This window comes from Ursus americanus, chromosome 7 (assembly GCF_024610735.1).
Source record: "Ursus americanus isolate L20-20 chromosome 7, mUrsAme1.1.p, whole genome shotgun sequence".
Lineage (NCBI taxonomy): Eukaryota > Metazoa > Chordata > Mammalia > Carnivora > Ursidae > Ursus > Ursus americanus.
Genome location: NC_142133.1, coordinates 18,128,879 through 18,417,236, shown reverse-complemented (window position 1 = coordinate 18,417,236; position 288,358 = coordinate 18,128,879). Strand labels below are relative to the sequence as shown.

The window sequence follows — 288,358 nt, the reverse complement described above, 5'->3', positions numbered from 1 at the left end:
TCCTTATGAACATACATATGTCAAAGAAAATAGAAAATACTTTCCCCACAGGGTTGCTAAAATAGGTCAAATTGGTAATGCCTGTCCATTAACCATTTATGCATTATTAATAAAATTACAAGAATAAAATCACAAAGACATTTTAAGGGGAGAAAACTAGACTAATATCCCTCATGAACAGAGATGAAAAAAATCCTCACCAAGGTAACTTATGAACTGAATTATACACGATGACCGAGTGAGGTTTATTACAGATATACAAGACCGGCTAAACATTCAAAAATCAAATAATGTAATCTATCACAACTGGCTGAAGAAGAATTCAATGATCATATCTAACCTAATTCAATGATCATATATATATCCTAGGTACACAAAACATATATCCTATGTACACAAAGCACTGAACAAAATCCACCAAACTCTGTAAACTAGGACTACAGAAGAACCTCCCCAACTTGATGAAGAATATCTACAAAAAACTGCAGATAGCATCATACTTAATAGTGAGAAGCTGGAAGCTTTCTCACTGTGATCAGGAACTAAAGGCAAGGATGTCCCTTCTCAACACTCCTTTTAACATCAGAACTTCTAGGTACTGCAATAAAACAAACAAGGAAATAGAAGGTATTCATATAGGGAAGGAGGAAGTAAACTATCCTTGTTCACAGGCTACGTAATCACCTATGTAGAAAATCTGGAAAAATTGACAAAAATCTCCTGGCATTAATAAAAATTATAGCAAGGATGCAGGATACAAAGTTAATACACAAAAGTAAATTGCTTTCCTATATGCCAGTAATAAATAAATGGAATTTGAAATTAAAAACACAATACTATTGATATTATTGCCCCCAAAATGAAATACTTGAGGCATAAATCTAATCAGATGTATACAAGACATAAATGAGGAAAACTACAATTTGATTTTTGGAGGTATTGTAAATGATCATGTTTTTGTAATTTTAGTTTACTAAGTATTCATCGTTAGTATGTAGTACACAATTTTTGTTTTCCTGGCACAGTGCGACCATGCTAAACTCATTCTGGAAGTAGTTTTGTAGAATTCTTGATTGCTATGTTGAAAATTATGACATTTGTAACTAGGGACAACTTTATTTCTTCCTTTTCAATCTACCTGTCTTTCCTATTCTTATCTAATTGCACTAAGAATTTATAGACGATGATGAATAAATTTGTATGAACCTCCATGCCTTGATCTTGATGTTAAGAGGAAAACATTTAGTCTTTCACTATTAAATATGAATATAGCTCTGTTTCTGTAGATCAAATTTAGAAAATTCCCCTGTATTCCTAATTTACTGAGGGACTTAATCGTGAATGGATATTTATGCATCAATTGACATAATTATGTGGCTTATCTTCTTTGGACTCTTAATATGGTAGATTACATGGATTGATTTCTGAGTATTGAACCAGCTTCACATTTCCAGGATAAGCCCCAATTGGTTATGCCTCCTTCTGGGTAAGATTTGCTAATATTTTTTGAAGGCTTATGTTTGAAGAATTAGTTGAAGGGTATTTTTATATCGTGATATAATGTTGTAGGATTTTTTTTTCGGTACTGTTTTTGTCTAGTTATAGAGTTAGAGTAATGAAGGTCTCTCATGGCGTTCCTTTTTCTGTTTTATGAAGGAGGTTGTATAAAGTGGGTGTTAGTTCTTCAAATGCTTAGCAGAATGGACCAGTAAGACCATCTGAGCCTGAAAAATTCTTTTTCAGATTTTCACTACACATTCATCCTCGTTAATAATTATAAGATTATTATATTATCTATTTCATGATGTGTGAATTTTAAAACTTGTGGCTTTTGACAATTTGGGCTGAGTGGTTGAACTTCATAGAGTTGTTGGTAGTATTCCCTAATAATCAGTTAATGTCTATAGGACCTATAGTGATATCCTATCGTTCATTTCTGATGTTAGTAATCTGTGTCTTCTTTTTTGTCAATATTGCTTCAGATTTATCAAATTTACTCCTTTTTTTCTTATAACCAGCTTTTAATGGGCTCACTGATTCTGTCATGTATTTTTGCTTTTTATTTTCTTCTGTTTTATGTATGCTTTGCTGTTATTTTAAATGTACTATCCTAGATTATTTGATACTTTTTAAATATAAAGTTCTCTTAGTATTGCTTTAGCTGAAGCCTACAAATTTGGTCCCTTGCATTTTCATTTTTATTAAGTTAAAAATATGTTATCACGTCCCTTGAGACTGCTTCTTTGAACCATGGATTATTTAGAATTGTGTTTAATCAGCCTTTTTTTGTCTGTGCATATTTCCCCTCTGTATTTCTGCTTTCATTTCCAATTTAATCCCATTATGGTCAGGGAATATGATTTGTATGATTTAAATTATTCTATATTTAGTAAGATTGTCTTTTGACCAAGATTATTGTCTATCTTGGTGAATTTTCTATACTCACTTGAATGTGTATCCAGCCTTTATTCAGAATGTTATATAACACTCAATTGCAGCCCATTTATTTATAGTATTGTTCAATTCTCCTGTATCTTTACTGATTTTTTTTTCTTCTAATGATTACTGGGAGAGAAGTATTAAAATATTCAACAATAATTTTTTATTGATTACTAGGAGAGAAGTATCAAAGTATTAAACAATAATGCCTTAATTTTTGTTGAAATATTATTTTTGAGGATTTATCATTCCTCCTCCTCAGTTTGTTTTGTTGCACACATTTTCAAACTGTCATTTGCATGCACATTTAAAATAGTTTTGTCTCTTTTGAGATTAGACTCTTTTATCATTATATAATGTCCATCCTGGTCATCCCTGGTCATTTTCTGTGGTCTGAAGTCTATTGTGTCTAACTTTCATATAGTCATCATAGTTTTCTTTTGATTTGCTCTGATTTTCTTTTATCTTCGAACCTACCTATATCTTTGCAGTTAAGTGAATTTCTTGCATGCAGTATATGGTCATTTTAAAATCAGTTCTTTATATGACAGTCTATATTTAAATGATGTTTTAAAATTATATTTAATATAATTAACATGTTTAGATTATCTTCTTAAAATTTTATGTTTGTTAAACTGTTTCAATTCCTTGTTTCCCCTTTCTCTGCCTCCTTTTAGTTATTTGGATATATTTTAATATTTTAGCTTAGAAGTTATTTCTTATATTTTGGTGGTTTTTCTAGCAATTAAAAATTAGTTATTAAAATGTCATAGTCTGTTTGATATTTTGTCATTTCATGTGAAATATAAAAAATTTCCACTGGATATTTTTACCATCTTTCTCTTACACGGATCATTTATATATTACAAATTCCATTAAAGCAATTTGATACTGGTTGCTTTTAACCATCAAACACATAAAACTTAAGAATAATCTACCATATTTACAAATACTAATTGTTGCTGTGTTCCTCCTTCATTGCTCATTTTTCCAATTTCTTTTATCATTTTACTTCTGTTTGAAAAATTACCTTAGCCATTCTTTTAGATAGTTTACTGAGTTGAGACTTCTTTCATCTCAGAATATCTTTATTAGACTTAAATCTTTTGAAACATTTTCACCAGGTATGCAATTCTTGGTTGAACTTGTCTTTCGGCACTTCAAAAATATTCTATTTCTTTTGGGCTCCATAGTTTCTAATGAGAAATTCAAAACCATTTGAATCATTGTTTCCCTGTTAAGTAACATGTTTTTCTTTGATTTGTCCTCAAAATTTTTCTTTTTCTGTAATTATTAGCAGTTCTTTGTGTTTGGGCATGGACTACTTTGAGGCGTACCAGTTTGGGGCTCACCAAACTGAAATTGGTAAGTTTGTGTCTTTCACTAGATTGTGAAGTTTTCACTTATTCTTTCTTAAAAATTTTCTTTTCGCACTGCAGTTTTTCTTTTCTCAGACTACAGTGACGTGAATATTAGGCTTTTTGTAAATGTTTCACAGGCTCATTCTTTTCAATCTCTTTTCTCTTAGTTCTGAGTGAATCATTTGTATTGACCTATCTCCAAGTTCACTGATATTTTCTTTATTGTCTATATTTTAATATTAAGCTTGACCATGAAAATATTTTTTTTTCAGCTCTTAAATTTCTATTTGGTTCTTCTTAATCTGTCTCTCTCTGCTTTCCCCTCCCCCCCGCCGGAGATTTTGTTTCTGGTTGAGAGCATTCACTCAGAAACATTGAAGTATACTGATAATAGCTGGTTTACAGTCTTTTTCAGATCATTCCCACATCTGTGTCTTCTTAGCATTATCCATTGCTTCTTTGTTTGCCAAGTAATTTTAGATTGTCTCTTGAACTTTTTGAACAATTGGTTATGAGATTCTAGGTCTTGTTTAAATGCTGTGGGAAATGATAATTTCATTTTAGGTTTATTTTTTTTTAGCAGGCACTTGACCTGGTTAGGCCACAGGTGTTCTGTGGGTTGTATTTTGAGGTCATTTCCACTTTTAAAGTTTTTATGAAGTTGGGTATATTTGTTCCATGGGTGGACCACTCATTGGCCAGTATGTGATCTTTGTGGTGATCTATTCTATCGTTCAGTTTTCAAGGACAATAGGATGCTTTCAAGATCAGATCCTTGCATGTAGAGCTTAGTGGTAAGGTTCAAAATTCATAAAGAACTATGGAATCAATTTCATTACCTCTTTTTATCTCCTCAGTATGACTTTTGGTTCTTTGAGACTCTCTTTTGTGCTTTACCCAGAAAACCTGGAATTTTATTTTCCTGGTCTTCCATGCATTTATCATGGTTGTGACTGCATCTGGGACTATCAATTAGAAGGATATATATATATATATATATATATATATAGAGAGAGAGAGAGAGAGAGAGAGAGAGAGAGAGAGAGAGAAGTAATAGAGCTTTGTTCCATGTTTCTGAGACCACAGTTTGTCTTAATATGAAGGAAGATGATGCTTGTTAGAATTTCAGCTTCCTGCAAGGCTCCTATTTCTGCCACTGTTGGTGCCACCATTTCTAGGTGATTGCTTTGGGGTTGAGGTGTGAGAGAATGGAGGAAAAGAAAAGAAAATTGGAGGTCTTTCACCTATATTCTTTGACCATTAGGAAACCATTTGCCTCTTTTTGAGCCAGAACTAGATACCTCCTGGAGTAGAGATCATGGCTACTAAAGGGATAAATAAATAAATAAGAACAAATTATTTGCGGTCTACATCAAATCCTGATCTTCTGTCCGCTTTACCAACTATTATTTACTTTCACAGTCCTTAAATAGGTGCTGTATGCACTCTGTCCAGTTTCCATAATTGCATTTATTCCCTCTTACTCAGAAACAAATTCCCATGTGAAATATTTAAAAAAAAATTAAGTGCTTCAGTGCTGTATCTTATTTTTATATACTTTATAAATATTTTTATAGGAGCCTATAGGAAAAAAGGGACGAAGGATTTCATTTTTGTATTGATTAGTTTTTCTCTGCTGCTCTGTGCTCTCTCATGCAGTAAAATCAGCAAAAACAAATTGATTATTTGAGAGGCAATCATGCCAATACCTAGCTTCTCTTTAGATTTAGCTCATCACTCTGACAAAAAAGCCCAGCACTATGTATTGTTGCTATGTGTTTGAAATTATTCCTATCAAAATGGGTTAGAGATGGTCACAGAGACTTGAAGATGAATGCCAATAGAAAAGCATCTAACTCCTAAGAGCTTATGTTGGATTTAATGTTACAACCTTCATCCGTTTTTTGTATGACAATTAGCCCCGTGCATAACAGAATATGACATATAACAGATATTTAAAACATTTGCTCAACTTACTGAAAAAATAAACCAATACATCCAATTTTTCAAGCACACATGCATGGAATGTCTTATGTGCATAAGACACTAAGATGAATGGAGATCTAAAAAAATGACCAAGATATGTCTCTGACATCCTGGAACTTTGACAGTGGGAAAGACAGGCATGTAAACAAGTTACTCTAGAGTAGACTGAAACAAACAAGAAAAAGATATATGGGGGAATTTAATCAGGAGGAAAAACCTGAGTAGAGGTAAAAATGTTTCTGTTGAATCAAAATAAAATGCCACATAAAATCTGTCTGATTAAAGTCAGTGTAATTTTATGGAAAGAACACTAAATTGGAGTCGGAAAACGTGGATTTCTTTCCCTAGTTATGCTGTCATCTATCTTTCTGATCTTAGTCTGTATACTGTTTTGAGTTTTTTCTCCATACTGGAAAAACAAGGGACTTAGCTGATTGTTAGGGTCACTCACAGCACGAATTTATTTTACGTAAAAATTCTCAACTAGGAATTAGTAAATAGTGATATTTGGCCATAGTGACTTCAGATTTTTTTTTTTTTTTAGATGACATAAACATGAAATAAAAAGTTAGGTCTGTTTCAGCCTCCCTCACCAGTAGTAGTTACTATTTTGAAGTTGGTTATATCTTTCTGGTCCATTTCTATGTTTTGACTACTTGTTTTTGTGTCCACATTATTGTGCCATATATTACAGCCATAGTATTTTTCATTATAATGTAAGCAGTAGCATGTTTTTGGAGGAATAGAACTTAATCTTTTCACTTATATGTATGTATTGGAGATTTCTATCTGTAGTTGAATATAATCCAATTCATTCATTGAATAGTAATACATTGTAAGAATATAACAAAATATATATGTCTATCACATATGTATTTATTTCCCACCTGATATTTCTTTATTCAAAATCATGCATATGTCCTTTGTATCCTAACATCTAGAACTGAAATTGCTGAATCCTAGTGTATGCATATTTTGAGGTTTATTAGACACTGATAAACTGTTCTCTCAAGTGATTTTACTATCAGTGTTTGAGAGTTATGATTCCTCCACATACTCTTTGATTCTTGTCTGACTTTAAAATGTTCTGGATATGAAATAATAGTTTATAGGCTAGAGGTTTTTGGTAAACATCCTTCATAATGCTAGGTAAATCCCCTACAATTCTGATTTGCTAAAACTGATTTTTTAAAAAAACTCACATTTATGACCAAAACATTGTTATGAACTATATAAATAAGGAAAAACCCCACATACAGAAAATAATTTTTAGCAAGTTTTTGATAAATATAATAACCAGTAGCCTAAAAAACAGATTATAGGTGTAATACTTCTCTGTACCTCAATTTCTTCATTAATGGTGATATTACCCACACTGGCTTTATATGCTTTCTATGGAAACTAAATTAAATGAAAAGCATACATTCAATTTAAATGTTAATCTCTAAAATGTAGAATGGAAACAAATTGTTGAGAATTTTGACTGAATGTAACTATAAGGGAATGACATTAAGGCATAGGAGTCTGGACATAACCAGTCAGTGAAAATAATCCGGAAAGAAAATGGACAATAGGAACCCTGTTGCTGAATCAGTGTTCACCCAGCATCTCAAATCTAGAGGTTTTTTTTATAAAGGGGCATGGGTGTGGATTTTATGTTTACATGTAGGCATGAATTTGCGTGCCCAAAGTCAATCTAGATATAATACCAATTGATTTTGGAGAAAGCAGTATTTATTTTAGTCAGAGGCCTCTCCATACCATTCTTGCTAGAGGCAAAAAAACATAAGGATGTTGGATTTGATGTGAAGCCAAATGGCTTTAATTTGTTAACATTTTGAAGGGACAACTATAGTTTTGATTGAAAGAAGATGCCCCCAGGACACGTAAAACTGTGTTAAATAAATTTTACATGGTCATCCAGGGTACATCTTGGACCATCTTACCCTGTTTGCAATTGGTGTGTGCTGAGAAAACACAAACTGAAATATTTTCCTGAAGGAAGTTACCATGGTACCTAAGTCACATGCTATATTCAGAAGATTGTTGCAAATTTGGAGATGACTATTGTCCATAGCCCTGGATTCCAAGTCAAGAGAACTTATAATCCTCTGCTACCATCATCGTGTCAAGTTTACTTTCTTTGCCTTTACACATATGTGAAAGTGAGTACATCAGATCACTGCTTTTCTTCATAAAATTATTATGAAGATCAAATAGATTCTTTATTGTAAAATTAAGGGGAGTGAACTATTGTATTGAAATATTACTAACAGATAGTGACAGATAATTTGGCACTCAAATTTTCAGGTGCTTAATTCAAGATATGTTCTGTTTTTAACTTGCTATATAGTTGCTGTCACTCAAATTAAGACACTTGTGCAAGTGAAAGGTGGCACCATTAATTCGTTGGGAAAATGGGCACAAAAACCATCCTGAGCAAACTGAAATACCCTATTTCCTGCTGACACAGCAACGTAATAGAAGTGCTGCTCGTCAGGTGGCCTCTTTCCCGAATAGAGAATCAGGCTAAGTTCTTTCTAGATTTTGGCTCTGTTACCCTCCTTATGTGGATGACAAACCATTCTAGGGGCATTAGTATGCTGGTAGACCATCTCTCCAAATAAGGAGGGGAAAACACCAAACTCTAATGTGCAGTATTTGCTGATTTCTCTGGTGTAAATACTCTCACCATGGTAAATCTCAAGCTGCTAATAGTATAACAACTGGCTCAAAACACTCTGGAATATTTAATAATCGGCTTTTGTGGGCTGGTGGAATCCTTTTCCACAACATCACTGACAAACTGTCTTCTCTGTTCCAAGCAGCTGTAATGGGTAGAAAGCATAGAAGACTATGTATGGGACATTTTTTTTATGACCCAAGGCTTGAAGTAGAGTGTATCATGTTAATTTGTCTGTGAATGAATTCCCGTCAGTGAAATACAGTGAGCACAAGGGCGCCTATGATATGTATTCCATAGACCCAGGAAGAAGTGAGATTGGGTTACACACATAGCAAGACGGCCTCTGTGACAGTTAGATAATATCCAGGATGACCTCTTGTTAAACTATAGAAATAGGACTGAGAACCTCTAGTTTTCTATACCCTAAAAATGCAAATATGTAACCTTTTGTGTACTTGGGGTGGATAGGGTGATCATCAATAACTGAAAATTGATGAGAGTGTGGACTGAATATGTTCTGTGAAACTTTCAGGAAGAGTTGTCTTTAATCATGGCCTGATGAAGTAACTGTATATTTGTTACTCAGAAAATAACTTTGTAATAGCTTTTATTAAATACTGAAACACTGTCTTCAATGTAGAAGTCAAGATATATTCAAATTGTACTTTTTAGGTTTGGAATTCATTAAATGTAGTGTCTTGCTTAACATCAATTCAGTCCTTACCATGAAGTGATACATGTGCAATTTAAAAAGTTGGGATGCCTGGGTGGCTCAGTCGTTAAGCATCTGCCTTCTGCTCAGGTCATGATCCCCGGGTCCTGGAATCGAGCCCCGCATCGGGCTCCCTGCTCAGCAGGAAGCCCGCTTCTCCCTCTCCCACTCCCCCTGCTTGTGTTCCCTCTCTAGCTGTGTCTCTCTCCATAAAATAAATAAAATATTAAAAAAAAAAGTTGATTGGTAGCTCTACCAGAATGGCAATAGTGAAATTGTGGAGCAAAATTAAGCTACCTCTCATTCTGATAAAATTTCCATGTGTCAGCTTCAAAAATGAGCTTGTTAATTTGTAGCTAGATCTCCATTGATTTTATTAACCGATCCATGACAGTGTGCATAATAAATTACATAAAAATCCTATTTTGTTCAATTTGAATTTCAATCAATATTGACCTTAAGATTATTTGAAAATACTTTGGTGGAATATTGAAGTGATAGAAGTAAGACAATTCAGTATCTAATCTAACCATAACGGTATCATTACATTTTCTATTGAACTCATTTTCAGGGCATACTTCTCACATTTAAATGAAACTCATTTAAAAATTGTTTTTCCCTGATACCTGGTTAACTTGGTAGACAGTGTTAAGATATTGAAATGTTAAAATACAAAGATACTTTGGGGTTTTAAGTGTCTGAAATTAGTCACTTGCACACAGCTTCTACAGTATTTATCACGTAGGTCTACATCCACTGAACCACTCACTTCCTTAAGGTTCATGACACATGTAGCGTAAAAACCAGGTTCCAGCAATGGAGAGTAGTGGGTAACAACACTAATCTAAAGCCAAAATGTCTGAACTTGGAAGCTTGACTGGCAATTCGTAGGTCTGTTACTGGGAGCAAGTCACTTTAACCTTCCTGTTATTCCGTTTCTTTTCTGTGAAATGGGGCTGTAAAATTTAAGTCGATGCCTCAAAGCTTCGTTATGAGGGTTAAATGGGTCAATGTATTATAAAAAAAATCTTGAGAATAATAATAGTAACTGGTGAGTGGTTTACAAATGTTGTATAATAATAGTATTAGTTTTTGGTAGTAAGATCATAGTCAATTTTATAGCTTTTCTTCAAGCATCTATTTTATTTTCTAAATTACCCATTTGCTCAGTTTAAAGAAAAGCAAGAGCTAAAACAAATGACTCGTGGATTGTTTTCCTAATACTCTTTGATCCTAGGAGTTTTACTAGTATTTAGATTTGGGATTAAAATTAGTAAAATTTTAGTAAAAGAGGTGAAGGCTACATTTAACCTAGGCAATTATTGCAATATAGTATAATAATCATTGAAAGTTCTAATTTCAAAATAATTAAAAAACCAACAACTGCAAACTTCCTGACTTGAATACTGAGAAAAAATAATTGACTGTTTTTACACCTTCAGCAAAGTCCCATGAATTATTTTTTTCTGTATATCCTTTATATTTCCTGTTTAAAATTTGCCTTAGAAATTTTACTTTCACAAGAAAGCAATTTTTAGTTATGATTAAAGCAAATAATTATATTACTTGGGTTTAGCTTTTTTGCTACGTAAAGAGAGCATTAAAATTTTAATCTGTCACTATGATCTATCATGTTCTTGCTGTTGGATTCCCTGGGGTCTCCATTGTAAAAGAGACTAATGATGCTGAACCAAAAAAAAAAAAAAAGTAGGTATGAAGTAATTTGTTTTCTATATATAGCAAAACCAAACACTGATGGGACACCAAGTCTTTTGGTGCTTCTTCTATTCCTCTCAGATGTGAATTCCATTGTCCAGAAGCACATCACAGACTTGCTTAGAAGCCTAAGTTTCTGGCCTCATGCTGGGAGCTATATATATGTAATTTTTCCCCAGTAAGAAAATGTCAGTTAAAATCATAGTTGAAGCTTTATAGCTTTATTACCCATATTAGATTGAATGTTAGAGTATCTGCCTGGTTAAAAGTGGTCAGTGACAATATTAGATTTACATACCATGTCTTATAAAAATGGAAGTTATAATCTAGCATCCGCCACTCATTAGCTTGATAAGCTCTAAATGCTCTAACAAACTAAGATGTTATAATAGACAGGTTTGTTCCTTTTGCTCTGTAACAATCCATAGTTCCTGAAACTTAGCAGCTCTGCAGGATTCTTGATGAAATCCGCTAAAAAACAAACCAAAACCCCTGTGGACTAGAATGTGTGCAATGAGGAGCCAAGAAATCAAGTCTACTGAAGTGGCTGTCCATGTGGGGCAGATGCAGTACAACAGCACGATGAGAATGCAAGCCAGAAGGATAGTCTCCTCGCTTAGGGAAGTGTCCTAAAGGATGGCTGATCCTTAGGAAACTGTAGAATAGCATGCAGGTGGGAAGGTGATAGCATTACAGTCACATGACATAGTATTAGGGATGGTGGTAGGATGGAGAGGAAGTGAGCAATCGGCTATTAAGAGGCAGTTTGTGGTTTGGTGAAGAGCAGTAACTCTGGAGATAGACAGCTTGAGCTTGAATCCTGGAACCACCATTTACCAGCCACATAATTGGAGCAGGTTACTTCACATTCTGTGACTTCGGTTCCCATTTCTGTAAATATCATCTGAAGGGTTGTTACAAGGATTAAATGAGTTTATGTATATAAGGCATTTTGAAAGGCTTCCCAGCACACTGTACTGAGTATATAATGTTTGTTGCTCTTTAGCTAATCAAACTGCAGATTATTAAAATAAAATTTAGAATCTCAATTTCCCCATTATTGAATAATTATTAATTTTAATATTAAGATAGTAAATCTTTATAGTTGTACTTGCCACAAAATTTTTCTGTCCTATAGTGATTAGTCTTTTAATTTAAAAACTTTATGTAGTCAAAATTACTACTTGCTTCTAAAAGAATGTTTAAAGGCAAAAAGAAAAACCCTTGAAATCATACCAATAGAGTTTCATCTTTGTGCATTTCCTTCTATCACGTGGCTATATTTTTGCATAGTTGTAAACTTGCTATGCGTACATATTCATATCCTGCTTTATCACATAATCTTTACCATCTTCACCGTCATCACCTGCAATGGCAGCAACATATTGGCTTATTTTAACGTGGAATTTTCTTTTTCTTTTCTTTTTCTTTTTCTTTTCCTTTTTCTTTTTTTCTTTTTCTTTTCGAGAGAAAACACACGCACATGAGCTCATGAGTGGGTGGGGAGGGGCAGAGGGAGAGAGACTCTTAAGCAGTTTCCACGCTCAGCATGAGCCTGATGTGGGGCTCCATCTCACAACCCTGAGATCATGACCCAAGCCAAAATCAAGAGTCAGTCGCTTAACCGACTGAGCCACCCAGGCGCCCAACATTGAATCTTAAAGTTGATTGTTCTCTTTGCTGTCGGTTAAAACCACAGTTGAATTTGTGACTCAACTTTAACACTTGACACAGTACTTGTTTCAGAACTAAATTTGTGTTACTATATTTCTGTGATTTTTATGTAGCAATTTTTTCACTGCTATAATAAATGGGGGTAGTGAACCCACTTCTTATTTTTTCTTTTTTGATGGATCCTCTCTTCAAATAATGACAAAGCCCAATAATGAAATTGATAAGCAAGGAACTGCTCTGTGTAAAGCAGGAATAGAGTCCCAGAACTTCATTGTACCTGCATCTGTACCTTCTCTCATCCTTCCTCTGGCATCTGTGACAGAGACAGAGATTTCTGAGAACCCAGTTTTCAAAACTACTAACAACCCCTTTATAGTCCATTGAACCTTCCATATGTTCTAAATTTGCTCCTGGTTCCAACAAGACCATCAGAGACCTCAGTGCTTTGACCATTATTTGGTGGCTTGCTAGAATTGTTTCACTGAGCTACACCTTAGAATATGCCTGCAGCGTTTGCGGTCAGCGTGCTGCTGAAGAACGTTTCAAGTTCATTAAGGAGAATCACTTTGAGGCTCCAGAGGAGCAATTTTTTTCTCAAATCTTTATTCCAGTGGGGAAAAACAGGCTTTATTTTATCCTTTGGTCTTTTATATTAAAGACACTGAATCTTGTATTTGATTTCACTCTTTGCTTTGATCGCTGGTTAGAGTTGAATTTGTGACCCAACTCTCCCGATTACACACAATACTTCTTCGCATAGTAAATTCATGGTGACTTTGTTTTACTACTGATTTTTTATGTTGCCTTGATTTCCTTACTTCATCTCTTTCACTTTCTCTGGGTTCTGCAAGTTGCTTTGTAAACCACATAGGTGATTATTTATTGGGTTGAGTTTCCGGTAGTGAAATTACCATGCGAATACATATAAATGTCCTTGTAACTTTTGATAACTTACTGTAGCCTTTGATTTGACTTAATATAAGAAAGAGCCTTTACCTTGCCTCAAAGCTACTTTCCTTAGAAATGAGTAATGTGTACATGTGATAGTTAGACTTAAAAAAGAGGATATACATACACTATGTCTAATAGCTCTTAATACCGATGCATTGGTAAATATTAGACACGATTAGAGTATTTTCCAGCCAACCACATTACTGGTGTCTTTAGTTTCTACCTACTAGAAGAAATTGAAGGTTAATTTGTAGGAAGTGTTTCCATAGTAGAAAACTTACTCTTCTTTACTAATCTTAGAGCCTCTGGGCAAATAATAGCTTCCTGTCGCGCACACTTTAGCCAATTAGATTTCTTCACACCAGTCTTTCTGGGCCTCTGCTGTAATTGTCCTTGCAAAATGGTCGAGACCTATAGTTGAAAAAAAAAATGTCCATTAACCAAAAGACAACAGGTTCTCAAACACCTATGCTTTGCAGGGCTTTGTTTGCCCGTAGTGAATGAAATTACCCACTGTTTATTTTCAGCCAAGAATTAGTTTTTAATTGTAAAAGGTCGGAATTACTGCCGGGGTTGTTATTGATGGAGTTGACTCCATCATTCGGCTCGGGGATAATGCGGTATTTACCGTGGAGTACATGTTGTTTACTGCGAGGATTACTTTCACACTCACGTAGTCCTAAATGGTAAATTAACTCAGGTAGAGGCTGGTAACGTGTGCTGCTGAACCGACTATCCACAACCTGCAAGAGCAGGCTTAAGTTTTTCAGTAACAGATTGAGCAATAAAGATGTGTCGACTTCTGAAAATACGCACTCCCCTGGATGTGAAATACATTCTATCGTTGTTTTCTTTTGTAAGAAAGAGTAAAGAAAGGCAAAGAGTCCACTTGTTATTCATCCTAGCTTTCGAAAATGAATAGAAAATGAATGTGTCCGTGGCTCACTATACTTTAGTTTTTAATTGCCTGTTTGACAGGAAACCTATTTCCATAATGCCGCGTCTATATTTCATGTTTTATTTGATGTGCTCCTAACTCCAGATAACAGGATTTAGCTGTTTTTGTTTAGTTTATTCTGTGTCACAGCTTTGTTTGCTTCTTAATAAAAAATCACCATTTGAGAGGATGTTTAGGACGCTTAGAGCCTTCCGAAAGGTGCACATCCTTTGCATGTTGTTCTTTTTTTTTTTTTAATGTTTTTTTTTTTTTATTATGTCAGTCACCGTACAGTACAACCCTGGTTTCTGATGTAAAGTTCGATGATTCATTAGTTGCGTATAACACCCAGTGCACCGTGCAATACGTGCCCTCCTTACTACCCATCACCAGTCTATCCCATTCCCCCACCCCCTCCCCTCTGAAGCCCTCAGTTTGTTTCTCAGAGTCCATAGTCTCTCATGCTTCATTCCCCCTTCTGATTACCCCCCCCCTTTCTTTATCCCTTTCTTCCCCTACCGATCTTCCTAGTTCTTATGTTCCATAGATGAGAGAAATCATATGATAATTGTCTTTCTCTGCTGCACATTGTTCTTAAAGTCCAATTGAAAAAAAAGAACATGGTCAGTGCATTTAAAAAAAAAAAAAAACACTAGTTGTGTACTCCTTATGCCCCCCCCCCCAACAAAAAAATCCCAATCCAACAAACTCGTAATGCTTTCTACCCGAGGTCATTCATTTTCTTTTTATCTCCTGGCACGTTTCATTTTGACGTCATGAAGTGATAAAAATAACCCAGATCTATTAACTATAGGATTAATCAGTATGTAAGACAACTTAAAAATAAATTGCAGGTTAAAAAAAAGAAGTTATAGATTAATGACTTTGAGGCTGTTTTTGGGCACCCACAGCTTTGAACCGTCTTCCTCAGAATCACACGTTTATGCAGAGCCACCCATGTGGTAGAGACAGGTAGTCCCGAAGGGGTTGTATCATGAAGCCCCACACCACTTCAACTGAACAAGTTCTGCACTTAATATTCATATAAATGTGTTTATACATAAGATCAGTTTTGGGGAAAAAAGGACAAAAACCACTTGAGACCCAGTTACATTAATTTTATAGATGAGAAAATGGAGATCCAGAAAAGGCAGAGGACTTGCATGGGTGATGGTCAGCTAGAGTTCCCTGCATTCGTAGCCATATACGTTTACCTCCCCTTCAGAACTTCTTGCCTAACCTGGCTCAATTACCCTAGACGAACACTGCTTTATGATTGCTATGGAGCCACGTTGTGTAGGAGATGATAGTTGCCTTCTTTGACTTTACTTTGAAATGCATGGATTTTCTGTCAACAGCATATATTTTTTGAGGTAAAATTCACATATAATACACACATCTTAAGTGTGCAGTTACGTGAGTTCTGACAAGTGTATAGACCAAGGTATCCAATAGCTACAGCATGATACAGAATTCTTCCATCGTGTTTTCCCGTCCTCCTTCCCCTCAGTTCTGCCGGAAGCAACTGTATCTGGTTTCTGTCACTACAGACTAGCTTTTCCTGACCTGGAACTTCATATAAATGCAGTATACAGCACCTCCTTTTTGAGTCTAGATTCTAGTGCTGGGCATACTGTTCTTGAGATTCATCCATATCAGTACATAGGTTACTAATTATTTTTTTATTGTTGTAGAGCTTTCCGTTATTTGAACATACTATATTCTTTTGCTGATGGACATTGGGCTTTTGACCATTTATTTTTTGTGTGCATAGAGCTCCTAAGAATATTGTTGTACAAGTCTTTTTATGAACATATGTTCACTTTTTTGGGAAAATACTTAGAAATGGAGTTGTTGGGTTATAATAAAGGTGTATGTTTAACTTCATAAAAACTGTCAAATAGTTCTCTACGTTGGGTATGTCATTGTGTTCTCTTACCAGCAATGTATGAGAGTGCCAGGTGCTTCATATCATCCCAACATGATCAATCTTATAAACTTGAGCCATTTTGGTGGCTATCAGGCAGTATCTTATTCAAGTCCAATTTGCATTTCCCTTGTGCCTGATGTTGAGCGTTTTTCAAATGCTTACTGGTCCATCTTTTCTCTTTTGAAAAATGTATTCAAGTCTCTTGGCCATTTTTAAATTCACTTGTTCCCCTTTGTGTTATTGATTCATATGAGTTCATTATACATTCCGAATATAAATCTTTGGTAAAACACATGTTCCAAAAATAGTTTTTCCAAGCCTGTGATTTGGCTTTATTTTATTAATGGCAGCTTTTGATGAAGTTCTTATTTTAATAATACTCCTCCTTCCCATATTATTTTTCTTTTTCGATTAGTGGTTTTGTGCCAAGTACATTTTGTGTACCTCAGGACAAGAAGTTATTCTAATAAGCTTCTTCTAGAAGCTTTATATTTTTAGCTTTTACGTGTAGGTTTATGAATCATCTCCAGTTATTACATGTGGTTTGAGTTTGGGGTTGAGGCTCATCTTCCTTCAGATTCTTAACACTATTTGTTGAACTGACTTCTTTCTCCATTGAGATGCATTGATGTCTTTATTGATGATCAGTGGACCAATATGTGTTAATTTACTTCTGGATTTCCTATTTTATTCCATTCTGTACTGTCACGCCACTACCACACAATATTAATTAATGTAGCTTTTAGTACATGTTGAAACTAGGTTTGTAAGTCTTCCAAACTTTGTCTATCATTTCCAGGATATTTAGGCCATTCCAAGTCTGATTTCCTCATATATTTCAGATTTAGCCTATCAATTTTTAGAAAGAGATACCTGGGATTTTTGTTGGATTACATTAAATTTATAAATCAATTACATATATAAATTTATATAAATCAAAAAACTAATTTATAAATAAACCAAATTTCAAATGGAGGAAAATTGAATCTTGATAACGGTAGGTCTTTGAATTAGTGAATATTGTATACTTCTCATTATTCAGTTCTTCAAAAATGTTCTCTAAGTGGCATTTTGTTTGAGCGTAGGGATCTTGCATTTCATATGGGCAATTAATTTTTAAGTATGTTATGGTTTTTGGTAAAATATAAATGGTATTATTTTATGTTCCAGTTGGTTGCTGCCCATATTAGAGCTACAATTTATTTTTGTGTATTGACCTTATATCCTGTGATCATGCTAAATTCCCCTATTAATTCTAGTTTTAAAATAGATACCTTAGGATTTTTACATAAACAGTATGTTGCTTCTAAATGCAGTTTGCTTCTTAATTGCCTATAAGCTTTTTGCTTTTGCTCCTTGCTTTAATGCTCTTGCTGAAACGTCCAGTGCAAGGTTGGTTAGGAGTTGTAGGAACACATCTTTGCCATTTTCCTGATACAAGGAGAAAAACATTCAGTATTTTACCACTAACGAAGATGTTATTTGTGGGGCTTTCATAGTATCCTGCTTTTTCAGTCTGAGGATGTTTCATTCCAATCTTGTTGAGAATTTTTTTTTTAATCAAGTAGATGCATAAATTTCTTCAAATGCCTTTTCTGTATCTATTGTGATTTTTCTCTTCTGTTACTGTGGTAAATTACATAGATGGAATTTCAAATATTAAAACAGCCTTGCATACCTGAAATACACTCTACTTTGTCCTTATGTGTTATCTTTTTAAAAAATATATTATTTGGTTTGTTTTGTCAATGTTGTTTTGAGATTTGTGTCTGCATTCCAGAGAAATGTTTGGTCTGTAATTGTCTTACAGTCTTTGTCCAGTTTTTGTATCAACGGTATGCTGGTTTCATCATGTAGCATTCTATCCTCTTATACTTTGAGTTTGTAGAAAATTTGTATTATTTCTTAACTATTTAATAGCATTACCAACAAAGATAAATTTATGTTTTAATCTGTAAGCAACTTGCTAATTAATAAGTTTCTTATGTTCGTTTAATGATTATCTCGCTGTGACCTCTAATAGAAATTATCAGGATAATTGGCAAATTATAATGTATTTAATTATAACATATGTACTATAGCTGTCTTCAATTATTGTTTATTTGTTCTTGCTTTTTAATGTTTTACATCGTTTTCTGAACCTTCCATGTATACATTTCTTCATGGTAAGGGCCTGTCCTCTATGCCTCATGATAATCAGAATTCCTAGACACCGCATTGCCATGGTGTCTTGAGCACTTGGTAAATTTTTACTCATTTGAACTTCTGTCGAAAGTCTAAGGGAAAATGTCCTTTATTTGTCTTTAATTAATTCTTTCAAGTATCAAGGGAGTCCCCTTAGTTCTATTATTATTAAATTTGCTGATTATCAAATCTGTTCTTCATTAAAATTGATTTTATCCTATCCATTACTCCTTTCACAATAAAAATGGGAAGTATTACCACCCTCTATAAGCACATCCCTTAACTTTTGCAAATTTGTAGTCCTTGAGTTGAATTTCTGTCATTCATTCATTTTTTTCATTTACTTCTAAAACAAAGAACCATCTCTGTAAATCAGCCCTTTTTGTTCCTTATTGAATTACTTGTAGAAAATTATATTTGAGATAATTTTCAGAAAAAGGGTGGAATATAAATATTAAAATTGGACCTTGAGAAAAGAAAATTTATAGCATAAAATATAAAATTAAACCGTGAATTCGATTAAACAAAAAGAAATGTATGTTAAAAACCAAAATTCCATTGCTTTACTAGGAATAAGTCAGAAATGGTTGCGTGGTCCATTTCTGGCCAAAGAGATGTGGAAGATGTGGGCAGAAGTTCAGTGAAGAGTCATTTTAACCATTAAAGTTTAGCTTTCAAGGAGCAAGTCTCTCCACCCTTACCAAAATAAAGAAAACATGTCTATCTCCCTCTTCCTTATAGCACCTCTAAGACCATTAGGGGAAACGTTCTTATATTGAAATTGCTACTGTGATTAGCAGATGGGAGTAATACTAGAGCCTGGACACCTGATATATCAATGAATTTCTCAATCAACTAATCTTGAACACTGCCTCATTCCTCGACTTTATCATTTAGATTAATTATATTATTGTTTTAAGCCTTATCTTTCTTGTAGCTAGAAATGTCTCCAATGTTAGGATTTAATAGTTGAGAACACCTGATAAAAAGAGTGTATGCTTGTGCATGTATATCTTTAGGATTTAGGGGAAATCACTTTTTTTTTTTTTTAAGATTTTATTATTTGAGTGAAGAGAGAGAGCACAAGTGAAGAGGGGAGAGGCAGAGGGAGAGGGAGAAACAAACATCCTGCTGCGCAGGGAGCCCTAAGGCAGGGGGCTTGATCCCAGGTCCCTGAGATCATGACCTGAGCTGAAGGTAGACACTTCACTGACTGAGCTACTCAGGTGCCCCTGGGAGAAATCCCTTCTAGTAGTGGCAACATTTATGCAACAATAGAGTGGATACTACTGGAAAAATATACGTGACTTAGCAGAGATAGGTTTCAGAAAAATTATGGAAGATCTCTACAGACTTTACAAACTGTGGTTTGAGTAGCTTATTTAAGGAGGAAGCAAGACTGAAAAAGATCAAGGAGAAAGCTGGCTCAGAGGAAGTGGGTAGATAATATCAGACTGATTTTAATATGGATATGAGTTGCAGATTAATTATTTTAAGTACAAACTTGAGAATTCTATTTCCATGGTTTATAAAATTTCCTATGTGGCTAAAGCCAAAAAACTTACTAAGTGGATGTGGTATTATATCAATAATTGCTATTTACTTAAATAGAACATACAAGTTGAACATATTTGAGTCGTCAATAATTGTTAATTGGTTCTCGTCTTTATTTTTATTCTGAGTGTCATATGACTCTGAATGTTGTAGAATTTTGATGAGCAGTGAAACCAGATCTTAGCAAATTTGACAACAAGGAAAGCCTTTTTATTAACCTACTGTAATAAATATTTAGGAGGTAAGCAGAACAATATATGTACTATGTAATTAGCTTATTTAATCAACCTTGATCATGTTCACAATTTTCCAAAATAAAAACATCTTGTTAGCAGGGCCTGCTAGGAATTTGAAGAATAGAATCTGGAATGTATCTACTTTATGTCCACTGCAGCTAATCCAGAGAAGCTACTGTATTTTCATTCTGGTAAAACTAAACTTCTCAAGTGTGATAACCATAACCATACTCGCTCTGCTCTACTCTGTAACGACATTTTGCTTTGTCTCATTTTTCTTAGTGCTTCTTTCAATGATAGTTTGGGAAAAAACTTTAAGTGGCCATTCCCTTTGCTGCTTTTCCTTGAAGGCTATAGGATTCCTTATTTTTTCAAAAGAAGAAAATGATGGAGAAGGATTCTTTAACCAAACCTGGACATATAATCAGTATATATCGTAGACTCATTGTTTGTTCTCCAGGAATGCCATGACATAGGAGATGATCTTGTCAGAATTCTGCAAGTCCAAAACTTTGCATTTCTGCTTCTTTTCAGTATTTCCCCTCATTTAGTATAGTCTAGCCTATAGAGGCGTGGAAAGCTCTTTGTTTCTGTTACTGATTTCACCTGTCATTTGCCAGGTGTGTGTGTGTGTGTGTGTGTGTGTGTGTGTGTGTGTGTGTGTTTTGGAATGAAATTACTAAAGACAGAAATGGTACAAATGGTACACCTTATCCTAATCTTCCCAGTATTTATATCTGTAGGCCAAAAACAACCTACAGGCTTTTACATACTTGATTTTAAGGTAAATGTTATTTGATGAATTTTCATAAATAGTTTATAAAAAAATAATTCTCAACTTCCAAAATGAATGGAGGGGTAGACAACAAAACAACCCACCACCAAATCCTAAAATGGGGTCAAAGCTGACATCTTAATATATAACAGAGCAGAGTTGATGTTTTCTGGGTCAGGAAAACAAAAAAAACAGAGTGCAGAGAGAATTCATCTACAATTTAAAAATACTTCACTGCAAATGTGCCTTCAAATCTGTGCCAATTGTTCTTGGATCATGAGTCATTCTGTAATTTTTCTAAAGGAAGGAATAGAGCTTGCTTGTTGAAAAGAAATATCAGCCGAGTCAATTAAATAGTAGAGATGTGAAGCAGGACAAATGGTTAAATATTTCAATTTGTGATGGGGATTTTCATGTTATTGTGTTGTACCTATGTTTATTTCACTGTTTCAGGCTCCCCAGCTGTCAAAGAAATGTAACATGCCTCACAGAGGGCTTCTGAAAGACTGAGCAGTGAACAGGGTACTGGGCTGGAATAAGCATGTCTGGACTGAGTTTCTCCTGCTGTGCTCTTAACATCTGTGACTCCTAAGTGCTTAGTGTTCAAATGAAATTAGCAACCTGGAGATGCACGGAGAGATTATAGACATTCTTTGAGACCTATGATAGAAGATACAAAAACAAAGTCAGAATTATAGCTCTCTGATGTAAAGTTTATAGAATGTTATTAAGGCAGAGAGAAGTCATGAACCTCAAAAATACCCATAATTTATGAAATAATTACAAGAGTGTTGCCATTGTTGAAACTGAAGGCTGCTAGGTAGAGGTTAGCTTCCACTTTTCAAGGTCACTCCCCAACTGGACTCAGAACCAAAGCAGACCAGGAAGATTTCAATGTTTATGAGATAAATAATATGCAAATGGGATTCAATAAAAGACTGCACGTGAAAGGCATAGAGCTGATGGAGATTGATATTTATACTAAACTGATAGAAAACCTCAAAGATCGACAGTACCTATCCTGGTAAAATGATGTACTTTGGCTGGGTAGAGTGTCCTCAGTGTACATGTAACAAAACATGAAGAAAAAGCATTATAGTTCATGCAGGTTAATGGCACTTATACTGTAACACAGTGCTCTAAATGTACCAATTGAACTTCTAAGCCTTTTTGTTTTACTGTCTTTCTTGGTTTTCATAACACACGATATAGGTATTCATTTTATCCCTCTTTACAGATGGGGAAACTAAGGTAGAGCAAAGTTGAATAACTGATACAATGTTACACTGCTAGCAAGTGCTAGAGTAGCATTTGAGTACTGCAGCCTGTTTTCCTGTCCCTCAAGACGGCACACTGCCTCAGATGTCCCCACTTCCACACATGTGATCCAGTCATTCGGCTACAGAAGAATGGACAGACAGAACACCAAACCCTGCTCTCGGACTAGAGCTCAGAAAGGAAACCAGAGGTTGCTAAAGGGAATACCAAAACCTCTCCCACAGTACATGACAGCCAACACAGGCCTGAACAGAGCTGTGAAGCATGAGCAAAATGAAGAAAAGTGGCATGAAATTATGCAGAGATGTGACCAGAAATGAAAGAGAAATGAGAGGTAGGAAGGAAGGAGTGGAGAAAGAGGATCAGTTAGGATTAGTTTCAGCTGCCATCAAAACAAATGCCAAGGTGACAGTGGCTTTAAAAAGACTTTTAAGTTTTTATTTGAATTCCACTTAACCTACAGTGTAATAGTAGTTTCAGGTACACAATATAGTGATTCAGCACTTCCATACATCATTGGTGCTCATTACAAGCACACTCCTTAATCTCTATCTCCTGTTTCACCCATCCCCCGCCCCCGCCCGCCCATAACCATCAGTCTGTTCTCTACAGTTAAGAGTCTGTGTCTTGGTTTGCCTTTCTTATTTTTCCCCCTACGATCATTAGTTTTGTTGCTTCAATTCCACGTACAACTGAAATCATATGGTATTTGCCTTTCTCTGACTTTCTCTGCCTTTCTCTGATCCACTTAGTATAATACTCTCTCACAAGGACATGGATGGAGCTAGAGAGTATTATGCTAAGCGAAACAAGATTTTAAATTATTTGTCATGTTGAAAATCTGTACGTAGATGTTCAGATTTTTTAGTGCTGTGAACAGTATCATCCGAGATCGAGGCTTCAACATGTAGTGACAGCTCCAAAATGACCATTCAATTTTCAGCGTTGTATCTACATTTGATTGAGGAAAAGGGAAGGAAGGAAAAAACAAGGCATATTCCACCTCTTACAGGTCACTTGACATAAGTGAGAGACATTCTAATTATGTTAAGGTGGCCAGAACGTAACCTCATAACCATACTTAATTCCAGGGGAGGCTGGAAAATTTCCTTTAACCCAAGCTTCTGTATGCCTAATATTAGACTTATATTATTTAGGAAGCAGAGAATCAATATTGGAAAGTGGTAGATGGCAGTTTCTGCATGGGAAGGAAGGATAAAAACATAGTCAATATAGTCTATCCAGGAAAAGAACCAGTTTGAAATAACATACACCCAAGACATGCAAAGTGTCACTTAACAAGTGCTCTATGATATTGAACAAGTGAGTAAAAATACTAATTTTCCAAAAGATGACAGTCAAGAATGAGATTACAAAGAAAATTGCAGAGGTGAAAGCCCATTGACAAGGCAAACTAATAAGCCGAAAACAAAACAGAATAGATAAATCTGATACAGTACTAATAGCAGATATGAAAGATTTCAGGTAATCATAAAAGATGTTGAGGAAAATGACCAATAAATAAACAGGAGGGACTATAACAGATGAGAAAGACAGCCAGTAAAAATCTAACATAATAGCTGTGTCTCTGGAGTAGAAATCCAATGGATAGAACAAAACTATACTTGAAAAATAAGATATAAAATTTTCCTAAAATAAAACAAGTTGAGAATTCGATATTGAAAGGATGTAGTCTAATGCAGGAAAAGCGATACCAAATAATTGAATTAATGTATACCCTTGTTATCATGAAAGAATCTTTCAGTCATCTAGGTGGATAGAAGCATTGAAAGTAAAAAGGAAGGACTAAGCTGACCACAGATGAATCCACCACAGCACTCAGTGGTGGAATGTAACAGAGAAGCATCTATTTAGTAAATGGAAAAGTGTGATCCAAAGCATTAAACTCACTGAAGATACAGCTCAAATACAACATTGCAGAGAAACCCCCTCAGATGTAAATGAACCCAGGGAATAGACCATCCATGTTTCCTTCTTGAAACAAAAAAGGAAATCCAACCCATTAAAACATGGATAGAAATTTAAAAGTCCAGAATGGTAAGCTGGGTAACTGATAGCACTGAATCTATTTAAACATTGAGTTAAAACTAAAGAGCCATGAGAACTATGGTTATAGGATGGAATGTAAATATTGAACACTATGATAATAGAAAATCAATATAATTCATCAAACTTGGGAGATAAAACAAAATAAAAGTACTAAAATAATTGATACAATTATATCACTCTATAGAGCAAGAACTATATTGAGATCTCTAAATTTGAAACATATCAAAAACATTTTTTATGGAAGTATAATTAACATGCGATGGTAAGTTAGTTTCAGGTGTATAATATTCAACTATCATATACAGTACTCCTTGCTCATTATGACAAGTTACTCTTACTCTTCTTCACCTATTTCACCCATCTCCCCATTCATCTCCTTTCTGGCAATCACTAGTTCTCTGTATTTAAGAGTCTGTTTTTGTTTCTCTTTTTTCTTTTACTTTGTTTATTAAATTATACTTAAGAGTGAAATCGTATGGTATTTGTCTTATTTCACTTGGCATTATACTTTCTAGAGTCATCCATATTGTTGTAAATAGGAAAATTGCATTTTTATGGCTGAGTAATATTCCGTGTGTGTGTGTGTCTGTGTGTCTGTGTCTGTGTGTGTCTGTGTGTGTATACACCACTTCTTGTTTATTCATTCATCTATGGGTGGATGGACATGGGTTGTTTCCATATCTTGGCTATTATAAATAATGCTGCAATAAAGTAGGGCTACACATATCTTTAAACTAGTGTTTATATTTTATTTGTATAAATACCCAGTAGTGGAATTACCGGATCATATGGTATTTCTATTTAATATTTTGAGGAACCTCCATGCTGTTTTCCACAGTGGCTGCACTACTTTACATTCTCACCAACAGTGTGTAAGTGTTCCCTTTTCTCCTCATCCTTGCCGACACTTGTTACTACTTCTGGGTTTGTTTGTTAGTTTGTTTTTGTTTTTAATTGGATGGGTGTCAGGTGGTATCTCATTGTGGTTTTGATTTGCATTTTCCTAATGATTAGTATCTTTTCAGAAGGATTGATCATCTTTTCATACGTCTGCTGGCTATCTGTGTCTTTGCAAAAATGTGTATTCATATCCTTTGCCCATTTTTTAATTGGATTATTTGGGGTTTTTTGGTGTTGTATAAAATTTTTTTCAATGTATTTTGGATATTGACCCCTTGTCAGATATATCATTTGTAAATACCATTTCCTGTCAGTATCTTGTCTAAAAGACTTCATCTTTGTAATGATTTTCAAAATATCTCATATCTTTTATAGTACTTTGAAAAATACTAGCTATCATGGGAAACATCTATCCCATGTTGAACAGTTTATTCAGCTTCATTGCATTTTCCCATTATAAAAGTAAAATAAAACTTAATTTTCATCAGAAATAGCATTCTAGTCATCCTAACTACATACATCTTTATTTCCAAGGACAGTTGCCCCAGAAGCTGGTTATTTAATAATTTTCTATGGGTGGTGGGATTTGGGGATGCTCTTTGGTAAATTAAAACATTACTCAAATTTTTATCTGTAAAAATCATTTAAATAGGACAATAAATTGTTTAAAAGAAATAGCATGGTCAGTGAAGTTCTCCCTAATGAAATGCCACTTAAGAAAATATCTGAAAGAAGTGAGAAAGCAAGAGTAAAGATGCTAAGGGATAAATGTCCTGGACATATGTGAGGGACTTTGAGAAAGATCGTGTGATACCATAGATGTGACAAAGTACACAGCAGTATAAATTGAGATTATGTGGTGTCTTAAAAATCCTTGGAAGGCCATTGGCTTTTATTGAGTGAGATGGGAATCAACTGGAGATTTTTTAAAAATTTAAATGCAGTTTAATCAGTATTATTAGTCAACTGGAGATTTTTTACAGGAATCGCACAGTTTGGCTTATATTTTAAAGGGTTCCCTAGAATTTTTTGTAGAGGATATAATGTAGGGCAACAAGACTGCTAGGAATTAGACAAGAGAAGGGGCTACTGTGCTAATTCAGATGAGAAATATTGTAGCTTGAACCATGGTGGGTACAGCTGGAGTAGAAGATAAATGGTTAGATCCTGGACATTTTCTAAAGAGAGAACTCATGTGAAGAGCCAATGAATTGGATCTTAAATGTGAGTGAAAATGGATAATAAAGTAAGAATTTTGGCTGAAGTAACTGGAAGAATACTACTGCCTTTTACTGAGATAGGGAAGCCTGGAGAAGGAACAAGTTTGAGGGCTGAATGTAATAAATTCAGTTTTAGAACTTGCAAGTTGGAAATTTTTTTTAGATATCTAAGTGGGGAGGTTGAATAGCTCATTAGATCGGGGAGGATGTAATTCATGGAAGAGTTCTGGCTTAAGGCCGGTAAATTTGAAAATCATCAGCCTGGATATGCTATTTAGCATCTTGGGATTGAATGATACAATGAAGGGAGTGTCAGTAAAGAAGAGTTTCATGGAGCAGCCCTGGTGTAGTCCAGGGAGTACGGCATTAGGGAAACAGACTAAGGTAGAGCTCCTAAGTCAGGTCAACACCTGACTTAGAGAACCTAGAGAGTTATTTCCTGGACTTCCAATGATGAAAGAATTTTATGAAGTAAGGGGTAAGCCACTGTGTCAAATGATGCAAAGAGGTCTAGGGAGATGAAGACTGAAAATTGGGCGTTGAATATGGTAACTTGGAGATGATGGGTGACTTTAACAGAAGCTGCTTTGACAGAATGGTGGGAAATCCTGATTGGAAAGGGCATACAAGAAAATCAAAGGAGAGGGGCGCCTGGGTAGCGCAGTCGTTAAAGCGTCTGCCTTCGGCTCAGGGCGTGATCCCGGTGTACCGGGATCGAGTCCCACATCAGGCTCCTCCGCTGGGAGCCTGCTTCTTCCTCTCCCACTCCCCTGCTGTGTTCCCTCTCTCACTGACTGTCTCTCTGTCACATAAATAAATAAAATCTTTAAAAAAAAAAAAAAAAGAAAATCAAAGGAGAGGAATTCAATTCTGAAATATAAATATTGTTAATTAGGTATTCGATTTTTCCCCTCCTTATTCTCACTTCAGTTTTGAATTCTCAGAAGATTTCTCTTTCTTCTTTTTAGTTTTACCTGTTTGCTTGAAATTTTATTCAAACTTAATGTCCCACACTTCTGTTGAGAATTTTATCTATCCTGTCACATGTTTTGTTTCCAAAGCTGTGTCAATATCATTGTTGATAGTTCTTCCTTTTACTTAAATCACCCTATTCTTACTTCTTTTGATATCTTCTCTTTTATGAGATATCTTGTCTTGCGTTCCCTCCCTGGTGTAAGTTGCTTTTTTTCCTTTCTGTGTTTTGATTGCTGTTTTTCATGTGAAAGGCTGTCCATTGCTATTGACGCAGATTTAAGTGTAAGGCCCTATAGAATTAATTACAAGTTACCTGCCTGTGAATGCCATCAACTGAGGACTTTGCTGGAGGATGATCTGGATACACAATTTGGCTTATGCGTTTTGTGTATTTTTATGTCTTTTCTTTAGGGCTAGATTTCTCACACACAAAAATATCTCTTATGTTCCTCCTTGAAGTTTTAAAAATACTGTTTTCAGAATTCTGGAGGAACCAAATTTGGAAAGAGATGAGGATTTCATTTAATATGTAAATGTACTTTACCTTAATTTGCCTATTTTCACAGTGGTACAGTGAACCACAGTTGGTGCCTGGTGTCCTCTTGTTCAAGAATCCTCTATTATTCTTTAAAAATAATTCTTAAGGGATGCCTGGGTGGCTCGGACGGTTAAGCGTCTGCCTTGGGCTCAGCTCATGATCTCAGGGTCCTGGGATGGAGCCCCACTTCCCGCTCTCTGCTTAGTGGGGAGCCTGCTTCTCCCTCTTCCTATGCCGCTCCCTCTGCTTGTGCGCTCTCTTTCTATCAAATAAATAAATCAAATCCTAATAATAATTCTTAAAAATTTTTGAGGTTAAATTCACATAAGGTAAAATTAACAATTTTAGAGTTGACAGTTCATTGGCATTTAGTACATCTACAGTGTTGTATGATTGCCTCCTCTATGTAGCTGAAAAATATTTGCATCAGTGGAAAAAGGAAATTCTGAACCCATGAGGCAGTTACCCCCCATTTCCCTTTCATTTCAGCCTGTGGCAACCACCAGTCTTTTTGTTTCTATGGATTTGACTATTACAGATATTTTCTAGAAAAAAAATCATGCAGTAAGTGACTTTTGTGTCTGTCTTATTTCAATTCGTGTGATATTTTCAAGATTCGCCCATATTGTACCATTATCAGCATTTCATCCTTTTTTATGGGTGAATAATATTTATACATACACACACACACACGTACACGTATATCCCCAAAATTTGCTGACCCATGTATCAACCGATGGGCATTTGAGTTGCTTTTACCTTTTACTTGTTGTGAATAGCATTACATTAAAAATTCATGTACATGTATTTGTTTTAAAATAGTTTCATTATATATCTAAAAATATATTTAAGAATATGTATTGAGGAGTGAAATAGCTGGTCATATGGCAACTCTTTTTAACCTTGTGAGCAAAATTTTCCATGGTGGCTAAACCATTTTACATTCCCACTAGCAATGTATGAGTTTTCCAGTTTTCAACATCTTTGCCAACATTTGATTTCTTTTTCTCCCCCTCCTTCCTCCCCTCTAGCTTTCTTAGTAGGTGCTTCCAAGTGATACCTTTTGTGCTTTTAATATGCATTTCTTTAAAAACTAATAATATTCAGCATTTTTTCTTTGCTCATTGGCCATTTGTATATCTTCTTTGGAGAAATGTTTAAGTCTTCTGCCCATTTTTAAATTAGGTGCTTTGTATTTTGTTGATGAATTTATTTATTATTTTTAAAAGATTTCATCCACTTATTTGAAAGAAAACAAGGAAGAGCAGAGGCAGAGAGGGAGGGAGAAGTAGACTCCAAGCTGAGCAGGGAGCCCCCTGCGGGGGTCAATGCAGGGGGCTTGATCCCAGGACCCTGAGATCACAACCAGTTACTGAATCTGCCATCTTTTGCTTAAAGACTCCCTATTTGTGACTCCTACTATAATTCACCTTTTAACCTCCAGTGGATAGAATTTATCCTAGATAAGTGAAGAAAATTGGGGAAAAATAAATTTCACCTTGTGTTAACTTTTCAAAGGTAAAGCATATTACCTATCCCTTTGGAATTAGCGTTGCCTATATCAGCTGGAAACAGTGAGTCTCAAAGTATGTGAGCATAAGGGGCAGAGTTGCACTTTTTTCCTCTACTGAAAAATTTCATAGAACTTTCTTTATTAATTTGGACAGTGTATTGCATTTTGTTTACTTGAGAGGGACCCTTCTAATAGATGTGGTAAAGAACTTCCTGTCATAACCAAATAAAAAAACTAAATAAAATGGTGAAACCCCACCCAAAGTCAAATAAGATGAGTTTGTTTCTCTTCTGAACTTCTATGATTCTTCTTGAAAGAGGGAGAGAGTACTTCTATTATTTGGAAGCCCCACTAGAATCTGGAAAATTTTTTGCAAAGAAAAGGTCACTATACAGATACATTTAAATAGTGGCATTAGATCTTGCATCAAATAAAAATTGATAAAAATTGTTTTCACTTTTATAAAGAAATTATACACACACACACATACATATATATGTACTTAGATATAATTTTCCTAAAAGATATGAAATGTACATAGAACAAATACTTAAATATGTAAATATGAAATAAGACATTGTCCATGGGTAATCTTTTTCTTCTATTTTTCTGCAATCTTCTAAATGTTCTACAATTAATATATATGTAAATGTGTTTGTGTGGGTATATGTTAAATCAAAGCTTCAAAATTCATAGGTTGCCGTATAAAAAATATATTACTGACTGTTAACAGGTTCATACTAATTTTTGCTATGATGAAGCCTAGAAATTGGCAATAACTCAACTAAAATTTATTGAGTATAATGTATAAGGCACTGTGCTATGAACTGTGGAAGATTCAGAGAAAAATAAGACATGATTCTTGTCCTCAAGTAAGTAGTTCACCACTGAATTTAATACGTACAATAATCAAGGTAATAAAAGAGAGGTTCTACGAACTATGGCACTGTTTTGAAAATTGCCAGTGCATGAGAATCATCTGAGGAAATTATTAAAGATGCCAATATCTTTAGCCCTTCCTTAACAGACTAGGAATTTACATTTTAGTAAGCACCTCAAGGTGCTTCTAGTAGATGATCTTTCAAAGAACACTGAAATAAATGATAATGAAATGAGCACTGATTTGAAAGATACATATATTTGCTATGGCTCTTTGTTTCTGCCTGTTGCTAGGAATGCATTTAGGTAACTTGCTTAACCTCTCATCTTCCAAATCAGTGTATGCAAATTGAGACTATCATATTTACCTATGTTACAGGGATATTATAAGTAATGGAGATACTATTATAAGTTATTGAGTCTAGTCTAAAGTACATAGTAGGTGTTCTCAAGTATAGAGTATGGCCATTTTTATCAGTTCTAAACAAGTCCCAGTGTTGGAGAGGGAAGAAATGCTCAGTCTAATGAAGCAGGGAAAGAAATGCTGAATTTAATGAAGCAGGGGAAGCAGTCAGAAAATCTTCATGCAGAAAGGGAATTTGGATTAGGTCTTGAATGTTGAGCCAAATTTTGATAAATTAAAAAATTTTGAAGAACTAAATGTTGATAAAGAAGAAATGTATTCTAGTCAGAAAAAAAAACATGAGAAACCTAGGTGTGGTTGGGAAGCTGTGAGCTGTGAACACAACTAGAGCAGAGAAAGCTTTGATTGTCATGGAAGACAAATGTGAAGACATACCTAGTGGGCAGATCATAAAGCATCTTGAAAATCTACCTAATGAGCTTTAAAGTACTTAAATAGTTGTAAATTTAATGTAATTTGAGCAAGGGAGTAATTAGGGCAGATAGGGTTTTAACACGATGATTTGCTGCTCCCATAGAAGGTATGTTCAAGGATCAAGAGAGTAGAGGAAGGGAGACCAGTTCACAGGCTATGGCAGTAATTCACATAAGCAGTTGGGAGTGTCTGGACTCAGGCAGTGAAGAAGAAATGGGAAAAAAGTCAAGCAGACACATATGAGGGGCATATCTGAAAAGGATAGCTAGAATTCAGATGAGATAGGGAAATTGAAGAATAAGCACTTTAAGTTGGCCAGTAGGGTTTGAGATGGGGTGACTGGAATGATTGTGATATCATTTAGAAAACACAGAACAGAGTCAGACAAATACTCTGAGAGAAAAAAAATGAAGACTTCAGTTTAGGGCATGTTAAGTGGAGCTCCTAACAGAACAATCTGATGACAATAGCTTAGGGGTGAGGTTACAGCTGAATAATTGGAGGAGAAAAAGAATCGAAGGTTATTCTCACAATGGCATGAATTTGAAGATAGAGGAGTGGATTTGGGGCACCTGGGTGGTGCAGTCTGTTAAGCGTCTGACTCCTCGATTTGGCTCAGGTAGTGTTCTCAGGGTCATGAGGTTGAGCCCTGCCTCAGTCTCTGGGGTCAGAATGGGATCTGCTGGAGATTGTCTCTCTTTCTTCCTCTGCCTCTCCTGTTCGTGTGCATATTCTAGATCAATCAATCTCTCTCTCTCTCTCTCTCTCTTTCTTTCTTTCAGATAAGTAAGTAAATCTGAGAAATAAATAAATAGATGAAGATACAGGAGTGGGTGTTTTGTTTTTTCTAAGCATCATTATAGTAACGCCAGGGAGTTCACAGTGCTGTATGTCAGGCATTGTTCTCAGCATTTGTTATATTTTAAAGCATTTACGTTCATAACAGCCTGGAGTGGAAGGCACTATTGCCGCCCTTTCATAAAGTGAGACCCAGAGGGAGTCCGTGATTGTCAGAGGTCATACTTGTATGTATGTGGTAGTCTCAGGATTTGAACCCATGCAGACTGGCTCCAAACGATGTGTTCTTAACCTTGATACTCTTCTGTTCTCAACAGAAAGAATAGTGTGAGAAAACACACATCCAAGGCTGGAACCTTCAGGAGTACTCATTTAAAGTCCGAGTGGGTAAACTCACGTACCCCAGCCTCAGACTGGGGTGGACGGGAGGGCAGGACAACCAGGTGGTTAAGACAAAAGACAAGGGAGGAAAAGGGAAACAAAACTGCTGGTTGGTAGACAAATGCTATACAAGGACGAGGATGATGACCTTAAATTTGTTTTTCTTACAAGAGAAGGGAAAGATCTATGGTGATTCAAAAAAAATCTTTTGATCAATAGACTATGACTCTGAGTGGGGTCTGACCTTCCATTTCCCCCCTACTTTTTAACCTAGCCATATTAAAGGTTACTTGTAACACTCAATAAAAATCATGTCGGATATAGAAGAGTGGCAGAACTAAATCTGCGAGAAAGCTAATGCTCTGGCTACATGTGCTGGAAGTTGCCATCCACCTGGCTCTTCTTTTGCCACCTGGTCTCTCCCCCAATACCTCCCATTATTTCCATGTCTCTGTCTTTGCGGAGTCTGTTTTGTCTTCATTTTCAATTTTTTTCATTGTGCACTCTACCATGATATCTCTTTAATGTCTTCACCTGGTTCATATGTAAAAGGTGTATCTTAACCCAAACTTAACAAAAAATAGGCGAACTATTTCAAAGCCTCATGAAGCTAACCTTCAAAACAATCCAGATTCTATATTTAGACAACTGCAGTCTTCAGTACCAGCTGTCTTTTTAGGCAGTTGTTGGCGTCTGTACTAATTCCACATGTCCATTGTGAAGCATGGTGTGCTATGAATTGGATACCTTGCCTGAAGTATTTTCATTGTAACATAATCACCCAGTCCACTCTACCTCTATGAGCTCAAATCAACTCCTGGCCCTGGAGAAAATTTGGAATCCAAGTCTGGAGTACGTGGGAAACTTTAGGTTTAGACTCTTCATTAGAGCAGTCTAATGTAAGTCTTGCCAAGGGAACTGTATTAATCTCAGCCTTCAGTTTTCAGTAGGATTGGGGTTTTTGTAGGTTCCCTGTGCAAAGCAGGAGTTAGCTAAGAGCTTCTACCTCCTCGTAGATCTAAGTGAATTAATTTGCATACTATTTCCACAGTTGACAGTAGACCAAAGTCATTTCCATGGTAGTTTAAAGATCCCTACTTATTTTCCCTGGGTTATGTGCATTTCCAGCTTTCACATCTTTGTATCCTATCTTGGTTTCACCTAGCCTCCACCCAAATTTGAAATTCAGCCTTTACTAGATTTGATTTAAAAATCTATCCACATGTATACTTCATGGAAACGTTTTTGCTGAAGATACATAGAAGCAGAAGCAGTGGTAGAAAGGATTTTTAATTGAGTCCTGTAATCTTTCTCTTTCCTTACGTACTTTCTTCTATCAACTTATCTCTCTCTCTCTCTCTCTCTCTCTCTCTCTCTCTCTCTCTCTCTCTCTCGTCTCTGGTAAAATTGTATTTATTCCTTCCTATAAAACCTTGGCCATTATTGATGCCTTTAGTGTCCAAGCTTTTTGTCCTAAGAATAGTTGTTGATGCTAGCCTTTCAAGTAAATACAGTATTCTCCCTAAGAGGCACTTTTATGAATAAAATTTACTTCATCTCATCACACTCATAAGACCTGTTTGTAAATTTTTGTAATATGCACACATAACTCTGTGGTACTCTGTAAGTTGCCCTCCAAATGAGTTCCCCTTGATTTGTCTACCTTGCCTGAATAGCAAGTTGCTCTAGATCTTTGTCAGGTTAGTCTGTTGATGAATGGTGTCACCATTCTGCTTGTGCAGTTTGGGAACTCCTTGTCCTCAAACCCTCATGTGGTCACTTATCCCCAAGTACCCTCTCTGAAACACTTTGTTCCTTTCTTTGATTACATGTTCTGACACCTGGCACTTGCATCACCTTGTGGACCTGCTGGGATTTCCAGACTTCGTCTTTCTTGTTTTCATTCATCTTACTGTTCCCTGAGTCCAAGTTTCAAGACCATGGGAATGTTCAATAAATATTTATAATCGATGAAATCACACCTACTCTTTCTGCTTCAGAAAACCCATGGACAGGTCACTGCAAAGTGTTTCTCCTAGGTTATTCTACTGCTATGCTAAGATGGCATCCTGGAGTATGTGTTAATGTCATGGTCCAGAACATGATGACATGAAATAAAATTTACGAACAAAATCCAAAGGAAATGAGAACTACTTGGAACCTAGATAGTGGTTTTTTGTTTGTTTGTTTGTTTTGGTTTTGAACCAAGTTTCTTGTCCTTTTGACTTAAATATAGCAATGAAGAAAGTTGTGAGCACCTAGTTCTATGAACATAATTATTTTAAACTGGTTTGATGCCTCTTCTCAAGAGTTCCAATGCTGTAACCAAATAATTCCATTTACTTACCCTGGGGAAATTTTTGCACATATGCATGAAGAAACATGTACAAGAATGTCCGTAGAAAGCTGACTTATAACTCACATTATAGAGAAGCCAATAAAAAGAATGACCACTGTACCAGAAGCTAGACAGGAACCTTGTTGTGTTGGTCAGAGAAGCTTGGTGACCAGCATGTTTGGATACTCCCACAGGCAGAACGGCAGCCTGAGGAGATTCTCTGAGGAACAGCTGAGCAAACCATGGCTGCACTCTGAGAAAATAACATGGAATCCAAGGTCCTGGGAATTGTACCCTGTGGCCACTACAAATTTAAGTTCCCTCAGGCAATGGGGACAGAGTAGCCTCAGGGCCAAAGTATTCTTCAAAGCTTTGCTATTAACTTTTCCCAGGTAGGGAAGAAAGACCATCTTTCTGGGTTTGTAAGGAGGAGCTGGGTGACTATTTGAAACCAAAATACCTGACCTAGGTTGGGAGATTTCTCTTGGACCTCTGATGTACTCTGCTGTCTGTGGATAACACTCAAGGTCTGCGACTGGGGCCTCAAGGATATTGTATGGTTCCCCATCTTTGCAGGGAACAAGACACAGCAAACTAAATTCAGAAAAATAAATGAATTTATCATTGAAGAAAAAAAAAGAATGTTCATAGCATTAGAGGTAATGACGATGAACTGATAATAGCTCAGATGTTCCCATGCTGAAGAATCAATAAATAAATTGTATATTTATACAGTGGAGTATTATACAGTGAAAAGTCAATGAAGGATAGGTACATACATCTACATGGGTAAAACTAGAAGTGGTTTAAGTAAAGAACCAAGTTTTAGAAGACTATATAAAATATGACATTGTTTTTACAATACTCTAAAAGAAGTAAAATAGTGTTTAGGATGGAGTGCCTGGGTGGCTCAGTTGGTTAAACTTCTGCCTTCCGCTGGGGTTGTGGTCCTAGGGTCCTGGGATTGAGCCCCACATTGGGGGGGGGGGGGTCCCAGCCCAGCATGGGGCCTTTGTCTCCCTGTCCCTCTGTTGCTACCCCTGCTTGTGTTCTCTCTCTGACTCTCTCTCTCCCAAGTAAATAAATAAAATCTTTAAAAAAAAAAAAAAAGTGTTTAAGCAGTAAAGTTTTTTTCCTAGTGACCAGGAAGAATGAGATTTTCTACAATTATGAAGAAGAAATAGAATTAAAGTCAGCCTTTTAACTTATAAAACTTTGTCATAGTGAATGTCAAAAATTGGCAAATACTAAATTAGACTGTACATTGTAACTGTGGGTATTCACCAGCGTTAAAAGTAAATTGATACAGGCTTTAGGAAAACATAAGAGAGTTTGAAGCAATGATTTTTAAAAGCATATTTTATGACTAGTAATTCTAATTTTTAAAAGTGAAAGTAACTCCAAGATTATTACCTATTATTGATAATGTGAAAGATTAGAAAGAGTATTATTGGCAATTGTAAGTAGCAAAAAAGTTATGGCAGCATATCCAGATGTTAAAATACTATGTATTATCTTTTAAAATTTCTGACAAATATTCAAAGCATGAAAACATGTTGCCAATATGATTAGAAATTGATACTGTAAGAAATTGCACCATAATCTTTCTGTGATGTCAACTACATAAACATATATGAACGTATTCATGACACAAGTTTTCTTTCAGGCGCTGATATTGCTGAGTTTCATCTAATTTATATTTTCCAGATTTTCCAATTTATCTAAAGTGAACATTTTTTGAAAATCTTAAATAAGAAAGCAATACACTCTTAAAAATGATGTATTGCAGGCCTTAGAAAATTTTCCTTTCAACTCATCCAGCTAAGCCTTCAGTGTGGCAGAAGGAGCACAGGCTAAGCACCAGGAGATCTAATTTTGCCACTAACTAACAAGCTTTGTTAGAAAATCTCTTTGAGCCGATTTCTTTGTCTTTAAAGTGTCCAGCCTATCTCAGAGGGTTTTTGTGAGGATCAAATGGCGTAATGTATTTGTAATCTCTTTAACAGTACAAAGTGCTTTACTCATGCTGGTGAGACAAAGCACTTTCTTCCCAAAAAGTGATGGGAGAGTCCTAGGTAACTTTTCTCCCTATACCTGTCAGAAGATCATAGATAGTGATTCACCTCTCTTGTCTTGAACAGAATGAACTTTAGTCATTCAGATGGGCAACGTGGACTAAGAATCCAGAGATGCACGTAAAAAAAATTGTTGAATTCTCGAGAGTCAAGCTAAGTGCTGTCACTTGACTTAGTATTTCGGGATGGAAGTAAGGTAGAACAGGCTAACAGGGAGGTCTGTAACCCAAGTGGAAATATGACGTGTGAAAGAACAGAGAGCAGCAGGAAGACACTAGGAACACTTAAAACTTGGGCCATACTTACTTGATGAAATAAACACCTCCACATTATTGACTTAGAACAGTGTTATGGCACCTTAAAATAATGGTTTGGTTGGAATATCACGGGCAGAGTAAGAGAAAGGAGATAGTTCTCGTGAAGCTTAAGAAAGCTAGGGAGGTTAAGGATGTATCTAATATGAACTTTTGGATAATTTGGACTTCCACTTACAGGTGATGCAAAGATTTAATATGAAACCTACTAGCTAATAACTCAGAGGTCTCCATTCTGTCAGTCCCTGTCACAACTGGAAGCCAAGGGATTAACACAAGAATTGGGTGTGCTAATTATCATGGAGAATACAGAAACTCTAATTCTGACAGCCTGGAAGTCCTACTTTCCAAAGAAGAAAGCACTAAAAGCAAAAGACAGAATCACTGTGAATGCTCAATAATGTCATGGTTTCAAATTGATGGCTTCCATAATTAGGCATGTGTTCATTTCATTAGATTTGTTTTTTGATTATAAAAATGGGCACAATGCAAAGTCATACTTTTACTAGTGAGTCGGAAGAAGGCGAGCGAAATAAGATTCCTTAACATGTCTTTAAACCCATGTTGTGTTGCTCGAAATTTTTGTCCTGTTTCCTTTTGAGTAAAAGGGGATAAAATGGTCTTCCCCATCTCCATCACATTCATCACCCAGCTAAATTGGAAGAGCAATTGAGATGCCCTATGTGAGAATATAGAATCATTTTGAATAAAAGCAGAAATATAAGAAGGGTATGTTTAGCATCTTATATTCCTGGGAGGGATTTTAAGTATTGAGCATACCTGTAAGTGTTCAAAGACCACAGACCACATACATATTAAAGTGCATGGTTATTCTGGTATGAAGGAAAGTATGAACCCCTAGAAAGTTAATACAATCAACATGAATTGGAATAGTATAAAGCGAGCAAGTGCTGTAACTCTGAAACCTTGATTTCACTGAAGATTAGCTTCATGAATTATTTTCATTTGTTAAAAATTGGGATATTTTACGAGAATGGGTGGCATTTTAGGTGCTGGAAAATTTAAATCAGTAACATTTTGAGGTGAAAAAAAGATTACTGAAAAGAAATCATGCACGGACGATTCAGAAATAAAATATAGTAAACAGTGTATTGTTTAAAATGACAAGAGATTTCTCTAGTGTACATAGTTCTAAGCCAACTAAGGAATCAAGTCAAATAGTTCACAGCAGGTCTAGTCTGGAATCAGATTCCTAAGATGAAAAGAAACACAAAGGACTTGGAACATGTATGTGTTAATTCACAAAGAATAGTTATTAATGAGAGGGACTTCTGAAATTGTTTAAGATCCATATTGTTGTGACAGAAAGAAGTCTATGTCTAAAAGTAGAAGTCCTAAGCCATGGCACTGGCTCTGCCTTTTGGTAGCTGGCTGACTGGGTAAATCCACTCTCTAAGCCCCAATTCCCTCACTAGGAAATGGGCAGCAAATAATTTCCCCCAACAACTTTAAAGAGTTTTTATAGGTGTCAAATATATCAAATGAAATATTCAGTTTCAAATACAATAAGCTGCAACAGGTTCTACAAAAGTAAAGCATTACTGAGAAAATAGACTTAAAAAATACAGTTTTTATTTTTTTTTAATTTTTTTTTTAAAGATTTTATTTATTTATTTAACAGAGATAGAGACAGCCAGTGAGAGAGGGAACACAAGCAGGCGAGTGGGAGAGGAAGAAGCAGGCTCATAGCGGAGGAGCCTGATGTGGGGCTCGATCCCATAACGCCGGGATCACGCCCTGAGCCGAAGGCAGACGCTTAACTGCTGTGCCACCCAGGCGCCCCTAAAAAATACAGTTTTTAAAAAGCTTTTTATTTGAGAGAGCTAGCGAGCATGAGTGGGGGGAGGGGCAGAAGAAGGACAAGCGGACTCTCCGCTGAGCCACTAAGTGAGGAGCCCCCTGGCAAGGCGGGACTCATCAAAGGACCCTGAGATCATGACCTAATCCCAAGTCATCTGGTTACTCAACAGCCACTGGGTGCCCCCCAAATAGATATACTTTTAAAATACATTTTTGAATATATTAATTACTCATTTGGTTTAGGTCTTACCATTTTTTGTAATAAGCTGATAAGCTTTTTGGGGTGTTCTACAGGGACAAAGTGAAAGTTAGTGGAAAACGCCAACCTAGAACTCTTTAGCCCATTTTAGACATTTTTTTGTTTGTTGGCCAATACTCATTTTGGAAAACTTAAGAGTGTGTCCCTCATGTTTCTCATATGGTCTGTTAGGTTCAGAGAAGTCTCTATTTAATATTAATTTTAATATTCTCCGTGGCTAAATTATTGGTGTGAAGTTCTCTAATCCCTCAACACATTTCATTTTTCTTTTCTTTTTTTTTTTTTTAAGATTTTATTTATTTATTTGACAGAGATGGAGACAGCCAGCGAGAGAGGGAACACAAGCAGAGGGAGTGGGAGAGGAAGAAGCAGGCTCATAGCGGAGGAGCCTGATGTGGGGCTCAATCCCGTAATGCCGGGATCACGCCCTGAGCCAAAGGCAGACGCTTAACCGCTGTGCCACCCAGGCGCCCCACATTTCATTTTTCTAAAAAGAGTTTGTTCCGTCCCTAGATGATTTTCTCTTCCACATGTTATTCTTAATGAAAAATGTAATAGTAGAAATAGTCTTTACATTTGCTAATACATAAATAAGAGAAGTAGAATTTAACTTTTTTTCTCATGACATTCTTTGTGTCTGTGCTCCCAGCTGGTGAGCTTCTGTAAGATTCTCTGGGGTTGCTCTCTGGTGCCAGCCTCTAAGCTTGGCCCTCAGATTCCTCCTACATTTCTTAGCCAGTTAGAAGTTAAGATGACCTCTATAAATTTTTATGTAAATAATTTATTTGGTAGAGGATATGTGCATGCTATATCCCACATGAAAAATAAACGCTTATACTTTGCGAAAATGTATCTGAACACAAAATGAGCACGAAATAAATTCACATCCACCCCCACAATCAAAATAAAAAAAAAAAAGAAACGCTCAAGAAGCGAATTGTGCTATGTTTTTGAAACTGAAATATTACTACAACACTATTTTCACACAATTTGGATGACCTATCAAAAATCACTGAAACCTGTGGGTTAGGTAGTTTTTGCTTGATTTCTATGTGGGTTATTATGGGCTTGAATGACTTACAAAAGTGAACATTTTCACATTGCCTGCAAACTGAATTATATGACCACTTAGGAAAATTTTTGACCTCTATGTTTTTCTTCTAACTTACTGATGTTGGTGTTAAGGGTAGTAATCAGTAGTCTAAAAGGGGAAGTCTTTCTGTGTCTTTAGGGCACTATTTTCATTGAGGAAGAGAAGAGAAAATGAAACAAATACCCAAGCAGCTATAATATTGGGATAAAGAGACTACAGAGAATAGAATGAGTAACATTTCGTGCCAGGCTTTCTCTTGCTTGGTTCTCAGTGAATGTCAAACTGCAATAATTTGAAGAAAAGTTCTCAGCCGCTAGAGACTGATAGAACAAAAGAGAAACCATGTTGGAGGAAAATCACATGTGTAGAAAAGCTGGTCAAGAAGCATAGATAAAGGGAATAAAATAGAGAGATGAAAAGAGTAGTGATGAAAATGTGACGTCCCAAAGATGCTTAGGTGAGAAAAGTTTGAAAACAAATCTAGTAGATAATTATTCAAAGTCCATTTGGGTTTTTTGTTTGTTTAGAGGGTAGATTTTGAAGTGTAAGAACTTGATCAGAACCACTTTCATTTTTTTACTTCGTAATATACAAATGTTTTTTCACATGTATCTGCAAGCGCGCATATGTACATATATGCACAAAGATTGAGTTTTTTCGTTTAGAGAACAAGCAAAATACAAACATTGGCCTGCACATCTGAACTGGTAGCATCTGGAGCATATACAAAATGGATGTCCCACTAAGTGGGTCTTCTACAAGTCTCCACTGATTTGAATGAACTAGCCAATGGAGTTTGTCTCCTCTTCTCTCTGGTACATTGATTTCAGCCTGGGCATATTGATCCCAGACTTTCTAGGTGGTTCACAAACAGCTCAGGTTAAATTAACTTGAGGACAGTGTTTGAAAATGCAGAATTACTTTCACTTTTTCATGCCTGTTATTAAGCATTGTTTCCAGAAGATCAATCTTTTAATTACATTGAGCCTCCCTACTGGTGGCTCTCGGTAACAAGAAGTATATTGTGCACTGACTGGAAAAATAAAGAGAGGGGAAAAAATGCTTTATAGCACATTGCCTTCCCCAAAGTGACACCTTTTAGGGTATTGAATATGGTCTGGTCTTCATCAGTGTATCTAAGATTCTGGTCCTGTCATTCATCAGTATCATGAGTTCACACTTGATAGAAATAACTTATAATAATTATATGCTAATGTTTATTGTGTGTTATGTAACAGGAATGTCTTAAACATGTTAAGTACTATATACCGTGAAGTTGGCTCTGTCGTTATTCCCTATTTCAGAAGTGAGGAATGTAAGGCTCAGTGGTACTCCGTAGTTTGCCTATGGCCTTATAACAATAAGTGGCAGAGCTGTGTTAAATTTAGTTCGGTTTTACCCCAAGGTGATGGTATTAATTCTGATGCTTTTCTTTTGTGTGTGTGTGTGTGTAAAAGACATATTTTTCTTTGAATAGCTTAATGTACTGCCATATATATATATATATATATATTTTTTTTTTTCTTACTCTTTGTGTTGTGTCCTTATTTCTGGTAAGTAGGAAGGGCAGGAATCATGCTTACCACTTTGCAGATGGGAAAAACAAGCCTAGAACATTCAAGTGGCCTGGATAAAGTATAAAAGAGAAGAATAGAATTATATATCTTCTCACTGTGAATGTCTTTTTGTTTCAGAGATACACTTAAAATGCTGCAAATTCTTTGCAAATCCACTATTGTAAGATGGAGTCTATTTCCCCTCCTCTGTGATATGGATTACTTGACGAATATGAGGGAGTGGAAGTAATGTTTTTGTAATGCTGAGGCTTTTTTTTTTTTAACTTTTAAGTCTTTGTTAAAAGCCAGGCAGCTTCTGCCCGGACTTGGCCCACTCATTCTGGGGGAAACCAGCTGCCCTGTAGTAGAAAGCTACTCTGGGATAACCATTCTGTGAAGAAGCCCAGGCTTAGCCATATGGAGAGACCACAAGGGTAAGAAAAAAAATGCCTGGCTAGATCCAGCTGTTCTAGTTGTCTCACCCCAGATACCAGACAAGTAAAGGAAGAAGCAGTTTGGGACCTACAAGTCCCAGCAGCTGCAATGTGGAAAAGAATCTAGGAGCCCAACCAAGGGCAGAAGCAAAGCCTCAGAGACAGCATCTCAGGAGAGCTATTCCAGACATAGCCAGCCATTTGAGTGATTCTTTTAAGGCCCCAGCAGCACCAGGAGCATGCACAGTGGACCAGTTTTTCCACCGAATGCTAGAATGTAGTGGTGTTCTGCTGTGTCTCAAGTCTAGTTTATCTTCTCCGTAGATGAGGTGTTTTATTACCAGCTTTAAAGGTTTAGCTCCTGAGCTCTAATAGTAGCCACAGATTTCCAGTGAGGCATTATCCTGAGACACTCAGGGCCGTGTCCTCAAGCAGATTTGAGAATCAACTACAGGCTTTCAGTCCCCTGTGAAGTTAAATAAGGGGCACTGATTCTTAGGGAATTTTAACTTCTCATCAGACTCTTCTTCTTGTATGATCTAGGCTTTTCAAAATGCAGGGACCTTAAAAAATTTGAAGAATCAGGTGAGATGATAGACTTAGGTGTATGTTGAGAGGAGATATATGAGTGCATGAATATGAACTTCTGGGATGGAAGGTGCGTACTATACACTATCAGATCTACCAGGAATTTTTCATATTTTAAGTATTAATAGTGTGGTTTGAGGTACATTTTTCTCTGCATAAACCTGACCCCACTCCCTTTGGATCTTACTGCTGTTTTTGGGGACTCACGTTATTCAGATCCTGTGGTGGTGAGGGGTACACGTTGATCCAAGAGAATCTGGGAGGTAACCCTCTGCTTGATGAAAAGTGTGAACAGCTACTGTAGGCAGGCTTGATTTCGTACCTCGCAGTATCTGTCATCAACCCGTAAACTTATGAGATCACCCACAGGGGAATATCCAGTCACAGGAGCTACAGAATGTATTTATCTCTTGTCCATTAAATTCCTAACCTTTCAAATGCCTGGGAGCTACATTTTTCTCAGATTGGAGAAAGGGCTAAAGAGGAACTCCACGCTATCTATACAAAAGGAAAGAAGAAAGATGTGCTGCCTTTTCACCTGTGTTATCTCTTTATGCTGATTCTAGTTCCGCTCAAATATAATCTGGGATGAAATAGCAAGTTATAAAAAGTATTACTGTCACTGAAACAGAAAAATAGACAAGGCAGAATTTTTAAGGACATTCCCTTGGAGACGTGGATTTGTATGGAGTTGAATTTGAGCTTTTCTTTCTGAGGAGCTGGGGCAGCAACGTTTGGTGTACTTCTATTACCTGATTATTATCCTCCCCAAATGTCTGCTACTCATCAAAAATCTACCTGGCTTTAGCTGAAGGGAGAGCACAACTTGTAGGATTTTGAAATCCTGAATCTGCATCAGGCTTCTGAAAATTTGCTGATGAGTACCATGGACAGATGTACCTAAAACATTATAGCTAGCTCACTTCTCAAAGCTGCATGATACACTGGACCGAAATGAAAATGGGATCAAAGGATTCACAGATGTATCACGCACTGGGAGTGGGGTACACTGTAACCAAACAGAGTTACTGGGAGAAAAAGTGCTTCCTCGCTGAACATTAGCTTCACATCAAGATCATTTCAGTCAGAAGTTTAAACCTAATTGGCCTATTGTGAAACACCATACAACTAAATGAATACTTTGTTTCTCTAGCCCACAAGTTAGGAATAAAGTTAGAGTACTAGGGCTACACAGGGATCCTCTGACCAGCTGGGTCTTCAAATATAGTCTATTTATCTCTAAGTGTGTCTGTGAGCACAAGCTGGTCCAAAATACCAGTCACTCATAATGTTTCTTTAAAAGCTTTTCTCGGGGTACCTGGGTGGCTCAGTCAGTTAAGCATTGGACTTTGGGTTTCCACTCAGGTCATGATCTTCAGGGTCACCCCCACTGGGCTCCAGGCTTAGCAGGGAGGCTGCTTGAGATGCTCCCCCCCTCTGACTGCTCCTCTCCCCTCTCCCTGCTTGTGCGTGCGTTCTCTCTCTCTCTCTCTCTCTCTCTCAAATAAACATTAAAACAAAAATTCACCTATCCTGTGGAACATTTCAACAGTTCCTTTAAAAAATAAATAAGTAAAACTTTTTCTCAACTTCAATTTAAATATACATTCAAGAGCTCAAATAAACACACAGGATAGCCACAATTACTGACGTAGGCAGATTATCAGTATTTTGAAAGTTTTTGTTTGTTTTTTAAGGCTGATAAATATTAGCAGGTTGAATCAGTCATTAGAATCTGATTTGACAATGACTGGATTATCTCCAAACAGTACTGTAATTAAGTTTTCTGGTTAAAAGCTGACCTAATTCTCTTGTCCTGAGAACAGTGACCAAAATTTCTAACCTATCCTATAATGCCTTGCAAGGTCTGAGACATGTCCATATCTTCAGCTTCTATTTGAATCCTTACTCTTCCCTCTCTGCACCTGTCCCCCAGGCTTCTTTTATTCCTTAAAACAGTCTATTCCGTATCCTATTCACTATCACACCAGCCTCACATCGTTTCAGCCACAGTAAAAGTACACTTATATTAAATTTCACTGTTCCCATACAATATTGTCCTGAGTCTTTGCTGCTTTCCTTTTCTGTCTCCTTTCACCCTCCCATTCACATTAAAATCTAGGAGCAAGATAAACACTGTATTACAGAAATATAAATCATGATAATGTGTTAGATTAAGTGCAATCAACATTATGTGGCAAACTCAGTCTTTAGTGCGGCCCATAAAAGGATGTTAATACTGTATTCCGTGGCTACCGTGACCGTTCTGTGAGGGATCTGTCCAAGAACTACAAAGACTGAACCCAGAATTTGTGGCAATATGTTTTCTCTACACTTGAGACTACAGAATGAGTTATTTCAAGTTGCAGAAAGTATTTTTGCATGGCAAGGCAACACAGTAGTACAAATGATACAGAGTATAGATAAAATTCCCGGTATTTAGTCTGTCAGTCAGTTAGCTGGTCCTAAAGTAGAGGCAGATCACTGTGTGATATACATGCTAATTTCAATCTGGCAACACCTGCTGTTCTGGAAGATAATTTTAAGTCCTACAGCAATGAACATTTATAATTTGAATGGTTAGGCACCCATAAGAAACCAATGGAATTTCATTGATGGAAGTGATACAAAATTTACATTATGAATAAATTTAAATGAGCTATTTTAAGGGAAAAGCAAATAATGTAGCTAGTAGCAATGGATAGGGCAAAAAGTATAAAAATAGGGTGTGTGTAATTGAAATATTAATCTTCTCATTTTTGTCTTAATCCCAGGTACATGGGATTAAACCTTTGGGGGTCATTGCCAATCCTTGCTCAACCAGCTTGAATTTCTGCTGTCACTTCAAAACTTAAGTATTTCCTATAGCCTTCTTAGCAACCAGACATCTAACATTATTTTATGTGGGGGATCATGTTAATCCTTGAAGCCAGATTGAAATTTTTATCTTTGAATGTGGTTGGAATTGTCCCTTTCTTTTGAGGAAGAGATCAGGCAGGAAGTGAGTGAATTAATCTGGGGTTGGAAACACAAGGATCTCTTACGTAAAATTTGCGTCTGTGGATCAAAGTGTGTGTGTGTGTGTGTGTGTGTGTGTGTTGGGGGGGGCGGTGAGGAAGGTAGTGAATGGTAACAATAGCTAATATTTAGTGAGATTCTGGTCCAGAGGGTGGTGAGGTAAGGAAGTAGGGAAGAAGGTGGATGAGGAATAGGTAAACAGTGGCTAGAGGTATACACTAGAAGGTAAAAACAGGCTGGATAATCAGGCTAGTCAGGAGTAAGAGCCAGTGAAAGGTAATTGTCTGGACTTATGTTGGAGACCAAGGTCCTGTGCTCAAGGCAGCCTTTGTTACAAAGCACCCTCGTAGAGGGGCTTTGGTTACTTAAAATGAATAGGCTAAGGGCGCCTGGGTGGCGTAGTCATTAAGCATCTGCCTTCGGCTCAGGGTGTGATCCCAGCGTTCTGGGATACAGCCCCACACCTGGCTTCTCCGCTAGGAGCCTGCTTCTTCCTCTCCCACTCCCCCTGCTTGTGTTCTCTCTCTCGCTGGCTATCTCTCTCTGTCAAATAAATAAAATCTTAAAAAAAAAAAAAAAGAGTAGGCTAGATGAAAAAGCCTGGATTCTAAGTGATGGCAGCCGCATGGACTCTGCCCACAGGTTGTCCATGCCCTAAACCCTGTCTGTCCTGGTGGTAGGATCCTCAAGTCTACCACTCCTCCATCTGGATTTAACTATTCACATCCTTCAGTCTCAGTGTCATCAAGTCATATTGTTGGGTCTATTATGCTTTCAAAAATCAGACTTGTTACACATTCCCTTAATTCTGTATTATCCTTCTGTCAGTGACCATTGTTTTTAAGAAATGCCAAGCTTGTTATATAGCTATGGTAATTGGCTGTGTAGTATTGGCTAAAGATTAGACACATAGATCAGTGCAACAGACTAGATAACCTAGAATTACATCCATACAAATAAACACAGCTGGTTTTTTATAAAAATGCACATGGAATTCAATAGAGGAAAGGTAACATCTTCATGAAATGATGCTGGACCTATTAGACATCAGTACTACTACCTCTACCACTAATAATAAAACAAACCCTGGCCCGAGTCTCACATCATATGTAAAAATGAATCAAAATGGATCGTGGATCCAAATGTAAAACATTAAACTGAACAGGAAAACTCAGAAGGAAGTTTCTGCCAAGGATTAAGCAGAAAGAGTTCATACATAAATACATTCCATAAAATGGAAAAAAGGATACATTAGATTTCATTGAAATCTAAAAGTTTGGTCCTATGAAAGACTTTGTTGGAAGAATGAGAACACAAGCTACAGAATAGGAAAGTGTACTTGCAAACCTCATATCTAATGAAGGACTAGTATCTAGAATATGTAATGAAATCTTAAAACTCAACGGTAAAAGATCAAAAGAGCAAATGAGGAGACCTTTCACTGAAAAGGAAATGCAGATGTCAAAAAAGTGCATGAATAGATGTTCAACGTCATTATCCCTTAGGGAAGTGCAAATTAAAACCACAATGAGATATCGCTATGTATCTATCAAAATCACTAAAATAAAAAATAACGCTATGTGCTGGTAAGAATGCAGAGAAACCGTATCACTCTACATTGATGGTGATATTTTAAAATGTGACCTAGATTTTCTGGAAAAGATTGTCGTGTTTTTGAACTGCACAAGAACGTACCATATGACACAGTGATTTCACTCCTTAGGCATTTATTCCAGAGACATAAAAAGTTAGGTTTACACAAAAACCTGTATGTAAATTTTTATGGCAAGTGTATTCACAATAGCCAATAACTGGAAACAACCAAGATGTCCTTCAACAGTGAATGGTTAAACCAACTGTGGTACATCCATGGCATGGATTGCCCCTTGACAATAAAAAAGAACATAGTATTTCTATACCCAACAATATGGATGAATGAATCCCCAGAGGATTATGTGGATTAAAAAATAATCCCAAAAGATTATATAATGTCATCCCCAAATCAGAGAAATGGAGAACAGATTTGGGGTATGGGAGGGAAAAGGGAAGTAGATGTGGTCATAAGAGGGTAAAATTAAGGAGCATTGGGGTACTGTATCAATGCCAATATCCTGGTTGTGACATGTACTGTGGGAGTTACCATTGGGGATATTACCCTTGGGAGAAATGGAGTACATGGTACACAGGATCTCTTTGAATTATTTCTTATAATTACCTATGAATCAGTAATGTAAAAATTTATTTTTTAAAAATATTTTATTTCAGAAAGAGAGCACAAGTGAGGCAAGGGGCAGAGGGAGAAGCAGACTGCCCACTAAGCAGGGAGCCCTACCTGAGGCTAGATCCAAAACTCAGGGATCATGACCTGAGCTGGAGGCAGACACCTAACCGACTGAGCCACCCAGGTGCCCCCGTAATGTCAAAATTTTAAAAAATGAAAAAGCCTCTAAATGCAATGTGGAGGAGTAGTCTAGGAAAGCGACTGTAGTAAGATGAGGTAGTGAACTAACTGAGGAAAAGAATGGATGTTGAAGCTAAATCAGTGGCTGTGGTATTTGTGAGGACTATAACAGTTTGAAACGTGGGAATGGTGGAGTCAATAGGACTTCTGAATGTTTGGATGTGGGAGTCAAGGAAAGTAAGGTATTATGGATAGAATCCAAATTTGAGGTTTGAATAATTGGATAGATAGTGTTGATGATAACCACTGAAATGGTTGATATAAGAATAGGAAAGTTATGAGAAGAAGTAGCCAAGCCACAAGAGGTATGTATGTGTATGGATATGTCTGGAGTTGGGAGAATATAGTGCTATTACGTCAGAAAGAACAACAGCGCATCGTATGCACAAACTATCTGTAACTGCTGCTATTGCGAATACTCAGCTTTGTGTTCATTACAAACTATTATCTAAACAGTATGTGTTTGCAATGATTGTGAAAACTTCACGTGTTTTATTATTTTAAAGATCTAATTTTATTTGATGTGCGCTAATGAGAGTGGTGAATTATAATGTACAGGAAAGATCAGGTTTTGAGGTGAGGAATCATCCTTAATTTACCTTTTTTGTTAATATGCATTTTCTGTATTCTACTTTCCTTAGACACAAGTGGTGTTGTGGGTGGAAACATGTTGCATTTCTGACATGCCATGGACAGTCTCACCCTACCCATACCTCCCCATGATGGGCCATCTTTGAAGCACATCTGCTGCTCTTGGGGAAAAGAGTTCCATCTTGCATCACCACATTTTGGCTAACTGCCCTCGAACCCATGCAACACAATATCTAGGGCTTAAATATTCCAGTTGATTTCATCAGTGTGCATGAGAGAAGGAATGAGCATCTGGAAATGGCAGCTCTCTCTGAAAGGCATAATTTTCCATTAATTTCAGATTGAAAGCTTACCGGCTCTCATCTAAAATGCACTTCTGAGTTCTTCCAACCCTAAAGAAAAATAAGGTTGAGACTTTAAATTTGGGGAGTTGGTAGAGATTATTTGAATAACTGTATATTCTTGGATCAAAGTCACATGTATTCTGACATAATTGTTTTTAAAAATACGGAATCACATTATTTGTAATGGAGAGAGCTAAACACCAATGCTTGTATTTCATATTGTATTTTCTCCCTCTGCTGGCCAAGTGCTCCATCAACATGGAAATAAACAAAGAGAGATGTTTTCTTCTGCATTGTATAATTAGGCCCTAAAACTGGAAACATCTATTGAAAGGAAGTGTCATAAAATGTCTTGTATATTTTTCTCACCTTCAGCGCCCTCAAGCAATCTCTGCACTCTCCCCTAAAAACAAAACAAAAACCCTCTGCCCTCAAGGAAAGATTTATATTAGTAATGTCTACCTTGGTGTAATTTTAAGCCAATAGGCCCCCTGGAAGAGTCGATTCAATTTCACGAACATTTATTGGGTCTATATGTGTCAGGTGCCCTACTAGTTGCTGGGCACATAAAAATGAATAAAGTACTGTCCTCTCTGCCTCAGGAACTCACAGTCTAGCAGGGAAGGGAGATTCATAAACACTTAAAGTTCAACATAAATGCTGTAAGGGAGAATTGTATAAAGCACCAGGAAATTACAGATGAAGAAGGAATTTGTAGCCTGAAGACTCTGGGAAAACTACAGGAAAAACAAATAAAAATCAGACAGTTGGGATCTGAAGCTGTCAGGGTTTTGCCTGGTGTACTAGGGCTAGTTTTGGGGGTATAATGAAATGAGAAGGGCAAAGGTATGAGGGGATGAAGCTTCATTTATAGGTAATAATGACTAGATGTATGGCATAGAGTTTGTGGGTCCACAAAGTTAGGTTTGGACAGCAATTTAAGATCAATATTCTAAGGAATCAAGACTTTGCCTTATGAGAAATGAGACCACAATTATTTTTTAAGCAGACACTTAACGTGATGATCCTACCGTATTTGCATTTTTAGCTTAATTCTTTTCATTATGAAGGAATGTGGAGCCTTGATAAGAGGGAGGGCTGGAGTTTTTGTGACAGGTGTTTCTTGAGACACTACTTACTGTAGCAGGTAGGAGGCTGGGACTAGCGACATTCAAGGCTGCGATTCAGGTCTTGGCTGCTTTTCTCTCCATTTATTTACTTTCAGTCTTTGATCATTTAAGGAAAGCAACTCATGTCAATTTGACAGAAGTGCAGGAGATGGAAATCATAATATTGCACCATAATTCCATAAATGCCTAATGTATAAGCAAATATTTTAAAAAATATGATAGTATGTTATTTCTAATTTTCTGAAGGACGCTTTTAGATTGGTTGGTGCATAAGTAACATGATTTTCTTTGGACTGTAAGATCTCAATTTGCTTCCAAAGTTGTGCCTTTTATTCTATGTTGTATTAAAAAAAATCCTGTAACATTCAGATAGATATGAAGACAAAGCGTCTGAACTGTTGCTAAATTAATATTCTGTCTCTGCACATGAACTTACTGTCATTGACGGTCTTGGGAAGCTTTTTATGTTTATTCTTTCTCTGCAGCAACAAGACCAGGTCACATTTCCAAGATGTGAAGATATTATTCAATTGGCTACTCTCCTCTCTTCCTTCTCTTTCTGTTGCATAGGTAGCTGGTTATGTGTTCTTGATTAAATAGTAGTACTGAGAGAACCAAATAACCTGTGAACAAACCTAAACATACCTTCAGGAAATACTTGCTACATAAGTGATGCATTGAAGGGGGAAAGGTTTGCCTCTTTCCCAAGAACCAGTTTCAAACTCAAAGTCAAGTGACTTTCCTCCATGTCAGTGATCTCACCGGTGAAGTGAAGGGCTTGTGTTAGATGATCACTGAAGTCCCCTCCAATGCTGAAATTCTTGTATTTTTGCCATCCAAACAGGGTATCCATGTTTGGCTCTAAGAGATTGTCCCATACTGTGTCCCGAGGTCCTGAACTGGAAGGAAGCACTACAGGTCTCCATCAGACAATGTCATGGCATGTGAACACATCCCAGACAGTCCTGGAGCCCAGGCAGCAGTATCAACCGAGGCCAGCAAAACGTAAGTCCAAATATTTAAAAGTTTAAGAGCCATCTGCTAAGTAAAACAGGTTTTACGCTACTAAGAAAAAAAAAGCTCCATAATGACAAGAGTTTTAAAAAACAATAGACTAAGGCTTATTTTAATGCCACAAATTTGTCATTAAAATATTAAAAGTGGATGAACTTAATTACTTTTGGCCATTCTGGGTATTTCGTTTTGACATGGCAATGTTTGGATGAAGAATTTAAAATAAGTAATAAATTAACACACCTTTGTTTTAGTAAATGTATTTATCTTGGCTTAATTTTAGCAAAATGACTCATTTTGTTACAATGCGGATTTTCACATAGTTTGTGTTCTAGTAACAGTGGTAGTAGAAAGATTAAAAATAGCATATATTCAATGTGTATAAAATTTAAATATGCTTACAGCAATAATATAAAGTGGAAGATTGAAAAATTGTTTTTCATGTTTTAAAGTTTTGTCTTTGCGGATACACACATTTTCTATTAAAATAAAATGCACTATATACATTATAATTGATTAATATAAATATTTTTAATTAAACTATCAGTAAGAATGGAATTTTATTTAACTTTTGAAGTAGTAAACTTATTAACTTTTTAAGTACAAATATGATTTACAATTCTGGTGTTCAAAATCCATGTGAAAACAATGGAAAATATCAGTATTAGTCTTACATTGGTTATTTCTAACCGCCATATATATAAGTTTAAGAATAATATTTATTTAATATTACAAAAAATGTTTCTCAGCCCCCTCTTGTAATTGTGAGGAATACCACACTGAGTATTCAGAGCTATCAATTGGAATATCCAAAAAAAGAAGCAAGAAAGCAAACACTTGGCACTGCTGAGAAATAATATTTTGTTAAAGAAGAATCTATTACATTTGTGTGATCTCAGAGGATATATTTAACAGTTTAACTAATTTGATTATTGCCTTAACCTAAGCACTTTTATATTCCAATATAGGCAGCAGCACAGCCCATAAACTTTTATGGCATTTGGATGCAGTTGCTTCCCCCCCCCCCAAATAATGTTAGTTATAAGAATTAATGTTTGGGATTGGGCTCTGCCAAGCTTGAGCGCTCAATTCCAAGTAACAGATGCCCCATGTGTCTTTAACATATTTCTGTGGCCATGTATTTATAACATGTGGGCCCTGCAAATTGTGGTGCCCACGCCAGCCCCTCTAGCCAATTCTAAGAGCAAGACCCCCGCCACAGTATAGGGGAGTCTTGTATAATACATGTTCATATTCTGCATCATCGTCATTCACATTTTCCTTAATCCTCTAGTAGCTACATGTATCTTTGAGTGCATGAGACTTTGAAATTACTTCTTGAAGTGATTTTTCTGGCAGGGACCTCTCCCCTCATGTCCTCAGTTGGGTGGGAAAACCAAGCTGGGGCAAAGAGGTAGATCATTGTGCAAGTATATAGGGTAAGAGGTATTTATTAATGTGGCGGGACTTCTTATTTGCATTTTATAAGCTATTAAAGTTTTCAAAATGAATGCTTGTATAGAATAGAATAACTTAAATAAATTCGTTGTTTGAAAATGGGCCATTTTACAAAAGTGAGTCTTGAGACTAAAGGCACTCAGGGAAGATATATGAAAAGGTGCATCACTGAAATTAAATGATGGCCATTTATTTTTATTTTTTTAAAAGATCTTTTATTTATTTGAGAGGCAGCAAGGCGAGCAAGAGAGCAGAAGGTGGGGAGGGGCAGAGGGAGAAGCAGATTCAACAGTGAGCAGGGAGTCCAACGGGTGGCTCGGTCCAGGACCCTGAGATCATGACCTGAGCCCAAGGCAGACGCTTAACTGACTGAGCCACCCAGGCACCCTGATGGATGGCCATTTAAAAAATGATTAAAAGGTTAGAGAAAAGTAACAATGAGAAGAAGTAATAATTAAAGAAGTCAATATCCCTGATCTGGTTAGTCAGTCAAAGAAGAGAATCCTCCAAAATTAAGTGAGGGAGTATATTTTGGGTAAAATGGAACACTAGTGAACATGCTGGTCATGTATATTACCCAGAGGAAACATGATATTCTGCTTCTCATGATATTTGCCCTCTTTGGGCGTTAGTTTCTGCGATGTTTCATAGTTGAAGTTCGGGTCAGTGACTGACAGAGCTGAGGTTATTAAAAAACCAAAGAAGTTAGAACTGGAAGGACCTAAAAGAAGACAAACATCTGGTTTTTTCAGTTTACGCAGTAGGCATTTTTATTCCAACTGGTTGGAATTAATTACATTTCAGTTTATTTAATAGAGATATATCATTTATATGAATTTTGCTCTAACTGGTAATTCTAAGTGAGGTAGGTTCCTGACCTATTAATTGTGCTTCTAGGTTAATGGTTTCATTTTTATAAGCAAATGCCTGAACTCCACAATTGTGTTATCTTGAGATCTAAGGCATCTGTTGAAGGTTGTTCTGTCTTTTAGTCTTTGTTTTAAAGTAATTGATACTTGCTCTCTCACAGCAGCATTAAATTTCAGGGCGCAGAAAATACTCTGCAGCTAAGATGGGAAAAGCTAGATAGGAATTACTCTCAACTCTTAAATATAATAAGTGGCAGCAGGTGTGTTTATGAGGAAATTGAGAAGGGAAATTTTGTAAAGCTCCAGAGCTGGTTGAGATTTCAGCACAGATGGCTGATATCCCAAATATTAAAAGAGAAGATGAACAAGATAAATAACATCTCAGGATATTATTTATCAGGAATGCAGTGACAGTTTGATAAACAAATATTAGGGCACCAACATTTGATGAAGCAAGTTTGGCTTAAGTACACGCCTCACGAAGGTCTTAGTGCGTTATACCTTGTTTGAGGTGAAGCAGGAACTGACCGCGGCTTTATCTTCAGATAAACTCATCATTGGAGTAAGGCTTATGTGCATGGCTAAGGGGCAGACAAATGCTTGAGTGTTTAAGGTGAAAATACTTACCTCTGAACCTCACCAATCCCTTCTTTTCCTGTTCTTTCTAATCTCTCTGTGGCATCTCCATTTATCTAATTACCCAGCTTGCCCAGAAACTCTAGAGTTACTCTAACCCTCTCCTTTTCCTCACACCCTCCCACCAAGCAGGTGTCTTCGTAATTGTTAAAAGCTCCCAAATCCATCCTTCTTTAACTTCTCTGTTTCTGCCTTAATTCGGGTCCTTTCATTCATTCATTAATCAACATTTATTGAACTCTATTCTGTGTCAAGCATCATATTAGTTATCAGGCATGCAAAGATTCGTGAATCACAGCCTCAGCAATCAACAGTCAAATTCTCCAGTTTATTTAAAACAATATATAAAAGAATACATAGGAAGAGAAGGAAAGGAAGAACACTTATGTTACTAGTGGAATGGCTGTTGATTTCCCAAAGGATTATTAGGATGGTGTCCTAATCGGTTTCCTTATCTCTGGAGTATTTCACCTCAAGATATCCACCAGAGCGCAACTGGAATGCGTGTCCAAGAGGCAATCTTGGCAATATTCATGGCAATCTCAGAATTCTTCAGTGGGTCTCTATCATCTAAAGAATAAAGCACAGATTACTATGCAAGATAACTTCAGGCTCTCCAGAGTGTCGTGAAACCTTCCTTCTCTCTCCCTAACTCTTGCCATCTCTATACTATGTGTGTAATTTGTACACCTTCTGCTCTAATAATGTGTAACTATGGTTTGTCATAATTTTTCTGCCTCCATACCTCTGTACAAACTGTTTCAACCCTTAGAATGTCCATTCCTTATCCCTTGTTACAGACCTTTTATGATCCAATTGATTTAGTGTATCTTCTCTGAATCCTCTTTCTGTTCCCCCTCACCCACATGCTGAGAAAGGTGAACACTCTCTTTTTTTAGTTACTCAAATACTTGTCACCTTCAGGGCAATTAATTCCTTTTACCTGTCTCACCTACTTGGCACATACCTTATTCATTCTTTAAAACATTTCTGGAACTTAGGACAACACCTAGAATATAATAAACCCTTAATACAAATGGGAGGCAATAATAATACTCAAATGAACGAAGGAATTTTAGAACACAAATGTCTCTTATACTATATTTACTTCTGATTTCAAAGGAAGAGTAATTCTTCCTGCATAATATTTTTGTTGAAAGCTATATATTTATGTTTACTAGTATTTGTTAATTTTTTAAGTTGAGCTATAATTTTAATATCTAACATTTTATGTTGTCTATTAACTGTTGACAAGTATATCCAATTTAATGAGCTAAAATTGAAATTTCAAACTGTGCTGCTTTTGAGCTATTGAGACATTAATGGGGTCTTATTCTGAATGATACCACAAGAACATCCCAGAAAGTAATATAATGTAAGAACGCCAAACCAGACATTCTCTCTGGTACAAGGAAACCAGAATAAATGTGAGAACACACTAGGGCTGACGTCTACATTGGTTGTAGCCTTTGGATTCTTCACAAGTTTTGAAGAGGATATACATGGACTCATCCCCCCAATCCACTCCACCATTTTCTGGTGAAAGAAAAAGTTCTTGGGGCTGCCTGGGTGGCACAGCGGTTAAGCGTCTGCCTTCAGCTCAGGGCGTGATCCCAGCATTCTGGGATCGAGCCCCACATCAGGCTCCTCCACTAAGAGCCTGCGTCTTCCTCTCCCACTCCCCCTGCTTGTGTTCCTTCTCTCTCGCTGGCTGTCTCTCTCTGTCAAATAAATAAATAAAATCTTTAAAAAGAAAAAGAAAAAAGAAAAAGTTCTTGACCTGCTACAAAACAAAGAAGCTGAGCACTGTGATGTAAGCACCAGACACACGTCACAGAGTTAGTATCAGTCAGGGCCCAGTCAGGTGATAGCAACCACAGCAATCATTTCGAAAGAATTTAAGATAGTTTTTATATTAAATTTTCTAATGAGGCATAAAATGATTAACTAGGAAACAAAGAAAACCCTCTAAGTTATCATGAAATAGCTACCATCACTAAGGAACAAAGGGAAGAGCTCGGAGTTATCTAAAACAAATTTTTAGAGGAAGGTCCCTGTGGGACTAAGACCCAGACCTCTTGGCATTCACCTGCTCTTATGGAAGAAAGCTTGCTGCTGAGATCCAGGATTGCTTGATAACTGACAAAAACAAGTGGGCAGGGAGTAAACTGGAAGGACTAAGTCCTTTCTCATCCCTCCAGCCTTCCTGACTTTCTCTCTTGCCCTGTCTTGGCTGAGCCTAACAGGGAGTCAGATGTCAAAAATGTCTTTGCAGAGTCTTAGCCTGGCATCTGGAAGTGGTGTTACAAGTATGGGTTTGGGGGGCACCTGGGTGGCTCAGTCAGTTAAGCCAGCATCTGGCTTCAGCTCAGATCATGATCCCAGGGCTCTGGGATCGAGTGCCGCGTTTGGCTCCCTGCTCAATGGGAAGCCTGCTTCTCCCTCCGCCTGCCACTCCCCCTGCTTGTTCTCTCTCTCTGACAAATAAATACACAAAATCTTTAAAGAAAAAAGTGTGGGTTTGGAACTGAAGAGTAATAATAGCCTAATAACTAGCAAGAATACCTTAACAACCACTGATGGGAGGACAGCTGGGGTGTGGAGTGAGTATGTGTGAGCATACCTCGGAGCCTTTGCGTATGGCTAGCAGTACGTCTCTTTCTGTCCACTAGTTGCCCTCACTAATCCATAGCCCGTAGCATGTCCCTGCTTTCTGTAGCCCTGCCTGGGTCTGAGAATCAGATTTAGATGCACTACACTGTACTGATAACCCGCTCTCTGGCACATGTTGGCCTAATACAAACCAAGAACTTGTTAGGATTCTTGGACAAAAAAATAATCTTGGCTATACAGTGATGTCAGAGAAGTGATTTTGAGAGCCAAGTGAAGCCTGAATTACTGATTTCGTGTCCAACAGTTCCTCAATTAACAACAACAAAAACGAAAAGCTAACAAGGTAATCATTTTCAAACTTGTTCCTGTCCTGCAGAAATATTAATACTAGCAATGATGGTCATCCCCTCTTACAGGTGGGGAAGGGAATGGAGACACACTCGCTGAAGTCCCCAAAGAAAAATTTAAAGCCCTACACAAATAAAACGCATTAATGGATGGATAACTCTCAGGAAAGAAAGACAGGCTTTTAAACCCCGTGTTCATTGAATCATTTTGTAAAAAAAAAAAAAAAAAGAAAAGAAATCACTGTTCTTTTCCACCTTTGTGTATTTCTTGTTATTTGAGGGTTAGAAGTCACCCAGCTAAAAATCAAATCAATACTTGCTTATAAGACAACTTAACCTTGAGTACTCCTAATGCTTCTACAAGCTTCCTTTAAGCTAGTTAAAACTGCCAGGTAGTCAAAATTAATACGAGCTCACTGTCATTGAGACACAAAGAAAGCATAACAAACCTCAAGAAATCAGGCAAATGATCTCCTACTCGGGCTTAGAAACCTACACTTAGGGGGGCGCCTGGGTGGCACAGCGGTTAAGCGTCTGCCTTCGGCTCAGGGCGTGATCCTGGCGATCTGGGATCGAGCCCCACATCAGGCTCTTCTGCTATGAGCCTGCTTCTTCCTCTCCCACTCCCCCTGCTTGTGTTCCCTCTCTCGATGCCTGTCTCTATCTCTGTCAAATAAATAAATAAAATCTTTAAAAAAAAAAAAAAAAAAAAAAAAAAAGAAACCTACACTTAGGGTCATTTGAAGGTTTTTCCTATCTGATCATAACATACCTTTCTAGTTTCATTTCATACCATGCTTCCGAGGACTCATACACCAGCACACTGTGTTATGCCATTGTGTCAAGATAAAAATGTAATATGTTCTTGCTATTCCCTGTGACCAGAGGTCTCCCTATCCCTCGTCCCTGGTAAAATATTTTGAATTTTCATCAATACTCCCACTGAATCAACTTCTCTATGAAGTTTGACATGGTTTTCTCTCATTTCCTCTTTTGTTCTTCAATAATATCCATGTAGTATTTCTATCTTTATAATTAGAGTTGTATTTCTTAAATCTAAGATGTCACTGATTGCAACGTGCACACCACAAAGATATAGAAATGGTTCACATGAAACTATGATGCCATCAATTGTATGAAGCATCTTGATTTCAGAGGTGATAGAGTGTAAATAAAAGGTGTGTTTTAGAACTGACAAAATGTGGCAGTTGTGTATAGGACAGTCTTCTTCGCTATATTGTTTAAATTGTGAGCTCTGTGATAGCAGGACAGATGACTGAGTATTGTGTCCCTAATGTCACGTGTGCTGTTTGATAGATAGCAGATCCCTCGGTAAATGCTTGTTGTAGTGTGCCCCTCAGATGAAGACGCAAACTGGAATTATATCATTAGCAGTGCTTTCTTAGCCTGGACTTTGTTCTAGGATCACAACTGATAATATGTAGGGTACAAATAAGGATGCTTTATTGTAAGATCCGGACTTTGTTCTTGGGTGTCTTCGTGACCTTTTCCCGGGGCTGGCCATATTCGCAGGCTGGCTGAGCACGTATGTCTGTAGTTCAATTTTAATGGACGTGGGAAGACCCCACTCCTAAATCAGCCATTTGTTGCCTGAAAACCCCACTTTCAGGTAATCTTTTCCTTATATCGATTTCCTGAGGGGAAATCTCATTAAGCTTTATCAGGTAGAATCATTAAGGGAATTAGTTCACTAGGTCCCTCTCCCGCAGCAACAAATAATAGCCAATTTAAAAATAGCTCTGGAAAAATAGAATCCTCCCAGTTTATTTTTAGCACTGCCCAAGAAAGGCAGATGTGGAAAAGAGGTTTCAGAGCTAAGGACTACAAGAGGACATTGTGGGTAGCAGTTCAAGAGGCAGAAGTGGATGCCACCGGGGAACCGAACTGCAAGGCGAAAGACATGCCTCGGTAAGAGCCTGGGATCAGCTGGCAGGCTACCTCTGGGAAATACGCGTGTTTCTTTTCCACAGTCCTTTTCTTTATTTCTTTTAGTGCTTCTCTTCTGCATGCCTGCCATTTGCACCACCTGTTGGCCTTATCCCAGTGCATATTGCTCTTATTCCTTTAGCCCCTTTTCTTTCCGGGGCCTCTCTCTTCTCCTTTCCTCTCTATGTCCTCATTCCTCAAACTTCCATGTTTTCTTTTCTTTCATATTAGTTTCCTAGAGCAAGAACTCTACTAGAGAACAAAGCGCGTATCGTCCCATGATGCACATAGCTCTGGAAAGTTTCCACTTCTTCCTCAGCCTGAGCCATTGTTAATGTTGCCCAGGTTGGCTTGAGTGCCACTGGCTCTAACTGAAGTAATATGGGCAATGACGTCTTAAATCGAATTATGTTCTCTGAAATATGTTTTCCTCCCTTTTAGTCCACATACCTTTTTTTTTTCTCTTTTCGTCTTTACAGATATGACTAATTGGGCTAAATGTTCCCCTCCGTGTCATATAATTGGCTTGAAATATTGTTTCTGCACCTGCATGTGTTGTTTTTCCTCTCCATATTTAAAGCAGTTAAATAAAAAATACCCTGTTGCTTATCGCTGGCAGCCCTATATATCAGCCAACACCTCTCTGCTTGCGGAAAAGAGTCCTGACAGATGTGTCATATGTGGCCAGGAGAGCACGTCTGCCTGCATCGTGAATAATGCTGTGCATGAGATGACACCTTGGACTTACTCTAAATGCTTTTACTTCTGTTTTTCATTTTTACTACTTTCTTATATGGTTCAAACTTACCACATTTCTGGTGCCTTTTTAGTCATTCACTTTTGTCTTTTCTAGATGTCATTTCATTTCTGAAGAGCATTCATATAGTTTTTTATCACTATAATTCTGCATAATCAAACCAGCAATTCTGAGAATTTTTTTATTCTAAACTATATTTCTCTCAAAATATACTCTATTACTCCAACTCTATAACTTCCATTTAATCTTTGGGAGTTGAATTACTGCCAACATGTCTTACAGAGTTAACCCCGTAATTTTATAATCATAGTTCTCCTAATGTGATCACTAAGTAAACACTCTCTGACTCCTTTCCTTTAATTCTTCTCTTGACAAGGCATCATCATCCTCTGGATAGTTACGAAGTTTCTTTTTCTTCTGTCTTCCCTTCAGGGACTGCTTCTCTTCACCTTTCCCCAACCCCAAATCTGACATTTCTCTCACAGAACATTCAGGAATCAACATCTCTTACTCTGATATTGGGAAGTCTTTTTAAAAATTTGTTTATATGAGAGAAAAAGAGAGGCAGGAGGGGCAGAGGAAGAGAGAATCTCAAGCAGACTCCACGCTGAGCATGGAGTTCCCCATGGGGCTCAATCTCACAACCCTGAGATCAGAACCTGAGCCAAACCAAGGGTCAGATGCTTAACCGACTGTGCCGCCCAGGTGCCCCTCATATTGTGAAGTCCTTTGAACGTTCCTCCTTCTCTTTCCTTTTCTGTGCCTTTCATGTTCTCCCTTTCTCAGATATGAATTATTCACTCTCTAGGTAGGTAGAATGCTAGCATGGCCCCCAAGATCTCTACCAGCTGCTGTACTTGTCCTACACAATCCTCTCCTTTTCAGCGGAGAAGGTAGGCCTGTGACTCTGACGGGGTGTCACCATTCCATGCTACGGTTAGGTGATGTGGCAAAAGGGATTTTGTAGATGTAATTAAGTTCTAATCAAAAGGAAGATTAGCTGGATGTGCCTGACCCAGTCAGGGAAACCCTTAAGAAGAACAAAAAGCACCACCAGATGACGTCTAGCTGCCCTTGAAGAGGACATATGGAGAGGCCACGTGGCAGGAAACTCTGTGCTACCTTTAGAAGACAAGAATGAACCCCAACCAACAGTCAACAAGAAAACTGGATCTCAGTCCTATAAATGCAAGGAATTGAATTCTGCTAAGGGCCACATGAGCTAGGAAAATGCCTCTGAGGTCCAGGTGAGACCCAGTCTGGCTCCTACCTTGATTTCAGCCCTTGTTGACCCTGAGCAGAAAACCCAGCTATGTCGTGACCAATTCTCTGACCTACAGAATAGGCTAAGTTACTGACAGTTGGTTATACAACAATAGAAATAAGAGAGAAAGTATGTTATTTTTCTCTTCTCCTTTTGCTGCCCATCTTTCCTTATACCTTTAATTCCCACTTGACCTAACTGTAGTTTCTTGGAGACAAAATGCCTTAAATCCAGGGACCTTGAACTTTTCCCTTGGGCCTGTTAGTTTCCGGCACTTTGATCCTTGCCCTTTGACTTGATGCAGTCTCTCTCTCTCCACTTCCAGGAATGTGTGTTTCACTTTCCAAAGTAACAGACTTGGTCTGTTTGTTTCTTTGTTTTCTTTCCCTCATCAGCAACATTCCTTTGTCCTACTTCTCATTAGTAATCGGAGTGGAATTCAAGAGCAAGCCTGTGGTGATGACATACTTTGTGATGCTCTAGTGAAATTGATTGATGCCTTTATTTACTCATTCATTTACTTTTTCACTCAACAGTTAGAATATCAACCTAAAATGTCAGATAATCTCCTGGGCACTGTTACAAAGATAAACAAGACACACATTTCTGTTCTAAACAACTCATGTGATAGTAGAAATAGGGTGGTTATGAAAATCATATAAAATATTAAGTAGGACTTTAAAATTATGCAAATTTAAAAATATTAACATTGGGAATAAGATGGATATTTGCACACACATACACATAAAGAACAAACACTTTAGGCATTTATAGAACAAATAGCAAACCAGTTTAAGAGAAAATGAGGAGGAATATGAATTTGACCTATTTTATTCCTGAAAACATCAATTGGCATTGTTTTTCTTCGAAGCATTCCTTCACTGTCATGTTTTACGCAACTGTTAAATGTAGAGCCATGTATCAGGTTTTCAGGAATGGGTCTAGGAGGGGTGGGGGGGCAGGAGGAAGGGACACAACCTTGCCCTCTAAAAGCATATACTCTGTTTTCTGCATTGTTACTACATTGCCCGTCCTCTTGAGTGATTCTGTAGAGTGTGTCTTGCCTTATCCAGATAGACGAATATTTTTGTGGGTGCCACAGTCTGGGCAAAGACTGTAAGCAGAGAACGGGTGTGGTAGCAGCACATCATTGTGTCATTTTCTGTCAACGGGCACAATCTGACTTGCAGCATCTGTGTAGGAGGAGGGTGTGTAAATTACCATAGCCTGAGGGTATGCAGTAAAGCATGAAGTTAGCAGAATGGGTGTCAGTGAATTGGGGTAAGAAACATTGCAGCCTGAATGGAAAACAAATATATTTCATATGAACAGTATGAATTTTCCATGGAAATGAGAAAAGAGAATTCCTAAGAGAACTTATTTTCCTTGTCTATTTATTTCTGCCCTGTAGGAAGATGATAATGGGAAATATTTTAATAACAGTGTAGGCTTTCACAAAGGCAGTGCTATTTTTGAATGATAATATTTTTTCTAGAGTCATAAACATAATCAACATCTCACTTTCAGGATGTGCGCATCATCTTGAAACCAGCGTGGCCGTGATGTTTAAGTGACTGAGCCCTGGGTATGTGATGAGAAGGCAGCGCAGCCCTGTTCAGATATCGGGGCCCTGTATTATAAACTGGCTCATCTGCTCTCTGTGAGAACGTGTGAAATCACTAGAAAAGAAAAGGTCACTGCGGGCAGCACATGTAGCCTAGGTAACAGTTTCCGTTTGAATCTTCATTCCTTAATTGTTCCACGTTGGAATTGCTAATTCCTGACTCCCCTTCTAACCTATGTTACCAGCAAAAGTTTGCACGGTTTCATTTAGGCAATTTTAAAATCTAAAAATACAACTCAAATATTGCTATAATAAAAATCCATGATGAATGTTTTCAAAGTCCTAGTTTATGAATCATGTGAAATGACCATGTTTCAGAAAAAAAAATTTTTACAACCTGCTGAAATTAGATGTAATTAGGATCTGCTCCATTAAAAGTTAAGGCAGTGTTGTTAGACTCTGCACAGTTGTCCTTCTAGAGCAGATCGTAGTCTTTTGATGCAGTGAAGCTGGTTATTAACTTCTCATGAGCAAACAGACTAAAAATCTTGCCAGAGACGTAATCAGAATCCAAAAAGCCCCAACTCTGTTGCAATAGTTGCGATCCAAACAGAACATAAAGTGGAATAACTTCATAGATAAAAGCTAATGGTTAAACTGGGAAGGAATCTCCTTATCGATTTTGATTTATACAGAATCAATTTTTAACATATACTTTATTTTGTTTGGTATTGAAAGAAACCTTAGATTTTGTTGTACACAACACTTCAAAATATCCTCATGTATAATCCCGTGTATGCACATACATGTCCATGTATGCATTTATATACACACATATAAATCCCCAATTAGACATGTCTGAGGAAATTTCACTCTCCCTATTCAAGTACTACCTACAGTTGGTTTCCAAATTTGTCTAGGCCAAAACTTTCATTGAATATCCAGACCAGTCTCTCTTGTATCTTCTTAGACATCTAGGCATCCCACAAATATCTGAAAACACATCAAGTCCTAAAACAAACTCATGGTGTCTTTAAGTCTACCTGTCTTCCAGCATGCCTTGTTCAATGAATGATACCGTCAACAACCGTGTTTCTCATGACAGAAACTCAAGTGTGTCTTAGAAACACTCACCGTCAAAACCTCCATGCCTATCAATCACCAGATTCTGACAATTTCCCCTCTGAATTCTTCTCAAATTTGTCCTCTCTTTTTCATCTTTATTTTTAATACCTTAATTTCAAGCTCTCTCTGTATGTTTGAACGGACTATTTTTATAGATTGCTTATAAACCCTCCTCCTCCTTGGCCGGGTTTCATTCGGATACTCTTCATATGGCATGCTCTTATTCAAAGCAAATCTTTGAAGTCAAAATAGTATTATTGACTCTTCAGTATCTACACAATAAAATTTAGCCTCATTAGGAGGACATATATAATGCTTGCTTCATAATTTCTCTTTAATATTCCTTGTTCAACTTCAGCTCCTAGCATTCCCTCTTGTAGAACATATTAAGGAACAGTGACTAAGGAACCACAGCCAATAGACAACAATAAAATCTAGAAAGGACAAACTAGAAACAACTAGCAAAATGGTAGATGTAAAACCAACTAAATAAACAATTGCATTAAATGAAAACAATTCCTGTTGAAAAAGAAAAGAAAAGAAAAAGAAACAGACTCCCAACTATAGAGAATAAACTGCTGGTTACCAGAGGAGAAGTTGGTGGGGGGATGGGTTAAATAGGTGATGGGGATTAGGGGGGGCACTTGTGATGAGTACTGGGTATTGTATGTAAGTATTGAATCATAAATTGTGCACCTGAAGCTAATATTACACTGTATGTTAACTAACTGGAATTTAAATAAAAACTTAATAAATAGAAATGCAATAAATATCCCAATTATAAAACAAAGAATGTAAGGGTGGATCAAAAATTAAGACTTGGTTACATGTCATATATAAGACATGTTACATATAAACATGGAGAATGTTTCAAAGGAAAGGACGGAAAAACAATACGTGAGACAACTACCAAAAGAATTTGCATATCATGGCCATATTGATAGACATCAATATTACTGTGTAAAATTAGATGAAGTATATCTTAAGACAGTATTTCTAAAGATCAAATGGGACATTTCATGATAAAAGGGGCAATGTGGATGACATAGTAATCTTAAATGTGCATGCATCTACTTAAGTGAGCTTCAAAATATATGAAGTGAAACCAGACAAAACTAAAGAAGAAGAAGGCAATGGATTTAATACCATTCTCTCAGTAATGATTAAAAATTTTGACTAAGAATACGATGGAAGATGCAAATAACACTGTCAACTAATGTGACAAAATTGACATTTGCAGACAACTTCAATGAGAATAGGAGTGTAACATTTTTTTTAAGCGTCCATGGAATATTTTTCAAGATCATATACTTGGTCATAAGCAAGTCTCAATGTATTTCAAAAGATTGAAATCTTAACAGTATGTTCTCTGACCATAATATAATTAAGTAGATATCAATTATAATCAGTATAAAATAACCAAATATTTAAAAATTAACAGGCTTCTGAAAAAACCAAAGAAGACTCAAGGGAAATTTAAAAATATTTAAAACTACTAGAAGGTAACTAATAGATCCAAATTTGGGAGATGCTTCTATACAAGTGATTTGGGGGAAATTTAGAGATTTAAATGCATATAGGATACAAGAAGAAAGAAATAAGTCCATGATCCAAGTTTCCACCTGAAGAAGTGTCTTAGTCTGGTAGGGGTGCCCTAACAAAATACAATAGACAACCTTGGGATAAATGTAAGAGAAATGATCGATGAGAAGTTGAGAAAATATGTTAACTCTTAACTATGTCAACAAGCATATTTTGTCTTTAAATTTAAATAACCTTGTCAATCGATGGTATCCGTAGTTCATTATATGGAATAAATTAAATGCTGTTCATAACATATTTTATCCCCAAGTTAATCACTGATGACATGTTTACAAATTATTGTGTGCTGTACTTCAATAGAGAATTCACCCTTTTCCCATTCTAATGCTGCTTAATATAAGGAATCTAGAGCCACTCAATTGTCACCTTACCATTAATAGCTGTACACCACCTTTCCTGAGTATGCTGTAGTCAGTCTCTATGTCATCCTAGGGCAAGAGAATGAGTATTTTTGGAAACAATACCAGAGAAAGACTAAACTTGAATCTTCTTGGAGAGGAACTTAAAGTATTCTTAAGAGTTTTCACACAAGAAAAGTTCCAAAAGACTGATCCTTGGGCAGATATTTCTCAGCTAAATCAACATTGTCTATTGTATATAAACAAAACCAAAACTTCCAAATCTATATTTGTTGGAGAAAATCTGTAGGGAATCTCCAGAAGATGATGTTGCAAACCAATAGGCTGCCAGGCCACCAGCCATGACTGCGTGAGATGGACCATCGGAAAGAGGCCCCAGTCCCAACTCCCTCAAGAGCAGGGTCACTGATTGTCCCATGATCCTTTTTGTGGTTTTGTTCCTTACCTAGACTTTTAAAAGATGCTCCTTTCATTCAGTCAGGGTACTGCCCACATCTTTATTCTTGACAGTCATCAGATAGTCTACCAATTCCTCAGACACTGGCAAAGTGGAATAATACAAATCCAAATTAAAATTACAAAGCCACTGGTTATCCAAGGAGGAGCTTAGCATGTATCTGTGTTTTAGTTACCGAATATTTAGTTTACCAAGTGTGTTAGCTCCTCAATGTATAGAATCTTAAATTCTGCCATGTGACTACCATTAAACTATTTCAAAAATGTGATCACTCAACAGTAAGAAGAAGAAGGTCCAGCAATTATGGAAATCAAGACTATTAATATTTGACATACAGTCATGAAACAGAGATTCAGTGAACATCTGGAATGGTCTCGTCCTCTTAAACTAATAGACTGTCCTCCATCTCAGGCTAAAGCAGAAGTAGGATTAGAACTAAGAAATGCAATCAAAACTACATCTTGCAAAATGTATTTTGATTTGCAAAAAAAGAAACTGTACCAAGCCATGATGTGTGACACAAAGTATGGGAGTATGTGCAACTACACGGGTGGAGCTCAAGTGTATGATGCTGAGGGAATGAAGTCCTTCTGAGAAAGACAAGTACCATATGATTTCACTCATATGTGGAAGTTAAGAAACAAAACAAATAAACAAACGATGGAGGGAGGGCAGAAAAAAGAGAGGTAAGCTCAAGTTACTTTTAAAACTGATTATCAGAACCATTCTATTACAGGAAGACCAGAGCAACACTAACTCTCCATATTAGTCTTTTATTTATTTTTTATTTTTTTAATAATTTTTTATGTTAGTCACCATATAGTACATCCCAAGTTTTTGATGTAAAGTTCCATGATTTATTACTTGCGAATAACACCCAGTGCACCATGCAATACATGCCCTCCTTAAAACCCATCACCGGCCTATCCCAATCCCCCACTCCTCTCCCCTCTAAAGCCCTCAGTTTGTTTCCCAGAGTCCATAGTCTCTCATGGTTCATTCCCCCTTCTGTTTACCCGCCCTTCTGTAGTGAAGAGAAGGGCCATATGCACCCCAATGTTCATAACAGCATTGTCCACAATAGCTAAATTGTGGAAGGAGCCGAGATGCCCTTCAACAGATGACTGGATTAAGAAGATGTGGTCCATATATACAATGGAATATTACTCAGCCATCAAAAAGAATGATTTCACAACATTTGCAGCAACTTGGACAGGACTGGAGGAGATAATGCTAAGTGAAATAAGTCAAGCAGAGAAAGACAATTATCATACGGTTTCACTTGTTTATGGAACATATTAGGTTTTTATGTTTCAAAGTTGGCAGGTTTCAAAGAGAAGTTAACTCTTTGAGAAACTTGCAGAGTTAACAAACCTTGACCAATCTCTTCCCAATACTATGCTTACTGATTTCAACCTAAAATCAGCCTGATGCTTTAAATAGCCTTAATATCTCTTCCTTTTTGAGAGCCTACTTAGGCCCTGTGAAGAGAGTATTCTTTTGTAGACCAAATTTACTGAACTCGGCTACATATGACCAACATGTTTCCTTGATGGTCTTTGCCTAGTAATTCTAACATTAAGTAAATTTAGAAGTGATATAATAAAAGTAGTAGAAGGGAGGGCTTTTTCTTGCCTAAAGATTAGGTAAATGTGTAACCTCATCATATCTTTATTGATACTCTGATCCTTATGCTGAATCAAACAAATGGGAGGGACTAAACCCCAAATACATATTGAAGTTCACCTGTCTCCCTTGCTGACATACAAATGAATTCATTTTGTCTGAAAAAATTTACTGACCTGGAAAGTCCCTAAAAATATGTAAATATAAACATTCACGGAAGTTTTCCAAGAACTTTTTGAAGTAGTTACATTGATCTGAACTATAGTAATGGGATATCATCATGTAGATCGTAAATGGACTCTAATGTTGGTAAGTCTTTAAGGTGAACTTGCCTCTGTTTGGGCTCCAGAGATTTAACTGTAAGAAACACATAGAGAGGTCTTTGAATTTTCACAGCATGTTATAATCACTATTCAGTTAATTTGTGTGATACCCCAGTGAGAGAAATACTGCTACCCTTCTTTGACAAATGAAGACAGACATAATGAAGGTCAAGTTTCATTTCTAATCTATTGTACAGTTTTTGTTTTTAAGATTATCTATTTGAGAGGGAAAAGCAGAAGCAGTGGGGAGGAACAGAGGGAGAAGGAGACTGCCTGCTGAGCGCGTGGGGTCGGGGTGGGGGGAGCGGGGCTTTATCCCAGGACCCCGAGATCATGACCTGAGCCAAAGGCAGACACACAACCGACTAAGACACCCAGGTGTCCCTCTATTGTACAAATTAAACATTTTTTTTTCTATCCCTCATCTCAGCCATCTTAAGAGTAAGCATAGACTCTTGCAATATTGTTGTTTGTTCCAAATCAGTAGTGTCTAAACACAGAAGAGAAGTTCACAATGTTTAAAACATCAGTCTGTGATAATGGTCCCATTAATGGGATTTTAATATGTTTTATTTGTAGAGATCAATACAAGCCCTAGTTTTCTATTTCAGCATAAAGTATCATATACACAAACTGTTCAATACACATAATGGCTTCAGTAGTGGCAAAACAATTCAGCATCCAAGACAGCTAAAGTTCCCTCCACTGAACTACCCCCAACAATTGCCAGTTAAGCCTTATAAAATAATTGTTTCTGATTATAACCTCATATAATAAAAAAACTTTTCCCTGATTTTCTTTTTTTCATTCTTGTAGAAAAATAGCAATCAGAGAAGTTGGGTTAGCATAGAGAATATGCAGAGCGGAACTTGGTTTTTGCTCTGATAAACTGTATTTACCAACAAAGTAAAATATTTTGTGCATTTTACACATATTACCTCATGTACTACTTATAACAATCCTGATAAAAGCAGGCAGATACTATTCTATATGCAAACAGGGAAACTGAGACACAGAGTGCTTCTGCTACTTTCCTGACACAAGTAATAGAGGCAGTGAGAATCCAGGCCATTGACTTAGTCAAGTAGTGTGTCTCCAACACATGATTGTATCCCATGTCTAGAACGTTCTTTCCAAAGTTCAGTGGTCACAATTCTTAGTAAAACTTGTCTTGGTAAAAATAAGTCTGTGATCACAAAATAGGAGTAGAATATATTAGCTTAAAAGCAAAACTATTGCCATATTAAAGATATTTCTTACATATAAATGTCAAAAGTTTTAGGTCACGGTACTACCCTTTAGATGTACTAAATGCCACTCTGATGGTCTGTTTCTAAAGATATAACTTTGATGCTAGGAATATATTTTTTCTGCATTTTAGATTTCCAAAAAGGTGATATAATTTCCTTTAAAACATTCACATGATTTTATATTCTAAGATAAACTTCTGTGCTTCAATTTAGCAAAATGGGTCATCCTTATTATACCCGAGGCAAGATACTATCAAGTACTTTATCACGCTCCTTTAAAATACATTTTAGTTATATTATCATAAACTCTTAGTAATATTAGACGAGTTCATGGTATCACATCTCTAAAGCACATCTGAATCAGCTCTTCTTCATCAGACAATGTGATTTTGAGTAATGAATGGGGTCCACTCTTCAAAGGCACTCATTTTGATTTTTCATAACTAGGGTATAAGGCAACTAAGAGCATATCATTTAGTAACTGATGTACTTGAATTATTAAACACGCCTCTTACCTGAAATCTCCTGGTGTGTTCCACATTTAAATAGGGATATAGAATTAAGTTTAGGTACAATAAAATGGAGTTTAGGAATTAAATATATGACTAAAATATTTTTAGCTGTAAGAGGGAAAAGAAAATATTCTAATAATCAGGAAAATAGCTGGCTTTTTTTTTTTAACCTTAACTAGAAGGTTAATAAACAACAGCTCATAAGAAGAGACTAGCAAAGAATGCATTACCCATTGAAGCAAACCTCGGAAGATGATAACAAAAATAGCATGTATCGGATATGCTCATCTATGTGCTTGGCATGTTACATAACTGTCTCATTTAGTCCTCACACAGACCCTGTGAGGTAGTCAGTGTTACTATCTCTATTTTTGTATGTGAGAAAATACAGTGAAATTGGTTTAGTTTGTTTGGGCTCATGTAACAAAGTACCAGAGATCATGCGGCTTAAACAAAAGAAATACCTTGTTTCATGGTTCTGAAGGTTAAAGGTCCATGATCAAGGTGCCCTCGGGGTTCGTTCCCTCTGAAGGGTGTGAGAGAAGGCTATGCTCCAGTCCACTCTCCTTAGCTTGTAGATAGCCATCTTCTTTGTATGCGGATCTCTGGGTCTGTATTTCCCCTTTTTCTTGAGGACACCAGTCATGTTGGGTTAGGACTCACTTTAATCTCATTTTAATTTGATTACCTCTAAAGATCTCACCTTCCAAAATGTCACATTGTGACATACTGGGGATTATGATTTTAACATGTGAATTTTGAGAGGACACAATTGAACCCTGGACACAGTTACTCCATAGTTTAATTCAATAAATATTTTGAGCCTCATCTATGTGCTAGGAAGTATACTAAGTATTTGGGAGAGAAATAAATAATTCCATGTTATCTGGTAAGAGATGGGGATGTGTTGTCTGAACCCTTCTCTCATCTTCAAGATGAGGCCAAGAGTGACCCAGCTGTCTGGACCCTGGCAAGGTGCCAGAACTAGTGAAAAGCTCTGTGGAGCCAGGATTATAGCAAGGAGTTCCAACCAGGAAAGATGGGTGGGCTAAGTCAAGAACTTTAGAAAATAGGAATCCAATGCCTAGAAAAGCAAGAATCAAGGTAGAGGTGGGACCCTTTGAGACCCTAGTGAATGAGGTGGAGGTCAGATAAATCAAGTTTTGATCAATTAGGACGGAAGGGTCTTTGTTAGTTAGCTTAGAATTTTGTCAGTTGGCGAAAGTTACAAGAGTTGAATGATGACATAATTTATCCTCCAAACAGAGGCATGTTTTGGAGTAAGAGAGGGTGCTATAAAGAGGTCAGTGGGAAAAACAGCATGAATAGACACTGTCTTAGGTAACCAAGGAAGAGTGGTCACCCTAGACCACAGGAATGTCATGATTGGGAGGGTGAGCCCAGTTTCAAGGTTTGAATTGCTTTAGAAACTAGAAAACACACAGTATAATTGAACTTTATGAGCACAGTACATCCTGCATATGTACAAAGAGAACACGGAGGAGGGAATGACGGTGAACAGGATCACAGAAGAAGCAACTTCTGAGTTGGGGTTTGATTGATAGATTATAATTCTAGCTATTAATAAAGGTAAGGAAAGTTCAAGAAAGTTCAAGAAAGAGGAAGTAACATGTGGAATAGCATGGAGGCAGCAAACATTACAATGAGTTGTAGGATCTTGTTTTTATTTGACAAATATTATTTAAGTACCTATCCTGTGAAAGATTCTGGTCAAAGAGATAGGAATCAGTGATTAATAATATGGTGCTGGTACTGGCATTTTTTGGGGGAAAGATGGCCAATTTGGAAAAATGTTTCATTTTTATTATGACTCGAAGATATTACGAGTTCCTTTATTGTTATATTTTAAAATATACTATATTCATCTTCCATTATCATAAATGCTTAGTAATATTAGAAGACTGTATAATATCATATCTCTGATATATGTCTAAATCAGCTCTCTTCCATCAGAGAAAATGATTTTCAATAACAAATGATTGTATCATTCCAGGTACATGTATGTGATGCCAAGAAATAAAGGAGAATAAATATACATAAAATGTGAGCAGCTTGGGCTGGAATTTTAAGTGGGGTGGTCATGGTGTTTGTCTAAATTTAGACGGCCTCCCTTCTCCATACTTTAACTCTTTCGATCTTTTCATCATAATGACTTGGTAATGTTAGGAAATCAAGAAATAAAAACAAATTAAATGATTTCCGTGCCGTGTTTAGGTTTTCCCAGTTTGCTTTATGTGTTCTGCCAAGAAAGTGTGTGATTTCAATTGTCCACATTGTCCTGTCAGCGGCACTGGTATTCTTCATTCGTATTTGGTGGCAGATGACAGATTTTGTTTGTTCATTTGTTTGTTGGTAGCAGAAAACAATTTTTCTGTAGGAAAATTCCCAGGTGACTCATTTAGAAAATGGAAGGCATGCTTTGGCCTTTGATTAAAAATATTTAGAGGCACAATTTGTATACTCCTAACATAGCAGAATCAAGCCAATAGTCTGATCCCATGGCAAAACTCTATTAGATTTGTTCATCTGAGATCATTACTTTTTCCTCCTCTCTTTTCCTTCCCTTCTTCCCTTCTTTTTCTTTCCTCTTAAGTTGTTTTCCCCCTGCTTTTTCCTGTCTCCTTTTAAGTTGGTAAGTATATGGGGAAGATAAGCGTGTAACAGCCGATCTAACAAGAGGGTTTGCACAAAGTATTCATTCTACCTTGAGACAAATGCAGTGATTTTTTAATACTATTTTATACTTCCTATTCTGCTTTAAATAAAGAAGGCCAGTGATATTAATTGGAAGAAGGGTCATAATTTCTCAACACCTCTGTGCTCCTTGAAGAAGGGAATGTGGGGGTAATGGAGTGGCTGAGGTGGCGGGCTTCATGTGGGGATTCTGCACAGGTTCTCTACGAGTGTTTCAGGGGCTTCCTGGTGCGGGTGAAATTCTGAGGCAGGGCCTGCCCAGAGACCAGCAGGACTCAAATCCTGAAGGGTCGTGGATGGTAGGCAGAAAGGTTGAATGCTAGAAAAGATGGGAAAATAAGGAAAAGTTTAAAGCCCCGAAGAAATAATATCAGATTTTTATTTTATTTTATTGTTTTAAGATTTAATTTTTTATTTGGGGGAGAGAGCGAGCACGTGAGTGGGGATGTGTAGGCGGAGAGAGGGCAGAGGGAAATGGAGAGAAATCCTCACTCCGATTCCCCACCGAGTGCAGAGCCCAGCGTGGGCTCTGCTGGGGGCTCGATCCCAGGACCCTGAGATCATGACCTGAGCTGAAAATCAATCAAGAGTCAGACATTTAACCGACTGAGCCACCCAGGCACCCCAGGTTTTGATTTTAGAAAAGTTCCCTTTGGTAAAAATATGAAGAATACATTAGAGGGATAATCGTCTATTTAAGAAAAAAAATTACCTTTGAGTAGTGGGAGAGAATGACCTACACTGAGACAGTGGTGGTGAAAAGGAAGAGACAGTGGTAGATTGGGGAATTATGTTTTCTTCCTGCTTTCGAAACATCTTACAGAATATCTGGCAGTCATCGTCGTTGAGTACGTGCAATAGAATTTCTAGGGTTTGATAAAAATTCTAGGGGAAAACTAGTAGTGAAAGGTTTTAAACATGGCCCTCTTTAAGCTAAACTCTTCTTACTGAAGAATAAGATTTGGGTTTTATCATTCATTGATGAAGTTGTATGGACTTTCCCCACAAATACCATTTCCTTAGATGCACATGAGCAATTGTCTTTTTTGCTCTTATTTTAACTCAGTCATATAAATAATTTGACAATTCAAGTGGGAGTTATTAAGAGCAAAGACATAGCATGAGACTTAGGTCTACATAGTGTGTCTCTCTGTGTTCATCCCACTTCATAGACGTGACCTGCTAAAATTAACCCATCTATGCCTGATTCAAAACAAGGGTTTTTAGAGGGGTCTTCTAGCTCTGCCAGCTAGATCATAAGTTTGAGTTTCTGGAACCAGACAAAGAGCTTGTGACTTTGTCCTGACCAGTGTGCTTCTCTTCCTTATTTTTTTTTCCCCCTTTCCTTTTCTTTAGGATCCAATATTGGTTAAATGAAAGGAAGTACCACTTTAATTTTGGTTTTGACTCTGAATAGACCTTCGTGCTTGTTCAGTTCCTGTTGAACTGCAAAGGAAAGCTGCTTTCACTACTATCTCTACAATCCCAGCAATGATAATGCCCCCATCACACACTGCTTTATGTTTTCATTACTTTCTTTGCACCTAAATAAGGTGTCAAGAGTTTTAATACTTCATGAGCAGTATTCTGTAAATTATGGTAATATACTGTACTTCTTTGACCTTTTCAATATTGTGTGATTTGGTTGGCTGGCCTCTCTATTTATAGCCCTGTTGAGTAGAGGGGCAGGAATGAATATCCTGCTGCTAATGAAAATATCATATATTGAAAGAGTCAAATGATGATACTGTCTTGGTCCAGATGACCATATTTCACAAGATATACAGCATTAGGCATTGTAATTCTGATAAATCATCCTGCTGACAAAACGTATAATGAGATTAGAAAATTGCCAAAAATTAATTCATTCACTGACAAGGTTTGTACTTAGGCTAAGAAGAGTGTGAACTTTTAACAAAATCTCATTAGAATCCCAAGTTTAAAGTCACATTCTTTTCCATTCTCTGCCAATGCTTAGGGTAATACATTTGGTATTTACATTAGTAAGGTTGGTTAAGAATGTTGATGGAGAATTTCTTTTACAGCCTTAAAAAACATCGATCAAATTACATTTACTCACTTTCTTTTGGAATTTTCAGCTTAGTTTTGCCTTTTGAGAATAAGGAATGCATTCTTTGGGTTTTTTATTAAATGGTGTTAATGATAGAGATAACCTAGTAGAAAACATTCTGAGACAATTGTTCATATCATTGTCTTTTTAGCTCTCTGTGTGTGCTGACTCATGCTATGCTGCCTGTCTAAAGAATACTTAATGGCATTTCTAACTCTCATAGGCTATTCATGAAACAAATCGTATCATTGTTATTCAACTTCTCTCAGACTGTGCTTTTACCTTGCAGGAAAGGGAAGGTATATATAAGCCATTTTTATCCCAACAGGGAGAACCTCTTCTGCGTCAATTTGTGTAGCTACTTTGCCATTATTTAGAAGTAACTTTTGTCCTGCCAACACTCGGAGGAGAAGCTGGGTTCTCTGGCAGTCCTTGTTACTTTGTCATGATATGTCAGTGGGTGCAGGAGCAGTCCTAATTAATATAATGACCTGGCTCATTTCACAGGCATCTGAACTCTGCCTTATGACGTCAGTGCACTATCTGTTGACCAAACTTTGAGAAACATGGCCCTGTACACTTCGCTCTGTTCTCAATAGTTTTTTTTTTTCTTTTTTGTATTGTCAATGAAGAGCTTTCACTCTCAAGGAGACCTACAACCTCCCCTTCTGAGAAGCAGCAGAAATCTGCTCTGCTATACAGTTCATTTTCAATTAGGGTCTTGGATTCACTCATTTGAAAAGCTTATGGGAAGCCATTATGTATTAAAGGATTTTAGACAGGTTAGGTATGATTTATAACATAAGATGGAATTAGACAGGTTTAGTTTGATTAAATAGCACATCTGTTGGGGTGGTGGTGGAAAGATTTATGAAGTAAAATCAAGTCAAAGAGAGAAAAATGAAAAAGCGATGTGTAGCCTGAAAGAGGATAAACGGAACCTATGTGATTGGAGATACTTAATCATATCCGTGACTGGGTCTCTCTGAATTCCTAGTCGATGCTCAGGTATTTTTGTAACTTTGTCTCGTTGCATCCTGGCAGTGATCATCCAGGATAAACTTTCTATTCTCATTTACAGCAGAGGGAACTGAGGTTTGGGGAAGTCAAATGACTGACTCAAGGACAAACAGCCAGGCTGAGACAGAGCCATGCACGTGGTTGTTTTCTTCCTGGCTCTACAGTGCACGCTCTTTTCATGTCTCCATAATGTGCTGCAATTGGTGAGTCCATTTTTCTCAGACCGCTCACATGCGACAGCGTTGTGGATCTCACCTGAGAGGCTGAAGACATTCCAGTGTGCCTGTGTACAGAGAAACCAGTGGGAATTGCTGCTTAGAGCATAGGTTGTCCCCAGACTGATGCGGGACTTACAGGGTCATCGGTCAAGATATCTCTCTTCCGTACTCAGTATCCAGGTGCCTCTCTCTGTAACTTATCGCACACAGACAGGCATCTGACCAACAAATCCTTATTGTTGATATGTATTATTTCCCCTTGGCTTGCTCCAGAAAGGATTTCAGTTGACTTCTCCACTGAAATGCTCTCTGATAAGGGTTTGTTTAGTTATCCCTCTTAGAAATAATAATACTTCCATTTGGATACAGAAGATTTTTGATCTTTCCTAGTTACCTGATTGAAAAAAAAAATAACAGCATCGACTTGCAAAAACTGTGAGAAAGAAGAGATTGATATTTTTAGTCAGCAAAGCATTCCTAACAATGCGTAGGAAACTTATCACCTTGTCTGTCCTTAAGATTGTTCTCGCATAATTAACAGAGTGAATTTTCATGTATCATAAAAGTGTAGATCCCAGATCAGAAGGACAACTGGACTAATCCAAATTAACTAATCCTTTTATCTCTACTGCCAACATGGTACTCTTTTGTTGGCTATGAAAGGAAACTCAAAACCACTTTAAGAGAATTTACTGAATATCTGTATGCTATCCAGACAAGATGTTCATGTTCGAGAAGGTCTTGTGAAATCAACTTTGGATATCCAAGTTAAAAACATGTTATAAAGAAAACGTATACTGTAATTACCATATTTTCTTCAAGTATATAGCTTCTAAAAATGAGAGACAAATAGAACATTACTGTGCTTTGTTTCTGCAATCCCATTGATTCCTGCATACACTTAAGAGATTATTCAAATTTTTTGGTTGTTCAGGAATTTCACAGAATTAAATACTATTCAAAGTAAGTAGGCTATTAACCAAGGATTATAAAGTTGATTTAGTGTCATATGAGGTAATTCCACTTCACTGCAACGTTTGACCTGTGTATTAGGTTGAATCAAGTTACAGTAAATAGCATAGCATAACCCAGCAAAATCATTTCCTGTATTATGTTTGCATCAATAACAGAACAATTAGTTTTCATATGATCTTTTGTAAAATGTTAGCATCATGTGTTAGTGCTATTTTAACTCTACATGGGGGAAGTGGCTACAAAGGATGCGTGGTTCCTGTCCTTAAGTATAAATTCATTTTGAAAGAAAAAAGTCACAAGGTGGAGAGAATATTTGTCACCTACCGGCGAAGTCCCAGTAGGCTGGGCAGTCTGTTTAAACACTGTGATGCCCACTGTATATCATACATAGCTAAAGCATTAAAGAAAATCCATGGGTATGAGTTCCCAGGACTTTCTGCTGGGTGTTTCAATTGGAGAATATTTATTACCCCTACGTAATGAGCCCCAAATACTGAATTATTCAGTAGAACCCCAGGCTTCAATGGTGAGCCCATAGAACATTTCCCTTTACCTGTCTGTGGGCGTCCTGGAGTATGGGCTCTATATAGTAAAGAAAATCTTACACATTTGTGTTACACATTTGACTGTTGCTAGAGCTTGGTGAAGAGATTGCACATGGTATGAGTGTTTTGTTTTGTTTTAAGTGATTTGGTCCCCTTAATGGTACCCACTAACTGTGCTAGAAGTATCTGTCAGCAGTTTTATAGTAACCAACTCCTGTCAGGACCTATAACTTCACCACAGAAAAAAGTCTCTCTGGGCTAGAATCTGACATGCAAAAGCTCAGTCTGAAGGGAAAAAGAAAGAGGAAAAGGAAAAAAAAAATACATTAGGGAGCTCAAAGTGAACTCTTTATGTGCTAGATGATTCTAGCCACACACTTCTCCAAAACCACCCGAGATAACTTTATAGTCCTAACCTTTATTTTAAATTAGGGAATTCATAAGAGAGAAACTCAGTTTTCTGGCAGATATATTTGATATGCAAGAAATAACTCTTGTGAATAAGTAGAGTTTAAGAAGTGGAATTTGAACTCTTTATCAATTTTATTAGTTTATCAAAAATTCTCCCACCTCAAGGTAAACAGTTCACAAGATTATAGACCAATCAGCAATATGTATGTGCTAAATAGTTCAATGCATGCTTAAGGGTCTAGGTTTTACTCTTTAAGTTTACATTACATCTACAGTGGTAACATAAATCCAAAGAAAATTATCTCAAAGTTGATAATATGTTATAAATCATTTCTTCTCCTACTTATGGCTTTATTGTTTCCTCTTGAGATTTCATAATTCTGCCCTCTCTCCTCCCCTGAATTCTTCACAAACTACCGTCCTCACTTCCCTGATTCCAGGGCTTTAAATGTTGGCAAGTCTTAGAAAAGAAACACAGGGCCATTTTAAATCACTAAGATTCTTAATAACAAGTCCTGAAAGCATGTCTGGCCGGTACAACATTCTCCATAAACAGTACATTTGTATGTTTGTGTTGTTATTCTTACTATCATTTTATTATTGTATATGAAATAATCCAACTCAAACAAAAACAAAACCCTTGAGTTAGTAAGGTCCAGGTCTAATGAGAGTGAGTGTTTTGTTTATCAATAATGAAATCAAAAGAATTGGACAAAAGTGCCCTTGTCATTCGGGATTTGTACAGTCTTTTAAATTTTTTTTTTTTAAGATTTTATTTATTTGACAGAGATAGAGACAGCCAGCGAGAGAGGGAACACAAGCAGGGGGAGTGGGAGAGGAAGAAGCAGGCTCATAGCAGAAGAGCCTGATGTGGGGCTCGATCCCAGATCGCCGGGATCACGCCCTGAGCCGAAGGCAGACGCTTAACCGCTGTGCCACCCAGGCACCCCGGGATTTGTACAGTCTTAATTATGGTGTGTCTACCTGGAGACTCAGTCTCCTATTTCCTATGCCTATGCTGGCTGGAACAAGAGGAACGTTAGAAGCTCCTTTCTCGAAGGATAGTCTAGAATTTGCCTCATTACTCTAATCCACAATCCGAGAACTGCAGAAGGTACAGAAGACTCACACAGTCACCAAACACAGCTTCTCTATCTCTATACTGGCACGCCCCTTCTCTTCCCTGCTTAGTACTTGGTATCCTCAGTGGGACTGGAGCTCTACCATAGACCCCTCATTGGAATCTTGCTGAGCTCTTGATAACATCCTTTCTCACCCCTTTTTTCCTGCTCTGACTGTCTTTTTCCTCCAAATACTAGAGAAATATCCAAACATATGGCCATCTATCTCATGTTGAATATTGTCATGAAGCTGATAACTGCCTTGATTCCTTTATAAAATAGGACCTCGTGAGTATCAGCTCCAGTCTGAATAAGCTATAGTTTACCATGCCTATTTAGACATTGAAAATGGAAGAGTTTTCATTGCACATGACATCTGATCGTATACCTGGGTTGGTTATTTTTAGCCCGGGTTCCAGCTGCTGCTTCCCTAATAGACTGGAACCAATCTTAGAATTTCATTTACTTTTGGGCAGAGACAGATCACTGTTTCGAGGAATTTGAAGCTTATAAAATAGGGGAGGGGGACTTCACTGAGAATAAGAATACACAATGTTAACTATAAAGTTTAGTTTAGGAGCCCAAGCAAGTAAGGGGATTGACCTGAAGCTTAAGCTGCATTAGCTTCACGGTAAATATACCTGTGCCTCTGAAAATTAACAGGGCAATCAATGACACTCATATATTTCTATCCTGGAATAGTGGAGTGAACAAACAATATAGTTTATTCAGCCGAAATAATATTTTAAAGTTTTTACTTTGAAATAATTGGACTTACAGAAAATTTACAAAAATAGTACAGCTAGTTCTTGTATATGCTTCACCCAGCTTCCATGGATGTTGATATTTTACAAACATGATATAATTATAAAAAATAAGTTAACACTGGTACAATACTATGAACTAACCTATCAACTTGCTTATTCAGTTTTCACCAGTGTCCCCACTAATATCTCTTTTTCTGTTCCCAAATCCAATCCAGGATGACACAGTACATTTCATTATGATGTCTTCTTAAGTCTCTTCCAACCTATGATACTTCCATGGTCTTTCTTATCTTTTGTGTCCTTGACACTTTTGAAGAGTATTAGGTAATTATTTTGTAGAACATCTCTTGATTTGTGTTTTTCTGAATTTTTCTAATGATTGAGGATTTGTATTTTTAGCAAGAATATTGCATAAGGATACACCTTTCCTCTCAGTGCATCATATCAGGAGGGATGCTGATTTGTCTTAGTACTGGTGGTGTTATATTGACCCCTTGGTTAAGATGTGTTTGTTGAGTTTCTCCATGATAAAGTTAGCAGTTTTTTTCCTTTAAAATTATTGAATATCTGCAAATATTCCATTTCTCTTTAAACTTTTCCCACTAAATTTAGCATCCATTTGTGGATTATTTTTATTAGAACTGCTCTGTAATTATAATGGTGGTTTGTTGTTTTCCTCATTCCTTCTGCATTTATTAATTAGAATCCTTCTGTAAGACAACAATAATACTAAAGACGGGATACACCATTTATTTTTTTTATTGACTTATTACACTATGGACTCATGGATATTTGTTTTATTCTGTGGGTTATAATCTAGTGTTATTCATTATTCCATTACTCAAATTTTTCCAGCTTTGGCTATTGGGAGCTCTTTCACTGTGGCCTCTCTGTTGAAAACAATTTTGAAACATTTATCTTTTGTGCTTTTCAAACACCTTGAGGAAGATACTTCACAATCAAATGTCTTAAGCTTTACGTTCCCTGCTTCTCACTGACTTTACAGACAATGGCTACTCTTACACCTCAGCACTCAAGCCTGTGCAATCCTTCTAGCTTTTCCTGTACCAGTGTGCTCCTGTGTACTTGACTCTCCATTACAAAAGCCTGAAAATAGTCCCTCTGATGAGTTGTGGAAGATGTGGAGAATGGAGGAGGCTGGCTGACCAAGCACTTTCTTTAGCTGACAGTCTGAGACAGACAAGGGGGAAAGAATGACTAATTTCTACCCAGCCCATATGCAATACCAGACCAATGACTAAGTCCTTAGTACCCTTGATTATCTTTATTCGCACCATTTACCTTATTGCCTATTTTAGAAATGAAGAAATTGAATTTAAGTGACTTGTCCAAAGCAGCACTGCTAGTAAGTCCTCTCCGTGATGACATGTCTCACAGAGTTGGGCCAAGACCACTTTAGCTGTGTGAGTTGTAGAGAATGACTGTGCTTGAAAAGATGGGAATGAGGGAAGGGGGATTATAAGTGGGCTACAGGATGGGCAGCTTCATGAAAATAAACAGGGAATGATTATAAAGAGATTTCCCTAGTGTCCCAAGTTTCAGTATCATCAAACTTGTTCTTTCAGTAAGAGGTTTTGTGAGGACATACTTTGGGACATAAAAGCACAAGCTGAATAAGGAGATCTTAGAAGTTAAGAAAACCGATTCTTAAAACTATCTTTACTTGAGGGGGAAAATTTCATGTACTTCTAGTTCTAAGCAGAACTGAAAGGTAGATTTTGGTTCAGATCACTTTTAATGTTCTGTCAGGAAGTCTGAACTTGTAGGCTGGGGATACCTAAAGTTTCTTGCAACAGTGAAGGAAGTTGAGCCCTCCATTTGTGAGATCCTCTCTAAATTTTACAAAATGACGGATCACCTCATAATCCATTTCTTTCAAAACATAAGATTACAATTGTCCTCTCCTTAATTACTTTAGATAATCATGATTTATTTGGATATGTTGTGAACATACAATGATTTATGCTTATTTATCATAATGGTTTTTGAGGCAAGCCTAAACATATATATACATAATATATGTTTATATTTTATAACATAAAATATTCAAATGTTCCTTTCAATGCCCATCCTATGTGTATGGCTTGTCAAGAGTGGATGGTATTGACGTTTATTTCCATAGGTTATCAACGTGCGAAGGTTGAAAATGCTTAATTTTCATGAGAAGACTGTCCAAGTTCAGAGAAAATATTACAGAAATGAAGAGCAGTGATATGCAATGATGCTGTGTTATGTAAAATTCATAGGAGAAAGGTTTGAGGCACAACATACCACATCATAAGGAGTACACAGATGATGCCTGTATTTGTGGGAACTCTGTTATAGATTCCAAAATGGGGGAAGACAACCTCTGTCTTCCTTGGCTCCCTAGAATTGCTGCTTTTCCATGGAATTATATCACTTTCCAAAGTCTAGAGCCAGATTTCAGGAGAGTGTGATTTAAACTGAATTAAGTCTCTAAGGGATTTTTGTAAGAATTTAAAATTCATCTTAAGGAACAAGATAAAGACTTAAATATTTTGAAATGATCATGCAGAAGTAAAGAGCAAGTAGGATTTTCAGGCAGAGGGAATGACTTAAAAAGCAAAAATCTGAGACATATAAAAGGAGTAGAGGGCAGTATACTGCAAAGTAAGTTTGGGGAGGTAGGATGTAATTAGATGACCAAATTAGGAATTTGCATTTTATTCTATAAACAGAGAAAAGACAATAAGGTTTTTGTTTTTGTTTTTGAGAGAGGGAGAGAGATGGTTACACTTTGTATTGTTTGGAATTTCCTTGCAATAGTTATTAATCATTTTTGAAACATCATATCTCCAATTAGTTGTGGGTTCTGTTTTTTTGGCTTTTTTTTTTTTTAATTATAAAGACATCATCAACAGAAGTACACTGTAAAAATGTGAATCTACACTAAGATGGTTTGGAGAGGGAAGATACTACAAGCAGAAAGAACAGAAAGGAAGTTAATCTAGATTCGCACGAGGTAATAAATATTTTACTTGAAATGGGAGTTAAAAGGTGGAATGGGCAAGGTGAATGAGAAAAGTATCACTAAGTTAAAATCTGCAGGGATGATCTGTTTGTGAAGTAGTAATTTTTTAAATTTTTAACTAGAAATTTTTTATATTAATAAGAACAATCTATCAAAACTTAAGACTTTCATGTAGTTTCCACAGATAGTTTAAAATATATATTTAAGAAATATATTTCATTGAGAGGATACTAAAATTGACTTGTATGTACAGCCCATATTGATAGTTTTATTCTGAATCTCTTATATGTGATACTTATTCTCTATATTATTCATTTGCCATTTTAGCAATTAGTTAGATACCATGTTTTACTGAAACATTAAATCACTGAATTTAAGTTTCATATTTGTTTGTCATATATCTATAATTATATTGTAAGGTACTTCATTCAGGGTAGCAGAGAAACAAGTTTTATACTTTATTTTCCCTGTGGCATCTAGAATAGTTGGTTAGAATTTATATGTGCTTATTTTTTAGTGGACAGATTGAATAAAAGATTGGGTTAATATGGAAAAGTCAGGAACTTTCAGTATAGTAGGTGTAGCAGCTGTCCCAAATTTTATGAACATTGATGTTGGTAAAAATGCAGCTTTATGTCAAAAGAAATCTTCTCTCTCTCTCTTTCTCTCCCTTTTTTTTTAGGGTAGAGATTGTAAACTGCATTAAATTTTTTAATGAAATATGATTGACATGTTAGATATAACACAGAATGATTTGATATTTGTATACACTGAGAAATGATCACCATAATAAGTCTAATTAACATTTCTCACTGCACGAAGTTATCATTTTTTCCTTTGTGAAGGGAGGCTTTTAAGATTTACTCTCTAATTCTCTTTTTTTTTGAAAGAGAATTTATGAGAGAAACTTGAAGTATTATATTTCCATTTTTGAATCGTGGATCCGGAGTGATGACTCATGGCAGGTCAAATAGAAGGCTAACATTTTGAAACTCCTTACAATAAAGTGAGTTTTTTAAGATTTCTGTAGGAGAAAGTTGGATAACAGGATCTAACTTCTTAACATTAAGAAGCTGAAACAATATAACACCATATGAATGCAAATATATTGCTAGTAAATTCTTTTTTTTTTTTTTAAAGATTTTATTTATTTGAGAGAGAGCATGAGAGGGAATGAGAAGCAGGGAGGAGTGGAGGGAGAAGCAGACTTCCTGCTGAGCAGGGAGCACGATGCAGGACTTGATCCGAGGACCCTGGGATCATGACCTGGGCCAAAGGCAGACGCTTAACCGACTGAGCCACCCAGGCACCCCTGCTAGTAAATTCTGTTGATGTATGTACCTACATTCTTTAAATACACACACATACACACACACCTTCCTATCTCCTTGTGGCTCTGGAGATGCAAAATAACATAGATGTTACATTTTAGGTGGGAGAACTTTATTAAACCACTTGGCTTGAAATAGCTCTGTGATAAACCTCCTTGGGTACACAGTCACGGTCTTGAAATCATTTCTTCATAAAAGGTGCATATATATCCCATTCTTAGAAGAAGAAAGCCAATTTTATGTCATTGTTCCCTCTTCTCCTTCAGTAGCATTCATTGAATAGTACCAGCACATGCACCTGCCCTCAAAATTGCTTGGCAGTTAGCCATCATCATTCTGACCTCCAAAACATTGTTAGGAAGTGTTCTTGGCTTCTGTTTACATATTAAACACACTGAATAAATATTAAGCATGGTATAAGCCTAACTATTCCCTTACAGACCCAGAACAAAAGAAATCTGTATTCCAAGGATTTACCACATACAAAAATTGTATTGAGGTACTGTTGGATTTATGCATACAAGTTTTTACTCTTAAAGAGCTTCCGACGTAACAGAGATAAACCATGGATGTAAATCATCGTGAAGTTAGTGGAACATGCTAATATGAATAGGTCATAAAATTAGAAGCAATAATAAATTTTGTAACATTTTGAAGAAGGAAAGGATCAACTCTGGTTGGGCTTATCAAACAAGAGTCCTTACAAAAAGTCAGAGTCGTACCAAAAGTAGGGCATCAAAGTCTGTAGGATTTAGCAAGTAAAACAGTAGGATGTTGGAAACTAGAGGCTAAGAAAATAATAAGGCTAAGCCACAAATATGGTCAAATCGAATAGAATTTGGAGTCTTAAAGGAGCTGGGTCTGCTTGTGCTGCATTCCAAACATTGGCAGATTTAGGTTTTGAATAATTACTTTGGGCCTCAACTATACCTGATACCACACTCTACAATTAAGTTTTCACCTTGATGACCAACCTCACTTCTTGATTCTGATACGCATCCCTGGCTTGTCTAACCAGCTTAATGCTCTATTTAGTCCCCTCCATGTTTGACCTTGGCTCCTATTTCTGTTTCTACTTTAGACTACTTTGAACTGTTTCTCCTTCTGCTCACTGCCCTACTGCCCTGTGGCAACCTCATAGACAGGATGGAATGGCATATAGTATGTTCAAGTGATGCTAAATTGATTTACTTGTTTGGAAGAGAAAATTTGTGTGGTTATGTATTGAGAAAAAGAGATTCGGAAGTTAAAAATATCAGAGAGGATCAAGTCCTATAGATTTCAATCAACTGGTCAAAAATACTCCAATTTTTTTATCTTCTATTTCTACAAATTACACTGTATTTCACTTATTTTTTCTTTAAATTGACTCATTTTTAAATTTTTGCATTCATCTTAAGCAACATTATCCATATAATCATTGTTTGAAGCCATAATTAAAATTTTTATTCCCCCACAACTATTGAAATTATTTTCTCCACTTAAAACTAATGTTTTATGTTTCATTCTTAGTAAATACTGTTATGATTAATGAGCAGCTAGACTGTTAAAGTTTTAGCCCGAAAATTTTAGCAATATTAAACTTATGGTGGTATACAAGATGACTGGAGATAGGAAAATAGAAGATTAAGGTAAATATGGAATCATGAGTTAATATAGACCTGTATTAGAGTCTTCTCTGAGCAAATAAAGAGAAGAAAATAATAGATGTGGTAGGAAATTAATAGGTCTTACTGATAACTTGAAGTGGTTGGCAAGTTTAAAGGTTAAAAGGATATTAAATTTTGAGTTCTTGGTGCCTGGAAAAATGGTAGTACAATCAATAAAAATGGGAGTGTCTGGAGGAAGCACTGGTTTGTGAGAACGGATGATTAGTTTAATTTGGGAGTTGCTAAAGTAAGGATCTGGTAGACCGGACTAGAGCTCCTGGTTCATGTTGATCTGGGTGCCAGTTGCTTAGTGATGATAGTTGTAACCATGGGAGTAGCTGAGGTCCCTGAGGGGGAGAGTTTGTTGAAAGAAAACAGCAGATGACCAAAGAAGGAACCTTGACCAGAGGTCTATATTTATTGTGTGGAAGGGAGAACAAAAGGCAGCAATGGGAACAGAGAAACAATGATCAATCATGGAAAGAAAGAATCAATACAGTGTGTGGGTGTGCTTATCAAAGAGGAAGAATATCATCTAAAAATGGAGCAGTGGCTAAAAATGAAGCACCTTATACTTTGTGAGCATTTGAGAATGTGCAGAATGCTTTTGAACAAATTGGGCATCGGGTGGGAAGGAAAGAGATCTGGTCAGAATGTGAGACTTGATCAAACACAAAATGTGGGAAAGTTGGTAACAGGCAGTTGGTGATAAAGATATCTGAGAGCAAATGGCCTGACAAATAGGGACTATGGTTTAGACATAGAAGAATGGATGAATGAAACAGTTGGGGAGGACATGGGGTAATGGGAATGTAATCAGGGTGGGACACTACCTTGGTAGGAATAGGATACGGATTCAGTAACCAGTTTTAGTGTACAAGATTAAGGTTTGGTCAAAGGAACAAAGCTGAATTCCAGTTCTTAAAATTGAGAAATAAGGCCAAGATTATCAGTAAGTTTGACTTAATACTCACACTGACATTTAAGATCCCAAAATAGGACCCTCCCACCCCCCAAAGAGATTTCCCCAGAAGTTGGAATGGGACTTAGAAGATGGATAAGAATCACATAGGGAAGAGGATTCTGCAGAAACCCAATCTTAGGAGTCATTATTTTATTTTATCCTTATAACAGCTTCAAGGCATATAGTTATTGTCAGAACCAGAAATAGAAACTGCTTTTAAAAATTCTTTTTGCAGTGCTCCCATGAACATAGTGAGGTCGAGGATAACGAAGGCGACCATTCATTAGTGGTGGTAATTTGTATTGATTTCAGGGAGAGCAGATTCATGGGATTCTGGACAGGAAATATCACAGACGTTCAGAGAGATGAGGGTGTGAGGATACCCCAGTGGGGTGAGTAAATATGCCAATACGTTAATGGTTAATTAAAAAGCACTTCCAAAATGTTCTTGAAACCTATATAGAAAGGTGTTTTGTTTTTGTTTTAGTTTTTGGCAATTCTATACTGGTGATTTAAACCTTCAGGTAGCACTGATAGAATCATTCCCAGAAGAAACATTTGCTAACTACAGTAGGTCCTCCCCGTCTAGGCCCTAGATGAACTCGATTGGCCAATCCATGGTATTTTTCTGCGACGTGGAAAGTAATTGCCCCGTTACAGTGTTCCACTGCTACTGTTAGTACATGTTTCATTAATCAAGTGCTCACAAGATAAACTGCCAAAAGCTAAACTATGTTTCTCTGGACCTTGTTGTTTAGTGACAATTCTTTTCCTTCCAAAAAGTGTTGACCTCCCAACCAGAGCTGTGCCCTAGTGTTTTGTCTTCTATTTGCTTTGAGTTAGTGACAGAAAAGGGGAGAAATAGGCTATCCCTCAGTCTTATGTAAGGACTTACGTAAGGACATGTGCTAATATATGTGCTATATATGTTTGGCCTATTCTCTGTAACAAACTATGTAATGAAAAGGTTCTAGTGTCCTCCAAGGTCCAACTTGTCTTTGGTGAACCCAGACCCATCTGTAGAGCCCAGGTTAAATTTCAGGCTCCTGCAGCACTAGCATCCCTATCCTGACCGTTTGACAGAGGCATGAGCTCAAATTACTTTTGCTAACCTGGTTAGTTTTCTCACCTCTTCTAGCTTCCACCTGTATCATGGGACTGCTAAAAACGTTAGTGGCAAGAGAAGCTCCTATACGAATGAGAATCCCCTAACTCCCTAATTCTTGCTCTTCTAATTATTCACCGACTAAGCTACTTAAAACCGTAATAAGGGGAGTTGGAACCCATTGTATGTAGAAGAGGGAATACAGGGATGAACTCATGTTTTCCAATATGACTGGGACCACAGAATGCTGAAAGACTATATAATACTTATCTGGTCAATTTGATCCTTGCAGTTGTATAGGAAGTAGGTTATTAGTGTGTCTTAAAATATAGTGAATTTTGACTCTGAAAACAAACTGCTTTTGAATTCTCCCTTCCCTAGGATATTGGTTGTGCCTGGGTACAAGGAGTCAGTCAAAGACACACAGGGACAAGGGGATTTTATAGAGTGCCAAAGCCATGCTGAATTTATTTCTTCTAATTGTGTTCCATATTCCCCTTTTATGAGTATACCCATATAAAATGGTACATAATATTTAATGAATATAGGCCGGTAAGATCTTCTGGATTTAAATTCTAAGTATGCACATGAGTGGAGTTCAATAAAATTATTTTATTGGTGCAAAGGAATGCACCCACAGATGCTTTCCTACTTCTCTGCAGTTTAATTTTTTTAAAAAAAAACACAGAATCTGCTATGGGAACACAGTAATTGATGTTGCCTGTCTCACAAGCAAAGTCTACTCACCAAATTTACAGGTAAAAACGCAGCTCCAATCAATTCTTACTGTGTCTTAACATCATGTTTTTCATCCCTGTCTCATTCTTTTGTTAATTAAATAAGATTTGTTATTTTCTGGCTCACAATTCAAAGAGCTCACAGAACTTCCCTAGTTCAAAATTCAAGGGCTCTGTACTGTTTTTATACTGAAAAAGAATCAATTTAGTTTAGAGGAGATTATGTGCAGAATAACAGTCTAATCAGAGACCTGAGGGCTGGTGAAATATTGTTACATTTCTGTTTCAAGTTGTTCCTCTTGTCTTCCCCCCCCCCCCCCATTAAACTGTGATCAGAGTAGAGAATGCCTTTCATAAATGGTTTAAATGCCAGGAGATGATCACTAAGAAATGCAAAGGTTGATAAACAGCATTTGTGCGGACGGGTTAACTACTGAGTAAAAGTCCATTAATGCTTTTTAATAATACACATTCAAGTATAACTCACCTGGGCCAGACCATCCAGTCATCAAACGACAACTGCAGCTTGTATACTCGCTCCTTTAACGGACAGCACATATGCCCTCTGCAACTGCTGGGTTCTAACAGTGCCATGTGGTCATGTGTCCAAGCTTGTTTTTAAGTACCCTTACTCTTCTTCATTCGTTTAGGGGTCCACGCTACCTAACCTTGTCTGACCTCCAATTTCTTTTTCCAAGAGATCTTGCCTGAACTAAAATTGTCAATTCACCTACTGAAGCCCATGTTCAGTGCTGTGGATCAGGATTCAATTTTCAAATAGACTATCTACTAAAGATAGAGAAGTAAAATAGAAAAATGTTCCTTGAAACCAGAAGTTGCAGTCCTTTGAATATTTTGTGGGGAAAAAGACCCCACATTTCCTTTATCATTCACATTTAGCTAAAAGCATTTTGCCTAAATGCCTGAAGGTATCTTGGATGAAATAAGTATCAAAATCTTCTTAGAAACACCAGCGGTATAAAACTAGACATAAAATGAATTCAACTCTAGCTGGTTGGTTCGTTGGCTCAGTTGAGCACACACCTCAGTGTGGTACATAGAGGTATAGCCGTCTTGCTTCAGCTGAGAACTGGTATATTCAGCAAAGAAAACTGGTACATGAGCCTAGAGGTAGGATCAACCTTGCATAGCCTGGCGAGCTGGATCAGATTTTCACACTAAGCGTTGTGTAGTGATGAGTTGCATTACAGGCCATCTCTAAGTGGGATTAATGAAGAGGAACGGTTGACAGCTGGTGAATTTCTTTATCCATTTCTTTGGATATCTCCAGGCTTACTATCTGGTCTCACATCCTTCCTTTGTCCTGTTTTTGATGAGGGAAGGATGAAAAGTACTCCTTTCTGGAGCCTAGTAATAGTAGGGAATGGAGACACAGTGTCTACTTCTGTCTTGGGCCTTATAAAGAAGACTGTATGTCCCATCCCTGTTATTGCCCAAAACAAACCTAGGTACTTCTTCCTACCTCATCTATTCCTCTAGTCCTCATTAGTTAGCTCTCTCTTGCATTTATTTAGTGCCTGATATTTTTGCTCTTTTCCTTTGTGTTATGCCTTTTCTCTGGACCCAAAGTTAGATTGAAACTTAATGAAGTTTGTACTCACCTTTTGCTTCAAGTAATTCAACTGTCTTGCTTCAAGACCTAACCCTTCTTTAAAACTGCTTAGCTGGAACCACAATCAAGATGCTGCAGCCTTCCTTTAATGTAGAGGTTGGGAAACTACAGCCTTTGGGCCAAAAGTGGGCCATGGCCTATTATCATAAATAAAGATTTATTGGAACACAGCAATGCCCTTCCACTTACATATTGTCAATGGCTACTTTTTAAATCTGTTGATGGCAGAGTTGAGTAGTTACAACAGAGACCATATGGCCTACAAATCTTCTTTACAGAAAGGGTGGGCCAACACCTGCTGCCCAGGGGTTGAACAAGGGTTTGGACAAGAGGACAGCTGAAATTTTTATTCCCTCCACCTAGGAAATTGTATCAAGACTCCTCTTGCATAGAGGAAACCATTTCCAGGCCAGAAATGAACTCCATTTTTTCTTAAAATAATTATTAGATAATTATTAGCTAGTTCTAGGTCATAATTATGTTCCCTATGTGTCATATTTACATATTTTGTGCTTCTGACTAAGTTATTTTTGCTTAATCACTGAGGAAATATTCATCATATTAATAAGAGAAACTACAAAAATTTTACTACTCAATTGGCTTACAGCAAATGGAATGCAAAGGCAATTCTTTTATCAGGAACTTTGACAGAAAAACTTGTATTTCTGCTTCCTCTTAAAATTTTGAACATTAGACAACCGGGCCCGCATTCCCACTTAACAACAGTGGGTTGGGGGTGAGTAGATACTGCCCCCACGGACTGGGCCTGCACCCTGTACAATGCCCTGGTCACAGCCTCATTCCACATACACAAATGCACTTACTCTGGTCCATGTCACTACTCCTGTGGACATCTAAGTGTGGGACCATCTCTGCTCTGGTTTTCAGCACTTGTTGAAGATGTGCAGAGCCACACGTGCCAGGACTCTTGTTCTAAATGGATATTTTAGAGTATTCCTAGACCTTATATTTCTTAGACTTCATGAAAGTCACATTTTGGCCTCTTGGGATTACCAGCTTGATGAGTTGCTTCTAATCAAACAAAGGCACTTAGGAAGAAGATGCTTAACAAAGCCAGGGCTGTGAAATATTAGACTTGGCTGTAAAAGTCCTTTGTTCTAATGAGCCGAAGAAGAAATAGGAACCATTAAAGCCAAACCAGCAAAGATGTGTTTTATTAGCAGGACAGAGTAGCAAATGGGAAACTATGAACATGAGTATTAATGCCTGCAAAAGTTTTAAAAAGCCTAGAAAGAGGAAGAGGGCAGATGTACTGCCTGAGGCACCCCAAAATAAAGCACCTTTAGTACTCCTCTGAGTAACAGAGAGATTGCCCAGGGGATTGGTTGAGTTTTGTGATCCCTGTTCTGTGGGGAATAGCTCTGTGCACTCCAAATGGGGCACTGACCCATTTCACTTGATGGCCTTTTATTGCTTTTTCCACTCTTACCAGCTCATCCATGTGGTTCTTATTGCCCTTGCATTGTCTTGTCTTAAGCAGAAGAGTGTGTGTGTGGGGGGGGAGAGGGTGGGAGTGTACTCTTCGGCCTGCTTGAAGGAGATAAAGCTTGTAAACTGACAAAAGAAGGCCAGAGGATCAGAGTCAGGAAGAATTATGGGAGCATAAGGAGAAAAGGGTGGGGGGTGGGGAACGAGACTGATTCTGACTCATTCTCAGTGACCAGTGTCCGTCTGGTTTAACTAATTGGCAGTAGGGCCAAATCTAGCTCTTGCCCCTCCCCCATTTCTTTGACACACACACGCGCCCCCTCTTTTCTTACTGCAGAACAGAGATAAATGTCAGCTAGATAACAGAAAGAAAACCCAGCCCTCAGTGATAAGTAGAAGTTTTAAGGTTCTGCGCTTGAAATCAGAAAAGAGGGGAAAAAAGCTCAGGTTCATATTTTTATCAACGGTTTGTCAGTTTTTCAGGTTAAAGATTTTCTTTAATTTTCTTTTCATGATGCTAATACATCTTTACTATGTCAAGATGTAGCTTCTTCATCCAATATGGAGGAAGCTATTTCATGATTTTCAAGGGGTAGGAATTATTTAAAAAAAAAAATAGTATCTGCTTCTACTTACATGTATACTCCTGATATCTGTATATAGAACTGAGATTTTCAAGACCTTCTTGTGTGATTTTATAATTGCACTGTGCAACCATGCATATTTCATGCTGCACAAGTATCTTAGAATAATAAATGAAATGCTATGTGTAATGAAATCTGTGTTATGAAATGTTATGAATAAAGTAATTAGATCTAGATAAGACCTACATGAAAAGTTGCTCATATTCATTCCACTTCTGTGCCTGTTCTCAAAAACGTTTCACAAGACCTAAAGCACAGAGTAGCAAAATGAGGGAAGTAGAGGGTCTGAGGCTATAACCTTGATTACTCCATTATTTAAAATTGTTCCACAGAGGAGAAACTAGCAGGTGACACTTTTGTAAGGAAGTAAACCAAAGGATTGTCGTATCATGGAAGATAAGGAGAGTTTTAAACTTCCTTTGGTGCTGTGAGAATTTGGCAAGATGAAGCTTGCTGGTGGCCTTAGTGAGAACAGTGTCAGAACTAGTGGGGGAATATGCCCTCCGGGAAGGGATTTAAGAGGAGAAAGACAGGTGAGGAAGTAGAAATATCTAAGGTGTTTTGTTGGGAAGGAGAACAACAACATGGGACACAGATTAAGGGGGGAAAGGATTAAGAAATTTTCTTTTAATATGAGCATCACAAAACTACTTTTGTATCCTAAAATGAGTAAACCATTAGAAATAAGGTAATACAACTAACTGAGGGCAATAACTGAGTAAGAATTGTTATGAAGGAAGGCAGGTGGGGGTGAAATCCAAGACAAAGGTAAAAAAAGTTGGCCTTTGATGAAGTATGAGAAAACTGTTACAACTGGAAGGAAGTCAGTGGATTAAGAAGTTGTGGTCCATATATACAATGGAATATTACTCAGCTATCAGAAAGAACGAATTCTCAACATTTGCTGCAACATGGACGGCACTGGAGGAGATAATGCTAAGTGAAATAAGTCAAGCAGAGAAAGACAACTATCATATGATTTCTCTCATCTATGGAACATAAGAACTAGGAAGATCGGTAGGGGAAGAAAGGGATAAAAAAAGGGGGGGTAATCAGAAGGGGGAATGAAACATGAGAGACTATGGACTATGAGAAACAAACTGAGGGCCTCAGAGGGGTGGGGGAATGGGATAGACTGGTGATGGGTAGTAAGGAGGGCACGTATTGCATGGTGCACTGGGTGTTATACGCAACTAATGAATCATCGAGCTTTACATCGGAAACCGGGGATGTACTGTATGGTGACTAACATAATATAATAAAAAATCATTAATTAAAAAAAATGGAAAAAAAAAACAATTGGAAGGAAGTCAGAAAGAATGGTCGTCAGTACGAGGAAGTGGATAGATTTAAGGGTGACCTGATGCCTTTGTTTTTTGGAGCGATTTAAGAAGCAAGAGAAAGAGGTGTTGGAAGTTGACACCCATGTGAAATAATGGTTTCAGAGAATGTGCACTCTAGGATTTCAATTTGAAATTAGTGATCTTGAATATAAAGTTAGACCGATTAGCAATTTTATTCCCTTGAATGTGGGCTGTAGACACCGACTAGGTTGATAATCGGTTTGATCAGATTTAGGAATTTATTTTTAAGGCCATCTTCTTTAATTACTTTTTTTTAATATAAAGTTGTTTACTGACTGAAAATCCAGCTTCATGAAAATGTGGAACCATAATGCCCACGGGGAGGGTGAAAAATAAGAACAAACCCAGATGCGAGTGGCTATGATTATGTTCACAGAGGGCCTGGCTTTTGAACATTTAGATGGCTCTACTGGTTAGCAAGAGTTGGGTTCTGTCAGACTTCTGTGTGTTCCATTACCATGTGTGTCCACTCTAGTCCCCCAGGGAAGGGTCTCTTAGCAGGAACAGGTATGGTGGTTCCCAGCCTTACTTTTTTATTTATTTATTTATTTATTTATTTTTAAAGATTTTATTTATTTATTTGACAGAGATAGAGACAGCCAGCGAGAGAGGGAACACAAGCAGGGGGAGTGGGAGAGGAAGAAGCAGGCTCATAGCGGAGGAGCCTTAATGTGGGGCTCGATCCCATAACGCCGGGATCACGCCCTGAGCCGAAGGCAGACACTTAACCGCTTTGCCACCCAGGCGCCCCCCAGCCTTACTTTTAGACTTGTGGTCAGCTCAGGCTACCAAAACAAAATACCAGAGGCTGGAACAGAAGTTTATTCTCTAATAGCACTAGAGGCTAGGACGGCCAAGACCAGCGTCTGTCAAGGTTATTTCTAGTGAAAACTGTCTCTCTGGATTGCAGAAGGCTGCTTTCTCACGGGGTCCTCATCGCCTTTCCTCTCCGTGTACACTAATCCTACTGGATCAGGGCCCCACCCTTGTGACCTCATTTACATTTAACTACCTATCTCCAAATAGGTTTTGCACGTGAGGGATTTTGGGGGGGACACAATCTGGTCCAGAGTAAGGCTTTTACAGTGTTTTATAGTAGCAGAGTAGATGACTGCTTTCGTGCTCAGGCTCCATTCCTCTTTGGGTCCTTCACAGGACTGGGCCTGCAGTGCAAGCTCCTCACACTCGTATTATCGAGTGAGAAGGAACAGTTTCACGTACACAGAGTCCAAGTGCCCTGTAGGGTAGTTTGCCAGCTTTCCCACCTCGTACAGTGTGTATCACTGTGCCTGTGTGTAGTTAGATTGGATTTGCTATGGTTTAGCTTTGAGCTTTGCATCCATGCTCATGAGGGATTTTGAGCTTTACTTTGTTGGGTTTGGGTAGTAAGGTAGTCTGTCTCATAGCAGGAAATGGGAAGTATTCCCTGCTCTTCAGTTTTCTGGAAGTTTTCTGAATGAAGCCATATCATCTTGTAATTATCTTGAGGGAAAGTTTAAACCATAAATTCAGTTTCTTTGGCAGATCGAGGGCTATTCGGTTTATCTCTTTTTTCTTGAATGAGCTTTGTGCGTTTGTGTCTTGCGAGGAATTTGTTCACATCATCTAAATTGTTGAATTAATTGGTGTAGAACTGTTCATAAAATTTCCTTAGTATTTTAATAATATTTTGTATATTTAATATTCATATTAAATTTCATTATATATAATTTGTGTTCTATTTTTATTTTTAGTACTTAATTTCATAATATTTAATATGCTAATATGTTACTAGAATCTATAGTGATTTCTGTCTCTCAGTCTTGATATTGGTAATTGGTGTTTTTTTCTCTATTTTTCCTGGTCCATATGGGTTTACCAATTAAATGCTCTTCCTAAAGAATAAAGGTTTATTTCCATTCATTGTCTCTCTTGTTTTTCTGTTTTCTGTTTCATTTATGTCTGCTCTAATTTTAATAATTTCTTTTCTTCTGCTAATTTTGGGTGTACTTTACTCTTGTTCTTTTTCTTCAGGAAGAAACAAAAGGCATCATACTTACCACTATATCCTTCTGATTTCCCAGGCCAAAAATTTAAATCCTCCTTGGCACTCCTTTTTGTTGTCACACCTTTTATCCAACACACCCTGGAATTCCGTAGTCTACACTTGTAACATGCCTCAGGACTTCTCACCCCTTCCCAGTGCTGTAGTCCTGGTCCACTGCACTGGTAGGACTTGCCTGAAATATTGCAATAGTGTCTAATTATCTCTCTGCTTTTATCCTTGCCCCTCTATAATCTATTCGCAATGCACAGCCAGAGTATCCTTTCAAAATGTAATTCAGATCATGTCACACATCTGCTCATAATCTTCCAATGGCTTCTCATCTTCCTCAAGCCAAAGTTCTTTTTATGACCTACAAAGCTCTAGATGATGTGGCTCTTTATTAACTCTCTGACCTGATCACTTACAGGACCCCTATCTCTTAATCTGACAGGCTGACCTTCTTACTATTCTTCAAACACAGCAGGCATGTTCTCTCTGCATATGTCCTTTGCAGTAACTATTTCCTCTGACTAGAAAAATCTTCCCTCAGATGAGCATGTGGCAATACTTATTCATCTCTTCTAAATCTTTGCTCAGTTGATCCTTTTCAATTACATTTTAAATTTAAAATATATATTCCCCACCCGTAGGTACCCCTCTTGTCCTTACAACTTTTGCTTAACCACGTCTGGTTCTGTTTTGTTCCGTGCAACTTACTGTCTTCTGCATACTACATTTCCCTTAATTGTTTTTTCATGTTATTTTCCCTCTAGAATGTTAGCCCCATGTGGGTAGATGGTCTTTTCTTTTTTTTGTCTGATGTATCTGTAGGGCCTAAAGTAACTTAAACTCAAAAGAATACTTGAGTAAATTAATGAAAACTTTGAAATGCCTGTGTAATACACCATGTTGTGAATTACACCATGTGTAATAATCAAACTCAGAAGGAAATATGTACATTTCTATTATTGCCTTGATCTATATAGCAAACACTCTATATAGCAGGGACTCTCACTCAGATGGGCCTCTGATCTCTTTGCCATGTGCTGTGTGCCTGTCTCCTAGCTTTAGTGAGCTTTGCTTATGGTGCTCCTACCTGTGACTCTTCTGTGAATGGCCCTTGGGCTCCTGAAGCTTCTTTGACCACATGGGGCCAACAGCTGGAAGTGCCCTTTGTGAATGCAGGTGTGGGGCTATGATGGTCTAGTTCTGGCCTCCAGTCAGGAGAAACTTTGAGGCATAATTTATACTACAGAGTTTCCCTGTGTCATCTGGCTGATACGACCATAGCAGGACTTTGCCTGGTTTTGTACTCTTGCTTTTGGCTTCTTTCTCTTCCCCAGTCTCCTTCCTCCATTCTTTTCCTAGTTTCTCTTGGGGCACTTTCATAAAAAGTCACATACATGTGAATTCTTATTTTAGAGGCTGCTTCTGAAGCCTGACCTAAGATAGTTTATCCAGGATCCTGATCCAAGATAGTCTATCTAGATTATATTTCTAGAAGAATAATTGGTGGGAAAGGTATAATTTTTATTTCAAAAAGTTCTTGACCCAACCCTAACTTCTAATGAAGCCTTAGCCTCAAGGAAAGGAAATAAAAGGGATTATATGATGGCTTTTTTTTATTTGGTTGGCAAAAGCATGATGAATGTGATATCTGGTAACTGAATATTACAGATCTCCAGTAGTTTCAGCCTTCTCAGAAATGTAAGATTTTCTAACTTCTGAATCTGTAAGATTTTCTAACTTTCTGTAAATGTTTTTCCAATTTCTCAGTCAACAAATATTTTTCATTGTTGTTTTTGTTTTTTGAGAGAGAAAGAGAGAGGTGCATGAGCAAGGGAAGGGGCAGAGGGAGAGAGGGAGACAGAATCTTAAGCAAGCTTTACGCCCAGTGTGGAACCCAACATGGGCCTCGATCTCATCACCCTGAGATCATGACCTGAGCTGAAATCCAGTTGGATGCTTAACGGACTGAGCCATTCAGGTGCCCCTCAACAAGTAATAATTTAACAATCATTCACACACACACAAACACATATTTTTTTTTTGTTTCTGTTTATGGGGGATCTTTACAGTTTAATTATGGAAATGAAATGTACACAAATGAGTACACTTAGGCAAATGATAATAGATGTATCCTTACAATAGTCTAGCCCTAATAGAGGAGGAAAATCCGTATTATTGCAAACGTGGTTCTTGTCCCTTCAAGTACCTGGAGGGGAGCCTAGACGACGGACAAATAGAGTAGAGATTTTTATTCTTAGGCTAAATGGCTGACCGGGGAGAGAGATATAAAATATATTAGAAAACCACAACTTTCCCTTTTTGGAGACTGGAAGGGAGAAAAAGGTTATTGTTGCTTTTCTCTGAATAACTGTTCCCTGAATGATGTTCCATTTTTAATTCTTTGAGCACCTGTGTAGTTGCAATTATCCCAATGCAAGTAAGTGAGATGATGGGGTGGAGGAAATGGTATTGTGCTACCCTTTTCTTAATAAAGGTGCTTACAGCATTTTTTATAACTGACTTCTTCACATGCACCATGTGAGAATACAGCTGAATAGCTGTTAAATGGAGCAAACAAGAACACCTTAGCTGCATTAATGAGAATGTTTCCTTTTAAAAAAAGGTTGCAGAATTATTCTTCTACTTACTTTCCAAAACCAAATCTACTTAATGTTCACTAAATATTAAGGATAATTGTTTGCCTACAATCAAAGTAAGAAGGCTTTCTCTTTGTTTGTACTTCAGACATCTCTCTTCTTTGGTAAGAACCACAGCCTTGAAAGCTCTGAATCCATGAGATATTTCTGTGTAATCTTTTTTGATTAGAACTGTTCAATCAATATAATAAGGCAATTGAGAAATATTTAAAACTACCAAAGTGTTCAGCCATATATTTACAAGTTCTAACTATTAATTCAACTTATTAATGCCCATTAAAATTCTAGTGCTTTGAATTTACTCAAGGTTATGATATATTAAGCAACTGTCTAATGGTGTGCTTCTGCAATGATTCAACAACACATGTTTGGTTCTCTTTCTCCCTCTCCCACCTTCTGCATTTATTAACTATGTTCTTGGGGGGGTGGTTAATTAATCTCTGTGCCTCAGTTTCTCACCTCTACAGTGGGGAACAATAATAGACTTGCTGTGAGGATTTTCTCTAATCCAGAATTTGCACTCATCAAACTCTCAGCGGCAGTCTCTAAATTACTAACGGGTCAGATTATCCCTACAAAAACCTGGAAAGACCAAATGACCAAGAAAGACTAAAAAAGAAAGAAAAAAAAAAAAGCATTTTTCACATTTTCCCCGGAAACTCTTTTTTTTTTTTTTTAAGATTTTATTTATTTATTTGACAGAGAGACAGCCAGCGAGAGAGGGAACACAAGCAGGGGGAGTGGGAGAGGAAGAAGCAGGCTCATAGCAGAGGAGCCCGATGTGGGGCTCGATCCCGTAACGCCAGGATCACGCCCTGATCCCTGAGCCGAAGGCAGACCCTGATCCCTGAGCCGAAGGCAGACCCTTAACCGCTGTGCTACTCCGCCGCCCCATTCCCTAGAAACTCTTAAAAGGATCTTACCATTTCGTGAGCTCTTATGATATCTCCCTCACATTCCAAAGTCTTCAGGCGCTCCCTGTTTCCCACAAAGTAGAAACTTAGGGCCTGATATTCAAGGATTTTATTGTCTCCGCTCCTCTTTCAGACCTATTTACCATCATGTCCCTGTGCTTCATTCCAATGGATTACTTACTGTATTCTTAATTTTTCCAAATTTACATCCATGTCCTATCATATTTTTCTGAACCTGACCGTTAAAATCACACTCAAATTTCAAAACTCATCTCAGATTCTCTTCACAGAGGCACAGACTTTTTCCAGCATTAACATACCTCGACACTTATTTCCCATCTTCCTCTCCTCGGCAAACACAGATGAATCAGTTATGACCTCTTCTCAATTGTATTTCAAAGCAATCTTGTACCTATATCATTGAGACTATTTGTGGCTGTATCTTTGTGCCAGTTGTGACTGTATCTTTGCAGTACAGTCATTTATATTCTTCTCTCCTTTATTAAGTGTAAAATTGTTTGAAACAGGGATGATGCTGACTCATCTCTGTTTCCTGGGAAATGCCTAGCACAGTCCTCTTAATAAGTAAGACCATAATACGTATTAGGCAATTAGAATTAAATCAAGCCATTTTCTCCTCACTGGACAATTCAGAGTCCAACGTTGCTCACACCCACCCTTCATCAATAGTCTACCAACTTTGTAAAGTGAAAACTTGGTCTGTATCCTCCCCCTCCTTCTTATTAGCTCATGTACTCAGCATCACGAGCCTATCTGCAGTATAAATTGCCAGAAGGGGAGAAAGACTTTGATTACACTTGTCGCTTTTTCTCTTTGTTGGCTTCCACGGGGTTTGTCTCGTTACTGAGGCATTTTCCCAGTAGTCTCATACCCAGCTCATGTTTACACTTATAATTATTCATGTCATTAGCAAATTTATTTCACCTCTCATTAGAATACACTAAAATGTTCATACTAAAATAGAACAACAAAACCAATAATATATCAGATACAATCTACTCAGATAATCTGATAAGAGCAGAGGGGATTTAACTTCAAAGGGGGAAAGACAAGTGAAGTTAAGACAATTCTGCCAGGTTATCATGTTGCCTTTAGTAATTTGTTTGAAGAGAATGAGTGCTGGCTCTGAAGTTGACACCATGGAAAATGAAGTGAGAATTAATCATGAGAGGGTGTCATGGTGCTGGAGAAAGTAGAAACCAAGAGGTAATTGACATTTTTCTCAAAAGGGCCTCAGATTAACTGAGCCCACAGGGAGTTTGAGGAATTGTAACCAGAGCCTAATAGTAATAGTGACATTTCTTTGAAAAGAAGATTTCATCATCCTTACTATTTGGAACTCAAGAGTTGTGCACTTCCAGACCCTGTAGAAAATATGACCCTTCAAGGGAGAAATAACTCAATTATTTTTTGAAATGCTGAACTCTTTCAGCAATATAAGGCCACTTTATTTATTCATCCATTCTAAAAATATCTAATGAGAATCTACGATATGACCTGATTCTCTTCTAGGGCTGAGGGACACAACAATAAACAAAATAGATAAAACTCCTTGCTGGTACAGACTTCTTTCTAATGGTAGGAGACAGATAGGAAAACAATATAAATAAAATATACAATAGGTTAGATAAGGATGGTCACTGTTCAAGGAAAAAACCCCACACAGGTAGATTTCACAGAGAATATGGCAATTAAGCAGATACTTGAAGATGGTAAGAGGAAATAGCATTTGCATAACTAGGAGAAGAGAATTTCATGCAGAAGAAATATAAAGGCTCTGAGCAGTGAGTGTAATTGGTTTCGACAAGGAGAAGTAAGGAAGCCATTTTGACTGGAACAGAATGAGCAAGGTAAGAGTAGTAGGAAAGGAGGCCAAGAGTTAAGGTAGACCCAGATCTGAGAAGGTCTTTTAGGTCACTGTTGAGACATTGGCCTTGGTCTGACTGATATGAAAAGTAAAAGTTTTGAGCAGAGCAGTGACTGGATCTTTATATTTTAACACAATCACTGTGTGCTTTGTTGAAAGTAGCAGCAGGAGGGCAAGGTTAGAAGGTTTTTACAATAATCTAGGCAAGAGAGCTGGTTGCTTGCACCAGCTTTGTAGTAATGGAAGGATTAAGGAGTTTTTGGAATCTGGATTTGTTGATGAATCCAACAGGTAGATATGGAAAAGGATTCAACAGTGGTTAGACATTTTTAGTTTGAGCAATTAGCAGTGTTGGTAAATGGAGTTTTCATGGACTGAAATGAGGAATGCATGTAAGGAGAAGAGTGAAACAGGTTTGAGGGGAAAGAATTGCATAAGGTAGAAGTGCTTTGGGTGTGTGCAGGGAACTACAAATGGTTTAGCTGACATAAAGCATGGTGAGCATGAGAGGAAACAATAGGAAATACAGTTGGACAGTAGGTAGCATGGGACCACGTTCCATAGACTGTGGGGCCACACTGGTATTGGGCAAGGTTCTTGGGAGTCCTTTACAATTTACTAAAAGTGGGGCTGATCTTCTTCAGTTTAAGAGTTCCACATATAGCTTGTCTGTCCAAACCTCCAAGGTCACACTTCAAACTCGAGTGGGATCTTCATGTCCTCCTTAAAAGATACTTTCTGTTAAAAGACCCCAGGAGCTCAGTCTGCTCTGCATTAGCGCCCTTTGGATGACTTCTCCCTTTGGGTAACTCTTGGTGGTGGAAAGAAAGATGGCTTCCCAGCTCTCCTGATCTCTAATCCCTTTTGTTGCTGTCTGAGAAAGGAACAGGTATCCCACATCTCAGTGTTAATCACTATAGTGAAACAGCTAAGAGATAAAAACAAAGTAAAACCCATACAGTCGAAGCTAAAGAAATTGTACAAAAGTCTTCTAGGTATGGTGTCTGATCTTTAGTTTTGACTTTGTTCTGAGATAACCGGAAGTGAATTGCTGATATAGTCTACTTTATTTGATGTTCCCCAGTTTCTACGCGGACCTGAGATGCTCAGCTATACAACTGTATGAGGCAGAGCCATTTTTATTATTAGTGAAAATAATAACTCAGTGTAATAAACTGTTTTCCCAAATACCAGGGATGTGTGACAGGACCTGCAAGGCAGTGCCACATACCACCTGGCTAAGTGGAGAAGTCGGGTTTCAGTGTCAGAAGCCCTTAGTGTGGAGTGAGACTGGCTGCTCAGGTAACGTGGAGAGGGTCCAGATTCAACCCCCTCGTTATTTTAGGCCATAGCACGTGGACTAGATTCAAAACGTTCCTTTAATTAATAAGCTGACAGCTATTTGAAATTTAAGCACAAGTGAGTAGCAATTCGTGATTTTGAAAAACTCATTCAAGTAGGTAGAATAGTACAAATCATGTTGCTTTCAAAAGCAATTTAATGGACCAAAACTTAAAGTCAAGGCAATGAAAGGTAATAGTCTTTGAACTGAAGTACCACTATTGTTGGGGGAAAAAATTGTTTACTTTTACTTTTCATTCTGTATCTGTCTCTGCTATTGATTTAATGTATGACCAATTCACCTCCCTCTGTCTCATTATCTTTTGAACTAGAATAATAGCATCAGTTTCCTTTTAAGGCGTATTAGGAGGCATAGGTGCTTATTATCAAGAACACTCCATTACCAAAGCACTGCTTACATGAATATTTGCATGAATATTTTTGAGGAAACATTCTGAATTATAAACATTTGGGTTTGGCCTTGAAGGAACCTCTTAAGTTGTCTGTAGTTTAATAGGTAAATCTGGCTCAACCACCGTCACGCAGGCTTTTTCGTGGATTCACTTCTGCTACTGTCACCGTGGCAAGTAACGGTGTGGTGCGTAATGCCTACACGGTCATGTGGCGCATGATCGCGCTCGCCAAAAGCAAGAGTTCGGACCAAATCTCAGGGAGGCATCAGGCTTCACCCAGGCAAATCATTCCTTTCTAAAGCCCTTAGTTATGGAAGGATACAAGATGACCCGCCCATTTTTCTCAGAGCACGTCTGTATTTGTACCCATTACCATGCTGTGTCTTTCGGGAAATAACAGCTAAGTGAAATGGCAAAAACAAGAGCTTAATGAGTATTTACTAGGCACGGATGTTTTACATGTATTAAATCCTCATAGCAATTGTACTATTTTTTTCCCACTGTAGAGCTGAGGAAATAGGGACAAATAGACTAAATAGTCTACCCCCAGGTCACAGAGCAGGTAAATGGCAGACAGAAGGAGATAGAATGAGAGCGATTGGTGGGGGTGAGTTGGGGAGAGAGAGACAGAGACTGAGGGAGAGGAAGATAGAGTATAAACCTGTTTAGTACGTGGACGTTTAATGGGTGCTTGTCCTCTTCTCTCGCTCCCACCCACATTCCCTCCTACACATATTAATTTATTTGGTAATACTTAATTCATCCGTCCGTTTATTTTTGGTCAACATCTTCTGAGCTTGACCGTATGACGAGAATTGCGCTCAGCACTTTACAGACTATTTCGTTGACTCTTCACCGTAGTTGTCCAAAGAGGATCCTTTGCCTCCACTTTATGGATGGGGAAATAGGCTTAGCAATGCTAACTAAACTGTTCAAGGTTATAAAGCAGGAAAGTTGTGGCATCTTGCTGTTAACATTTTATATTTGCTGAGTACCATGAGTGTGTTTATTTCTTTCACAGAGAACTGTTACATTTGTTATATTGGGCTAAGAACACAAAGGTTGCAAATTCCTCAGGGGACAGAATCCTGTCATGTATCCCCACAGCATTTCCTGTGTGTCTGGGGTAGATGCATCATAAGTTCTTGCTCACTGAGCTTAGAGCGAATACTTTTCCCTATTACATAACAGAGGACACCAATTTCATAAAATGTTTAAATACCTTTGTGAACATATAGAAGGTTAATATCCTGTATCATTCAAACTGTGATCCTTCTGGAAGTGAAATGTTGTTCTCTTCACGTAGGGGCAGGAGCCTAAGCTGGGGCTGCTGTGGGCTAACCCAGTGTGTAGCTGCCCTATTGATACCACACAACTAAGACACAGAAGACTTTGCAGACCCTAAACATTTTATACAGGAAGAAATTGTGGGGAAAATGTTACTTCAACACCTTATCATTCTGTTCTCAATTGCACAAAATCTTTCACTTTTTCTCTTGGCAGAGACAGAAATTGAGAGTATTAAGCTCTTCATCTGAACTTTTCAAATCTTTACAACTTAACATTTAGTAACAACTGATATAGCAGCCAAATAATTTCTATAGGTTTAAAGAGGGGGTGCAAATCTGCAGCCTGCCTGCGGTTTCTAAAACGTCAAGCATTTGGTGAATGGATATTGCCTTTATGTAAACCATTTCAATTCATTAGCCTTCATTTTTATATTCTATACATACACTACCAATAAACTATCTAGATATCTATATCTATAGTGCAAATAAAATGACTACAAATTAAAGCTGGAATCATTTGTAAACCATAACACTGAGGTCTTCTTTAAAACATTACAATAAATAAATAAATAAATAAATAAATAAATAAATAAATAAAATATATATTTAATATATAAAATATATATTTAATATATAAAATATATATTAAATATATAAAATATATATTTAATATATAAAATATATATTTAATATATAAAATATATATTTAATATATAAAATATATATTTAATATATATAATATATATTTAATATATAATATATATGATTGTATATTATATATTAACTAATATATATATTAACTAATATATATATTAACTAATATATATGTGTGTGTGTGTGTGTATATATATATATATATATATAATTAATAGGCAAAACAAAGGTCACCAGCACACAGAGGATCAGTTTTCACTTTGAAAAAATAAAAAAGCAAGAGATTGTGCAAAATTTCCCTGAGCATCAGTTATGCCAAAATGATTTTATAGCATGTAGAAAACTGATGTCATTGTGGCTTAATAGCAACTAATGACTGGTAAGGGCTCCATTCGATAACAAATGTTCCTGGCATTCTTGCTTTAGAAACTACTGCAGGCATAGCTTATTAAGGAATTAGTCCCTGACTAGGTGAGGACTAAAAGCTCAATCATTGTGTAATGAAACAGCTATTTTCATGTAGCTGCAGGAAAATCCAGTAAATGTAAAAAATTTGGGAGGTGATCTGTGGAGGCAGGCAAATGGAACATCTACATAATTTGAGATGAATGGTATCCACTGGGAACCTGAAAAGAATACAAAGCTCCGAACTAGGTGGATAGTTGGCGTGAGCAAGAGTAATACCCCTGTGTTCACTTGGGGTGTGACAGCAGAGTTGCATTTAGGGAAAGATAAAGACCTTCTGTGATGGCTCACCTGGAATCTTCACAGAAGGCCTCTCGTAGGTGTCCTACCACTGACCTCAGAAGTCCGCACACACACCTCTTGAGCCTTAGTAATGCTTCTCCATCACTAATAGATCTTAGCAATAATTTCAGAGGTAAAAAAGAAAATATTTTAATGTAGGTATTTAATTGATGGTCAATTTTAACGTTAGCCATGTCTTCCTGTCTTGGTAGAGTACACAGGTTAACATTGGGGGGCTTAGGGGACTTAGTGGCCATATAATAGAGGAGTAGTTTCCACCTTTTAAATTCTGCTTCTACAAAATAGTGGCATTTTCTCCATGAAAAGTTGTAAGGAAGTGAGCGAAAAATAAGATACCCTGGCTGAAGAACTGGCCACTGAATGGGGCTCTTCAAGAGAGTTCTCCAAAGGGTTTGCTATCACACATCTACTCCATAGGGTATGTCCTGATTCAAATGTTTTAACACCTGAGGTGAAACGCGCCTTCTGCTTTCACAGTCCAGTCCAGATGCTTTCATTCTAAGTGTACAGGAAAGTTCTTTCCAGAAATATCATTTGAAAAGAATATTACCTATCTATACCATGAAAACGCAAATGTTTCTTTATTAAACAGCTGCATGGGAGACTTACCTTCTCCATGATCTTTCTTTCTTGAGCTCTGACTGAATTAGAGATATCCACTGAGCTGTAGGATGAGAAAATGAGCTTAGGGGATTCATGGTTGGTGTTTTGAAAAGCTCCATCCCTTAGTCTCCAAGCCTACACCTTCCTCGACAAAAATAGCAACAGCAACTAGAACTTGACATGTTCTGTAAACAACTTCCTTTATTTCACTGGTAATGATCAAATCCATCTTGGATTTATTATTCATTGAATGTGCAGCATATGCAGTACTAGATCGGGGATAGGACAACTGAGACGGTGTTGAAGAATGAGCAGTTCAGACGTACCAAAGAATAACAAAAAATATATTTTTTTCAAAATACTGATATTTCAGATTTCAAAAGAAATTATCCCAGGAAAATTCAAACTTTTGTTTGATTTTCTTAAATTTATTTTACGACTCCATCTTTTTTAATTTTTAATTTTTTTAAAGGTTTTATTTGAGAGAGAGAATGAATGAGCAGGGGGAGGGAGAGTGAGAAGCAGATGCCCCGCTGGGCAGGGAGGCCGATGCGGAACTCATTCCCAGGACCCTGGGATCATGACCTGAGTTGAAGGCAGACACTTAACTGATTAATCCACCCAGGCACCCCAACAACTTCATATTTTTTTAAGCATCAGACTTTGTCCCATAATCTTCTCAGGGCTTAGGGGCCCTTAATAAGATCCTATTACACACCACAGTAAACATCATAGGTTCTTCTTTGCAATTATACATGAATATCAAATCTAAGCTGAATATCCTATGCTTCAATCTATTGCCTCACGAGTCCCTGTCTCCCTAGTCTGTTATCTCCCCCATCCTTGATTGACCCCAAAGATCATACTGTGCTTTCTTTCTAGGCTTTATCACACTACATCTGCTTAAGCGAATGTGATTTTTCTCTGCAAGATGCCCCTTTAACATCATATTTAAAAATTCCGAAAGTCATTCCCTATGAAAGAAATCTAACCGGGATTGATGAGGTAAAGTAGAACTTTTCTGTATCCAGTTTGGCCATGAGATGGTCAGAGTTATTTCAAACCCATCACAATGATGAACAACCAAATCAAGTGTAATAGTACCAGTAACAAGTATAATATGTACATAAACAGTGTGCTATGGGAGCCCAGAGGAAGGAGCGTTTATCAGCAAGGGCTTTGACTGTAGGAACAGAAACAAACTCTGGCTTGCTGTAGAGGAAAACATACTGGAAAGATAGTAAGACAAGGTAGAAGGCTGGAGAACAAAGCTTGCAAATGGGGCAGGAATCAAGCATGCAAAGACCATGCTGCAGAAGAGTATCTAGTCTGTTGGCGGTTGCACCCCTTAGAGTCGATCTGATCTGTGGATTTCTTTGCTTCACTCACTCAAAATTCAACGTGCTGGGCACCAGGGTACTGGGAGTTTGATCAGTCTTGATCACATACTTGTCCTTGGGCTATAGGGGAGGGGACAAGGGGAGTTTGGCTCACTAACTGCAGGTTTTAAAAGTGGGAGGGGACAGTGAGAAGCAGGTATTGGGGATCCCTTTCCCCAATATACTGTGCACAATGGCGAATTTCCTAAAAGGAGAGGAAGGTGCTAATGGAAAGGGTAGGATGTTGGATGTTGATCAGCTAAAAAATTAACAGAGGTCCATCTTCTTAGTTACAGGCCAAAAAGGGACGTATTCCTCAAGGAGTATTATTTCAACTAAAAGACAAGCCAGGGTTGCAAACAGAAGGAAACGAACATTTCCAGTGGAAATGTAATATATGCAGAGACATAGAAAGCCCAGCACTTTCAATAACAGGAATATATTTGCTATGGTGGGATCGTAGTCTGTGTGTGAAACAGTTAAAGGAGATGAAGCTGGAGGCACAAGTAAAAAAATCACAGAAATAAAAATTTTAATGTATCGTTTGGGCGATGCAGAGTCCACAAAGGATTTTAAGCACGGGCTTGTCAAGGTCAGATTGATGTTCTAAAAAGACTACTTGGGCCTCAGTGAAGAGAGTGAACTTCTGTGATTCTCTCAGATTTGATCTTGTTTCTTTAGACTGTGGTACAGACGTTAAAAGTGGCAACTCAGTGTCTGTTTTACAGTTTATATTAACCCTCTGAATTCTTTGTTTCACTTAGACACTCACCTTTCTGATGTGCAATCTCTTGATGTTAACATTCAGAAGACCGTACGTACTGTCAATATCCTGAGTATTTGTTTTCTGTTGCTGCCGTTACCACCCACTTCCTGGCGTAGAGCCGTGCAGCTCTATCACCTCATAGTTCTACATAGTATGTATGTACATACATACAATACGTATGTACCGGTCTGATGGGGACCGGTCTTACTGGGCTAAAGCCAGAGTGTGGCCTGAGCTGTATTCTTTCCACAGGCTCTGGGGGAGAATTGTTTCCTTGCCTTTCTCAGTGCGTGGGGCTGCCCACGTTCCACAGCTCCTGGTCCCCCTTCTCCATCTTCAAAGCCAGCACCGCCTGATTGCGTTTTCCCCATCACATCACTCCTGCTCTCTCACTGCATTTCTTCTTCTCTTCCCCACTTTTAAGGACCCTTTTGATTACATCGGGTCTATTTGATAATCTAGGATAATCATCCTATTTTAGATCTACTGATTACTCTTATTAAAAGAAAGTTCCTTTCGTAAGCATTCACATTTAATTCTTACACCAAAGCTTTGAAGTAGCTTTTATTTTTGCTGTTTTGCCATTTTTCAGATGAGAAACCTGATGTTCAGAGAAGCTTAGGGTAGAACTGATAAAGTTGGGACTGAAACTCAAACCCAGGCCTCCCGTCATCACGCTGGTGTTGGCTCCACCTCGTTTCCCACAGTAACAGCTCCTCTTGGGCACGTGCTGCTGGGCTTACATGGTAACATGGCTCCTGCACAGAATCCCTGCCATTCATAAAGGATTCTCCTTATTTCCAGTCCACGTGTCCCGAACCCCATGCGAACTTCTCCTGCCATTAGTAATTGTCTCTCCACTGCAGAACCCCCATGGCCTGTCTCCCCAGCGCAGCCAGTGCCTGCCTTTACAGGCGAGCAGATTTGTTCTAGCTCCAGCCAGGGTCTTTTCCTCTTCAGAAGAGAGGAAGGGACGAAAAGGAGAAGGGAGGGGAAGCAGGTCCTCTTAGAGCTACGGAAAGCTTTAGTGCTCTCCTCTCAGGGATACCTGCTGTTTTGCTTTTGTTAGAAATCACCACCAGCCTGGCAGTACCAACCTGCGGTCTACAGTCACAATCAGATCACACTCTTATCTCCTGGGATTCTGAGAGGGACTGAGGCTTCAGAAAGTTATAAATATAACACTTGACAAACTGAACTCGATGCCCAGGGAGAAACCCCCTGCAATTAGCAACAGGACCTTGTGCTGATTAGATACAAGGCTTTCAAACAGTTCAGAACATGTGTTGTCAGGGGTTTATCACATATCCCCTACGCTTCCGAAAATGGCTCTGGCAGCACAAAAGACATTAGATACAGGTTGGCTCCTTCTTAATGACCCTGCTTTAAAATTATATTTTTAAAGTATTTTAAAAGTTTCGGATTCCTTTTACAGACATGATTTTGTTCAATGCTCACCGCACTCTGAGCGGTAGGCAAGGCCATCGCGGGCGTCTACATAGATGAAGATGTTGAGGCCCAGCTTTATGTTGCTAGTGAGTGGCAGAGCCCATAATAGAATCCAAGCTCCAGGTTCTAATTCAGTTCTTATTTCCCTGCACCATATTGTTCTCCTCACTCGCTACTCACTTTCTCTCTCTCGATGCCTTTCTCCCACCTCACTGGAAGGGGCTTAAAGGAACTGAACTGGCAATCAACTCCACATCAGAGAGCTGTCTTTTAAAATAAAGCTTTCAGTGACAACATAGTTATGCAAAGTATATTTGCATTAGCCTGACCCATTGTTCTTGATAAAAATTCTTCTTCCTTTTCCAATTACTGGCATAATCAATACGTATGTACTGTCTGCCAACTTTGTAACAGCACTGTGCTAAGTGCTAAAAAGATTGCAAAAGGGAAAAGGTAAGCTTGGTATCATCACAAGGCTTACATTGCTTGGGGAGCAAAAGTGGAATGTTACAGAACCATTAAATGTTTAAAGAAACACATGCTGATTGTAAGTGCAATGAGGGTTCAAAGAATGGATGACTAGAAATGGGAGTCGAACTGAGTTTGAAGAATTTAAAGAGAAAGGAGGAAAACAGGCTTTGTTTTAGTTTGTTTTGTGTTTCAGGCAGGGAACACCTGGAACTAAGATCTGAGAGAGATCGAGTCACGATTAGCCATCATGAGGTTCTGGCAGATTTGTGATTTTGAGAAACTTTAACCTTAAACCCATCTTCTCATCTTCACATGGATGACAAAGCTTCAGCTTACACCCTTGCAAAACTTTGCTGCTGGACTCTTGCCAGTGATCAGTCAGCCAACCCCTCAGTTTTGAAAGTGAGTCCAAGTGATCAAGCTGCCCTTCTCCCAATGCTTCTGGGTCCTCAAACACATTCTTGTTGGGAATAAGACAGTTTTTGTATAAGAAAATGGCCTACCACATTGCAAAAGAAGGTAAACATGTATATCCAGTAAAAGCTTTGTTATACACGTCCTCTGTAAAAATTCCTGGTGCACTTACACTATGGTAGGCTCTTGCGACGTCTGTCTTCTACTTTTCTTTTTCCAGACCCATGGGAAGAGTGTCACTCATTGCTCCCTTCCTGAAATTGGATAGGGTTGTTCTGGCCAATGGGTTATAAGCAGAAGGGACGTGAGTGGCATGTGTCACTTTTAGATCAGGGCATTTCATTATGACACAGGACCCTCAGACACTCTTCTCACTCATACCCTCACAACTTCCAAAATCCATCTTAACTCCCAGGAGTGCATGGAGCTGAGTTGCTTCTCCACGTGTGATTGACAGATGGCGTGAATGAGAAATTAACCTTTGTTGCCTATGCCACTAAAATGTTGGCGTTAATTTATCTTGCAGCATAACCTAGCTAATTCTGAGTCCCATAATTTAAATTTTTTTGAAAGAATAGGTGGAATAAATTCAGACTACTTCAAACCAGTGTCTGATTTTCCCTGGCCCCTCTTTATTTTCCCTAGGAGTCCTTGACTTGTATGTTCATTCTAGTGTTCACCTTAAGATTAAAATAGCCTGTTATTTTACTGCAAAACTGAGTTTATTCCAGAATAGCAATTCAGGACAAACAAACGATGGAAGAACTGTAGGCAAGTTCACCAAGACAAAGGGAAGGGAAGCTTTCATTAGGTTTTAGGGTTAAATTGCGGAAGGTTGTTTTGAACAGAAGTTCACCAGAAAAGAACAAGATTTTGAGGTCATGGCTGTTTCTTATTGGCTGCAAGCGGTGGTTAGTGCATTGTTGTTGGGGAGGGGAGTGGGGGGAGATCTTCCATCTCCCTGCTGCTTATGTAGTAGGCTGCCATGAGTGGTACACCTGTTCCCCTCCACCCCCGCCGACTCCATTTTAAATGAAGTTTCTTTTACTCATTTTCACGCTAGGCACGATGGGTACTTATTGTTTCCCAGCCCTTATCCAGCTGGCAGTGGTGAAGAGAATTACAGTGTGAAAGAAGTTGGACCAAGCCCTGGCAAGCCGGAAGCCGGGCTGTGAGGCAGAGGGTCTAGATACTCAGACCTCTGTGGCTCTCCTGAACAGCTGACTGTACATCGTTCCATGTTTCTAGATCAGGTGGCCTCATCTCTTCTGCTGCTGCTTTTAGGAAGTTACTAGGTACCAAATATCACTATGAGGAAGTTGACCAACACAGAAATCCAACTTTGCTAAGCGAGCCACTATAAATAGGCTAAAGAATGGAAAACTTTAAAGTTCTCCTGTGTTTTTCCTTCCTCCTTCCTCACAGTGCACTTCCTCTCCCTCTCCCCGAAAGTGCGAGCTGCTCCCGCTTGTTAGATAGCATCTTCGTTATTAGAGTACACTTTGTTGCCATAGCAATTCGTTCCCACTCTCACATTTTATTGCACTTAGAGTTGCTACGGGCAAAAGATAGTGGGGAGGGGAGAGCATGATTTTATTTTCTCTCAAGTAGCCAGGCTTTCTCCTGATCTGAGAAACTGTTAAGTCCCCCTAAGAGGGAGCAGTCTCCTAGCCAGGAATAGCATGGGTGGGGCACTGCGCAGAGAGACAGATGGTTGCTCTCTAGGCTGCAGCTTGCACGGGCACAATGCGGTGGCTCAGGTAGGATTACATCATTCTTGACTTAACCCCTTCCTTTTGGGCTTAGGCATTTATCCTGAAAGGGGGAAAAAAAAAGTAAGGAGGCCCTCTGTCAGTAATGGAGATCAAAGAAGAAGCAGAAATTGGCAGGTTGTACCAATGTGTCATTCTAAGGTCACCAGGACAGGATTTCAGGGTGACCATGAACCCCAAAGTTGTAATAGTGATCACAATAGTATCTTACATGTACATCGTGCCTTTGATTTTTCAACATATTTTCACGTGCATTGCCTAATTGTGCTTTGTGGTGGTGGTTAAATGGTACCCCCTTGATGAAGACTTCTCCATTTTTCATACTGGTGTCTCGATTCCTCTGTTTTGTCTATTTTCAACAAAGACTGTTAAACTTCTTACTGAGTTATGATTTGTATCAAACAGATGTCATCTTAAACTATCTTAGTTGTGTTAGTTTATCTTAAACTATCTAATCCTACTACTATTTTACTTTATGTCCGTCCGGCTCAGCCCACAGACAGGTCTGGCTATTAGAGAATGCGTTCTTAGGCAGCTGTCGTGTCGCACGTGGGGACCGCCCTGGTGTAACGTAGTCTGTAAACTTTGCACACTGATCAAGATTCAGATTTTCATCCAGTATTGTGACTATGGATTAGACACTTAGAACTTGAAGTTATCTATGTGCCACAGCCAACGACTTTTGCTATTTGTGTATTAAAAAGTACAATTAAATTCTCCTCTCCTAGCATGATATTAAACATAATCAAACTTTATAAATACTTCTTAAATATTTTTGCAGAAGAAAAATCTGCCACTTTCAACTGTAATTTTTAAGTGCTCAATATGTATAGACAAGCTGCTGTATTTTATATAAATGAATGTATTCATAGAACAAACTTTAAATTTCAGAAAACAACACAGATTGCAGGAGTTTAAATTCCTGTTCATATTCCAGTAGAAATGAGTAATGTGTCCATTTTGGGAATAGTGGCAAATGATTGAGGAGGAGTGCATTTCTACACTTGCTTGAAATTGCTATTTTGTGGAGAAGCATTTGTGGTCTGGTGACTCAAGGCTGAGAGATAGGTAGCTACCCATTCTCTGTTCCGAATACTGCTCCGATTGCTCCATCTGTCCTGCGATCCAGAGGAGACCTTGTCTAGGTAACACTGCCCTCTACTGGGTGGAACCAGAACTCCTCCTCAATCCTTCAATCCAGCTGCAATGTGCTGTGGAATTTTGGCATGGAGATTTGAGTGAGGGATTATTTTACTGATGAGGAAGCTGAGATCCAGAACGCGTAGTGGTCAGGGCTGTGACTTTTGACAGTTTATAGCAGAGACCAGTAAAAACAAACAAGCAAACAATTCTGCTTTCCATATGCTTACATGGCTAATATTCCCCAAAAGTACAGAGTAGAACTGAGGCTTTGAACACAGCACATAACTGAAACTATAAAAGTATTAGCTGCCCCATAAGAACATTTGTGAAGTAATCAAATGTCTATTGCTGCATGAATTAGCCGTGCTCTTAAAATCTAGGTCAGGTGAATTATTCAAGATTTATCGTAGACCTGAGCAGTATTCTTAAAACCAATAGAGTGCACTGCTTTTCTCCCCCTTTCTTTACATGTTTCACCCTTTGCTGTTTCAACGGGAGTGTGTCTTCAGGTAGAACTTTGTCCTAAGGGGCTATGGAACTTTTGTTAGTGGGCACATTTTAAGAGCAGAATTTTTCCAAACAGAGGATCTTCATTGGTGGCCTTCCACTTTCTCACACATTTCGTGAGGCAGCGTGTGTTCAGCTGTACTTGCATAGCGCTGGCCGACACGCAGGTGCAGGAGGCAGCCGTCTACATGAGAAGGGGGGATTTGAGGGGCCAAAGTACCACACGCCCCAAATCACAGTGACGCCTCACCCCTTCATAATTCAGATCTAGCAACCTCTGCTTTCTAGCGTGCAGTTAAGAATCTAGAAGTAGACGATCAAGACATCAAAACCCAGTGTTACCTAGAGCTTACTTTCATGAGTGGCACTCGTGCCCTTCTGTAACGTCTGTAGTATTTCACGCAAATCCCTTAAAATTGGTCCCACAGTATGAAGACAGCGAATGATGGAGTAGGGTGAGGCGGGGGCAGGATGAGCTGTTACAGGCATGGACACACACAGTGGCCCAGAGGAATAGCTCGTGGCATGGCAGAGAAGAGGAGACAAAAGAATAGAAACAGCTAAAAGTATTGTGATATCAAGATCACAAGCAACCCTTTGCAAGGGAACAAAATTCACATGAACAGCCTTCAGGAGAATCTGAATAGCTAATTTTATTATACTGACTTAGACTGGTTAAACAGTGTTTCATTTCATCCAATTTACAGTGAAGAACAGCTGCTATCCTCTGTTTATTTAGATTTCTATTCAAAAATAGTTAAGTTAATAGGAACTTCATGAATTCATCCTCAGCTCTTCAGGAAATTCAACTATCCTGAAGAAGCCATGAAATCACAAGAACTTGAATTTTCTTTTCCTGGCTCTTTGGAATTGCCCCATTAAAATATAAAACTGCTTTCTTCAAGTCATTCCACAAATATATAGTGAGTGCCTAAGCTATGTACCAAGCAGTGTTCCAGTCACTAAAGATGCCGTAGGTATCAAACAGACACAGATCTTCCTGGTTCATAGACAGCTGTGTTCTAGCTGGGTCCTCACACGGCCCAAGGGGAAGGGATCGCTCTGAGGTCTCTTTTACGAGGGCAGTAACGCCATTCATGAGGGCTCCACCCTCATGACCCAATCACCTCACAAAATCTTCACCTCCTAATACCATTACATTGGGGATTAAGTTTCAACATATCAGTTTGGGAGAAGCACAAATAAGCAGTCCCTAGCAGTGCCCGTTATTTTTCAACCTGAGTCTGTAATATTGCAAAAGGAGCTGCAACTCTCAAATTCTTCCGAGACAATGACCTGAGAAGGTTGCCACCACCAGTATTTCTACGGTCGGTCGTTGGACACAAGCAAGTCTAAGCAATTCCTAAGAGACTAAAAAAAGTTGCTCCTTAACTATCCCCAGCCCCTCCCTCCCTCTCCTGCCCCCTTGTCTTTGTGCATATCTCTCTCCCCCCCCCCCCCCCAAGTAACCGTTGGCTCTTGTATGGAAACAGTTGCAGTTCAAGCTGGTAAAGCATTCCACTGAGCATCCTCCACACAGATTAAACCTTTGTCTGTCTTTGATCTGAAGCTGATAGAGGAGAACACTTAGATGAACTAAATAATAAAGAGATCCCATTACTGTCATTTACTTCCACACATAGAAGGATAAAAAGGCCATCCTCGCATGAAATTGTAATGCTGATTACCTTTCTCTGCTCACTTTAAATCCAATCACTTAGCACAATCCATCAGCATTCAAATACACGGAAGATTGCAGTTTCCTAAATTGAGACAACACAATTCAGTGCCTTGACACTGCATTTGCTATCAATTATGGTAGTCATAATCTCAAGTACTAGAGGAGGAATGGTATATTAACCTAAATACTGCTCAAGGGACTGGGCTGCTTTTACAAAGGTTTTTTTTTTTTTTTCCTAATTTAAATTATTTTATGCACTGAGTGAGCTTAGAAAGAGAGTCAGTGGTGTGGGTGCTGTACCCACTCTGGCTTCTGCCTCTTGCCCACCATTTAAAATTTTACTTTATCAGTTCCTTACAAGATCTTTGATTTTGATATATCCTCAGTGTTTTAACTAATTTACTTCTCTGAGCCTAAGTCTCATCACATATAAAAGGATGATAGTAACACCCACCTCAGTGGATTACTATGAGAACTATGGAGGTAATATGAATCACTCAAACCTGCCTTTTTCTTTCCTTCATTCCCTGGGGTTACCCCAGCAGTGTCCATTAAGAATCAAGGATATGTTTTAGTTACAAACACATCTTTACCCACACATACACCCTTTTCCCTCCTCAGAGATCATTATAATAGAAAAGGAAATAGTAAAAGAAAACAAATCATCTATGGTCCTACCACTGGTAATATATACTAATTCATTCAACAAATACTTATTAAAGATCTCTTACTTGCCAGCCGTTGTTCTAGGGTTTGGGACTATGCCCTAAATAAAACAGATAAAAATCCTTGCCCTCAAAGAACTGAGATTCACTTTCCAATTTTTTTTTTTTGCTCCTTTCCATTTCTCCTCTCTATATAGACATATACTATGTAGTTGCATAAATAATAATCAAACTTCTTATTCTGCTTTTATTGAATATTAAATTTTAAAAGTTTCCATGTTGCTGAACACTATAATCTTAATGTCAACCTAATGATCTTTGGATTTGATACATAATAATTTAATTGCCCAGTCCCCTAATTTGGAAATTTAGCCCCAGCACCCACCCCCAGCTTTGGTGAACATCCAAATACATTTACCTTCTTCCTTTGTATAAATACATCAGGGTTGAATCACTGGATTAAAGTGTAAGAACATTATTAGATCACTCAGGTAAAAGAAAGAGTAAGTCCAACTCACTGTTCTCTGGTGGATTCTCTCCACATAGTTCAAAGACAGTACGTAATTTAGTACTCAAATGTGTGAAACATACATAGCATGCTATAGTGCTGTAGGAATTCAAACTACATGGAGTTAAGAGAGGAAGGAATAGGGGGCGCCTGGGTGGCACAGCGGTTAAGCGTCTGCCTTCGGCTCAGGGCTTGATCCCGGTGTTGTGGGATTGAGCCCCGCATCAGGCTCCTCCGCTATGAGCCTGCTTCTTCCTCTCCCACTCTCCCTGCTTGTGTTCCCTCTCTCGCTGGCTGTCTCTATCTCTGTCGAATAAATGAATAAAATCTTTAGAAAAAAAAAAAAAGAGAGGAAGGAATATAGAAACAAATTTCAGCTATACTTAAACAAACAAACGATGAAGGTGGAATTTCCAAAGTAGAAGATGTGCGGGCCAGTATGGCAAAAGATAATCCGAATGGGTAGTGTGGGTTGAGGTTATACAAGGCCACAGATGTAGAAGGGATAAATTTGCACATGAGCTAATAAGTGATGGGAAGTTATTGTCATTCCTTCAACAGAGGACTGGCATAAAGAAAGCAGTGTTATATAATCTGTAAAAGCAATGTTACCTTGCTCTCGGGAAGCTGAGGAACCTGGATACCACACTGCATTTTACTGAGCTTTTACATTTGTTATTAAACCCAAAAGCTTACTCTCACTGTTCCTCAGGGCATGAGGAATAAAAAATAAATAAAAATAGAAAAAAAAAAAAAGAAAAACAAAACAAAACCAAAAATGTAAAGCAGGATCAAGCCCAATGTGCTGATGGAAAATATCCTAAATGGGACCTGCTCAGTCAGCACAGCATGCTTGTGATGATGAAGAAACAGAATCAATAATCCCCGGTAAGGGGTGGCGGCTCTTTATGATGGAAAAGTTCTTCCAGCTCCTGGACCATCCCAAATGCCGGCCCTGCATTCCAGGTAATTAGGCTAATACTCATTAAATGAGGCAGCATTAATAATCTGCTGACATTTCAGCCCAAAGGCCAGAGAGTATATAGATAAGAGGATTTTGCTTTTTGTGTATTTTTTCCTTCTCTTTAAATCAAAGATTATTAAAATTGACAAACTGGGCAGCTGGCTGAAGAGTACAGCCAGTTTCCTTTGGAGAATTTGGGTGTGGTAGTGATTAGACAGCATTCAGCATATTTGTCTCCAGTTGGTAGAGTGGAAAGACCGACTCAAACTTGCTGAACATGTTTTGAGGACAGGACTTCCTGACTTTACACTTGTTTATCCCCAGCTAACTGTGGTACATGCCTGGGTTGGTGCCTGACACATATTATGAGCCTACCAACCTTTGATTAATAAATGAATGAACCATACATAATAGTTGCTCGTTAAATTTTGATAATTGCCTGTTTGATTGGTTTATAGGTTTTTGGTGTCTGAATCTTTGTTACTAGAAGTTATTAGGGCAGAAAAAAATGATTTTCCCCTACATTATAGTGAGGGAAGCTTTGGAGAAAAGGGGAAGAAAGAAGTATGAACTTCTACGAAATGTGGCCTATGGGCTATCGTTATCTTAAGTGATTGGGAAATCTCCTGTCAGTTTTAAGAATAGTTTTCAAAGCTCTAATCTAAAATAAAGAGATAAATTAAGATGTCATTGTTTTGTCCGATGTCCCATTTTCAAAGCCTAGCATGGTAACTAGTAGATAGGGCATGTTCATGCATGTTTGATGGATGATAGAATGAATGGAATATGGACCCTCCCTTCAGGGATTTCACAGTTGAGTATATGAGACAGAATCCCACAAGAGAACTGTGTTACAAATATTTTATAGCCTATTACTCCATTAGTGGTCAACTCATGAATATTCCATCAGTGATGAATCCACCTATGGAGCCATGTTCCAGAGTAGATACTTCAGTGTCCATAAGGATATCTTGAGAAACTCTGTGATTAATTTCTAATTCTGTATCTAACTCTAGGGGGTATTGGCAGAGTGGGAGAGAGATGAAAAAAGAAAAAAAAACCCAAAAGATCAAATATTACTTTCTAGTTGGAGAAATAATACATATAATTATGAAATAATGAGAGAATAAGAACACAAATGCAAAAATTCCCCAATTGAAATCTTTCATTTTTAGATGATTGCCCTGAAACATAGGACCAGAACTTAGGAATTAGCATCAAATTTGTGGAATATAAAGCTACTTATAGCCTTAGAAGCTCTCATTTTACAAAATTATCTTGCAGGTATAACTCAATACTAAGATATCCTGGTACCCAAACCAGATGGCATAAGATTTGCTCCCTCAGATATGCAGCACACATATCCACTGACTTGTGTCAAGGGAACAACTGGGCATGTTAGGTAACAGCCAAGCAACATAAACACCCTTGACGTCATGGAAAACTGTATGAAAATATATAGCTTTCTAAAGATTTAAAATGTTTAAAATCACTTAAGAAAGGGAACACATGCAAAAATAAATAGAAGAAATGTTAAATTGGCTTTGGATTAGCGTGCTGTAATGCAGCAGTAGCAGTTGTAAATGAATCCCTTGATGTCTGAATAATTAAGAGCCAGAGTAGGATTTATCATCTAGGACGACTAATACACAGAGCTGTAAATGCTGGTGTAGCACTAGGAATTCAGCACAACTGGATTGATGTCTTCCTGTAGAGGTTTTTTTATTTCCTGCTTTATTTTAGGACAGGAGAGTACATAGATAGGTGAATTGGAGATCTATCTATAGTTACAGTTCTATTTCAATTTGATACCACAGCTTGCATGAGAACAGTATCAAACATAGAGAAAGTTAATTTGCATTTTGCATTCTTAGTGTTCAGTGCTTGAAAAACATTTCTGTAAGGTATCACTCCATGCTCACTTCATCTTCAGCAATGAGTTCCTGAATTAATTTATTCAAAAAAAACATCTACCGAGTTCCCACTAAGTGCAAAATGCCATCGCAGGCTTTGAGCGTGTAAAATGACTGAGATGTAACCCATGCCCTTTTGGAGCTCAGAGTCTTTCGGAAAATCCTTTAATTATTTGTAGTGATGCAAGAAATAGTAGTATGTTTAGAAGGCAAATCCTTCAATGTGGTTGGTGTGGATACAAAGTATGAAAGAAATGTAGGAGATTAAGCTGGAAAAGTTATTAGACATTTTCCTGTTAATGGAGGCTCAATGGAGAGAATAATTTGAGTTTTGAATCAGAGTGCACAAAATAAGAAATGAGCAGGTTATATTTTAAAATGATGACCCCTGAAAGCCCCAGAGAGGATGAATTGAAAGAGGAAAAGACTGAAAACAGACAATTGGGGAAAATTTTGAAGTCTTCCAATGATACTGAGAGTTTTAAACGAAGGCTGCAGAAATGGGAATAGAAAAAATACTTGAGAAATATTTTTGAGACAGAATTGACAACAGTTTTACCAAATCATTGTGGAATTAGTCAATCAGATGCATATGGATGATGACTGAGGATAGAAGGATTGATGAGATCCTAAACAGAAAAGTGAGAAGAAAAAAAGAGACTAAGGCTGAACTTACATAAAGCCCAATATTTAAGAGACCAAGAAGAGAAAAAGAAGCCACCAAAGAATCTAGAAAGGAGCCGTGAGGGATGGCAGGGTGGCTCAGTCGGTTAAGCATCTGCCTTCTGCTCAGGTCATGATCAGATGGATTAATGGACAATTGTTCTCTGGCAAATGAAAAGCAACTCCAAGACTCCTAACACTCTGGAGAACCATGACCTTAGAATTACGCATTCTTAGATTGTACCTGGGGACTGGTCTGTGGCTTTCATAGGTGCCAGTCATTCATTCTCACATGATCCCGACAGTAGACATAGGTTATTTTGCTATGTCTGCTCTTTTTCTATTTTTATGTCTTTTGGGAAAATAGCTGACCAAATTAAGCTTTCAGCATATTTTTAAAAAATTGGTGATAAAGCACAGAGCTGCAACACCACCCGAATTTCTTATTCATGACTTGTTATTTAAAAAGAGCTTGCATCTTGCAGTGATATTATACAATGCTGATCCTCCTTGAAAGAGGAAGAATTTGGCCCACCTATGTCTGACAGACTGATTTGTCAAAGAGGACAGTGAGTTTCCTCTGCCCACCTTCTCAATCCATCTTGGCCATCTCTAAAAGTCCCTTCCTGTCCATGACACACTAGAGAAAAGCAGATTAAAAAAATTTCCTAGAAGGGTGTTATAGTATAAAGGGTTTTTAATGATGTTTTGACATTTTCTGGGATGAATGCTTTGGTAGAACAAACTGAGAAAATGCTCAGGAAAGGATATATGGGAAGCTTCAGCAATTTGTATATGAACTGCCAGTAACTATTTTCTATTAATAAAATTATATATAATAGAAAATAATACATTTAAAAATATAGCACATTTTTGACAGGATTGTAATCTCCAATGTTTAAAGTCTTAAATTTGACATATACAGCTAGGGAGTATCTGTTCCATTAAAAATTGTTGAAATAGACTAAATGGACACTGACATTTAAAAAATATATATTAGAATTGGATTATCGAGTGAAAAGGCAGTGTTTCTTTCCCTGAGGAATTTTAAAAATAGAATGAGGACTCATCTTTGCAGAATTATTCAGAAACCCTCTTACCTGAAGGATAGCAGAACTGTTTGACCTCCAGCAATTTATTCCAACATTCGAAGTTTATGATTACATATCACTCTATTGTTATCTCATTTAAAAGATGGCTTAAAATGGCCCTTAAAAACACAAGCCTTGTATATAGAAGTTTTTGTTTGAGGCCTTGGAGCAGAGACTGAGATATAGAGTCTTCAGAAATATGAAAGAGGGCGGTGTTGCTGAAGCGTGAGGACACAGTGGTATCATTAGGGAGAGCTGATGCCCTAGCACTTTGCTCTCCTTATGCCTAATTTGATAAATGGTAATGAGCATCTGCTAATCTCCAGTGTAATGGGAACCTATTTGCACTGATTACAACCTGGAAAAACTTAGGGTATGTGTGTTGGGGTGTGGGGAGGGGGAGTTTCCACTTGTATCATGCGCACGCACACAGACGCGCACAGACACATACCCTAAATTCACACAAATCCTAAATTCATCAGTTGCAGGATGAAATTGATGATAGCTAAATTTAGTAGACAGTTGTAATGATGCAGTGATTTCCCCTCTGAGAATGCCTTATCATTTTTTATCTCCCACACAGCACTTCTCCAGCCAGTTCTAGAGGTAGCCTTTGGCAGGTGGTGCCCTTTGCAAGCTGATGTTGTCTGGCTCAGGACCCAGCTGTCCAGGTGCTGTGGTTACATGCTTGGCTGCCAGAGTCCTAGTGGGTGTGGCCTCAACTACATGCAGTATTGACCAAAGTGGTTCTCTGTCCTCCCAACCCCCCCTTCTCTTGCTGCATCATCTGAGAGAAAGCCATGACTTAATATCTCCAAATAGTTTCAGTAATGGTGGACAATGCTTTACATGGGCCAGTGGCTTTGAGAGAGAGGTGATTAGCTTGGCTGGAATTAAGTAGCTGCAGGTGTCAACACCTGCTGCATAGTTAAAGGCTGTCTACATGACTACTGTTTACTCTCCTCTTAAAACAGGTCATTTGGTGCTGAGTCGATGGAAATGAGGTCTTTGTCCTTAATTTGCCTTCCATAATAGACAAGCAAAATACAAGCCCAGTGGAATGAACACCCAACCGCTTTGGCTTGCGCATTCAGGGAAGAAGTGTGCACGAAAGTTTGGGGTTAAAATTTCCCAAAATTCCTATTTTGAAAAACAAAATGCAGTTTAAAATTTCAAAGGTGTTTGGGGTGCCTGGTGGCTCAGTCGTTAAGCATCTGCCCTCAGCTCAGGTCATGATCCCAGGGTCCTGGGATCGAGCCCCGCATCGGGCTCCCTCCTCAGTGGGAAGCCTGCTTCTCCCTCTCCCACTCCCCCTGCTGGTGTTCCCTCTCTCGCTGTGTCTCCCTCTGTCCAATAAATAAATTAAAAAATCTTAAAAAAATAAAATAAAATTTCGAAGGTGAAGCAATACTAGCATTTTAAAATTTGGTATTTTGAAATAGAGCCATGGCCTTTCATGTTCCATTGCTGCCACAGCTGTTTTGTTTTTACTTATGATCAAATTGATAGGAGAGCTTCAAATAACAATTCTGCTATGGGATGCCTTGCACGTCAGTGAGTGTTTGTTGAATGAATGAAATCTAGTTTTCGCTCCCCAGTTTACTGAACCTTATTGCAAAAGTCAAATCTTCCTTGTACTCATTTTCCAGAGCCCAGTTCAAGGATGCATCTTCTGGGAATTCTTCCCCAGGGATATGGCTCCCTGTGTATTCCCACAGAACCTTCCTGTTTCCTCAATTTCCTCTATTGCTACTCAACCTGTGGTTCACAGACTATCAGCATCAATATCAGCGGGGATGATTAGAGACGCAGACTTGCGGTACCATTCCTAACCTATTGGATCAGAATCATTATTTTTTTTTAATCCTCAGAAACTTACATTTGCATTAAATTTTGAGAAATTCTGATATGACACATTTCAGGTTCCACAATACAACTGAATATGTATATACACACGTACCTATATATGCATACATACATACATATACATACAACCATATATATATATGGTTTCCCCAGAGAATGAAAACACCTTGAGATCAGGTCTTTTATTTGGAGCTACTAGTCTAGGGTTGCCTTCTCCTCACATCTCCACTCTTGCAACATCTTCCAGCATGGTCTTTCCTGCCCTGCGCTGTGGACTAGATCTTGCCCATATTCATCAAATTTCCCTGTTCTACCTACCTCTGTCCCTCCCAGTTTAAAATCACACGTTTGTTTTATTTCTGAAATCAAGTCTCCACTTCCTTCCGCAGTTTGGTCACTGGATATTTATAGTTTACCCTGGGCCTGATTCTCCCCTGAAAATGTTCCGAGTGTTCCAGTTCTTCTTAAAAGTAGGCACTGCTTTATGCTTTGATTACAAACTGCCAGAGGGCAGGTGCCAGTCTCATTCTGTTCTCCCTTCACAATGTGAATATAGCACATAATGATGTACCGAAAGAACCTTGATCAATGATTTTTCACAAGCTATGCCTTCAGTTAGGTGAGACTGCTTTAGAAACTGTGTTATCTCTTTTAAGCCTCTAGCATTTGGTAAATAATTGTTCCAATGCATGAAATTTGTCCTACCAACTTGAAAGAATGAATACCTCTCCCATGCAAATCAAATTTATCCAGGTAATGTGTAACCCACCCAGCAGGTTTAGCTCCTTGTGTTGCTGTTGAATTTAGACTCATTTTGGCAGAACTGGAAATTCCCAACTCTGTGTGAACTGGTATTTGAAGGTCTTTGGTGGCATGCTTTCTCATTATTTTGGAAAAGACTTTTCTTTGTGACCCATCCTGGTTCTCTCTTTACCTCACTTACAAATGGAAATTGTAAGAAGACTAAGGATAGAAGAAGCAATATCAACTTCTGAGTGTAAGCAGTAACATATTATACTTTTATTGATTTCTGTCTGCTTATTTCAGAGAACCTGAGGGCAATCCACACTGGAGTGAGTGGCCTTGTATAAATACTGGGACCACGGTCCTCTCTGTTCCAGTAAAAGAGATCTGTTTGTGCCTCTAGCATTCACTGTCCGTGGAAGAGGGGTGGAGGAGAAAGTCGATGTATTTGTAAACCTATAGAAAGAGAGCAAGAGGGAGGGAGAGATTAAACACAATAATGAGACACAAGCAGTTCCACTAAGAAAAGCACAGGCCTTTGTGGTTACCTAGGTGTGAATCCTAGTTCTGTTACTTACTAGCTGTACAAACTAGGCATTAAGAAAAAAAAAAAATCCCCTGCATTAAAAAAACGTTGCATGTGGGAACTTCAAATCTCTCACCAATGAAATGGAAATCATATTCCTAACTCTTTCACAGCCACCCGTATACTTGTGCAGGCTGTGTCCTGAATGAGGTACCTGGTGAGGGGCGAGTGTGGACTGAAATCTAGCCCTACATTTACCAAGCTATGCAACCAGGCAGAGGACTTTCTTTGCCTGGAGGAACAGTTTTTTTTTCTAATGGTCACAAAGGTACCATATAGGCTAGCTCGTAAAATGGCATTGCTCTTACAGTTTCTTATGAAAGTTAAAACAAGATGGTACGTGGAACTATGATAGAGTGCTAGGCATTCATGAAATGTTTCATCAATTTTCCAGTCCTCATTTTGTCTCTATCAGAATACAGATTTCATTTTCCTTCTCTGACTTTCTCCCGTAGGCTAGAACCCAGTTGTGCTACTGTTTCTGGACCCCCATTTTCCCAGCTCCGTGGCTAGGGAGGTGATCTCTCTCCTCACTTGCATTGTAAAAAAAAATCTCTGCAAAGACTTCTGGTAGAAACTGTCCAGAGTACAGGTCCAGAATGGTGAAGCATTCTCCTTACCAGCCCTCACCATAACCAGTTGAGGAGCAGGGGGGAGATACAGAGCTCAAAGAAGGGCAACTGTCTTTCTTCCCCCAGAACGTGAGTAGTATGGGGGGAGATAAAACAAATATTGCCACCACAATTCTTGCAAATATTGAGCACTTCTGATAATCCCCTTGAAATACATGCAGACAAAAGAGGTAAAATTTATTTGAAAAAATAAAACACAATGATTTGAGATCCATTACAACAAGATGACTCAGCAAATGCAAAATAAAAACTACAGTACTAATTAGTGTTGCCCTTGAGGGAGATCATTTCTTCCTTCTGGGTCTCATTTTCCTTATTTGAAAAAATGAGGGATCAGGATCAAGCCACTGTTAGGTTCCCTTTGTTTCTAATGAGTATGACCCATCCATCATTCCATCTAACCATCCATCAATCCCTCCCTCCGTCACTGTGTTAGATGCTTGAGACACTCAGATCCTGAGTCAGCAAGTGTTTTTTGAGAGCCTACAAAATACAAGGCATTATTTTAGCCACAGTAGTATATGCAAAAAATAAATAACAGTCCTTTTCCTCAAACTGTTTCCAGTCTAGTTGGAGTATATAGTGTAACAGTTCATGAACACGGCTAGGATTTCTGGTGAGGAGAATTTGGGCTCAGAGTGAGCATGATGATGCAGCTAGGAATGGCTTGGCGATGGCTCCATGGGAGAGCAGAGGTTTTGCCTCCTCTGGAGACTGACAGGGAACATTACCGATAGGGCAGAGAGGACAAGTGTGCACCGTCCCAGCTGGAGAAGAGGCCTGAGTTCTCCACCTCTCTAATGATAACATCGGATTGTTTTGGTTTATAGTGTTTTTTCCTGTTTTACTGCTTTGTTGAATGTATATCATGTAAAATGAAAAATGCTGACATATACTGTAAGTATATGTCAGAAACAGAAGTTACCTGAAAACATTGGAGGTAACTACTAATTGCATTCATCTGCTAATTAGCACTTTCTTTGTCACTGATTATAACACCAGATTGGATTTCCCAGAGGGAAATGGAAATAAAAACAAAACAAAAAATCAAGAAAGTAGAATACTAGCTGTTAGCGGGATATTAGAAACAAAGATATATGAAAATGTGGGTATCATGCTAAGATTGGAAGGGGCTGGCCAATGAGGAATTCAATACGGCTATGTCCAAAATGGCAGTAGGGACTGATTTTTAAACAGTGCTGATTCCAACTGACTGCAGATCCACATGGAACTAATAGCTCGGTAGAAATCAATTGGTATCTGAATGAAGGTGGTACAGTGAGCAGAGGAATGGGCTGGGTAAGGAATGTGATTACTTTGGAGGCTCTAATCATGAGGACGGGGGAAAGCCACATTTTTTATTTTATTTTATTTTTTTAATAATTTTTTATTATGTTATGTTAGTCACCATACAGTACATCCCTAATTTTTGATGTAACGTTCCGTGATTCATTACTTGCATATAACACCCAGTGCACCGTGCAATACGTGCCCTCCTTAATACCCATCACCAGCCCGGTGTTCTAAACATGGTTATGTTAAAACGGAAAGCACATGTTTAAAACTTATCAGACACAGTAAGGTATTATTCAAAGCCCCATATGATTTGCTTTGGAATTTAATGCCACAAACTGACATAGTTCCATAAAATTCACTGAAATGATCACACCAAGGAGAGGTTGGTAAATTCAGATGGAGCTGAATTTGTTCTTTATCCTTCCAATGTCATATGATCAATAAGGAGGGATGAAACATGAAAACATTATGTCTGGCTTTTTGCTTTTACAGGAAGGGTGATCAAGTACACAGATGTTTAGAGATCTTGCTTTGTTCTTTATCACAGTGTAGGGTTTAGTATTTCAGTCATGTGATTTCTTTCATTCCATTTATTCTGTTCTGTAGTTATCATTACAGGAAAAAAGGCACACAGGTTGCTTTTTTTTTTTTTTTTTAATTTGTCATGATTGTCACATAGACCATCACACAGTTGTGTGCATTTGTCTTATGGAGATAGATAAACGTTGTTCCATGCCTCATGGTCTCACATTTCAGTGGGCCAAAAGATCATTGTAAGACTGTGCAGTCTTTACGGTAAGAAGGTATTACAGAGTATTTATTGGAAAAGGAAGAGAAAGAAAAAAAGGAGGGAGGAAAGAAGAAAGGAACCAATCAGACTGGATAAATCTTAGCATCAGGATTGAAGAATAAGAACTCTGATCATGGGAATAAGGACACGAGGGTGGGACTCCCATGGAATCTAGGATGAGCACACCTCTCCAAAGGAGACATATACGCAATGATAGGGCCGTTTGCACAGCACAGAGACCACAGATCTTGGGTGCCACTCTGAGGACCTAAATATCTTTAGCAACAAACACTGTTCTTTCATAACTAAAATGTCTCTGCTTCTAAGTGTAGCTAGTGTGATACATCAAAGGGCATAATTTATTTCAATAACTTGTCAGAGCAGCTTCCAAACTATAGGATTGCTTGAGATGCCTTTCTCAGACCCTAGAATTAGTCTGCTTTTATTCAGGAACTAGCTTAGAACCTGAGGCTTAGTTTTGGCAAGGCTCTTCTTGACACAGCCAAATTGACTTCCTGTAGCCTTAGCTCTGTCCCCAGAAGCAGACAATATCATGTATGGCCCCTGTGCTGGCCTTGCCATGCGTTGCCCCTTGCCTCTGGGGTGCCTTGAACAATAATCCTCCTCGCCTCACCAAGGGAAGAATACATGTAATTCTGACTATTGAAAATATTTATATTCATTGAACCAATTACATAGTGTTAAAAGGTGAATAAAACCAAGAAATAAATATCAACTAGAAATTACATTTTTAAGCTTTATACCCATAGTTGATTTATTTTTCTTTTTCTGGACCTAGTCACCTACTTTATTGTACAAACCTTTGACTTCATCCAAACTGTCATCATTGTCTTTGTATTTCCCTACGTCATACTTTGTTCATGACTCACTATTCACCTGGAGTTACTTCCCCATTTCCTCTACCACCAATGTATGTTCTGATAGTCCTTCTAGACCTAGCAAAAATCTCACCTTCCCTAAAAGCATGTACTTTACTCTTCTTTGTGGCTTTCAGAACATCTTGTCTGTATGGTTTGTCAATTTAGATATGCATTGCTGCCGCCTTTTCTCCCATCGTTATCCAAAGCTATTGATCTATTCTTTTGCTGTAACACACATTTTTATGAGTCTATATTGCTTCCCCGATAGGTTTAAAAAGTGTTTTGAAGGCATATATCTTATTTAGATTTCTATATACTCCAGTAATATCAAACTTGGGTCATAGGTCTGAACATCAATAAATGATGTTTACAGATATGTTTATCTTTTTATCTAGTGTTATATACTTTGCTAAAGAAGTTCTGGTCAGGTAAACCTTTGAAAACCGTAAGCTGATGATCTTTAATTGGCATGGTTTCTACAATGTCTGAATATGATACATTTTTTTTCAGAATTCCAGGAAAGACCTTTTTTTTTCTAAGTAATTCCTGCACATTACATGTATTAACATTTTCTGAATCATATTTACATATTATATGCACTACAGAGTTCCAATTCCAGGCACGATGGAATTAACACTTTTTCTCCTATTGAACTCAACTATAAACCTGAGCAGAAAACATGGCTCAGGTATTTGAGAACTCTGAAAAGTAAAGAGCAGGAGTGAATTAGAGAAGGATACCAGAATTCGATGCACGCTTGAACCAGCAGCGAGTTTACCATTTTCTCCTTGTAGATTGCCCCCAGTCTGAAATCGGTGCATTCTGAAACGTGGAAGAAAGCGGCGTAGTGCAGATAGTGAGAGATCTGGGAGAAGCTTGGATGGAGGAGAGTGAAGGGAATCCGAACTGCTGAGACAGTTGAGGAAATCCCTTGACTTTCTTTCTCCCCTTTCTGTTAATTCACACTCCAGTCATCAGAAAATTCCATGGTGCAGATGGCAGTGGCACTGAGAGTAGTTAGCAATGGAAGCCTGTAAGAACCAAAACTCTAAGGGTGGGAAACATTACCCACTTTTAGTGGAACCGTGGCACCAAGAGGTTGGGGGCAAACCCGATTGCCTTTTTCTTTCTCTCTCGGATTGCCTATTAATTTGCCCCAGATGTTGTACTATCCTAAAAGTAGTTGGTTTCTTTTATGCTATTTTGGAAATTGAACAGCAGGCTACAGGGATAGATCATTTGCTGGGAGATAATGCATAGGAGTAAAATCACGGTATTATTTAATGGCTTATCCATAAAAAGCAGTACAAGGGTAGTAGCTCTTGTGCAGATGAAATCTCTAATAGCATGTAAATTATGTAAAATAGAGTTTTTAAAACTCCATAGTATTTTGACTATTATAAAACATTTTCCCAAGTGCAATATTTTTAAAAAATCTGTGGCATCTAAGTTCACAAAATAAAATTAATTATACTTTTTTTTTGCCAGAAAAATCAACAATTAAGAAAATTTATTTTCTTGATTGATAATGCAACTCTATTTGAATCCTTCTTTCTTTACAAATGAATCCTATAGTTAATGGAACTTCTGTATTTTATCGTGTGTAGGAGTATGTGAGTGGATTTGAATGTGTATGTAAATAAATACAGATACACATATGGCCGTAGATCAAATAAATAATATTACTTTCAGCAGAGGAAAAACAATTAGGTGACTCATAAATGTTGGTCCTGTTTACACTTGTGTCTTGAAGGATTAGGATTTGTTAGCTCATAAAAACCTCTGAGTTTATTACAAGTATCAATTAAATGCTGCCTAGGGCTGAATCCATGATGTGAAATATAATACAATGTGAAATTGAATCATACCTATGAATTGTAAAAAATAAAAATTTGCTTGATTACTAATACACTTATAAAAGTAAGCATGCTGAATTATAAGTTCTGAGCATGGTAAAAAATAGAAACAGACCATATTTAATAGCCTTTAATTGTATATAAGTGTGTGTGTGTGTGTGTGTGTGTGTGTATGCATATGAACATGTTCATTTATAATAGCATATCAAAGTAAATGTATTATACTGTAAGAAATGTACAATAAAATTGCCTGAAAATCACCTCTATTTTTGAGGAATTCAAATACTTCCCAAGAGTAGAATTGAGAAGATAGACTTTGATATGAACATATCTGTAATACATGCTCATAATTTGATTTTATTTGCAAAGTTTTTTTCCCATAGAATATTACAGAGACCGATGGACCTTCAAAAATGTAGGAAATCCATCATAGAAATCCTTCCATTTATAGTCCTATAATGTGGAGAAAAAATGGATGTGAAAGCTTAGGTTCACTCTTGATCTATATGAATCCCCCAGACAAATACTGAAATGCTGTAGTTGAAAACCTAAAAGTGGTAACATCCTTAAATAATGAATGTATTTACTGAGTCTTGAATAGTCCCTGGTAAAAATAATTTGGTAACTGGGCATTCATCACATCTCCAATATATTTACCTTTTTTTTTTTCTTGTCAATTACAGAACCCTTAAGAATTAATCATAGACACTAAGGGGAATTGAAATGTGCATTTGCAAGCAGGGGTTGAGAATCAAGCTGAACCAAGCAAGAGATTTTACAGACATAAGTCTGTAGAAGTCTCCTTTTGTTATATCCTTGAAAAACAGATTTTTCTGGCGTACTGAAATGATCCCGGTGTTCATCTCCTGGAAAACAGTTTGATCAAGTGATTCCATACATAAGATCACTTCTCAGGAAGATCACTCCCACATTTGCAGTCAGGCCTTTTCAAATCTGTGTCAGGAAAAAGATGTGAAGAACAAAAAGAAGACTGCAAACAAAACGTTTTTCTAGACCTATTGAAGTTTTTGGAATTATACATCAGAAGTAGAATATTTTGAGTACCTTGGAGTCCCACAGTAATATACATAAAAATATCCCCAGAAATGTTAACGCCACAAACCACCACCATCAGTGAAAATTTTAGAGGAATTTCTGTATTTGTCAATGCATGCTGTTGCCATTTTTTCCGACAGCTTTACTGTGGTATACCTTGCATACAATAAACTTCACATTTTAAAGTGTGGAATTTATTGTTTTAAAAAACCATAGCTATAATCAAGATAGTGAACAGATCCATTGCTCCCCAAAGTTTCTCATGCCTCTGTAATTCCTCTGTCCTCTATCCGTCCTTACCGCCTCTTTCCCAGGCAACCAATTCTGCCTTATGTTAATGTACATCGGTTTGCATTGCAAAGTATTATATAATTAGAATAATAAATTAGGTGGTCTTTTGTGTCTGGCTTCTTTTGCTCAATATGATTATTTTGAGAGATTCATCTGTATGGTCCATCACTATTTCATCCCTTTTATTGCTTAATAGTATTCCATTGTACAGATCCATCACAATTTGTTTGGCTACTACACATGTTGACCAATTTGTTTGTTTCCAAGTTTGGCTATTCCACATAATCGGATGTGAACATTGTATTCAAGTCTTCATATGGACATATGCTTTCTTTCAGGTAAATAGCAAGGAGTAGAATGGCTCTTTCATATATTAAGTGCACACTTTACTTTTTAAGAAACTGCCAAGCTGTTCTCCAAAATGGTTGTACCATTTTACTAAATACCAATATTCATGAAGGTTTCATTTCTTCCATACTCTCACCAACACTTGGTATGATCAGTCTATTTACTTTTAACTATTCAGGCATGTAGTGATACAGCGTTGTGGCTTTAATTTATATTTCCCTAAGACATATGATGTTGAGAATCTTTTTCTGTGCTTATTGGCCATCTGTACATCTTCTCTGGTGAGCAATCTGTTCAAATAGTTTGCCCATTTTTTAATTGGGTTGGTTGTTTTCTTATTATTGGTTTTGATATTTTTTATATTCTGCATTAAAGTCCTTTATCAGCTATGTTTTTCAAATGTTATTAAATCTGTGTGTGTGAAATGTATTTGGCTGAGGGTCCCTAATACAAACTTAACAGCTGAAAAATTTTACCAAAGACTGATCTCTCTTGCAAGTAATAAAGGACAAAAAGAATTTTAAACCTGTTTAGGCACATAACGCATACAGTGACTTCTGCTCAACACATACGCACTATTGTTTAATAAATCCATTATTATTATTCACCCAGCCATTCTCCCTAAATCCTATCAGAGACCTCATTTAGGGGCGCTTGGGTGGCGCATCATTAAGTGTCTGCCTTCGGCTCAGGGCGTGATCCTGGCGTTCTGGGATCGAGCCCCTCATCAGGCTTCTCCGCTAGGAGCCTGCTTCTTCCTCTCCCACTCCCCCTGCTTGTGTTTCCTCTCTCGCTGGCTGTCTTTCTCTGTCAAATAAATAAATAAAATCTTTAAAAAAAAAAAAAAAGACCTCATTTAGCCTGGCCACCCTCTCAGGAGGACCTCTTTCCCTAGGAGGAGTACGCTTCAGAGGCCACAGGCAGTCAGAAGGAAATTTATGCTCCCAAGATTGGAGTTTCAAAGAAACCGTACGAATTAAGAGAAATCTCTGGCCAGATGGCACCAAGAGAAGCTGCTGATCGGGATCAGGGTGTTTGGGCATGGACAAGGAAGAACAGCACATTTTTGTGGTTTACCTCCTATCAAGACAGTTTATTTAAATTCATCAGTTTGCTTCCCCACTGATCCTGACACTAAATTTAGTTTAACTTGAGGACCTCTAAAACGATAGTATGTCATTGAAAGTTGGGGAAAGGTGCATAAGTACAAGTCCTAACTTTTGTCATAATAAGATTAAAAGAGAAACTCCCAGAACATCTACTGATTGATCCTTTTTCTCAGAAGAAGATTCCAAATTGGTCAGTGGATGGTTTGTGAAAGCAAGACTTTAAGGAATACCATTTCCAAAAAAAGTGGTGATTCGCTTTGATTTGAGCCCAAATAAAAATGATTTAGAAATACTTTCCCCCAACAGAAAAAAAGAAAAAGAAAAAAGAAAAAAGGAAGAAAGAAACAGGGAAAGAGAAAGAAAAAGTGTGAGAAGGGCATAGCAGGTTTGAAGTGAGCTAGGCTGAGCGCCATATGGAAGGATATGAGAAGACATGAGTCTGACATTTGGGGAAACAGCAGGAAACATTTTTTAATAGTCAAGTGAGCTTTGTATTAGCATCAGGAAACATTTAAAAATACGTCATCTTTATAGACTATAAGTTGTGTGAGGGCTGAAGACCATGGCCATTTGATTCACCATTTCATTTCCAGGGCCTAGCACAGTGTTTATTGTGTAACAGTCAGTAAAGATACAAAATACATATTTTCAAATGTTTAACCTCATCCCTCTCTCTCCATAATGCAAAATTCAGCTTAGTTTCCTTCTCTTCCCAAATCTTGATAGATTAGATAAGGTAAGATTTGGGAATAGTTTCATTTTCTTGAAACAACTACAACATTATTTCCTCTCAGACTAAATATTGCCACGGCTGAAGACCCTATGGTGATTTTAAGGACCCGTGTGTGTGTGTGTGTGTGTGTGTGTGTGTGTGTGTGTGTGTGTATCACAGGGACTCTTAACTGTTTATTTAGAGGATACATAATGAGCTTACTTCAGACCAGGATGAGAAGATTTAAACTTTGAGAATCTTTTTGACTTTCCTTTACCCTTTTGATTTCACTTCTTTTACTCCTATAAGACCAGTTACCTAGAGCAACAGAAGCTCACATTTAGACAGGATGGCTATTTGGGAAGGGTTAAGGTTGATAGTGAGCTCATCCTATGCAGGCTAGAACAGCTGTGATGGGAGGAATATAAAAGGCACCCACACCTTCTGGATAACTGTACCTATTTTTATGGCCACAGACCCAAGTGGCCTCAGCTTGTGTATGTGAGCACTTTTGATGATCAAAAAGCTTTGAAGTTCCTCATGGCTTATTATTAAAGCCAGTGCTATAGTAACAGAGAGAGGGAAAGAAGTGCTATTGCAAGGTACAATGTTAGGAACTGTAAACAGATTTTAAAAAGATAGAGCCACCCAGGTACGCCTGGCTTGAGTGTCCAACTCTTGGTTTTGGCTCCAGTTGTGATCTCATGGGTCGTGTGATTGAGCCCCGCATCTGGCTCTGCGGTTAGTGGGGAGTCTGCTTGAATATTCTTATCATCTGTCTCTCCCCTAAGAGCATGCATGCTCTCTAAAATAAATATAATAAATCTTAAATAAAAAAAAAAAGATTGACCCACCCAGTAGCTCCATGACCTTTTTTTTTTTTTTTTAACTACTGTTTCATGTATAAAGAGATTGAGGCTTAAAGAAGCCTAGGATCACAAAGCAAATCACCTGGTAGATCCAGAATTCATATCTAAGTCTATGTAATTCTTTTGATGCCATGAAACTGTCACTATTTTTTAGATGATGTCTAATAAATGCCAGGAAAGAGTGCAAGGCACCCATAACTGTCATTTATAGATATGTCTCCTAACTGCTTTTGTAAATTGATTAGCCTTTTTTTTTTTTTTTTCCTAATTCAAGTGTCATTTTTAAGGCACGGTAGAGAACACAGCTTGAAAAATTGTACCATGTTTTTTCAACATAAGTGTTAATTCTATAATAAAGCTTTTTTTAAAACTTGGAATTTATAAAAATAATTTTGCCTAAATTTTGATATATTTATACTAAATTCTGCACCATGGTATAATTGAAGAGCTTCTGGGCACATTTTGACATATGTTATCTGCATACATGTGCTCTGGATATAGTTAAGTAGGTAGATAGCTGTGCACATTAAATTAAAGTAATATATTTATCCCTTCCTGTATACATTTAATGTAACTTTATATGTAATATGCATCTTCAGAGTCTCCCTGAAATCCATTTGTGCTTTTAAAATTTATAAAATTTGTGACATAAAGTGAGCTGTCTTATCCTCATCTCAGTTGTAAGAAGAAAATGTAATTTTCTTCAGAATGCTGTTGTGGATAATTTTTCTCATACTTATGAACTAACACATTAAAATATGAAAACTATACAGGACTGTTATGGACTGATTTGTGTCCCCCCACAGCCTACCCCATCTCTACATTGAAATCCTAATCCCAAATGTGATTGAATTTGGAGACAGGGCCTATAACGAACTAATTAAGGTTAAATGAAATAAGGGCAGGACCCTGGTCCAACAGAAATACTATTCATGAGAAGAAACTACAAAAGAACTCTTCAGAAAGGGAAAGAATTCTGACCAGAGTCTGATTACACTGGTACCCTGGTCTCAAGACTTCCAGCTTTCAGAACTATGAAGAAATAAATCTGTTGTTTAAGCCACCAGTTTATGGTGTTTCGTTATGGCATCCTGAGCAGAATAAGACAAGGACTGTAAAAGCATATTCTCTATTTCCAATAATTCTTTACACAAACGGCAGTCCAGTTTGGTTTCAGCTGAAGAAGAAATCAGACAATAGAGAGATGAATAAATTGATAGATAAATAGATCAATGGATCAGTCAGTAGACAGATGGATCTGTCAGTAGATGTGTATTTCATTAAGGAATCAGATGAGAACTTCAGTGACTTTGAAAATTTTGAATGTTATGATACCAAATGTGGATCTATCACAAGTTATTGACCAAGATGATACAAGCTCAGAAGTGACTCTTAAGTATTTGATGGAAGGTGTACCAATAGTTCACATTCTCCATAGAAGCCATCATGACCAATGGAAATACTATTTTCAGGAATTTAATGACCTGCCTGATTGGCAGAGGCCCTGAAGTACAACCTCAGACCTTTTAAAAGGGGTTATTAACTGCTAGCAGTGCCTAACCTGAAAGTCATTATTGTTTTTAATATTTGTAGGCATGAAAAAGTAAAGTAAAAAAGTAATTACCTGTTTTTGTGCTACAGAGTGAAAGGGTAAAAAGCCACACAAAATAATGGATGTGGCTGTGCAGGACTGACAGTATTGCAGAAAATAAGTCAAGTAAGTAGCAGATAAGAGGTTCTTTGTAATCAACTTCTCAGCTAGCTATAAAAAAATGTTATGTTATATCAACATTATGCTGGATTCTAATGATGAAATTATATATTTGGGACCAGGGGAAAATTAATAAAGACTGGTCTTGTACCTCAACTTATTTACCATCGGTCTGTATTAAATGATTTCAGTGAAAAGCTGCTTAAATGTTCTATCAGAGTCCAGTATCCCCAAGAAGGGGAGAGATTTTTACAACTTTAAATGTGTTGATATATTCATGTAATTATCAAATATTGGTGACTCTGCATTTGGTATATAATATATGACAATGTGAGAGTATTCTTTTCTATTTAGGCAGTCAGTTCTGAGAACAGCCCATAAACAGCTTCCCCCCAAGTCTCCCCTTTATTATCATCCATCATGCTTAGCTATTTTAATTTGACATTGGCCGCATTTTGCTGCATCTTGCAATTCCACATTGACATTGCTAATTTCTAGAATGTAACCGCAATGTTTGACATGATGCAGTCAGGCAGTAATCAAAAGCTTATTTTCTAAGCTTTCTCATAAAACCTCAGTGGATATGAGGGTTTGTTGTTGTTGTTGTTGTTTTTTTAACTTATACGTGGCTATTTTTAAAATATATTTTTTATTTCTATTTTTAAGGTATAGTTGACATACAATGGTATATTAGCTTCAGGTGTACAGCATAGTGATTCCACAATTCTGTAGTGACAATGTAGTCACCATCCGTTATCATACAATGTTATTAAAATATTAATGTCTATATTCCCTATGCTGTATTTTTCATCTCTGTGATTTATTTATTTTGTAAGTGGGAATTTGTACCTCTTAATCCCCTTCATCTATTTCACAACCCACTCCCCACAACTACTGTTTGTTCCCTATATTTATGAATCTGTTTTTCTTTGTTCATTTGCTTTGTATATTCAGATTTCAAATATAAGTGAAATTAAATGTTATTTATCTTTCTCAGTCTCTGACTTATTTCACTGAGCATAATACCCTCCCTGTTCGTCCATGTTGTCACAAATGGCAAGATCTAGTTATTTTTTATGGCTGAGTAATAATCCATTGTGTGTGTATATATTATATATATGTTATATATTAACACATTTTCTTATTTTTTCATCAATCAGTGGGTACTTGGGTTGCTTCCATATCTTGGATATTATAAATAATGCTACAGTAAACATAGGGGTACATATATCTTTTTGAATTAGTGTTTTCATTTTCTTTGGGTAAATGGTAGTGTGATTGCTGGCTCATATGCTATTTCTGTTTTTAATTTTTTGAGTAACCTCCATACTGTTTTCTACAGGGGATGTAGCAGTTTACATTCCCACCAAAAGTGCATAAGGGTTCCTTTTCTCCATATTCTTGGCAATGCTGTTATTTTTTTGTCTTTTTGATACTAGCCATTCTGACTGGTGTGATATGATATCTCATTTGGTTTTGATTTGCATTTCCTTGATGATCAGTGATGTTGGATATCTTCTCATGTATCTTTTGGCTACCTGTATGTCTTCTTTGGAAAAATGTCTGTTGAGGTCCTCTGCCTATTGTTTCACTTTATTATTTCGTTGGTATTAAGTTGCATAAGTGCTTTATATATTTTGGATATTAACCCCTTATTGGGTATCTCATTTGCAAATCATTCCTTCAGTAGGTTATCTTTTCATTTTGTTGATGGTTTCCTTCATTGTGCAAAAGTTTTCTATTTTGGTATGGTCCCAATAGTTTCGCTTTTGCTTCCCTTGCCTGAGGAGACATATCCATAATATGTTGCTAAGGCTGATGTCCCAAGAGATTACTGTCTGTGTTTTCTTTAAGACTTTAAACCATTTTATGGTTTCAGGTCTCATACTCAGGTCTTTAACTCACTTTGAGTCTATTTTCATGTGTGATATAAGAAAGTGGTCTAGTTTTATTCTTAGCGTGTATATGTCCAATTTTCCCAGCACCATGTATTGAAGGGACTGTCTTTCCCCTGCTATATGTCCTTGCCTCCTTTATTATGGATTAATTGTCCGTATAATCATGGGTTTATTTCTGGGATCCCTTTGCTGTTCTGTTAATCTATGTGTTTATTTTTGGGCCTGTACCATATTGTTTTGATTACTATAGCTTTGCAGTGTGTCTTGAAATTTGGGATTGTGATACCTCCAGCTTTGTTCTTCTTTCTCAATATTGCTTTGTCTATTCTGGGTCTTTTCTGGTTCCACACAAATTTTAGGATTATTTATTCTAGTTTTGAAAAAATAAATGCTGTTTGTGTTTTCTTAGGGATTGCACTGAACGTGTAGATTGCTTTGGGCACTATGGACCTTATAACAGTATTAATTCTTCTAATTCATGAGCATGTTATATCTTTCCATTTGTGACATTTTCAGTTTTTTTCATCAATGTCTTAGGATTTTCCTACTACAAGCTTTTCACCTCCTTGGTTAAATTCATTCCTAGGTATTTTATTCTTCCTGATGCATTTGTAAACGGGATTGTTTTCTTAATTTAGCTTTCTGGTACTTTGTTATTAGTGTATAGAAATGTGACAGATTTCTGTATATTAATTTTATATCCTATAACTTTACTGAATTCACTTAATTCTAATAGATTTTTGTGAAACCTTTAGTTCTTAGTCTACTGAAAGTGAAAAGATAGGTAAAATCTCAGTCATTAAAATGAGTGTCTTAAAAAAGCACTCAAGTTAGAAAAATGTGACAGTGCTTTCATACATCAGCAAATATTTATTGAGAACCTATGTGTGCCAGCAACTGGGCTTTCCATTATTCAGTTCAATCTATAAGAATTGCATACCTGACCCACTACAGACCCTATTCGTAAATATTATCAAAATAAACCTCGAATTTTAACTATTCCTCCTCTCCCCTTCTCTTTCTGTCTCAATAGAAGAGGCAGAATGATACAGTAATCAGAAGAAACATACAACATTAGGTAATTTCTGGTTTGTAGCGGAAAGAGCAATGGCTTAGGGACCATGTGTTCCATCATTTACTAGGTGCATGATCTTTAACAAGTCACTTAACTCATCTGATGATGACAAAACAATACCCTGTTTAATAATTCACTGGTTGCTTTGAGATTCTTACATGATAACATGCCAGTGTTCTTTGAAAGCTATCAAATGCTTAATAAATGTTAGATATTACCTTATTTGGAAAATATTAAAATAAATATCAAACTTATATAGATGTGTTTGTGTATATTCATCATATATGATTATAAGTAAGTATATATAGCATATTGTTGGTTTCTAACAGGTGTAATCTGAAACTGGCCCCTGTACTCCTAGGGCAGGGAGAGACCAAAAAAAAAAAAAAAAAAGAAAAGAGAGAGAGAGACAGGTCACTGTGTTTATAGGTGGCAATTTTTATAATAGCAAAAGGAACTTACATACCTTGCCTTGAGCAGCAGCAAGATTAATGGATCCCTGAACCTGTCCACCAGACCTTAAAAGTTTGTAAAGAGGCCCTAACTGGGCTCAGTCAACTATACTATGCAGGTGTTTTCAATATCATATCACCATCTCAAGGCTATGTTCTTGGAGCAGATTCTGGGAGCAGGAAAGGCAAGTAGAACAACATTCCAAGGATGGGGAGGAGGTGAGGAGACTCCAAATCCTCAAGTCCAGTTCACTGGTCACCTGGTGGTCACATCTTTTTGATGATGTTTCCCAACACATGTATACATATAATGGAAATCTAACACTTCTAAATTTATTTTTTTCAAAGAGATTTTAACATTCTTTTTTTTTTTTTTTAAGATCTATTTATTTTAGAGAGAAAACCTGTGAGTGAGGGGAGAGGCAGAGGAAGAGGGAGAGAGAATCTGATGCAGACTCCCAGATGAGCACAGAGCACAACTTGGGGCTTGATCTCACAACCCTGAGATCATGACCTGAGCTGAAACTAAGAGACAGTCAACTGACTGAGCCACCCAGGCACCCCTAAGCATTCTTACATTCCTACCAATTTGAACTTTTAAATGTAGTGTAATGTAATGGATAACATTTCTTTTTAATTGAGGGTTAATGGAAGGGGGCATCCCTGGGTGCCTCAGTGAAGCAACCAACTCTTGATTTTGGCTCAGATCATGATCTCATGGTGGTAAGATCCAGTCCCATGTCTGGCTTCGTGCTCAGCAGGGAGTCTGTTTGAGAGACCCTCTGCCCCTCCCCCTGCTCAAGCATGTTTCTCCCTCTCTCTCTCTCTCTCACCCTCTCCCTCCCACCCCTCCCTCTCTCTCTCCCTCCTGCCCCACCTAAAATAAATAAATAAAATCTTTTTAAAAAAAGGTTAGCCAGGAATTCCTCTACATTATTATTATATTATGAAGTACCCAGCAGTATGCTAGGTGTTATCAGTGATAATAATGTTCTCTGAACTTTCTTTTCTTTCTCTAAATTAGTAGAAGGGCACCTGCATGGCTCAGTCGGTTAAGTGTCCAACTCTTGGTTTTGGCTCAGGTCATGATTACGTGGTCATGGGATCGAGCCCCACTTAGGCTCTGTGCTCAGGGTAGAGTCTGCTTCAGATTCTCTCTCCCTCCCGCTCACTCTCTCTCTCTCTCTCAAATAAATAAAATCTTTAAATAAATAAAATAAATGTATTTTTGTATTAAAGAAGTCACAGTGTGAGTAGAGGTAATGGGTGTATGTGAAAAATGTTCATTGTATTAAAATATGTGTGCTGAAGGCCAATATATCTGCAGAAGTTCAGAAAAGGAATCATTCAACATGGTTGACAATAACTGGAGAAATCTTCATGAAGAATGTGTTGGAGTTAAGATTGGATACATAAAAGTACAGGGACAGAGTAGTTTAATGAAAACAATAAGATGTCAAAATTATATCTCACCTCAGGGCCTCTGGGCATGTTATTTCCTTGGAAAATTTTTCTCCTAGATACTTCCATGCCTTTCTCCCTTATTATACTTACATCTTGATACTTTATCTAAGAGGCTTTCTCTGACAGTGCTATCTAAATTAGTACCACCCATAGCATTAATAACCATATGGTGTTATAACATATGCCTGTTTGTTTAGATATACAATATCTGTTTCTGAACCACCACAAGAACTGTATGAGAGCAGACAATTGGTCTGCTTTATTCACTGTAATGAAAGGGAAGCTTGGAGATGGTAGTAGGCCTGTAGAAATGTGGACTTGGGAAGGAAACCAGGTCCAGAACATAAGTAAAGTAGTTATTCGCACAGGGGAAAGGGGCAAAACTATGAAAAGTCAGTTTTCTGAAAGAAGTATATATTGTGGAAGCCATTCCAATTCTCTGAAAATTCATTTATTCCATGGTAAATATAATGAGGATTTGAATAGTCCTTTGATGATAAATTGTATAAAAGTTCTTAAAGTTACCATTCTGAATATCAATTTCAATCTTAGATGCTCCAGATAAAGCAGAACAGGAAAATGAGTTTAGTATGTATTTAGCCCAAGATACAGCAGGTTGTTGTGATAAAATAAATAGCATATGTTCATTTTTATATGATTTACTTTTTTTTTCCTCAAAGGTGTAGTAGAAAAAAAAATCTAGGTGTTGGAGTTTGTGGTTACTGAGTTAAGGTTGTACTATAATTAAGATGAAGAGAGAAGATGTTTTCAGGATTAAATTCTAAATATTCCATGGATTTTATAAAAGCAAAATAGGCTGGACTCTGGGCACAATGCATAATAGCCCAGAACTTCGGAATAATCAGAGTAAATTTAAAAGAAATAAGTTGTTGGCAGGTCACATATAATAACCACCTATTTAATGCTCAAAACAGCTGGCCTCAGGCTTCCCCACTGCCAGTGTCCCCTGCCACTCTTCTGTGAATTTCTGCTACTTTGTCCAGATGTCATTCTTAAACACTTAATCAAATACGTATACTCCTAAAACCAAGGTACTTGGACCATATGCTTGAGGGTTTATCCAGAACTAATGATTTATTTACCTGATTTTAAAAAGTGTATATACTGGAGGTGGCTATTCTATCACTTGACTGAAAAGGATAGACAGATGATAAAAGCCAGGTGAAATGAGGAGAGTAAAATATTCATAACCATGATTCCTCATGAGACTGAACACAAATCCAGGCAGGATCTCCTGCTAGGTAGTCTGAAGTGGGAGACATTTCACCATCCCTTCTAAAATTACATTGATATGGTTATCTCCATTTTCTCCCAGTCATGATCCTTCCATTCCAATCATGGGTCTTCTTATCACTCACTGTCTATTGATCATTCCTTGTATATGCCTGCCTTTATGTTTTTATTTATGCCAGTACCTTTATTTGTAATGCCATCCTTTGGCATCTTCATTGATCCAAATCTGAGCATCTTCTGAGACAAGTTCAGGTTGTGGATCACTTGATCCTATCCTGACCCATTATCAATCTTTCCCTCTTGCAGATACTGTAGTGTTCATTGTCTGTACATGTCATTCAGTAATGGTATCATTTCTTTTATGCAGATAACTTTTTTTTATCCCCTGGTTTCCTCTTTGCAAAAAGGTTGCATTCATTTGTGTTCTGTCTTTTATACCTTCTGGTATCCACTATATGCTTAGTTCTTCATCTGATGCACAGCTGGTATTCAATAAATATTTGTTGATCGATGGAAAATACAGTTAGTATTATTTATTTCTAATCTAAACAAACTCATGTTTAAGGGAATGTAATGATTTCTTCTTAAACAAAGCACCATAATGTGAATATGGTTAACGGTGGCCCCGAGGGGCTGCAGTTTGGTACTGTATTATTTTTCTGTTTAAAAATTAATAATCTTGTACCATAGCTGCTGCCTTTTAAAATTTATTGGCATTGATTGGGATCCACTCTGGACTATGATGGATAGCTTTGATTTGGGGCTTGGTGCTACAGTAGCAGCGGGGGGTGGAAACAAAGCTCAGGTTTTGTCAATAGGTCAAAAGACTGAGAATATAAATAATACATTAATATTAAAATTTTCATCTTCAGAAAAAAAGACATTAACAAAGGCCATAGGGATCTCAGAAGCTGGTATGCATTCATTTCAACAAGGCATGTTTTGAGGCATAGACCTGTACTGTAAAAATTAAAAATCATTGCTTCTGAATATATGTTCCTACATATGTTTAGTTTACTTAAGTGTATTTATTACACTTACTGAATATAAAATGCAGGGGAATTTGTCAGCTATCTATTTACCTGCTTTCCTTTGCAATTCCTTTTACCCTAGCCCTGTACTTTGGATCTTTTACTCCAAGTTCTCAGTGCCCTCTGAGGCCTTCCCCTCCCCCTACCAGTGATGGGGTTTCTTCTCTGGGTTCATACTTCATACCCAGGGCAGCTGCTCTTTCCAACAGTTGCCAGTTTGATCTCTTCCAACGTGCTGCTGCCTCAGCCAACAGCGATATTCACAGACTATATGTGCCACGTCTCCCGGGAGCATTTGTATTTATTTTCTATAATCCAGAGGCTACCTGATGAGCTATTTTTGAATTGTGAAGTAGGATGATAGAATTAGTGGAGATTCCCAGATCTTTCCTTTAGGCCACCATCTAGTATTTATTGGAAATAAAGATATACCTGATCATAAATTAAGGATAAAAGCATTTTTAACATATTTTCACTTGACTAATGATAAGCAAACACAGGATTCATCACTGCATTTATAACATTCAACATTTTTAAAGGACTCTGGTCTAATGCTCTAATAATGTCATTTTCAAACAAGAGTGCCTGAGCTATTGACCCAAGTGACACTAGATTTTCTGTTACATTAACTCACTGCATGCAAATGCATTAAAATTCTCTCAAAATTAAAATTGAATTTAAAAAATTAAAATTCCCCCTGTACCGTGCCTTAAAAAAAAAAAAAAAACTCAGTATCTTTCTAACCCTATTAATTGGGAAGATATGAGAATTCCCCATCTTTAGAACCTAGTCTATCTCTTTATGTATCTGAAAATCTGCTAGTAATGTTTTTTAATATATATTTTAAAATATATTTTTTCTGTGACATTGACAGCTCTATGCTGAGCTGCCATGAACAACTGGTTGACTGATTCTATTTCTTCTTCTCTACCCCTATTACTTTTCCATTTATCCCACTTGTTGAGGAAGAAGTAGAAGAGGAGAAATTGTCAGAATAGGTCACATGGCAGAAATATCAGACAAAGGGTATGACATTTAGGAGGAAGCCTCGGTAGGATGCAAATACTATAGAACTTTGGCCTTGGAATATTTATTTCCATGCTTTACAATCTTTAGAGAAGGGCCATAACTTTCCAGTAGGTTTGGCAGAAAATTTCCACCAGGGGATGGAAATCTGTTAGAAACCCTTTCTTGCAATAGGCTTCTTTGCTTCTGTCATGGTCCCGACACCGCAAAGCTTACAGATCCTTTCTCAGTGGCTCTTTAGCCTCCCTCTATGTGGAGTGAAATAGTCATTGAGTTGGTAAGAACCAGAATAATTTTTGTTAAGATTAGTAATACATACATCTTATCTTTTTTCTGTATTATTTCCCTCTGCATCACTCTATAGCAATCATCAAAAACATGATCTTTTGTTTCTTTCTTTCTTTTTGATTTCAAATTTTTATTTAAATTCTACTTAGTTAACATATATGGTGATATGGTTTCAGGTGTAGAATTGAGTGAGTCATCACTTACATGTAACACCCAGTGCTCATCACAAGTGTCTTCCTTAATACCTGTCACCCGTTTAGCCCATCCCCCACCTACTTCCCTCAGTTTGTTCTCTGTAGTCAAGGGTCTCTTGTGGTTTGCTTGCCTCTCTCTCTCTCTTTTTTCCCCTCCCCTGTATACAATAGAATATTAATCAGCCATCAAAAAGAATGGAATTTTGCCATTTGTAACAATGTGGATGGAGCTAGAGTGCATTATGCTCAGTGAAAAAAGTCAGTCAGAGAACGACAAATACCATATGATATTTTCTTAATTTCACAACTAAATATTAAAGCTTTTTGTCCCTGGAAAATACTTTATTTTATTGAAGAACAAAGAATTAAAACTAGTGCCTACCTAATTTTTTGTTTGTTAGAACAATTAATGGCGTAATATCATCATGTAAACATGGGTGACAAATAAGTGATAAAAGATAACTACTGAACCATTTCTTTAAAAACATAGAAATCAGCCTCTATTGAGAAAACATTCATCCATAGTTTTCACTGCATTTAGTGTGGCATATATTTCATGTTCTTTTCAAGACTACCAAAAATAAACCTTAATCTTAGGAAGATTTTTCAAATACAAAATTGAATATTTATCTTCAATTGTATAGACCTCATGCAAATAATATCTTAGACATTGGATTGTTTTGAAAACAAATAGAAAAAATCCACGTGAACAATAATAAACTCTTTGCAAGATTTAAAAAAATATTTGTGGTACATGATTAAGTTCTATGGAGACTGATCAAAACCTATACAATGGTCATGAGTCAGAACCTTCTCAATTTTCTAGAGTGGTTTTGACTGAAAGCCACTGGAGCAAATTCATTCTAGATTGAGAGAGAAAAAGTGGAAATGGTAGGGGGAGCAGTCTGGATTTGATATAAAATGTTATCATTGATTCATGATAGTCCAGATTTTTTTTTTTCTCTTTAAATTTACAATCACTGTATTTTCTCCAGGGCACAAGTATTAAAAGGTTAGTTAAAATACCTGCCACTCAAAGACAATAGCAAATCTCAAGAGTTAAATACCACAAGAAGTGATGAGCAACATTTCTATGCCAAGAGGAATGAGTAGAGTGATCAAGTTGTCCTCTGTGAAATCACTGATTCTTGCACCCCATTGCAACATGCCTTTTAAATTTTTTATTGAAATTGTAATATATGTATTCACAGAAAAACAGTAAAACATAAACTCACAGAAATGGATCAAAAGAAAAGTCAGATTTCTCATTTTGATTGCCATTCTTCCCTCTTTCTGCACTTTTTAAAAAAGATTTCATTTATATATTTGAGAGAGAGAGAGAGACAAAGATAGCAACAGAGAGCACAAGTGAGACAAGCACGCACCAAGTGGGGAGGAGAGGGAAGAGCACACTCTCCACTGAGCAGGGAGCCTGATGTGAGACTCGATCCCAGGACCCTGGGATCATGACCTGAGCTGATGGCAGACACTTAACGGATGCAACTTAAGATTTCTCTATGGATACTAATCACATTCAGTTTTCCCTCCCTTCCCTTCAACTCTAAAGTTGGATGTGCCACTAATTGTGGAACTTGTATAAGTTAAAGATTAAATCATATTTTACTCAATCATAAAATAAGAATGTTTAACCCGTAGCATTAAGTGAAGACTAAACAATCAAATACATCATAAAATTGTTGCAAAGATTAAAGCAACGCACTTGAAGAACATAGTAAATATTAGATATTATTTCATTTTGTTCAGCATTCAGCAAATCCTTTCAATCTAAACATTTTCTGTGTCTTTCCTAAGCTCTTTCTTTTTTGATAATTTCTTCCTAGTCATTTCCATAGCTTTTCATTCTTGGGCCTCCAAATTGATACTGTTCTTTCAGGATTGATTGTCCCATACCTTTTATTTATTTATTTTTTCAGGCTCTGTGTTTTTTAATTTACCTTGGAATATTTCCTTCATCATTACTAGAACACTTATTACGCTTGTTTGTTTTGTCTGTAGGCAAGTATATTTTTCATTTTTAAGAACCTTTTCTTGTTATTTGATAAGATATAAGATGGGGCTTGTTCTTGTTTAGTTGGATACAACTAAAAATTTCTCTATAGATACTAATCATATTCAGTTTTCCCTCCTTTCCCCTGTGGTCCTTCGTGCTATTCCTTATGTTCCACATATGAGTGAAATCCTATGATAATTGTTTTTTTCTGCTTGATTTATTCCACTTAGCATAATCCCCTCCAGTTCCATCCATGTCGAAGCAAATGGTAGGTATTCATCCTTTCTGATGGCTGAGTAATATTCCATCGTATATATGAACCGTATCTTCTTTATCCATTCATCTGTTAAGGGGCATCTCAGCTCCTTCCACAGTTTGGCTGTCGTGGACGTTGCTGCTATGAACGTTGGGGTGTGTGTGCCCCTTCTTTTCAATATGTCTGTATCTCTGGGGTAAATACCTAGTAGTGCTATTGCTGGGTTGTAGGGTAGCTCTATTTTTAACATCTTGAGGAACCTCCATATTGTTTTCCAGAGTGGTTGTACCAGCTTGCATTCCCACCAACAGTGTTAGAGTGTTCCTCTTTCTCCACATCCTCACCAACACTTGTTTCCTGTCTTGTTAATTTTTGCCATTCTAACTGGTGTAAGGTGGTATCTCATTGTGGTTTTGATTTGTATTTTCCTGATGGCTAGTGATGCTGAACATTTTTTCATGTGCCTGTTAGCCATTTGTACATCTTCTTTGGAGAAGTGTCTGTTCATGTCTTCTTCCCATTTCTTGACTGGATTATTTGTGTTTTGGATGTTGAGTTTGAGAAGTTCTTTATAGATCTTGGATACCAGCCCTTTATCTGTAATGTCATTTTAAATATCTTCTCCCATTCTGTCAGTTGCCTCTTAGTTTTGTTGACTGTTTTCTTTACTGTGCAAAAGCTTGTTATCTTGATGAAGTCCCAAAAGTTCATTTTCACTTTTATTTCCCTTGCCTTTAGAGATGTATCTTAAAAAAGGTTGCTGTGGCCAGTGTTGAAGAGGTTACTGCCTATGTTCTCCTCTAGGATTTTGACGGATTCCCATCTTACATTTAGGACTTTCATCCATTTTGAGTTTATCTTTGTGTATGGTGTAAGATGGTCCAGTTTCATTCCTCTGCATGTGGCTGTCCAATTTTTCCAGCAACATGTATTGAAAAGACTGTCTTTTTTTCCATTGGATATTCTTTCCTGATTTGTTGAAGATTAGTTGACCATAGAGTTGAGGGTCCATTTCTGGGGTCTCTTTTCTGTTCCATTGATCTATGTGTCTGTTTTTGTGCCAATATCATGCTGTCTTGATGATCACAGCTTTGTAATAGAGCTTGAAGTCAGGCATTGTGATGCCCCCAGCTTTGGTTTTCTTGTTCAATATTCCCTTGATGATTCGGGATCTTTTCTGGTTCCATACAAATTTTAAGATTGTTTGTTCCAGCTCTGTGAAAAATGTCAATGGTATTTTGATACGGATTGCATTGAAAGTGTAGATTGCTCTAGGCAGCATATACATTTTCACAATGTTTATTCTTCCAATCCATGAGCATGGAATGTTTTTCCATTTCTTTGTGTCTTCCTCAATTTCTTTCATAAGTGTTCTGTAGTTTCTAGAGTATAGATCCTTTACGTCTTTTGTTAGGTTTATTCCTAGGTATCTTATCACAATTTTTAAAATAAACATTCTTTTCTCCTCCTAGAATTAAAATGTATTTACCCTTATGGTTAGCTGTTCCACTTGTTCATCTTGGCTCATTGTCCCATTTGTTTTGTTGGTTTTATTTTTATCAAAGCTGTTCATTGGTTGCCTGTTAATATACATGGATTATGAACTATGTTGATTGATACGGGTAAATGGCTCTGGTTTGCTCTCCATTTGGTGAGTCCTTTCCTCCTACATTCCTTTCCTCTAAATAGGGGATTTACTATGAGCTCCATGTAAGAAGCTACCTCTACTGAGGGACAGGTTTCTCTTTGGAGGTTATAATAGAGGTGTACAGAGAGGCATACTACTACAGGAAAAAAAAATCTATTTTGGAAATGGAGCATTAGCATATTTCCTACTTGAACCCTCTGCCTTTCCTTTTCCTCTTTCATCCTACCACATTCCTGCCTAGAGTTGATTCCAATTCTGCTTTGTTTTTCTCTCATGGTCATCAGCCATACCTAGGGATTTTGCCTTTCCTGGAACTTAATTGATTTTAACCTGGACACCAAACATCCTACTGATACCGCCATATGAAGGTAATGGTGATGGGGCCACCATGACTGTTTTAAGTCTAGTACTGTGTGAAATCTTGATTCAGAATAGAAAGAACCTGTTAGAGAGGTTATTTGGTCTTCTTCCTGCTGTCCTCAGAGCAAAACAACAAGCTTGTGGCACAGGTCAGATATAGATAATGTTTTCAATGCTTTATAGTGTTCATCGTTTGACCAATCCAGAGCAAGATGGCATACGATCTTCCTGTCCATTTATTTTCTCCATACCCCATGTTTAAATGACTCTAAACAATTATCTGGTATATGGAACTTTTCCTGAGGACTCTTATTGACCTCTTGAAATAAGGGGTGACTCCACACTGTTTTCTCCTTCTGCAATTACACATTCAGTTCCACAGTGATGATCAGTGGAGTTCAGGAATTTGCCCCTGTAACTTATCATCCTTCCTGCACATGTTGCTTCAGTTTCTAGGACTGGGCTTTTACTTCAAGTTACCTTGACCCTGAAACACATTTGTGTCTGCTTGTCAGCTTCGTGCAGGTAAACCTCTTGAATGAAAGCCACTGCCCATCTAGTTTCCAGCCAACACTTTTCTCTAACCTATTCCCATTGCCATCCCTTGTCAGTATCTTTTGGAGATCCTGGACATTTCTATTGCCACAACCATGTATCAACTTGGATTTGGTGCCTGGAGAGCATGGAAGGAATGTTGTCATTGGATTACCATTCAGATCTCTCATTCAGCCCTCCTTCTCTTTCAGCCACCATTGTGCTGATTCCTAAGCCCTGGTATCTGATATATAAATACTTACATCAGATCCCACTGTTTATCCAGGACTTATTTTTATTGTACAGATATTTTTCTAAAAATATACAAGGTAAGGAACTGAAAAATTTCTCCTGGGTTTGGGTTCAGGAATTCCCAAGAAAGTAACACTCAAGTACTGACCAACAAACTGATTCCTAGAAGAAGAGCTTAATTTTGATCTATACGTTTCTAAAAAGAGAACTATTTTGTAGAGAGCAGATTTGTAGCCAGCCAATCTCATTGCAGAATCAGTTGCTATGAAGAAGTCAAATATAGAATAATATTAGAGCCCAAAGGGACCTTAATAATCACCTAATCCAAATTTCTCATTTTTTAAACTGAGACCATATGTGCTAAGAATCTCACTTAAGGATTCTCAGCTTCTTAGCGACAGAGCCAGTACTAGACACAAGTGTTCTAATTCATAACAGAACATAATTTTGTTTATAAATTTGTATTATGGGTATATAATTAATATTCCTAACAAAAGTTATAAGCATGAAGATAGCTAATATTCTTTGTCCTCTCACTATAGACCACAGCCTGTACTATTATCTCTCCAGTGTCTCATTCAGTCCTTAGGATAATTCCATGAAGTACGTACATATTATCATTCCCATTTCACAGATAAGGACCCTGGCAGTTCATGCATTGCAGTAATTTGAGTAGCAACCCAGATTAAAATCTAAGTAATAGATGGTCATAACTTAGAATGAAAGCCTAGTTTCTGTTATCATAAAGGAGGAAAGGAGGACTAAAAGGCAACAGTTATACAAGTTTGAAATTTATATTCTCATATATGTTTGTCACTACAACTCACTGGGCTGTCATGCCATGAGCCAAAAATGAGGCTGAAAAATGCCTTTGGCGATCATGTCTTTTCCTGGTTTTATCTGAGTTAGATGAAGAGACAGGAGACCTAGCTTACTGCTTAGCATTGCTAAGCCAGGGCATCCAGCTGTTCACATTCTTATTCACATTGCTGTTTATTTTCCCATCTGTGAATTCTCAAGACCTCCTTCCCAGAGTCTCCCAACACTCTTAGGTCAGAAGGTTGACGATGATGAAGATGCGAGACTGGGGATGAACACTGTTATAAACTGGAGTCTGGGAGCTAGTGAATGCCAACCTTCATTCTCAGGGGGCTGTGGAAGAAATGGCTAAATGCAGTCATTGCAAAGAAATCAACAGATTGTCCCGACCACCTCCATTGCCTTCCACGATTAACCTTCTCTTCATTCGGATGCTTTTTATCTGGCTTGACTATGTTTTTCCTTTAAATTGGCAGTCTGTGAGCATTTTGTGGGGAGAAGAGACAGGAGAGGGAATGTGACTTGAAATATGGTTGTGGGTGTTTTTTAACAAGTTCTCTAAAAACCTTAAAAAAGACCTTTTAAAAAAAACTCTGTGAATTACCTTCTTTTGCTTTAAAAATATAGAATGTTCAGTGTTCCACACTAGTTCATGATATACACCCTTTAGGGTAGAAAAGAATGATCTCATTTTAGGCACCCAACCAAAACAGAATAATTTCTTTCTTTAAAAAGAAACTTCTACTACTAACGTTAAATGTATGAGAATACATGGAACATATACATTAGACACGTTAACACAAGGACAACAATTACTAGCTTTATTTTAAATAAAGCTTTACCTATGTAAATAATTTTAGAGGAAAAGCCATCATAATTTCAAAAATAACATCTTTAATTTTTTCAAATGTAACTTTTCAGCTGTCCTTTACTTTTCTTCTAATACTGGGAAATTGTCATGTTGAAAGTCAATTCCAAAACATCTTCAAGTTGTAAACCGTGAGGACAACAGCAAGAACTTTTAACCGGAGATCAAAGTACAGTGAAGAACCCAAAACAAAGCAAAACCTCTGCTTTGGGTTTGGATTCTAAACTGTCTTTATGGGATTCAGGGGTAGCCTGGGTGGCTCAGTCATTAGGCGTCTGCCTTTGGCTCAGGTCATGATCCCAGGGTCCTGGGATTGAGCCCTGCATCAGGCTCCCTGCTCAGCAGGAAGCCTGCTTCTCCCTCTCCCACTCCCCCTGCTTGTGTTCCCTCTCTCGCTGTGTCTCTCTCTGTCAAGTAAAAACAAAACAAAAAAAGATCTTAAAATGTCTTTATGGGATTCTAAACGTGGTAGAGATGACCTGTCAGGGATCTCCATTCATTTATTCAAATCAAGCGATCATACCTCTAGCTGTACCATTTAGACATGTTTAATGCCATCTTGGCTTTCAAATGAAAATGAGGTTCCCATGGCCTGTGTCCACAATATGGTGGGCTCAATTCTAAAAAATAGAAAATATGCTATTGCAAAGTCAACATATGGCTCCTCCATGATAGAGATCTGCCTAAACATTGCAGAGAGCATATGGCAAAATAATTTTGTAGACAAAGTGGTATAGTCAAGAATGAGAAGATGATTTTGGCCTTGCTGCCTTTCCGCTTTTCTATTATAAAAGGAAGTCAAGAAATTATTTGGTCTTAAACATGCACACACTAACTGAAAAATAAAAACAGTTTATCTGTTGAGCTGCAGAGTGACATCCTTATTTCTCTTGGAAATGTCAGAGAGAAATATGAAGCATATATGGCTCCTGATAAAATATGGCATTTTTGAAACTTTCTTCTAGTATATTATGTATGAGTATAATGAGTACGGTAAACATTGGGGTAACTTTTTTAACTAAAAAGCTATCTGATTTACTCCAGTAACTGAACTGTGAGCCATGGTTTGGTTCTCCACCAACCATGATTAAATTTAAACTGATTTTGAATCCCCTGGCCATAGCCAATGACCCAAGCTGAGACAATCTAATTCTCTCTCCCAGAAATTGAGAACTGGGATTGAGCAAGAACAATTCTAAGTGTTCCTTCATTTCTAAGTGTTACTGGCACTGAGTATGCAAACTTGGGATGCACGGGGTCGTCTAGATCTCTGTAAGAACAAAGGAGAGAGAGAGACACAGAGAGACTTGTAGTTGTCCTGGTTTTTCATAAGACCCAACCCTAGTTGGCCTTTATACTCAGTCATGTACTACTTTACTGTTAGAGTCCCTTTCTCTTTTTGCTTAAACTAGTCTTTTTTCTGAATGGAGGACTTTTGATGAATACACATAGTGTCATGAGATCCTATAAAAGCATGAATTACAAATACCAAGATGGAGGGGAGAGTAGTGTAAAGTTAGAAGCCTTCATGGACTGTCTTTTCCTTTTTTTTTTTTTTTTCTTCCTAGCTTATTGTATACTGCTTTCTAATTTCATCTAAAATCCCTTTTCTTCAAACAGTTTCATGGTGGAAAAATAACTCCTTAAGTTTATTTTTGTGCCTTTTTCCAGCCGCACCCAGCACAGTCCTGGCATTCCTAGGAGGACAACTTGTATTTATTATTGATTTTATTTTATTTTTTAATTTTTATCTATTTTAAGTTTTTATTTACTTTCGGTTAGTGAACATACAGTATTACATTAGTTTCAGGTGTGCAATATAACAATTCACCAGTTCCCTACTATTATTGGTTTTAAAAATACTTTTCAAAATAATTTCCCATAATTCCAAGTGAGGCGATTTCCATTCTTCTTTCCTCCTTTTCCTCCACTGCTTTATACCCTCCAAATAGGGAGTTAGGGGACTGAAAAAACCACTACATAGAGGGCACATTTCCCATGAAGAAGGAATGCCTGCCCTCATAAGGAATATGTCATTGGAATTTATTGCTGAACAGTTGGCCATTCTGGGGAAAGTCCTTTGCAATTATATGATCTAGTAATCACTGCTGATAAATCATTTTTTAAAAAAAAAACAAGAGAAACTGTTTGAAAGTTTGCAGAGCAAATCTCTGAAATATGACAATTGAATGATCTGCAGTTTATTTCGCTAATGAAAAGACTCTTTTAATGTCCAACTTCTTTGTAAAAATGAATGTTTCTACACTTTCTTTTTCTGAAAGAAGGAATTATCCCACAGTTTAAACAGGGAAATTGCCGCACAGGTTCATCTTCTTAGTGGGAGAGAGACCCCACATAAAATTCCGGAAATTTAGTGAGAGCAGCAGAACAAATGGGATGTTATATGAGTGACAATGATCTCAGCTTTCTTTCTAATATGAAAAGACAGCTGGGTTGAGGCACTTGGGCCACCCGCTGCTGGAAGAAAAATGCTTGAATCCTCAATACCTTTGATTTGCTAGTTTGTGGAGGTGAGAATGTGGGGCTCACAGCACGTGCTGGAGAAGTAAGTTAAATTTCATCTGCTCATCTCTTCCCACCTTTCGCCTACAGAAGAGTTCTAATTGAAGTCTCTGCTAAGGAAATGTCAGCCTAATATCTACTTGAAACTTGATTTGGGAGTTTTTGTGGGGTTATTGGGCCTTTATTCATCCCTTTGAAAATGAGATACATTTGACCATTTTTTTAGGCTTTTTGTTTGTTTGTTTTTTCTGTTTGTTTTGTGTCTATGACAGTAGTGGATTACAGTGGTGCTCCTTCCTAAAATGCGTAACTTCCGAAACAGTGAAAATGCTATGATGTGGTTACAGGGTAACTTAAAACTATAATTCCTTAGCCATTTGTTCATTCTGTCCTCACTCCAATGAATGACATAAAGTGCTTCATCTTTATACTTTTATTTTGAAAATAGGAACGCTTCATGAATTTGCGTGTCATACCCACACCGGGGCCACGCTAATCTTCACTGTACTGTCCCAACTTTAGTATATCTGCTGCCAAAGAGGGCACAAGCATCATACTTTTAAATATTTACATGTGTTTGTTTTACAGGTCTATCCTTTACCTCAGAAAAACATTTTGCCATGAAATATATTGGCTACTGAAGGATCAGGGAAATATATATTTCATTAGTACATGAAATTCAAGACCACGCTTTGGTATTTGCCTTCAACCCTAAGTTTTCCTAAATACCAGTTACTCCTGGGCATTTCATAAGAACACCGTTTGGACGGTTACCGCCATTTTTGTCTGCCCCTTCAATTATTGCAGCTTCTAGTCAGCTTCTTTATCTTGGCAGCACCTGATATTTCTTGTAAGGTGGAAACACAGACTGTTCACACAGGAAGAGGATGGTAGGAGGAGGACAACTTCACACAGGTGGAGGATTCATTTTTACACAGAAGTAATAAAGTCAGGGAGAGGATAGTAGCTGACATCCCCCAAAGAGCAAGGCCTCGAACCAAGTCATTAATGGTTGGACATGACCTAGTCCATTTCTTTCACATAAATGATACATTGACTTTGAGCCAACCTGTGGTACTTCTATTGCAATGAATGTTTCCTGAGAAATCATGCCCTGAAAATGAAAGATATATTAGGATATAGACACATCCTCCTCTGTGAGGAAGTCTTGGTATCTTCTTTTCTTTCCACCCGTGCTGCCCTTGAGTGTATCAGTCTGGGCAGGAATATTCGCTGCAGCTTCCTTGCTGGTCAGGTAGCTCTAAGATCCCTGCCAGTCATTAGCCGTACCATTGCCAGTGTGCAGTGCTACAAAGCATATTTGATCATGTCTGTCTCCCTTGATTATAAGCCCAGAGTGTTTCTTCCTCTAGCACTTTCAAGAAATCGGGGTGAGGTCCTAGACATCAGAGGAGTTCAGAAACCTATCCTAGTCTGTCTGTCCCTAAAGTGCAAAATCCTTGACTGCTCTCCCAGACAGGTAATACAGGATATCCAAAGTCCACTTTACCTTCTTCCAAGAGATCCTTTTCCCTTTCCCTTAAGGTTGGGGGTTCTTAAACATATGTAAAGTGATAGAGGACAGCACCACGGGATCAGTCCAATGTCACTACACAGAATGTGGTAAATGAATGACAGAGGCTTGATACAAACATGTAGAGGAGGAAAAGCAGTTTTCTCTCTACCCTTCTGAGTTCTTAGAGGAGACTTCCGTAATAAAAGACACACGAAGGAGAGAAAAGCAGGAGGTTATTAACATGTACATCTCATGTATGTATATATGGGAGATACCCAGGGAAAACTGAGTAACTTCCTGAAGTGGCTTAGAATTCAGGCTTAAATACCATTTTAATAGGGGAAGGGTAGGGTAGGGGTGTAGGATTCTTAGGGGAGAGTAAATGATTCTTAGGGAAAAATGAAATAGGCTCATAGAAGGATAGAGGGGAAGTATGACAGTTTGTGACAATGTTTGTCTGAGTGTATGCGCCTCTCCTGTGGGAAGTCAGTCCTCCCTGGTTGATGAAATCCCTCTGGGAAGAGATTTAGGACAGTTGAGTTTGTTTTGGAAGATCTGTCTTGAGGCAGATAGGAGGATTTTCCAGAAAGTCTCTTCCTGTATTAGCTGTTTTTAAAGTGACTACACCTGAAAATAAACAATATCCTAAAGGACCATATTTTGGGATGGCATATTCTGCTACCTTTCACTAGCTTGACAATTTGTACCCCAAGCAAAGAAATGGACTGAATCCCATTTTGCATAGCAGCTACCTGTACTGAAACAGTGGGATCATCTATAATAACAAATATTATGGGGAGGGATACATACTCTCCAGTAATTTGCTTCATGGACAGTTGCCAGCCAACCTAGCTGGAGCCATTTGATTTAAACTCCTTTGATCTCCTTGGCCTCATGGAGATGACATGGCATAGATAATCAGTTATTGTAGACAAGTGCCCCTGCACCAAAATTGATCAGGAATGGTGAGTTTTTCTGGTAGAAAAGGGAGGGAAACAAGTTACTTTTGCAAAAGATTTGGACTATATGAAAGCAAGACACTCCCAGTAGGTAAGGCTGGCCTTATGATTTTGGACCAAAATTCAGTAGTGGAGGCAGGCTCGTTGTCTCCTGAGGTATCTATCATCAGTGATGGAGTCAAGCTCCTTTGTAACAGTAATGGGGGGAACAATTACTTTCCAACAATGGGGTCAATTAGGGGCCCTCAAGAAAGTACTGTAGATCTATAAATATATTTATTTATCACGTACATTAATGCTTGGCATGCAAATCAACCTTATGAATGCTGGGAGGACTGAGTCCATTGTCCACCACAGCACAGAAGAACAACCATCAAGCCCAGTGATAAACCCCTCTCAGACTATTTTCCCATTCATTCACCCTTTGAAGCCTGGCAAACATCAGTGATTCTAAGATATCTAGTCCCTACTTATTCTTTAGCAAAAGATGGCAGTATCTGTTGCTAAAGAAGAGAACAAAACCAAACCGAAACAATGAAAGCATCACAGCAACACAAACATGACACAAAAATTACTTTTAAGAGCTTGCCTCAACATATATCTTGACCTTTAGCTTTGATCAACCCTATGTTGAATTCTACTCTTCAATAATGGCATTGTCTGTCATTCCACAAAGGGTCCTCTTATTATTAGAATTGCTCCTATGACTACCTAGAACTTGCTCTTTAATTCCAAATCCTGGTGACATCTCACTTATTTTTCAGGAGACTTATTCAAATTCCAGCCTTCACTAAGGTCTAGGCATATCTGCACATGCTCTCTTTTTATTTCCTTCTATACGGCTTCTATCAATGCATTGTTTTGTGTTGCATCTAATTAGCTACATGTCTGTAAATTCCATGTGATAAGGACTTTTCAGGTCAGGGAATGTGTCTAATTCATTTCTCTATGTCTCTTATCAAGACATGCCTTGAACGCAATGGATCTTTACAAAGAAATACTCATTTGGTCAAATACCTCTCATTGATTCAAAATGGTTGAAATAGGATGGCATACATTCAGGATAATTGATACTCTAATTAACCTAGTAATCTACATACCATAAAATTGATTATAATGTTTGCCCAACTGCATATAATTATCTATATGCAGGATTAAAAAACACTTGAAAAATACAGTATTAAAAATACTTGAAAAATAACTTTTAATTTTATTAATATCAAGCATGCACTCCAGGATGCTGTGAGTCTTGAGTGAACACTATATTTTCCAGGCATGTCTGGGGATAAAAACAAATACTGCCACAGTTGGCTGAGGCCTGCACCACGGTTATTTATATCAAATGCAGTGAGGATAAAGTCAGCTAAGAGCTTTCTAGCCCCTTGGCTGGTGACTCCTTACATTCTCTGTATTACTGGGAAAACCATGTATTCCCAACTCATCACTTTTCCTTGGGACTGAAAACATAGCACTCCCAGCTCCACTCTCCCTGCTCCCAACACATTTCCTCTCCTTTGGGGAAGAGAAGTAAATGATCTGACAACTGAGTTTTGCAGAGGAAAGCCACAAAAAAGGTTGGTTTGGTTTTAATTTTTTCAAATCTCTGTCTGACTCTTGTGTCTATATTTCAATTGGCCTTGCACTATGGAAAGGGGAAAAAGATGTAATTCACTGACTTTTCTTTCTGAAACCTAAATGATTATTTCATAGAGTTCGTAGTAAAGTAGTTTTCTTTGGTTTCTACTCACTCTCTCTAAATCCATGTCACAAGAGAATAGACTCTGTGCTGTTTCTTTCTATTTAATCTGGCCCATTGGCCTTAAGACAAACTTTGTCATCTGGATTCCCTCTCCACACAAGAGATACTTGGTCATTTGTAAATGTACCATTGAAAATTTTACTTGTAAGTTTTCTACAAGACTAAGTCTGCCTGAATCCTCTGGTTAGCTGCCCAACATTAATCTGGTTCTCTTACAAATAATAATAATAATAATAACAATAAACAGAATCTGTCAAAATTCTTAGAAATATTCTGTATATTTCAACATGTTTAATTGAAGGAAGTAAGAGATTAACTTCTTTGTGTGATAAAGAGACCATTATTAATGATTATGAAACAACAATTGACAGGGCATAAATATTATGAGTACCTTAGAGAGAAGGCAGTTATTGTCTATCTTCCTCTCCACATTTGGGCCCCCTAGACCAAATAAAAACATTCGTAAGCATATGCCAGTCATGCAAAACCATTTCCTAAGGTTAGAGTCAGACATTTGAGTAAATTTTCATAGAATGACTAGTCTAAGCTAAGTAATGTTAGCCTCCCACCCATGGCCATTGAGTGCCTTAAATCGTCCTTAAAGTATAACCTGCTTTTCTTTTATGGAAGAGACCTTAATGTTTCACCAAATCAGCTAACATGTTCATCTCAGTCTCATAAAATTCACCTCCTTGTATCTACATGATGATTTCTTGATTGCTAGCTTCATAAATTCATTTTTAAATGCAGCTCCTCTTGTCTTATTTGCTCATGGAAACACTATGATCAGAAAGGTGGTTCTACCAGACTGGAGTTACTGCCATTTCCCAAACAGTGAAAACTCCACTGAACATTTGGTGGTAGATAGAAACTGTCTGTGTGCTTCCTTGGGGAAAAGTAAAGTCCTTGCATTCTTGGCTCCTTTTAGGACTTCCAAATGTGTCTTCCCTCAGTTGCCTTGGTGATTTCTTTGCTCATCTGTCATCACAGGTGGTCCTTATTCTTCACCTGTTTCTTCTCCCTCCACTATTTACCAAGTGGCTTTACTTGTGATGATATAAGCAAAAGACAGACTTCGGAGGTCATGGATGACCATTTGGATGAGGGGGATGAAAAACTCGTCTAAGAAATTTCACTTCAGTGAGTATATTTATGGGAGGACAGTGAGGCAGTAGAGTGACTTTTGATCACACCCCACTACTTCCTAAGCCTTCTGGTGGTTGCTTTTCATTTGCTTTAGGATGAGGAGAAGTCTGTCTACAGTGGAAGAAAATATAAGCTCTGAGGGTAGTCATTCCATCCAGGTCATCTTTGGGGTTGATTCTAAGGTTTTTCACATCAATATAACAACACATTCTATGATTTTGTGTTTGTGAAGACAGTCCTCCACGTCATAGCCTGTGTTCTTTCCTGAGAGCGAATTCTAAAATAGCATCTCACTCTTTATTCACAGTGACTGCCTGGTGCCCTTCAGCCCCTGAGATAAAACCTGGCAATTACACCCGGCGTATTTCTCCCCTACATTCTTCTGGAAAGCCATCCTCAGTTTGGCAGTGCTTCCTCTCCCTTTTGCTTTGGTGGTGAATGTGAAAAATCATTCATTATTCAGATTTGCAAACTGTAATCTAGCCCTGCATTCATCCTCTGCGCTCTCTGTATTTCACAATAATGTCACATGCACCCTATTTAGCAGATTTACCCTCGTTTTTAAGTTTTTAAATTTGGGTGGGTTTTAGTAGCAATGGCATTGCTCTCTGACAAAGTGTGATGGTTTAGGAGTTCTCTATCCAGATACCTTTTTCTTTCAGGCCAAGGATTTGGAATATGTTCTTGAGGAAGGATGGAAAACATTTTTGTAAAGTTACCTGTGAATGTCCTTGACTAGTCTCTTGCTGCCATAATCAATTTGAACTATCTCTCTATATAATTCATTTGCTTCTCCATCACACAGGGCATTCAACACTGCTTCTATTTCTACCTGTGTGAAGGTCATTTCTTTGGTCCACCAAACACCTCTTCCTTAATAGTATTGTTTGTCAGCATATATCAATTTTCTTGAGATTGACTCCTGTGTTGGAAAGTAGGCTAGATTCTTGCTTTGTTCTTACCCAGGCCTGACAACTCAATCTCAGACAGGGTCTTTCCCCTTTGAGGTGAACAAAACATGGAGTACACAGAATTAAAAATGAACCTAACACAAGAATACCGCACCAGAATCAATATGTCAGTGTCCTAGTTGGAGGGCCTAACTAGCAGTATGACCTTAGTTAACAATTTCACCTCTCTTCTGGACTCAGCATTCTCATGTGTAAAATAAGGATATTGGACATTGTAGTTCCAAATTTGAATTCTCATTCTAGTTGTCTAAGTTTCTAAGTATTGTTAGGGCTGCTGTGGCAAAAAAACATTGTTATAAATCAAAACTATCTTTGTAGGACAGTAAAATTATCTTATATGGTGACTGCTTTTCTACAATATTAATATTATGCTATGGCCCAAATTGTCTCTGAAGTATATAAAACACAATGCTGTCACTAACACCCAACAAAACCAAGCTCTGTCACCTCACCACTCTGCATATTCTCTTGTCATGTAAAGATTTTCCATGTTGGTTTCTTCTGATCATATGTAGGAAAATATCAGATTATCTAATTGAGGCAAAAGGGGATTCTTAATGCAAATTATTCTTTCAAACAGTTAAATTACTTCAGATATTAGCTTTTACAAAAGTTCTGTAGGTCAGAGTCCCATTTTTTTTTCAAGCAGTACTTTTATGAAGACTTACAATATGTTATCATAGTAAACTCTCCAAAAAAAAAAAAATGAGTTACACTATGGAAATTTCTAGTATGCATGGCATTATATCTAACGACAATTTCAGAAATCTCCAAATTTTCTATCAAATATAATTAGGTATAAAATTCAGTTCTAATTATAAAATTCATAATTAGAAGAGGAAGAAACCATAAGGTCAGAATAGAAAAAAGAAGGACATGAGTAGGAAGTTCCAACCCCTTCGCCTCCCCAAAAAACTACCTCGAGGTGGGGGGGACAGCACCTGGATGTCTCAGTCAGTTAAGCGTCTGACTCTTGGTTTCAGCTCAGGTCATGATCTCATGAGTCCTGGGATTGAGCCTGGTGCTGGGCTCCTTGCTCGGCAGGAGTCTGCTTGAAAGGTTCTCTCCCTCTTCCCCGCCCTTCCTCTTCTAAAATAAAATAAATGAATCTTAAAAAAAAAAAAACAATAAAACTACTCAAGGGGTCTTGAGAACAATAAAGGAATCTGAGAAGAATATATCAGGACCTTTGACTTTTACTTTCTCTTCTCTAAAAAAGGAGATCACATGTCTGGAACCACGATAGAACACAGAAAGCAGAGCCATAAAGGCAATAATTCATTAAGACTGGATAGAGAAGTAGACTTGGGAAAATGTCCCTCAGTACATATGACATACACAGCAAAACATGACAGGTCTGCATGTTCACAGCTCAAATTGGAAGAGAGAGAGCACCCAGAGATTTCCGGGAAGCAGTGTTAGTAAATGGAAAACAACCAGGTTTGCCGCTATTAATAGGTTAACACATACAAAATACCATTGAAAAGCTGTCTAGTTTTCTGTATATTTGATTTGATTTTAATAAAAAACAATTGATAGATTCTCTTTCCACTTCAGTGACTCTGACTTTTCCTCTAAGACTTAAAGTTCAAGGGGGAAATGGGGACTTTTGTTTTTAAGAAGACAATATATTTTTGTGTGTTTTTCTTTTGAATTTTCTGTTTGTTGTGGCTTTTGGGGGGAGGAGAGTATCTGATTTGAATCACTAGAAAATCCCAAGAAATGGGATAATATTTTCCTTTTCTCAAATGAGGGATCCTACAACAGCAGAGGTTAAATAACTTCTCCATGACTTGTCACAAAGTGAAGTGGCCTAGGTAGAAGCAACATCAAAGTTTCCAGTTTCTTAAACCTTCACCAGGTATCTTGTTCCTATCATCAACATTCTAGAAATTAAAAAATAAAAATTCTCCATTTCAAGTTCAGAATAACCAAAATAGCGGTGTTTCTTAGTTTTTCTTTTTTTTTTTTTTAAAGATTTTATTTATTTATTCGACAGAGATAGAGACAGCCAGCGAGTGGGAACACAAGCAGGGGGAGTGGGAGAGGAAGAAGCAGGCTCACAGCGGAGGAGCCTGATGTGGGGCTCGATCCCATAACGCCAGGATCACGCCCTGAGCCGAAGGCAGACGCTTAACCGCTGTGCCACCCAGGCGCCCCTGTTTCTTAGTTTTTCTATGCAGCCTCTTTCGAGTGTCTTTCAAAATCATCTGCCAGCTGTATCATGGCAAAAATCATACTGTCCTTGATTTGAAGTCCTGAATCTAAATCATAGCTGTTTGGGCAAGTCATCTTAAGTGCTCTAAGTTTTAGTTTCTTTATGTGTAAAATGTCAATCAAATCATCATCACTTCAAGATTAATGGGGATTAAATTAAGTAATGCATTGGAAACACTTTGTAAGCTATAGGTTTTCACTAATAATTTATTTTGTGTGCTTAAGTAATTTTTCAGAAAACTTCTGTGACTTCCTGTTACTTAAGGAATAACATATACACTCTAATGCAGGGCATTCAAAGTCCTCTTTGACATTTATTTTCAATCTTTTTCCTCCTCCTAATAATAGCTAAGATATATTGAATAATTACTTTGTGCCAAGGATATAGTGGATTTTTATTATCTCAGGTAAACCTCATATCAAGACTGTAATAAAGGCAATGTTATTATCCCAATTTTATAGCTATTCATTACTTAGAAAGCTGAAGAAACTTGTCCAACTTCACAGAGAGTGGAAGGAAGAATGGAGCAGGGAGTCAAATCATGGCTGTGTGATTCTAGAGTAAACTTAACCATCATGTAGTTTTGCTTCCAAATAACGCTTCTTTATTGAATATCACCCTAACATAAATTGCACTCAACTCTGTGACAACTACCTTACTATACTATGAAAAATTTTAATGGAGAAATTCACATCACTGAACAATCGCATGGCATGATTATCTGACTTTTTGTCTCCTTCGCTAGTTGATTGACCTAGTTATTAGCCCCAGATGCTGCTTTATTAATGAATTTATCTTTGGTGTGCTTGCCCTGCCCCCCCCTTCCTTCTGTCCCTCACTAATTCAAGCTCTCTTATTAGACTTAACAGTTCATTCTAATGTCCCTTTGAGCATTTATCATAACTGTAGTTAGAAATGAATTGGACTATTAGTCTTATAATTTCTATACCTCTCACTAGAAAGTGCCATGAGGGCAGAGGCCATTGTCCATTGCTGTATCTCGCACAATAAATTCTTCATAAAAACCTATTGAATGAATGATTAATGAATGAATGAATCTCATCTTCCTTTGTTTTATCCCTTTATATGCTGTTTCATGGTTTGAAAATCCATCTTCTTTGTCTTCCCCTGTATGAATTGCTCTGGTTGTATCATGAATTTTCAAACTTCCTGGCCAACCCTAACTGACTAAAAATATTTATAGGAATTTCCCATAGTTATGTCTGTGCCAGTGACAACTAAATTGCCAGTTTCTTCCTCTTTAAATATTAGATTTCTGAAATACAAGTAGATTAACTCAGTGAAGAAAACAAGAAATAGAATCTTTTCATTTTTTGCACACTGCTTTTAAACTGCATTTTGAATGTTTTTGAAATTTGCATAATCATTCATGAATCTCCTTTCATTTGAATACCTCAGTAATGACAACTTAAGATATATTGTTTACTGCTTATTCAAAATAAATTTCAATTATCAAAGTGGGTCTTTATGTATGCACCTGTTTCCATATTTGCTATGGACTCAATTAGTAATATGATCATGTATACGGATGCTGTTTTGAAATTGTGACTTGAAATATACCATGATAACTTCTGCAATATTAAGGAACAGTGATTTTTTTTAAAATCCTGTTAAATGATCTAAGATGGAATTTTAAAACTTGAAATCTCCAGCATATGCCACACTAGATTTATCAATGTTTATGCGGTATATAGTTCAATACATTAAGACTTCAAAACATTGTGAAAATATGCTTGGCTGAGTGCCAATTCTCTCCAAAGGTGAACTCTAATTCCTGGGGAAATCTCCTTCTTCCTATGAGCTCAATTACAGAATTTTGTCTTAAATGTGTTCTAACATACAATTTTTTTAAAAAAAATTGTTTTGTAGTGAATATATTGGATTCTATTCATCATTTAATTCTACCATCTAAGTGATGCCCCAAAGAGAGTAACCTGTCCATTTGAGAGTATTATGAAATTATAAACTCAGAAAAACCTGTTCTAGTTCTATTCCTTACCAGTTGGATAAAATTAAGTGTATATAAAACTTCTTGGATCCTTTTCATTCTGTAAAATGTAGAATAGTAGTTCATGCCTTAATAGAATTTCTGTGAGGATTCAATGATATAATGTCTGGAAGAGTTTAGCACAGATCCTACATATTGTAAGTGCTCAATAAATATTAAGCGTTATCATTTTTATTACCATTATTATATTGTTCATATGTAAGTAATTTTGTCATTTACATGGGCACTTGCTATCTATACTTTCCACATGTGTAAGTTTATTTTTCTCTAGACACCATGGATTTGGTACCTGGTTGGCAACATTTTTCTTTCTTCCCTTCTTAATTGCCTTAAACACAGTAAACAATCATTTGATTTAAAGCTGATGTGTTGGCACATGTCTCTGCATTACAATGGATTCACTTGCCTTCCAGAAATGTCATTTGAACACCTTTTTCTGTGTGATACTGGGATAGGCACTGGAGAAACAAAAGTGAATAATGCAATATTATAGGTGGCTTTTTAATTCAAAATGTATCCACAAACCCAGTATTAAAAAAAAAGAATTATTTATTTATTTATTTGGGGGGGGGCAGAGGGAGAAGTAGAGAAAGTCTCAAGCAAACTCCACAGTGAGCACAGAGCCCCAACGCAGGGGCTCGACCTCACAACCCTGAGATTAAGACCTGAGCTGAAACCAAGAGTCAGATGCTACAGTGACTGCACCACCCAGGCGCCCCCCAAAACCTAGTATTTTTAAAGCTACAAGTAAAGCCAAACTCTAGAGAAGTAGAGAAGGGAAAATAGCTCTGAATAATAATATACTTGAAGCATTTATGCCAAATGAGGTATTTGCAAGTTAATTATCTAATCTAATGTAGTCATGGTTGAATAACTTTGGAAGTAATTGGGGAAACAAAGCATTCATAAGGTGTGTGTGCATGTGTGTGGTTCCTTGAATAATAGCATCTAACATGGGTTATTTGATTTTGAAAATGGAATTAAAAAAACATCATTGAGCACAATTTTCAAGATGGAAACAATTATTTTTATGTATATTTATGGCATTTTAAATAGTTGATCTAGAAAATTCTGTCACAGTCAAGTTTGTAGTACTGGAGATATTCTAAAATTCAGCACATTCCTCATTTTTTATTTTATTTGTTAAATGGGCATTGATAAGAGGAGGAGAGGGTCAATTTATTAGCTTTAGAATCAAAATAGCAGTCCTATTGGTTCCTCATTAGTCCAATAGATGATTTTGTTGAAGAAAAGTGCTCTACAAGTGGAGAAGGTACACAATGCAAACCTAACAAATGAGAGTAGCCGGTCGAGGCTGGTAAGGTAGGCTGCAGTCACAGCATGAAGGACTTTGAATAATGCGGTAAGGCTGGGTTTGAGTAGAGTAGTAACATGATCAAATCTGTGTTCAGAAATCACTTTTTAAAAATTAAAAATTTTGGGACACCTGGGTGGCTCAGTCAGTTAAGCGTCTGCTCAGGTCATGATCCCAGGGTCAAGTCCCACATCGGGCTCCTTGCTCAGTGGGGAGCCTGCTTCTCCCCTGCCTGCCCCTCCCCGTGCTTGCTCTCTCTCTCAATCTCTGACAAATAAAAAATATATTTTTAAAAATAATTTTTTTCTTTTTAATTTTTCTTTTTTAAGTGTAGGTAACGGTTTAAAGAAGAGTCTTGCTGGAAGCAGCTAGCAATAAGACCATGGCTATCAAACTAGTTTCCTTCATAGAAAATGGTTATTTCTTTAAGTGTTTCTCAGAATTTTATGGGACAGTCTTAGCATTCTAAAGAGTCTATAGTTATACACATCATTTGTTGTCACTTAAAAATTGGGGGCAGAGAAAAATCACTACAGCGACCATTTCTGGTTGACCATTTGTCAAGCTTATAGGTGACCCCTTAGTGTCTCAAAAGATCTGGCAGTCTTCTCTCTTCTATGGAGCCCTCTTTGATTATTCCATTCTTCATTAGAAATCACTTTAAAAAATATTTATTTGCTTTGTTTTAGAGAGAGAGAGAGTGGGGGGGGGAAGGAACAGAGGGAGAGAGAGAATCTCAAGCAGACGCCCCGCTCAATGCAGAGCACACCAGGGGGCTCGATCTCATGACCCTGAGATCATGACCTGAGCCAAAACCAAGAGTTGGATGCTTAACCGACTAAGCCACCCAGGCACCCAGAAATCACTTTTAATGTTTTGGATGATGGACTAGAGTAGGGGAGATATCAAAGGTGAGAAGAATAATTTAGAAGTCCCTCCCCCACCGACCCAGCAAAAGGAAGTCCAACAGGAGCTGGAACTAAGGGTATGCAAGTTCTAATGGGGAAGGGAGGTAAGGGATTACAGGACCTATCAGTTATCTTTGTAAGAGGAGGAAAGAAAAGGGGTTGAATCTTGTGTATTTCTATCATACAGGATGTGCACATGTATTTACCTAGAGCTCTGCACAATTAATAAAGTGTCAGCATAAAAAAGCAAAAAAAAAAAAAAAAGACATCAACAAATAAGGATGAAAAAGAATTTCGTAAAATCAGCATACTACCAGAACAAAGAGTGGGGGAGTGGGAGATGGGGAGATAGAAGCAATACCTATATGTGTTACATGTATTATATATATACACACACATATATTATGTATGTATTACATATATGTATTACATTTATTAATGTCATATGTACAGATATATTATTACAAATGAATATAGAACATTGAAAAGTTTTCCAGCCTCAAGTGATTTAAAAGACAGGGAGATAGCAATTTAAATGGAAGCAGGCTAGATTCAGAAAAGGGGAAGTGATGAGTTTCATTTAGCTGATCAGTGGCAAAATATTATATAATTAATTATTATTTACAAATAGAGCAAAGGAACATAGAAACAGATCTTGTAAATAGTGGGTGAATGGTTGTGGGAGAGGCAAGGATAGATAGAAAACGAATAAAGCAAAAATTTGGTCTCAGCCCTCATCATATTGATTTGTTTGGACATTTCTATAATAGTAATAGTTATAAATATTTTAACGTATCATGAAGGTGTATAGCATTGATTGATCGATCCACTGAGCCATTGGCAAACTCCTCTCTTTCTGGTTTAATTGGTGCTTATGAGAACATACATCCTTCCTCAAGCCTTGATTGAAAAGTTCTGGAAAAAGAAAATATGGAAAAGGAAGGTTTAATTTGGAGAAAGAATAAAGAAACCTCTTATCATGCTTTTTGTTAAGAGTAGCCAAATCCTGGAAAAGTGATAGCAAGGAAATGGAAGGTATGTGGCTACATGCTCAAAAAAGAGAATTGGTGCCTTAATACGCTCTAGTGTACACCAAGATGCTTGGCTAGAGAGTGAGTTCTCATTTGATTTGAATAGAATTGAATACCTTATTTTAATCACCTTTAATTTATCACACCCTTATCACCCAGAAATAGCCCCTTGAAATTATTAGGTAACATCTACAAAGAACACATGTGTAGAGGACACATCTGCGCTCCCAGCAGCAGGAGTAATCTCTTGATGTCTTCCGTCTTTTGCAGCACTGCATGTTGACGCGCTCAGTGAGTGTCAGTGATTCGAACTCGCCATGCGCATGCCCCTTAAACGTGACAAGCTGTGCGGTGCACACATACAACCTAAGGGCAAGAAACAGTGTGCCCAAAGGTTAGATGGGGTCAAATAAAGCCAAATAAGAACAAGATAAGAAAAATATGAGAATCGGAGAGTTATATAAACTAGTTCTTCATATACAGTACTGAACATTCTCTGGCCTGTACCATGCAGTGAAAATTGAATTAAACTGGTTAGAGGAAGGGTTCAAAAATTCAGTTCCACGAGTGGCTCAAAATATGACCTTGTACATGTCTTGCAGTTCAGTTTTTCATCTACCTAAGGAGAACAAATGTTCTTGGAAGTAGAAAATAAGCCACATAAAATCATCAGGTATTAAGATGAATTGGGAAGTTCTTTGAAGGTCAAGGGTTTTGAAATTCTACATGTAATACAACATCCAAAAAGAAAAAAATGAATTCTCTTCTGCTGGTCTAGTGTAGTAATCTAAGTATTCATCTCTCAGCTAAATACCCAGATTATCTTTCTGTAGCTATCTGAAGTTCATTATATGAAGACACTTTCTCTCTTATCTGGTAAAATTCCATTTTATCAACCATCGCGCAGTTTGAATTTCTGTATCCTTTGCAGGATTTTCTCAATACCAGAGAAATATTATTTCCAACTAGTCATAGACGGAAGAAAGCAAAAAGGTTAGTGGTAGATGAGGGAAGGGCTTTGCTGGGGAATTTATTATCTTAAAGGCAAGTGGTTTCATTTCCAGATAGCTTGAGTATGATGTGATTTATCATATTCAGTACCATGAAGAGTACAGAGATTTTACTAAATTCAGGGAGATAAGGCAGAAAACAATGACTACAATAACCACGGAAACATAGCCTCAGATAGTATTGGGGAACTGCTAATGCCAGGAAAGAAATGCAGAAATGTAGTGGGCAGAGCAGTTTCTCTAAGGAGTAACTTTGGTTTTTGGGTTTCTTTTGGGTGGTGTTTGTTTGTTTTTGTTTTTGTTTTTTGACATTGTATCTGTTTCACACAAAAGGGAGCAAGGCTCATATTCAGTAGCTTCAAAAGCCATTCTTAGTTTAATAGAAAGATTCTGAATGTGTGCAAGGAAGAATGGAAATCTTGTTAGCCACATAAATACAGACATCATCATTACTTCCATTAATATTACACTAGTTAGGGGTAGATGTATTTCTTGTAATGAAGGCCCAAATAAAAGTTTGTTTATCTCTTACATAGTAATCCAGAAATAAATGGCCTAGGGCTTATCCTAAATGGTTTCACGTATCAAAGACTAAGACCCTTTATTTAGGGTCCTCATTACATATCCACCAATCTTAGATAACTTCTCTTCAGCTCCAGCTAAGCCATTTACATTCAGCCAACCAGAGGGAAAAGCTAATGGAAAAGGGAAAGGGACAGGCATGATGCTTCTTTTGAAAGAAGTTATGATTACCTTGACTTAATCCAGTGGCCAGGGCACAGGCACAGTGAATGCAAGGGAGACTAGAAATTGTCTTCATAGCTGTGCAGCATATGCCTCACTCAAGTTCTGTAGAAGGGTAACATGGATATGTGAGGGGCAGCTCTCAGTCTTTGCCATAGTTCACCGCTTGTCTCTTCCTAAAAGGTTCAAATATCTTCTTCCTACTCATCAGACGACAACATGAGCCCCATCAAGACTTGATGGAGAGGACAAAACATTACCGACCCAGACATGGACTTTGAACTGGATGCAACTTTGGAATTGTCTCCCTGGTAGTGGGAATGAATATCCCAAGGGAGACCATTCTTCTTGATGTGGCTCTTCATGGTTAGGATTTTTTAACATAGAGGAACTTTTTCTCTCTGCTACACAATACAAAATGGTGAAATAAGAACAGCATAAACACATTTAAAATTATTTTTTAGAAGAAAGCATGGGAAATTCACAGCAGTCACTGAACTATCACAACCATTAAATCCACTGGGCAAGAGTGGTGAAAAATCGGTTTTGTCACAGACTTAAGTTCCTTGGTTAACCCAAGTGGTAGCTCATTATAATGCCTTCTGGATATTGTGACTATAGTGTGGTTTTGTCCTTTGTGAGACTGTCCTTGTCCTTACCCTTCATAATGAAAACACTGGAAAATATCTTTCTTTTTAGAAGCTTGATAGTTTAGTCCACGTCATGATCGCAGGTGTGAGGGCGAGTTTTGCTTCAAGGTTAGGCAAATGACAAACTTTCATAGGTGGGTTGTTTCTTTGGAAATACTGTTCCTTAAAAAATTCAGTAGCTTCTAGTCAATTCTCTCTGCAAGTAATCATAAGTAAAAATCTCATCAAAAGATATTTTTATACTTAAATATACTGGTCTTTAATTTACTGTTTTTTGTTTTGTTTTGTTTTTAACTAACCTTGAATGGACTAAAAGCGCCACACCTTATTCTGAGTTTTGCCTCTGGGCTTGGTTTCATTGACTGAAAACTCTTTGTAGGAACTGCTTGGGGAAACTCCAGGCTACAGTCTTAAGTGCTGTAAACTCTACCTCTTCAGAGCAACCTGTGCTAACTAGGCTACATTGTACCATCAGTGGTAGAACTTACCAAAAAAATCAACAAAAAGAAGCTAACAGACCTATATTCTGAGGTTTTCAAATCAATTCTACTATAGTTATAAGCTCAATAACTTGCAGGTCTATAATTTTGCAAGTCTGCTTTAGGTATCTCAAGCAACAGCGTAACGAAACATCTGTCTGTGTAACAAAGGTCTGCTACTCCGCAGCTTGCAGTCCCTTGCTGACGTCCAGCAACCACAGAAAGAGAGCCACGCATTTTAGGTTACTTGGTAGTATTTTTTCCTTTTAGCATGGCTCTTCTGGGTACCATCTGTATTATACAAATTTGTAAATGTTAGCAATAAGGGTAATTAAAAATAGAGATATTTTTATCTTTCTCAATAACTGTCCAGACATCCGAAATAAATACAAAGAAAGTAGAAGAAAGGAAGTAATAAAAACAAGAAGAGACATGTTAAATACAGAAGTCAAAAGTTGTTTCTTATAAATGACTTCTAACAATGACAAACCTCTGGTAAAATTGATTAAAACAGAGAAGAAAGACATGACCAAATATCAGAAGTTAATATTTAGACATAACAGATATTGCACATATGAAGAGATAATAAGAGCATGTTACGAAAAATATCATTCCAGTAAATTTCAGACTCAAATGCAGTGGGCCAAATTCTTAGAAATTAACATCACTGATACTAATTCAAAAACTGGAAAAACTCATAGACCTATAGCCGTTAGAAAAATTGAATTATCCAAACCTATTTGTGCACAGAAAAGTTAAGCCAGAGGTAAATTCCACAGAGAGTTCTGTCAAAATATTTAAGAAAAAAACAATCTATGCAATATCTCATAGAGAAAAAGAGGAAAGTACTCGACTCACGTAACGAAACTGGCATTACCTTGGTACCAAACCTGACAAGAACATTTTGTGAGTAAAAATGAAAGACCAATTTCACTTGTGAACATAGCTCTAAAGATACTAGCAAGATATGAGAAGTCTAATAATGTATGACCAAGTTGAGCTTATTCCAGGAATTAAAATTGGTTTAACCTTAGAAAATTAACAGAGGTGATCCTGCATGATTTGTATAAACAAAAAATCAGTATCTGGTGGAAAGGGAACAGTTTTGCTCTATAAGAGAGGATCATAGCCTCTCATTCACTTCTAAGACCTGAGCCAATCCGTAGACCTGGAATGTTGTGCACAAAGAGGACGCCTGATCTTGTTGCAATAGTTCTATCCAGTAACTCTCTTTCATCTTTCCACTAAGGAATCTGCCATTATTCATCACACTGCCTGTATCCAAGGAAGAGGGAAATAGACTTTTCCAGGATGGATGTCAATTCTGAACTGAGATAAACCTTGGAAAACTGAAATATTTCTGTGGCCTACTCACAGAAAGGACATTTATGGAAGTGAAATAAGCAAAATGTTGACCTAAATTCATTGTCTGGCACTGTGGACCCAGTGAGTCTGCAAAAGCACCTAATTGTCATTTCCTCAATTCCTGCATGCATCCAAAACACACCCATCAATGAGGAGAATCCCCACATTGTCTCACTCACCCAAGGAGTAAAGGCTACTGTGCTACAAAGGGCAAGTAAAATTCTCTGGAAGTAATACATCTCTCTCTCTCTCTCTCTCGTTTTTAAAACTGAGGCCATGTTCTTTTATTTATCTATTACAAAATAATACATGAAAAGATGCTTGTCTTTTTAAGAATTTAAGAAGACATCATTGTATAGAGACTAAAAATAAAAATACTCTTTACTGCTGTCCTTGATTTCCCCCTCATATCATACCATGTTGCTCCCCATAGGTAATCATTGATGATATTCAGCAGAACTGGGAACTATGGGATCCACTTAAAAAATTATGGTAAAACAACACATAACATGACTACTGTTCTCAACAAAATTTTAAGTGCACAGTACGGCATTGCTAAGTATATGCACATTATTGTAAAGCAGATCTCCAGAACTTTTCCATTTTCATGACTAAGGCTCTATGTCCACTGAACAGCAGCTCTGTTTCCCCCTCCCTCCAGTCCCTGGCACCACCATTCTACTTGCTGCTCCTATGAATTTGATTCCGTGGACACCTCGTATAAGTACAATTATGGATTGTGTGTCCTCCTGTGACTGACTTCACTTAGCATAATGTCCTCAGGGATTCTCCTTGTTGTAGCTTATGACAGAATTTCTTTCTTTTATGAGACAGAATAACAACCCATGTATGTATATATTTTCTTTATCTGTTTATTCTTTGATGGACATTTAGGTTGTTTCCATCTCTTTGCTTTTGTGAATAATGCTGCAGTTAATATGGGAGTGCAAAGACCTCTTCAAGATCTTGATTTCAGTTCATTTGGAGAAATGCCAACAAATGCAATTGCTGGATCATAGGGTAGTTCTGTTCTGAATTCTTTTTTCCATAGTGGCTCCACCATTTTAAATTCCTACCAACAGTACTTAAGAGTTCTGATTTCTCCGCATCCTTGCTAACATTTGTTGTTTTCTGTTTTTTTGATAATATCTCATTGAGATAGTATCTCTTTGTAGTTTTCATTTGCACTTCCCTGATGATTAGTGATATCATCCTTTCATATAACTGTTGGACTTCTGTTTGTTTTCTTTAAGGATATGTCTATTAAAGTCCTCTGCCCATTTTTAAATCAAATTTGTTATTTTGCTATTGAGCTTGGAGTTCTTTATATATTTCAGATATTAACCCATTATCAGATATTTTCTCCCATTCCACAGGTTGCATTTCACTCTGTTATTTCCTTTGCTATGCAAAAGCTTTTTAGTTCGATGTAGTCACACTTGTCTATTTTTACTTCCATTGCCTGTACTTTTGGTGTCCTTTCTAGGATATCTTGCCAAACCAATGTTATGAAGCTTTTCTTCTATGTTTTCTTGTAGGAATTTTATAGTTTGAGGTCTTATGCTAACTTCCTAATCTACATTGAGTTGATTTTTTTGTATGTTCTAAGATTAGGCCCTAATTTTTTTCTTTTGCATGTAGACACTCAAGTTTTCCAGCCTCATTTATTGAAGAGACTGTTCTTTCCCCATTGTGCTGTCCTGTCAAAGAGCATTTGACAGTATTATGAGTGGGTTTGTTTCTGGGATCTCTATTTTTTCCCATTGGTTTATGTGTCCATTTTAGACCAGTACCGTAACTGTTTTGATTACTATAACTTTATAACACGTTTTTCAGTCAAGAGTAGGAGGCTTCCAGCTTTGTTGTTGTTGTTGTTGTTTTCCAAGATTGTTTTGGCTAGTCAAGATCATTTGTGTTTCTATTTGAATTTTAGGATCCTTTTTTCTATTTCTGCAAAAATGCCATTGGGATTTAATAGACCTTACACTGAGCCTGTAGATCAGGTTGAGTACTATGGACATTTTTAACAATATTACGTCTTCCAAACCACAGACACAGGATGTATTTCCATTTATTTGTGTCTTCTTTAATATCTTTCAGCAACATTTTGTAGTTTTCAGTGTACAAGTCTCTCATCTCCTTCATTAAGTTTACTCCTAAGTAGTTCATTATTTTTTATGCCATTGTAAATGGGATTGCTTTGTCAATTACCTTTTTAGACTGTTCTTTGTTAGTGTTTTCAAGTTTGTCAATTTAGGAATGCTTGAGCGGCACCAACCTGCCCAGCTCTCCTTTGTTCTCAGGGGCCCCCAGGCATCTAGGGCACATAGGGTCCCCTTAGTGCTCTAAGACAGTCGTGACAGAAACCAGTCCCTAGGCAAGCCCCCTGAAAAGACAGAATGTGAGACTCATGTTCCAACTCCTTCCTTCCTCAGGGAGAAGCTGGGGTTTTCTTCTTTTCATTCCACACTGGGTAAAGGGCTGGGGGGGAGACTATGGCTAGTGAATGAATGTTAGTCCAAACCATCAACTTTATTTTTCTTTGCCCCCAAATTGGCACCCTTTCCGGTCATCGCTTAGATTCAGGCACTTAAGAAGCCAGTCCCTTGGGCAGTTCCCTCCCGGCCCCCACACGGGGGTACATGGTGGGGGGGTACATGTATTGGGTACATGTTATAGTCTTCTCTTTCTGTCCCCAGGGAGAAGCCAGGTACTGGTAGGGTTTTTCGGTTTGTTTTTTGTTTTTGCAGATCACCATGTTTTGATGTCTCTGGTTTCATGCTCGCTTGGGGTACAGGAGCTTCTTAACATGTTTTCTCGATTACTCACAGAGGGAATTAGTCCATGTATTGGTAAGTCTGTGTTTCTGTGGGCAGAAGGAGGGTTTGGGGCTTTCTTTTTCACCATTTTGTTGATATCATTCCCTGGAAGCAACCCATCACAATAATCTCTTTTTACATCAGAACTATTTATATCCCAGGAAGAATTTTCATCAAAAACAATGCAGATGGTGGTGATTCCTCAAACATCTTCATCAGGAAAATGACCATTTGTCCAGAATAGAAAAGTCACAATAGATTATCATAAACTTAATTTAAAAGGTCACCCATCAAAGCTGCTTTTTTCATCTGGCAAATGCACTTTTTCCTTTATACCAATTAGAAAAAAACCTACCTGAAACAGTCTGCTTTTAACTGGCAGAAATAGCAGTTTATCTTCATTGTTTTACTTCAGAACTGTGTCAATTCTCCCACTCTCTGTGATCGTCAATTTCAAAGGATCTTTGTTACCATCTAGAAAGACATTACTCCTACCAGGACGCTGGTCATAAGCTGATTAGATCTGGTAAGAAAGAGCTAGTAATAAACACCTTATGTACCTTTGTAGGACATGTTTATGACAAAGAGTGACATATACAAGGCAGGAAATCTCAAGGATCTGTTACTTGACTAACATTTCTATATATCCAGTGGCATAGGGGAGGGATCAGCGAGCATTTTTTATGAAGAACTAGACAGTAAACACATCAGGATAACTCTGCACAGTAAAGACCTCTCATTATACCTTGCACTTTTCTTTTTCCTTATTTATCCTTAGTATAACTGATCTCTTAAAGGACCCACAACAAGTACATTTCTCTGGTTTTCTTTCACTATTAAAAGATTAAATTTTTCTTTACTGATTTAAGTTTCTCTAATAAGTTTCTTCTCAATATACCTAATACAACGTTTTAATTCTCCTTTTGTACTTTTGGCTTTCCTATATGATTTTCTTCTTACTGTAAGATTTTGTGTCTTATTTACTAGACTGAATTTTTTCCTTTATTTCATTGAGAACACAAAGTATATGCAGTCTAAAATTGTCTTTTGTTTCTTGTAGATCAGGCTCTCCAGCGTGCTTATCCTATACAATTTCTCTCATTTTTTTTATTATAAAATCTTTTACATTTTCCATGTTGCTGCTTTTCTTTTTCTCTTGATTTCTTATTGATATTGAAGAACAAAAATATTTGTATACAGTTTCCATTTGAAACCAGGGTGAATGTATTCTCTCTGATTTTTATAACTAGTCCTACCGGAGAATATCACTAAGCTCATTTTCAGATCCTAAATTCAAGGACAAGTTCATGTGCACAGGGTCTTATCACGGTTGCATTGTCCAGAAAGCATTTGCCTAATGGAGCTTTGCTGAAATGTGATGAGATGTTCACTTGTTTCCATTTCCTGGTTCTCAGAGTATCATGAGAGAAATTTATTCCTGGATAGTTTGAAATAGTTTAGAATTCTTACTTTTCAAAAGTAGCTTATAAACCCTGTAAGTTTTACAATACAATTCCCCATATACTCTTTATGAATCAACCACAAAATCCCAGCAGGCAATAGTCAGATGCCACTTGTAGAAATTGATGACTCCAGAATAGATATAAAAAGTAAGATATTGAAGTTACAGAGATAGGGCCTGGCAGGTGAGCTCAGGCTGTGACAGAAGGCAGCTTGTGTGAAATGTTGGATTATTGCTAGATTTTCTTTTCATCCTCACAGGCTCCAAGGCTCTGATGTAGTTATTAACCATATTTATGTGTGGAAACCATCTATTATGTTCCTTCAGTCTGACAGTGTTTCTTTTTCATACGCATGAGTCTCCTAGGGAGCCCTTTCCAATTTAGTTTATGTGCATTGTAATTAGGGGGTCGTTTCTATATGAACAATGTTCATACAGTAGATAAGAAATGTTAGCTGCCTGCTATTGGCACATGATTTTTGACATTCTTAGTTGCCAACACTCTATGAATTTTCCAATTATTTTCTCTGTGTTTTTTATGTTTCCATGGGACATACCCCAACTTAGATGTGTGATTCCCAAATTTTTACATTTGAAGTAGATTAATTTCAGTTCCTGGTCTCCACCTTTAGAATGTCTGATTGAGTAGAAACCAGATGGAACCTAGAAACCAGTATTTATAGCAAGTCTCCAAAATGATCCTGAGATGGGAGGACAGCGAGCAAACTGTCTTAATTTCATAGTATTTTGAAGCTTCTGAGTGTTTCATATCACATAGAAAAACATCTGCTTTATTGAATATATTTTCCAGGTTGCTTCAAGAGCTTGGGTTGTCATGTAGCACAGCTTGAGTATAGACTGGTATGAGAACCTCCTACCTTGCAGCCAAAAAGTGAGGTCTGCCAGTCATTTTAGCTGCAGGCTGGGCTGTCAAAAGATTAGAAGTGGTAATTATTATTCCCCTGGTCTGAGATGGTCTTTATCTGCAGCTGAGTAGCTCTTAGGAAGAGGTAGAATTGTCACCTTTTTTTTTTTTTTTTGAAAATAGCAAAAAGAAAATGTTCCCCATTTGATTTTTAGTGCTGAACTTCCCTGGATCCTTAGAATCAAAGAGCAGGGGTATTAGCGCTGGGTGGTACTTTCCTTCACAAAGTGTGGTTTGAGATACAGAGAAAGGGGAGATAATGTTAAGCAATGATCCCTGAACGAAATCTCATTCTATTGCCATATGCTAGTACAGTATGCTGGTCTCATAAATTAGGTTAAGTCCCTTTTTGTATTTATTAATATTTTCAATTCATAGCCAGTCAGCATACCAAGTTTTACATATTTGTTGCTTCCTGTGTTAAATGTTATTTTATTCATTTTTCCCCCTAAGCTACTTTATATGGGACAGGGTTTCAGGAGTTAATACTCTGGAAATTAGTATAATTCCTGGCTTAAGTAATATTCAATAAATTTTGTTTAGATTCTAAACAGAGTGTCTACCATTTTCTGAAGTTTTAGAGCATCAAGTCTACTTTCTGGGGATTCTAGTTATTAAAACAGGCCTTTAAGATAAATTCGTCTCTGAAGGATGAGAATAAGTCTCATATTTTCAAGTCTCAGCCCATAGAATCTTGTGCATTGCTTAGGAAAAAGTGTTTAACTAGCAATGGTTACCTAATTCCTAATTACACTACATCAAATAGTCACTGTAACTTTGACTACATTTTATTAATTTAGCAAACTGTCATAGCTCTTATCACATTTATCCCATTCTACCTTGTATCACAGTTAGTTATGTCTCCAGCTTTTTCTCCCCTACTAAATATTGAGGTCATATATTCTCTTGATATTTTTACATTTTCCCTGCACTTAAACAGTCTTTTTCATATGGTAGATGCTCAAGATGTATTAAATGATTTGACTGTGTTTATTTCTGGTTGATTTTATTGTTCTAATGATAATTCATATTTTAAAGATGTTTATAGACACTTCCATTATATCATCACAAATTCTCTCTAGAAGTAAGACTAATATTTTGATTAACCAGAATGCATCTGATAGCGGGAGTTAAGCCTACCACATTTAATTACAAATATCTGAAGAGCTAGATTCTTGTAACCAGATTTCCAATTAAAGCCAAAACATACCTGACATGCATGAGAATATTTATGAGAAGTGAAGTCAAATTATTTCCGTTTATTGGTAAATAAAATTCTAATTGATGAAATAATCAAGAATTTGAAGCTAGTGGTATATTTTTTAAATCTCTTTCACAGTTTACATCTCAGATGGCGTATCTGTTCAGTATACCATTGTTTATTTGAAAATAACACTGTAGATAAGGTTTATTATCCATTTATATGGGGGGGTTATAAAACAGATCAATATATCATCATCCATAAACATTTACTATAGGCTTGATACAGACACAACAATGCACAAAACTATGCTACAAAGAGGTGTCCATCCACCAGCTAGAGTCCCGTAGCATGGACCAAGAAAAGAATGATCTCAAAATGGCATGTGCCTATCAAGGCTGGCTTTGTTTAGCCTGGTAGATCTCGTTTTAAGCTTTTTCTTCATGCCTTTCAGCCCTTCCCTAGGTAAGCCAGCCTGCTATCATTGCTCTCTGTACGCACAGTGGTTCTGCCCTGTTTGTAATGGTGCGGTGGCAGGCACTTAATAAAGTGTCCCTCCTGCTGCCTTTGAGTCTCTCAGCCAGCAGTTGTTTAGGTATTCTGTTATCATCCATCTCCCCATCTATCCTACCCAAAAGAGTTATGCTTCAATATGTATTGCTTCAAAGTGGATAGACTGGCTGCCCTCTAGGATCTCTTTGTTGGTGATCCCGCCTCGTCATTTAATTAAATAGAACTTCGCGATGAAGCTTCTCTGGAAACCTTTTATAGAGTCCTGAGCCACACGAGCTCGTGCCACTCTGTACACAATGACACATCTATAGACTTTCAGTAGTTTCATTCAGAGTTCGGGGGGAACTGAGCTAGCCACTTCTCTTCCAGCTGAAGGCATCATGATATATCGGGCTCCTTTGTTCACATAATTCCTATGCATTTGCTAAACAATATTTGGTGTCAGATACAGGCTATATGCTTGGGATACTCACTTAAATATAATTAAACCCTGTGCTCCAAGGACTACATTATCTTGTAATTAGGGTAAAATGTGTTAAATTCTATAATAGAGGTTTGTGAAATACGTTTTGGAAATAGACAGAATAGACTACATTATCTTGTAATTAGGGTAAAATGTGTTAAATTCTATAATAGAGGTTTGTGAAATACGTTTTGGAAATAGACAGGAAGAAGGAACTCTGCCTAACACAGTAGGGAGAAGAGTGAAGCAAAGATGAAACAAGCTTTAGGAGGTAGACCTTGTAAACTGTGTTGGCAAAAGGCCCATTCCAACCAAAAGCGTAAAGGCAACTCTAAGAAAGGATATGTATACCTAGTGAAAATTCGGTATAGAAGATGACTAAAGAAGCACACATTAGCTCTCCCAGACTGATTTATCTCACTCAGTCTATTTATAACAGAAGACCCCAATCCCGTAAATTTACCCATGAATAAAAAAGTCCAAAGAGTGTAAGTGATTCCCCTAGCGTACACAGTTAGTTAGTAACAGCTTTAGGTCTAGAATACAAATTTCCTGACTGAGGTGTGCTTATAAAAAAAGAGGGGGACATATCCTAGTGTTAGAATGATTTCTTCTGCAGTAAGCCCCCCCCCCAGCCTCTGCAAAGGCCTTTTTAATACATAATGCATAGGAATTGGCATTTGGAATTAGGTGATTCCTCACATACCAACACTGGGAATTCTAAGCATTCATGATGGCTAGGTCTTCCAGATTATAGTGAGTTGAGAAAAGTAATGACATTAATTTCTAGTCATAAAAACCATTGTACATATCAAATTAAAGCTGATCTCAAAATTTGAATAATGCCTACAAACCGAGCAATGGTCGAAAATATTACGTCAGTGGAGAGTAGTTTTAGCCTAAAGTTATTGAACTTCTCTGTGGTTTCTGACACTATTGATCAGTCTTCCATTTTCAAAAATGTTATTTATATTTACTTTTTGGATACTATTCTACTCCTCTGTCCTGGTTTTCTCTGACCTTCTGTTTGTGCCTTCTCATCAGCCTCTTTCTCTTCTCTTTCCTTAAATTGTGGTGTTCCTCAGTTCTACTTTCTTAGCTCCCCCCACCTTTTTTTTTTTTCACTGTTGGGATGGGTGGTCTTACTTAATGCATAGCTTCTCAATGAGTTACTTTGCTAACCTAGAAAGTACCCAACTGCTTTTTCTGCTTAAATGCCCAGATGGGTCTTAATCCAAACTTGTTTTTTAAAAACTCCCAGTGTAGTTAAAATACAGTGTTAAATTAGTTTTAGGTGTACAGTATAGTGATTCAATAATTTTACAAATTTCTCTGTGCTCATCAAGGTAAGGATATTGCTCTTAGTCTAAACGTATCTAAAACCTGACATTATCTTCTTCCTCAGATCTGCGCCTCCTTTTCTGCTCCTTGTCTTTGGAAATAACACCACCAACTGACCCACTGTCCATGTGTGAAACCTGAGAATCATCTTGGAAACCTTCCATTTGCTTACCCCTAGTGACCACATGCTCCAAGTTCTAACTTTGCCTGTTTTCCCTACTTTCTACACCCATTGCCACTTCTTTTATTCATGCTTTTAATGTCTTCTTGCCTGGAAAACTGTAGCTGCCATATAATTGTCTTCTCTTTACCTCTTCCATGCCTCTCCATCTCCCCACTCGGGATCTGCAGAGACCTTTCTAGTACATAAATGTGATTTCAATTCCTCAGCACCCCCTGGTTGCTGTAAACCTAAAATTCAAATACCTAAACTTAGTCACAGGGCCTTCCAAGTTTACCTCTGCCCTAATCTTGCACCGTCTCATGTGCATTCTCTTGTATCCCATGTGTATCAGCTGCTTTACGATCTGCAAACATATTGAGCTGCTTCTGGCCACCACTCCTTTTACTTGGAGCCCCTTCCCAGCTGTTTTTCTTCCTACCTGTGATGCTATTCACCTCCTTACTCCACTTATAATTTCCACTGATCCTTCAAATCCTGGCTCAAGCACCATCTTCTTGGGGAAACATTCCACGATTTAGGAGCTCTGCCCCTGTTCCCTAGCAGCGTCTGGTGCTTAGCTCCCTCCATGTAATTTGTTATCAGACTGTAAGCTCCCTGAGGTCAGGAATTGTTCTTACTTGATTTTTGATGCTCAGCTCACAGAATAGAGCCTAGAAGGTAGGCAAATGAAGATCTCATTTAAGCAAGCGTGGTGAAAGAAGCAGAAAAAGAATCGTAAAAAATGGGTTTTTTAAAAAGATGCCTCTCAGACATTCAGGTAGAAATACGAACATGAGATTGACACTAAGTGGAAAAAATTGGCAGGTGTTACGGATTGGAACTGTTGTTGATTACGGAGAGAGTGAGTGTGAAGAGAGGTGATGCAGAAATCTAGCCCTGTAGATAAATTGTGACACTCAGTAATTAGTCCCTTGAGGGATAAAATATTTAATTTAAATGAGCAGGAATTTCTGCTTATAGCTGCTCAATAGCGTTTTTAGTGTCTTCTGTATACAGGCCCTGTGCTCTTCCCCCAGGACGCAAAGATGGATTAGTAAGATGGATGCTTAGCAGCTAGCAGAAAGCAAGGCACTTGCATGGTGCAGAGCAAAGTGGGTAGGATGGGTGTTAGAATAGTGGTATGTCCAAGAGTGACATAGAAACAGAGCAATGAGGCAATGCTTGTTTGCATGGGATGGAAGATGGTGGGGAAAGTATTGTTAAGGAAAGCCTTATAGAGGAAAGGACACCTCCAATGACTTGAAATATAATGAGAGAATTACTGTTTAAGAAGGGAAAAAAGAAGAAGAACTACAAGAGGGAAGACATAAAAACATATAGCTGTAGGGTGTGTATAGAAAATAACTACTTCAGGAATATTAGAGCATATCTTCTTATAATAGGAATGGCTACTCTTTGCATAGTTTCCCGAGGGATAGTAGGGGCCATATGTGGGACAATTGGTGTGCCATGAGAAGTTTGGACTTAATGTATAATAATCAGGGAGCCACGAGAGGGTTTTACTGAGGGAAGTGGCAAAGTCATGTTTGCAACTTAGAATGGACCACTCTGGGTAGAGTGAAATGCATGTACTGGAGATGGGGAAGAAGCAGAAAAATACAGGGAGAGAGAGACCCACTAAAAGACTTCAGATTGAACACGAATAAAAGGAGTGGAAAAGCCACTCCCCCAAAACATTTAGGAAGTAAGACCAGCAAAAAAAAAAAAAAGCAACTGGAATTTCTAATTTGAATTTATTTCAACATTGCATCTTTAGCTAAGAGACTGCCTTTTTGCTTGGAGAAATTTTAACTTTCTAAAATAAAACAGCAAAAGGGTACTAAGCATTCGCTAGTAAGCATGGGTACTATTCTGCTCTCAGATAAAATTTAGGCCTCAAGAAAAATGCACTGTGTGAACCATTATGAAATGTTCACGGTACATTGTAGCCATACGGTGAGTTCACTCAAAAGTGATGCTCCTCTGAGCCCTTGATGAGACACACCTGACATGGTTTATTTTTTAAATGAGGAAATGTGCCTCCCATGAGAGGGGAAGTAGTGCTGGGAAGGCATTCTGGTACCACATCAAGTGCAATGTACACTTTGCTCATTCAGTCTGGAGATTTTAAGTCCAGACTGAGTTAATGAGAAATGCAAGTAACTGAAGTTGAATACATAATACATTAAATATGAACATATTAATGTATTATATATAATATATATTTCATTATTGACAAAGCTAACAGGGGAACAGTAGTGAAGTTTTTTTGTCTCAAAACATTTTAAATACCTTTGATCAAAAGATAAGTCACTTTCATAAGTATATTTTCTTTCATGCCTATGCATGCTTTCTTTGTGTGTGATTTTTAATAAACTTCGGAATACTTTTAGGTTTACATAAAAGTTACAAAGATAGTATAGAGAGCTTCCATGTATCCATCACCCAGTTTCCCTAAGGTTCATATTTTATATTAACCATGATATATTTATGAAAAGTACGAAATTAACTCAACTACAGACTTTATTCAGATTTCAGTAGTTTCTCCAGAAATGTCTATTTTCTGTTCTCGGATACAATTCAGGATTCTAGTGTATTTAATTATCATGTGTCCTCTACTCTGTGACAGTTGCTCAGTCATTCCTATTTTGTATGAACTTGACCCTTTTGAGGAGTATTGGTCAGGTATTTTCTAGAACATCCTTCAGCTTGGGTCTGTCTGATGTTTCTCTCATGATCAGTTTGAGGTTGTGGGTTTGGGAAAAGAGAGACCACAGAAGTGAAGTATCCTTTTGGTGGTATCCTATCAGCGGATAGCAACATGAGTCATCACTGATGGTGTTAACCATGATCACTTTTGTCAAGGTAGCATCTGCCATGATTCTCTACTATAAAGTAATTACTATTTTTTGAAGAGTTAATTAAGTAATTAATTTACTTTAGAGAGAATGAGGACAGGCAGGGGGAGGAGCAAAGGGGGAGGGATAAAGAATCCCAAGCATACCCCATGCCAAGCATGGAGACTGACACGGGACCCAATCTTAGGATCCCAAGATCATGACCTGAGCTGAAAGCAAGAGTCAGACGTTCAACTGACTGAGCCACCCAGGTGCCCCAAGTGATTATTTTTCCTTTCCATACTCTGTTCTTTGGAAGGAGTCATTAAGTGTAGCTCCCACTTCCTGGAGGAGGAGATACCTACATATATTATTTGCAATTCTTCTGTAAAGGAGATTTGTCTCTCCACCCCTATTTATTTATTTGTTCAAACATTATATCTGTGTGGAATCATGGGTATTTATTTTATACTTTGGGTTATAATCCAATACTACTTTATTTTGTTGATCAAATTATTTTACCTTTGGCCATTGGGGAGTCTTTCAGTTGGCTTCTATTCCCTTTAGCATGCCCACATCATTTTGCTTTTTGAACACTAATTCATTACTTTCTGACCCTATAGGCTGCTCCAAGCTCAACATGTATAACCTCCTCCCTTGCCCTAGAGTTAGCATTTCTCCAAAGAGTTCTGGTTTCTTGTGTTGGAGATTATTTAACAATCAAGATCTGGACTATCATGCTTTTTGAAAGCACCGTTTTTCCATTGCTTATCTTGTATTCTAGGAACAAACCACAAAGGTCATCCTGTCCTATCATTCTTGTCCAAAGAGAAGTTATGTCTTAGAGAGTTTGTAAAGAATGCAAACTTCTGTTCTCCACTATTGGAAGTTGACTTAAAACCAATTCACTGGCCTGGTTGTTGCATTAGCGTTGCTGTGTACTTATGTAATTTTGTTGTGATAAATATCTCAGGGCTTACTGTATGTATAATTAACACCCTTCATTTTATAGAGGAACAAAATGTAGCCCCAAATATGAAGTACATACCCAAACGCACACAGCAAAAGGAGTTAGTTCTTTACCTTAGTAAATCAGATATTTTCCATGCTTAAACTCAGCATGTGTTTACTTATTCCTTTTAGATCAGTGAGGATCAACCCCTACTCCCTTTGGGGAAGATTTAAGAATCCCTATGACTAGATCCCACTATTAGAAATTTTTATTTCAAAATGATCTGGAGTAGTACCTAGCAACTAAGTTTTTCTTGAAGCTTTACAGATGATATAATGAACAACCAGGGTTGAAAGTTACAGCTTTAAATGAACAAACTCAATCCTGCCAAGGCTCAGATATTGCAGATTATGTTTTCTTTATTGTGACGTATCTGAGTGATATTTGATTTATATTGTATAACTTGACATCTCAGGTCCATCAATTTAATATGACAAACTTGTGTATCATTTACTTTATGCCTAGCACAGGGATGGATTCCCTGGGGAGCAAGAAATTAAGAACATGAGTCAGCTATAGTCTCTTCCATCCAGGAGCTTAAATTAATAGGGGGCTTTGGTATGGATACTAATAAGTAGGATATGAAGTGCAGACAGGTGAGTGCTTAAAGAAGCATGAACACCAGGGAAGGAAATGGGGGTTCAGAGGAATAAGAACCAAGATCATGTTGACATAAATGGATAATTTTGTTCTTTAGCTAAAAGAAGTGGTCCCTTCTGCGATTTTATTATCCTCCATGGCTGTCCTTTGCCAAAGCTGCAGCTATCCAGGGGAAGCCAGAAGTCCTATTATTTTGGGTGAAAAGTCCATTAGTATCATACATTAGCTAACACGGTTATTGCCCTGGTCTTGATTAAGCTCCCTCAAGCAGGATGCTAAGCAAACCATGTTAACAATGAATCCAGCTGTAAGAAAACTTATGTTATTTTTAGGCATCTTGACTGAAAATTGCTTTGTCCCATCACTGGGCAATGCTTTTATTACTGTTTTTACTGCTGGTAAATTAGATTGCATGTTGTAGAAATTATGCATAACTGCACTGTTTTTAATATTTGCTACTGTAATCATTTCTGTAATTATGATATGGAAGCTAGTGCCGCAAGCTGTTCCTGTGGATGGCTATTTCACTGAGTTCTAATGATGATATCTACTGAAAATTCTATCTGCAGAGGCCCTGCTAGCAAGTGCCTCCCTGGTGATGTGAGGCAGATAAGCTTTATCAGTTGCTGTTAATGAGCTTGATTTATGATGTTGGTGGTTTAATCGGACAAGTTATTTCGGGTTTTAGACATTTACATTCCAGCCTTTGGTATTTCCTCCCCCATCCCTTAGGGGAAAGAAAGAAACCTGTTAGAATCTAAATCCAACAGGGTAATATTATTCACATACCACATTTTCTTGTAAAAACTCTCTCCTAGGTGCAATGTCAAGTTGTGTAATGCATACTAAGAACAAGACACATGAAACTGTTGATTGAATAAAGACGAATTATTAATCATGGATGGCTTTTATGTTTGCTCTGGAAGTTGCTGAAAATAGCACAATTAATGGGTCCATTCCCAGTCTTCACAAAGTGAGGTGATGCCTCAGCAGCTGTTGCCTCCCTGGTTGAGCTTGCTGCTCCTCATTAGTTTATTCTACCTGATTCGTACTGTTGCCAGAAAATGCACATGTACACAGTGTAAGCACCTCCCAAAAGCGGGGAAAAAAATCCAACCCAGCCTTACATATAAATAAGGAGAGCCGCGGCCACAGGGGTGTCATTCGTGGGTTCTCCAGTTGAGTTCACTCTTCCCCAAACCCATCCTCCAAACACCAGCCCAAATACCATGCTGTCTGGAATTGTGCCATGTGAGCTTCAGAAACAATTTTGTTCTCTTTATCATCCTGCTAAAAAATTACAGTTTGGGGGGAGATTAACACAGGAAGTTTTCACAGGTTTATATAAGTTTTTTTTTTTTTTTTTTGCCATCAATGAATTATGTTAACTTGGCCAACATGGAACTGATTGCCTCCAGCTGTAGTGAATTCTTCTCTGAGGTGCCAAAGCAAGAGGCTAGAGGAAGTTGGTAAGCGTTCAGGACTTGAATTGGTATGAGACCACTAAATGGTATCCATTTTTCTTCCAACTCCGAGTTTCTATCATTGCATCAGGCAAGGAAACTCTCTGAACCTTTGCCTTACCTATCAAACTGACTGCTAGGATTTCTTCATTCTCTTCAAGCTTCGTAATTCATCTCTTACAGTATGAGAGAAGAGGGTAGGCTAATATACAGGAGAGGATATGAGAAGAAGAAAAGAGAGAAAGGATCTTTGAAGAATTGCTTTACTACCTTTATAAAGGAGATGTTGGCTTGATTTTTCTTTGATGGATAATAATTCACGTGGAGTCATTAGAGTGTGGATGGCTATAGAATCCTCTAAGATCAAAGGACACTTTCTCTGTCACCTGTTAGGCAATTTTGGAGGGCGGCATGCTATATGTCTTTGCCGACATTTGAAAGTCCTTTAAATGAGATGGAAATAACATCGACACAGGGAAGTCACCTCTTGATAAGTCCAGCTGAAGTTGGAAAAGTTTTCAAGCTCTTATCCACCCTTCCCCCCGCCAATTGCTCTTTTATCATAATCTGAACAGTGAGCTGCAACCCAATTTCAAATCTTTTCTGCTGTCTTCTCCATCCAATTTCCTATTTCCCTTTCCTCCTCTCTATCCTTCTCTATTTCTTTGTACACAGTTCTCTGGTTAAGGAGTAGATGATGGCACCAAAATGAAAGCACATAGCATTTTTCCCCTTGGGAATGATAAAGTCTGAGGCTCAACTGAAGAGAGTTAAGGAAACATATTTTTTTTGGTGGGATGCCATTTCCACCATTCTTCCCCTAGAACACCTTGCTTTCTTTTTATGTTTCTCTACATACGAAATCTTTCTTCTTTTTCATTCAACTTTGTAAAATGCTGATGAGGGTATTGACCCAACTAAAAGCAGAGATAATTGGAGAAATTCATTTGCGCATTCACCTTCTAATTCTCGTTTGTGAGTACCCTGTTTATTAAAAAGAGCAGCATCCTTCTGGCCTCTTGATTTTGTATCACTAGTAATTTCCCCCCACCAACTATACTAAAACCAAAAAAAATGTTTTATGAGTTAGATCACTAAGAATGACATCACTTGAACACTATCACCTAGGTAATGGAATAATTACCATAGCAACAGAGCCTTTATCTTTCAGTAGCTATAAAATTTTGACAGATGGGAGAGACTGACTGCAGATTTAAAGCGGGACATAAATGTAACATTTCTTAGTGGCCAAAGTCATAGTAATATCTTGGAAATTGCTATCTTTTCATAAAGATAAATTGAATGTGAGGTGTATATATTTCTATTTACTTCTGAACTTGATTTCACTTTTGAGTAAAAGAACATTTTCTTTGTAAAATTGAGAATAGATTATTAAATACAGGGACATTAACAGAATGTTTAAAAATTATGAAATTTTAGGAGAGTAGTAGAAAAATTACTATAAATGATTGTTCTTACTAAATTGAGTGAACGCCTGCAGCTCTTGTAACTATAACTTCCATTTGATAAAAAATTCTTTAAATTATATTCTTCATTTTTGACTTTACAAGTTTTGACAAACTTAAATCCTGGGTGTGTTTGTGTCTGCACATTTGTGCATTTGTGTGTGTGTGTTTGTTTTCCTCTCCTTCATAGTTAAAGAGAACTTAATATACATTTTTTAGGTGACACATCATCATGTAGATGGTTTGAATTTATCATCTAAATGAAGGGGAGGCAGATCAAAAGCTATTTAGGTATTTCTTATTCCTCCACCAATATATATATATATATATATATATGGTGTGTGTGTGTATGTGTGTGTGTGTGTGTGTGTGTGTGTGTGTATAGTGGGGGAAGTGGGCCCAGTAAATTGTCTTTTATTAGACCTGTTCAAGCTTCCAAAAATACTACCAATGTCATTGCCAAAGAAGTACAGGGCATTAGGGGAGAGATTCGAATGAAAAGAGAATGCTTATTTAATAATAACGTGTTTCTTGGCCTTTCCAGGGACTGAGGAGTAAATTCACCAATAAGATCTTTTAGGCTATAGAAATAGTCATTTTTGCTAATAAATAATATGTGTATGTACATTTTAATGTATTTATCCGTGAAGGCCTCAAGAAAATCAGCATTAGTATATATTAACCTAACAATGTTTATGGACAATACTAATACTTTTAGGATTTTTCTTTTTTTGGCTCCTCTAACTCACTGGAATTTTTTTTCTTAAGATGTTGTTTATTTATTTGACAGAGAGGGAGAGAGAGAGAGAGCACAAGCAAGTGGAGCAGCAGGCAGAGGGAGAGGGAGAAGCAGGCTCTCCTCTGAGCAGAGAGCTGGACTTGGGGCTGGATCCCAAGACCCTGGGATCATGACCTGAGCCAAAGGCAGATGCTTAACCAACTGAGACACCCAGGTGCCCCCGCTTTTATTTTTTATTGATTTTTTAATATTTTAAAATATTTGATTTATTTTGGGGGGGAGGGGTAGAACGGGAGGGAGAGAAAGAATTTCAAGCAGACTCCGCACTGAGCACAGAGCCCAATGCAGGGCTCAATCCCATGACCTTGAGGTCACAACCTGAGCCAAAATCAAGAGTCAGATGCTTAACTGGGCCAACCAAGCGCCCCTCACCTTTATTTTTATATTTGCACAATCTCATCTTCTAGTTGTGATTAATGTGTGAATTGGGGTGAGTTAAAGGAGGAAATGATCATTTTGAAACCCGGTCTGACATACCTATCTCCAGAACAGAGGGAAACAACGGATGGCTAATGAGCTAAGACATGATGGCAGCCCCTCAGTAAGATGTGCAAGTGAGATGCCTCCTGAGTTTATTTCATAGGTCAGTAGGGAATATTAGAATTAGTTTCTTTTTTGTTTCAAGAAATCTTTCCCTAAAGAAATTACGGAAGATAAAATTTTCCCAATTGAAGTTGCTGTGGCTACACCTTTGGCAGAGATATTGCAAGTCCAGGAAGAGAAAGGTACAGGTTCCAAGAATCAGGGTCCCCAATGCAGAGGATTGGGGAGAGGAATTCCCAGGATGAAGGTAAAGAGAAGACCCAGGATACCAGTTGGGCACTGGACCTATAAAGCAACCAGACAAGATGGAACAGTGGGATAGAAGACTCCAGAAGTTATGATCCGAAAGGAAAAAAGAGAAGTAGCAGAAATTAGAAATTACTTGATGTTTGACCATATTAACAATAGTTTCAAAAGTTTTACCTCTCCAAAATTGATACAACGTTTTTGAGAAGACCTGAAAGGTGATATGAGTATATGGTACGGGGAGTTCGTATAGGTTATCTCTAAATGTTGAAAATTGATGACTAAAGAAATATTAACATAAGCTTATTATTTATTTCATTTCAAAGAGATAGGTCTCAGGTTCTTGAAAAAGACATTGTGGGGTTGTAGAGAATTTACAGCTCAAAGGGTCAGGGAGAGAATTTATGACTGCACCTTTCTAAAGTAACTGCTCTAAGAAAAGGAAGGACAGGGGCCAATACTCAATAATAAACCTTTGTAAAGTGTAGTTAGATGAGACTGAGAATAGAAAGAGGGAGAATTTAATTTTATCTGAGGCTAATATAACATTGAAACCAAAACAGGAAAGAACTTACTAAAAAGGAAAATTCAGGCCAATATCATTCATGATTATTGAAACAAAACTCCCAAACAAAATATTAGCTGCTATATCAAGGAATACATTTTAAAACTATGTGGGTTTTATACTGGAAATGAAGAGTTGAATTTGTTTTTATTTTTTTAAAGATTATATTTATTTTATTAGAGTGAGAGAGCACAAGCAGGGGAAGCAGCAGCAGGAGAGGGAGAAGCTGAACAGGGAGCCTGACGTGGGGCTCGATCCCAGGGCCCTGGGATCATGACCGGAGCTGAAGGCAGATGTTTAACCAACTGAGCCACCCAGGTGCCCCAAAGATTTGAATTTAGATTTAAGTATCTATTAATCTAATTTACCATATAAACAGATTAAAAGAAAAAATTGACATGATCATTGCAATATTTGCTAAAAAACCCCAAAAAACCAAAAACAAAACCCATCCAATAGAATTTAACATTGATTCATGAGTAAAAAAGAAAAAATAAAAAGCCACCAAGAGAAATTTTCTTTTCCTAGTAAAGGGTATTTACAAACCCTACAGCAAAATCATAATAATGAAACATTAGAAGCATATCTATGACTGTTAGCAGCATCAAATAAAAAATTATAAGGATAAGTGTAAATAAAGATGCTCATGATTTTTATGGAGAGAATTATAAAAATTTATTGAAAGACATTAAAGATGACCTACATAAAAAAGAAATATGTTCATTAATAGTTTCAATATCATAGAAGTAGCTATTCTCATTAATCTATATGTTCAATAAGAATCCAAAGAAATCCTGAGAGGGATTTTAATGAAATTGGACAAGCTGATTCTGAAATTAATATGGAAAAAATAAAGAATAACAAGACATTCCTGAAGAAGAATAGAGTAAGAGGACTTGTTTTATAATAAATCTTATTATAAACCTATTTTAATGAATAGAGGGAGTATTGATAGAAGGCCCAAAAGCATGCTCTCACATATGTGGAAACTTGACCTATGAAATAAGTGGCATTAGTTGAATGGAGAAAGGATTTTGGAAATTGTTGTAGAACAAAATAATACATAGAGGTAATATAAAATTTGATCCCTATTTTATGTAATACCCAGAATCAATTTAAAGTGATTGCATAGGGGCGCCTGGTTGGCCCAGTCAGTTAAGCATCCGACTCTTGAATTCAGCTCAAGGCCTTGATCTCAGGGTCATGGGATTGAGCTCTGCATTGAGCTCTGTGCTTGGTATGGAGTCTGCTTGTCCCCCTCCCTTTCCTCCTCCCCTTGCTCTCTCTTGTGCTCGCTCTCTCTCTCTCTCTCAAAGACATACATACATACATACATAAAATCTTAGAAAAATTAAAGTAAATCTATAACCTAAACGTGAATCTTAGAATATAATTTAAGGAAATATCTTTGTGATATGAGGGTTGAGAAGAATTTCTTAACTAAGACACAAAAAACATAAAACATAAAGTGGGGAGTGTAAGTGTATTAATTATCTTAGTCCATCAAAATACACCATTTAACAAGTGAAAAGAAAAGGTCACCAGTTAGAAGATATTTGCAAAACCTAATTACCAAATGACTGGAATACAGTATATATGAAGTGTTCCTCCAGATCAATGAGAAAAGGATTAAAAAAAAAAGATGAGGAAAATAGATTTACTTTTTCTTATAAAGTTAAACATATGCTTATCATATTACCATATGATTCCTTGGTATTAATTCAATAAAAATGAAAACTTAAGATCGCATACCAAAAACCTGCAAGTCAATGTTCACAGCAGCTTGATTTGAAATAGCCCCAAACCAGAAGCAACATGAATGCCCTCCAGTGGGTGAATAGATAAACAAAACATGGCATATCCATCCAGTGGAATACTACTCAACAATTAGGAGGAAAGAATTGTTGAAACATGAAGCTACTTAGATGCAGCTCATGGGCATTATATAAATGAAAAAAAATCAAATCTCAAAAGGTTGCATACTATGTGATTCAATTTTTGTAACATTCTCAAAATGGCAACATTACAGTGATGGAGAAAATATCATTGGTTTCCAGGGGTCAGGGTGGTTGGAGAGAGATTATAACTGCTAAGGCATAGTCCAAGGGAGTTTCTTTGGGCTGATCAAACAGTTCTCTATCCTTATTGTGGTAGTGATTAAACAAATCTATATTTCATAGAACTCCCCCCCACACACACACAAGTTAATGCATGGAAAACAAATAACATCTGAAGAAGGTATGCAGTATATTTAGTATAGCACTCCCAGTATTCCAATCTTGATAACTGGTCTAAGGTTATGGACTACGTTATCATTGAAGGAAGCTGAGTGAAGGCCCCACAGAAGGAACTCTATATTATTTTTTGAACTATGTGAATCTGAAATTTTTTCTAAACAAAAACATAGAAGAGGACATAGGAGCCAGCTTGACACATCTCCTACTGGCCAACTCTGGGATAATTCAAACATCAGAATAAACCATGATAATATCAGAATATGTCTTCCAACAAACAGTAAGACAGAATGAGAAGTGCAGTAGTTTACTGGGGGAAGTGCCTATGAAGGATAAAGGAGAGAGAGAACAGAAATAGGCAGGGAGAGCCTCGTATGCAATGGAAAACTGACTCCTGTGAAGGGGAGAAGGAAGGAAGGAGAAGGGAAGGTCTCGGATTACAGTGCAGCTCTGAGAAAGTCTTGTCTAGACTGATGTCCAACCCAAGAGAAGACTGCATATTTACAGGAAGCTAGTATTGGGCATAAATGGCCCAACTCTAGCAGCTCTGCCATGCTCAGCACTGACCACGAGCAGCCCTCCCAGGAGAGCATGGAGATAACGTGCAGGGGATCTGAAGGTGCGGCAACAGGAGGCTGTCAGACATCCACGTCCTCAGAACAGATTCTTGTTAAATATCTGAATGGTGCATTTCCATGATCCCACAAAATAGAATTCACTGAATTAAAATGAGTCCATGAATCCATACTGGTAGAATTTTATAAATAGATGAATGAAGAAAAACTCTTTTTTTAAATATAAAATGCCAATTGATGAGAAGAAACTCACCACTGAGCCACTATCATAGTAAAAATACAAAAAACTGATGATTCAGGCAAGAACCATCAATGGATGCTAAAATTACTTACTAAAGGTTGGATGAGGAAAGAGCACATTTAGATAGCACCGTTGGTGGGAATACAAGTTGGTACAGCCACTACGGAAAATGGTATGGAGGTTCCTCATAATATTAAAAATAGAATTACCATATGATCCATCAGTCCCACTTCAAGGCATATATTCAAAAGAAATAAAAACAGATTCTTGATGAGATATCTGAGCTCCCATATATAAACAGAATATTATTCAGCCATGAGGAAGCTGTGGACAACACGGATGGATCTTGAGGTTATTATACTAAGTGAAATAAGTCAGAAAAAGACAAATACATATAATATTACTTTTATGTGGAATCTAAAAAAGTGAAACTCAGAGAAACAGAGACTAGAATAGTGGTTACCAGGAGCTGGCAGATGGGGAGGAAGAGGACACAGTAGTCAAAGAGTACGCATTTCCAGTTATATGAGTAAGTTCTGGGGATCTAACGTACAGCATACTGATTATAGTTAATAATACTGTATTAAATACTTGAAAGTGGCTAAAAGTAGATTTTAAATGTTCTCACTGCAAAAAAGAAATGCAAATTATGTAACATGATGCAGGCGTTAGCTAACGCTATGGTTGTAATCATTTTGCAATGTATAAGGGTAACAAATCAACACACTGTAAACCTTAAACTTACGCAATGTTATGTCTCAGTAATGCTAGAAAGAAAGAAAAAAATTAAATTTTGTATATTAGGTGATATTTTTTATAATGCATGAAATGATCATGATAGGTGAACCACAGGTATTCTACCACTCAGCAATTTTTTAAATGTGTGTGTGTGTGTGTATATACATATATTTAAAAATTATAGTGTTTTGTTGCAGATAGAGACAGTTCTCTCTTCCAAGCAAATCATGGTCTATTTAAATTATAATTTGAACTCTTATTGTCAGTATCCCAATACATGTTGAACAAATTAAAATAACTAATATGAAAAAGGGCAGTTTTAAATTATAATTTGAACTCTTATTGTCAGTATCCCAATACATGTTGAACAAATTAAAATAACTAATATGAAAAAGGGCAGTTTGGACATCTAATATTAGAGCTATTATAAGGTTAATTACCTTCCGTGTATTAAAAAATTTGCAATGGAAAAGTACAGGTTACTTCATAATAGAGACATACAGTTTAATGCAACAGAGAAGTAACAAAAGAAAAGAAAAAAGAAGTGTCAGCAGCTAGATGATGAATTTCATAGCCTCAGAATCTTTGCATTTCCATGTTGGAGATTCCCCGATCCCTAAGTATTTCTATTTTAGAATAACATATCTAGCAAGCTGATGTTTTCTTTTCCAGTTACTTTCACAATTATAATCACATTTCATGCTCACTAAAGTGCTGTTAGAGTCTGACGGCAAATTTAAGATTTATGATGAAATGAGAGAATGAGAATGTGGTAGTGGAAAGGAACTTTTGGCACTATTACTTACTCGACTATTTTTTAGGTTATTTTTATGCACTTATCACAATGAATAAAATGGTTGTAGGCAAGATGAGCAGAAATGAAACCTTGAAATTAACTTAATCACGCAGGCTATTTTATATTGCTGATATGTATTTGCTTGAGCTTCTTGGAATCAGGTACAGTGAACATAAACAGGACTGCTTCTAGGAAGGAGAAATAAGGTTTGATTGTGACAGATGATACTGACCAATTCTCTATAGCTCTAAGTGCCTAGGTGTGGAGGCTTATTGTAATATGATGCCTGTCTAACTGCTAGGACAGAAATGAATCCTTGCAATTTTTTTTCGGAAAGCATAATTGACCCTTGGCCCCAAATTATCTCTCAGGCCATTCTGCCATACAATCTGCGTGAACGGAGGAGGCCACTTCTCTCTTTGGTTCTCCAGTGTTTGTTCCCTGAGGGAAGCACTTGAAGAGTCCACTGCCAGGTCTGTGGAAATATCTCATAGATATTCACATGCCTGGGATGCGTAAGTACCAGCAACAGAAAATAAATCCAGATAACAAAACTGCTTGATGTGAGAAAGATCATAACCCACATAGAAAAAAAGGGGGGGAAAGAGGCTAATAAAGGGATAATCTCAGTGTGTTAACAAATGGCAGAAAGGTGGAAAAAAATCTTCCCAGTTCTATGATAATATGGGCTATGAACTTAGCTGTGAGTCCTTAGAAAGAGGACTGGGGTTCAGTGGTCTACTGGACAGATTTCATTTATTCATGGCCTTTTTGGGGGGAAAAGACAAAAAGTTGTGAGCACAATTCCTAAGCATAGTAGAAATTTATTGAGGGTAAAACAGTGAGATACCAAGGAAGAAGTGGGGTGGACAGCAGGCAAATTTCCTTCAGAAGAGTGCAGGAGGGTACAACGTGTTATTTATAAAATGTCGTGTTGTCACATGAACAGACATCATCACATATGAAGAAAAATGGCATTTAGTCATGATAACTCATCCTCTAAAAATGTAAATTGCAGAATTGCCATTTGGAAGTTACGGTTGCAAAATAAGCACTTGTGTTATTTCCCGTTACTCTCTGATGTTCCACTAAAGGTCAGACATTCTTCATGTACATTGAAGGAATACCAGAAATGAGGGCCACCATCCCCTTGCATAAACACTTTTCTTTTCTACCGGACTAATCTAATGTACCTCTACATGTCTGTCTTTTTCCTACTACTCTGTCACACTATCCCCCCCACAACTGGAAAGTTCTCTTCTTCCTTGCCTTTACCTAAACCTAGAGCCAATTTTTCATTATTGCAAATATTATCTACTTGCAGATAAATATATAGATATATATAGGTGTATATCTTTATATCTATATACAATCTTTAAACATTTGTTTACTTGAATACATTCTTCGTATCATTGCTTTGGTATTTATCAGTGAAATTTATTGTGAGTTGTAACTCACTGTATTGTATTTCATTGTATTGTAATTTCTTTGCTGTTTTACAATGGATCTCAAGCGTTTTGAGGGAAATGGATTGCTTTCTGCTGACATATGCACGTCAAGGTTATAATCCCCTTCACTGTCCTGATACAGAATTGAAAAACAGATTATTTCCAACATTTCTTTGCTAAGAGTATTCTCATGAGACCCGATTGTCAGGAAGTCACTTCCTAACCATAATTTTTCACATATGTAGTACTCAGCCAAGATTTGAGGGTTGCTTATAGGGGCATTGTAGATCTGTGGACTTGGTGAAGTTAGGGACCAGAGCTACTGCTACCAAGAGTTGCTGTTGATTCACCAGGCACATAGGTAAGCTGGTAGTACAGAATCCTGGGTCTGCTTCTCCCCAGCGTTGACAGTGTTCATAACAGGCACACAGTTAAATTAAAACCTTGAGAAAAAACAAAATGATAGTATGCTTTTAAGATGTACTTATCTAAATGGGAAATGCAGGTATATATATTATATAATATATGCAGTTATATATTATCTATTATGTAATTATATATTATCATAATTATATAATAGATAATATATGCAGTTATATATATTTTATATATTATATAATCTATTATATATTATTATAATTATGTATGAATGTGTGTGTGTGTGTGTGTATATATATATATATATATATATATATATATATATATATATATATATATATATATATATATATGCAGAGAAAAAGCCGCTGAGGAAGACAGGTAAGCTCTGAGAAGCTTGATGAATAGGTTTTTAGGGTTAGTGCAGGTTTTACTGAATCTTGGTAATTAACCCACTCTTTTTATTTTCTGCTAAGTTGAATTCCCACTGTGTGCAGCTATCGACCTAAATATAAATGCAATTAAATTTTGGAGTTAAGCTGCTAAAATTAAATTGTGTTTGTATAATATCTAAACAATGTGGGTATTAGTAAGTTTCCGAACTTTTTAAGTCTCAGTTTCCCTGTAAAATGGAAATATCCCAGTAATCTGCTCCTATGATTAATTTGAGCATGCCACAAATTCATCTAAAATAATATTTTTTGTAATGCGTGTTGTGTTTATTGTTCTTATCATTGACTTGTACTTTGTTATTACCATTATGATTATCATTAACTTGGGTTTTTTGTAGATCTAGCCATAAACTTCTCTAAATACCAAGTATTAGTGGGGCCATATGACCAAAATTAAGTACTGAAAAGAGCTGATTATTGGCCTTTCAGCAGTTATAACTATAGTCTTTGTATCTATGTTAGATATGCACAAATACAATTACATTAGATATAACAGATACTATGCTGGTTATGTGGAAATAAATAAAGACTAAACAAATGAGAAAAGCCAAAGCTGTTCATTCAGGGTTTGCTACAGCAAGGGAGTCAGCCACCACTGCTTGTGTTTTGGCAGAAACTCAGAGGCAGGCAGAGAAATGGGAAAGCTTTATAGTGACAAACAGGAAGGCTTCACTGTGCCCTGTTGGGAGGCTGCTGGAGTGGGGAAGCTGTAAGTACACTACTGAAAAGCAGGGCTTTCCTAGGTGAGCGGTGAGTGTACATACTTGGCTTCCTCTGGATAGTTCTCAACTTGAAGTTGGAACAAAGATTTGTCAAGTCCTAGCCCTTCGGGGCTGATTGTTGCAGGGGTTACTGTTTGACTTCCTGGATTGCTCCTAAAGATAGTAGTGTGACTTCCTACAAACCTCATTGATAGCAAGCTGGCTTCTTAGTGTGGTTATTGTAGATAACAGGTTGGTTTCGTGGACAGCTTGCTGTAAGTTATGGGTTAGATTTGTATTTTTACATATGGTCTCATCATCCATTTACATATTCAGTCTCTCGGAAGTGTAGAGTCTGGAGCTAGAGTACATACCTTACTAACACGTGACCTTAGGCAAACTGGTAAATTTCTCTCTGCTTTAGTTATTTAACCTGCCACATGGAATAAGAATAGTTATTAATATATGCAGTTATTTTAATAATTAAATGAGTTAACATATGTAGAGCCCTTAAAACAATGCCTAGCACAAAGTATTGGATTTTATTCTAGTATATTATATAATCAATAGAATAGAAGAACATCTCTTGGATGTAATTCATAGGATATTCCATTTATTCAACTGCCTCTTAAGTTTTAATAATACCATTTTGCACCAATACAAGTTCTACTTTCACTTAAGGTGTACAGTATTATCTCAGGTAAATTCCCACTAAAGAAAAAAATATATCTCCTTAGAAGCTATGCAGATTGTCAACTCTTCACTGTTTTTTCCCCTGTGACCTAACAATGCACTCTAGTGGGTGGGGCATATTTCACTACCCCATCCATACTGGTCATGCAGCTTGCTTTTGCTAAAGAAATACTTGTGGACATGATGTGAGCAGAGGCCTTAAGTGCATTTGCACAATTTGGCTTCCTCTCTTGTGTTCCTCCCATTGTCATGAGAAGTGCATGAGCTACTATCCCTTTAGTCTGAGCCCCATAGCACGCTCACTGTTGCAAGCCAAGGGGTTCAGGGAGTAGTGTGTAGGCAGCATTACTACAACAATAACAGCCCAACAAAGCGGAATGACAGATTAAATCTTTCACTCACAATTTTGTCATTACTGGATGGAATGAGCCCTTTGTCTTTAATGAGGGGGAGTCTTGAGGAATTGAGAAAGAAAGTAGTCATGTTTTGATAAGGCACAAGTGATGGGAAAAGTTGGGGTTCATGAGGCAGAGCCAGCGTGATACGTTGCTAGCTGAGGCTAGTAGAGGATCGAGTGGTCTGAGAGCAGTAGGTGCACAGAGGGAGGAGCTACTTTGAGAAAGAGTTTGAACAAAAGAAAACAAGGGGAGGAAGTGAATGTATATTTCACGTCATTGTTTTAAATAGGTAAAATGAAAGAGTTATTTTATCTGCCCCAAAGTGAGTATTCCCTAACAGCAGGGAGAAACCTGTACTTCGAAATAAAAATTATTCATGGGTAATAATAATAAATCAGAAAAACATACACTTCTGTAAAAAATCTCCAATCATTTTATGGAAGAAAGTCAACTAATTGTTTCATGCTGGTCATCGGCGTTTCCTATTTATGAGAACACAAAAGCCTGGTCTTTAGAAATCCCGTATGTATCTGAACTGCTTTTGCAATTCTAGCATCAGAATACATTTTAATTCCATGCAACTCTTGATGATTTTGTTGAGAGTAACGACCTCTGACGTGGATTCTGTCAGCATGGTGCAGCTAACTCCTTCTTATGTTTCTATGTCACATGTAGGTAAAGTTTCTGAGTGAAAAATCAGAATGTATGCAGACAGAAACATTATTTTCTTGGCAATGCAGAACCACTGCCATATGCTCCAAACCAGACAAGGTGTGCAGTATTATTCATAACTACCTTTATTCATCAGAATTCTCTGGATTTCAGGTGGCGGTCACGATTACCCAGTAGGCGGGCCTGGCTACACTCCCACCAATCCTAATGCAGTATATTTCTCTTAACCATTGTTTTTATTTGGCAAAGCAACAGGCTCAATGAATTCACTGTCAGTACAGTGTAGGGCTTAAAATAAAATTTGCATTGTTCTCCTACTTACTGAAGACAAAGGAACATTTATAAAAGTGAGAAAATGAAAAAGTATATGCCAATAAGGATTAGTCATAATTACAATAAAGTGAATTCATTTGTCAGAAAGAAATCAAATGCTTTCTGTAATAATGGCTAGAAGTAGAAATACCATCACCAAAAGTGAACCAAAAATCTTCCATGTCTATATTAACCTCTCTTCCATGCTCCTTTGGAAAAGAATTTATAAACAAATCTACCTTGTGGTCTCAATGACAGATAACAGCTTGACACATTGCGATTTGAGCTTTAGCAAAAATAATAATTTTTAATCACAGGGAATGAAGCTAAACTGGTGATACTCCAGATAACTATGTAGAATTACTGGGTTGAACGTTCTTAGGTGAAAGTTTGGGGCAGAACAGACCTTCCTGGCATATTTTCAGTTAGTTCAAGAGGTGGTTGTCCACGCTGACTGTCATACCTGAGTACCACCGATAAGTATATAACCTCTTTCATGACTTTCTCATAAAACATTGGCAAAAGCACATAAAATCTGTACCTCAGATTTAGGTATTTTTTTAATAATATTTTTTTATTATATTATGTTAGTCACCATACAGTACATCCCTAGATTTAGGTATTTTAAGCAAAGCCACCTGATACTATTGAGCATACTTTCTCTCATCACCCCATATTCTATATATATATTTATATTTATATTTATTTATATTTTGGATCAGGTAAACCAGAAGTACAGGTACATGTATTCTGTACTCAGGGATACACTGGTCATTAGTTCCTGGTCACTACTTACCTGTACATGATTGACCTGTAATTGATACTGTTTTTCTGTATGTTCTATATTTTCAAAAGACTGTAGTCCTAGTAGTGGGATTCCATGCTAGTTTTATTTTCTTTTTTATAATATTTTTCCCTATCGCCTGGGTTATTTTCACAAGTAAGAGTATATTTTCAAATAGACAAAACAATGAATCTATTTCTATATTTATAACACTAACTTTTTAAAGACTGACAAAAGTGAAAAAAAGATGTAATACTGGCCCTTAAATCCCACGCACAAATAATCTCTGATGATATATTTTTACTTTTTATTTTTTTCAAGTTTTTATTTATATTCCACTTAGTTAATATACAGTGTAATATTAGTTTCAGGTGTAGAATTTCGTGATTCATCACTTATATACAACACCCCATCCTCACCACAAGTGCACTCCTTCACCCCGTCACCTATTTAACCCATTGTCACACCCACCTTCCCTGTGTCTGATGATATATTTTTAAATCAAACTAGTGCTTTAAAAATTTTGAACAGTAGGGGTCATGCGGTGGCTCAGTCAGTTAAGCATCTGATTTTGGCTCAGGTCATGATCCTGGGGTCCTGGAAAGGGCCATATCAGGTTCCCGGTTCAGTGGGGAGTCTGCTTCAACCTCTCCCTCTGCCCCTCCCCGCCACTCATACTTGAGTGTGCGCTCGCTCTCTCTCGTGTTCTCTCTCTCCAATAAATAAATAAAATCTTTAAAAAAATAATAAATAAAAGTTTGAACAACAGAAATATACAACTAAGTTTAAAAATGTTCTACCATCACCTACCTCCAAGGATAACCATTGGTGCCACTACTTCTCATGTATATAAATCTAGAAAACAATTTTATGTTTATTCCATTATGTATGTGTGTGTTTGTGTATGGATTGTTTTTTCACTTCAAAGTACCTTAGAAATCTTTACATAAATGCACATAGGGATGTAATGTGTATTTTTTTCAAATGCACAATTTGTCATTTTACGGTATATCCCTATTGATGGTCATTTAGGCTGTTTCTGATTTTTACCCATTATGGATGTTTAAGTAGTCCTGTTTTTTTATATTCACAAACTGTGCTAACGTGAATATCCCTGTTTATTTATTTTGGGATCATTTGTCAACCATATTGCACAGTTATCTTCCTAGCTATGGAGCCCTGGGTTAAATGTATACGTATTAAAATGTTTTATAGACATTGCCAAGATGGCTTCTAAAATGGTTACAGCAATTTATACTGCCTTCAACAGGTATACTTGCCTATGTCCTGCCTAACACTAGCCTTATAAAATTTTTAAATTTTTGGCAACTTTAAAGCTAGAAACTAACCCCATTTGTTTTGAAGTTAATATGGTAGTTGAGCATATCCTTATGTTTATTGGCCTTTTGTATTTATTTTCAGTGAAATCAGTGGTCATTTGTTTTCATTTATAAATTGTGTCTTTTTCTTACTGATTTCTAAAAGTTATTTTCATTTCGTGGAAAAATAGGAAGAAAGGATGCAAGGAAGGAGGAAAGGAAAAAATGAACCCACCAAGAATATACTTTTCAAACACACTATCTTACTATAAGCTGATATGCAAAATCATTCCAGTTCAGACACATGTTTTGAATGTGTGCTATGTGGAAAACACAGTGCTAGGTGGTACAGGGTAAAGGCAGGAAGATAAATCATAGAACTATAGAAATCACAAGAATGGGAATTTGTTTATTGCTTTAAAAGGGCTGGGCCTCAGGAGCAACATGCCTGAGAATTTTATATATCCTTTGAGTATTGCATTCCTTTAGAAAAGAAATAATGACTTTCTCTTTGTGCTAGACTGCATTATTGTTCAAATTATTCACTGTCTCTCCCTGGGATGGTTGATAATTCCATCTCTCATTGTTAGCTGGCTTGACCCTGTGACCTGTGCTGCCTCACCCTGAAATATTTAGGTTGATTTAGGGTGATGCCCATAGAAAAGAAGAAAAATCAGGTGGAAAAACAAAAACAGAATACTATTCATTCTTAACTTGGCTTTATGCATTGGATAGAAGTTTTAGCTTAATAAAAATTCTGAAAATTTCCCAAACTGGATCTTTCAGACACAGTGTCTACCATCGGGGGCATTTCTTTGAAAACATCTGGATAGTGATTAAATATTGTAGCTTCCAAGTAAACATCTAGCATCATATATATGCAACCTTAGAGTAGAATTACAATCAGTTTCAAAAGACAATAAAATTAACAATTCCCAGACAACAATTGCTTAGGGTTATGAAATTAAATAACTATAAATCTCATATTTTTTTTTACTTGAACCCAGATGTGGTATTGTGAATGTATACATAATATCCAACCATCATGTGCTTTGAGAAAGTTGTTTCCTCAAATCATTGTTTCTTAAGACTACAGTCATGTTTTTTGTTGTTGATTTTGGTTTCTTTTGTGTGTGTGTGTGTGTGTGTGTGTGTGTGTGTGTTATTTTGTTAGGAATTTGATTCACTGCTTTGACTTGTGTACAGGGAGTCAGGCTTTAAAAGTTGTATCCTGATTGTGATCCCTAACTTCTTTCCTCTTCTCTTGCTTGCTTGCTTGCTTCCCTCCTTCCATAGTGCTAGTAGACAACTCACCAGGTGTCATGTACTACACTAAGCATCAGGGATACAACAGTGAACAGAACAGATAATGTCTCTGCTCTCTTGAAGCTTCTACTGTTGTGAGAAAGAAGAAAAATGTACATACCAACATGTAGCATAATGACAGAGAGTAAGTCCAAAAACGAAAAATAAAGCTAAAGGGTAGGGCTGAAAGTAGCATTTCAGTTGGGTTATTGAGGGAATTCCTCTCTGTGTGTCATTTGAGTAGAGACTTGAATGAGGTGAGGAAGTGAGCCAAGCAAATTCATGAGGGCAAATTGGCTCAGATAGAAGTAACAGCAGTACAGAAGCCCTGAGGTCAGAGTATGCTTTACATGTTGGAGGAATCAAGGAAGTCATTGGTGCTAAAAGGAGAGGGAGTGAGTGTGAGATTGGAGGAGGTATAGTCAAAAACAGGATGTGAGATCATAACACATCAGGCTGGTTTTATTGAAATCATAAAGCTTGTAGGACATGACAAGGGCTTGGATTTTCTAAGTGTGATGAGAAACCAATCAAAGGTTCTGAGCAGAAGTAATAAGACCTGACTTGTTTTAACATGCTAGGTGTATGAATCCCTAGCCTTAGGACATGTGTCAGGTTACTTAATTAAAGCTCTGGATCTCAGTTTCTTTGTGTGTTGAAAGGGGTTAATTATAATAATTCTATAGGGATGTAAGATTTTATAAAAGTGGGGCGCCTGGGTGGCTCAGTTGGTTAAGCGTCTGCCTTGGGCTCAGGTCATGAACCCAGAGTCCTGGAATCCAGCCCTGTGTCAGGCTCCCTGCTCAGCAGGGAGTCTGCTTCTCCCTTTGCCTCTGTCCCTCTCCCCTACTCGTGTGCTCGCACACATGCACGCGCGCTCTCTCTCTCAAATATATAAGTAAAATCTTAAAAAAAAAGATTTTACAAAAGGTAATTTGTGAAAAGCTCTTAGCACAATGCCCGATACCTAGCAAACGCTCAATAAATATTCTTTAGTTTCTGTTATTAGTATTGTTGCATAATCATTATTAGTAAGTGAGCCTATTAAAAGCCTCGAGGGAAAAAGACAATTGTTAGAGGATGCAGTAATTTAAAGTATGTGAAGATTGAGGAACTGTTGGACTGTATGATAGAAAGTAATCTCTAGTTGTTGAAATAATAATTTCAAAAAAGGATGAAGGCATTGGTCAAATTAAAAATTTGGTTTTTGCATCTGATTTTACTTTTATTACATTTTCTTATCTTAAAAAAAAAACACTTTAGTAGTGCAAAAACCAAGTGGAGTAATATGTGATCTTTGACATAACTTTCATAACACATTTAGTAGTATTGTCCAATTGACCACAGAAGTGTTAAAAATGGGAATATGTGTGAAGCAATTAACTAAAAGTATGTGATTACTTGCTCTCACATGGTCCTGAAGTTTGTGTACTGAATGCTGTTTTAGTTAGATATGTTTCTTTCACTTTATTTGTTAAACTTTTTATCAAAATAAATTTGATGATCTGTAGTCAGTGAATTATGAAAATGGAATTTTCTTTATAGCCCCGTTGATAAAGACAGTTTTATTTATTGCTTTTTAAATTCAGATTCTAACATTTATTTTATGTTTGAAACTATAGATCAGCCAAGAGTAATAAATTTAGAGAATGCATACTACCACTGAATAATTTTAGTGGGTTGAAAGCCTTTCCTTATTTTCCTATGAAGGCCAATTAGAAAAAATTGGAATTCCTTTTTAGCTATGTTGTACACTATTATGATACTGTCTGGAGCCAAGCTGGGCTGTTAGTTGTACATAGAAGTTTTATACAAAATTAAAATGTAAGTAGTTTCAAGTAGGATCATAATGCTTTTAAATTTGGGGGTTTGATGACTTGGATTCAGGATGGGAGGTATGTGGGAGGAGGGGGAGGGGTCAGCTTAGAGCAGATTGATATGAAAGCCCATTAGCTAAAATTATCTTATAATAGGCTGAAAGAGGTTGCATACCCCCAGTCATCTGGCCAGCCCATCACGCAGCCAGCTTAAATGACCATTCGAAATGTCAGAGGAACATGATTTCAGCTAGAGAAGACTCTTAGTGACTTCCAGAGGCACCAGTTCCCAATGGAAGCCACATGGGAAAATGAACAGTGCCTAACACCTAGCCAAAGTATGTCAGCATGTTGATCAATGAAGATGTCCTTCAATACAGTGTTACTACAGTTATTTTTTAGTATTACCAAGCATACCAAGGGAGAGTCCTTTTTACTATTTCCTTTATTATTTGAGATTTTCCTATTAGGGAAATAGAAAATTCAAGTCTAACTGACTTGTGTACACACACACACACACACGTGTCTACCCTCAGTATATGTATGAATATGCATGCTTTCCCAGGTCTGCTTTTCAAGCAGGAAGTAGCTGAAGTAACTCACAGTAGTAGCAGTGTTCAAATCCTACTCCTTCCAATATCTGAAATATATCTTCTGTTGAAATCAGCCTACATTTTGTTTAGGGGAAAGTACAAAAGGCAGTGAATTGAAAGCTAATATTTGCTACACTAGTGTAATAGGATATATATAGAAATCTCTCTCTGTGTCTCTGCCTCTCTCTCTATATATATATTTGATGTTTTTGTAGGAAAAAGATGGGAAACTTTATTTTTTTGAAAATCAAATATTTTTAACTCATTCAGTTTATTGAGGTGTTTGGTGGTGGTGGTTGTTGTTTCGATGTCCCAGTATAGTTAACATACAGTGTTATATTAGTTTCAAGTGCACAATATACTGATTCGACACCTAAATACCTACGTCACTGCTCTTCATGGTAAGTGTAAACTTAATCACCTTCATGTTGTTCACCCATCCCCCATCCACCTCCCCTCTAGTAACCATCAGTTTGTTTCCTATAGTTAAGAGTCTGTTTTTTGGTTTGTCTCTTTTTCCCTTGTTTCTTAAATTCCACAAATGAGTGAAATCATATGGTATTTGTCTTTCTCTGACTTATTTCACTTAGCATTATTCCCTCTGGATCCCTCCATGTTGTTGCAAATGGCAAGATTTCATTCTTTTTTAGGGCTGAGTAATATTCCATTATATATCTTTACCACTTCTTTATCCATTCATCTATCAATGGTCACTTAGGTTGCTTCCATAATGTGGCGAATTGTGAATAATGCTTCAGTAAACATAGGGTGCATATATCTTTTCAAGTTTGTGTTTTTGTATTTTTCAGGTAAATATCCAGTAGTGGAATTACTGGATCATATGGTAATTCTATTTTTAGTTTTTTTTTTTTTTTTTTTAAGGAAGATCCACACTGTTTTCCACAGTGGCTGTACCAGTTTGCATTCCCAACAGTGCAAGAGTTTTTGTTCTCCACATCCTCCCCAACACTTGTTGTTTCTTGCGTTTTTCATTTTAGCCATTCTGACACGTGAGGGGATATCTCCTTGTAATTTTGATTTGCATTTTCCTGATGACAAGTGATGTTGAGCATCTTTTCATGTGTCTGTTGGCCATCTAGATGTCTCTTTTGAAGAAATGTCTCTTCATGTCTTATGCCCATTTTTTAATTAGATTTTTCTTTTTTTGGCAGAGAGTTGTATACATTCTTCATATATTTTGGAAGCTAACCCTTTATTGGATATGTCATTTGCAAATATCCTCTCCCATTAAGTAGGCTGTCTTTTAGTTTTGTTGGTTGTTTCCTTTACTATGTAGAAGGTTTTTATTTTGATGTAATTCCAATAGTTTATTTTTGCTTTTGTTTCCCTTTCTTTAGGACACATATCTAGAACAATGTTGCTATAGACTATGTCAAAGAAATTACTGCCTGTGCTGTGTTCTAGAATTTTTATGGTTTCAGGTCTCATGTTTAAATCCTTAATCCATTTTGAGTTTATTTTAGCATATGGTTGAAGAAAGTGCTCCAGTTTCATTCTTTTTGCAGGTGGCAGTCCGGTTTTCCCAGACACCATTTGTTGAAGAGACTGTTTTTTTCCCATTGCATATTCTTATCTCCTTTGTCAAAGATTAATTAACCATATAATTGTGGATATTTCTGGGCTCTCAATCCTGTTCCATTAATCTGTATGTCTATTTTTATGCCAGTACTGTACTTTTTTTTTTTTTTAAGATTTATTTATTTGTTTATTTGACAGAGAGACAGCCAGCTAGAGAGGGAACACAAGCAGGGGGAGTGGGAGAGGAAGAAGCAAGCTCCCAGTGGAGCAGGGAGCCGGATGCGGGGCTCGATCCCAGGACTCTGGGATCACACCCTGAGCCAAAGGCAGACACTTAACGACTGAGCCACCCAGGTGCCCCTGTACTGTTTTGATTATTAAAACTTCGTAGCATATCTTGAAAACTGGAATGTGGTATCTTCCGTTTTGTTCTTCTCTTTCAAGATTGCTTTGGCTGTTTGGAGTCTCTTGTGGGTCTACACAAATTTTAGGATTATTCTAGTTCTGTGAAAAATTCTGTTGGTATTTTGATAGGCATTGCATTAAATCCATACACTGCTTTGGGTAGGATGGACATTTTAACAAAATCTGTTCTTCCAATCCATGATCACAATATGTCTTTCCATTTGTTTGCATCTTCTTCAATTTATTCCATTAATGTTTCATAGTTTTCAGAGTATAGATCTTTCACCTCTTTGGTTAAATTTATTCCTAGTTATTTTATTATTTTGGGTACAATATAAATGGGATTGTTTTCTTAATTTCTCTTTCTGCTACTTTATTATTAGTATATAGAAATGCAATGATTTCTGTATATTGATTTTGTATCCTGTGATCTGACTGAATTCATTTATCGGTTCTAGCATTTTCTTGGAGTCTTAAGCGTTTTCTATATGTAGTCTCATGTCATCTGCAAATAGTGACTTTTATTCCTTTTTCTTGTCTGATTGCTGTGGCTAGGACTTTCAGTACTATGTTGAATAAAAGTGGCGGGAGTGGACATCCTTGTCTTGGTCCTGACCTTAGGGAGAAAACTTAGTTTTTTGCCATTGCATATGATGTTTACTGTGGGTTATTCATCTATGGTCTTCATTATGTTGAGGTATGTTCCCTTTAAACCTACTTTATTGAGGGTTTTTATCGTGAATGGATGTTGTACTGTGCTTTTTCTGCATCTATTGAAATGACTGTATGGTTTTTATTCTTTCTCTGTTTGATGTGATGTATCACATTGGTTGATATGCAAATATTGAACCACCCTTGCATTCCAGTAATAAATGCCATTTGATCATGGTGAATGATTTTTTTTAAATGTATTATTGGATTCAGTTTGCTAATATTTTGTTGGGGAATTTTGCATCTATGTTCATCAGAGATATTGACTTGTAGTTACATTTTTTAGTGGTACCTTTAGTAGTATCTTTATCTGGTTTTAGTATCAGGGTAATGCTGGTCTCATAGAATGATTTTGGAAGCATTCCTTCCTCTTATTTTTTGGAATAGTCTGAGAAGAATAGGTATTAACTTTTCTTTAAATGGATGTTAGAATTTACCTGTGAAGCCTTCTGGTCCTGGACTTCCTGTTGGGAGTTTTTTGTTTATTGATTTAATTTCCTTGCTGGTAATCGGTCTGTTCAAATTTTCTATTTCTTCCTGATTTGGTTTTGGGAATGTTTCTAGGAATTTATCCATTTCTTCTAGGTTGTCTGATTTGTTGGCATATGATTCTTCATAATATTCTCTTACAATCCTTGTATTTCTGTGATGTCAGTTGTTATTTCTCCTCTTTTATTATCGATTTTGGTTGAGTCTTTTTTTTTTTTTTTTGGATGGGTCTTTTTAAAGAACTAGCTTTTCAATTTTGTCGGTCTTTTTAAAGAACCAATTCCTGGTTTCATTTGTCAGTTTTGTTGTTTTTTTTTTTTTTTGTTTGGTTGGTTTGGTTTCTTTAAGTTTCTGTTTTGTTTCTGCTCTAATCTTTGCTATTTTGTCCCTTCTGCTGATTTTGTGTTTTGTTTGTTCTTCTTTTTCTGCTCCTTTAGATGTAAGGTTAGGTTGTTTATTTGAGATTTTTCTTAGTCCTTGAGATAGGCCTGTATTGCTATAAGCTTCCCTCTTAGAACTGCTTTTGCTGTATCCCAAAGATTTTTGGACTGTTGTGTTTTAACTTTCATTTGTTTCCATGCATTTTTTTAAATTTCATCTTTGATTACTTGGTTGAACCATTCATTATTTAATACCGTGTTACTTAACCTCCATGTATTTCTGCTCTTTCCAGAATTTTCTTGTGATCGATTTCTAGTTTCATAGCATGTTGGAAATGATGCACAGTATGACGCCAATTTCTTTGAATTTGCTAAGACTTGTTTTGTGGCCTGATATGCAGTCTATTCTGGAGAATGTTTTTGTGTACTTGAAAACAATGTGTAATCTGTTTTAGGATTGAATGTTCTGAATATATCCATCTGGTCCAATATGTCATTCAAAACTGTTTCTTTGCTGATTTTTGTTAGGTAAGTGTCCCCTATTATTTCTGTTATTACTATTGATTACTTCCTTTATGTTTATTAATACCTGCTTTAGGTAATTGGGTGTTCCCATGTTGTGTGCATATTTACAATTATTAGATCCTCTTTACTTTCATGATTATATAGCATCGCTCTTTGTCTCTTGTTATAATCTTTGTTTTAAAACTTATTTTGTCTGGTATAAGTATTGCCGCCTCAGCTTTCTTTTCACTTCCATTTGCATGATAAATTCTTTTCCATCCCTTCACTTTCAATCTGCATGTGTCTTTAGTTCCGAAATGAGTTTCTTTTAGGCAACATATAAATGGATCTTGCTTTTTTATTCATTCCGTCAAACTGTGTCTTTTAATTGGAGTATTTAGTTCATTTACATTCGGAGTAATTATTGATAGGTATATGCCTATTGACATTTTGTTACTTGTTTATGGTTGCTTTTGTAGTTCTTCTCTGTTCCTTTCTTGTCTGGCTTTCCCCCATGATTTGTTGACTTTCTTTAGTGATATACTTGGATTCCTTCCTCTTAATTTGTTGCATATCTATGACTGGTTTTTGATTTGTAGTTATCATTAGGTTTGTATATAACATCTTGCAAATATAGCATTCTATATTAAGCCGAAGGTCACTTAAGTTTGAACCCATTTTCTGTTCCCCCCACCCTGTTTTAGGTATATGGTGTCATCCTTTTATTTTGTGAAACTTACGACTGATTTTTATAGATAAACTTAATGTTACTGCTCTTGTGCTTCCTACTTTTTAAAAGATTTTATTTATTTATTTGTCAGAGAGAGAGTGAATGCACAAGCAGGGAGAGCAGTAGGCAGAGGCAGAGGAAGGAGCAGGCTCCCTGCTGAGCAAGGAGCCTGATGGGGGACTCGATCTCAGGACCCTGGGATCATGATTTCAGCTGAAGGCAGATGCTAAACCAACTGAGCCACCCAGGCATCCCTGTGCTTCCTACTTTTTATACTCCATTTATGGTCTTTCCTTTCCACTCAAAGAGTCCCTTTTAACATTTCCTGTAGGGCTGGTTTAGTGGTCATGGATTCCTTTAACTTTTGTTTGAGAAACTATCTTTCCTTCTGTTCTGAATGATAGCCTTGCTGGATAGAATATTCTTGGCTGCAGGTTTTTGTTTTTCTTTCAGTGCATTGAATATATCATGCCACTCTCTTCTGGCCTGCAAAGTTTCTGCTGAAAAATCAGCTGATAGCCTTTTGGGGTTTCCCCTGTATGCAGCTGTTTTCTTGTCTCCTGCTGTTTTTAAATTTTTTTTTTTATCACTACTTCTTGGCATTTAATTACTATGTGTCTTGTTGTGGACCTCCTTGAGTTGATTTTCTTGAGGGCTTTCTGTGCCTCCTGGATCTGAATTTCTGTTTCTAGGAAGTTTTCAGCTATTATTACTACAAATAAATTTTCTGTCCCCTTTTCTCTCTCTTCTCATTCTGGGATCTGTATAATGTGAATGTTCTTATGCTTGACGGTGTTGCTGAATTCCCTAAGTCTATTTTCATTTATTATTACTTTTTTCTCTTGTTCAGCTTAATTGCTTTCCATTACTTTGTCCTCCAGATCGCAGATAGTTTTTTCTGTTTCCTCTAGTCTACTATTTTTTCCATCTAGTGTATTTTTAATTTCAATTATTGGTTGTTTTTTTTTCTCTTTGTTAAGGGTCTCACTGATACCCTTCACTCTTTTCTCAGGTCCAATGTGTAACTTTATGATCAATACTTTAAATTCTCTATAAGGTATATTACTTATCTCTGTTTTTGCTTAGGTCTCTTGCTTTGATTTTGTGCTGTTCTTTCATTTGGGACAAATTCCTCTGTCTTCTCAGTTTGTCTAACTCTCTGTATCTGTTTCTATGTGTAAGGAAAGTCGACTATGTCTCCTGCTCTTGAAAATAGTGGCCTTATGAAGAAGAAGTCCTGCAGTGCCCTGTGGTGCAATGTCCTGTGTCCACCAGAACCTGATGCTTCAAGTCTGTATCCCATGTGCTTTACATGTGTCCTACTATTGTGGCTCAGCCACATTTGCCTTCAGTCCAGTTGTCGGCAATTGTTTTCTTTTCCTGTTGTGGGCAGGGTTTGGTCCCTGTGTTGTTAGTGGGCCAGTCTGGGGCCACCTTGGGCTTGAGCTGAGTCAGACCAGGCATTTTCCAGAGATGTGGTAGCAACAAACTGCTGGGTCTTGTGTTGTCCTAGAGAGCTTTTGTTGGTGGTTGAGCCCTGCAGTCAAAAATAATGTCTGCCACCAGCACACTGCTGGGGCTGCAGTAGGACTGGTGTACATAGTTATCTTACCCTGTCTCATGGGCAAGAGTCACTTGGGAGTGGTGCTGTTTCCTGCTGGGGCTGCTTGTACTCTGCCAGGCTGTGGCACTGCTTGGGATGGGCTCTGGCCAAAAGCATATTAAAAGGGGAAGGTTCTCAGGAGAACTTGGTGGCAGGGCTGGCAGTGTTAGCAAGGTTTGTGCAGGTCTGTTGTGGGAGGGGCCCTAGAGCCAAGACCTGGCTGGACCAGCTGTATCTGTAATAGAATGCGGGGGCTGGTGTGCTATTAGCAAGTTAGGTAGTGAGTGTTGGAACTGTGCTGGTTCCCACAGATGTCCATGTGTCTAGGCTCAGGGGTAGGGGAGGGAAATGGCCCTGCCAGCTCTTTTGTTCTTGGAGAAGTCTCCCAAGGATCCCTGCCCCTTAAGCATAAACTCTGATGTTATTAAACAAACTTCCCTCCTGTACAACCCAGGTGTTTTTTGAACTTCTACTTTTATGCTGTATGTCAGTGAGACTGTTTGTTGTGCTATCTCTTTAAAGGCAGGATCTCAGTTTCTTATCTTTCTTTGACACACCCAGAGCCAAGCCTGCTGATTTTTAAAGTTATAGGTGTTAAGCCCCACTGATTGTGGGGCCCCTCTGGTTTTCAAAGCCAAATGTTATGATGGCTATTTGTCTTCCTTGTGTGGGTCCTCCATGCCTGGTGTCCCTAGTGTGGGGGTCTGTTTCTTTCCTCTCTCACTGTCATAAAGTCCCTTGTTCCTGCGGATAGTCCTAAGTCCAGCTAGCTCCTGACCACATCTCTGCCCTTCCTACCACTTTGATGTGGCCTTTTCTCTACATTTAGATGTGGAGAGTCTGCTGACTCTCACGTTGATGCGTGTGTTATCTAGTTGTATCTGTGGGAAGAGATGAACCTAGGGTCCTTCTATTCCACCATCTTCCCCAGAAGTCTGGATTTATTGACGTATTAATTAACAATATTTTAAGATATTTCAAGGGTATGTCAGGATATTTGATATTTGTATACATTGTGAAAGGATTCCTTTCATCTAGTTCATTGAAAAACTTCAAGAAATTTCTGTTAACATAAGATTATGTACAACAGAAGTGACTTCCTTCAGTAATGTTGCTGAAAAATAATAATGATGCCTTTGAGATGTTTGAGAAGCAGGCAAAAGGAACAGGCACTGAAACCTGGGGTGGAGGGGTGGGAAGGGAACCTTCCCATTTTCAAGGGAGGCTGTTCTCCTCTTTTCTGAGAAAGCTTAGAGGTTAAATTCCCCAGAAATCAAAGAACTGTACATATATCATTTCAAGGTACCATGATACCCTTACATTCTTTATTCACCATTGAAAGATTTGTTACTATGGGAGGCCTATAGATGAAAACTAGAAACAGGACTCATTTTCTTATTTTCACAGGAGTATAAAAATTGTTCCTCTTTGCCACAATGTAGTGATGTTGCAGAAACTTACATTGAAGAGGATTAAATTGTTAGACTGAAGAAACCATATTGCAATAAGCAACACCAGGACCTAGCAGGTTTTTAAAAATCTGTTTAATAACTAGCCTTCATTGAGTCCATTAGGTGCTGTATGAAGGCACTGGAAGTTTAGTGTAGTATTGATTATTGTATGTGGACATCCTTAAATATTCTTTGAGATTCCTTTTTGAGCAACAATAAAAAAAATTTTTATGTTACGTTTGTTGAATGAAATTTGCCAATTTTCCACTTGAGGCTTTGTCATTGAATTGCAGGTACATTTGTAAGATAATTTACAATGATCGATTTAGCAAGATTGATGTCGCAATACCAAATATAGTAAACTTGTAATTGCCTTTGCATGCAGCAAAACATATTATCTCATACTTAACATGAGGTTCATTTGGAAATTAACCTACTATTTTATCATCAATATATGGTTTATTTTAGACTACAGGCTTTTCATTTTAAAGCACTAAAACCTTTACAGACAATTCTGTGTAAAACATTAAAAGCAAGTCTACACACAGCAAAGATAAAATAAAAACCACAAAATTTATTGAATCCTCATTGTCTTAACTTTATTATGTTAATTTGCTTCTCTATCTTCTCCCTCAACTGAATTCCTGTAAGCCATCAACCTTGTTTTTACTTTCTACTGATGTTCTTAGTTGTTGATGCCAACCCAATGAGTTCTTTAAAATTTATAGTTTTGCTTCTCTCTATAGTAAGGCTGCTAAATGGACCTGATAAATTCTTTAATTCAAAGGAATGCATGCTCAACTACTTCACTCTCTTTGTGGATTGAATGTTAAGAATATTTGAGTTAAGCAGAAAACATTAGTTATCAGTTTGATTTTATAGTTAGCTTATAGAGACTTAGGCCAGGAAATCCATTGCTTTAATGCCTTCTATGACTAGGCCTAGAATTTGAGAAATTTATACTCAAGGTGAATTTGTCATCATTAAAATGTTACAATCAATAATCTGAAATGGATACAAAATTAAAGATACAGTAAAAAAAAAATCTTAGGAGATCCTTACTTAAAAATATTTTTCCTAATGTAAAAATACACTTAATTTCTTGCTTCCTGATTTTCTACCTTTTCCCTAAATATGCTTCCTTGTTAAAAATCCCACACCGGTATCTTGAAAAAATTGATAGTGTTGTCATATTAGTTAGTATTTTTGGATGTCAGCTTTAATTGGTTAGAAAACTAACTTCTGGAACATTGCCTTCTGAGATTTAATAACTTATTTTCAGTGCTGTGACAACTGTTATGTCCTAAGTCTTTTATGTGAGTATAGAAATGTACAGTCTTGTCTTAAGTTGCTCACAGCTGCAAAATTGAGCAAATGTACAATTAATTATTAGTGGAGGTGGGACCAACCTAAGGAAATCTATTTTATGCAAAGATAAACTTATGTAAAACGTGTGAAAAAAGGTTAGGCATTTATAGTATGATAGGGTTTTAACTTTGTAAAATGATACACCCTATAATTTCATTAAAATATGGTTTCTTAAATGTGCTTGAAGGTTATGCAACATGCAAAAATTTCAAAAACAATAACTAAAGAAAGTATAATACCTACTCATTAATTTTTATAAAGATCGGAGCTTAATTATTAATTAGATAGGTGATTAGGAAGTACTAAAGTACAAGACACCTTCCCCCCACCCTGGCCATCATGTGATTGTTTAGGCAGTGGCACACTTTCCTGGGTATCTAACTTCCATATTTTATTACATAAAATATGTATTTTGAATACACAAATGAATACACTTATGTAATGTTTGGAATGTAATAGAAAAGTTGTAAAAACCCATTTCATTCTAACAAATTGTTCTTCGACAATCTATCACCATGTACCTAACTTGTATGTATGTTTTGCCTTTTTTGTTCTTTTTGGTCAATGAATTTAGGTTGTTCGGTATCTGTAATAATATGATTTCATATTCTTTCAGAAATTCACAATTCTTCTCTCACTCCTGGCGCTGTCTTTTCTTTCAAAGTAAAATCCATCTGACACTCAGTGCCTTGCCTTGTAGCTCTGGCAACATTCACTGCAAGCATTTCTTTATTCAAACATTTTTTTCCTCCTGGGAATACACTCACCAAATATCTTTAAGTTGGCCATCAGTTCCTCATTATTTCAGACTCAGCTTGTACATCTTAAATGCTCAGGTCTCTGTGCTTCCCATTGACACCACAAAATACTTATCTATGTATTTCCTGGGCTAATAACAGTACCAGAGACCACGTAAACACCCGGTAAGTGGTCTTCTTCTTCTTCTTCTTCTTTTTTTAATTGTTATGGCTTTAAATTCATGGTTCTTTTCTTGAAGGTAATATTGGGTTAACATTCAGCTTTTCTATATTAGTAAAATACATTAATTACTAACCCAGAAAGGCAGACAGGTTCTCAAAAATGAAGATTTTTTGAAAAAATATTTTTTCTCTATCATGTGATTCTTTGGATAGTCCATTTTTTGCATATTTGATTTTCCATATTTGTATTTAATATATTAGCCGGGCCAATCTCCTTGAAGTTCTGAGAGTTTCTGTCTTGTTAAAAATTCAGAGCATAGACTCCCATTTATATGCCCACTAAATAAGATCTACATTTTTGCTTTCACCTCCTGGAACTAAGAATGGTACATTAACTGAGTTCAAAATATGAGCATCACTGTTTTCCAGATCTTTCATTAATTTATCTAACCATACCCAACCAACGGCAATATTTAAAAATGAGTTAGTTGTATTTTTATTTTTTCAACTTAAATTTTAAAATTTAAGTATTTTAATAGAATTTTAAAAACACACAAAACTAGAATACTACAACTAACCCCTATATCTCCATCACCCAGATTCAACAATTATTAAGATTTTCCCATATTTGCTTCTGTCCTTTTTTCTTTTGTTTTTTGCTAGAGTATTTTAAAGTCCAGACTTCATGGCATTTCTCCCATATATTCTTCAGCATGCATCTATGAGGGCATTTTCTTACATAATCACAATGCCATTGTGAAACATAAAAATTTCTTAATTTCTTAATATCAATATGTAATCCATGCTCATATTCCTATAATATATTTTTTAAGACAATGTATAGCATTGTTCGTTTGTTCCAGTCAGGATGAAAAGTGTTCACACTTTTATCGAGTGTCACCTCTTTTAAGATTTTTTAATCGAAATCTTGTACCTCCCTCTTTCTTTCTTCCCACGTTATTGACTTTTCACAGAAGCTGAGTCAGTTCCCCTATTTGAGTGCCTGCTACTTAGATTTGTCTGTTAAGTTCCTTTCAGTGTGCTTTAATATGTTTCTCTGTTTTTAAATTTCCTGTAAATAGAGGTTAATGATACAAGCTTGATTACCTTTAAGTTTCCTTTTTTTTGGTCAAGAATGATGTTATGTACTTCATGTTGTCTCCTATAAAGAGGAAAGTAATATCTGTTGTCCCACTTTCAGTAATGCTAAGATTGATTAGTGGATTCAGGTAGTGGCAGACTGATCCTACCATTATGAGGTTCACTATCAATTTCTCATCATATTTTTTCATCCATTGATAATGATGGTCTGAATCAATTATTTCATGAGAGGTTGAAATGGTGTTTTCTTGGGTTTTTTTTTTTTTAAGATTTTTTTTTTTTATTTGAGAGAGACAGAAAGAGAGAGGGGGAGAGGACGAGCATGAGTGGAGGGGAGAGAGGGGCAGAGGGAGAAGCAGACTGCCTGCTGAGCAGGGAGCCTGATGCAGGGCTCAATCCCATCCCAGGATCCTGAGATCATGACCTGAGCCAAAGACAGTGTTCAACCCACTGAGCCACCTGGGTGCCACTCTAGTTTTTTGTTTGTTTTCTTAACTCTTTCCACATTATCCGCCCCTTCCTCCCTCCCCCCCCCCCAGAGTCCCTCATTAGCTTGGGCTTTTTGGTTACTAAGAAATACAGTTTATAGTGAAAAGGCAGCATAAATATTTAAACCTTTCTTTTTGTCAATTTTCTGATTAAGGAACTGATCTCCTAGTTGCTTCCAATGTATCCTTGGTGGTTTTGTTTTCTATTTTGTCTTCCCTGCCCCCTTATATAACATTATAAACAGATGAATTTTCATATATTCAATCTGTTATAATTAATTATATTTATTATTCTTTTTCATGTGTAAATTGTCTCAAACTTGGCTAAGAGATTCCCTCTATATTTGTTCTTGTATCCCTTTGACAGAATCCATTTTCTTTGATAGTTTCCTTGTTTTGTGTTGCAACTAGATATTTCAATCTCACTTTGTATATTTGTCACCCCAGATATGGAACCATTCAAAGAATTACTCCAAGGAGCTCTGGCTTCTCATGGTAATTAAAGACCACAATCTGGGCACTAGATGTGCTCATTGCTATCGTGATAGCTGTCATAAATATTTTTGAGAAAGAAAACATATCAAGAGTTCATACTTACATTTCTAATTCAAATTTAACATTGCAGTACCTTTTTTAAAAAGATTTATTTATTTGAGAGAGGGAGAAAGAGAAAGGGAGAAAGCAAGTGAGGGGAGGGACAGAAGGAGAGGGAGAGAGAGAATCCAAGCAGACTCCCCCCACTGAGGGGGGAGCCTGATTCAGGGCTTGATCCCAGCACCCTGATACCATGATCTGAGCCAAAATCAAAAGTCGGATGCTTAACCAACTGAGCCACCCAGGTGACCCAATATTGCTGTACTTTTTATTCAACATTGAGATTTTACAATTGTATCACTTTTCTTTTAAGCTGAATTTTGTTTCTCAACAAAATTTTTTGCATTAATCCATACATATATAAAGTAGTTTCAGAATTATGATATCAACATTACCACTCTCCATTAGACTACTGACTGAAGTCCGAGGTTTCTTTGTAGTTCCATTTGTCCTTAGAATATTTTCCACGAAGTCTGTACAGTCAAAATAATGTATTCTAAAGTTATTGTTATTTTTTAATTCTTACCTTGAGCTGCTTGGCCATCTCAGTCAGTAGAGCATGTGACTCTTGATCTCAGGGTTGTGAGTTAAAGCCCCATGTTAAGAATGGCACCTACTTAAAAAAAAAAAAAATTCTTACCTTTGTGTGGTTTATAAGAAATAAGATCTTGGGTTGGCTTTTGATTTTTAGATCTTATTTCATAATTTTTAGTATATTTTAGGTGTTATACTATATAACAAATTTTATTTTTTGAAAATCTTATTTTTACTTCTTTTCTACCATGTTTCCTCCTATTCTCTATAGGTTAACATTCATACTAATTTTTAGTTTATGATTTTAGTGTTAGTTTCTGTAAAACTATGCTTATATGTATTTATATATAACTTCTTTCTTTCACCAGAGGTAGTTTATTTCATACAACATTCTATGCTTTGCTCTTTTCAATTAACTGTATATAATAAAGATCACTCTGTGCATAGAGATCTTCATTTCTGTATATTTCATTCCTGTTGCATAGTGTTTCACTGTGCTTATGTACATTCACTTATTCAGTCATTGTCCACTTCATGCATATTTGGGTTGTTTCCAATCTTCCACTCTTACACTTGTAAGAGTGAGTCTTTGAACGCGAGTCTTTTCATAGATTCCCTAGTATATCTTGGTATAAATACTGAGATTTGGGATGGCTAAATCAAAATGTAAAGGCAGAAATGAGTCTTCTAAATATCACCAAATGCTTCTCAATAGAAGCTGAGGGTCTGTACTCTGAAGAATAGTGTTTTGATGGTATAATGCAATCTGCATGATAAACAATGACTTGAAGGTCTTGAAGGGACTTACTTGAGGTTCCTTTTGTGGAACTTTTAGTTATTAACCTTGTAGTAGTATTACAATTACATATATTTTTTCACATAGTCTAGGTTTTCTGGTTTCTTCGTTGAATTCACAGATTTTAATTCTGAAGCATTTCTCCAGAGACATGATTTAAATGGCATTTGGTTATTTAAAAAGTTGACGTCTGAGAGTTAGTCTTATTTATTTCGTGGTCATTTCAAGTTTCTCTTTATTTTTCAGTTCCCATTCAGATGACTAGCTGAGCAGAAGCTCTTCCTATTAGTTTAAAAGGTTTTATTGTAGGTTGTATGTAATGGATGCTTTTGCCTTCCCTGTTGTTTCTAAGGTCTTAAACAAAAGTTGATATTGAATTCCTATTCCATGAAATAAAACTCTGTTTATTTTTTCATAACTCTGCTAAGAAGCAAAGATTTTATGAATGATCCTAAAGGGAAAATATTAATTTCCCTCTTAGCTTCCTTTTAATTCTATCTTTCAATCTTTCCCACATTTCTCACTGCAAAAAATACATTGAGTCTGACATAAGTAGTAGATAGATCATTTTGGGAATGTATTCCTTGATAAGCTTGGAAGGGAAAATACTTTTATAGAAAACAAGAGGAAGACACTCTAGTCAGTTGAACTTGATCTTAACTCTGCATCAGAGGACTTTATTTTTGCTTTGTTTTCAAATATCGCTTTCTGTTGTACCTGTTACTAGGAAGGGAAGGTGGGAAGCAATTTATGGTTTTTCTTCTCTTGCTGTAAAACCCTTATCTTGTAGCAAGCATATTAGTTGAGGAGAAAAAAGAAAATCACCATTTATTTTCAGAGATAACAAAACAAAAAGTCTTAAGTCTGCTTAGTGTACAACGACTTTATTAGTGATAGGCAATAGACCTGAACAGTGAGGAACACACTGTTGTTGATAAATAAAACTGCCAGAGTACAGGATGTGTTTTGACCCCATCTCTATTCAAAGACAAAATAAATGAATTCACTTTGTATTTCAAATTTATCTCTCTCATGAGTTTTTCATTAAGGATTAATCCTAGGAAGAAGAGACTGATAATTAAAGCATGAAAAATAATAATATATATCTCTCTTCACTAATTAAATAAACATAGCATTTGAGAAGACTAAAGCTCATTTATTTATTTTCCACATGTGGTTTGCTTAGTATAATATTTCTTTAAAACAAATTGATCATGTGCCCCTTTTGAAGAACCGCTGAGGACAGAGTATGTTTCATTAATCGAGGTAGGAATATTGAGACTATCAAGAAAAAGGGCAATCACTGATTAGTGTCAAATAGGAAATTATTTAACAATATGATATAGTGTATGAAAAAGCAATTTTATATAGCATGAAAACTATTTAAATATTAAAAGAAAAAGAAATTACCTTTTAAAAAAATGTATTGGTAATTTATAAGAATGTATCTTTTTTGAGCCCAGTTTGGTTATTTTACACTTCGCCTATAACGTCTATTTATGTATTCCTTGTACATAGTAATGCTTTTGTAAATTTATTAAAAATGAATGTATTTTATTTCACCACTTAAATTGATGAGACCATTAAGCATGCCTCTATAAACAGTAAAAGCTGTAAGCAGTTATGCAACATCTGCCATTTCTCTTTTTGATCATTGCAAAATTGCACATATATCAAAACTGACTTCACCAAAAGCCAACTTCCTAAGGTGTTGGGTGTTCCCCACTCCCCCCACTCCAACTATATTAGTCAGTTGACCTTGGCACTAGCACATTTGGCAGGTAGGGAAGTATCAGTTGTTAGCGTGTTAGCCTAAAGACCCTCACAATGCAGAGAGACCGGACACAGAACTATTTAGTAGTTTTCACTACTTCCTGGAATAATTATTAGTACCCCTCTGGCTGAAAACTTGATCTTTAGGGTGAGTTTTGAGAAAAGTCTAAGTCATAAATACGTCCTGTGCTTTATTAATTCACAAAAGGTCCTTTCGGAACTCAGTTTCTATAAATAATTGTCAGTTTCTAAGACAGCCATTCCTAAACTGAGTTTTACAAACAGGAGTGCCAAGATACGTCTCCAATATGTGGGGATTATCAGATGCCTGCAAAATTACATAAATATTCTCCTCCATTCCTCCTAGGGCTTCCAAAACTCTACTTTTTAATATAAGCTTTAAGCCACTAGGAATTTGCTGTAAAGTATGAGGTGAGATGAGATTTTTATATATATTTTGTGTTACCCAGTTATTCTCATAATAGTTTTGAATAATTCATTCTTTTCTGTTAAAAAACATGTCACTTTTACCTTTATTTTCTACAAGTACATTTAGGTCTTTTTTAAGATCCACAAGTTTGATTCATCAATGAGTTTGTGTATTCTGACATCATTTATATGCAGTATTTTTTATTATAGAATTATAATATACTTAAAGAGTTTTAGGCTGTACCCTGTTGGTATTTTGTAAAATTTCCCGAATAAACCTTTACATTTATTCCGTTTGATGAATTTTAGATAGCTTAGTCATCTAGTCTTATTGATCAACCATGATTGGATATTTGACATCAGATAAATACCAGCTTTGCAAAACTAAGTTCTGGAGTTTTCATTTTTTCCCAATTCATTTGAACTATTAAATTGTTTAAAATTTGAAGTTCTTTTGTAGATTTGAACGAACTTGCCTAAAAATTATCAGAGCTCATCATGTTAAGGAAGCAGAAGAGATAAGAACATAGGCTTTCCTGTTATTTTTTATTTTTAATTTTTAGAATGTTTGCAATATCTTCTAAGGTTGTCATTTTTGTATTTCTCCCCTCTCTTGTGTTAATTTTTAGCAATTTGTATTTTTGTAGAAATTAATTTTATCCACATTTTAAATAAATACAAAATTATAAAAATATATAATTAAAAAATTTGGGGGTTGCTGGGTGGTTCAGTCAGTGAAGCATGTAACTCTTGGTTTTGGCTCAGGTCATGATCTCATGGTTGTGGGATCGAGCCCCACGTCAAGTTCTGAGCTCAGTGTGGAGTCAGCTTCAGATTCTTTCTCCTTCTTCTCATTCTCTCTCTCTTTTTCAAATAAATAAATAAAATCTTAAAAAAATTTTTCATATGTTGTTTATTATATCCCGCCTCTTTTTATTTTTTCCACAATCTTTTCTCCTTCTTATGAGACTGGGTGGTATATTATCTATTTTTATTTATTTTTGCAATGTATTTTGAGTTGAATTTTTATTTTATTTTTTGACCATGGTAAATACTCTAATCCCCATCCCTCCACCCACCTCCCTTCTGGTAACCATCCAATTGTTCTATATAGTTAAGAGTCCGTTTCTTGGTTTATTTCTCATTTTTTTTCCTTTTTTGTTTTTATTTTTTTTATTTTTTAATTTTTATTTTTTAAGATTTATTTATTTTAGTGAGAGAGAGTGGGGGGGAGGGGCAGTGGGAGAGAATTTTCCAGCGGACTCCTCGCCGAGCACAGAGTCCAATGTGGGGCTCACTCCTACCAGTCATGAGATCATGGCCTGAGCTGAAACCAAGAGCTGTACCCTTAACCAACTGAGCCATCCAGGTGCCCCTGCTTTGATTTTAAATTCCACATATGAGTGAAATCATACGGTGTTTGTCTTTCTCTAACTTAATTTGCTTGACTCTAGCTCTATCCATGTTGTTGCAAATGGCAAGATTTCATTCTTTTTTATGGCTGAAAAATATCCCATTGTATATATATGCACCACATCTTCTTTGTCCATTCATTTACTGATGGTCACTTGGGCTCCTTCTGTATTTGGCCATTGTAAATAATGCTGCTATAAACCTAGGAGTGCATGTATCCCTTGACTTGCATTTTTAAATCGATTCTTGTTTTTGTTTTTGAGGGCATTTATTACTCCATTACGTACATTACAATATGAGATTTTATCCTTTTACTCATTACTAGATTTGAGGATTTTTCTTGCCTTTTTTCCTTCTTTTTCCAAAAGATGTTTTTCTTCTCCTGTTTCCTTCTTTATGTTTTCTTGCTTTTAGTATACTTTCTCATGCCATGAGTAAGTAAATGGTACCAAACAGGTCTTCCCATCATGAACAACTATAAAACTGGAAAAGCAAATGAAACATCTATTTTAAGACATTGGACATCAGGACTAAGTGCTGGGGGAAGAAAAGGAAGCACAGGAGGCCAGCCCCAAGACAGCTCGGCCTACTGCACGGGGCCTTTCCAGATCCCAGTGCAGAGACAGAGAAGCCAGGCAGAGCATGACAGATTGGCTGAGAAGAGAGAGAGAGAGCACAGTTTGGGTAAACGGAGGCATCTGAAATCCAAGTGCCAGAGATAAGGAAACTACACAGAAAAAGAACTCCATAGTCATCCCTTTGAGTCAGTAAATGGATCATTAATTTGAGTATTTTCCTCAGATTAGCTCTTGGATTTATCAGTGCAGCTAATTTTTGTTTTCTTATTCACAAATTTTAGAAATTTTCATCATTACTGGGGTGCTCAGTGATTTAAGCATCTGCCTTCAGCTCAGGTCATGATCCTGTGGTCCTGGGATTGAGCCCTGCATTAAGCTCTCTAGTCAGCAGGGGGTCTGCTTCTCTCTCTCAAATAAGTAAATAAAATATTTAAAAAAAATTTTCATCATTACTTTTCTTTCTGTAAATTTGTTCTATTTCTAATATCTTGGAGACAATATTACTTCATCTATTTTCTCTTCCTTTATTTTCTGAGCTAATAGGAATAATTAGATTGGCATATCCGATGTACCCAGATCAAAGATCTTGCTCACTATCAAGCTTTGCTAGCAATTTCAAGAATACGGGACTCCAAAGGACTGGGACAAAGTAGATAAAGGTCTGAGACATTAGCAGCAATTTCTACACTTTCTTCTCACATCAAACATACACTTCTGGTCCAAAAAATAGTTGATGTCTCTCAACGGAAGTTCACAAGTTACTTCATATAGCAGGAGAAGCATTTATATCAGGCAAAATCTCTAATTTATGCCCAAAGAATTGTATTAGTTTATAAGCCATTTCCCAGCGAATCATGCATCATATTTCCATAAATGTTGGCTTTATTTACTCTAAGTAATCCTTTAGCTTGTCATTTTCTCCTAAGGGGAATTCTACAGATAAGGTTCCTATTTCTCTAGAAAAATGTTAACCATATATTTTATATATCCTCATAATAGTGATAATGAATCAAAATTATATGATTAATTAGAATTTATCTCTATTTTCTAAATATTATGTTAAATAATAGTTTCAATTTTTGCTTTGAGTCAAGACTTATTAAAGCATACTTTTAATTTTCTTCCCAATGTCATTTTAACATATTATTACAGAATATACACTATACCAGTTTTACATTATGGATTTTACTGAAGATTCTTGTGACTTCATGAGCAATTTTTATAAATAATTTGTGGGAATTCTTTTAAAGAGGTATCCTCTACAGGATACAGGATTGTATATTGGTGATACTAACTTTATTCAAATAATACTCAGATTCTCTACCTCTACATTATCAGCTCTCAATCCTGGTTGCGCATTGCAATCTCCTGGAAGGTTTTTACAAACCAGCAATGTCTGGGACCTCCCTCAGCCACAGTAACGATCTGTGGAGGTGCGGCCAGCATCTACACAGTCAGAGCTCCCCAAGCGGATGCTGATACACTCTGAGGTTTTAGAACCACTGATTTACATTGTTTTTGTGTCAGTCTATTTTTTTCTTTTTTGCTAAAAACAGGAAAGCATCTCCCACTTATTTTATGTTGCAATTTTTTCTTGTCAGTCATACAGTTTTCCTTAAATATTTCAGCAGTTATGTGATACGACAGTTATATATTTATTACAGAGAAATGGCTCATGCAGATTGACTTAATGCTTTATTTTTAATGATATATTTTACTTAAAGAAAAAATATTTTAAATTCTCCTGTCTTTTAATTGCATGTGTATGCTTTATATTTCTTCATTTTTTTTCTTGTAAACTTCCTGAGTTATACTTCATGTGTACTTTCCATAAATAATATTTAGATGGATTTATTTTTTAATCTGTTTGCCCATCTTTACTCTTCTTGTAAGTTTTTCAGTTTATTTATTTTTTTTAAGATTTTATTTATTTATTGGACGGAGAGAGACACAGTAGAGAGGGAACACCAGCAGGGGGAGTGGGAGAGGGAGAAGCAGGCTTCCTGCTGAGCAGGGAGCCTGATGCAGGGCTCAATCCCAGGACCCTGGGATCATGACCTGAGTCGAAGGCAGACGCTTAAGGACTGAGCCACCCAGGCGCCCCAGTTTCTCAGTTTATATTGGTCCTTGTATCAGATAGGCTTTTTATTTTGCTACCTCAACTGCTTTGCTTTATGTTTTATTCTTATGTTACCTAGTTTCTCTAGTTTTATATCTCTTAATGATTGTATTCTGTATTTAGTGATTTGGAAAAGAGAAATTCTCATGATAAAGATTATAATTATTCAGTTTTCACATGTACATAGCATTTCTGGGAATGGCAGACCACAACGTAATTTGAACCAAACTGCCTGCAAGAAACACCTAGAAAAACTGGACCAAATTTTGGAAAATAAAATGAAGAATTGGGATAGCTACCAGGGGAGTAAAGGTTTGCAGCTTTTGAGACCACTTGTACCCACTGGGAACCTACTGATCTAGAAGATGTGGCTGAGAGGCTGAGAAGAAAGGAGTTTCAACAGAATTAGGGCTCCTGGGAGGGAAAAATTGGAATGCAGTCCTCACCAGGAAGGCAGAGGTGCTGATGAGCTGTACATCAGACAGAAGTACTAAAAAAAAAAAAAAAAAAAAAAAAATTGGTTGACTCTCTCAGGAACTAAGGACGAGCTTTATTTCAGTAACGGTAAAGGCTTGTGGAATTTTGCCTCTCTTTACATTTTAAATTTCCAAAAACGGGATTTTGTTATTTTATATATTCAATGTTCCTTTATAATAATCTAAATTTACCCTTATTGCCTTGTATTCCTTCTTGCACCTCCATGTTTCCACCAGGGACCATTTTTCTTCTGCCTGAAATCTTTTTCTTTGTTAGAGACGTGCTGGTGGTTCATTCTCAAAATTTTAGTGTCTGAAAAGGGGTCTTTTCACCATCATTTTTATAGGATGTATTTGGTGGGCACAGACATCTGTGTTGGCAGCTATTTTGTATCAGTTACTTTGAGGATTCAATCTGCCTTCCACTGTTCCTTTTGAGACATCACCTGATAGGCGTATTATTTCTTCTCTTTAGTATCTTGTCATTTTTCTGGCCTCATGGTTTTCCCTTCTACTTTGGCTTTTGGCAGTTTTAGTATGATCAGCCCAAGAGTTCTTTTCTCTGTATTTATCTTGTTTGGTATTTGTAATGCTTCTTGATTCCGTGACTTGATGTCTTTTGCAGATTAAACAAAATACACAGCTGTTATTTATTCAAATATTGGTCTTCCCATTCGTTCTATGCTCTCTTTCTGGAATTCTAGTTACATATGTGTGACTTTTTCATTATGACCTATGTCTCTTACAGTTTCTTCTGAAATTCTGATTTGTGTGTGTATATGTGTTTCCATGCTCTTTCTGGCTATTCCTCATTATGTGTTTCATATTTCATATAAAGTAGAGATAGATTGTGGCTCAGTATTATGTGATTATTTTGCAGAGAGGAACTCTATTTGCTTCTGGCAGATAACTAGAACTTCTAGAAATGCAAGACTAGGCTCAAGTAACCAGGAACTGAAGTGAATCAACATTTGAACCAGGACATAATGGTTTCAAACCCTTGCTTTTAATGTCCATACCACACTATCTATCTTCCCTTTAAGGGTTTTTTTCAAAATGTAGATTTCACTGGTGGGGTACTTTTTGAGTGCTCGAATAGCTGAGAATTTGTTTGTTTCTTTTCTTCATAGGAGAACAACAAGTGGTTTCCATCTCAAATTCGTGAATCACTACTTTTTTTTGATTCAACCCTGTGTAGGTGTTCATGTATATTCACCAAATGTCAGGAAAGGGAAGTCCTAGGACAGCCCAATTTCTTTGTCTCTCACGAGTCAACCTACAAAGGAAGCCTGACTGGATGTTTGTTGTAATCTCTTTCTCTTTTTAAAAATTTCACATCTTTGTTCAGATCTATAGATATGTCTAAGTATTGCTTTTTTTTTATTTTAATGTTTTTTTATTATGTTAGTCAGCATACAGTACATCCCTGGCTTCTGATGTAAAGTTCGATGATTCATTAGTTGCGTATAACACCCAGTGCACCATGCAATACGTGCCCTCCTTACTACCCATCACCAGTCTATCCCATTCCCCCACCCCCCTCCCGTATTGCTTTTTATAAAATTTGTTTCTCGTAATGAGTAAGCTTTTTTTCCCCCTTTGGACTCACAGTTCTATTTTTCTTCTTTCAGTACAGACCCTATTTCATTTATATTATTTATTTCTATTTACTTGGTTACACTAATTACTGACAGGTGATGTTTCTATTTTCCAGCCTCCATATTGACCATCACTACCTCACTACTTTTTATAATTTAAACTTAAATTGGCATCCTGGGAGATAATCCCCAGCTTCATATGGTGAGATATGTTACTTGAAGTGAAAAGTCTGCCATCAACTACTACTACTATAAATATTAATATCATTTTATCAATGTATTCCATTGCATTATTAAATAAACCCATTACTACCAAATGGTTTACCAAAAAAAAAAAAAAAAGAAGTAACTCTTATCTGTGCCAGTCCTATACTCCTCAGTCTTAATCCTGCTTTCCCAAAGGGCACACATTTTAATAGCTTTTGCTTCAGATTTTTAGGATTCTGTCCTTTGCGTATTTACATAATACACTAAAATCTTTATTTCCTAGGTAGTAGCTCTCAATTTCATTCTTTGTAGAATAAGGATATTAATGCAACTGCTTTTCCTTTGCCAGTCTTCCCCTTTTTCACATTCTAAATTTTACCACATGTACTTTTATATAGTCAGTGCTGCTAATATTTATAGTCTTCTTCAACCATAATTAAATCTCCTGTTGCATAGATGTTAAAACTTAAAAATCATTAAGCAACGTTAAATCAGTATGAGTTGGGGAGGTACACTGCAGAACCACTGTAAGTTCTGTAATCATATTTTCTTTCGCACAGAGCTCTTAGTTTTCCTAAGTGCCTTCCCAATTTTTTCTGTATAGTGCCTTTATTATATCTTTAAATTATTTCAGTATCTCAAGCATTCTATTGGAACTGTTCATGGAATAGATACTTTCGTTTCAGGACTTGGTGATCCCTTCCCTCTCTGTAGTGGTTGCTAGGATTCCAGCCATCTGCCATTTGTTGAAGTCTCCACTCTGTGCTCTTAAAGTTAATGCACTATTTCCTGGTTCCTAAATCATTTTTGGCTTATTTTATTATATTTTAATTGATTTTATTTTACTGGGGAGAAATCTTCAAGAATTTCCTTAATATATGTTGTATAGGAAGTAAATTTCCTGAGTCATTTTCTGTAAAAAGTGCCTCTATTCTTCCTTCCTACCTGGTTGAGAATTTGGAGTTCAATCAAGTTGCAATATAAACAGACACAGATGAGAATTATTTCCATTGACGTCAGAGCACAGTATGTATGCTATATATTATTTCATTTTTACATTAATAGTATTTACATGCTAAATTTCATTATGCAATATAAATGTTACATTGATATTGTAATTTTAAAATCTATTTTATGTAGAGTGTAGAAAAATGCAAGTTAGAAACCCTATTACTGCTATTAGGAGTCAAAAGCTTAAGTATAAAAAATAGATATAAGGATAAAATCAAAGAAATCAAGTAAAAATACTGTAATGTTACAAATGAATAGGAAATATCAGTATGGAGTCTCAATTATTTTGTCTTGTTTTGAAAACTGTATATTTTCAAGCTTTGTCCACCGAAAAAGCCTGAAATCAATGACAACCCATTAGCAATGAGTAACTCTGTACCCAGGGCTCCTTGAAGAAATAGCTGATTCCAGGTTTAGAGTAGGATTATGCTGATGTATCTTGAGCCAGGAAGCAAGGAAGTTTTCAAGAAAATTGGGCTAGTGCAAACAAACAAAAAACAGGAGACACACTCAAAGCCTGTGGTCAAAGGAAGAGCAATTTGAGCACCAATAATCTGAAGAATACAACTGATTAAAACATATCAAAAATAAAATCTAGACTTCAAAATGATACAAAACAGGGAAAACAAGTCTCTTTGGACATCATTGGAAGTAACTAAGGCAACTCTGAACATGGACCATTAAAAAGAACATTAATTATCCTGCTTTTCCTGCATTCAGCATATTTCTTTTTTTTTTTTTTTAAGATTTATTTGAGAGAGAAAGAGCACAAGCAGGGGGGAGGGACAGAGGAAGAGGGGAAAGCAGACTCCCTGCTGAGCAGGGAGCCTGATGTGGGGATCAATCCCAAGACCCTGAGATCATGACCTGAGCCGAAGGCAGCTTAACCAACGGAGCCACACAGGCGCCCCTGTGTTCAGCATATTTCAAGATAACCAAGTATCGCTAATTGATGGGGGAAAGTTCTCCTTTGCTGTAGAATTCCAGCTAGAAGATGTAGAAGGACCGACAAGATAGGAAATCTTTGTTTTGCAAGTCCTAATGAAATAAATAATGGATTCAGCTAATGATCATGAGTTAATGAAAACAGTAGATGAAAGGTTATGAGCTATTTCATAGAATTAAATTGCCAGGACCTGTATCCACTGATTGGTCTTAGCATCACTAATGACAGAACAAGCAGTCATTGTGGTCCTGAAACATGGTGCATGTGATACAACATGACACACAACATTACTTATAAAGTGCTTTTGCAAAACAAAGAAACAAAATAAAAACCTTAAGCCTAAATCTAATCAAGATCCACAGCTAACTTCATTTATAGGAGATAAACAGAAAGTAGTTAACACCAAAAAGAAGTGAATAAACAAGTCCAGAATGTGGAATATTCTTCAGGACCACTAATCCAGTTTTTGCAAAAACTCAGTAGCATGAGCGGGGCGGGGGGCTTGGTGGGCTACAAAGGGAATAAAAGAGATTCAAGAGACATACAGAACAAATGCAATGAAGATAACCTGTTTTAACCTTGATTTATCAAACCAACTATAATAAGGCATTTTTGAGATAATCACTACAGAAATTTGCTTATAGACCTAGTGTCCCTGAAAAAGAGTTGTTTGTCAGGTATGATAATGACAATATAGTTTTGTATGAATGTGTATATATTTTTAAAAATACATACTGATATACACAAAAGTGAAATGACCCACCATCACTGATTTGCTTTAAGATTATTCAGCAAAGGAAATGTGAAAAAGAGACCGATGAAGCAAATGTTACAAGATCTTGATAATTGTGTCTGGGTGAAGGTTATGTGAAGGTTCAGTGTGCTCCCTTTAAAAAGCTTTACTAAAGGGGTGCCTGACTGGCTCAGTTGGTAGAGCATGTGACTCTTGATCTTGGGGTTTTAAGTTCGAGCTCCACGTTGGGTGTAGAGATTACTTAAAAAATAAAAAAATCTTTAAGAAAAAAAAAAACTTTACTAAAAAACTTACATAAGTATTCTGAAAGTAGACATTCTAAATACTGAAGTTTTAATATTCAGTTTTATTTTGTACTATGTCTAAGCTTTAATGTTTAATTTTTAACTCCAATCCATTTGGTTTTGTGTATATGTGTGGAAGGGGGTGAGTAATGTTAGAGGATGATCGAAATTCATCAACCTGATTCAATTCAACCAATATTTATTAAGCACCTAATCTTTCCCAGGTATTTGGGATACGAAGATGGATATGATACCAGAGAAATAATATCAGTTTGTACCCAGTAAATAGAACTAAATGATTAATTTCTGTCAGATGGAATGAGAAATAGCTTCATATAGAATTTGTAATTTGAGCTGGGGCTTTAGGAATAAGTAAGAGCTTGTCAGAAGGTGAGTTGAAAATTCTTCACAAAAGGAACACAAGGGTAAAGCCACAGGTTTGTGAAACTAAACCTTAAGGTTTGGGCAAGTGCTATTGACTCTGCTGGAAGGTAAATGCGAGTGGGGAAAGAGATAAAATAGTGATTTGGCCAGTGGCCCTGCTTTTCATCTTGGGAAACTGGGCCACACCTTGTTCGAAAGGAGGTAACTGGAAGGAGTGAAAGTGAGGAATGATTATCCTGGTAACAGTGAGGAAGGCAGGGAGAAAAAGTGCAAAGGATTCAAATAACCTAGGTAAGAACTCACCTGGGATTGAACTGTGTCAATGAGAAGAGTAGTACAAATCTGAGATCCTTAGCAATTGATTAGAGGGAAAGGTGAGAGAGTGACTTTACAACCATGCCCTTAGTGTTATCTTTAGACCATATTTTGTGGGAATGTGCTGGGTTTGATCTTTGCCTGGAAGTTCATTCTCTATCATCCATTGCCATCACAGAGGCTGGTAGTTTCCTATACCGGTAAGCATATACAAACTGACCAGTGAATGGAATAGAGAGATTAAAAAGAGACCCACAGAAAATCCAGTCACGTGGTTTGTGAAAAAAAATCCACTGTAGTATAAGATTATGGTTTTATCAATAGCTGATGCTTGTTCAAGTGGATATCCATGTTTTAAGTAGGATATACATACAAAAGCATCAACTATAAAAGAAGGGATTGACCTCAACAAAACTGAAACCTTTGTCAGAAAACACAGTTAAGAGAGGGAGAAGGTGAGTAGAAAGTAGAAAATATTCCCAATACAAATAACAGAAAACTCATCCAGAATGTAGAAAGCACTGTAAAGCAGTAACAACAAACAAATAATAAAATGGCCAGAAGACTTTAACAGCCAAGATCACCAAAAAAAGTAAAATTTGCAATAAACATATGGAAAGGTACTTTAACTCATTAATTATCCTACTAAAACCAGGTTAATTCCATAGTGAGAAACTACGCAAGCACTAGAATGGTAAATATTAAAACAGAAAGAAAAAAAAAAAAACCCACACCCACGAGAAACCCAAAACCAAAACAAACAAAAACCAGTAATGGCTAATATCAAGCCCTGGAGAGGATTTGGAAAACCAGAATCCTCACACACAACGAAGGAAGTGTAAATTCGAGTAAACTTTTTTGGGGGGGCGTGGGCAGAGGGAGACGGAGAGAGAGAATCTTAAGCAGTCTCCACCTCCACACCCAGCTCAGAGCCTGCCACAGGGTTTGGTCTCAACAACCTTGAGATCACGACCTGAGCCAAAATCAAGAGTCAGACATGTAACCACCTGAGCCACCCCAGTGCCCCAAGTGGACATTTTTGAAAACCATTTGTTAATATCTATTAAAACTTAAAACATGCATACCCTATGACCTAGGAATTTCACTCCTAAATGTTTACTTAAAAGATAAACATGCATATGTTCACCAAAAAGAATGTTCACAGCAGCAACAATGATAGAGCTGAAGTTTGGAAACATTGAACATGAACCGAACAGAATGCATAAATACATGGTGATGTATTCCTATAATGGAACGCTACACAGTGATGAGGGAAAATAAGCAGTGTTTAATGTAGCATAGATAAATCTCATGAATATAATTCTGACCGTAAGAAGCTACAACAAAATTAAATATTCTGTATGGTTCCATTTATGTAAAGTTCAAAAATAAAAAACTGGGGCAAGAGATGTCAAGATATTGGTTATCTGTGCAAAGGCAGTGATTAGGCGGGGCACAACCGGGGCTTCTAGGATGTGGAAATGCTCCTACTCTTTGCACTTGTAGAGATTTATCAAGATGTATGCATTTATAATTTATACCCTTTTAAAAGTTACAAGTTTTATTTATAAAATAGAGTTAAGTTAGCTCAGGATCTTACCATAAGAATCAGTAGATTGAGAAAAATTGAATCCACCCATGACATGAGCTACATACAGTGTATAACCAATTCACTAAGTGTACTGAAGATACACGCATAATAACTAGTGTAAATATACTCATCCATACGTATTTATATAATGACTTATAGGCAATATGTCATAAATATTACCCATTTTTTAAAGTCCATTCCAAGTCAGTACTTTTTCTATCAAGTCTTCTCAGCTGTTCTAATCATTTAAATCTCTTTTCCAAGCTTTTCCAGCAAATAACAATTGAATCAATAATTGGAAAATTTAATACATGCTGTCTCATTCCTTAGATATTTCATATAGGCTAGTCTTATCTCCCAGGCTACACATTCCTGAATGGGGAAACATCTTATCCATGCAACACACTTACAAGTACCAAAAAATACTTAGCAAATCACTGTGTGAGATAATTTAGATAAAATGTCATTGACAGTATGATTTGTACATAACAAAATAATATCAAATGCTACCTAAGCACACTGACACAAACACACTTACAGGACACTCACAGGCAAATCTGCAAATCCATGGTCTTTCCGTTTTTGAGGGATAAGTTGTTGTGAGAGTCAGAGTTGCGTCCCACTACCGAAGTCACAATCAAATAGCTGTTATCACTTCCTCCCTTGGTAACCAGGGCAAGGCTTCAATACAGAGACTTGGCCAACCAGATATGATACAGAAAAGCAAGGGCAGAGGACAATCCTTTCCAGCACTGGCAGTGAGAGCATTTCCAAAGGTAGGAGTGGCAGGGAAGAAGGCTCCTAGAGCATGATTTGGCTGTGATTTGTCCTTCTTAGTATTGATTTCTGACCTTTATTGCCCAGCTTCCTAGAGAACTGGTGATTCATCCAGTATCCTTTCAAACTTTACTCTTTGACTTATATTAAAATCATTTCCTTTTGGATAGAAATAAAAACTCTTAGGAATATATTTGTATTTGTGTACACACTTGTATTCCTACATATATATATATATTTACCCATATATCCAAAAATTTCTAAAAACAGACGTGTATGTATATATGTGTGTATTGTCAATGTCATGTCAATGTCACATAGTTGAGATTTTTTAATAAGTTACTTTTATTCCACTGTAGTTAATATGAAGTATTATATGAGTTTCAGGTATATGATATAGTGATTCATCAAGTCTGTACAATACTTGGTGCTCATCATGATAAGTGTACTTGTAATCCCCATCACCTATTTCACCCATGCCCCCCTCCCCCACCTCCCCTCTGGTAACCATCAGTTCTCTATAGTTAAGAGTCTGTTTCTTGGTTGGTCTCTCTTTTTTTTTTTTTCTCTTTGTTCACTTGTCTTGTTTCTTAAATTCCATATATGAGTAGGATCATAAGTTATTTGTCTTTCTCTGACTTATTTCACTTAGCATTATTCTCTCTGGCTCATCCATGTCATTGCAAATGTCAAGATTTCATTACTCATGGCTGAATAATAATCCATTGTGTATACATCCCACATCGTCTTTATCCATTCATCTATCAGTGGACAGTTGGACTGCTTTCATAATTTTGCTACTGTAAATAAACATAGGGGTGCATGTATCCCTTTGAATTAGTATTTTTGTAGTCTTTGGGTAAATACCCAGTATTACAATTACTGAATCATAGGGTAGTTCTATTTTTAACTTTTTGAGGAAACTCCATACTGTTTTCCACAGCGGCTGCACCAGTTTGCCTTCCCACCAATAGTGCAGGTTCTTTCTTCTCCACATCCTTGTCACCAGTTAGTGTTTCTTATGTTTTTCATTTTAGCCATTTTGGCAGCTGTGAGACGATATCTCATTGTAGTTTGGGTTTGTATTTTCTTGATGATGAGTGATGTTGAGCATTTTTTCATGTGTCTGTTGGCCATCTAGATGTCTCCTTTGAGAAATGTCTGTTCCTGTCTTCTGCCCATTTATTAAATTAGATTATTTGGGGGGTGTTAAATTGTATCAGTTCTTTATATATTTTGGATACTAACCCATTAGTGGATATGTCTTTTGCAAATATCTTCTCTTAGTCAATAGGCTTTTGGTTTTGTTGATTATTTCCTTCACTGTGCAGAAGATTTTGTGTAGTCCCAACAGTTTATTTTTGCTTTTATTTCCCCTGCCTGGGGAGACCTATCTAGAAATATGTTGCTACAGCCAATGTCAGAGACATTACAGTCTGTGCTCTCTTCAAGGATTTTTATGGCTTCAGGTTTCACATTTAGGTCTTTAATCCATTTTGAGTTTATTTTAGTATAAGGTTAATAAGGTGGTCTAGTGTCAATCTTTTGCATGTGACTGTCCAGTTTTTGCAGCACCACTTGAAGAGACTTTTTCCCACTGTGTATTCCTAACTCGTTTGTCCTAGATTAACTGACCATATAAGCATGAGTTTATTTCTGGGCTTTCTATCCTGTTCCATTGATATATGTGTCTACTTTTCTGCCAGTACCATACTGTTTTGATTACTGTAGCTCTGAAGTGTGTCTTGAAATCTGAGATTGTGATACCTCCAGCTTTGTTCTTTTTCAAGATTGCTTTGGCTATTCAGGGCTTTTGTGGTTTCATACAAATTTTAGTATTATTTTTTCTAGTTTTGTGAAAAATATTGGTATTTTAATAGGGATTGCTTTGAATCTACGGATTGCTTTGAGCAATATGGACGTTTTAACAACATTTACTCTTCCAATTCATGAGTAGGGTATATGTTGCCATTTGTGCCATCCGTAATTTCTTTCATCTGTGAATTATAGTTTTCAGCATGTGGGTCTTTCACCTTCTTGGTTAAAATTTTTCTTAGATATTTTATTCTTTTTGGTGCACTTGTAAATGGGATTGTTTTCTCAATTTTTTTCTCTTACTTTGTATAGAAATGTGACAGATTCTGTATATTCATTATATATCCTGCACCTTCACTTAATTCTTTTATTACTTCTAATAATTTTTGGTGGAATCCTTAGGGTTCTCTCTGTATGTCCTCTGCAAATAATGACAGTCATCTTTTTTTTTTTAACTGTTTGAATGCTTTTTATTTCTTGTATGATTTCTATGGCTAGGACTTCTAGTACTATGTTGAATAAAAGTGATGACAGTGGACATCCTTGTATTGTTTCTGACCTTGGGGAAAAGCTTTCAGTTTTTCACCACTGAGGATGTCAGGTGTGGGTTCTTCATATATGTCCCTTATTATGTTGAGGTATGTTCCCTCTGAATCCAATTTAAGTTTTAATATTTTATTTTTCTCATTGATCAGCCAGTTGCTTGACTAGTTATTGAGTAATTGTTCTATTTCTAATTAATTTGAATTGCCATCTTTATTATGTATTAAATTTATATGGTGTATAGACTTCCTAATGGCTCTTTTCCCCAATTTCATTATTCTATAGGTTTATTCCTGTGCTAACTTATCTCCATTAAATTATTGCAACTTTTTCATTTTATTTATTTCCTGGTTGAACAGATGGTATCTTATTTTCATTGAAATAAGCTCTTTTGTATCCACTTCCTCATTCTAGCACTTTTTTTTTCAAATTTTTTTTTTTTTGGTTATCTAAGAGGTTTATCTACAGTATCGTTCTTCTCAAAGAACCAGTTCTTAAATTTATTCATCAATTTTATAGTTTTTTTCTATCTAGTACTTCATGGTTTATTTGAACATATTTTTACTTAAATATTATCTATTTCAACCAATCCGATTTATTCTCAGTTCTTTGGGGATGGTTCTAATTCATTAACTGTAAATAGGATCTTTTCTCTTTTCCTTGATTTATGCTAATTCCATCTCAAAAATTCTCCCCCCAAAATTCACTCAGGCAAATTCCATACTCCTTCATGGCCCATTTTACATGACCCAGTGAAACCTTTCTTCTCAGGCTGAATCCATTTAGTACAATCATTTGCTTTTTCATACATAATACTGTTTCTTAATCTGACCTTTGTATATACCTAGCTTCTTCTGGTAGATTGAATGTATTAGAAACAGGAACTAATTTTTGTAACAACTTGGCACAGGAGTCAACAGGTTTTTAAATGAGCCACTGACAAGCATATATTAATCTTCTACTTTATTTAGTCACCTGTCTTTTGATTAAAAAGATACCATACGTTTTTAACAGGTTAAAATGTCACACCAGAAAAATTACAAATCAAACAAATCCAGGGGAAAAATTGATTGGAAGTTTAGAGGCAAGGGAATTCATATATATTTATAAAATATAAAAGAGATATTTAGTTTGGGGTCTCTCAATAACTAAAGCAAAAATTGAAGAATAATTGAAATATTTTATTAGAAGAGTAGTAGAGTATGCTGCTTTGTGGAAGAGAACATGTAAGTTGAAATGCTTGATGTTGAGTGCCTTATGTGGTAGGCTAGAAATAAAACAAGAGGGTCTCTAATAAGGGCAAATATAAGTGGACTGAGGAAATAGAGCAAGTCATTGCTGGCCCTGGTAGTGGGAAATGTTATCATGGGTCACTTACGTACACTTTCACATGGGTCTCTAGGGAAGGTTAGATTTCAGATAAGTTTACTATCATGGTAAGAATATTCCAGATAGGTGCAATAACAGGAGTTCTGTTAAGATGCACTACACATTTTATATGACAAACCGCAGTGGGTAAATCAGTAACTGAGGCTGTGACATAGGTAAAACAACCAAAGCTGGAACACCATCTCTTTCTCATTCCACGAATTGTATTTAAATGTGGAAGAGAACCGGGTTGATACAGGCTTAACCTACATAGCGGCTATTATGATGCCGCATTCATTAAGAAATTCCCAGTTCAACATTAAGACAGGATTGAAGCATTCCGAGGTTTCAAGAGAAACTTCCATACATAGCATGCTGACTGGGAGATAGATGTAAAACTTAGTTTTTTCATGATCCTGTTTCATGTCAGCCTCATAGTTAATAACCATATAACTAGACTTTTTCTGTTGTCCAATGAGAAATGGAAATATTTGATGGAAGCAAGTGGTTAAGTTACCTCTACGTGTGAGACCAGTTTATTCTCAAAACGTGTACAGTTTATCCGTAATAAAGCATTAAAAGAAATAATCTAGTATACTAAAGTCATACAGACTGCCAGGTGTTTAAAACCCAGAGTAAAATTGTTGGTAATGTGTGCATGGAAACACTGTGAACATAGTCAAAGGAGGCCCTTCAGCAATGCAAACACAGATAAGATGCTTAATCTGAATTACAAGTCTTTACCTGGTTTTCTCTTCTTGAATGAAGGATCTTCATTGTTTGCTTCTTTTTCATGGGATGTTAAACATTCAGAACAATTTATGAAGCCATAAACCTGAAAGATTTCTTTTTCAGCTTAAGCTAAGTCAAGGCAATCTTTATTTTTATTTGTCTAGTCCATACCACTAAAATCAGTTTATCATTGACTGAAGTGACCATAGTTATTCCCTCTGGGGTACCATTATAATGATCCTTTTTATTTTTATTTCCTACTTTACTGTTTTGCTAAAATCAATATTTGAGGCTTCATTAAATTGACAGCTAAATCTGAAATGTGTTTGCTATCGTTCAAAATGCAAATGACTATTTGGTGCTTTTAGTTTCAAAAAAAGTAAACATGTCAGGGATATTATGAATGTATATGTTTATTTTGAAATTTTCTACTCAGTAGGTTCCTTTATACTTCTGTAGATAAATCTTTTATAGAAACATAAATTAGAAAATATTTCTTGATTTAATTGGCTACCATTATTTTTTTAAAAAGTAAAGTTAGAAGATAGTCAATCCTAAAGATACATGAATTATGTGTGTGGTTTTTTTTTTTTTTTAACAGAGTCATCATGCACATTTCCTGAATTTGTTCTCAGCTTCCCTGCTGTGTGAATTTGATCAAAGAATTTTAAGAATACAAGGTGAGAATTTGCCTTATTTATCACCACATAGCTTGGTTCTGTCATTTTCCACATTAATAGGATTTTGTGACTGAATGACCTTGTTAATACAGCAATATGTTTTCTGCCATATCATCAGTAACAATCTTCATAGGAAAAATAGCATTAAAAAAAACATGGTTCATTTCACTCCATTTTTTTCTCTATCAAAAGCAAACAACTTCCATTATGTCCTAATGCAACAACCACCATAAAAAAAAAAAAAGCTACTTTGAGTGTTGAAAATATAACATGTTGAAATAGAAGGCCAAAAACCTGCTGTCGGACAACACAATCAGATGCAGACATCTGGGTCTTTGGCAAAATGTTTAAAAAAAAAAAAAAAAGTACATATTTTCTACCAGACAAAGAAAAATGGAATTAGGACACCTCTAAAAGACCTCTAAAGATTACTACAAAAAATGAGTTGTACTAAGATGACTAAAAGTCATTTTTTTCCTTCTTTAAATCTTTGAACCCTTGTGATGTGATGTCAGTTGCTGTTAATGCCACACTATCGCATCAGTCAATTCTGCCTGCATGATTTAGTATTAAAGAGGTTGTCTCTTAACCAAAAGCAGACACTTTGCTAAAGGGAGATTAAGAATCCCAGTAATCTAACCTCATGGGCAGCTAGGTAATTTGGCTCTTCGAAGAAGTAAGTGATCTTTATTGGGGATGTTCAACAGGTGTTTCACTTGCTCATCTCTGATTTTCCCATTCCTCACCACCAGATCCCTATGCTTTCTGGAAACTTTCTACCGATAAAATATTTTCCACTTCCACTCTTTTAGGTAATTCACTACTTGTCAGGACGCGTTCGTTTCTCCATCCGAAGGCTGTTTATCTTCAATTTCCACTCTGCTCATGTAGCCTCATTATTTGTGCCGTCCTTTCTTCTCCACCTTGGTTTTTTTTTTAAGTATTATTTTCAGGTGTACGACAGTGATGCAACAACTGTATACATTATGTTATGCTTACCAAAAGCGTAGCTTCCATCTGTCACCATACAACGCTATTACAATGCCAATTGGCTATACTCCCTACGCTGTACCTTTCATCCCCATGATGTACTCATCCCATGGCTACAAGCCTGTATCTCCCTCTGCCCCCCAGCAACCACCAGTTTGTTCAGCGTATTTATGGGTCTGTTTCCGATTTGTTTATTTAGGTTCCACATGTAAGGGAAGTCATATGGTCTTTGTCTTTCTCGGAATTAATTAATTTAGCTTAATATCCTCTAGATCCTTCCTTGTTGTCACAAATGGTAAGATCTTCATTCTTTATTATGGCTGATTAATAATCTGTTGTATATGTACACCACATCTTCTTTCTCCATTCTTCAATCAATGGGCACTGAGGCTGCTTCTGTAACTTGGCTATTGTAAACTATGCTGTAAAAAACATAGGGGTGCATATATTTATTCAAATTAGTGATTTTCTTTGGTAAATACCATCCCTTTATCCTGAAACTAAATCCCACTTGATTATAGTAAATGATTCCTTTTAATGCATTGTTGATTGTGCTTCGCTAATACTTTGTTGAGGGTTTATATTTCTATGTTTATGGAGGATACTGGCCTATGGGTTTTTTTTGTAGTGGCTTTGGTTATGGTAGGCAGGTAATGCTGGTCTCATAGAATGTATTAGGAAGCTTTCCTTCCTCTTCTATTTTCTGGAAAAGGAGAATAGCTTAAGGAGAATACTTTAAGAATAAAAGCTATCAACTCTTCTCTGTTTTGTAGCAGTCACAGGTGAAGGCATCTGGTCCTGTACTTTGTTGGAAGTTTTTTGATAACTGATTCAATTTTGTTATTAGTAATCTGTCTGGATTATGTATTTCTTCCTTATTCAGTTTTGGAAGATTGTTACCAGGAATTTATTAATTTCTTCTAGGTTGTTCAAGTTGTGGGCATATAATTTTTCATTGTAGTCCCTTATAATCCTTTGTATTTCTGTGGCATTCCTTGTTACTGTCTTTTTTCATTTTTGATTTTATTTATTTGGGTCCGCTAAAGGTTTATCAATTTTTTTTTTTTAAAGAACCAGCTCTTGGTTTCATGATCTTATCTCATTTCCACTCGACTTTCTTCCTCCAATAACTTTAGGCTTTGTTTATTATGTTTCTAGTTACTCTAGGTGTAAGTTTAGATTGTTAGGTATTTTGTTTTTTGAGATAGGAATGTATTGCTGTAAACATCCCTCTTAGGACTGCTTTTGCTTCATCCCAAAGATTTTGAAGCCCTGTGTTTCAATTTTCATTTGTCTCCATGTATTTTTAAAGTTCCTCTTTCATTTCTTCATCGACTCATTGGTTGTTTAGCTTCCACGTGTTTGTGTTTTTTTTACTTATAATTGATTTTTAATTTCATACTACTGTGGCCAGAAAAGATGCTTGACGTTTCAATCATCTTAACTTTATTGAGATTTACTTTGTGGCCTGCTGTGATCTATCCTGGAGAGTGTTCTATGTGCACTTGAAAAGAATGTGTATTCTGTTTTAGGATGGAATGCTGTATATAGATCTGTTAAGTCTATTTGGTTTAACGCATCATTCAAAGACACTGTTTCCTCATTGATTTTGTGTCTGGTCAATCTATCCATTGATGTAAGTGGGACATGAAAGTACCCTGTTTGTTAATATCTGCTTTATGTACTAGGTGCTCCAATGTTGGGTGTGTAGATATTTAGAATTATTACATCCTCTTGTAATGTCTGATAGATCCCTTGTTGGATTCATCCCTCTCTCTGTGTCTCGTTACAGTCTTGGTTTTAAAGTCTATTATGTCAGATGTAGCACTGATACCCTGGGCTATTTGTCTATATGTGTCTTTAGGTCTGAAGTGAGTCTCTTGTAGGCAGCATATAGATGGATGACAGGATAAAAAAAAAACACAAGACCTATGTCTTTGGATTGGATTGTTTAGTCCATTTGTATCTTAAGTGTGCATTTGTTGCCATTTTGTTCACAGTTTTCTGGTTGTTGTTGTGCTCCTTTCTTATTATCCTGCTCTCTTTCATCACGATTGATGACTTTAGGCTTATTTTTTGTGTGTCTATTATTGGTTCTCCAAGGTTCACATACAACATCCTAAGTATTTAGCAGTTTGTGTTAAGTCCATGGTCACTGAAGTTCAAACAAATTCTAAAAGCACTTCACTTTTACTCCCCATTTTCATATTCTATGTATATGTTGTTTTATTGTTTGAATCCCTTTTGTCTTTTTACCTTCATACTAGCTCTACTGCCTTTACTACACATTTAATTTTACTCAGGAAATGTTTTCCTTTCCTAATTTTCTTCTAATTAAGGCCTTTTCTTTTCCAGCTAAAGTCCCTTTAATATTTCGTGTAATGCTGGTTTAGTGGTGACGAATTCCTTTAACTTTTGCTTGTTGGAAAACTCTTTTTCTCAATTCTGAATGAGGTTTTAGGTTTTTTCCTTTTAGCATTTTGAATATACCATGTCACTCTCTTTAGGCCTGCATAGTTTCTGCTGAAAAATCAGCTAGTACTCCTCTTATGGGGTTTCCTTTTGTATGTAACTAGTTTTTCTCTTACTGCTTTTAAAATTCCTTCTTAATCTCATCTCTGATTTCTGACATTTTAATTATTATGTGTCATAGTGTGACACTTCTTTGGGTTCAATCTCTTTGCTTCCTAAACTTAGATGTGTCTTTCCTTATGTATGTTAGCCAAGTTTTCGGCTATTATTTATTTTTCTGCCCCTTTATCTCTGTATTCTCTTTCTGGGACCCCTATCATGCAAATGTTTGCTTGCTTGATGTCTGATACATCCCTTAACCTGCCTTTATTTTTTAAAATGCTTTTTTTTCTTTTTGTTGTTCACCCTGGTTGCTTTCCATTACTCTATCTATCTTCCAGATTGCTGATCCATTCTTCTGCATCCTCTAATCTGTTGATTCCCTCTCCTGAATTTTTCCATGTCTTTATTGACGTTCTCAGAGTTCAGCTGCTTTTCTCTCCAGTCTGTCTAGTGAGTATCCAATAGATTGCTTATCTCCATTTCATTTATGTGTTTTTCCTGAAGTAAGTTTTATCTATCTTCTTTCATGGTCTCGTATGAGCCTGGTTACTTTGTCTGGATGACTGGAGCTGAAGTGAGCACACTCTAGGGGAGTTCCAGGGTATTCTGTACTGGAAGACCCTGGCAAGTCATCTGGAACCAAAGTGAGATGTGCCTGGTGTGTTTCAGAGTGCTTTGCACCTGTGTCACTGTGGTGAGATGGCTGGAGCCATGTAATAAGTGCTGACCAAGGGTCTCCCAGTATACATCACAGTAGAGGGGCTAGGACTTTTTGTTGGTGTGGGCTAGGAGTCTGGGGCTTACTGAGGCAGTAGGCCTATCTATCAAGATGGTGGTGAAATGTAAACTACGGCATTTACCAACCCTTCCAACCTGGAAAGAGCTCCCAGCTCTCACCTGCCATTTGGTGGAGTGCTATTCTAGTTGCTCTTACAAACCATGGATTCTTTCTGTGCCCCTGGGCAGAGGAACCTGTTTGTGGTCTCTCTCTACCATCCCTGCCCACTGAAGTTCTCAGTGTCAGAGGTCGGGTTCCCTCTGTTACCATGTCTTTCTTGCCATTCTCTATGTGGTCTACTTTTGTTGTGCCGAAGCTATTCAGTCATACCTCAGTTCTTCTTCAAGACGAATCGCTCTCTAAACAGGTATATATTTGTGTCTGTGGAGGGCTTGAGTTTAAGATCTTCTTACATGACCATCTTAGACCCTCAGAGCAGTTGCTCCAAAATGCCTGAGAGGTGGCTAGCTTTTCACAGTAACAGCAAAGCCTAAAAGAAAATGATGTACCAGATATCAGTCTGATAAAAGCTTCCAAAATTTGTTTTACAAGACATAGGCTTAATTTACTTTTCTTTTGCTCCTTTGAGCAGGCCTCAAGTGTGTCAGTGATTATAATGACCGTGAGGCTAACATAGATCACTTCTATTTTAGGAGATCATGAAGGGCATGCAGGATTAGTCTGTTAGGGCTGCCTTAAGCAACAGAAATTTATTGCCTCATAGTCCTGGAAGCTAGAAATCTGAAATTGAGGTGTCAAGAGGGTAGGTTCCTTCCTGTGTTCCCTCTCTCTATATATCATCTTCTTTTATGTGTCTCTTGTGGACTGAATTGTGCCCCCTACCAATTCTTACGTTAAAACTCTAATTCACGGTGGAACTGTATTTGGAGGCAGGCCCTACAAGGAGGTAATTAAGGTTAAATGAGGTTGTAAGGGTGGAGCCTTAATCTGATAGGATGGTGTCCTCAGAAGAAGATTAAGAGATCTCTGCATGTGTACAGAAGACCTGTATGAAGACACGATGGGAAGATGGCCATCTATAAGCTAGTACGAGAGGTCTCACCAGACACCAACCCTGATGGCACCTTTACTTCAACTTTTGTAAGAAGGTAAATTTCAGTTGTTTAAGCTCCTCAGTTTCTGATATTTTATCAGGCTAGCCCCAGTAGACTTAGAGTGTCCAAATTTCCCTTTTGTAATAAGGACACCCGTCATATTGGACTCTAACGTAATCTTTTTAAAGCACAGATGAATATATAGCACAAAACAGATATACTGTACATCTATGGTATAGAAAAACACACACAGCATTTACAGCCCCTAGCAATGGCTCCTTTTAAACCCCCAAACATCTGCCCTCTTCGTCACTCACCTTACATAGCCTGTGCCCTGTTCTGGTTCCTTTTCCTCACTTTCTTTATTAAAGCTGAACATTATAAAGGAAGTCAATACTGAATGCAAGTTCTTTCACTGTATTTAAATGTTTGTTTACATATAACTGATGAGAGATGGTAGGATAAACTGAAAGATAGGAAAACACATCTAAAGTTTTAGGACACACCTTCAATGGAACATGAGCTTGAGAAGAAAATGATGAAGTTCTATTTCCGTATTAGAAGAAAAAAAGAAGTATTATATTAATTTCCTAAACTAATAGTTTTAATAATGTCAATGACAGTTGTGATATGCCCATGGAAAAGCAAATCTATATAAAGAGGACAAGGCTTTTCAACACCTTCACTAGAATATTTATTACAAAACTCTTCACAATTGCCATTCAATCCTAGGACAGAAGCAAAATGCTATCCAATTCCAAGCAGGTAGGAACAATGCAGTTAAGGTGCCAAAATTTGAGTACGGTCGTGTCTTTACTTTTCAGGAGAAAAAAAATGAAAGAAAACACATTTCAGTAACTTTTTAAGCACTCCATTTGCCAGTTTTTTGTTTAAAGAAAACAGGTTTCTGACTTCTCACAAACAGGAATCAAATCATTTAGCCTCAATCTTAATTAGGCCTAAGAAGCAGAGGCTGTGGCTTTTAAAAAATCTAAACGGTTCATCATGAGCCACTCTGTCTGTCAGCTGTCACTTGGTCCAGGAATGAGTAAGGTTGTTTAAAGCTCAGGTGCTGTGGCAAATGCATCTGTCTCCCCAGGCAGCTCTAATCCTGCCTGGTCCACTGGCTCTACCTTTATGAGTTCTTTTGATTGATAATTGAGAGAATAAATCTTTGAAGGACTTACAGGAATGCAAAAATATATATATTAAGATTTTAGTAATAAAATACCTATCAAAGTATTTTTATGAGGTCTCTTTTCAGCTCTTGGCCATTTAGTGCATTGTGCTAGAAAAAGATTTGGAATTAGAGAGTTCAATCATATAGTTTCTGTTCTTCTGACATTAGGCAATTTCAAATTTTTTATTTTCTGTCCCAAATTAGGAATTATTTATGTTGGGGGTAGGAGTCATATCACAGCCTTAAATAGAATTCAAAGGATTAGTCTGAGAAACATTATTTAACTTGGGGAAAAAAATAAAAAAGACTTTACAAAGGCACTATTTTGAGGAAATCGGTAATTAAACACTCTTGCTCTAGAATCCTAAACAGCTCCTGGAAAAGGGGACCTCTAGAGGCTTAGGGTCAGGATTGGAGCAGACCTTCCAATTGCCTAAGTGAGGTTACCACTTAGGTAACTTATTTCTCATGTTTTCCTTACGGGATTCCCCTACCTTACAAGAGACAGTTTTATTCAAGAATCCCCCTTATCTCCAAAAGAGCCACATAATATCAAGCTTAATACTAGTAACAGTATTGACAATAAGCATAATTTACTGAGCATCCACTATGTGGCAACAACTGTTCTAAGCACTCCATACTAATTTTAAGAATTAGTATGACTACAAAGTCATCATAGCAATGCACATTTTATATCTCAAGAAACCAAGGCTCAAGGGGAGTCAGACACACTGCTTGGGATCAAAAGCTGGAAGTGGCAGAACTTGAAATCGAATCTTATCTAATCACATCCACAGTCTGTGTTTTGTCTCCTCCCCCTCTAAGTGCCAATATGATGGAACAGTAGTGTTGAGTACAAAGATGTTAATAGCAAAATGATTTATAATAATGAATGTGAGCTTATTCAGAGGTATAATGATATGTGAATTATTAAATGAAACTATGGTAGATTATGAAATAAAATAAATGCATAATTAATGTGGAAAATGCTTATTGTTGTAAAGTTAAATTTAAAAAATCCACATGATATAGACTTGATTGAAACCATGCTTTTAGCTGGGAGGGGATGGTGTAATGAGAAGTAATTTTGGTTGTTCTATCTTAAATGTATTTATGTTTTCTTTAATAAGAATGTGTTATTCTTACCTTCATTACTTAAGAAATACCTTTATTTATTCCTAACAGGGATCTTAAGAAATACCTTTATTTATTCCTAACAGGGATCATTTGCAGCCTAAAGTTAAACCCTGCGATACAAAATCATCCTCTCATGAAACTGTCTCTGCCCACTTCCTGACCTCTCCTCTCTGCCTAGCCTTCCTCTGTGCGTCAGTGCCTACCAGCAGTCTCATTTTCTCTAAGATCCTCGTTCTGGCTCCCTCCTCTCATGGCATTTTTTTTTTTTTTTTGGCTATTATAGAGCCTGAAATTGTCCCTTTTCTGTTTCAAGCGTGTTTTATTTCCTAAGGTATAATTCCGTGTCTTACGAACCTCAGTAATGTGCCAGCGGTTCAATTAGCAGAAGGCTTAGGACTGTTCTTCTAGGAGAGCAGTCACGCTGACTCCCTCTGTTTGGCGTCAAAAACAAGAGAATCGGGCCTCGCATTCACAGAAGAAAAGAGATTTGTTCCCACCAGATACTTAGTGCTATTAAAAGCTGTATACACTGGAGTAAGTGACGGAGCGGCATTTTGGCTTTACCACGCGGGACAGTGTTCCTAGTAACTGGGCTCGAAGGATGGAGTCTTTGGTGAAGGCCACAGTCATGCCAAAATGATAACTGAAGAGTTATTTTCCATTTCAAGAATTACTGTGGCTTAGAAATTTTTGTAAATTGCGCTTATGTTGAGAAGGAAAAAAAAAACTCTTTCAAGGAGTGGAACATCAAGTATTTGTCTATAATAATAGGAATCTATATGAAAAGTAAAGAGAACCCTCCCAGGAAAGATGATTTTGCCTTATGTAGGTACCTCTGAAGGTCAACAGGAGATGATCTGAACACGTAGGAACATAAGCCCTTTTAAAATTGTATAGCTCTCAAATATTATTTCCTTTCACTTCTCTGTGAGAAAATAAAACTTTAGCTTTTCAGCCCTAGCCACGTATCAAAAGATACTTGAAAACCGATACTCTGTTTTATCCATCTCAGTGTCTGCTAGAAACGGAAATTGTGCCTATTACATAGCAAATACCCAATAAATACTCACTGCATGTATGAATGAATAAATGTTTATCTTCTATTGGCCCATGCAGGGAAATCAGGAGCCTCAGCACAAACTCAAAGTGCAGAAACTTTTCCTCTAGAAACGGAAAACAGTGACAAGTTCACAGCGTTTCTTGCAAGATCTATCAGGTAATTTCATGTTTCTTCTATGTGAATCCCTCAGAAATGACACATACAGGTTCACATACTGACTGACCATCTCGCTGAGCTTTAAGAATGTTATGACCGAGGGCCAGGTCCATTCCCCTCACCTGATGGATAATAAAGGAAGATCATTCATTTAAACATCAGCAGGGAAGATTGGGAAGTGTGTTTTAATTTCATAATTATTTAATTTAAATATTCTAGGGTATTTCCTACTCATGAAATTCATGAAATACTGAGTTTCTGAATTGCAGGGCAAGTACCCCTGGATTAAGTTGAGAGAACTTCTCACAATATGCGTTAGCTCTCTGTACTTTCTTATTCACAGGGAAAAAGCCTAAAGACTGCTTTTTAAACTCCAGGAAAGACATTTTCCAAACAAAAAAAAAAGAAAACCAATTAATAAGTTTCAAACTTAGAGAAAAGATCAGGGTTAGACAGTGGGTGATCTTATAATTTACCATCCAAATTTGGATACTTTTGTTCTAGAAAATGCTAAGTAGAACTGAATAGGAAAATGGGTATAAATAGGGACTTCCCTGGGAGAATCCATGTGTAGTCACCGTATCAGGCGCCACCAATGACTCCTGAGGCAAGTTATTATGCTCTGCATTCCACTTTACCAGGGGAAGTTAATTTTTGTCTTCAGTAAAAACCTGAACACCTACTCTGTTCGGCATCATGCCCTCTGCCAAGGTGAACATAAAACCATTGTAAGTTCAGGATTCTCATTTCAGAAAAATTATCATCAAGTAAATGAGAGCAAGTCTTACACATTAAAACCATGTCATTCCCAACTTTAATATTTAGGTTTCAATAGTTACTGTGTGTTCAAAAATTTATAACAGAGAATAATTTGTTATTTTGCTGATGCATGAGATTTGGGGACGTAAATGGAGAGTGGGGTGGAAGAGCAATATTATAGCTAGTAAGTAAGTTCGTCAGGCTGACTGCTCATCAATTCTGCATCTGCAATTCAGGGGGAACTTACTTATATCTGAGCCTATTAGTTACCTGGAGGGAATAGTAAGGCCTGCTGATATTTGTGAATTCAGAGATTTAAGGTCTCATGACAATTCCTTTCAGAATATCAAGGATCAACTATGTGTCATTTATTCCCCCGCCTTTTCCTACCCTCTGCAAAGCTCCTGTTGGCTCATTCAACTGATGGATTCATTCATTCCCAACACAAAAACACCTTTATGTTCAAACATCTTCTATTAAAGGTAATACCGTAGTGTAGCTGAGCCTATCAGAACAATTTTTAATCCTCACTGTAGGTGAAAAGGTTAGATTCTTAGAAGCACAAGCAGAGGGAAGGACAGATGAATAAAGTAGAAAATGGAATCCTAGGAACAACAAGGACTCATTTTATTTGTTACAGTCGGGCCTAGGGAAATCAGGAATACTGAGTCATCATTTCAGATTGAGCAATAGGAAATGCCAAATACCTTTAGCACTTGGGTTTATTGCTGCTAATATGAGATCAGATCAACATTTCCTTATTATATGAGAACCATGAAATACTTCTGCCAGGTCACACAGGATCCCTTTAGTATAGAAATGAGCAAAAACATCTATCTTTCCTTTCCACACTTCTCTCATACAACGCTCTACTGCAATTTCTGCCTACTTAAGGAAAAAAGCCTTTGTTGAGTTAACACTGTGTGCCAGGGACTGTGTTTGGTTCTATTGTTTGTTGACTCTTTTACAGCATCCACCCAAAAGTCCTGTTGATCAGGCAAAGCTGAATTTATGAGATGCACTGTAGCAAGGGAGAAAACTGCATTGAAAATCTTAGTATCCCAAAGAGGAAGTTAGAGAAAGATATTCATAGGGTTTTGTGGATTGAACTCAAATGGTGTTTGTCTTTGAAAGTGGGGAGGTTTTTGGAATTGGCCAAAATGCAAAATTTAAGGTTCTCGAAGACTTAGTGTGAGAGACACAGTCCTACACGGGGCTCAATCTCACGACCCTGAGATCATGACCAGAGCCGAAACCAAGAGCTGGGCACTTAACTGATTGGGCCACCCCTAAATTTATGGTTCTTGGTGAGAAAACAGTTGTCTGATAAATGGGCTGTATGCCCAAGTGAGAAGAATGTTGTCCAATAAGATAATCGTTTTCCCTGATGAGCAAATTGGTTTCCTAAATAAAATGGTTTCCTGAAACAATTTTTTATCAGTTGACATTTTTATTTTTATAGTGAAGTCATACTGACAGGTGGTCTCACTTCTCAGTTATGCAGATAGAAATTTGAGTACGACATATTACTGATCTCAAGGAAATTATGGTCTAATGTGGTTGATGATACATGGTAACAATTTTAGTTGGAGGGGCACCTGGATGGCTCAGTTAGTAGAGCATACTCTTGATCTTGGGGTCATGTGTTCAAGCCCCATGTTGGGCACAGAGCTTACTTAAAACATAATAATTTTGGTTAGAGAGGAAGGGGCAGATACGTTACAGAAGGTTAAAAGGACTTAATTGCTGACTGGATATGGGCAGTAAAAAAGGAGGTGTCTAGAATGATTTTCTTCTTAAGTGTTTTTACAAATATTGGCAATGCTGAATAGGATAGAAAATATGGGGAAAGGTAGTTAGAGGAGAAAGATAAATAATGGTGTCCATCCTAGACAGACTGATGCTGAAATGCCATGGGATAATGAAGATGATAAGTAGGTAGGTGTCTACCCACCCGGATCAGTGTTTGAGGGAGAGACGTGTAGCAAGGCCTTAAATATAAGTATCATTCAGCCTCAGCTGGTAGTAGAATCCATGGACACAGACAGAATTGACTAGTGGATGTAGAGAGTAAAAAGAAAAACAAGGATGAAACCCTGGGTAACTTCAGGAGTTAAGAGACAGGCATAAGAAAAGAACCCAACCCAAGAGATCAACAAGGGTAAGACAGAAATCAAAAGACTGAAGAATTTTAAATAGAGTCAAAAGTATCAAATGCTACAGCGATGTTGCTAAGACATAGGTTAGAAGAAAAGAACCCAACCCAAGAGATCAACAAGGGTAAGACAGAAATCAAAAGACTGAAGAATTTTAAATAGAGTCAAAAGTATCAAATGCTACAGCGATGTTGCTAAGACATAGGTTAGAACCAACCATTTGATAACTGGAGTGTTAAGAATGACTTGTGTATTAATCGTTACAGTGGGATGAAAGAACAGTAGAAGTTTCTCTTTCTCTCCTAGGTGTACTCCTTAAACTTTCTACTGTTTTAAGACAACATAGGAAGAACTGTTTTCATGACGATGAATCTCTAACCGTTCTCAGAATCATTGACTTCAGTACTGCAGTGTAACAGGTATTTGTTGTTATTTTTGTCTAACTGAATTCCTTCCTCTGTTTGGGGACTCTTCATCTTAGGAAGCCTTGTGGAAAGCAGGAAAGTCTCAGATGATACTCTTCCATCCTCCCTTGCAGCTCTGACATGATCCATATTTCATCAATCACTTATACCAACCCACCAACCCACTTTGACCCAGGAGTTAATGATGCTAAGAATCAGAAACCTTGTAGGAGTCTGTCTCTGGAAGCAGGAGTAGTTACAGGCAGACTGAGTTCTTGGCTCAACAGCTGGGACCACTGAAAAGTCAGCTGTTTTGTGGCAGCAGGAGTAGTTTCCTCGCCAGAGCAGTTTTGGGCTGTGTTGGCTCTGTAGTTATAAAAGCAACAGCTGACACTTACTGAGAGCTCACTCTGTGCCAGGTACTGTCCTAAGAATTTCTTTTTTGTCCTAGGGTGCAGGGTTTCTCGATCTCAGCACTGTTCACATTTTGGGCTGGATACTTCTTTGTGTGTGCTGGGGGTGGCTGTCCTGTGTACTGTAGGCTGTTTAGTAGCATCCTTGGTCTCTCCACCCACGAGATGCCAGCAGCACCCTACTGGCAATAAACAATGTCTCTAGACATTGTCAACCACCCCCTGAAGGGCAAAATAGCCTTTTCTTTAGAATCACTGCACTGTCGTTTAATATTCACAAACAACCCAAGGTGCGTGCAAGCCCCAAGCTAGATTCTTCAGGCCTCCAGAGGATTCATTTCAATCTCCTTTCAGTAAATCTGGTAATGGGGTCTAAATCAGTTTTTGTCAAAATCTGTTAATTCCGGTTTCTGCTGTCCGCAAACTTAAGCCCACCTGCAGGAATTTTTCATTCCTCTTTATTGTTACTGGAATCTCAAAATAGTTCCTCCCTTCCTTTGGACAGCAAATCCCTGGGTCTTACATAATCCGAAACCTGATGTTAATGAGCTATTCCTGCATAGATAGGAGTGAGGAGCTTGGGAAAGAGAAGAGATTGTCTCTGTTTCTCCAATCCATTAAGGCCATTTCTAAGCTTAATTAGCTCTCTGGACTGACAGTGGGGCCAGTGCCTCTGCCGCCCTCATAAATGCATTATCAGTAAAATAGAAGGCTCTACTGTCCCCTTTTAATGAGGCAGTTTCATACCCTATTTTCCAAACAGTAGGTTAGGGGAAATAAGTCTGCCTCTTACATTTGTTGATGGTAGTTAGTTAATCCCTTGACTGAAATCTCCCCTGGAGAGCCTACTTTGGTCTTTGAACTCTCACTTTCTCCTGGGGCATCACCTTAATAAGTACCTACCCACCTCTTAGAAATCTCTTGATAGGGAATAAAATCAGGCCTATTGTGGTAGGCTGGCTATCACGTGATAACCTAGCGTGCCCAAACATCTCCCAGGAACTTTTGCATTTATTAGGGAAGTAGGACAGTGTAGTTAGCACATGGGCTTACAACCCTGCCTCAGCTGCTTGGCTTTGGAGAGTTTGCCTAACCTCTCAGAGTCTCCATCGCCCCATTCTTAAAATAGAGGGAATCATGGAGAGCTCACTGTGAGAATGAAATGAGAGGAGAATGTAGTATATGCGCAGCAAATGGTAACTGTTATTATTGACAGTTGTGTCCCAGTGCCCCTCGTTTGCAGATATTTGCTGGTCTTTTCTGTTTCCTTATATGCACCTACATATAATCTTCCACCAATTTTCCAAATTCTGGTTCCTGGAACCACCCAGTGGGTGATTTAAATGCATCATTGACTGAGCCCAGGACTTTATTTTTCTGCTGTCCTCCCAACTTGCAAAGAGCTTTCACAAACATCATCTCATTTGATATTGAAACTATGCAACTGCACAAGGAGAAAGGTGCCACAGAGGATAAATTCATAACGCAGAAAGGACTTGAGTAGTAATCTTCTCGAGGCCTGTCGACATCTGTTTGGATACTCTTCCCTGATACCTCATGGACCAACACAATGTCTCACATTTTTAAAAAATTGTTTATCTTTTTCATTATGTGTTAAGTGAGGGGGCTGAAATAGAGGATCACGCAGTGTTTATGCTACCTCTAACCATCTATGAACTTACTTACACGGCAGGTTCAAGTGAGCTGACGCCATGCAAGGAAGTAGATAATTGGCAAAGGAAGTCATCTTTAAGACTGAAAAAAAAAAGAACCCCATGTAGCTAAATCCCAGAAACCTTCAAGGACACTGTGCCATGCTGCTGGCATGGCTCTCTGACACTACACTTTAACACTAAATGACTCCTGCCTTCACTGCTATTCAACTCAGTCTACCATTGAGACTGGCTTTTCAACACTTCCTTTCTAATTCCAGCCATCACTGTCTACTGTGTAGGCTATTTTGTTTCTGGTTGTCTTAACCCTGGACTGGCTGCCACTCCTCACCTGCTCTCCATCATTCAGAGACCCTGAAACTACCCACAAATTTCTGAGAACTCTGAGTTGGTCTCTGGTTTCCTAGCCTCTGGAAGCTCACTAATGGAATTCTGATCCTGAATTTTATTTCCAAGGGTTTCCTGGTATGGATTCACCTGTGCAACCCCAGAGTCATTGTGCTGAGATACCCTAATCAGCTATTCTTGGATAGACTACAGCTATCACCAAGCTTGAGTATCTTCAGAGATATAAACTTCTTCCCACTTGAGGGAATACAGTGTCTTTACTGACTATTCAGTTTTATTGCATTCTGACTAGAAAGATTGGATAAGGAGCTCCACCTACAAACAATAAAAACAGTAAACAAACAGCTGATTGTTATCCCTTTATGGGGAGTCAAGAACCATGGACCAGAGAATACAACTGTAAGAATTTTGTAATATTTCTAGAACCTTTTAACTTTCCTGGTAATGCTATTTTTGCTATTACCATCTGTTTCCCCATAGTGATTAGCACTAACCTTCTTAAAATAAAAAGGGTCTGTGTGCTTATCTTCAGGACAGTAAGAAAGAAGAAAGCAGAAATATAGCTTCTCCCTCTGCAGGCAGGCTTGCAAGGATAAAGGCTCAAAGAGGAAGAGGGGCATTAGCAGTTTCCAGAAGGAAAGAGGGTTGAGTCCTTGAAGACAACAGAAAAGGAAGGGAAAAAAGTACTATCAAGTAGGGTCCAAGAGGGGACTTAGAACGAAGCCCTTTGTGTGGTTTCCTCAAAACTTACTTACTTACATGGAATCTACGTTAATCAAATTGTCTTCAAAAAAGAAAGAAGTCTTATACCACCCGAGTTAGTATAAAGGTCCAGTAATCAAAAGAGGTGAGAAAGAAAACATTAGCAAATCAGATATGTGTTAAAGAACAATTCTCAAATCTCAATAATGGGGGGGGGGGGGAAATTCAACCAATGCTTCACCAATTTTTAAAAAGTGCTCAAGTCATTAGGGAAAGGAAAGTTAAGTTGAAATACATATCAGAATGCCTAAAATTAAAAGACTGCCCATACCAAATGTTGACGAGGATGTGGAGAAAGTGGAATGCTCATACACTACTGATGGTAATGTAAAATGACATGATTACTTTGGAAAACAACTTGGTAGTTTAAGTGTGTATCTATCCTCTTTTTCATCCCTTCTGCTCCTGGGAGTTTATCCAAGTGAAATAAGTTTATAAAAATACTTATATACAAATGTTCATAGCAGCTTTATTTATTTGGAATATGTTAAAACTGGAAACTAACCAAATATCCATTGACAGGTGAATGGATAAACAAATGTGGTATATCCATACAATGGAACACTGCTTAGCAACAAAAGGAGTAAACTATTCATATATGAAAAAATAGGGATGGGTCTCTTTATGAGAAAAAGAAGACCAAAAAAAAAAGGGACATACCTTATGATTCCATGGTTCCATTTTTATAAAAATCTCAAAAATGCACGCTAGTGACAGTTTCCTGGGGGAGGTGGCAGGGCAGAGATTGCAAAGTAGAGCAGTGAACTATTGGTATGATGCCTATACTCATTATCTAGATTTTGATGATGGTTTCATCATCATTTGCCAAAAGTTATATATATATCTATCTCTGAGTACAACTATAACTCAAAGTTATTAAAAAGTGTCCGATGACTTGCTTAGACTGAGCAGGAATATCATGGTTTCCCTTTCTGCCTCCATGTTATAGTGTTCTAATACTAACCAGTCGTTGGGACTTTATGTCTATTATGTCTAACCTAAAACTTTATGGGAGGAACTTAGAAAAACTTGCTATCTCCTCTTGGATTTTACCCCAAAACAACAAAATTGGAAACAAGTTCTACCTCCAGTAAAACTCAGATGTTCATAACCCCAAGCCACAAGCGACCCAACGTTAGATCCAATAGTCATATAGTGGCTCAGAACAAAACCCTTGGGGCCCTAATTGCCTCAATTCAAAATCTACCACTGCCATTTAGTAGCTATATAACTTGCGCAAATGACTTTGTGCTCAGTTTCCTTGTTTGTAAAATGGGAATAGTAATATAACCTCATAGGATTACTATGTTATTGAAATGAGTTTTATTTGCAGAGGGCTTAGACCTGCACTAGCATACAGTAAGCAGCACATACGTTTTTGTTAAGCAAATAAAATATTGTAGAAAGATCTAAACAAAATGTGTATGTAATGATGGGGATAATAAAAAGTCTCCATAATGTCTGGTTTTAAAACAGTAGTTTTAACTCTGGGAGCTTTAAAAATCAGCAGGGCTTGGGGTGGCTCAGGTCATGACCCCAGGACCCTGAGATAGAGCCCCACATCAGGCTCCCTGCTCAGTGGAGAGCCTGCTTCTCCCTCTCTCTGTCAAATAAATAAAATCTTTCAGAAAAAATCAGTGGGGTTTAACTCCAAGTCCCTACCCTTAAAGAGAAAACAGGCTAAATAACTCAACCTGAGACACAGCATGGAAGCAGCAGTTTGAAAAGCACCTATGATATACTTCGACACTTCTTGACTAATTTTAGGACATGTGCCAGAGGGGCAGGAATCTGCAGATTTTTCCAGGAATAAGAACACTGGTGAGCACCATTTTCCTTGCCTTCCCCCAGCAATGATAGCCAGATGCTTGATGGAGCTGGTTCTAACAAACACTTCCCATTTACACTGCTACCACCACGTGCCTGCCCCACTCAACCTACCTGCCTTGGCAGTCACCCCTTCAAAGCAGCTTCTGCCCAAAGTGACTCCTGCCATAGGGAGAGGGGGAGATAACCCCACATACCAGTGTACCCAGGTCCTGTAATGAGGCCTCTTAGGTAGCTGCACAGTGAGCAAACCCTGCCTTTCCATATGCCTGCAGTTGTCACAGAGGCTAATTACAGACAGCTAGGCTGGGTGATGGCTACAGCCAGGCCTCTCAACAGCACCAGGAGCACACCCTGCCCAGTACACCTGCAGCAGCTGTAGCAGGTCATTCAGCTAGCTCAGTCACCGAAGGAGGGTGTACACAGCCTACACAAGGGATGCCCCTGGAGCACCTCGTTCTGGTGACCAGGGAGGGTTGGCCTACAGGGCACCACAGGATATCTTCCACAAAGCCATTACCTTCAAGGCGAGGAGACAGAGGAATATGTCCAAAATGAAAGAACAAGACAAAAATCTCAAAGATACTCGCTGGTTTTGAGAAAAAAGTGGATGATTCAGTGAGAACTTCAACAAGGAGATAGATAGAAAATATAAAAAATTCAGAGTTGAAGAATTCAATAACTGAAATATACACTATAGGAAATCAGCAGATTAGAGGATGCATAAGGTCAATCTGTAAGATGGGGTAATATCAAAGCAATCAAGCTGCAGAGCAAAAAGAATAATAAACTCCTAACAGGTTAAGGGACCTCTGTGACATCATCAAGCCTAATAACATTCGCACTATAGGGATCCTAGTAGGAGGGACCGAAAACCCACTTGGAGAAATGAACTTCTCTGATCTGAGGAAGGAAACATATATACATGTCCAAAAAGTACAGAGAACCCCGAACAAGATGAACACAACAATACTTAGACACACAGTATTTTAATTGGCAAAAATTAATGATAGAGAACCTTAAAAGCAACAAGAGAAAGGCAGACAATTAGGGAACCCCCATAAGGCTATCAGCTGATTTTTTTTTTTTTTTAGCCCCAAGGAGTGGCATGATATTTTAAAGAAAATACTCTACCCAGCAAGGTTATTATTTAGAATTGGAGGAAAGTTAAAAGAGTTTAAACCAGCTTTACAAGAAATGGGAAAAGAACTTCTTTCACTGGAAAGGAAAGGCCACAACAAGAAGAAAATAATAAAAGGAAAAATTTCACTGGTAAAAGCAAACCTATATTAAAGGTAGTAGATTAATCACTTACAAAACCAGTATGGAGATTAAAACATAGAAGTAGTAAGAAAGATCTACTGTATCTATAAAAGTTGTCAAGGGATACACAAAAGATGAAAAATACATAGAACTGGAGGGGGGAGTAAAATTTAGTGCTTTTATACTGTGTTCAGAGTCAAGTGACTATCAACTACAAATAGATTGCTATACCCATAAGATTATGAACATGGTAATGAAAATGAAAAACCTACAATACACAAAAAGAAAGAGAAAGGAATCCAAGCATAACACTAAAGAAAACCATCAAACCACAAGGGGACCTAGCAAGAGAAAAAAAAAAAAAAAAAGGAAAAGAAAAGAACTACAAAAACAACCAGAAAATAATAAACGGTCAAAATGCTCCAATCAAAGGATTCTAGGAGTCAGTGGATAAAAAAAACAAGACCCATCTATATATGCTGCCTACAGAGATTCACCTAAGACCTAAAGACACATACACACTAAAAGTGAAGGGATGACAAAAGATATTCCATGCAAATGGAACAAAAACAACAACAAATCCAGGCTAGTCATACTTACATCAGACAAAGTAGACTTTAAAAAAAAAAAAAAGGCAGTAGCATGAAGCAGCAGAAATAGAAATCAAGAAAACAATCCCATTTGCAATTGCACCAAAAATAGTAAGATACCTAGGAATAAACCTAAATAAAGGAGTGAAAGAACTGTACTCTGAAAACTATAAAACACTAACGAAAGAAATTGAAAGACATTCCATGCTTATAGATTGGAAGAACAAATATTACTCAAATGTCTATAGAACCCAAAGAAATCTACACATTTAATGCAATCCCTATGAAAATACCAACAGCATTTTTCACAGAGCTAGAACCAACCTAAAGTTTGTGTGGACAAAAGAAAGACCCAATCAAAGCCATCCTGAGACAGAAGAAAAAAGCTTGGACGTATTGCCATCCCGGATTTCAAGAAATATTACAAAGCTATAGTAATCAAAACAGTATGGTACAGGCACAAGAACAGATACATAGATCAATGGAACAGGATAGAAAGCCCAGAAATGAGCCCACACATACATGGCCAATTAATCTATGAAAATGGAGGCAAGAATACACAATGGGAGAAAGACAGTCTCTTCAATATGTGGTGTTGGGAAAATAAGACAACCACATGCAAAAGAATGAAACCACACACAAAAATAAACTCAAAATGAATTAAAGACCTAATATGTAATCTGAAACCATAAAACTCCTAGAAAAAAAAACATGGGCAATCATCTCTTGGACATCGGCCTTCGCAACATGTGTATGGATAGGTCTCCTCAGGCAAGGGAAACCAAAGCAAAAATAACTGTTGGGACTACATAAAAAAAGTCTGTACAGCAAAGGAAATCATCAACAAAACAAAAAGGCAACCTATTGAGTAGAGAAGATATTTGCAAATGACATATCCGATAAGGGGTTAGTATCCAAAATATATGAAAAATACAACTCATGACCAAAAAATCCCCCAAAAATCAAAAAGCAAATTATTTGATTAAAAAGTAGGCAGAGGACCTGAATTTCAAAGAAGATATACAGATAGCCAGAGACAAATGAAAAGATACTCAACCTCAATCATCAGGGAAATGTAAATCAAAACCAAATGAGATATCACCTCACAACTGTCAGAATGGCTAAAATCAACAACCCAAGAAACAACAGGTGTTGGGCAAAGATGTGGAGAAAAAGAAAACTTCTTGCACCATTGGTGGGAATGTAAACTGTTGCATCCATCGTGGAAAACTGGATAGAGTTTCCTCACAAAATTAAATATAGAGATACCATATGATCCAGCAATTGTACTACGAGGTATTTACCCAAAGAAAATAAAAACACTAATTCGAAAAGATATATGGACCCCTATGCTTATTGCAGCATTATTTACAATAACTAAGATGTGGAAGCAACCCAAGTATCCATCAATAGATGAATGGATAAAGAAGACATGGTGTGTGTGTGTGTGTGTGTGTGTATGTATATATATATATAAATATATAAAATAGAATATTACTCCACTGTTTAAAAACTGAGATCTTGCTGTTTGCAACAACATGGTTGGACCTAGAGGATATTACACTAAGTGAAATAAGTCCAATGGAGAAAGACAAATACCATATGATTTCACTTTTATCTGGAATCTAAAACCAAAAAAACCAGAAACAGCCTCAAATAGAATAAACTGGTGATTGCCAAAGGGAAGGGGGCTAGCAGGATGAGGGGATGGGTGAAATGAATGAAAGGAATTCAGAGGTACAAACTTCCAGTTATAAAATTAAGTCATGCAGATGAAAAGTACTGCATAGGGAATATAGTCAGGATTGTAATAACACTGTATGGTGACAGATGGTGACTACACTTTCAGTAGTGAGCACTGAAAGGTATAGAATTGTTGAATCACTATGTTATTCATGTGAAACTAATACAACTATACTTCAGTAATAAAAGTGTAAGCAATGTAAGACTTTTGGGAGCAAACATGTTAATCCATTCAATAAGGTATTGTAGCTTTATATTTTTTATGATTTATTTATTAATTTGAGAGAGAGAGAGAAAGAGAGAGTGTATGCATGAGCAGGAGAGGGGCAAAGGGAGAGAATCTTCAAGCAGACTCCCCGCTGAGCATGAAGCCTGATTTTGGGGTGGGGGGGGGCAGTGGCTCGATCTCACGACCCATGAGATCATGAGCTGAGCCAAAACCAAGTCAGACGCTTCACCGACTAAGCCATCCAGGCACTCCTCTATAAGGTACTGCAGCTTTAGATACTGTTATTGCCACTCACCCACCCCCACACTTTTTTAGTCTTGATTTCACTTTTGTTATTCTCTATTAGGTAACATATTGAATTAAAAATTAAAAAAAAAAAAAACAACAACCACGGGCAAGAATGAGCCACTGGATTTTAACACAGGGATGGAGTGAGAGTTGCTCACTAAAAAAATGACTCTGGAGGCCCTTCCCCGCCGTTCCAGAATACCTACCATGCAACCAAGGGTACGTTACCTAGGCCAGAGAGAAGGGAACCATTCTCCAGAGAAAATGAACCATGCAAAAATAAAATATTTGGGCATATCTAATGATAAGCTAGTGGCCATTAAGCTTTCTAACAAATGATGTCCACCAGAGACTAGTCCACCATGCACACAGAACTTGGATACCAATTTTTGGTGTCCCTACCTAACAGTAATGGATAGACAAAAATTACCAGATATTATTTGAGGAAAGCCTTTATTGTAAAAGAGAGACCAATGCAAACAGATAAAATACAGAGGATGCAGAAAACAAAACAAGCCTTTAAAATATCACATTCATGCGTCAAGAACAAGATACCATAAGCAGAAATAATCAGAGGGGAATAAAGAGCCCTTTGAATTTAAAGGCCTAATTGCTATCTTAGGTTGGGTACCCGCACACCAGAGCCTGAGATGGGAAATCCTGTTCAAATGATAGATTGAGGGGAAGCTTTCAGGAGAGAGGAGAAAAGCAGGATAAGACAGGACACAAAACCTGCCCAAGACCCTGGTCTCAGTTGGGTACTTCCTTCAGTCTGGTCCCATTATCAAAGACCGAGAGGACACATTGTACCACCAGATCAATTGCACTTTGAAGCAAGGGTCCGGCCTTTTTACCCCCATGTCAGTCAATTACTGTCTGAGCCTGGAGAGGTAGGTGCAGAGCCATCAGGAGAGGCAGCTCCTAGTAGGCCAGAACAAGTCTCTAAAGAAGGGGATGCTGAGACTTACTAGCCCACAACTAGAGGATAGCCACATTCTCTGGTAAGGAGCATACTACCTTGATGCACCCTCCTGATTCATTTTCATTAGGCAGCGTACTTTGATCATTTCCTAGTAACTCTTAGTACTGTTACTTTCTTCTTGCTCAAACACATTGCAAATAACAAGCTTTTGAAATGACTTTTTTTTTTTTTTTGCTATTTTGACTTTTAGCTTTTGAAAAATTTAAACAACAGCAAGACTTACTTGCAATGAACTTTCAACAAATATATGCCAACTCTTAGGCTAACACCTGGCATCAGCCTCCTTTCACTTCTATTTTTATAGTTTGTATTACATAACTGCGGAAGTTTCATTTAAATCTTCTTCTGCTTTCATTATATTAATAGAAGTTCTAGAAAAAATGGTGAGTGAAGAATTATCAAAGAAATTATACTAGAAAAGTTTCCAAAGTGAAAGGCATCTAACTCCAGATTAAAAGTACCCACTGAGTGCCCCCATGAAATGAATGAAAAAAGGACCTACAGACAGGCACATCCTGAAATCTTGTAACACCAGGGATGAAGAAAATGTTCTAAAGATTTTGAGAGAGGAATTCAGGGCTATTTTTATAGTCTTTTGATACTATTTGACTTCTTAAAACTACAAATCATAAAGCTGTAACACAGTATCTGTAATCTCAAGAAACCTTACATTCCACAAAACTGATCACTAAAAATAATAGGGTTCATGGAGAAAAATATGATTGAGGAAGACGACTCAAAATTGAGGGAAATTGGTTAATCAAAGCACAAAAAACACCAACATAAATCCTAATAAAAATACACATGTATTTTCGAAGTTAGTGATGGGGTATAGGACAACAGGGTGTGAAATGAGCAAAATGTCCAGTGAAAAGCCAGAATCCAAGGTGTCTATCTGAGTAGTGGGCCACGCCAAGCCATGGCAGAGGTGACGTGACATTTCATCTTTTAATCTTTTCATTATGTAATAACTTAAGTTCACAGAATTTTAGTGAAAAGAGATTCTTATAGATCTAGTCCAGTTCACATGTCTGGGGAGCACGTCATCTCACAAAAATGTAGAAACAGGCCCACTGAGTGATAGCAGGTGGTACAACACACACCCACTTAGAAAACCCAATCCCTGTCCCCTTCATACATCCAAAGTGATCTCTTTTAAAGGATTATGCTGTAACATGGACAGGACTGGAGGAGATAATGCTAAGCAAAATAAGTCAAGCAGAGAAAGACAATTATCATATGGTTTCACTCATTTATGGAACATAAGAAGTAGGAAGATCAGTAGGAGAAGAAAGGGAAGAAGAAGGGGGAGCAGTAAACAGAAGGGGGAATGAACCATGAGAGACTATGGACTCTGGGAAACAAACTGAGGGTGTCAGGGGATGGAATGGGATAGGCTGGTGATGGGTATTAAGGAGGGCACGTATTGCATGGTGCACTGGGTGTTATACGCAACTAATGAATCATGGAACTTTACATCAAAAACTAGGGATGTACTGTATGGTGACTAACATAACATAATAAAAAATATTAAAAAAATAAAGGATTATGCTAAGTGAGTACAGAAATAACAAAAGATTAGAAGCCCAGGTTTCCTATAAACTAGCTATGTTCTCATTCTCTAGACAGTTGACCTCAACCAGAGGTAACTTCCTTCCCCCCCTAACCACAAGGGGACATTTTTTATTGTTACAAGTATTGAAGGGAGTGGGGCAGGTGTGGGGGGAGAGGTACTACTGGCATCTGGTGGGAAAAGACCTGGGATCCTACAGTGTACCACACATCCTCGAAAACAAAGAATTATCCCACCCAAAGCGTCAGTACTACAAGGACTGAGAAATCCTTCCCAAAACCTTGGCCCTATTTCCATCACCAGACTCCTAACCCAGAATGAGGGCTAGAAATTGCAGGGGAGCTCTTCCTCAAAATTGAAGCCATCTCTAAGTGGAATGTGATGCCTGCTAAACAGTAAACATTCCTTCCCTGGTAATTTTCAAACAGAAGTCAAATAATGACGGTGCAGGGCTGTTGGGAGGCAATCTCCACCTTGGAATAAATATAAAGTGAAATACTTAGGGTTCCTTGCAACATGGAACCTTCATCAAAGAAAGATAAGATGGGAAGCCCTGAAAAGTAGGTTGAACTGAGTCATGTGCAATAAAGTTCTAATACAACACTCAGAAAACGTCCCAAGGGAAAACCACATATGCCCACAGGATGATGAGATAAGTTTGATTTTTTTCCTTGGGACAGCATGATTGCCACCCCATCATAGATCAACTGTGCAGAGTCTTAACTCTCTAGGACAAAGTACTTTTCCCATTCAGGGCCTTTATTTAAAGAAAGCAAAGAAATTGGATAAAAGGAGTAAAACAAAAAGGAGGGGGGATTAATTACAATTTCTAAAGTTCCTTTGATTAAAACTGTACATGGTAACTACAGCCCCCTTCTATAATGTATTGCAACAGAAAGGGGCAGAGAGAACTTTTATGGTTTGGACAAGGGGTTCAACCTTACCAATGGCTTTGATTTTTTTTTTTTTAACTTTTCCTTATCTGTGAAAGACTTCTTTGGAAGAGAGCAAGGCCAAGAATAGGGATACAATTTTAAGCAGAGTAATCCTGTGTCTTAAGGGCATTTTTATCTTAGTTTAAGAGTGCAAACTTTCTTGTCTTGTGTTAACTCACGTTTATTTCATTATGAATTTTTTTCATATTTTGTTACCTTCCAATGTTGTGTCTTGGATATCTGCGTAAGCTTTTGACATTGAATATTGCAGGTGTGTGTGTGTGTGTGTGTGTGTGTGTGTGTTGCCTGTGTTTGTTAAGAAATAATTCCATTGGAACCATTTCCCTAAGTGAACTTAGCTTTGCTAACAGATACCACCTGCTAGGTTCAGTGACAGCTTTTACTGATACTTAATGACAATTTCTTTTAATTTAACATTTTTTAATGGAAAATAATGTAGGAGTTAAAATTGGGGTAAGAGTACATTGGTACCATAACTGGCATCAAACCTACCAATTAAACATTGTATGAATTAAAGTTTTATGTGTTTTTAATTGTACTTTCAGTAAGTGAAGAGTACAGCTTGTCTATTAACTATACAATAAATTATTGAACCATTGGAGTTAGTCCTGAATTTCATAGATTCTAATTATCTGGAGAAAAAACAGAGAGGTGACAAAGGAGGAGCACAGAGAAGGTATGATCAAGAAGATCCCATGTGCTTCTCAGTGTGAGAAAACATCTAACCACATGGTAGTTCTTGTGTAATTATAAAGTAATTAAAGTTGTGATTAGCACCAACCACAGCATAGACATTAACAACCCTGATGGAAAAATAACTCAAGATTCCAGTTCATAGGTTAGTATACAGAAATAATATCCAGCTGTCTACCAATTCAAAATACTTCCTCAGAAATGGTTCACATTTGACTGAAAACAAGAAAGTAGGTTGCCTAGTTTTCATATTGCTCAATAAAAAAAAAATCCCTCTTTGGAATACATCCCAAACCTGATGGTAATTTGCAAAGTAAAGACAAAATAAGAGAAGAGAATGTTAACCAGCTAGCTCCCTCGCAAGACCTGAGAAGCACCAAGTACATTTGTAATTACGCATTTGTCCAATCTGCCTCCCAGTTACAAAGCATCTCCTATGTTGAGGCACTGCGCCAGGTACTGGCTCCACATGGATGTGAGGAGGAGGGCAGCTGGGTTTGGTGAAGATGGAGGCCACGGGTACAATTAGTTCTACCCTAAGCAGATTCTCTCCTCACATTCCACTTCACTCAAAGGGCATCTCAGGGCTCAGGAATTTCTATGGAAGAAAAACTAAAAGAGAATTTGGTTCTTGTAAGCTGTATCTAAGTAACCTTTATTTTTAAATCCTAGGTGTTATTTTTGATGTGATATTCATTTCACTGTGCTTGGAAAAGAGACCTTGTAATTCTTTAGACAAGCCTGGCAGCTGCAGCTTTATTATGAAACCACAGTGAATCCCATATCCACTGTCATTAAAGCATACTGTGAAATGATTCAGTGGCAGGTCTTGAACGAGATGGGGAAAACACTGGCAGAAAGGGGATGATGGTGATGTGGGATTTGGTGATCTCCAAACTGTTAAACTAGATAACAAGAGTACTATAATCCCCTTGATAAACTCAATTCTCTGGGTCTCCTGCTGCCTGCATTCACTTTATCAGCTGGGAACATTGCCTTAATGACATCTGTATGGCCTAATATTCTATAGACACCGCACTGAGCCTGTGGGATTGTCCACACCTCATGGGAATAGACAGAGCTTTCAGAAATTAGGAAACATGTTCACTGGGCCTAGTGCTGAGGAGGGGCACGTAAACATCAATAGAGGCCCATTCTCCCCCAGCATTTCTCATTTTTCTCATCTGCCTCTCAGGGTTGGGGGAATAGATTTAAAGTGAGAAATCTGGAGTGGTGCCTCAAAGAAAAATCAGACCTTAATGAGGCTGAGGGGCTCCTGGTTCAAAGAGGAAGCCTCAGGAGAATTAAGAGCCCAAATCCCCTTCACCAGCCCTTTTACTGCGGTGAGTTTCTATCATCACCTGTTGTTACACCACTAGATCCTTTCCACCCTGACCTTTGATACTTCTCTCAATGATTTGACCTCATGCTCTGGCTTTTCTTCTTTGGTTAGCCTTCTCAAAGAGGCATGGTCTCACATTTCATTTAGAACTCATTTTCCTAAATAGTGCCACGTATTTCTATCTGCATTTAAAAAATCACCAATCCATCATCTCCTTCCCACACGGTTTCCTTCCTTTCTTCCTTATACTTCCATAGGATTTCAACAAAAGACATTAATCATTTGGACGGTGTCCAGGATTGTGTTTTGCACTATTTAGGGTAACTCTCTGGACGTTTCCTCCTTTCTCTCCTACCCCTAGCGTACGTTACTGTGGTTTTCTCTCTAGGTCAGGACTCAGCCAACTACGCACACTTAATACGGCCCACCACCGCTTTTTATACATAAAGTTTTATTAGGACACAGCCAAGCTCATTTGTTTATGCTTTGTATTTGGCTGCTTTCATGCAGTGACCGAGTGTTTGCAGAGAGAGAGATGGTATGACCCTTAGAAAAAGACTGTGGACCTCTTTTTTAGAAAAAAAGGCTTTTTTAGTGTTTATTTCCTTTCTTCTCCTGCCTGTTCTTTTTAGTTACACAAAGATCCTAAGGTTAGGAAAATCATCCAGAAATAATACCAAACTAGAGATGCCAATTGATGTCATTTACCTTTACAGAGGACGGCCTCCATTCTAAGATTATTAAGAATCCCTACTGTTTCTCAAATATAACAACATATTGTTTCTACCTTTACCACATCCTAAAATGAAAAGCTGTTTATTTATTTATTAAACCCAGCTCAACTACCCCTACTTCCATGAGGCCTTTCTGATTGCTTCTAATTGTTTAGACCATTCCCCCTCTTCTGAGACAAAACTTCCCTCCCTCTCACTGGCTAACTTGTCTCTGCTTGCTTTCTCCTGCCCTCCTCTTCCCTTAACTTTCCATCCTCTTGTGATTTATGGCTTAGCAATATTTTTTTTATTGCTTGAGAATGCCTTGTAGGTTTCCTTTTACTCTAAGCAGCATTTTTCAATGAGGCACACATAGTACATCACCTAAGATGGATTCTGGAAAATAAAAATGTCTCCATCTCCTTCCATGAGTGAATACCCTATTCTAGTCTTTCCTAGTCTCCATGAGAATTTCTATTTTTATCATTGGCTCTGAAACAGCATCTCTAATAGATGCAAGATAAAATCTTGAAGAGACAGTATAGAATGGGGAAGTACACGGTATGTTATTTGAAACAGTTCACAATATTTAAAAATTGTAAGCATTCAATTAATATCTGCATTCTCAGCCTTCCTAGCAAAATCAGGAAACCTGGGGCAGGGATCTTCACACGGCTTCCATCAGCTCAAGCTCTCCAGCAAATGTCCCCTTTAAGAGTCATGTACTGTTTCTAATGCTCCTGTTACCCTGTGGTGGGCCAGCTTCATCATTTGTGTTGCCTACTCATTCCCCTTAGGCATTTAATTTGTGATTCCTGCTCTAAACCAAATAGCAAAGGGGCATGCAAATTTGACTGGAAAGCTATACTCCAGAGATAGTTATCATTAATTGCTTCATATAACTGGAAGTAGAGGTAGTACAATGGGAGGAAATGGCAGATTCATGGAATAATATCCTGGAAATCTTAGAGGCAGTACTAGAAAAATGCTGAAAGAGAGAAATACAAATGGAGCTTTGACAATCTGTGTAGATGGCCAAGACCAACCTAGGCTCTAGGTTTGATAATAGCACTTTGGAATATACAGTAATGTGGGTGTTATGGGCTGAACTGTGTTCTCCCAAAATTCATGTGCTGAAGCCCTAACCTTCAGTACCTCAGAATGTGACCATATTCAGAGATAGGCCCTTTAAAAGGGTGATAAAGTTAAAATGAGGCAATTAGAATGGCCCTAATCAATCTGACTGATGTCTTATATAAAGAGGAAATTTGGACACACAAAGAAACACTAGGGGCATGTGGGTACAGAGGGATGACCATGTGAACAGGCAACAAGATGGAAGCCATGGAGAGAGGCCTCAAAAGAAACCAAATATGCTGACATCTTGATCTTGAACTTCCAGCATCCAGAACTGTGAGAAAATAAATTTCTGTGGTTTAAGCCACCCAGTCTGTGGCATTTTGTTAGTGACACCCTAGCAAACTAATATAGTGGAGCCCCTACAATAGTCCCCTTCTTAGCCTTTTATGAGATTTTTCTCTCACCCTCTTCTAACAGAAAAGTGCCATGTTCACTTGTCATCTCCCACTCTCACGCAAGCCAGTCACACAGCCAGTGATACATTCCCCACTCCTCACCAAACCAACCTATTTTCATCTTTTTACAAGGTGGTGATTGCCAAGATGCCACAGTTTACCTAATACGATCCATCTTTGAGAGACAAAGAAGAGACTGAGGGCCTATAACAAGCATGTATTTATTTTTCCTCATTCGACCTAGAAATACAGAGTAAAACAGTCGATCACTTCTCGTTGCCACTTCTGAGTTACGTTTTCTGTTGCTGTTCCTATAATAACACATATCCCCACCTTTGTAACACTCTGTTGTCTGGAAGACCCTGATTGCTGATGATCCCTTTCTTGGCAATCATAAATATCTCTCTTTATTTATTCCTGACTCAAGAAAACTGGCCTGGAACTTTTCTCTCAAGATTCACCCTTTCTTCTGCCCATATGTGAAGGTTACTATGGCTTGTTGAAAAATGGTCCCTTAGAGCAGGCAGAAGAGGGTTTGCTGGATGAATTTGCATAGTATGAACACTGCACAGTGGGGACAAACAATCAACTTGGCTTTTCAACTTAATGAAATCAGAACACAATCTTAATAACCACATACTTTTTTGCACTGTTGCAGAATACATCACATACTTCTTTGCATTTTTGGGCGGTAACACAACAAGAGTGCAAGTTCCCTGGAAACAGTGATTAGTTTTTCCTTTATGTGTGTCCCAGTGTTGCTGGAACTTGACATTTCACTGGACAATCATCTGTGGCAGTCATGGGCTGTGCCCTAGTTAAAAGGAAATTCCTCTTAGAATACCTCATCTGACCTTTGCAGAGATTAACACTATCCAACAAGATAGTTAACCACAGACAGTTCCTTGAAAGGAGATGTCTAACGGGGTTTGGACTTTATAGAAAGAAGCCCCTTTTCGAAGGGGGAATATCCAAGTGGGTGCCAGAAGGGAGGGATCGGACTAGTTATCCGGGGGATAGCAGAAGACAGGCAATCAGGTTTAAGATGGAGAATGCCACTGATAAGAAAAATGGAGGGAAATCAGAAATATTACTATCCTGCTGAAGGAGGTACTGCAAGGGATCTTCACATGGCTAATTGTTCTTTTTCCTGACCAGAGGCAGTACTATCATCTGCAGTTTTCTTGTTTAAAATAACTATAATCTATAAACCTCTAAGCTTTATAGAACTTACAAAAAGTTATACACTCTTTTTTGAATAAATATTTATTTCTGAAAGGATCTGCAGTGAGTCTCCTTTCAAAAATACACTCATCTATTACAATTTCAGAAGTGTCTCCATGTGATTACAAGTTTTTTCTAAAACCACAAATATGACGTCAAACCCAAAATGCATAAAATATCATGACACTTGGAAATATGTATATATTTTACATATTTTAACATACACACACACACAATCTAAACAAGTGCACACATACACCTACACTTACACACATACATAAATTTATGCCAACCACTTCCCTTTAGGTTTTAATTAAAATGCCGATTCCAGAGATTAATGATTTCTGTGGATGGAGCTAGAGAGTATAATGCTAAGCAAAATAAGTCAGTCAAAGAAAGACAAATATCATATGATTTCACTCGTGTGTGGAATTTAAGAAACAAACAAATGAGCAAAGGGGAAAAAGAGAGAGAGGCAAACCAAGAAACAGGTTTTTAACCATAGAGAACTGATGGTTACCAGAGGGGAGGTGGATGGGGGATGGGTGAAATAGGTGATGGGGGATTGAGGAGGGCACTTGCTGTGATGAGCTTGACTGTTGTATGGAAGTATCGAATAACTAAATTGCACACCTGAAACTAATATTACACTGTATGTTAACTAACTGGAATTTTAATAAAAACTTTAAAAAGATTAATGATTTCCATCAGTAGGTACTGAAACAAGCAGATAAAAGGGGCAGTGGCATTTTGACAGCTGACAGTGTGACCAGAATGCACTGCCCGGGTTTTAAAATAAATAAAGAATAAATAAATTATTTAAAATAAAGAAAGAAAGAATAAATCACTTTCATGCTAGTTTTCACCTTTGACTCCACTTCTGCACTTGCTCCCAAATAGGTCTGGGGAGGATTGCTTGCTTAGTCAGTGAGTTCAGATACAAAGAACAGAGACCCATCCTCTCCAAAATCTTCCTTGAAATCCTATATAAAGCACCAAGAACTGGGGCACCTGGGTGGCTCAGTTGGTTGGGCATCCGACTTCTGCTCTCCGGCTCAAGTCATGATCGCATGGGTCATGGGATCCAAGTCAGGCTGGCCACTCAGTAGGGAGTCTGCTTGAGAGTCTCTCCCTTTGCCCCTACCCCCTAAGTAAGTAAATAAATTTATAAAAAGAAAAAAGCACTAAAAGCCAAAGAGCCTCGTTAATAATTAAACATTTAATGAACTAACTCAAAGTTTCGGTTTTCCTTTCTAGATCTCATCCTTAATGTGTGGGAAGCCAAGCCAAGAGAGTATGTTAAACCAGTGAGAACAGACTGCATCTGGGAAAAAGACAAAGGGGATGCATCCTTTGAAAAGCACATTTCATTTTTACATTTCAATTCTCCTGCCACTGCTAGCATTGTGACACAGAGTTGACAATCGCTGCTGGCCAGGACCTTCCCTCACATCCCTGATCCTCTCTCTCAGGGAAGATTTACCCTCTGATAAAGCCAGCCACAATCTGGAACCTTCATTTCCTGAACAGAGCCTCGTAGCCACACTACATTCATCTGGGTGAAAGAAAGTTAAGTGATTTGCAGCACTCTGTAGATTATGTCCCCCAAAATGTATAACCCAGACTAAGGGGATTTATTTGGATGAAATGAGAAATGACCTTAAACTGTCTTTCACTTCCACCAAACTCCACACTTGCCAAGTTTACAAACGTTTATCCATTATTTTTTGTCAATCTTTCCTCTCATTTGGTGGATGACTCTACCTCTACTTTCTCATCTGTGGTGAAGCAAATATATCAGCAGTTCCAGAAGAAATTGATTAGTTTTTTCTCACCATTTTGCTGATTAGGAAGCACAGATTGTGCACATGAATTTTAGATAAGCATCCAAACTTTATTGGCACCAACTATCGATATCTGAATTTAACCCATACTAATTATAATGAATCTCACATTTTGTACATTCAATATCAAGAAACATAATAGTGTGCACATTTATTACATGGAAATATCCTCATTCACCTTTCCCATATGCACGTATCCTAATGTTATCCTTTCTTACCAACTATTCACAGATCAATCTTCTTGCTCCCTTACATGTATAGTACACATAATAAGATTTTGACATCTTCTGAGACAAGTAAACTTTTCTGACCCTTACCATTAAAAAAAAAAAAAAAACAACTAAACAGATAATAGACTTGTAAGCAAGCCTCATAATCCTCCAATGAATATACGCCAACCCTAAGCAAACATCTGGCACCAGCCTCCTCTCATTTATACTTTTTATAATCATGAGTTAGGTAACAGAGGAATTTTTGTGTAAATACTCTTAAACTCAGTAGGAACTACAACTATTGTGGACTATTGTTTTAATACTTCCACCTAAGATTTACTTTCAACAAATGTGAAGTGTTATTATCAGCATCACCATTATCTTTTGGTATAAATGACCCAAGATGTCCTGCATTGCATCCACTTCTAAAAATAAAGAAATAAATCATATTGTAATTATTATGCTGACTTCTTAAAATAGTCTTGATGCTCCTCCTAAATTATTTTAAATTAACTTGAAAACAATACTTTAAGATAGTGGATATTGATAGTATTATATAAGGTATTACGATTCTCATGGCATAAGTACATTTCAATAAATATATATGACCCAGGAGCACACGATGATATGAAATCAAGCTGTGTACAAAGCAACAAATGTGCAAATAAAAAACATGAAGAGCTGATCCCTGACTTGAGATCTACTTGCTGAGATTTCTCAGTATTGGTTCCTATTTCAAGAGTCTGCTATATAGCTCCATTTTTCTGTTTTGTCAGTACAAGAGTCACTGTGACATGCCAAAATATCAGGCAGAGTATCAACTCATCATCAGGAAAAAAAAAATCACTAATACATGTGATTTTGATATGAAGAACTGAATGATGAGGTCACATCTATTTACTTTAATGTGATATTGTGCTGTTCAACATGTGATGATGCTTACAGGTGGCTTCCATCTGTCTGTCCAAAGACTGATTCATTGTATTCATTGTATTCATTCAGGTTATCTACCCCCATGACACTCATTCCTCCAGGGGACCAAGTTGGACCCCTCCAAGCCTTAGAAGAGGTAAGGCAGTGTGAAGAAGAATGCTACTTGACAGGGCTACAACATTAGAAAATGTTTTTATTGTTGTAATTTTCCCTTACTTTTCTCCCACTATTCTGACACTAAGAATCAGCTTGGCATTGAGCAGATTTCCAATTACTTTTAAAAAAGAGATTAACTTGAGGCAATGATTTCTGCACTTATCTGTTCATTGGGGGATCACCTGTGGAGATTTAAAAAAATACAGATTCCCAACCTCAGAGATTCTGATACAGTAGGACACAAGTGGTCAAGTTTTTATTCCTCCCTTCTTACTTCGACACCTCGGTAATCTGTAAAGCTTTCAAGATCCAAAGAAAGGAATCCCTGATTGTAGACACTTAGAGTTCGACAGTTGTGTGGTAGAAAATTGTTTTGTATCATTTATCACTATGTATTCAGTCTTACACTTCATCCGTGATCTGGTCAATGATATCTGAATATTTAGGATTTTTATGGACCCCTTCTCTAGTGTGTGTGTGTGTGTGTGTGCACGCGCGTGTGTATGTGTGTGTGTGAATCTTCTCAGTTGAGCTTCTTATATGAGGAAGGTGTATACACAGATGCTAAGGGCATCAGCTCTCATTTAAGACTTCCTGTGTTCAAATACTGATTTTGCCACTTGCCATGTCTTTAAGCCTCAGTTAAAATGGGTAACAGCAGTATCTACCCCCAAAGGATCATTGAGAAGAGTCATTGATGTAATGGATTGCCACAGTATCTGATATATAAGAAGCACTCCACAAATGTAATTATAGCGATTTATAGCACTCCATAAGTGTAATTATAGCAATTGTATTTTAAAGACTTATTGGAATCTTAAACTTCTGATTTTCCTTTTTGAAAATCTTCACCACCTCTGATTATTGAAGTGTAGAAAAGGTCTTTCCCAAGTACCCCAACTTCTTTGAGTGCAGTGTCCACTTTCTATTTCATACATGGAAATCTTTAAAAAGACAAAATAACGCTCTCCCTAGATGTCATTAGAACATTCCCATCTTCTCTACCTTCTAGAAACTTTTGTGTGTACTAAGTGAGAATCCCATCCCTGATGACTTCTGGTATTAGGCTCGGCCAACTGCTCTAATGAACTGTCCTTTCCTCCCAGGCTCTGGTTTCTCTTGGCTTTAATACCTGTTAGTGGAGCCACATCAACTTTTCTGATGACATCGCTCTACTTCCTACTTCTTTCATACTAACAAATTATCGCTGATTATGACATCTGCAAGACAATTGTGAATGATCTCCCAAAACTATCAAATATTTTAGTAAATAATTCACATTTTGTCACCTTCTAGCTTCTGCTGAAACAAAACCTTCCAAGCTCTACCAGTACTACTCAAAGTACGGTGTACAGACTGTCCCAGTCCACAAACTGTTAGTGATCCATGAGCAGATAGGAAGCTTGTACCAGAATATAAATCAACTGTCATATAGTTTAGTTGACTTCGTTGTTGTTGTTAGAAAACCTCTCTTGATGAAGGAAGCACTATATTGATTCACATTTTGGCCATCTGGTAACAACCAGTTCACAGACCAGTTCCTCTGTGTAGCACCAAGTTAGAACGTGTGCTAGATCTTAGAAATGCAACACAGGAAATGACAGAAGAGGTCTGTTCTCTAATATGGTTCATGTCCTACCTGAGCTTGGAGTTGAGAGGGAAACACTAAACAAGTTAACATATTAATACATTTCAAGAGTAATAACTGCTAAGAAGAAAGTAGAATTAATGGGATGGAGAAAATCTAGAAGAAGGCTCCTATAGGATATAACATTTGGGCTGAGGATTGGGTGATATCAAGGAGCCAGCCATGCAAAGATAGGGAGAAGGAAGAACACTCCATTTGGAAGAAAAAGCTAATACAGAGGTTTAAAGTGGCAAGAACTTGGTATGGCCCAAAACATAGAAGAACATCAGTGACTGAATCTAAATAAACAAGGAAGAAAGCAATAGGAAGTAATATCTGAACAGTAGATAGCAACTAAATCACATGAGTCTTGGAAAGTTGTGAGGTAATTTACATTTTCATCTTGTTATGATGAGAAACCACTGAAAGTCTTAAGCAGAGGAGGCCATGATGTGACTTACAGTTTCTGAAGGTAAGTTTTGCCTTCTGCTTAAGAATACCTCACACCCCAGTTACTATGCCATTGGTCTTATTCTTTCTGCTGATTTGATTCACCCTGCCATCCCTCTTCTTCTTGTATGTGTCTTTCTGACGCTTCAAAACAAAGCTTGAGGCCATCTTTTCTCACTGGTGTTTCCTAATCACTCTAGACACCCTCGCTTTTATTTTGACTTCTGTAATACTTAACAATTTAAAACTTGCACGCTTACATTTAAAAAGAATGTTTACGCTAGTCTTCAGGTCAGGCTAATAACATTTGTTTGCTTACCTAAAACACCTACTTGAGTGTTTCATTCAGTAAGTGAGAAATGAATTCCTGGTCATTGTCCCTCTCTTTGCTTTTGACTCCATTACCTGAGCAAACCGCTAGTATTGGAGCGGAAATAGGACGTGTAGAATAGTAGAATATAAATAAGTGTTTCGGAGAGGGGTATGAGTATTCTGGATGGGAGAGTAAATGAGCAAAGATGAGACCATTTAAAATGTACAGAAAAAAATGAAGAGTGCAATTCTTAGCACTTTACCACTCCCTCACTCACTCATGGACAGGTTAGATTCATTGGGGTTTTGACACTTGCATTTCCTGTAGTGTGAGCCATGTGGTTTCCAAACCTGCTGTTTTTACACTTTCCCCCAAACCACTGCAATCTTCCCATCGTTCTTTCTTATATAAAAGGAACAAGAGGGCAATTATGAAATACTTCAGCCCCTTCTCTGATCCAAGTATCTTAATTTTTTATTCTGGATTTTAATGTTCTGATTTTCTCCTCATCTGATCACTTGAATTTGTAGTAGCACAAAATACATTTGGGGCCACTGTATTTTGAATGCCTTCTCACATTTACTATCTAAGATTCTCTTTGCATTTCTAACGCCTTCCTTTATCTGTTCCACCATGTTCTTGTAATCTACCTACTGCTCAGTTCTTAATTAAAAAAAGTTACTCTTGTGAGGTTGAATGGCTGCTTTTGAAACCCAATCAGTAAGATTCTTTTCAGATTTCAGTACTTATCCTGATGAGTGCTTACTTAGTAGATGATTCAAGAATTGATGAGGTTAAAGAGCTGCTTTAGTTTCAGGGAAAACTGCTTGGGAGGGGAAAAAAGAGAAGATATTGATGTTGATACGGTCTTGTGAGTTTTTCTCCTTCATTTATTTTCATTAAAAAAGATAATTGCATGAAAACAAGATTGTTTTTTTCCTTGAGGGCACACCTGCTCTTTCTGTGACACATGACTTAAAGAGTTTCTTCTTGTCTGTGACATCTGTTATTTCCAGAAGAGTCTGGATAGTGTTTTTTTACAATTAAAAAAAAAAAAAGCAAGATAGATTAACATTCTTCTAAGCTAAAAGGAATAACAATCCTAAAACCTTAGTTTTAAGTTGTTGTTTTGATGGTCAAAAATATTGCATTCATTTACAGAAAGGATACTTTTTAGGAAAATGGCTACTAAATGGAGTGAAATTAGTTATTGCTACCACCAATGTAAATATAAAAATGGTATGATTAGGATTCAGGTAGTTCAGAGAGCAGATTGGCTAAGACGATGAGAATTTTAGTCTTTATAAATACTTGAAGCTACCTGATTTTTCTTATGTCATTTTTCTCCTATATAATGGATGGGATATTAAACTCCTCCAGTTGATGGGGTACCTGGGTGGCTCGGTTAAGCGTCTGCCTTCAGGTCAGGTTATGAACCCAGAGTCCTAGGATCAAGCCCCGCATGGGACTCCCTGCTCAGCAGAGAGCCTGCTTCTCCCTCTTCCTCTGCCTCTCTCCCCCTATTCATGTTCTCACTTGCTCTGCTCTCTCAAATACATAAATAAATATATCTTTTAAAATATTCCAGTTAATATTTGTTATAAAATGAGAACTAAAAATCTCTTCTTCCAGTTTTCAACTTCATTTTTAAGTGAAGACAACTATGTTGCTTAAATGAAAGGAAAAAGTAATCTGGTTTGCAGAACAGCAATATCCACATTGTCACTGAACAATTATTCTAGTTTTGTGGGGGTCACATTGTTTCTAGATTTCTTCTGGCCCGGACAGAGGACTCTTATTTCTATCTTTTTCTTGATCAACTTTTTCTCTTACTTCTTTAAGCAAAATAGAAAAAAAAAAAAATTCTGTAGTCTCAATCATTTATTTCTATGATTTGAGGGTGTTATTCACCATTTCTATTTACTTACTAACTTTTACACACAACTGTAGATTCAGAAGTAGGCTGTATAAGATAATAAGGAGAAAAAGGAAACCCAAATCCCTTATTCTTATACGTGGTGGACAACCTAGGGTCTATAATTACCTACCTATGATTTATCTGATCCACTGTGTCTCAGTTGGGAACATCAAATTTCATTACCAATTTTTGAATCATGGCCTCAGTCTCCTTTAGAGGCATCTGAAATTTTGGCAGTTTGCTCATCTCAGGGATCACCAACATCGACACTATTTACTCTAAAAATATCTGATGCTGTACCAGGCACTATATACATATCCATGCATGGATGTCATTTAATTATGTATACTTCACGCAAATCATCTCAATCAATTCTTTGTTTGGTAGTGATTATGAGGAAGGTGATTATTTGGACTAGGTCATTAGTTCAAAGTAACATTGCATACAATAGTCTACTATATCAAAAGATCCATGGTGTATATTTTTCCCAAATTACATAAATGATTTGATGCACTTTTGACAGTCCTTTAATATTTTGTACTGTTTAAAGTGAATTTTACTTCCTATGGGAAATATGGGGTTATATGAATTCCTGCTTTTCCCTACTAAAGCTTGTCTTATGATAGGTATGATGTAATTTGAAGGTGGGAGAAAGGACTGCCACTTAAAAAATTCCCCTTTCTTCTTTGCCCCAAGAGCTCTCTTAATATCTCAAATTTCAGTTTTAGAGATTAATTTCTTTTGGTCTTGAAGGCCTTTGTGCGACAAGAGTTCTCTATTAAAATGCAAATACCCCTGGGAGTGGAAACATCTTAAACCAGTAATGAACAACCTGAGGCTCCATGTAGCTCTAAGCTATGGGCAAGATCTAATTCTGCATTAAAAGGATTAAAAATGCCTTCTTGTTGCTATTTTCAAATACACCCAGATAGTAACATTTTAGTGGATAGAAAGAGGTATCACTTTTTCATTTACATTTTTCTAATCAGTAAAGTAAATAAAAGAAATTGTCAGGATATACATTTTAAGATTAGCTCAAGGTGAAGACTGGGTCCAAAAAAAAGTTACCTACATAGTTACATCTGATTTTAAAAGTATGAATTTGAGTTAAAGACATAAAGATTCCATAGGAGAAGTTATCAAGATTTTGTTTCACCAAAAATGGGCTATAGATACAAAAAAAAGAAAGTTAGTTCAATTTAACAATTAGTTCATTATGAAAGGTTGATACTCAGAATAACCATATGCTTTTTTTTAAATATGCCTGATTTGACAGGCATCTTGTTCAAATTTGAATTTGAGTTTTTATATATGCTAAACAAGTAGAACTATATTCAGTAAATTCAGTTCAACTTAAAAAAATGGGTTCATAACAGATGAAAAAAATCTAAGCTATTGTAAAAGTGTGCTGAAACACAAAAAGCAGATGGATTGGGCCTGATAGAACTCTGTAAACCACAGCATACAGTGTGAGCAGGTGAAAGTCATCCTGTAGATAAAAACAGAGAGAAATACCAAGCTAAAAGTAAACACATACAACAAAACAAAATAAAACAAAATGGGTTCCTGGAGCAACCCATCAGAGCTGTTTATGAAAGAACTGTAAATTGTGCTAGTTGGTCTCTATGCAAATACATACACACACACTGAGCAGCAGGGCTGCAGAAGTTTTTTTTACCCTGGGCTAAAATCCAAAAAGTGGAGAAGCTATGCTGACCACCTGGGGAGGGCTCAGACTTGATCTGAGGGCCTATTCCAAGTTCCTATGAGAGAGAGAAGACAGAAAAAAGAGGTAGCAGAAGACAGCTTTACTGAGGATAGAAACATAATAAAGTTCTGCGCTACCAGAGTAAATCTCTTCTTACTTGGCAATGGGGAAATCAAAGCTGAGGAAACTCCAGGACTGTGCTCCTAAAAAGTAACTTGGAACTACTATTTTTCTAAGTAGTTGAAACAAGAGGACTATCCATCTAGAACCTAACTTGGCCCTCCCATTCAGGATAGAAGACTGCGGTGGTGCCTGGGTGGCTCAGTCATTAAGCGTCTGCCTTCGGCTCAGGGCATGATCCCAGGGTCCTGGGATCGAGCCCCACATCAGGCTCCCTGCTCTGCTGGGAGCCTGCTTCTTCCTCTCCCACTCCCCCTGTTTGTGTTCCCTCTCTCGCTGGCCGTCTCTCTCTGTGTCAAATAAATAAATAAAATCTTAAAAAAAAAAAAAAAGGATAGAAGACTGTGAAAGAAAAGAATGGAGAACTGCAGGGAAATCCCATGGTGCCTGACTCCATTAAGCCAGTTAATGCATGAACATGAACAGACCACCAAAGACCACCACTCGTTTAATAAGAACAGAGTGAGCACACAGAAAGAATGGTCCTGGAGGAAACAGACATAACTGAGATGTTAGAGGAAGAGCTAGAGACAATTCTATGAAGCCTCAATGAGATTAAAGAAGGTAATATATACATAATGTAAACTCAGCATTCTTTGATAAAATAACAGAAAACACAGAAGTCGTCTCTGGACAGAAAAATAAAACTACATCTTTATAACTGAACCAACTCATTAGAATGATCACTGTTGAAGACAAAATGTGTAATCTAGAAGCAAATGTGGAGTCAAACACAGAAGATATGAAACATAAGAAAGAAAAATTCAGAAACTAGAAGCATGTATTCAAGATTTATATAGTGTGTCTAATAGGAGTTCCAGATTAAGAGAATAGAGGCAATGATGATAAAGAAACTATGCAAGCAAAAATAGACCAAAATATTTTCAAAATGAAGTCAGGGAGGCAATTTCAGTTTTAAAAGGGTCATTAGACATTGAGCAAGATAAAGAAGAGTGTACATGTGTATTTGAACACACACGCACACACACACACCTGCAGCAAATCCTTAAAGAAAACCGTAAGCAAAGACTTTGCGGAAGGAGTGAGTTTCAGGCAGACTTGAAGAATGGCTATGATACAGAGTTAGGTAAAATAGAGAGAAGTGACTGAAGATGCAGGTGGGGGTGGTGCAGAGAAAATCGGAAGGAGAACTTAGATGGTAATATTCTTCCATTACCAAATTTTACATTTAAAAAATTAAGGAAATGAGAACTTATGCAAGTCAGTTAAATGTTCCAAATGTTTATAATAACTGGTCCTTGCTTACTGGAATTGGGAAAGAAATTATTTCATTTTTTTCTGACCTTATCTCATACTCAGCACACTTCTATTTTCAGATGGACACGGCCAGTTTTGAAAAATACATAAAAGGCCGCTTTGGGGATTGGAGTCCTAATGTTGGCCCAGTATATTCATCTTGTTTTGAATCATAGTATAATGAATAATTCTGGTGGTAATGACTGAACCTCCGTATTTATAGAAAACTGACATTTCTTAAACATGAAATTGTTCCTGTTTCTATGTAAATGAAGCTCTGCATTTAGGTGCAGTGGCTTCTGTTCATTTTACTTGCTCTGTCTTATTTAAATCAAAAGATTGTATCACCAATTTTCACCCTGTGCCACCCCCACCCTCCAAACTGCCATGCCTTCTCTGTAGGGTCTTTGCTCCTGCTCCAAGAATATTTTCCTTCCCTTATGTCTCTCACCCAACATGCTTATTTTGTACTTACTGGATTACAAAATTATAAATATCTTATAATCAAGTAAAGTTGGTATATCAAACTAAAATAAAGTGGGATATATGTGTGTATTTTATCTTCCTCCTCTCCTGCTCATACACAACACATGCATTTGGAACATTTCCCTTCTTGACATGGGTCTTGCCAGTGTTTTCTTTTTCTGGCAAGACACAAAATCTGACAGGGAAGAGGCCACCTCTCCTTTTAGGATAATTTCTGTCTGAATCAGCTTAGGCTAAACATAACCAAGTACCATACTCTGGGTGGCTTAAACAACAGAAATTTATTTTCTCACGGTTCTGGAGGCTGGAAAGTCCAAGGATCATGGTGTGCACAGATTCGGTTTCTGGTGAGAGCTCTCTTCCTGGTTTGTAGGCCAAGGAAGAGAGCTCTTAGCATATTCACATGACTGTATTCACATGGCTTTCCCTTGGTGCGTGCACATGGAGAGAGCTTTCTCTCTCTCTTCTTCTTCTCATAAGGCTATCAATCCTACCAGTTTAGGACCCCCACCCTTGTGGTCTCATTTACCCTTAGTTACCTTCTAAAAGCTCTGTCTCTAAATATAGTCACAGTGGTGGTTAGGGCTTCAACAGATAGATACATTGGGGAGGGGGGGTCACAGTTCAGTCCATAGCAATTTCTAGCTGTGGAACATAGCATGATGCCTCACAAATACAGAGATTTTTTTCAAATATTTATTTTGAGCATTTTTATTTTATACAGGTGTATTGAAAAACCAGATGTATGTGGAAGGGAGGGAGCAATTCGATCCAAATCCCTTCCTTTCTCTGAGGATTCTAAAAACTTCCCTCTGAACTTTTTTATTTTTAACCTTTCTGAGTGTTCTGACTATGTCCTCCCTTTGTGACTCTAGCTTCTGGAGCGCATATTACCTGTGTTCCTTCATTTGAAAAGTTAATCACGCACTGTCTTACGACTACTGTACTATACAGTAAACTACTTTTTAATCTTTTATTCTGATTATTTTTTTTCATGTGCTTCTCACTTTTCAATAGGGTTTGAAGCCACATACAGTCAACATGGAATCCTGTATTGTCACAGCCTCCTTTATAGTTTCCAGGCATACTGACAGCCAGCATGAAGGTGTCTACCATTTTCTTCCTTCCTTCCTTTCTTTCTGCTTGTTTTAATCTACATATACTTAATTAATGATTACACACCTAATGAAGAGAAAATTAAATGAAAAGGTTTAAGATAGAAAGATGGTGGTTATTATTTTTAAGATACTTGTTATTTTTAAAAGACTAGTGAGAAGGATGTAATTCATTCTTATAATCTTCTCCTATAACTTTTCCCAAATTAGTGTTTTATGGAATATTTTTTGCATTGGTAGGGTTTCCTGAAGCTGATGCTTAGGATGTAGTTTGGAGTTCAAGGTCTATGTTAAGGCTCATTCTCTGTGAAAGGAAGTGGAAGCAAGGGAATGGGCAGAGGAAGAAGGTGAAGTGTGAGTCACATTCAGCAAAGTCTCATTCTGCCCCTGGAGGAGATCTAAGTTAATGCACCCCATCAGAGTTGTCCTGCATGTATCTGAATCAGCCAAAACTTTGTGTTTCTAGTACTCATTGCATATAAGCTGCCATGGGAAGGATAAGCCTTTGGGAGAAGTAGCATTCTGTGGTTGAGGCAAACCCTGAAGGAGTTAACGGCAGCACATTCCTGTGTCTCAGTCTATCCCTTTGTGCTGCTCAGATCCCCTGTGTATTTGTTCTGGAAGTAGCACCTCTAGTATTCCAGTGGGCCTCTTTCGTCAAGCCAACTACAGTCCCCGCCACTGTATGTACTCTCAAGGCTTCACCGGATACTCATTTTTCCTTCCTCTACTATCTACTCGAAATCCCCCTCACTCCCAGACGCCGCGGCTGCTGAGCTTCAGAGGTCATTCCAATTCTCTATTAGGACAGCGACTCCTGGATGGTGTAGCATGTGATTCTACCAGTGAATCCCATGCTTATGGGTCCAATCCACATTTCCTTTGCTGCAAGAGGACTCCTGTGCTCTGTCAGTGTTATACAGGACCCCACGTGGATGAATCAAACACTCTAAGCCACTGGCAAAGTAGTGCTGGCTTGTGCCACAGTCAGAAAAGGGAACTGATAGCTGATTCCAGACCTCATTCCCAAATTCCAAGCTCCTGGCCAGCTAGCCAGGCTTTTTACCACTGCCAAAGGCTTTATATATAACCTCAAGCCACTTCTTCTTCCACGCAGTTTGAGAACCTGGTGCCCCACTCCACCCTTCGAGATGGTTTTCCCTTAGCCCCGTTTTTACAGCCACTCCTAACTGAGTCTGCCTTGCAGCGGCCATCTTTTTTGGCTTGCATTTATATACTAAGCTGACACATCGAAAAACCAGACTGGCTTTTGATCCAAATCTTAAGGAATTGCTCATATGACCATAGGTATGAGCTGAGGAAGGAGCTCTGGAGCACCACTGGGGATGACATGGGAGTCTAGGTTACCAATTCGCTTGTGTCCCACTCATGAAAAAAGTGTATCATCCCAGACTTACCAAATGCCTCCTGCATCTTATGATGGATTGCAAGGCCTGCCCCATGTTGTGACTTGGTAAAGCTGACAGAACCTAACTCATGGTGGGAAGTTCCAGATGTGTGATCTCATTTAGCGTCTCATAACTTGTCTTTTACTTGTATTAGATATCCCAAAACACCTTTGAACACTAAACAACTAAAAATGTTACTGACGCGACAGGCCTCTGAAGCTTCATAGGGTTTATATCCTATCTTCTGAAGCTCATGTGTCTTACCAAAACCTCCAGGGTGCTAGCCACTTCTTGTTCGCCTGGTTCAACTAGCATGGTGGAATGATAGCAATCACTCATTTATTTCCCAGCCTGCGTCCTAACCTTGGAGTAACAGAGTTGCCTTGGTTGACCATTTAACCTCCTCTGGACAGCTCAACCACTGTGACTATTAAGCCCTAGGTTTTATCTTCAACTTTCTCTTCTCTCACATGTAAGAAAAGGAGGACATCTTTATAAACTACAAGAAAATCACTCTGACTTTTAAAATTGTGTTTCAGTTTGCGTAGTAACCAATCAAAACTTTTTGTTGTCCTTTTTTAGGAATACCAGCAATAGATGGTACTTAGCAATAGCTACCCTAGCCCATCACCCATAGAGATACTATTTCTTCTGGATTTCTCAAACACCTGAAAAATCACACCAGCTGTTGCATTCTTTTACATGAGTACAACATTCCAATTTACCATTGGTGAGAATTTAATCAATTCGACTGCCACAAAAGAAGCCCTCTGTGCTTCCCATACAACCAGTAAGGGGGTCTCCGTTACCTGTTGGGTAGTGAGATATCTTACTTAAAATCTTACTTCATGGCCTGTTTTCTTGGACCACTCCCATTAACAAATTCACAAATGAGTTTCTCTAGAAGTAGTTATAAGACGGAGCTTGGTGTTCCAGTTACTTACGGAGATTAATCATGTGGAAGAAAGGGAGAGAAAGCATAGGTAAGCAGAGGAAAAGTGAAACTGCTATTCAGGCTCAACAAAAACCTCATCCCACCCCATGGGGAGCTCCGGAACTAGTGAAAGCTGTCTTACGTTTGCCAAAATGGCTACGCCTTTATACCCCCACCTCAATAACCCACTGGATGTGGGCTCATCTCCTTCTTGACCACTGGCAAGTATAAACCCCTGGGTAAGGCTCTCTGTGACTGAGGAAAACTCTAAAGGAACTGACGGCTAGGACAAGAAGTCCTTCCCTGAAGAAGTATCTGGATAGCATATCTCTGAGTCTACTATAATTGTTCTGCAGTATGCTAATAGAAGTGCTGGAAAATATTGCTGCACTCTCGGATCATAACTGCTCAAAGAAATTTAAACAGGTTTCTTTATTGCAGAACTTCTCAGAACCTTTATAAAGCTAATGTACATTGGTGATTCCCTAGAGAGAAACAAACAAACAAACAAAAAAGGTTTGTGCCAGTTGGAAAAAACACTGATCCATTCTAATAAGTATTTTCTTACAATGATAGAGTACCAGGTAAAGTCCTAGTCCTGGGGAAAATATATTTACAATTCAATATAACAGAATGTACCATTTTCCAACAACACGAAGAATGGTTTCAGAGTCACAGCAAGAGGCAAGGTTTGGAGGGAGCTATCACTCCTAGGATGGCTTTTGAGATGTGATTTTCTACTAGTAAGCAATTTCAATTGAGTGTTTTAAGGCTGTCTACTTTTAAAGAGCTTAGAATACCAGTTTACCAAACTCACCAGTCCTATCTACCCAATGAACTGATACTGTCTGAAGAAATGGACTGAGAGGTGAACTGTGCTATGTTTTTGGGAAGTCATCAAAAATATCTGAAAGGGAAGAGAGGAAGCAACCAATGACTGGACTGTTTTAAGGTCAGCATAATTCTACAAAAATGAGATTCCCCCTGTGGTGGTGTATTTTAAGTGCTCAGAAGATCTTTTGGTTATCCTTGCTCTCTGACTGTGGAAGAAGAAAAGGTCTCTTGTTCTTGCAAAAAATATTTAGGAAGGAATGTATTTTTGTTTTCTTCCACTAAGATAGTCAAATCTTTGATTTGCGATGAAAGTTGGAAACAACGGAGTTGGTCTGATTTCACTTCAGTGTTTACAGGAACGTCTGCACACACCAGCATACAGTCTAGACTCTGAAGGCTCTTCTTAAAAGAAAATGTGAAGGCAGTTCACAGCGGGTTTTCACTAACTGTTGATAGTAAAGCATTAAACCTTACTAAAGACAATGTCCTGTACGGGAAATAATTTGAGCGTCCTGTTGCAACTTGATTTCTTGATGCCTCTGACTTGACCCTGTATAATTTACATAAGGAACTGGCTGAGTTTCAGCTTCCTCTTAAGTAAAATGGAGAGCATTTGTGAGAATTAGAGTTCTTTGTGAGAATCGGAGGCATCGTATGTGTTCAAGCTAGTTCTCTACCCCACAACCAGTAGGCATTCAGTAAATGGTAATAGTTATTGCTGTTGTCAATGCTAACACTGAGGTTACTACTTTCCCTTCTTTTTTCTGAAATTTCTATTTGATTTTAATATCAGACAATTTAAGTAGATAAGGATTACCTAACTCTATTGGCTCCATTATATATATTTAAATAATGTGAAGTGCTACAATGACAAACACAATTTCCTTTGGCAAAGATCTATTGCTTTTTGCTGAAATGACAAATAGCTATTGCATACATGACGTCAGTGAGGCTTTTAAACAAATTGCCCTCCTGTAATCACAAAGAGAACACCATCCCTAATGCTACAAGTATTTTTTTGTAATTATTTGTAATGGAAACAGTGTAATAGAAGGTCTTACGGTGCCTTCCATAAGTGCTAATTAAATTATATGGTGAATACATGTGCAGTTGATTTAAATGCCTTAAATTCTTTTCAGCATTGTTATGAATAAATGCACATATGCTTACAGATCCTAATGTGGTACTTTATTCCATTATCTTGAGTGGTTTGCTTTCTATGTCTGTGATGAAAGACATACAAGGGAAAATGTGTGGCTGTCAAATGCCCAGTGCAATGAGAAATCAATTATTCCAGCAAGTGTCATAATAAGGTTACTAGCTTCTGGGAATATGAATATTATAGTCTCATCTGTCCCTATTTCTTCTGAAGATGGCACAGCTGCTTAGAGGAGAGGAGGAGGCAAGGAGAAAGCCGGTTTGGGGGAGGTCTCAGAAGACTGATGTCCCCAGAGACATCCATATACATAGTCTCAGGTGTGCAGATCCCACTGGTCTTGACAATGTTTTGACTTTATTAGGACATGAAAAGGATTTTAGGTATGTTTTTCTTAATGCTATTAAGAAAACTTTGATCATCTCTTTCAAACTTTGGAAGGCTAGATATGAGAACAAGAGTACATAGTAGTTTTCCATTTTGTTTCATATTACTGTCCTTATTTGGTCAAATAAAGCACTGATGACACTTTATCATTACCCAGGTTGGTCAAAATGTTAAAGGTCTCCTTGAAAAGAAAAGTGAGGACTGCTAATTTATATAACAAGTGGTCCTGGCCCTGGCTCCTTTCTTTCACCAGCCATCCATGCTTCTAAATCCCTTGGAAGTAAAGCCTTTATAAAAAACACTGAAACCTGATTCACCATTACTGTTACTAAATCATTTAAGAAATATTTATTTTATTTGACTTGCTCCGTGTACGCTATGGAGGCTTCTTATGTCAAAGTCAGATGTAAAAGTGAGTCCATCCACCAGGAGTCAATAGTCATAGAGTTTGAAGTCTCTAGATGTGACAGCGTTACAAGGAGAAGCAAGCTCCATTTTGTCAGATTATTTCCTGAGAAATTAATGATAGTGCTACTAGAGATAATGAACACTTACATGAGACTCTGAAGTTTGGAGTCCTCTATGCATCTTTTCAAAAGAACAAACCTCCAGCTAGTACGTGCCTTGAATGCAGATTTTCCACCCCAATTCTAGCACTCTTCCCTAGAGCACAGGTATGGTCGATCCTGCAGTGGAATGACTCCTATGCCCAGAATGTAAGTTTAAAGAGAGTGGTTCTCTTCCCTTTTCCCCTCAAGGGTGATATGCTTTAGAAACTTGACTCTAGTCCCAGCTTGAATCATCCTTCATGTCTGGTATCACCCGTGCTGCCCTGTGCTTTCCTACCAGCCACAGTGCCCTGGGCTCACGAGCTCCCAGAGATTTCTCCTTTGTGCCTGGGGTTCGATCTGTGACCCTGAGATGCCACAGCCCTGGGGCTTCTTCCACCTCTACTGTCCCATTATCACTGGAGGACAGAACAGCAGTTACCTACCGAGCG

General features: G+C 37.3%; 1 long non-coding RNA gene and 1 other non-coding gene across 2 annotated transcripts; one reads left to right on the top strand and one right to left on the bottom strand.

Moving 5' to 3' along the window:
* Window positions 1-59,320: 59,320 nt before the first annotated feature.
* Window positions 59,321-273,356, top strand: LOC148109638 (uncharacterized). Its single transcript, XR_015725175.1, has 5 exons — window positions 59,321-59,419; window positions 239,958-240,036; window positions 248,867-248,966; window positions 252,188-252,300; window positions 271,697-273,356. It is a non-coding gene; the product is annotated as an uncharacterized LOC148109638 (long non-coding RNA).
* On the bottom strand, window positions 155,096-155,198 carry LOC123786176 (U6 spliceosomal RNA). Its single transcript, XR_006777906.1, has one exon. It is a non-coding gene; the product is annotated as a U6 spliceosomal RNA (small nuclear RNA).
* Window positions 273,357-288,358: the final 15,002 nt, after the last annotated feature.